Source organism: Triticum urartu, chromosome 4A (genome assembly GCF_056163025.1).
Source record: "Triticum urartu cultivar PI428250 chromosome 4A, HENAU_Tu73, whole genome shotgun sequence".
NCBI lineage: Eukaryota > Viridiplantae > Streptophyta > Magnoliopsida > Poales > Poaceae > Triticum > Triticum urartu.
The window spans coordinates 157,420,182-157,708,539 of NC_141876.1; positions in this window are offsets into that span (position 1 = coordinate 157,420,182).

Sequence of the window (288,358 nt, forward strand, 5' to 3'; positions counted from 1 at the left end):
TATTTGTTTTTATTTGGATTTTATTGCAATTTTGTTTGCATTAGAAAAATTGCACGTTTTCAAAATTGCATTTTAGGGCCAAGAAAATGTTCATCTCGTTCTAAATATTTTATTTAGATGGAGAAAATTTGTTTTGGCATTTTTAGAATTTTATTTTATTTTCTAGGATTTTCTTTATTTTCAGCGGAATTATTTAAAAAAATGCAAGGGCTAACTGGGCCGAAGCCCACCCGGCCCGTTCCGCCGCCGTCTCCCTCGCGCGCGCCGCCTTGCGCAGCACGGACGCCTAGGGGAGTCCGAGCCGGACTCCTCCCCGGGCTCCCCCTCGCCCAAGCCACGCCGCCCCCTCGCCCCCTTTAAATAGCGCCGCATGCTACCTCTTGAGCTTGCGTTGGATTTCCCCGAAGAGGAAAGGATGATGCAGCAGAGTAGCGTAACTATTTCCCTCAGTTTTTGAGAACCAAGGTATCAATCCAGTAGGAGGCCACACTCAAGTCCCTCGTACCTGCACAAAACGATAGCTACTCGCAACCAACGCGATTAGGGGTTGTCAATCCCTTCACGGTCACTTACGAGAGTTAGATCTGATAGATATACTATTTTTGGTATTTTTGGTATAGAGATGCAAAGTGAAAAGTAAAAGGCAAAGTAAAAAAATCAAAGCAAGATTAAAGTGATGGAGATTAATATGATGAGAATAGACCCGGGGGCCATAGGTTTCACTAGTGGCTTCTCTCAAGAGCATAAGTATTCTACGGTGGGTGAACAAATTACTGTTGAGCAATTGAAAGAATTGATCATAGTTATGAGAATATCTAGGCATGATCATGTATATAGGCATCACGTCCGTGACAAGTAGACCGAAACGATTCTGCATCTACTACTATTACTCCACTCATTGACCGCTATCCAGCATGCATCTAGAGTATTAAGTTAAAAACAGAGTAACGCTTTAAGCAAGATGACATGATGTAGAGAGATAAATTCATGCAATATGAAATAAACCCCTTCTTGTTATCCTCGATGGCAACAATACAATACGTGCCTTGCTGCCCCTTCTGTCACTAGGAAAGGACACCGCAAGATCGAACCCAAAGCTAAGCACTTCTCCCATGGCAAGAACTACCAATCTAGTTGGCCAAACCAAACGGATAATTCAAAGAGACTTGCAAAGATAACCAATCATACATAAAAGAATTCAGAGAAGATTCAAATATTATTCATAGATAGACTTGATCATAAACCCACAATTCATCGGTCTCAACAAACACACCACAAAAAGAAGAAGATTACATCGAATAGATCTCCACGAGAGAGGGGGAGAACTTTGTATTGAGATCCAAAAAGAGAGAATAAGCCATCTAGCTAATAACTATGGACCCGAAGGTCTGAGGTAAACTACTCACACTTCATCGGAGAGGCTATGATGATGTAGAAGCCCTCCGTGATGACGGCCCTCTCCGGCGGAGCTCCGGAATAGGCCCCAAGATGGGATCTCGTGGATACAGAAAGTTGCGGCGGTGGAATTAGGGTTTTCGCTCCATCCCTGTTCGTTTGGAGGTACGTAGGTATATATAGGAGGAAGAAGTACGTCGGTGGAGCTTCGGTGGGCCCACGAGGGTGAGGGGCGCGCTTGGAGGTATAGGGCGCGCACCCTACCTCGTGCCCACCTCGAAGCTTCCTTGGCGTAGGGTCCAAGTCTCCTGGGTCATATTCGGGAAGAAAATCACGTTCCAGAAAGGTTTATTCCGTTTGGACTCCGTTTGATATTCCGTTTCTTCGAAACACTGAAATAGGCAAAAAACAGCAATTCTGAGCTGGGCCTCCGGTTAATAGGTTAGTCCCAAAAATAATATAAAAGTGGAAAATAAAGGCCAATATAGTCCAAAACAGTAGATAATATAGCATGGAGCAATCAAAAAATATAGATACGTTGGAGACGTATCAGGCATCCCCAAGCTTAATTCCTGCTCGTCCTCGAGTAGGTAAATGATAAAAAGAGAATTTTTGATGCGGAGTGCTACTTGGCATAATTTCAATGCAAATCTTCTTAATTGTGATATGAATATTCAGATTTAGAAGATTCAAGACAAAAGTTTATATTGACATAAATATAATGATACTTCAAGCATACTAGCAAAGCAATTATGTCTTCTCAAAATAACATGGCGAAATAAAGTTATCCCTACAAAATCATATAGTCTGTCTATGCTCTATCTTCACCACACAAAGTATCTAAATCATGCACAACCCCGATGACAAGCCAAGCAATTGTTTCATACTCTAACTTTTTCAAAACTTTTTCAATCTTCATGCAATACATGAGCGTGAGCCATGGATATAGCACTATATGTGGAATAGAATGGTGGTTGTGGAGAAGAAAAAAAGAGGGGAAGATATTCTCACATCAACTAGGTGTATCAACGGGCTATGGAGATGCCCATCAATAGATATCAATGTGAGTGAGTAGGGATTGCCATGCAACGGGTGCACTAGAGCTATAAGTATATGAAATCTCATGAAAAGAAACTAAGTGGGTGTGCATCCAACTTGCTTGCTCACGAAGACCTAGGGCATTTTGAGGAAGCCCATCATTGGAATATACAAGCTAGGTTCTATAATATAAAACTCCCACTAGTATATGAAAGTGACATAACGAGAGACTCTCTATCATGTAGATCATGGTGCTACTTTGAAGCACAAGTGTGGTAAAAGGATAGTAACATTGTCCCCTCTCTCTTTTTCTCTCATTTTTTATTTGGGCCTTTTCTCTTTTTTTATGGCCTCTTTTTTTTCTCTCTCTTTTTTTTGTCTGGAGTCTCATCCCGACTTATGGGAGAATCATAGTCTCCATCATTCTTTCCTCACTTGGTACAATGCTCTAAAAATGATGATCATCACACTTTTATTTTTCTTACAACTCAACAACTCGATACTTAGAACAAAATATGACTCTATATGAATGCCTCCGGCGGTGTACCGGGATATGCAATGAATCAAGAGTGACATGTATGAAAGAATTATGAACGGTGGCTTTACCACAAATACGATGTCAACTACATGATCATGCTAGCAATATGACAATGATGGAGCGTGCCATAATAAATGGAACGGTGGAAAGTTGCATGGCAATATATCTCGGAATGGCTACGGAAATGCCATGATAGGTAGGTATGGTGGCTGTTTTGAGGAATGTATATGGTAGGTGTATGATACCGGCAAAAAGTGCGCGGTATTAGAGAGTCTAGCAATGGTGGAAGGATGGGAAAAAGTGCATATAATCCATGGACTCAACATTAGTCATAAAGAACTCATATACTTATTGCAAAAATCTAGAAGTTATCAAAGAAAAGTATTATGCGCATGCTCCTAGGGGGATATATTGGTAGTAAAAGACCATCGCTCGTCCTCGACCGCCACTCATAAGGAATACAATCAATAAATAAATCATGCTCCGACTTCATCATACGTGCATGCTACGGGAATCACAAACTTTAACACAAGTATTCTTTAAATTCACAACTACTCAACTAGCATGACTAATATTATCACCTCCATATCTCAAAACAATTATCATGCTTCAATCTTTTCTTAGTATTCAATGCACTCAAAAGAAAGTTTCACAAATCTTGAATACCAAGCATATTATTATTAAGCAAATTACCATGCTATTAAGAGACTCTCAAAATAATTTAAGTGAATCATGAGAGATCAATAGTTTCTTTAAAACAAATCCACGACCGTGCTCTTAAAATATCTAAGTGAAGCACATAGAGCAAAATTATAACACTCAAAAGATATAAGTGAAGCACATAGAGCAAAATTATAACGCTCAAAAGATATAAGTGAAGCACATAGAGTATTCTATCAAATTTTAATTCATGTATGGCTATCTCAAAAGGTGTGTACAGAAAGGATGATTGTGGCACACTAAAACACAAAGACACAAATAATACAAGACGCTCCAAGCAAAACACATATCATGTTGGTGAATAAAAATATAGCTCCAAGTAAATTACCGATGGAAGTGGACGAAAGAGGGGATGCCTTCCGGGGCATCCCCAAGCTTTGACTTTTTGGTGTACTTGGATTATCTTGGGGGTGCCTTGGGCATCCCCAAGCTTAGGCTCTTACCACTCCTTATTCCATAGTCCATCGAATCTTTACCCAAAACTTGAAAACTTCACAACAGAAAACTCAATAGAAATCTCGTGAGCTCCGTTAGAGAAAGAAAACAAAAGACCACTTCAAGGTACTGTAATGAACTCATTCTTTATTTATATTGGTGTTAAACCTACTGTATTCCAACTTCTCTATGGATTATAAACTATTTTACTAGCCATAGATTCATCAAAATAAGCAAACAACACACGAAAAACAGAATCTGTCAAAAACAGAACAGTCTGTAGTAATCTGTAGCTAGCGCAAGATCTGGAACCCAAAAATTCTAAAATAAATTTCTGGACGTGATGAATTTATCTATTAATCATATGAAAAATAATTAACTAAATAGCACTCTCAAAATAAAAATGACATCAGTTCTCGTGAGCGCTAAAGTTTCTGTTTTTTACAGCAAGTTCAACAAGACTTTCCCCAAGTCTTCCCAACGGTTCTACTTGGCACAAACACTAATTAGACACAAAAACACAACCAGAACAGAGGCTAAATAAATTATTTATTACTAAACAGGAGCAAAAAGCAAGGAATAAAAATAAAATTGGGTTGTCTCCCAACAAGCGCTATCGTTTAACGCCCCTAGCTAGGCATAAAAGCGAGGATAGATCTAGGTATTGCCATCTTTGGTAGGCAATCCATAAGTGGCTCTCATGATAGTTTCATATGGCAATTTTATTTTATTTATTGGAAAGTGTTCCATGCCCTTTTTTAATGGAAATTGAAATCTAATATTCCCTTCTTTCATATCAATAATCGCACCAACCGTTCTAAGGAAAGGTCTACCAAGAATAATAGGGCAAGAGGGATTGCAATCTATATCAAGAACAATGAAATCTACGGGCACATAATTCCTATTTGCAACAATAAGAACATCATTAATCCTTCCCATAGGTTTCTTAATAGTAGAATCCGCAAGATGCAAGTTTAGAGAGCAATCATCAAAATCGCGGAAATCTAGCAAATCACATAAAGTTTTGGGGATAGTGGAGACACTAGCACCCAAATCACACAAAGCATAAAACTCATGATCTTTAATTTTAATTTTAGTAGTTGGTTCCCACTCATCATAGAGTTTTCTAGGGATAGAAACTTTCAACTCAAGTTTTTCTTCATAAGATTGCATCAAGGCATCAACAATATGTTCGGTGAAGGCTTTCTTTTGACTATAAGCATGTGGAGAATTTAGCACGGATTGCAACAAGGAAATAAAATCAATTAAAGAGCAACTTTCATAATTAAATTCCTTGAAATCCAATATAGTGGGTTTAGCAACATCTATATTTTTATTTCTTTCAATCCCACTTCCATCATAAAGATGTAAATACTTCGAATTTTTAGAACGCCTTCTAGGTAAAGGAAGATCATATTCAGTTTCATCAAGATTCATATTGCAAAACAAAGATTTAATAGGAGGCACATCAATAAATTTTAGATCTTCATCTTGATTTTCATAGGAATTGGAAGAACACGCTTTAATAAAGCCATCTTTGGAAGCACGCATCCTAGCGGTTCTTTCCTTGCACTCATCAATGGAAATTCTCATGGCTTTGAGAGACTCATTGATATCATGCTTAGGAGGAATAGATCTAAGCTTTAAAGAATCAACCTCAAGAGAAATTCTATCAACGTTCCTAGCCAAATCATCAACTTTAAGCAATTTCTCTTCAAGCAAAGCATTAAAATTCTTTTGTGAATTCATAAACTCTTTAACATTATTCTCAAATTCAGAGGGAATCTTATTATAATTTCCATAAGAGTTGTTGTAGGAATTACCATAATTATTAGAAGGATTACTAGGATATGGCCTAGGATTAAAATTCCCTATATAAGTGTTGTTACCAAAATTATTCCTACCAACAAAATTCACATCCATAGATTCATTGTTATTCTCAATCAAGTAGACAAAGGCATATCATTAGGATCAGAAGAAACACTCTTAGTAGCAAATAATTTCATAAGTTCATCCATCTTTCCACTCAAAACATTGATTTCTTCTATCGCATGCACTTTTTTATTAGAAGATCTTTCAGTATGCCATTGAGAATAATTGACCATAATATTATCTAGGAGTTTAGTAGCATCTCCTAAAGTGATTTCCATAAAAGTGCCTCCCGCGGCCGAATCTAAAATATTTCTAGAAGCAAAATTCAATCCAGCATAAATATTTTGTATAATCATCCAAAAATTCAAACCATGAGTAGGGCAATTACGTATCATTAATTTCATTCTCTCCCAATCTTGTGCAACATTTTCATGATCAAGTTGCTTAAAGTTCATAATATCATTTCTAAGAGAGATGATCTTAGCGGGAGGGAAATACTTAGAGATAAAAGCATCTTTGCACTTGTTCCAAGAATCAATACTATTTTTAGGCAAAGACGAAAACCAAGCTTTAGCACGATCTCTAAGCGAAAAAGGAAATAGCTTCAATTTAACGACATCATTATCGACATCTTTTTTCTTTTGCATACACATAAATCAACGAAGCTATTCAGATGAGTAGCGGCATCTTCACTAGGAAGGCCTGCGAATTGATCTTTCATAACAAGATTCAACAAAGCAGTATTGATTTCACAAGATTTAGTATTGGCAAGAGGAGCAATCAAAGTGCTAAGGAAATCATTATTATTGGTATTGGTGAAGTCACACAATTTGGTAGTATCTTGAGCCATCGCGAAAAACAAGCAATCCAACACACGAGCAAACATAAAGGCAAGCGAGAAAAAGGCAAACGGAAAAGAAAGGCGGAGAAGGAGAAGGATATTGGGAAAGAGAGGGCGAATAAAATGGCGAGGGTGAAGTGGGGGAGAGGAAAACGAGAGGCAAATGGCAACTAATGTAATGCGAGAGATAGGAATTGTGATGGGTACTTGGTATGTTGACTTTTTGCGCAGACTCCCCGGCAACGGCGCCAGAAATTCTTCTTGCTACCTCTTGAGCTTGCGTTGGATTTCCCCGAAGAGGAAAGGATGATGCAGCAGAGTAGCGTAAGTATTTCCCTCAGTTTTTGAGAACCAAGGTATCAATCCAGTAGGAGGCCACGCTGAAGTCCCTCGTACCTGCACAAAACGATAGCTACACGCAACCAACGCGATTAGGGGTTGTCAATCCCTTCACAGTCACTTACGAGAGTGAGATCTGATAGATATAATATTTTTGGTATTTTTGGTATTGAGATGCAAAGTGAAAAGTAAAAGGCAAAGTAAAAAAGCAAAGCAAGATTAAAGTGATGGAGATTAATATGATGAGAATAGACCCGAGGGCCATAGGTTTCACTAGTGGCTTCTCTCAAGAGCATAAGTATTCTACGGTGGGTGAACAAATTACTGTTGAGCAATTGAAAGAATTGAGCATAGTTATGAGAATATCTAGGTATGATCATGTATATAGGCATCACATCCGAGACAAGTAGACCGACTCCTGCCTGCATCTACTACTATTACTCCACTCATCGACTGCTATCCAGCATGCATCTAGAGTATTAAGTTCATAAGAACAGAGTAACGCTTTAAGCAAGATGACATGATGTAGAGAGATAAATTCATGCAATATGAAATAAACCCCTTCTTGTTATCCTTGATGGCAACGATACAATACGTGCCTTGCTGCCCCTTCTGTCACTAGGAAAGTACACCGCAAGATCGAACCCAAAGCTAAGCACTTCTCCCATGGCAAGAACTACCAATCTAGTTGGCCAAACCAAACGGATAATTCGAAGAGACTTGCAAAGATAACCAATCATACATAAAAGAATTCAGAGAAGATTCAAATATTATTCATAGATAGACTTGATCATAAACCCACAATTCATCGGTCTCAACAAACACACCGCAAAAAGAAGAAGATTACATCGAATAGATCTCCACGAGAGAGGGGGAGAACTTTGTATTGAGATCCAAAAAGAGAGAAGAAGCCATCTAGCTAATAACTATGGACCCGAAGGTCTGAGGTAAACTACTCACACTTCATCGGAGAGGCTATGATGATGTAGAAGCCCTCCGTGATGACGGCCCTCTCCGGTGGAGCTCCGGAACAGGCCCCGAGATGGGATCTCGTGGATACAGAAAGTTGCGGCGGTGGAATTAGGTTTTTGGCTCCGTCCCTATTCGTTTGGGGGTACGTAGGTATATATAGGAGGAAGAAGTACATCGGTCGAGCTTCGATGGGCCCACGAGGGTGGAGGCGCGCCTGGGGGTATAGGGCACGCCCCCTACCTCGTGCCCACCTCGAAGCTTCCTTGGCGTAGGGTGCAAGTCTCCTGGGTCATATTCGGGAAGAAAATCACGTTCTAGAAAGGTTTATTCCATTTGGACTCTGCTTGGTATTCCGTTTCTTTGAAACACCGAAATAGGCAAAAAACAGCAATTCTGGGCTGGGCCTCCGGTTAATAGGTTAGTCCCAAAAATAATATAAAAGTGGAAAATAAAGCCCAATATAGTCCAAAACAGTAGATAATATAGCATGGACCAATCAAAAATTATAGATACGTTGGAGACGTATCACCGCCCCACACCGCCTCGCCACCACAACCGCCCGCCAGCCCCGCGGTCGCAGCCCGTGCCGCCGAGCCCCGTCGCCCGCGCCGCCGCCTGCCGTCGCCCGCGCCGCTGCTGCCGTGTGCCGCCGCCTAAGCCCCGCCGTCCGCCAGCCCCTCCGGAGCCGCACCCCGCCGGATCCGACGAGGTAACGCACCGTCGCCGTCGGTTTTTTTAGAAAACCGATTTGTTTTTGTAGAAAACCCTAGTTCATTTTTTTCAGTTCATTGGTTTTTCCCGGTTTTTCTTTCTAGCGGACGTTCGTCCGTATGTTCGTTTTAACAAATGGTTTTCGCTCGTTTGTTACAGATAACGAACGCTCGTTCGTTAGCCGTTTCGTCAATTTTCTTTTATCGGATTATTCCGCGATTATTTCTGATCGTGATTTCTGATCTGATTTTCGTTCTAGTTTATCTTTTCGCTTGTTAGTCGGATTCAAGCGCCTAGATCTTCGTCTCGAGACCCTCTTTTCGCTTAACCAACTTGCACAAGTTTTTGCTACTGTAAAATTTTACCTAAGTCCAGATTAGTAAACGGATCTTGTCTCTTTCGCCGTTTGAGTTTCGTTGCTCCGTTCGATTTGATTCTTTTTGCAAACAGGAGTTCTTAAGTTGAACTTTCTGGTTAGACCTTCTTATTTGAGTTTTACCCGTGCTTCTTTGCTTGATTGCTTATGTATGCTATTGTTTGTTTGCGATAGCATTCCCAGAGTGCGAAGCGTGTTATTTGGAGTCTCTAGGTTACGTGGATCGTCAGCAAGGCAAGTAACACTTTGATCATACCCCTTTATCACCCAGTTTTTATGCATTAGTTCCACTCCTCAAACATTGCATGGTTAGGATGTCATTAACATGTGGGTTGGGAAGTAGTTGATGAGGTAGAACCTATTACCATGTTACATTCAAACCCTTGGGAGTTACTCTTACGAATTGCTTATATTGCTATGCTATGCTCGTAGACGAGGTTTGGGTGAGTGAAATCGATGACATATGTGAGATTGATAATTAATGGTTCAACTTAAGGTGGCAACTTAAATACACATCTGGGTGGATTGAGGCACCTGGAGTACCCAGTGTTGCCTGTATTTTTGGAAATCCCGGGGTACCCGTGTGATCTTCCTATGAACCACCACCCAGGCTCAAAGGGAACTGAGATTATTCATGCTAGAAACTTCCGTGTGCAGCCATAAGCTATTATGGGCTCTAGCATAGTTGAGTAAGTTACGTGAAGCTCTTGAAGAGGTGGATCAGCAGGTAGTGGGTTGTAGGTTTGGTATGGTCTGCCCAGAGTAGAGAGTTAATGTTTCTGAAAGATTGTGTCTCGGTCATCCGTTTCTCAAACACCATGTAGTGCGAGAAATTCAACGGAGGCGATCGAGTCTTGTGGGGAAAAGTGCGCAAATCTCTGCAGAGTGTACAAACTAATCATGGTTAGTCATGTCCCCGATTATGGACATCTTGATTATCTAGTACTTGGAGTATCTTAAGTATCTCATCACTCTAAATTAATATTGTTGGGTTGATAATTACCTTAATTGGGATTGAGTTGGAGGAACCTTCTCAATGACGTTTCAACTACCATGATAGTTAAATTAAAATCTATTCCTTTGTTGTAGGAAAAAATTGGCTTTTCGCAAAAACTATAGCCGTAGAGCATACCACCAGCCAAATATGCATGTAGTGATAGCATTATTCTATTCTTGCTCTACTGTGTTATATTGCCAACATATTCCATGTGCTGACCCGTTTTCGGGCTACAACGTATTATGTTGCAGACTTTTCAGATGAGGAGTAAGGTTCGTTAGGTCGTTGTCGTGCAGCTCAGCGATGCCGTTGGAGTTGATGGACTCACTTTATCTTCCAAGCCTTCTGATGTTATCGTATTAGATGGCCTTAAGCCATATTTATTGTAATAAGTTCTCTTTGGAGACATTTGATGTAATAAGTGTGTTATTGCTACTCTGTTATAAATCCTCGAGTACTGTGTGTGTCAGCATTACCGATCCAGGGATGACACTGAAACACAGAGACTTGGTCGTTTGAGGTCGGGTCGCTACTAGATGGTATCAGAGCACACGCTGAGTGTAGGACACGACCAGTAAGCTAAAACCATAGATCACTATACTCTTCTCATTTCTGACTCCTCTCCATTTTCTACTCTTTAGGATGCCGGATGCAAGGAACAAGTTTGCACAACCGGATGAAGAAGCACCTTTTGGACGACACTTGAAGGAAGTCACTAGGTACCTGAACATAGGAATACCAAGCTTCACCGGGACCTACAACGCCACTTTACCAGAAGAGGAGCGATGGATGATTCAAGTTCAAGTTCCAGGAAGAACCTTCACTCCAGTCACTAAACCCATAGAGTTTTCCTTCGATGCACCAACCTGGAGTTTAGGAAAGAGTATGGCAGCTCACATCACCATGGGACGCATTGGAGAAGTTTACCAAAAGGAGCTTAAGGATACTATCTACCAGATCTATGGGCACCGAGATGAGCAATGGGAGATGATCAGCACCAGGAAGGATAGATCAATTACAGCTTTCATCCAGGAACTAAACCAGCACATTCGACGCCAGGAGAACCAGATGTGCGCAAGCATGATAGATCTGAAGAAGGCAATGACTAGGATCACGGAACTGGAGGAAGAACTTAAGGCTACACGTGAAGATTATGAGGAGGAAATCGTCATACTAGTGGAGAAGAATGACGACCTAATTAAGAAGATCGGAATATTCATGGGAGACCCCGCACCAGGAGGAGAAGACGAAGAACCCAAGGAGATTCTCCTGGAAGACTACATCATCATCGACGACACCGACTCCGACCTTAGCAATGATGACTTTGAAGACGAAGCTGGAGCAGATATCATGGAGTCTGCAACCGAGGAATATTTTTAGTAGACCACCACATCAGTAGTAGTATTCCACCATGTAAATAGTATAGTCCGAGCACTTTTACGATAGTTAGACCGATTGTATGCCCTGCTTTATTGATTGAGTGAAATGTTTGTGTCTGTCTCATGTGCATATGGGTAGTGTTTTCTCAGTAAACCTCATTCCATTCTAATCTCTCCCTTCTAAACCCATCAGATGCCTCCGAGACGTGACCCCGGATTTGCTTTCCCACGAAAGCACACTCAGTTGATCCAGCAGCAGAATACCCTGATGCAGTTTTTAGTTCAGAACCAAGGCAACAACAACAACAACAACAACAACAATCCACCACCACCACCACCAGTTGACAACTTAGCCCATTTTCTAAGGTTGCAGCCGCCGGTGTTTTCTAGTAGCATCAAGCCTATAGTAGCAGATGATTGGCTCTGTAGGATTGGAAGGGAGTTAACCACTGCAGGATGTACTGATGCTGAGAAGGTGCGTTTTGCCGCACATCAGTTGGATGGACTAGAAGCATCATGGTGGGAGAATTACACCGTCACCTACCCTATAGCCACGGTGACATGGGACCAATTTCAGCAAGCCTTCCGTACAGCCCATGTCTCAACTGGAGCCATGAATTTGAAGAAGCGTGAGTTTCGCAACTTACGCCAGGGGAACCGTACTGTGGCTCAATACGCGGATGAGTTTAGCAAGTTATCTCGCTACGCCCCTGATGATGTGGCCAAAGATGCCGCAAAGCAGGAGAAGTTTATGGAAGGGCTGAATGATGAGATGAGTATGCAGTTGATGGTGGCAACATTCACCAGCTACCAGGAGTTGGTAGATAAGGCTCTTATGATTGAAGGGAAGCAGCAGTAGATTGAGAGCCGTAAGAGGAAGTATGGACAAGGGAGGTATAACTCGGGAGCTCAGCAGAAGCCTCATCTAACCCCGACCGTGGGAGGACTTGTTCATAACCATGGAGGCCACACCCATAATGGAGGAAGTAACCATAATCATACTGGCCCATAGGAATGGGAATGAGAATGGAGCAAGCAACAATCAGAACCGCCCCAATCCAGCCACACCCACCAAGAGAGACCTAAGCCACGTTACTTGTTTCAAGTGCGGGAAGACTGGACACTATGCCACGGAGTGCCCTGAAGGGAAGAATGGAAACGGAAATGGGAGCGCTAGGAAGAAGCCCAATCCATTCAACAAAGGACAAGTGAACCACGTTAACGTGGAGGAGGTTGAAGAGCAGCCAGACGCGGTTATAGGTAAGTTTTTGGTTAAGTCATTTACCGCTCTTGTTCTTTTCGATACTGGTGCATCGCATTCATACATATCAAGGGAATTCGTGGATAAGTTTAAACTACCGACCCAAACCCTTAGGACCCCTCTGTTAGTAAGCTCACCTGGAGCAGAGTATATGGCTAGTCGATGGTGCGACCAGATACCCTTAACCATTGGCAACCATGTTTTTCCGTCCGACCTAATTATCTTGGAGTCGCAAGGATTGGATGTGATATTAGGAATGGACAGGATGTGAAAGTACGGAGGAAGCATTGACTGTGTTAGTAAGTCAATTTGTCTCACCACCCCGGAGGGAAAAAGGATCAAGTATATATCTAGGCATGCGCCAAGAAGTAGCCAAGTAAATACCCTCACGGGAGTTGTTCAGGAAGAAGTGCCTGTAGTAAAGGATTACCCGGATGTTTTCCTAGAGGAGTTACCAGGCATGCCACCGGACCGAGATATTGAGTTTTTGATAGAGCTATTGCCAGGCATAGGGCCAATATCCAAGAGACCCTATAGGATGCCCGCAAATGATTTGGAGGAGATTAAGAAACAGATCAAGATGTTATTGGAAAAAGGTTACATTCGACGGAGTTCATCACCATGGGGAGCCCCAGTGCTTTTGGTTGAAAAGAAGGATACATCCCTAAGAATGGTTGTTGATTATCGAGCCTTGAATGAAGTGACGATTAAGAACAAGTACCCATTGCCGATGATCAATGATTTGTTTGATCAGCTGCAAGGAGCTAAGGTGTTTTCGAAGATCGATCTGCGATCAGGATACCATCAGTTGAAGATACGAGAGAAGGATATACCAAAGACAGCCTTCACCACACGGTATGGGTTATATGAGTATACGGTCATGTCATTTGGACTGACTAATGCCCCTGCCTATTTCATGAGCATGATGAACAAAGTATTCATGGAATATTTGGATAAGTTTGTTGTGGTGTTCATTGATGATATACTGGTATATTCGAAGAATAAAGAAGAACACAAGGAGCATTTGCGTTTAGTTCTCGAGAAACTCAAGGAACATCAGTTGTTTGCCAAGTTCAGCAAATGCGAGTTTTGGTTGAAGGAAGTCGGAGTCCTTGGACATGTTATATCAACAGAAGGTATAGCAGTAGACCCCACCAAGGTTCAGTCAGTCACTGAATGGTTGGCACCCACTTCAGTTAGCGACATCCGTAGTTTTCTTAGACTCGCAGGATACTACCGGAGATTCATTGAGAATTTTTCCAAGATTGCGAAGCCCATGATAGAATTATTGAAGAAGGATACCAAGTTTAAATGGACGGAAGATTGTGAGGCAAGTTTCCAGGAGCTGAAGAAACGTTTGACTACAGCCCTAGTGCTGACACTGCCAGATATACGTAAGGATTTCCAAGTGTTTTGCGACGCCTCTTGCTTAAGACTTGGAAGTGTGCTCATGTAGGATGGAAGAGTTGTTTCGTATACCTTGCGACAACTAAAACCACACGAGCTAAATTATGCCACGCGTGATTTGGAGCTAGCAGCCGTAGTTCATGCGTTGATGACTTGGATACATTACCTTATTGGAATCCATCGTGATGTGTACACGAATCATAAGAGTTTGAAGTACATTTTCACCCAGAAGGAACTGAACCTTAGGCAGAGAAGATGGTTGGAGCTTATAAAGGATTATGACATGAAGCTTGACTATCATCCAGGAAAGGCCAATTTCGTAGCAGACGCTTTGAGCCGGAAGATTTATGCTAATACCCTAGACATCACGGGATTGCTGAAGGAGTTAGTAGAGGATCTCCAGGAACTTCAATTGGAGATTGTTCCTAGAGGTTTTGTCGCAACAATGGAGGTACAGTCTACATTGTAAGGGAAAATTCGAGAAGCTCACAAGGATGACAAAGAGATTGCCGAGATAAAGGAGAAAATGAGTGAAGGAAAGGCCAAAGGTTTTCGTGAGGATGAGCACGACACCTTATGGTTTGAGGACCGTGTTTATGTGCCCAATAACACTGAGATCAGGAAGTTAATACTTCAGGAGGCTCATGACTCACCATACTCGATACACCCCGGAAACACCAAGATGTATTTGGCTTTGAAGGAACGTTTCTGGTGGACAGGGATGAAGAAGGATATCGCCAAGTATGTGGCCGTATGTGATGTATGTCAGAGAGTGAAGGCAGAGCATCAAAAGCCAGCAGGATTGTTACAGCCTATGCCGATACCCGAATGGAAGTGGGATAAACTGGGCATGGATTTTATCACTGGATTGCCTAGGACCAAATCAGGATGTGATTCTATATGGGTAGTAGTTGACTGTTTGACCAAAGTGGCACACTTTATCCCAGTGAAAACAACTTATACCAGTGCAAAGTTGGACAAGATATATATGACCAGGATCGTATGTTTGCATGGAGTTCCGAGGACCATCATATCGGATAGAGGAACATAGTTTACTTCAAAGTTTTGGCATCAACTGCACCAGACTTTGGAAACAAGGTTGGAGTTCAGTACAGCATTCCACCCATAGACGGATGGACAGACCGAGAGAGTCAACCAGATTCTAGAGGACATGTTGAGAGCCTGTGCGCTAGATTATGGGTCTAGTTGGGATGACAATTTGCCCTACGCAGAGTTCTCATACAACAATAGTTACCAAGCCAGTTTGAAAATGGCACCGTTTGAAGCCTTGTACGGCCGAAGGTGCAGAACACCATTGATGTGGGATGAAGTTGGAGACCGACAGTTGTTTGGACCCGACTTGATCAAAGAGTCTGAGGAGAGGGTTAAACTGATTCGAGAAAGAATGAAGATAGCTCAGTCCAGACAGAAGAGTTATGCAGATTCAAAACGCAAGGAGGTAACCTATGAAATTGGAGATAGAGCATGTCTGCGTGTATCACCTTTGCGAGGAGTGAAACGTTTTGGAGTTAAGGGAAAGTTAGCCCCGAGATTTGTAGGACCATATCGTGTTTTGGAACGGATAGGAGAAGTTGCCTACAAGTTGGAGTTACCTGAAGGACTGTCAGGAGTTCATGATGTGTTTCACATTTCCCAGTTGAAGAAGTGCCATGCTGAGATGGCCGACATACCGCTAAGAGATACCATACCCTTGGAGGCGATTCAGTTGGACAATGACTTGACTTATGAGGAGAAGCCAGTCAAGGTTTTGGAGTTTGCCAGTCGAGTCACCCGCAGCAAGGTTATTATGTTTTGCAAAGTTCAGTGGAGCCACCATACCGAGGATGAAGCCACCTGGGAACGAGAGGATGATCTTTGCAAAGACCGCCCACACCTATTTTCTAGCCAACCCGAATCTCGAGGGCGAGATTCATCTTAAGGGGGGTAGGTTTGTAACATCCCAAATTTTCAATTTGGAATGCTATACATAGATCATTCTTGCATATCATATTTTATTGCATTTCGTCTCGCGATCCTCGAAATCCTAAGCAACTCAAGGACCCTCGGAGAGAGTTGGGGATTTCCCCGGTTTTCAAATTGATTTTTTAGCAATTTTGAAACAGGATTTTGGTTTTAATTATTTTTCTCTCCGAAAATATTTCATATTAAAACATATGAGAGGAGATAATATGACTTCTCCAAAATAAATGAAATATTGGAGGAAAAATATTAAAATCAATATTTGTTTTTATTTGGATTTTATTGCAATTTTGTTTGCATTAGAAAAATTGCACGTTTTCAAAATTGCGTTTTAGGGCCAGGAAAATGTTCATCTCGTTCTAAATATTTTATTTAGACGGAGAAAATTTGTTTTGGCATTTTTAGAATTTTATTTTATTTTCTAGGATGTTTTTTAGTATTTAAAAAAACGCAAGGGCTAACTGGGCCGAAGCCCAGCCGGCCCGTTCCGCACACTGAGGGGAGTCCGAGCCGGACTCCTTCCTGGGCGCCCCCTCGCCCAAGCCACGCCGCCCCCTCGCCCCCTTTAAATAGCGCCGCCCCACCCCGCCTCGCCACCACCACCGCCCGCCAGCCCCGCCTTTGCAGCTCGCGCTGCCGCCTGCCGTCGCCCGCAACGCCGGCTGCCGCCGCCTGCCGCCGCCCGCGCCGCTGCTGCCGCGTGCCGCCGCCGCCTGAGCCCCGCCGTCCGCCAGCCCCTCCGGAGCCGCACCCCGCCAGATCCGACGAGGTAACGCGCCGTCGCCGTCGGTTTTTTTAGAAAACCGATTTGTTTTTTTAGAAAACCCTAGTTCATTTTTTTCGGTTCATCGGTTTTTCCCGGTTTTTCTTTTTAGCGTACGTTCGTCCGTACATTCGTTTTAACGAACGGTTTTCACTTGTTAGTTACAGATAACGAACGCTCGTTCGTTAGCCCGTTCGTCAGTTTTCTTTTATCGGATTATTCCGGGATTATTTCTGATCGCGATTTCTGATCCGATTTCCGTTCTAGTTTATCTTTTCGCTCGTTAGTTGGAATCAGGCGATTCAAGCTCCTGGATCTTCGTCTCGAGACCCTCTTTCCGCTTAACCAACTTGCACAAGTTTTTGCTACTGTAAAATTTGACCTAAGTCCAGATTAGTAAACGGATCTTGTTTCTTTCGCCGTTTGAGTTTCATTGCTCTGTTCGATTTGATTCTTTTTGCAAACCGGAGTTCTTAAGTTGAACTTTCTGGTTAGACCTTCTTATTTGAGTTTTACCCATGCTTCTTTGCTTGATTGCTTATGTATGCTATTGTTTGTTTGCGATAGAATTCCCGGAGTGCGAAGCGTGTTATTTGGAGTCTCTAGGTTACGCGGATCGTCAGCAAGGCAAGTAACACTTTGATCATACCCCTTTATCACCCAGTTTTTATGCATTAGTTCCAATCCTCAAACATTGCATGGTTAGGATGTCATTAACATGTGGGTTGGGAAGTAGTTGATGAGGTAGATCCTATTACCCTGTTACTTTCAAACCCTTGGGAGTTACTCTTACGAATTGCTTATATTGCTATGCTATGCTCGTAGATGAGGTTTGGGTGAGTGAAATCCATGACAGATGTGAGATTGATAATTAATGGTTCAACTTAAGGTGGCAACTTAAATACACATCTGGGTGGATTGAGGCACCTGGAGTACCCAGTGTTGCCTGTATTTTTGGAAATCTCGGAGTACCCGTGTGATCTTCCTGTGGACCGCCACCCAGGCTAAAAGGGAACTGAGATTATTCATGCTAGAAACTTTCGTGTGTAGCCAGAAGCTATTATGGGCTCTGGCATAGTTGAGTAAGTAACGTGAAGCTCTTGAAGAGGTGGATCAACAGGTAGTGGGTTGTAGGTTTGGTATGGTCTGCCCGTAGAGAGTTAATGTTTCTGAAAGATTGTGTCTCGGTCATCCGTTTCTCAAACACCATGTAGTGCGAGAAATTCAACGGAGGCGATCGAGTCTTGTGGTGAAAAGTGCGCAAACCTCTGCAGAGTGTACAAACTAATCATGGTTAGTCGTGTCCCCGGTTATGGACATCTTGAGTATCTAGTACTTGGAGTATCGTAAGTATCTCATCACTCTAAATTAATATTGTTGGGTTGATAATTACCTTAATTGGGATTGAGTTGGAGGAACCTTCTCAATGATGTTTCAACTACCATGATAGTTAAGTTAAAATCTATTCCTTTGTTGTAGGGAAAAATTGGCTTTTCGCAAAAACTATAGCCGTAGAGCTTTCCACCAGCCAAATATGCATGTAGTGATAGCATCATTCTGTTCTTGCTCTACTGTGTTATATTGCTAGCATATTCCATGTGTTGACCTGTTTTCGGGCTGCAATGTATTATGTTGCAGACTTTTCAGACGAGGAGTAAGGTTCGTTAGGTCGTTGTCGTGAAGCTCAGCTATGCTGTTGGAGTTGATGGACTCACTTTATCTTCCAAGCCTTCCGCTGTTATCGTATTAGATGGCCTTAAGCCATATTTATTGTAATAAGTTCTCTTTGGAGACATTCGATGTAATAAGTGTGTGATTGCTACTCTGTTATAAATCCTCAAGTGTTGTGTGTGTCAGCATTACCGATCCAGGGATGACACTGAAACACAGAGACTTGGTCGTTTGAGGTCGGGTCGCTACAAAACTGGGGGCTGTTTTAGGTAAAGAAGCAATAAACTTAGTATAGCGAGTGTGGAAAAGTGGTGGTAGGAGTTGTGAAATTGTCCATAAGCAATTGACTACTTTACTAGACCGATATCAAGTTTTATGTGGGAGAGGCCACTGCTAGCATGTCCTCCCTGACTTGGAATTCTATGCACTTATGATTGGAACTATTAGCAAGCATCCGCAACTACTAACGTTCATTAAGGTAAAACCCAACCATAGCATTAAGATATATTGGCCCCCCTTCAATCATGTACGCATCAATTTCTATGCTAGGTTGAAGCTTCTGTCACTCTTGCCCTCCAATACATAGTCCTATCAACATACAACTAACCCTATGGTGTAATCCACGCGCGCGCTCATATGATGGGCACCAAAGGTCAACAACATAACCACAAGCAAATTAAACCAATCATAGCAATTCACCAATTACCGATGGGACAACGAAAATCTACTCAGACATCATAGGATGGCAACACATCATTGGATAATAATATGAAGCATAAAGCACCATGTTCAAGTAGAGGGTATAGCGGGTTGCAGGAGAGTGGACCACTGTAGATAGATGGGGGAAGGTGATGAAGATGTTGGTGAAGATGACGGAGGTGTTGGTGTAGATCGCCGTCACATGATGATGGCCCCGGCGGCGTTCCGGTGCCACCGGGAGAGAGTGGGAGAGGGCCCCCTTCTTCTTCTTCTTCCTTGACCTTATCCCTAGATGGGAGAAGAGTTTCCCCTCTGGTCCGGGCCTCCATGGCGGCGGAGGGGCGAGAGCCCCTCCGAGATTAGATTTGTTTCTCTGTCTCTATCTGTTTATGCGTTCCAGATTCTGTCCCTTCACCGTTTCTTAAATTCCCGGAGATCCGTAACTCCGATTGGGCTGAAATTTGGACACGATTTTTATCCAGATATTGACTTTCTTGCGGCGAAAAGAAGGGCACCAACCACCTTACGGGGTGGCCACAAGGGCCCAAGGTGCGCCTGACCCCCTGGGGTGCGCCCCCTGCCTCGTGGCCCCCTCGGGTGTCGTCTCGCGTTGATTCTTCTTCCCAAAAATCACATATATTCCAAAAAAAATTCCGCCAGTTTTTATTCCATTTGGACTCCGTTTGATATGGACTTTTTCCGAAACATAAAACATGCAACAAACATGAACTGGCATTGGGCACTGGATCAATATGTTGGTCCCAAAAATAGTATAAAAAGTTGCCAAAAGTATATGAAAGTTGTATAATATTGGCATGGAACAATCAAAAATTATAGATACGACGGAGACGTATCATCCTCCTCCACCTAAAGTTGATCCTGTGTTTGAATTAAAACAGTTGCCTGACACTTTAAAATATGCTTATCTCAATGATAAAAAGATATATCATGTTATTATTAGTGCTAAAATTTCAGAACATGAAGAAGAAAGATTATTGAAAATTCTAAAGAAGCGTCGAGCTGCTATTGGATATACTCTGTTGTGGTTTTGTCACGGCAGATGTCCTTGTGAAAGTACTTATCGTGAGGCCAACGGATCTATGTGGTAGCTTAAGAGGGGTTGAGCAGAATCGAGAGACGCAGCTTCGGGCCCCGGGAAACATCATCCGGTAACAAACCTACATGTTTTTTGAGGCTATGTCTCATTATGATCATGAGGGAGTCGCCGTAAACCGGCTCTCCTCTAATTGTGTCTAGCCCTAGAGATTATTTCTTCTTGCTTGTCCCTCTTTTGGAGAGCCCTACCCCTCCTTATATAAGTTAGAGGGACGGGTTACATGTGGAGTCCTATTAGAATTAGGACTAGTCTACCTTCTAATACAAACCGGATACAAGTCCAGGTCTTAACTCCTTGTAAGATAAATGTTCCTCACGCCTTTCCTCTTAAACCGGCCCACCATTACATGAGCCGGCGTTCTGGGCCTTGGGCCTTGTCATCCGTCTGTCCCACCCGCCGGGTTACCAGTGAGTCATAATGTTCAGTCAAGTTGCTTGTAAACCTTCTCGTCAGTGCGTGTCGCCGGTGAATCGCCAAGTCCGGCCGGGTTATACTTCCGGCCGGGTTACTCCATGGGGTATATCGCCGACATTAGCCCCCAAGTTTAGCTTGGATTTATCCATGGTAAACTTATGCTGCAAAATAAACAGAAGAACAAATTTGCCAGGTTGTGCTCCGGGTTAAGAATTCTTGTAAACCGACACCTGATCCTCCTGAAGTCCTTGTCATTTCCTCCTTCTAGAAAATTCGGGTGAATAGACCAGCTTTATAAACAATTTACTTGTAGAATAAATATTGTAAATAAAGAATCCATTGAGTCGGCCTTCAATGCTCTGACTTGACAAAAATATTGGTCTTCAAATATTCAACTGATATTCAGCTGGCTTGAAAATGTAGAACTTGCCAAGCTATGATTTCCAAAATCGGCGGGTTATAAAAACTGATAATTCCGGGTCATGATTGTTGCCAACGCCAGTTCATGATTGTTGTCAACGCCGGTTCATGATTATTGATGACGCCGGGTTATGATTGTTGTAGACACCGGGTCAATCTGGTTTATTCAAAACTGAAAATTTGAAGATTTTTCTCCCTTATCTCCATATTACCTGTAGCCCCCAAGTCTTGAGCAGAACAAAGTGATGGCTTAAGACTTGCTTCAATATAAATACTGCCACTTAAGAAGAAATCCATGTTGTTCATCCCAGTCACTTAGTAAAAACTGAATACTCCATATTATGTAGCCCCCAAGTGCCGGGTTGTCATGCTTGCAGCAACCTGGGACTTGTAATTGCCTGATGCTCAAAAAATTTCAACCAGTGTAGCCCCCAAGGGCTGGGTCATTATGCAATAATGAGCAGGGACTTCATAAATATAATCATGCTTCATTGAAAATAACATCATATGATGTAACTCCACCATGGGGCTTGAACCCATGTCCACAAGGTTAAGAGCTTTGTGCTTTACCAACTGAGCAGTGGACCCTTGAATATAATGCATTAAGACTTGTGTACCTTGAATCATTGATAGGAGAAATTGGTAGCCCCCAAGGGCTGGCTCATTATGATGTGATGAGTCGGGTCTTCAATAAGGTGAGCAAAAAATGTCTTTGCATTAGCCCCCAAGTATCATGGTGCATGCTTGCAGCGATATGAGACTTGCATACTTGATGTAATCTCAACTTGAATAATGTAGCCCCGAAGTGCCGGGTCATAAGCCTGCAGCGACTCGGGACTATTCCTTCAATTGTACAATAAATTATATCCATTGCGTTGAAGCGACTTTGAAAACCTCAATCATAATATTGGTTATTGATAACCATAATAAAAATCCAGCCGTGTTGGCTATTAAAGATTTGAATAATATAACTCAATGATTTATGAGCACATGATTCCAATGGCGCAATCCAAATATATACTGGCGACTGATAGTCCCAAGCCAGTCCGGGTTAATAAACACTGGATAATTTATCATCATACTGGCGATTTATAGCCGAAAGCCAGGCTGGGTTAATAAACGCCGGTGATTTATAATCATGTTTTATTCAACCTATTTCTGTGACATTGAATCACATCGTTGGTTTACCAACTTTTTGTAGTAAGGGTGATAATCTAAATCTTGAGTACTGATAAATCCTCCCCTGTCTTGCCGATTTATCATAAAACCGTACCGGGTTGTAATAAACACTGGATTATCCATATATAATACTGGCGACTTGTAGTCGAAACCAGACAGGGTCAATAAGCACCGGATTATAACTGATCATGTACTGACAACTTGTAGTTGAAAGCCAAGCTGGGTTAATAAACGCCGGTTTATCAAAAAATATTATAAATCCCATCAAAAGAGAAAAACTTGGCAAAAAGCATATAAAAACTTGTAGTCGAGGCTTTTCACGGGCTGTTAGGCCCCAAATCGAGGCTTTTCATGGGCTGCCAGGCCGCTGAGTTAAACCATTTTATAAAGCCTCTTAAGATGGACCTCAATCTTTAACCAATCGTCGTTTTAACTCTGACAAGTTCAGGGTCTATGAGATTGACTTGTCAAAAGTTCGGTAGGTCATACCAGGTTTGCCTGGACGGAGTGGCTTACTTAAAAAGGCAGGATAACCCGGGGTTTTAGGTGAATACACCAGGCTTCCAAGCCGTGGCTTGATAGCCTATTACAAGCATAGATTCTTTGTTCATTGCGAAGGAAAGAATCCCTAAGCAATATTTTGAGCTGTGCTCAGTGGGTGCCTATGTTTGAGTTGTGCTTTTGCAACACTCTCTTTGGCCCCTAAGTAATTTTCTTTTGGCCTTGAGCCGATCAAGAGGTGTAGCTATGGTTCAAATACGACCAAGCCCCCAAGTGATTTTCCTGGTGGCCTTGCGCCGATCAAGAGGTGTAGCTATGGTTCAAATACGACCAAGCCCCCAAGTGATTTTCCTGGTGGCCTTGCGCCGATCAAGAGGTGTAGCTATGGTTCGAATAAGACCAAGCCCCCAAGTGATTTTCCAGGTGGCCTTGCGCCGATCAAGAGGTGTAGCTTATGGTTCGAATACGACCAAGCCCCCAAGTGGTTCTTCATATATGACTTTATAAGCCGGATCAATGAGCAAACAGGACGCCGCTTTATAACAGAAGCCCTCATGCGATCAATAATATGATAAGCCAATAAGGCAGGATACCCATGTTTGAACCGCACATCACGGCAGCAGGTCCTCTTTGGCAACCTTTAACTTTTTGCAAGAGATAAATTCTTCTTGAACCGGGATTTTGAACCGGATATTGAGAGCTTCAAAGCTTTGTGGGAGACATCTTTCCCTTGAACCGGATTGTAAACCGGAATCTTCATTTTCAGCCGGAAATTTCTGACGGCCTTTAAACTCGAACTTGCAAAAAGTTAATTCCTTTTTGAAACGGACATTTTTAAACCGGATTTGAGAGCTTTAGAGATTTATGGGAGAAGAGATTTCCCTTGAACCTGATTGTAAGCCGGAATCCTTTCTGATGACCAGGAACTTCTTCATTGTCACGGGATTTTGTAACTGTTATATACTTTCTAAGCCGGAAATTTTCTGACGGCCTTTAAATTTTCATCAATATAACAGTAGCCTCCGGGACCAGGTTATCTTTCCCTCCATCGTCCTGGGGTTCTTAAATTTATTGAAACTGGCAAGATTTGCTGAGTCATGTCATCGTAGCCCCCGAGTATCAAGGTGACTCGAGGAGTTGGCTTGAGATTCTCCATATTTGACCGTGATATAAATCGGCATAAGGTGTATATCATTGGTGTTGATAGCACGATGTGAATCCACAGAAGGTTGAGGTGACTACGGCGGGTTATAAATGATCCCGTATGAGCCGTGTCAGCAACTCGGCCAATGGTTCCTTCCAACTGGCTATTTGAAGTTAACCGAACTGAAGTGGCGGCGACTTGTGCGCCTGCTCATTGAGCCATCCAGTGCAAATAGTGGTTGATGATAATTTGCCTCCAATTTGAAAGAAAACCAGGCTACCCGAGCAGTGACTGGCTTTATACTCAATAAACGGCTCATGCAAACAGATGCGGCCCGATGTGTTGATGTAAACCAGGCCTCGGGAGACGGACGACAAAGACGACCATGGCTTCAGAGGCGGCACAGACACATGAATCAGCCGCGGCGTTGTAAACTGACGTGGACGGGTGAGTTAGCCACATCATATTGATGTAAACCGGTCTGCAGAATGGCGGCTTGCAAATATATTCATCGATCTTGATGGCATGGTAAGATACTAGCACATTATAATGGTGGCGCGAGTTGTACGTCCATGACACAACCATAGCTTTTGAAGTGAATAATTGTCCTGCATAAAAAATATTGCAGACCAAGGCAAAGATAAACTGATCTTTGACAAAAATAATATGTGCTAATAAAATATATTTTAGATGGACATCACCTGATATGTTTAGGCCAAAAAATAATCCGCCATGAAGTTGATGATCACTAAGTGAAACTGAAATCCCTCACGGGTGAATCGGCCGCGGGAACAGACAGATGAATCGGCCACGGCGTTTATAAGCTGGTGCGGATGAGCAAATTGTCCTTCTCATTTGTAAGTCGATGCGGACGCATGAACCGGTCGCGAGGGAGGGTGGGCGAGTCGTCTGTGGTGCTGTAATGCAGCACGGACGCGCGAGTCGGGCGGCGCGTTGATGTAAACCGGACCATGATATGCCTCTCCGTGAAGCCGTGTGGCACAGCCGAACATGCATCCGTGCTATACCCCCACCCCTTTTTTTTTAATAGTTGCCCTGCGTAAAAACATTACAGACCAGAGTAGTTGTTGTCGGATGAATTAATATGTACTAATAAAATACATAGGAAAAATAACACCTGGTATTTTTTTGCTGGATGCTGGCGCTGGATAATGCATAGTGCTTTTATTTTTGACAGAAGAATTGATTTGTTCCGTGTCTTCTAGTGCCTGAGGTCTCCACATAATCCGGCCGGAACTTTTTGAGCCGGAATTTCTGGAATCGGAACTTCTTGATAATCCGGCCGGAACTTTTGATAATCCGGAACTTTTAAACTGGAACCTCTTGATAATCCGGCCGGAACTTTTGATAATCCGGAACTTTTGAACCGGAACCTCTTGATAATCCGGCTGGAACTTTTGATAATCCGGAACTTTTGAACTGGAACCTATTAATAATCCAGCCGGAACTTTTTTCATAATCTAGGTCAGAACTCTTTATCGACTCGGACGGAACCTTTCGGTGATTCGGCTGGAACCCTTTGATGATTCGGACAGAACTTTTCGTCGAGGCGATCGGAACTTATTTGGTGATTCAGACGGAACCTTGCATCGAGGCGGTCAGAACTTTCCAATGATCCGGCCGGAACTTTCCGATGAGCTGGCGGAACCTTTCGATGAGCATGACGGAACTTTTTCAGCGAGCCGGCTGGAACTCTCCGACGAACCGGCCGGAACTTCTTCAATAAGCCGACGGAGCTTCCGATCCCTGGGATAGCGCCCTCCAAGAACTCAACACCACCATGCGCAGGCCCTACGGTGGGCGCCAACTGTCGTGGTTTTGTCACGGCAGATGACCTTGTGAAAGTACTTAGTCGTGAGGCCAACGCTTCTATGTGGTAGCTTAAGAGGGGTTGAGCGGAATCGAGAGACGCAACGCAAGACAAGGATTTAGACAGCTTCGGGCCCCGGGAAACATCATCCGGTAACAACCCTACATGCTGTTTGAGGCTAGGTCTCATTATGATCATGAGGGAGTCGCTGTAAACCGGCTCTCCTCTAATTGTGTCTAGCCCTAGAGATTATTGCTTCTTGCTTGTCCCTCTTTTGGGGAGCCCTTCCCCTCCTTATATAAGTTAGAGAGGCGGGTTACATGTGGAGTCCTATTAGAATTAGGACTAGTCTACCTTCTAATACAAACCAGATACAAGTCCAGGTTTTAACTCCTTGCAAGATAAATGTTCCTCACGCCTTTCCTCTTAAACCGGCGCACCATAACATGAGCCGGCCTTCTGTGTGTTGGGCCTTGTCATCCGTCTGTCCCGCCCGCCGGGTTACCAGTGAGTCATAATGTTCAGTCAGGTTGCTTGTAAACCATCTGGTCAGTGCGGGTCGCCGGTGAATCGCCAAGTCCGGCCGGGTTATACTTTTGGCCGGGTTACTCTGCGGGGTATATCCCCGACACTCTTGATGATCTTAAGGGCATTAGTCCTACTCTCTATCAGCACAAGATTAGTATGGAACCTGATGCTAAACATGTTGTTGATCATCAACGATATTTGAATCCTAAAATGAACGAAGTGGTAAGAACTGAAATATTAAAGCTTCTGGAAGTAGGTATAATCTATCCTATAGCTGATAGTAGATGGGTAAGTCCCGTTCAGTGTGTCCCTAAGAAGGGTGCTACATCTTGAGCTTGCATTGGTTTTTCCCTTGAAGAGGAAATGGTGATGCAGCAAAGTAGAGATAAGTATTTCCCTTAGTTAGAGAATCAAGGTATCAATCCAGTAGGAGACAACGCACAAATCACCAATACCTGCACAAACAATGAAACAACTTGCACCCAACGCGATAAAGGGGTTGTCAATCCCTTTAGGTCACTTGCAAAAGTGAGATCTGATAGAAATAGATGGAACTAAACAAAAGATAAAGTAAATATTTTTCGGTTTTTTTGGTTTATAGATCGGAAAGTAAAAGATTGCAAAATAGTAGACCGGAAACTAATATGATGAAAAATAGTAGATCAGAAACTTATATGACGGAAAATAGACCTGGGGCCATAGGTTTCACTAGAGGCTTCTCTCAAGATAGAAAATAACAAGGTTTGTGAACAAATTACTGTCAAGCAATTGTAGAAAAGCGCAAAGTTATGACGATATCTAAGGCAATGATTGTGAAATATAGGCATCACGTCCGTGTCAAGTAGATCGAAATGATTCTGCATCTACTATTAGCCCACACATCGACCGACTCCTGCATGCATCTAGATTATTAAGTTCATGAAGAACAGAGTGATGCATTAAGTAAGATGACATGAAGTAGAGGAATAAACTGAAGCAATATGATGTAAACCCCATCTTTTTATCCTCGATGGCAACAATACAATACGTGTCTTGCTGCCCCTACTATCACTGGGAAATGACACCGCAAGATTGAACCCAAAGCTAAGCACTTCTCCCATTACAATAAAAACCAATGTAGTTGGCCAAACCGAACCGATAGTTCAAAGAGAATTACTAAGATATCAAATCATGCATAAAAGAATTCAGAAAAGATTCAAATAATATTCATAGATAAGCTGATCATAAATCAATTCATTGGATCTCGACAAACACACCGCAAAACAATATTACATCGGATAGATCTCGAAGAACATCGAGGAGAACATGGTATTTAGAATCAAAGAGAGAGAAGAAGCCATCTAGCTACTAGCTATGGACCCGTAGGTGTGAGGTAAACTACTCACGCTTCAACGGGAGGGCAATAGAGTTGATGTAGAAGCCCTCTGTGATCGAATCCCCCTCCAGCAGGATGCCGGAAAAGGCCCCATGATGGGATCTCACGGGAACAGAAGGTTGCGGCGGCGGAAAGGTATTTTCATGGATGCGTCTGGTGGTTTGGGAATATATATGTGAATATATAGGAGGAAGATCTAGGTCAGGGGGTCACTGAGGTGCCCACAAGGCAGGGGGTGTGCCCTCCACCCTTTTGGCCGCCTCGTGGCGCATCTGACTTGCACTCCAAGTCTCCTGGATGTCTTCTGGTCGAATAAAAATCATAGCAAAGGTTTTATTCCGTTTGGTATTCCTTTTTTGCGGAACTCAAAAACAAGGAAAAAACGGAAACTAGCACTGGGCTCTAGGTTAATAGGTTAGTCCCAAAAATAATATAAAATAGCATATTAATACATGTAAAACATCCAAAAGAGATAATATAATAGCATGGAACAATCAAAAATTATAGATACGTTGGAGACTTATGAAGCATCCCCAAGCTTAATTCATGCTTGTCCTCGAGTAGGTAAATGATAAAAACAGAATTTTTGATGTGGAATGCTCCCTAACATATTTATCCATGTATTTTTCCTTTATTGTGGCATGAATCTTCAGATCCATAAGATTCAAAACAAAAGTTTAATATTGACATAAAAACAATAATACTTCAAGCATACTAACAAGGCAATTATGTCTTCTCAAAATAACATGGCCAAAGAAAGCTTATCCCTACAAAATCATATAGTCTGGCTATGCTCCTTATTCATCACACAAAATATTCAAATCATGCACAACCCCGATGACAAGCCAAGCAATTGTTTCATACTTTTGAAGTTCTCAAACTTTTTCAACTTTCACGCAATACATGAGTGTGAGCCATGGACATAGCACTATAGGTGGAATAGAATATGGTGGTTGTGGAGAAGACAAAAAGAAGGAGATAGTCTCACATCAACTAGGCATATCAATAGGCTATGGAGATGCCCATCAATAGATATAAATGTGAGTGAGTAGGGATTGCCATGCAACGGATGCACTAGAGCTATAAGTTTATGAAAGCTCAAAAAGAAACTAAGTGGTGTGCATCCAACTTGCTTGCTCACGAAGACCTAGGGAAATTTGAGGAAGCCCATCATTGGTATATACAAGCCAAGCTCTATAATGAAAAATTCCCACTAATATATGAAAGTGACAACATAGGAGACTCTCTATCATGAAGATCATGGTGCTACTTTGAAGCACAAGTGTGGTAAAAGGATAGTAACATTTCCCCTTCCTTCTTTGCTCTCATTTTTTTATTTTGGGCCTTCTCTTTTTTGGCCACTTTTTTTTGTTCGAAATCTCATCCTGACTTGTGGGGGAATCATAGTATCCATCATCCTTTCCTCACATGGGACAATGCTCTAATAATGAAGATCATCACACTTTTATTTACTTACAACCCAAGAATTACAACTCAATACTTAGAACAAAATATGACTTTATATGAATGCCTCTGACGGTGTACTGGGATGTGCAATGAATCAAGGGTGACATGTATGAAAGAATTATGAGTGGTGGCATTGCCACAAATACGATGTCAACTACATGATCATGCAAAGCAATTTGACAATGATGAAGCGTGTCACAATAAACCGAACGGTGGAAAGTTGCATGGAAATATATCTCAGAATGGTTATGGAAATGCCATAATAGGTAGGTATGGTGGCTGTATCGAGGAAGGTATATGGTGGGTGTATGGTACCGGTGAAAGTTGTGCGGTACTAGAGAGGCTAGCAATGGTGGAAGGGTGAGAGTGTGTATAATCCATGGACTCAACATTAGTCATAAAGAACTCACATACTTATTACAAAAATCTATTAGTTATCAAAACAAAGTACTACACGCTGCTCCTAGGGGGATAGATTGGTAAGGAAAGACCATCGCTCGTCCCCGACCACCACTCACAAGGATGACAATCAATAAAAAAATCATGCTCCGACTTCATCACATAACGGTTCACCATACGTGCATGCTACGGGAATCACAAACTTTAACACAAGTATTTCTACAATCCACAATTACTCACTAGCATGACTCTAATATCACCATCTTTATATCTCAAAACAGTTATAAGGAATCAAACTTCTCATAGTATTCAATGCGCTTTATATGAATTTTTTTATTATACCCCTCTTGGATGTCTATCATATTAGGACTAAATTTATAATCAAATAAAATTACCATGATGTTTTGATACTCTCAAAATAATATAAGTGAAGCATGAGAATTCAATAATTCCTATAAAATAAAGCCACCGTTGTGCTCTAAAAAGATACAAGTGAAGCACTAGAGCAAAATTGCCTAGCTCGAAAGATATAAGTGAAGCACATAGAGTATTCTAATAAATCACGATTCATGCATGTCCCTCTCAAAAGGTGTGTACAACAAGTATGATTGTGGAAAACTAAAAAGCAAAGACTCATATCATACAAGATGCTCCAAGAAAAACACATATCATGTGGTGAATAAAAATATAGCCTCAAGAAAAGTTACCGATAGACGAAGACGAAAGAGGGGATGCCTTCTAGGGCATTCATAAGTTTAGGCTCTTGGTTGTCCTTGAATATTACCTTGGGTGCCTTGGGCATCCCCAAGCCTAGGCTCTTGCCAGTCCTTATTCCATAATCCATCAAATCCTTACACAAAACTTGAAAACTTCACAACACAAAACTCAACAGAAAATCTCATAGCTCCGTTAGTATAAGAAAATAAATCACCACTTTTGGTACTATTGTGAACTCATTCTTCATTTATATTGGTGTAATATCTACTATATTCCAACTTTTCCATGGTTCATACCCCCCGATACTACCCATAGATTCATCAAAATAAGCAAACAACACATAGAAAACAGAATTTGTCAAAAACAAAACGGTCTGTAGTAATCTGTAACTCCACAAATTCTGAAAAATTACGAAAACCCTGGAAATTTGTGTATTAATCTTCTGCAAAAAGAATCAGTATTTTATCGCGCTTCTTTTAAAAACGTGAATTGTTTTCCTAAGCACAAAAGTTTCTGTTTTTCAGCAAGATTAAAACAACTATCACCGTAAGCCATCCCAAAGGGCTTACTTGGCACAAACACTACTTAAAACACAAAACCACATATAACCAGAGGCTACATGAATTATTCAAAGCAAAACAGGAACAAAAAGCAAAAAAACAAAAATAAAATTGGGTTGCCTCCCAACAAGCGCTATTGTTTAACGCCCTTAGCTAGGCATAAGACACAAATAGATCTAGGTATTGTCATATTTGGTGTGCAATCCATAAGTAGCTCTCATAATAGATTCATATGGAAACTTAACTTTCTTTCTAGGAAAGTCTTCCATGCCCTTCCTTAACAGAAATTGAAATCTAATGTTTCCTTCTTTCATATCAATAATTGCACCAATCGTTCTAAGGAAAGGTCTACCAAGAATAATAGGACATGTAGGATTGCCATCTATATCAAGAACAATGAAATCTATAGGCACATAATTACTATTTGCAACAATAAGAACATCATTAATCCGCAAGATGCAAATTTAAAGAACAATCATCAAATTCACGGAAACCTAGCACATCACATAAAGTTTTTGGAATCGTGGAAACGCTGGTGTAACATCCCAAATTTTCAATTTGGAATGTTATACACTAGATCATCATTGCATATCATAATTTATTGCATTTTGGCTGATCCTAGAAAATTCTACGCAACTCAAGGACCCTCGGAGAGAGTTGGGGATTTCTTTATTTTCATATTTGAGTTTTCTCAAATTTTGAAAATAGGATCATTTGATTTTATTTATTTTATCTTCAATTATTTCTATTACAAAAATATGAGAGAGGGAATAAAATGACTTTCCCAAAATAAAGAAATATTGAGGATTTAATAAGAAAATCAAATAAGATTTTATTTTGGTTTTATTTGCTATTTTATTTAAATTTAGGAAAAATGCGCGTTTTTCAAAATTGCATTTAGGCCCCAAATAAATGTTCATCATGTGCGGCTTGATTTTAGAAGCCGGGGAAATTTTATTTCAGGATTTTTGGAGTCCGTTTAGTATTCTTTTGTTTTTTTCTGAGCGTAACTATTTAAAAAAAACTCGAACCGACCTAACGGGCCGTGTCCGACCCGGACACTAGACCCGGCCGGCTTTATAAGCCGGGGAAGGCCCAGCCGGACCCCCCCAAACCCTAGCCGCCCTAGTCGCCCCGCCTTTGCCGCCGCCGCCGGACCGCTGCGCTGCCGCCCGCGCCGCCACGCCGCCGCCGGACCGCCGCCCCGCCGCTCGCCGGAGGTAGACCTCGCCGCCGCCGGTTTTTCTTGAAAAACCGTTTGGTTTTTCTGTCGGTTTTTCGTTCATTTTTTAGTTTCGTTTTTTATAGATCAGTTTTTCCGGTTTATTTAATTAGCAAGCGTTCGCTCGTTCGTTCGTTTTAACGAACGCGTCCATCATTTAGATACAGATAAGGAACGTTCGTTCGTTAATCTGTTCATCGTATTTTTTTCTCGCATTAAATCCGTGATTTTTCTGATCACGATTCCTGATCCGATTTTCGTTTTAGTATAATTTTTCGCTCGTTTATCGGAATCAGACGATTCAAGCGCCTGGAGTTTCGTCTCGAAACCCTCTTTCCGTTTAACCAACTCAAACAAGTTTTTGCCTCTGTAAAAGTTGCCCTAGATCTAGAATAGTAAACGAAGCCTGTTTCTTTTGCCGTTTGTCTTTCGTTGCTTCATTCGATTTGGTTCTTTTTGCCAACCGGAGTTCTTAAGTTGAACTTTCTGGTTAGATCTCTTATTTGAGTTTTACATGTGCATTAGTTGAGTACTTATTGTATGCTTGTTTGTTTGGGATAGAGTACCCGGACTGTGCCGCTTGCTACTTCGAATCGCTAGGTTTCACGGATCATCAGCAAGGCAAGTAACACTTTGATCATACTTCCAATTACCCAGTTTTATTGCATTAGAGCAATCCTCACACCTTGCATGTTTAGGATCTAATTAAATTGTGGGTTTGGGAAGTAGTTGAGGTAGTACCTATTACCTGTTTATTATCAAACCTTTGGGAGTTACTTCTACGTTTGCTTATTATGCTATGATATGCTAGTAGACGTGGATTGGGTGAGTGTATCCATGACAGATGTGAGATTGTTAAATTAATGGTTTATCTAAGGTGGCAACTTAAATACACATCTGGGTGGATTGAGGCACCTGGGTATTCCAGCGATTGCCTGTTTTTCTTTTGGACCGCCACCCAGGCTCAAAGGGATCATGAGATTATTCATGGTAGAAACTTCCGTGTGCAGCCACAAGCTACTATGGGCTCTAGCATAGTTGACTAAGTCGTGCGAACTCTTAAAGTGGTAGACTAGCAGCTGTAGGGGAAAGTAGCTGTAACGGTCTACCTGATCATAAGGTGCTACCGCTTCTAAAAGGCTATGTCTCGGTCATCCGTTTCTCAAACACCATGCAGTGCGAGAAATCCAACAGAGGAGATCGAGTCTTGTGGGGAAAAGTGCGCAAACCCCTGCAGAGTGTATAAACTAATCATGGTTAGCCGTGTCCCCGGTTATGGACATCTTGAGTATCTAGTACCTATATTATCATGTGAATCTCATCATGTTACTCTAAATTAATTTTGTTGGGTTTTGTTTAATGATGATGCTTAATTGGGATTGAGAATGCTGTCAACCATTCTCAATGTTTAACAACTACCATGATAGTTAATTAAAATTTATTCCTTTGCAGTAGGGAAAATTAGCTTTTCGCAAAACTGTAACCATAGAGCTTTCCACCAGCCAAATATGCATATAGTATAGCCTATATCTTTCATTACTCTCTATGTGTTACATTGCCAGCATATTCCATGTGCTGACCCGTTTCGGGCTGCAACGTTCATGTTGCAGACTTTTCAGACGACGAGTAAGGTGCTTTTAGGTCATGGTTCTATACTCAGTGATGCAGTTGGAGTTGATGGACTCACTTATCTTCCAAGCCTTCCGCTGTTATCGTTATTAGATGGCCCTAAGCCATATTTGTTGTAATAAGTTCTCTTTTGAGACACTCGGTGTAATACGTGTGTGATTGCTACTCTATTATAAATCCTTCAAGTACTGTGTGGTGTCAGCACTACTGATCGAGGGAAGACACCTGAGCACAGAGATTGGACCATTTGAGCTCTGTCGCTACAAGATGGTATCAGAGCACACGCTGACTATAGGACACGACCACTAAGCTAAAGCCCTAGATCACTACTCACTCTCTTCTCATTCTGACTTCTCATCTTTTTTGCTCTTTTAGGATGGCGAATGCAAGTAACAAGTTCACGCAACCGGATGAAGATACACCCTTTGGAGGACACTTGAAGGAAGTCACTAGATACCTGAACATAGGAGTACCAAGCTTCACCGAGACTTACAACGCCACTTTACCTGAAGAAGAGTGCTGGATGATTCAAGTTCAAGTTCCAGGAAGGACGTTCATGCCAGTCACTGAGCCCATAGAGTTTTCTTTTGATGCACCAATTTGGAATCTAGGGAAGAGCATGGCAGCTCACATCGCCATGGGACGCATTGGAGAAGTTTACCGCAATGATCTCAAGGATACTATCTACCAGATTTGTGGGCACCGAGATGAGCACTGGGAGATGATCAGTACCAGGAAGGATAGATCAATTGCATCTTTTATCTAGGAGTTAAACCAGCACATTCGACGTCAGGAGAACCAAATGTGCGCCGGCATGATAGGTCTGAAGAAGGCGAGGACAAGAATCAAGGAACTGGAGGAAGAACTCAAGGCTACACGTGAAGATTATGAAGAGGAAATTGAAGTACTCGTGGATAAGAATGCCGACTTAACAATGAAGATTGGAATATTTATGGGAGGCCCTACACCAGTAGAAGAAGACGAAGAACCCAAGGAGATTCACCGGAAGACTACGTCATCATCGACGACACCGACTCGGATCCAGATGATAGCGATGATGACTATGTTGATGAAGTTGGAGCAGATATCATGGAGTCTGCAACCGAAGAGTATTTTTAGTAGACCACCCCATCAGTAGTAGTCCACCATGTAAATATAGTAGTCCGAGCACTTTTGCGATAGTTAGATCGATTGTATGCCCTTGTTTGATTGAATGAAGTGAATTGTTTGCTTTTGCCTCATGAGCATATGAGTAGTGTTTTCTCTCTAGACCCCTCTCCATTCTTAAATCTCATCTTTTCTAAACCCTCAGATGCCTCCGAGACATGACCCCAGATTTACCTTCCCACCGGAGCTCACCCAGTTGATCCTGCAGCAGAACACATTGATGCAGTTGCTAGTCCAGAACCAGAATCAGGGGAACAACAACAACAACCCACCACCACCACCACCTGTTGATCACTTAGCCCGTTTTCTTAGGCTGAATCCGCCGGTGTTTTCCAGTAGCACCGAGCCGATAGTAGCAGATGATTGGCTCCGCAAGACAGCAAGGGAGTTGACCATGGCAGGATGCACAGATGCGGAAAAGGTGAAGTTTGCCGCACATCATCTTGAAGGACCCGCCGCATCATGGTGGGAGAATTTCACAGCCACTTTTCCTGTCGACACTATCACGTGGGACCAGTTTCAACAGGCTTTCCGTACTGCCCATGTTTCAGCAGGAGCTATGGCCATGAAGAAGCGAGAGTTTCGCAACTTGCGCCAAGGAGGACGGATAGTTGGCCAGTATGTGGAGGACTTTAGTAAGCTAGCACATTATGCCCCAGATGACGTTGCTACAGATGCAGCTAAGCAAGAGAAGTTTTTGGAAGGATTGAATGATGAGTTGAGCATGTAGTTGATGGTGGCAACCTTCAACAACTATCAGGAGTTGGTAGATCGTGCTCTCATGATTGAAGGGAAGCAGCAGCAGATTGAGAACCGCAAGAGGAAGTATGGACAAGGGAAGTACAATTCTGGAGCTCAGCAGAAGCCACCTTTTACCCCTAGACCGGGAGGACATTTTTAGCATATCCATGGAGGAGGTAGCTCGCACAATCACAACGGCACCAAGAATGGTAATGGGAATGGAGGAAGCAACGGCCAGAACCGCACCAACCCATCGACCCCAGCCAAGAGAGACCTGAGCCAAGTCACTTGCTTTAAGTGCCAGAAGACCGGATATTATGCCAATGAATGTCCTGAATCCCAGAATGGAAATGGCAATGGAACCTCTGGGAAGAAGCCGAACCCTTTCAACAGGGGACAGGTGAACCACGTTAACGTGGAGGAGGTTGAAGAGCAGCCGGATGCAGTAATCGGTAAGTTTTTGGTTAAGTCATTTACTGCACTCGTTCTTTTCGATATTGGTGCATCGCATTCATACATATCAAGGGGATTTGTGGATAAGTATAACCTGCCCACCAAAGTTCTTAGAACACCTATGTTAGTAAGCTCACCAGGAGCGGAGTATATGGCTAGCCAGGGATGTTTTCAAGTGCCATTGAGTATAGGTAGGCATGTGTTTCCCTCGGATTTGATCATTTTGGAATCACAAGGATTAGATGTAATTCTGGGTATGGATTGGCTGTCGATGTATGGAGGAAACATCGATTGCACCAGTAAGTCGATTTTTCTTACCACCCCAGAAGGGAGAAGGATCAAGTACGTATCCCGGCATGTGCTGATGAGGACTCAAGTAAATTGTCTAACAGGAGTTGTGCAGGAGGAAGTACCAGTAGTGAAGGATTTCCCTGATGTATTTCCAGAAGAGTTGCCAGGCATGCCACCCGATAGAGATATCGAGTTTTTGATTGAGCTTTTGCCAGACACAGGGCCAATATCTAAGAGACCATATAGGATGCCCGCAAAGGATTTGGAAGAAATTAAGAAGAAGATTAAGGAGTTACTGGATAAAGGATATATTCGCCCAAGTTCTTCGCCTTGGGGATCGCCAGTACTTCTAGTGGAGAAGAAGGATGGATCGTTAAGGATGGTTGTTGACTATCGAGGATTGAATGAAGTAACCATCAAGAACAAGTACCCACTACCGATGATCAATGATCTATTTGATCGATTGCAAGGAGCTAAGGTATTTTTCAAGATCGATCTGCGATCAGGATACCACCAGTTGAAGATTTGAGAACAGGATATACCTAAGACGGCTTTTACCACCAGGTATGGGCTGTACGAGTATACCGTTATGTCATTTGGTCTGACTAACGCACCTTCTTATTTTATGACATGATGAACAAAGTGTTTATGGAGTTTATGGATAAGTTCGTCGTAGTGTTCATCGATGATATCCTGGTTTACTCGAAGAATGAAGCGGAGCATAAGGAGCATTTGCCTTTGGTACTTGGTAAGCTCAGAGAACATCAGTTATATGCCAAGTTTAGCAAATGTGAGTTTTGGTTGAAGGAAGTTGGATTTCTCGGACACGTTATATCCGGAGAGGGTACAACAGTAGATCCCACTAAGGTTGACACTGTGACAAATTGGGAAGCCCCAACAACAGTTGGAGAAATCCGGAGTTTTCTTGGACTTGCAGGATACTACCGGAGATTCATTGAAAATTTCTTGAAGATTGCAAAGCCTATGAAGGAGTTGTTGAAAAAGGATACCAAGTTCATATGGACTGAGGATTGTGAGGCCAGTTTCCAGGAGTTGAAGAAACGTTTGGTTACATCGCCTGTGTTGATTTTTCCAGATCAGACCAAGGATTATGAGGTGTATTGTGATGCTTCACGTCGAGGACTTGGAGCAGTGCTTATGCAGGAAGGAAGAATTGTTTCATATGCCTCACGACAGCTTAAGCCTCATGAGTTGAATTATGCTACGCATGATTTGGAGTTAGCAGCCGTAGTGCATGCATTGAAAACCTGGAGACACTTTCTCATTGGAAACCATTGTGAGGTGTACACAGATCACAAGAGTTTGAAGTATATTTTATCTCAGAAGGAGTTGAATCTCAGACAAAGGAGACGGTTGGAGCTCATCAAGGATTATGATATGAGATTGCATTATCGCCCTGGAAAGGCTAACGTAGTAGCTGACGCGTTGAGTCGTACAAGCCATGTCAACACACTAATGACAGGAGATTTACCAAGGAAGTTAGCCGAAAATCTTCGTGAGCTATGTTTGGAGATAGTTCCAAGAGGCTATGTAGCGGCATTGGAGATTCAGTCTATGTTGATGGATAAGATCAGAGAAGCCCAGAAAACCGAGAAGGAGATCGCTTCTATTAGGGAGAAAATGAGCAAAGGAAAAGCTAAAGGATTTCGTGAGGATGAACATGATACCTTATGGTTTGAAGACCACGTTTATGTGCCTAATGACCCGGAGATTAGGAAGTTAATTCGGTTGGAAGCCCATGATTCACCACACTCAATTCACCCAAGAAATACCAAGATGTATTTGGATTTGAAAGATACTTTCTGGTGGACCGGAATGAAGAAGGACATTGTGGAGTATGTAGCAGTTTGTGATGTATGTCAGAGAGTAAAGGCAGAGCATCAGAAGCCAACAGGATTGCTACAGCCAATGTCGATACCCGAATGGAAGTGGGATAAGCTAGGCATGGATTTTATTATGGGTTTACCCAGAACTCATTCAGGCTATGACTCGATTTGGGTTGTAGTCGATCGTTTGACAAAGATAGCTCATTTCATTCTAGTGAAGACTACCTATACCAGTGCAAAGTTAGCAAAGATATACATGACCAGAATCGTATGTCTGCATGGAGTTCCAAGGAGCATTGTATCAGATAGAGGAACCCAGTTTACCTCAAAGTTCTGGAGTCAGTTGCATGAAACTTTGGGTACCAGGCTAGAATTCAGTATAGCTTTCCATCCGCAGACAGATGGACAGACCGAGAGAGTCAATCAGATTTTGGAGGATATGCTGAGAGCTTGTGCGCTAGATTACGGATCTAGTTGGGACAAGAATTTGTCATACACAGAGTTCTTTTATAACAACAGTTAGCACTCTAGTTTGAAGATGGCCCCTTTCGAAGCCTTGTACGGAAGGAGGTGCAGGACCCCATTGTCGTGGGATGAAGTTGGAGACCGCCAGCTGATTGGACCAGATCTGATTAAGGAGTCTGAACAGAAAGTAAAATTGATTCGCGACAGGCTCAAGGTAGCCCAATCCAGGCAGAAGAGCTATGCAGATTCTAAACCTAAGGAGAAAGTTTACAAAGTCGGAGACCGAGTTTATCTTCGAGTATCTCCACCTCGAGGAGTTAAGCGCTTTGGAGTTAAGGGAAAGTTAGCGCCACATTTTGTAGGACCATACAAGGTTTTGGAGCGTATGGGAGAAGTAGCTGATGTCTACTACACAACCTTCTTCTTGTAGACGTTGTTGGGCTTCCAAGTGCAGAGGTTTGTAGGACAGTAGCAAATTTCCCTCAAGTGGATGACCTAAGGTTTATCAATCCGTAGGAGGCGTAGGATGAAGATGGTCTCTCTTAAGCAACCCTGCAACCAAATAACAAAGAGTCTCTTGTGTCCCCAACACACCCAATACAATGGTAAATTGTATAGGTGCACTAGTTCGGCGAAGAGATGGTGATACAAGTGCAATATGGATAGTAGATAATTGTTTTTGTAATCTGAAAATATAAAAACAGCAAGGTAACTAATGATAAAAGTGAGCATAAACGGTATTGCAATGTGTTGAAACAAGGCCTAGGGTTCATACTTTCACTAGTGCAAGTTCCCTCAACAATACTAACATAATTGGATCACATAACTATCCCTCAACATGCAACAAAGAGTCACTCCAAAGTCACTAATAGCGGAGAACGAACGAAGAGATTATGGTAGGGTACGAAACCACCTCAAAGTTATTCTTTCCAATCAATCCGTTGGGCTATTCCTATAAGTGTCACAAACAGCCCTATAGTTCGTAATAGAATAACACCTTAAGACACAAATCAATCAAAACCCTAATGTCACCTAGATACTCCAATGTCACCTCAAGTATCCGTGGGTGTGATTATATGATATGCATCACACAATCTCAGATTCATCTATTCAACCAACACAAAGGACCTCAAAGAGTGCCCCAAAGTTCTACCGAAGAATCATGACGAAAATGTGTGCCAACCCCTATGCATAGGTTCCCAATGTCACGAAACCCACAAGTTGGTCACCTTAACATACATCAAGTGGCACGTGGTATCCCATTGTCACCACAGATATCCACGGCAAGACATACATCAAGTGTTCTCAAGTCTTTAAAGACTCAATCCGATAAGATTACTTCAAAGGGGAAACTCAATTCATTACAAGAGAGAAGAGGGGGAGGAGAAACATAAGATCCAACTATAATAGCAAAGCTCGCGATACATCAAGATCGTGCCAAATCAAGAACACGAGAGAGAGAGAGAGATCAAACACATAGCTACTGGTACATACCCTCAGCCCCGAGGGAGAACTACTCCCTCCTCGTCATAGAGAGCTCCGGGATGATGAAGATGGCCACCGGTGAGGGTTCCCCCCTCCGGCAGGGTGCCGGAACAGGGTCCCGATTGACTTTTGATGGCTACTGAGGCTTCTGGCGGTGAAACTCCCGAATCTATCTTTCGTTCTGGAAGTTTTAGGTCACGTAGGTATATATGGGTGCAGGAGGTACGTCAGGGGAGCCACGGGGGCCCCACGAGGCAGGGGGCGCACCCTAGGGGGGCGCCCCCCACCCTCGTGGGCAGCTCCCGTATCTTCTGACGTGGGGTCCAAGTCATCAGGTGTGTTTCCTTCCAAAAATAACTTCTCCAGTTGATTTCGTTCTGTTTCGACTCCGTCTGATATTCCTTTTCTTCAAAACACTGAAATAGGAATAAAACAGCAAATCTGGGCTGGGCCTCCGGTTAATAGGTTAGTCCCAAAAATAATATAAAAGTGGAAAATAAAGCCCAATATTGCCCAAAACAGTAGATAATATAGCATGGAGCAATCAAAAATTATAGATATGTTGGAGACGTATCAAGCATCCCCAAGCTTAATTCCTGCTCGTCCTCGAGTAGGTAAATGATAAAAAAAGATAATTTTTGATGTGGAATGCTAGTTGGCATAATTTCGCTGTAATTCTTCTTACTTGTGATATGAATATTCAGATCCGAAAGATTCAGGACAAAAGTTCATATTGACATAAAAATAATAATACTTCAAGCATACTAATAAAGCAATTATGTCTTCTCAAAATATCATGGCCAAAGAAAGCTATCCCTACAAAATCATATAGTCTGGCTATGCTCCATCTTCACCACACAAAATATTTAAATCATGCACAACCCCGATGACAAGCCAAGCAATTGTTTCATACTTTTGATGTTCTCAAACTTTTTCAATCTTCACGCAATACATGAGCGTGAGACATGGTCATAACACTATAGGTGGAATATAATGGTGGTTGTGGAGAAGACAAAAAGGAGAAGATAGTCTCACATCAGCTAGGCGTATCAACGGGCTATGGAGATGCCCATCAATAGATATCAATGTGAGTGAGTAGGGATTGCCATGCAACGGATGCACTAGAGCTATAAATGTATGAAAGCTCAACAAAAGAAACTAGTGGGTGTGCATCCAACTTGCTCACGAAGACCTAGGGCACTTGAGGAGGCCCATCATTGGAATATACAAGCCAAGATCTATAATGTAAAATTCCCACTAGTATATGAAAGTGACAACATATGAGACTCTCTATATGAAGAACATGGTGCTACTTTGAAGCACAATATATGAGACTCGCTATATCATGGTGCTACTTTGAAGCACAAGTGTGGTAAAAGGATAGTAGCATTGCCCCTTTTTATTTATTTTCTCTTTTTTTATTTGGCCTTTCCCTTTTTTTATTTGGCCTTTCTCTTTTTTTTGGGACAATGCTCTATTGAATGATGATCATCACACTTCTATTTATTTACAACTCAATGATTACAACTCGATTCTAAAACAAAGTATGACTCTATATGGATGCCTCCGGCGGTGTACCGGGATATGCAATGAATCAAGAGTGACAAGTATGCAGAAATTATGAACGGTGGCTTTGCCACAAATACTATGTCAACTACATGATCATGCTAAGCAACATGACAATGATGAATGTGTCATGATGGACTGGATGGTGGAAAGTTCCATGCCAATATATCTCGGAATGGCTATGGAAATGCCATAATAGGTAGGTATGGTGGCTATTTTGAGGAAGGTATATGGTGGGTGTATGATACCGGCGAAAGGTGCGCGGTATTAGAGAAGCTAGCAAAGGTGGAAGGGTGAGAGTGCGTATAATCCATGGACTCAACATTAGTCATAAAGAACTCACATACTTATTGCAAAAATCTATTAGTTATCGAAACAAAGTACTACGCGCATGCTCCTAGGGGGATAGATTGGTAGGAAAATACCATCACTCGTCCCCGACCGCCACTCATAAGGAAGACAATTAATAAACACCTCATGCTCCGAATTCGTTACATAACGGTTCACCATACGTGCATGCTACGGGAATCACAAACTTCAACACAAGTATCTCTCAAATTCACAACTACTCAACTAGCATGACTCTAATATCACCATCTCCATATCTCAAAACAATCATCAAGCATCAAACTTCTCATAGTATTCAACACACTCATAAGAGAATTTTATTATTCTTGAATACCTAGAATATTAGGATTTTAAGCAAATTACCATGCTATTAAGACTCTCAAAATAATATAAGTGAAGCATGAGAGTTCATCTATTTCTATAATACCACCACTGTGCTCTAAAAAGATATAAGTGAAGCACTAGAGCAACCGACAAACTACTCCGAAAGATATAAGTGAAGATCAATGAGTAGTCGAATAATTATGCAACTATGAGAAGACTCTCTAACATTTAGTAATTTCAGATCTTGGTATTCTATTCAAACAGCAAGCAAATAAAAATAAAATGACATCTAAGAATAGCAAACATCATGTGAAGAAGCAAAAACTTAAGATCAACCGATACTAACCGATAATTATTGAAGAAGAAAGGCGGGATGCCAACCGGGGCATCCCCAAGCTTAGATGCTTGAGACTTCTTAAAATATTATCTTGGGATGCCTTGGGCATCCCCAAGCTTGAGCTTTTTTGTCTCCTTAATTCCTCTCATATCACGGTCTCCCTAAATCTCAAAAGCTTCATCCACACAAAACTCAACAAGGACTCGTGAGATCAGTTAGCATAAACCATTGCAAAAACCTTATCATACTCTACTGTAGCAAATCACTAAAATTATTATTCAACATTGCATACTCAATGCCTCTGCATATTTAATAGTCCTATCCTCAAATAGAATCATTAAAGAAGCAAACATATGCAAACAATGCAAACATAACAGCAATCTGCCTAAACAGGATAGTCTGTAAAGAATGCTGCAACATCCATACTTCCCTAGCTCCAAAAATTATGAAAGAAAATTCCCACTGTAGTAAATTTATCAGAGCTTAATATGCAAAAGGTTTCAACATTTTATCACATTCTGAATTTTCTAGGGAATTATTGCAACAGCGGTAAACTTTCTGTTTTCAAACAGCAGCATGTGGACTTCTAAAATAGCCGTAGTAAAGGCTATCAATGCCACTTTTATTGAAATAAAAGATGCAAAACATTGTTCTAAATAAAATCAAGCAAATCCTAACAAAATAAATTGATGCTCCAAGCAAAACACATATCATGTGGCGAACAAAAATATAGCTCCAAGTAAAGTTACTGATGAACGAAGATGAAAGAGGGGATGCCCCAAGCTTAGGCTCTTGGCTATCCTTGAATATTACCTTGGGGTGTCTTGGGCATCCCCAAGCTTAGGATCTTACCACTCCTTATTCCATAGTCCATCGAATCTTTAACCAAAACTTGAAAACTTCACAACACAAAACTTAACAGAAAACTCGTAAGCTCCGTTAGTATAAGAAAATAAATCACCACTTCAAGGTACTGTAATGAACTCATTCTTTATTTATATTGGTGTTAAACCTACTGTATTCCAACTTCTTTATGGTTTATAAACTATTTTACTAGCCATAGATTCGTCAAAATAAGTAAACAACACATGAAAAACAGAATCTGTCAAAAACAGAACAGTCTGTAGTAATCTGGATCAAACGTATACTTCTGTAACTCATAAAATTCTCAAATAAATTTCTGGAAATGAGGAATTTATCTATTAATCATCTGCAAAAATAATTAACTAAATAGCGCTCTCCAAATAAAAATGGGAGCAATTCTCGTGAGCGCTAAAGTTTCTGTTTTTTACAGCATGATCAACAAGACTTTCCCCAAGTCTTCCCAAAGGTTCTATTGGCACAAACACTAATTAACAGCATAAAACCACATCTACATAGAGGCTAGATGAATTATTTATTACTAAACAGGAACAAAAAGCAAGTAACTAAAATAAAATTGGGTTGCCTCCCAACAAGCGCTATCGTTGTAACATCCCAAAATTCTAAATTTTGGAATGTTATAATAAATAGATAGTTTCGATTGTTGCTTGATTATGATGAGTGAATTTGAGTGGAATTCGAAACTTTTTGAAAGTTAAATGAGAGGGAATAAAAGTACTTTCCCAAACTTTCACTATTTTGCTTTTATGATCTCCGTGAATTCAAATTCTTTTCATACAAACCCTAGAGAGAAGATGACATGACTTCTTCAATTTATTTAAATGAAAAGGATTGTTGAAAATATTTGAATTTCATTTGAAAATATTCCCAATTCAGAAACTTCAAGCAACTCAATGATTTTCATGATAGAAGATAAAATGACTTCTTCAAATTATATGAAGTATGAGTTGGGAGTTTAAAATGATCAAATTCAAAGTCCTTTTGGAAATTATTTTCAATTTGGAGTTATTTGGGTTTTATTCAAATTATTTTTCTCCAAAAATAAAATATATGGAAAATAGGGTACCATGATTCCCTACAATACAAAATTGGAGAAAAATTAATTTGAAACCATTTTGGTGTTTTTAAAATGATTTTATTGATTTTTTATTGCACCAGTAGCACTGCTTGATTTATTCAAATTTTTTGGGATTTTATTTGACGTTAGGAAATGTTCATGTCGTAGAAAATCTTTGTCTGAATTTTTTTATATATAATATGCCTATATAAAATTTTTTATTTTATTTTCGTTATTCAGTTTCCCTTTCTGTTTCTATTTTAAAAAAAAATTGTACGTGCGGCCATAATTATTTGTCGCCCACGTGCGCTGCATAGTGGCATCGGGCGCCCCATCATTTTAGTGTTTATTCTCTCCTACATGGGCCAGGCCCAGCCAGCCTTTTCATTTTTTTAGGCCGAATTTTGTTTTAGAAAAAAACTGCAGCCGCAGTGTGCGTGCGCGGCCGGCCGAAGGCCTTTAGCCCATCCGCCTCTTTTCTTCTCTATTTCGTATATTTTCGTCTACGTTTAGTCCCACATGCCTAGCCTTTGACTCCTAAACCTTTTTTCCACCTATAAATATAGACCCATAGAGCCTCCAAAAATCATCCGATTTGGGTTAAATCAATATTTTGGTTTGACTAGATTCATTTAAGAAAAATATTTTTCTCCTCTCCGGCGCGACTTCTGGAAGTTGTCTCCTCTCTCCAAAGTTGTCTTTTCTCTGCCTTAAAAAGGTATCTTTCTTTATTTTCATTCTTCTTATACTTCCGTAGTTTATTATTTTTAGACTAATATGATAGAATAATTAGATTATCAATTAGTCTACGTATTTATATTTTAGACCTTAATCGTAGCTATTTTTCTTTCGTAAAATAGCTTGGCCCTCATTTTTCAAATAGCCTTAACTTTTCACTCATTTATCCAAATTAGATGAAACCAGCGCCTATAGCTTCGTCTTGTTTTCACCTATCCAGTGAACCTGTCACATCAACTGTTTTGAGATTTTTCATTTTGATGAGCCTCGCTTTGAGGAATTCATGGAATAATCCACTTTCATGGATTTTCAAATTTCAAATTTTTTTTAGATTCATATTCAAACATCTTTTGAACATAACTGGAGTTTCGTAACTCCAATTTAGTTGATTCTTTTTGCAAATCGAAGCTCTTGACCTAAAATTTCTGATAAGGCCAAATTCACATAATTTTGGTACTGTTAGAAATTGTTTTATGCTGCAAGAGTTATTTGCTTGGTTTTGATGTTTTCCGAACTGTCTTCTTCGTTCTTCCCGATCTTCTGAGTGATTGCTTATGTGTGGTTACTATTGCTTGCTCACGATAGATTGAATGAAGTGTGACGAGTAGATCTATCAAGAGTTTTGAGTGTGAATCATCTTCATCAACAGTACATGCAAGTTCACACTTTGATCATACCCCTTTATCACCCAGTTTTTATGCATTAGTTCCAATCCTCAAACATTGCATGGTTAGGATGTCATTAACATGTGGGTTGGGAAATAGCGGATGGGGTAGAACCTATTGCCCTGTTACAATCAAACCCTTGGGAGTTACTTATACGAATTGCTTATACTGCTATGCTATGCTCGTAGACGTGGTTTGGGTGAGTGAAATCCATTACAAATGTGAGATTGTTAATCAATGGTTCAACTTAAGGTGGCAACTTAAATACACATCTAGGTGGATTGAGGCACCTGGAGTACCCAGTGTTGCTTGTATTTTTGGAAATCCCGGAGTACCCGTGTGATCTTCCTATGGACCGCCACCCAGGCTCAAAGGGATCATTAGACTATTCATGCTAGAAACTTCTGTGTGCAGCCACAAGCTATTATGGGCTCTAGCATAGTTGCGTAAGTTACGTGAAGCTCTTGAAGAGGTGGATCAGCAGGTAGAGGGTCGTAGGTTTGGTATGGTTTGCCCGGAGTAGAGAGTTAATGTTTATGAAAGACTGTGTCTCGGTCATCCGTTTCTCAAACACCAGGTAGTGCGAGAAATCCAACGGAGGCGATCGAGTCTTGTGGGGAAAAGTGCGCAAACTTCTGCAGAGTGTACAAACTAATCATGATTAGCCGTGTCCCCGGTTATGGACAATCTTGAGTCTCTGGTACTTGGATTATCCTATTGATCTCATCACGTTACTTAAATAATTTGTTGGGTTATTGATGTTAATTTGGGATTGAGTTGGAGGAACCTTCTCAATATTTCAACCAACTTTGTAGTTAAATAAAATATCTTCCTTTATAGTAGGGAAAAATTGGCTTTTCGCAAAAACTATAACCATAGAGCTTTTCCACCAGCCAAATATGCATGTAGTGATAGCCTTTATTCATCATTCTCCTATGGTGTGAATTTGCCAGTACATTCAATGTACTAACCTTTGTGTCTGCAACGTCTCATGTTACAGGACTTCTTACGACGAGTAAGTGATACGTTAGGGTTACGATTTCTACACTCAACTTTGCCGTTGGTGTTGATGGGAATCCACAACCTTTGTTACTTCCGCTATTTGGATTGAGGTAATAGTATTTACGTTATTTTATACATGTGATTTACCTCTGTTATAAATCCTCGAGTATTGTGTGTGTCAGCATACCGATCCAGAGATGACACGTAAGCATAGAGACTTGACCGTCTGAGGTCGGGTTGCTACAAGATGGTATCAGAGCACATGTTGACTGTAGGACGTGACCCTAGAAATTGGCAAGCCCATAGGAAAGATTTTTCTCTACAACTTCATTTTCAAAAAGATCTTTTCCTCTCTTCTCTTCTGAGCTTATTCAAATATTCCATTTTAGTGAGACTATACCCCTTTCCCTTTTTGACCACATGAAGATTCGCTTGATGAGACCACTTCAAGAAGTACAAGATATCGGACAACTAAGACCACTTTGGAATGAAGAGGATTTTACCGTGTATTATAATAATGGAAACTACAACGGGTGAAGACTCCGAAGACTAGGAGAATTTGAAGGCCCTGTAGAATTTTCCAGATTTGTATGACCTAGGAAGACACCTCTTATGGAACTTGGCAGACCAAGGAAGCTGTCAATACCCGAGATCAAGGTGTATCGGAGAAAGACCGGAACATGGAGCATGAGAACTCAAAGTTTTGTCTAGAAAAACCCTAAAGACATCAATTATGGAATGAAAGCTCATGGCAGTAACATGGGCATAGACACAGCTAATCATGGTGTTATCACCCGCTTATGCCATTGTCATCGTGAGGAGTTAAACATGCATATGCATGGAAGGATTGGATGGTAGAAGGTTGATGGAGCACCTATCAGCAAGATGAAGTTTAACCATAGCCGGTGTATCACCAAGATCTGGAGTGTGACATCAAGAAGTTTAAGATGGACCTTCAGGAAGCCGTATTTTGACAAGGAGCATTTCATGGAGAACTCAGGATCCAGAAGCTGAAAGTAGCCAAGCTGGAGGAGCAAAACTTTGAGATACAGGAGATTCGTCAGGAACTGAAGGACAGTAGGACCGTGGTTCATGCCAAGGATGTTGAAACCCAGAAGTTTGGAATGCAACTCCATAAATATTAAAGGACGTCACGAGAGACTTCGCGTCAACAGAGATGATCTGGCAAAAGAACTTGAGAAGGACAAGCACGATCGGAAGAAGCCATCGAAGACATGAACAAGACTTGAAGAGTTTGGCAATTTTGAAGATTTATTGACCTTTAGAAGACCAAACCCCTGTTATACCTATGTTATATGCGACGTTTGTGAGTTGTCATTTGTTTGATGTTTTTCCCAACAGCCACAAATCTGCCTTTTCAAAACTATTGCTTCTATTGTGTGCATCCCCCTTTGTCTCTCTCATCTCACCCCAAACCCATGGACCCAATAGAGGATGAATGGAGATGAACTCATGTTTCCCTAGACCGATAAGTCAATTGGAGACGGACCGATGGATTCAGAACATGGAGGATCACATGAAGAATAACCCTATAGTCAGAAAGGATATGACCCAACATGTTCTTCAGTGCTTTGAAAGAGGTGTTGCTAATTGGTGGAGGATGTACCAAACCATCAATGGATGGCAAGGAGTAACCACTTGGAAAGAATTTAAGTTGACTTTGCCAAATTTTCGGTTTGTGTCCCAGAAGTTGAAGCCTTATGGAAAGCATATGAAGAAACCTTGTGCATGCAAGATTTGTGGAGAAATAGGACACACCCATAAAGAACACAAGGATGGATGCCCTAATTGTGAAGGAAGTCACCCAGTTGAAGATTGCCCAACTAGGCAGATTACTTGTTTCTTGTGTGAAGGGACTACCCACTATCCTACTCAGTGTCACATTTACCCCATGGTATGAAGAACCGTACAGCAGAAGAAAGAAGTAAAGAAAGGAGCCCTTATGGAAATTTTAGAAGAACCCGTGATGAAGGAAGATGTGGAGGACACACCTAAAGAGGACCCGAGTAAACCCTGCACTAAGTCTTGCTATTCATGTGGAGAAGAAGGACACATCTCCCAGAATTGTATGAATGGGGATCTAGTAGAATTCCCAACGGAGGAAGTAGAGTATGACCCATGAGAAATAGAATCCATGATTGGAACGGAAAAGTCCAGGAAGAGAAGTAGATTGGATACCAGGAAGGACCTGAGTCATATCACCTATTACAGGTGCAAGGAGTCAGGGCACTACCTCAGCAGTTGCCCAAAAACGAAACCTCGAGACTTGTCAGAAGTAATATGTTTTCGTTGTAATAGAGCAGGGCACTTTGCCAGAGGATTCCCCAAGGAGAAGGAGACTTGTGCTAGATAGTGAGTTTGCAACAAAGGAAATGGAGTGGTAGAAGTGAGAACATTTTCTTTTATATTGAGGTGTTGAGTTGAGGCATGTAATGGAAGTGCGGGAGATTGTAATACTTTGAGAATTTGAGAAAGTTAGCATCGCTGGTACTGATATGGATTTTATGAGTTGTTACTCTATGAAGAAGGATTTTGACCATTTGTGAGGATATGAGAAATATGGTCTATGGAAGATTTGTGCATTTTAAGGGTGGTAGTACCCTGTAAGAACCCTTGACCCCTGGAAAAGATAAGGATACTCCACTGAGTGGATTTCGGACAAAATGAATACGAGTTTTGTCTCGATATGTGTGGTGCCCCAAGAGTATGTGGGATGAAGTTGGAGACCGTCAGTTGTTTGGACCAAATGTGATCAAGGAGTCAGAAGAGAATGTTAAGTTGATTCGAGATAGACTGAAGGTAGCCCAGTCCAGGCAGAAGAGTTATGCAGACTCAAAAACTCAAGGAGGTAGTCTATGAGATTGGAGACAGAGCATGTCTTCGTCCCCTCTGCGAGGAGTTAAACAATTTGTAATTAAGGGAAAGTTAGCCCCGAGATTTGTAGGACCATACCGAGTTTTTGAGTCTCGGACATATTGATGTTAATTTTGGATTGAGTTGGAGGAACCTTCTCAATATTTAAACCAACTTTGTAGTTAAATAAAATATATTCCTTTATAGTAGGGAAAAATTGGCTTTTCGCAAAAACTATAACCATAGAGCTTTTCCACCAACCAAATATGCATGTAGTGATAGCCTTTATTCATCATTCTCCTATGGTGTGAATTTGCCAGTACATTCAATGCACCGACCTTTGTGGCTGCAACGTCTCATGTTGCAGGACTTCTTACGACGAGTAAGTGATATGTTAGGGTTACGATTTCTACACTCACCTTTGTTGTTGGTGTTGATGGGAATCCACAACCTTTGTTACTTCCGCTATTTGGATGGAGGTAATAGTATTTACGTTATTTTATACATGTGATTTACCTCTGTTATAAATCCTCGAGTACTGTGTGTCTGTCAACATACCGATCCAGGGATGACACGTAAGCACAGAGACTTGACCGTCTGAGGTCGGGTCGCTACAATCGTTTAATGCCCCTAGCTAGGAACGATGATTTCAATGATGCTCACATAAAAGATAAGAATTGAAACATAACAAGAGCATCTTGAAGAATATGACTAGCACATTTAAGCCTAACCCACTTCCTATGCATAGGGATTTTGTGAGCAAACAATTTATGGGAACAAGAATCAACTTGCATAGGAAGGTAAAACAAGCATAACTTCAAAACTTTAAGCACATAGAGAGGAAACTTGATATTGTTGCAATTCCTACAAGCATATATTCCTCCCTCATAATAATTTTCAGTAGCATCATGAATGAATTCAACAATATAACCAGCACCTAAAGCATTATTTTCATGATCTACAAGCATAGAAATTTTACTACTCTCCACATAAGCAAAATTCTTCTCATTCGGGATAGTGGGAGTATCATAAGAGACTTGGATACTATAAATTGTTTCCACATTAAAAGAGTAATGTTCAGAAAAGGGGTAACCATAATCATGACAAGTTTTATAAATATAATCCTCACTACTTTTTATAGCATATGTGTCATCACAATAATTATCATAAGTAGGAGGCATGTTATTATCATTATGAATTTGCATATCAAAACTTGGGAGACTAAAAATATCATCTTCGTTAAGCGTAGCATCCCCAAGCTTGGGACAAACATTAATTGCAGCAAATATATTATCAAAAACATCATCTTCATCAAACATAGCATCCCCAAGCTTGGGCCTTTTCATATCATAAGCATAATCACTCTCATCATTAATAGTACAGATAGCACCAATAGTATAGCAATTATCATATTCTTCAAAGCAAGTGCCAAAAAGATTTTCAAGATCATAAGAAGTATCATTATCTTCCACAACCACAACTATGTTTTCATGAGGCACAATAGTAATAGGAGCTGCATTATTTGGGAGAGATATCTTTTTACCTCTCTTCCTTTTTCTTTTCTTCTTCTTCAACACATCATGTGTGGGTTCAATCCTCTTTTTGGAGCTCCTTATTAATGACATTGGTTGAATAGGAGGCTCCTCCTCGTTACCTGATTCATCATAAGAAATAATAGGAGGATATTGGGAAGTCTCTTCCCTTTCATTAGTATTCTCTTCATCTTCTATTTGTTTTCTTTTCTTTATGTAATTGGCAATATAAGGATTTTCAATGCAATTCACTGCACAATACATATAAATATTTTCTAGATCAAAATCAAGAACTCTATCAAGATTAAACTTTGGAATACCTTCAGTTATATGTTTCATTTCTTCATAACCCAAAAGAAGGCTAAGATCTTTATGATGCTCAAGGGTAATCAAATTATCACAATGTTTGGACACGACTTGATCATGAAACAAATAGCATTGGATCTTTAAATGACCATGTTCATTGCAAAGTTCACAAGGGGCACGAAAAATATTGAATCTTTCAGCACATTCATCTAGGCTTTCTTGCAACGATTTGGTTTCTAAGTACTTATGCCTCTTGCAATATCTATCTTCCCTATTTGGTGTGTACTTGCAAACCCAGTCTACTCCACAAAAATTGACATGTTTATAGGAGGCATTTTCATCATAACTAGTGCAATCATCATTAGCATCATGGATATTCAAAGAATTCATACTAACAACATTGCAATCATGCTCATCATTCAAATATTTAGTGCCAAACATTTTATAGATTTCTTCTTCTAGAAATTGAGCACAATTATCCTTTCCATCATACTTACGAAAGATATTAAAAAGGTGAAGCGTATGAGACAAACTCAATTCCATTTTTTATAGTTTTCTTTTATAAACTAGACTAGTGATAAAACAAGAAACTAAAAGACTCGATTGCAAGATCTAAAGATATACCTTCAAGCGCTAACCTCCCCGACAACGGCGCCAGAAAAGAGCTTGATGTCTACTACAGAACCTTCTTCTTGTAGACGTTGTTGGGCCTCCAAGTGCAGAGGTTTGTAGGATAGTAGCAAATTTCCCTCAAGTGGATGACCTAAGGTTTATCAATCCGTAGGAGGCGTAGGATGAAGATGGTCTCTCTCAAGCAACCCTGCAACCAAATAACAAAGAGTCTCTTGTGTCCCCAACACACCCAATACAATGGTAAATTGTATAGGTGCACTAGTTCGGCGAAGAGATGGTGATACAAGTGGTATATGGATAGTAGATAAAGGTATTTGTAATCTGAAATTATAAAAACAGCAAGGTAACAAGTGATAAAAGTGAGCGTAAACGGTATTGCAATGTGTTGAAACAAGGCCTAGGGTTCATACTTTCGCCACTGTAAGTTCCCTCAACAATACTAACATAATTGGATCACATAACTACCCCTCAACATGCAACAAAGAGTCACTCCAAAGTCACTAATAGCGGAGAACAAACGAAGAGATTACGGTAGGGTACGAAACCACCTCAAAGTTATTCTTTCTAATCAATCCGTTGGGCTATTCCTATAAGTGTCACAAACAACCCTAGAGTTCGTACTAGAATAACACCTTAAGATACAAATCAACCAAAACCCTAATGTCACCTAGATACTCCAATGTCACCTCAAGTATCCGTGGGCATGATTATACGATATGCATCACACAATCTCAGATTCATCTATTCAACCAACACAAAGGACCTCAAAGAGTGCCCCAAAGTTCTACCAGAGAATCACGACGAAAACGTGTGCCAACCCCTATGCATAGGTTCCCAATGTCACGAAACCCGCAAGTTGGTCACCTTAACATACATCAAGTGGCACGTGGTATCCCATTGTCACCACAGATATCCACGGCAAGACATACATCAAGTGTTCTCAAGTCTTTAAAGACTCAATCTGATAAGATTACTTCAAAGGGGAAACTCAATTCATTACAAGAGAGAAGAGGGGGAGGAGAAACATAAGATCCGACTATAATAGCAAAGCTCGCAATACATCAAGACCGTGCCAAATCAAGAACACGAGAGAGATGTTGGGGAATGTAGCAGAATTTTAAAATTTTCTACGCATCACCAAGATCAATCTATGGAGTCATCTAGCAACGAGGGAGAGAGGAGTGCATCTACATACCCTTGTAGATCACGTGCGAAAGCGTTCAAGAGAACGGGGTTGATGGAGTCGTACTCGACGTGATCCAAATCACCGATGACCTAGTGCCGAACGGACGGTACCTCCGCGTTCAACACACGTACGGTTGGGAAGACGTCTCCTCCTTCTTGATCCAGCAAGGGGGAAGGAGAGGTTGATGAAGATCCAGCAGCACGACGGCGTGGTGGTGGATGTAGCAGGATCCCGGCAGGGCTTCGCCAAGCGCAAGCGGGGAGGAGAGGTGTTACGGAGGGAGAGGGAGGCGCCAAGAGCAAGGGGTGCGGCTGCCCTCCCTCCCCCCTCTTTATATAGGGGCCTTGGGGGGGAGGGGGCGCCGGCCCTAGGAGATGGATCCCCAAGGGGGCGGCGGCCAAGGGGTGGCTTCCCCCCAAGCCAAGTGGGGGGCGCCCCCACCCCTAGGGTTTCCCATCCCTAGGCGCAGGGGAGGCCCAAGGGGGGGCGCACCAGCCCACTAGGGGCTGGTTTCCCTCCCAATTCAGCCCATGGGGCCCTCCGGGATAGGTGGCCCCACCCGGTGGACCCCCGGGACCCTTCCAGTGGTCCCAGTACAATACCGGCGACCCCCGAAACCTTCCTGATGGCTGAAACTGGACTTCCTATATATAAATCTTTACCTCCGGACCATTCCGGAACTCCTCGTGACGTCCGGGATCTCACCCGGGACTCCGAAAACTTTCGGGTTACTGCATACTAATATCTCTACAACCCTAGCGTCACCGAACCTTAAGTGTGTAGACCCTATGGGTTCGGGAGACATGCATACATGACCGAGACGCCTCTCCGGTCAATAACCAACAGCGGGATCTGGATACCCATTTTGGCTCCCACATGCTCCACGATGATCTCATCGGATGAACCACGATGTCGAGGATTCAATCAATCCGTATACAATTCCCTTCGTCAATCGGTACGTTACTTGCCCGAGACTCGATCGTCGGTATCCCAATACCTCGTTCAATCTCGTTACCGGCAAATCACTTTACTCGTGCCGTAATGCATGATTCCGTGATCAACCACTTGGTCACATTGAGCTCATTATGATGATGCATTACCGAGTGGGCCCAGAAATACCTCTGTCATACGGAGTGACAAATCCCAGTCTCGATTCGTGCCAACCCAACAGACACTTTTGGAGATACCTGTAGTGTACCTTTATAGTCACCCAGTTATGTTGTGACGTTTGGCACACCCAAGGCACTCCTACGATATCCGGGAGTTGCACAATCTCATGGTCTAAGGAAATGATACTTGACATTCGGAAAAGCTACAGCAAACGAACTACACGATCTTTGAGCTATGCTTAGGATTGGGTCTTGTCCATCACAGCATTCTCCTAATGATGTGATCCCGTTATCAATGACATCCAATGTCCATAGTCAGGAAACCATGACTATCTTTTGATCAACGAGCTAGTCAACTAGAGGCTCACTAGGGGCGTGTTGTGGTCTATGTATTCACACATGTATTACGATTTCCGGATAACACAATTATAGCATGAACAATAGACAATTATCATGAACAAAGAAATATAATAATAACCATTTTATTATTGCCTCTAGGGCATATTTCCAACAGTCTCCCACTTGCACTAGAGTCAATAGTCTAGTTACATTATGATGAATCGAACACCCGTGCAGTTCTGGTGTTGATCATGTTTTGCTCTAGGGAGAGGTTTAGTCAACGGATCTGCCACATTCAGGTCCGTATGTACTTTAAAAATCTCTATGTCTCCATTTTGAACACTTTCACGAATGGAGTTGAAGCGACGCTTGATATGCCTGGTCTTCCTGTGAAACCTGGGCTCCTTGGCAAGGGCAATAGCTCCAGTGTTGTCACAGAAGATAGTCATCGGGCCCGACGCATTGGGTATGACTCCTAGGTCGGTAATGAACTCCTTCACCGAGACTGCTTCTTGTGCTGCCTCCGAGGCTGCCATGTACTCCGCTTCACATGTAGATCCCGCCACAATGCTTTGCTTGCAACTACACCAGCTTACTGCCCCACCATTCAGAATATACATGTATCCGGTTTGTAACTTAGAGTCATCCAGATCTGTGTCGAAGCTAGCATCGACGTAACCCTTTACGACGAGCTCTTCGTCACCTCCATAAATGAGAAACATATCCTTAGTCCTTTTCAGGTATTTCAGGATATTCTTGACCGCTGTCCATGGTTCCATGCCAGGATTACTTTGGTACCTTCCTACCAAACTTACGGCAAGGTTTACATCAGGTGTGGTACACAGCATAGCATACATGATAGACCCTATGGACGAGGCATAGGGGACGACACTCATCTTTTCTCTATCTTCTGCCTTGGTCGGGCATTGAGCCGTGCTCAATCTTGTACCTTGCAATACAGGCAAGAACCCCTTCTTTGACTGATCCATTTTGAACTTCTTCAATATCTTGTCAAGGTACATACTTTGTGAAAGACCAATGAGGCGTCTCGATCTATCTCTATAGATCTTGATGCCTAATATATAAGCAGCTTCTCCAAGGTCCTTCATTGAAAAACACTTGTTCAAGTAGGCCTTTATGCTTTCCAAGAATTCTATATCATTTCCCATCAATAGTATGTCATCCACATACAATATGAGAAATGCTACAGAGCTCCCACTCACTTTCTTGTAAATGCAGGCTTCTCCATAAGTCTGCGTAAACCCAAACGCTTTGATCATCTCATCAAAACGAATGTTCCAACTCCGAGATGCTTGCACCAGCCCATAAATCGAGCGTTGGAGCTTGCACACCTTGTCAGCATTCTTAGGATCGACAAAACCTTCCGGCTGCATCATATACAATTCTTCCTTAAGGAAACCATTAAGGAATGCCGTTTTGACGTCCATTTGCCATATCTCATAGTCATAGAATGCGGCAATTGCTAACATGATTCGGACGGACTTCAGTTTCGCTACGAGTGAGAAAGTCTCATTGTAGTCAACCCCTTGAACTTGTCGATAACCCTTAGCGACAAGTCGAGCTTTATAGATGGTTACGTTACCATCCGCGTCTGTCTTCTTCTTAAAGATCCATTTATTTTCTATGGTTCGCCGATCATCGGGCAAGTCAGTCAAAGTCCATACTTCCTTTTCATACATGGATCCTATCTCGGATTTCATGGCTTCCAGCCATTTGTCGGAATCCGGGCCCGCCATCGCTTCTTCATAGTTCAAAGGTTCACCGTTGTCTAACAACATGATTTCCAAGATAGGGTTGTCGTACCACTCTGGTGCGGAACGTGTCCTTGTCGACCTACGAAGTTCAGTAGCAACTTGATCTGAAGTTTCATGATCATCATCATTAACTTCCTCTCTAGTCGGTGCAGGCACCTCAGGAACATTTTCTTGAGCTGCGCTACTTACCGGTTAAAGAGGTAATACTTCATCAAGTTCTACTTCCCCTCCCACTTATTTCTTTCAAGAGAAACTCTTTCTCTAGAAAGGACCCATTCTTGGCAACAAAGATCTTGCCTTCGGATCTGAGGTAGAAGGTATACCCGATAGTTTCTTTAGGGTATCCTATGAAGACGCATTTTTCCGATTTGGGTTCGAGCTTTTCAGGTTGAAGTTTCTTGACATAAGCATCGCATCCCCAAAATTTTAGAAACGATAGCTTAGGTTTCTCCCCAAACCATAATTCATACGGTGTCATCTCAACGGATTTCGACGGAGCCCTATTTAAAGTGAATGCGGTAGTCTCTAAAGCATAGCCCCAAAATGACAACGGTAAATCGGTAAGAGACATCATAGATCGCACCATATCCAATAGAGTGCGATTACGACGTTCGGACACACCATTACGCTGAGGTGTTCCAGGCGGCGTGAGTTGTGAAACTATTCCACATTTTCTTAAGTGTGTGCCAAATTCGTGACTCAAGTATTCTCCCCCACGATCTGATCGCAAGAACTTGATTTTCCTATCACGTTGATTCTCAACCTCACTCTGAAATTCCTTGAACTTTTCAAAGGTCTCAGACTTGTTTTTCATTAAGTAGACATACCCATATCTACTCAAGTCATCAGTGAGGGTGAGAACATAATGATAGCCACCGCGAGCCTCAACACTCATTGGACCGCACACATCAGTATGTATGATTTCCAATAAGTTGGTTGCTCGCTCCATTGTTCCTGAGAACAGAGTCTTGGTCATTTTACCCATGAGGCATGGTTCACACGTGTCAAATGATTCGTAATCAAGACACTCCAAAAGCCCATCTGCATGGAGCTTCTTCATGCGTTTGACACCTATGTGACCAAGGCGGCAGTGCCACAAGTATGTGGGACTATCATTATCAACCTTACATCTTTTGGTATTCACACTATGAATATGTGTAGCATTACGCTCGAGATTCATTAAGAATAAACCATTCACCATCAGAGCATGACCATAAAACATATCTCTCATATAAATAGAACAACCATTATTCTCGGATTTAAATGAGTAGCCATCTCGAATTAAACGAGATCCTGATACAATGTTCATGCTCAAAGCTGGCACTAAATAACAATTATTGAGGTTTAAAACTAATCCCGTAGGTAAATGTAGAGGTAGCGTGCCGACGGCGATCACATCGACCTTGGAACCATTCCCGACGCGCATCGTCACCTCGTCCTTCGCCAGTCTCCGCTTATTCCGCAGCTCCTTCTTTGAGTTACAAATGTGAGCAACTGCACCGGTATCAAATACCCAGGAGCTACTACGAGTACTGGTAAGGTACACATCAATTACATGTATATCACATATACCTTTGGTGTTGCCGGCCTTCTTGTCCGCTAAGTATTTGGGGCAGTTCCGCTTCCAGTGACCACTTCCCTTGCAATAAAAACACTCAGTCTCGGGCTTGGGTCCATTCTTTGGCTTCTTCCCGGCAGCTTGCTTACCGGGCGCGGCAACTCCCTTGCCGTCCTTCTTAAAGTTCTTCTTACCCTTGCCTTTCTTGGACTTAGTGGTTTTATTCACCATCAACACTTGATGTTCCTTTTTGATTTCCACCTCTGCTGATTTCAGCATTGAATATACCTCAGGAATGGTCTTTTCCATCCCCTGCATATTGAAGTTCATCACAAAGCTCTTGTAGCTCGGTGGAAGCGACTGAAGGATTCTGTCAATGACCGCATCATCCGGGAGATTAACTCCTAGCTGAGTCAAGCGGTTATGCAACCCAGACATTTTGAGTATGTGCTCACCGACAGAACTATTTTCCTCCATCTTACAACTGAAGAACTTGTCGGAGACTTCATATCTCTCGACCCGGGCATGAGCTTGGAAAACCATTTTCAGCTCTTCAAACATCTCATATGCTCCATGTCTCTCAAAACGCTTTTGGAGCCCCGGTTCTAAGCTGTAAAGCATGCCGCACTGAACGAGGGAGTAATCATCAGCACGTGACTGCCAAGCGTTCATAACATCTTGGTTCTCTGGGACAGGTGCGTTACCTAGCGGTGTTTCTAGGACATAATCTTTCTTGGCTGCTATGAGGATGATCCTCAGGTTCCGGACCCAGTCCGTATAGTTGTTGCCATCATCTTTCAGCTTGGTTTTCTCTAGGAACGCGTTGAAGTTGAGGACAACGTGGGCCATTTGATCTACAAGACATATTGTAAAGATTTTAGACTAAGTTCTTGATAATTAAGTTCATCTAATCAAATTACTCAATGAACTCCCACTCAGATAGACATCCCTCCAGTCATCTAAGTGAAACATGATCCGAGTTAACTAGGCCATGTCCGATCATCACGTGAGACGGACTAGCCAACATCGGTGAACATCTACATGTTGATCGTATCTTCTATACGACTCATGCTCGACCTTTCGGTCTTCCGTGTTCTGAGGCCATGTCTGTACATGCTAGGCTCGTCAAGTCAACCTAAGTGTATTGCGTGTGTAAATCTGGCTTACACCCATTGTATTCGAACGTTAGAATCTATCACACCCGATCATCACGTGGTGCTTCGAAACAACGAACCTTCGCAACGGTGCGTAGTTAGGGGGAACACTTTCTTGAAATTATTATGAGGGATCATCTTATTTACTACCTACGCCAAAACACTTACTGCAAAAACACTTGCTGCAAAAACAAGTTAGACGTCCTCTAATTGTTGTTGCAAGTTTTTACGTGGCTGCTATAGGATTCTAGCAAGAACGTTTCTTACCTACGCCAAAACCACAACGTGAATTGGCAATTTCTATTTACCCTTCATAAGGACCCTATTCGTTGAATCCGATCTGACTAAAGTGGGAGAGACAGACACCCGCCAGCCACCTTATGCAACTAGTGCATGTCAGTCGGTGGAACCAGTCTCACGTAAGCGTACGTGTAAGGTCGGTCCGGGCCGCTTCATCCCACAATGCCGCCAAATCAAGATAAGACTAGTAACGGCAAGATAATTGACAATATCGACGCCCACAACTACTTTGTGTTCTACTCGTGCATAGAAACTACGCATAGACCTAGCTCATGATGCCACTGTTGGGGAACGTAGCAGAATTTTAAAATTTTCTACGCATCACCAAGATCAATCTATGGAGTCATCTAGCAACGAGGGAGAGAGAAGTGCATCTACATACCCTTGTAGATCACGTGCGGAAGCGTTCAAGAGAACGGGGTTGATGGAGTCGTACTCGACGTGATCCAAATCACCGATGACCTAGTGCCAAATGGACGACACCTCCGCGTTCAACACACGTACGGTTGGGAAGCGTCTCCTCTGTCGGCGTTCTGGGAACGGGGGTCCCCAGACTTGCCTGCCTACGGCCCGCGGCGTGGCTCAAAAGGGGGCGCAGCGCGGCCCATCTTCATCAACACAGACCCAAGACCCTCGCGAGGGGCCAAGCCTCGCGGGGCGGACGACACGGAGCTTCCTCAGGCACGGCCTCGTCAGGCTGGCTCGCGAGGAGGCGGAGAGATCAAGGCGGGGTACCTCACGAGGTGCCCGTGACGCAAGCCATGACGACCAAAGGCGCTAGGCGAGCGCCAGCCGCGCAGTGTCCTCCTTTCCTCTTTGGTGCAAAGGGAGCAAGCGCAGGCGAGAGCATCAAACAAAGGCACCCGTTTTGGTGCAACGAGACCAAGACCAGTCCAACGGCAGGGAGGAAGTCATTGTGGAGCCCAAGCCAGCGTCACCACCAGAGCCTTTGGCAAGCGAGGACCAACTTTAGTCAGGATAAGTGTACCAGATGTTCCCCTTCAAAATGGCCAATTGTTGGCACCCTTCCCGCTCAATATTTGGGAAGAGGCCCAGGGCCTTTGCCTATAAATAGCACTAGCCACCCACGGAGATCGGAGATGGGAGATCGGATCGAAATCAGAGAGAGAATCGAGAAGAGAGAGAGAGAAGGGTGACTGAACTCCTCCTAGCAGTTCATCCCCCCAGCCAAGAACAGACCCTCGCGAGGCTGTTCTTCCTTGTATTGCTCATCATCATCAGCCCAAGAGGCAATCCACCACACCACACACTGGAGTAGGGTATTACACCACAATGGTGGCCCGAACCAGTATAAACCCTGTGTCTGTTGTGCTGTTCTTTCCATATCTTAGATCTTAGCGAGGCGGAGGGGTGCAGGTAGGTAGAAGGCGAAATCTCCGTGCGCACCCCAGTGTTCGAACCTCAAGGGTCTGCCGGAACCCGAAATCCGACATTTGGTGCGCCAGGTAGGGGTGCGCCGGAATCCACCTTCTACCGCTTCGTGTCCCGTCGCGTCGTCATCACCATGTCCGGCGACCAGGCGGGCAACCCAGATCCATGGGTGGCGTGGCCCGCCCGCGCAGAGCCGCTCGCCTCGGGCGACCCCGTGCCCCAGGCAGCTCGCGGTCCACAGGGCGCTACGGGCCGCGGGCGACGTAGACAGGCTTCGACAGCTCTCACACCGCGGCAGGCGCGGTCGGCAGCAAGGGCCTCCAATCACGCCGCGACCACGACACCGTACACCCGCCAGGAGCAGGCGAACTCGAGGGCCGCGCTCACGGTGGCCCGAGAGCTGCTGCAATGCAGGCTGCTGGAGGGCGGCCGCGACGTGCTGCTGGAGCGGGTGGTAGAGCTCCTGGGCTTCGCCGCCTCGGGGGCTCACCCCTTCTGCACCCAGCTCCCATCTCAAGCCCAGGGCAGCCTGCGGCGGGGCTGCACGTGCGCCCGCGGGCTCCAAGGCCACCCCAACGCCGGCGAAGTTGTTGGCACCGGACCGGCGGCGGTGCTGCGCCCGCTCCCGGTCCGCGAAGAAGAAGGACTCGACGCGACCCGCGGCCCCAGTGGACAGCCGCGCTACCACCCCACGGTGGGCGCGTCAAGCAGGACTGCGTGGCACGCGGAGCACTACGGCGTGGCCTTCGGGATGACGGCGCCAGAAGAATACGTGCCCCTCATAATGGACCAAGGACACCCTCACAAGGGCGAACAAGGCTCGCTCCTCAGCCCAAGCTGGGGGGACGAGGCGCCAGAAGCTGAGCCCTTCCAGGAGCCCCGGGACGGTCCCACTGGCCATGCTGGAGGCAACGATTATCGGGTACCGCTAATTCCTCAGGAGCAGGCATACACTAATCATGGATCGCAGGAGGTGCAGGTCGCCATAGCGAGTAGCTGCCCCGCTCCCACAGTCTCCTACCCCTCGGGAGGAGGGCACAGGGGGCTGCAGGAGAGGGGCCGAGATCTGACATCACCACTGCGGCGTTCGGAGCAAGGTGTTCTCAGGAGGTAGGCCCTCTGCTGGGGAGGTGCCTCAGGGCCTGCCCCTGGAGGAGGACCCGTGGTCGTCGGGGGAACCGCTGGCGACCGCTCTACCCCATCGGCGGCGTCCTGGTTTCCGGTCGTCGTTGATGGCACTAGAGTGTGGCGCAAGGCGGGGCCCTCGTCTGGCGATATGAAGCAAGGCCGGTACATGTGAAGAAGGCCCAGTGCCTGTGAAGCTCGCCGCCCCGTGACACTCTCACGTAATAATGAGTGGGGCTGTACACGCCCCGGAGTCTCAGGGGTGCCGGCCTCAGGCCCTGGGGCTCCCTCCCACACCTAGTGGCAGCACTTAGCTCCGCGCTAGTGAGAAGACGTCCAAGACTAGATTAGGTGCCGGACGCGGCCTTTTGTCTGCTTTCATTGCTTTTCCCTTTGGTTGTCACTTTCCCCCGCTGGATTCAAGTTGGATTCGAATTTGAGATTTGCGTGTGTTCGGGGAAGGGGTGCTTAGTCTCGTTCGAGCAATTTCTCGCGTTTTGATTACCACTTCGCCTCAGCTGCCTCCCCTCGTGAGCCCCTCGCGAGCCGGGTCAGGCCCAGCTTGCGCGCAGCCCAGACTGCCGCTGTCGCGTCCTCTCAGGAGGTTTTTTTACTGCAGATCCTACGGATTCGACCAGGGAACACTCGGGACACCACAACCTCCCACAGGCTACCTCAGGGCCCGCACGGGACAAAGGTAAATTAGCCGACTAGCGCGTCGCTTAAGCCAACCACTTGGCGCGGGCGCATGGGCAATGTAACGTCTACTAATACGATGAACACAAGTTTTACATGAGGGGCTCCCCCTCCAAAATGCTCTCACAGCCATCAAGCCAAAACCTGAGTTCTATTCATGCAGGGTAAGGAAGCAGGAATGATGCACAATCAGTCGGATAAATCCCCCAATGCATCCTCACGAGCACCACCCGAGCCGTTGCTGGCGTTGCTGGACTCGCCATCGCTGTCTGCATCGCCGCCAGCGGCGGCAGGGCCGTTCACCACGCCGCCCTCGTCGGCAGACATGATCACGCCATCGTTGTCTGAAGCGAAGGCCCTGACAAGAGCATCCACATTGTCTTCCACCCAGTGCGCCAGGTCGTCTCGGACGGCCTGGGGGACTGGGGCGATGGCAGCGTCGAAATCGAAGTGGGGATCCATGTTCCGGAGATGGATGAAGACGCGAAAAAGGCGCGCCCGAGCAGGGCGCGGCTCCTCTCTTCCACTAACCTGTCAGCCCTGACCGACCGCGCCTCCAGCTTCGTCACCACGTCGGTGAAGAACTGAAGGTTGCCGGCGTAGTTGACTGCATGCGGCTCGCCAGCAGCCGCCTCGCGGATGTTTCCCAAGGCTGTGTTGGCTCTCTCCCGGAGCGTGGCGAGCATGGGGCCGTGCTCATGCTCCAGGATCCGCCACTGACGTATCTCGTCCGCATTCTGGCGTGCGACAACATCAGCCTCCTCCACCCGCTGGCGAAGAAGGAGCACCTCGGCCTGGGAGGTGGTTGACTCCCCTTGCGCTACATCAAGGGCGGTCCGAAAAGCATCGGCCCGCCGCGTCGCTTCCTCCACCTTGGCCCTCAAGGCAGCAGTCCTACCTTCAGCCTCAACCCGGATCAACCCCAGCCTCTCCTCGAACTCGTGCTCGAGGTTCAAGCGCGCCATCGCCACCCGACGTCCAACCTCCTCCAGGACACGGGCTTCCCGTGCAGCGACATCATCCTCCGCCTGCGTCACCAAGCGCTCCCTCATCTCCAGACGCTCGTACTCGCGGGTACGTTCGGTGGCTTCGAGTGTCAGCGCCTCCTCACGCTTCTGGAGCTCTGCTGGGTCGCCAGAGGCCACCTTCATCGACGCGAGGGCTGCCTCGCGCAGCTCCACTTGCTCCTCCAGTGAGTGGCACCAGGCCAGGAGCTCCCGAGCCCGCTCCTCCGCCGCTTCTCGCCTCCGGTCAGCTTCCCGGGCCTCCTCAGCGGCCCAAGATCGGGCCTCCCGAGAGGCCACCAGCGATGCCTTGGCCTCTGCGTCGTCAAGATCGTGCTGATGGCGCGCAAGGGCGATGGCGCCCTCCAGCTCGCGCCTCTCTGCAGCCAGGCGCAGGCCCTCGGCCTCAAGGCACGCATCTTCATCAGCAAGCTCCTCACCAAGCAGGCTCACCGCATCAGCCGCCCTTCGAAGGAATCCTTGGCAAAGAGCGCGACGCTCCCGGGCGCGCTCGAGCACGTCTTCCACACCATCATCTGCCCCAAGCAAGCGCCAGGGGCCACGAATCAGCACTCCCCCTCCGGGCAGGGGGCTGGGGGCTGGCACCCTCGCGACGGCCGGGCACGCCACGCCAGAAGCCTGGCCTGGAGCCAGCCCATCCCCAGATGAAGAGCGCAGGGAGCGCCTCAGCCAATCGCAGTCGACGACCAGGCGAGAAGCCCACGGCAGGCTGGCTATGCCACGAGAAGGCCCGCGAAGGAGGATCGCGAGGTGCGCAGGGCCATGATGCGCCTCGGGACGGTTCGCCTCTCCGAACGCCCTCACCACAAGGGCTCTGCTGCTCGGAGCGCTTGAGGATGGTGGAGGGGGCGAAGCCAAGGGGGACGACACCTCAGCCGTCTCTGCGAGCTCGGCTGGAAGGGGCCTGCGGAGCGAGGATCAGTAAAAGCAACAGAAGGATCGGGAGCTGGGAAAGGAGAAGGCTTACCCATCAGTGGCGAAGTACTTCCTACGCTTCAGCAGGCGACAAGGGTAATCGTCGCATAGGGCCTCCCTTCTCTTCCGGAGGGCCTCAAAGTCCACGCGGAAGCGGCCAAGAGTTGAGCGCAGGGATCAACCTGCGACGAAGACGGAGCGTCAAGGCGATCCGCGTCAGGGGCGCCTGCCTGATGCGCGCTGCCAATCGCCTCGCCAAGAGAAGCGGCTGGAGCCTCAGGGGCCTCAGTCGCAGGCACTGAGGGCGGCAGCTTGCCACCCTCAGCCTCAGCGGCACGGGCCCCAAGAGCTGCTCCCTCATGAGCATTGCCCGGCGCTGTCACCCCGCCGGGAGCCCCCTCGGCCTCTGGCGCCTCATGCCTCCCTGCTCCGCCACTTGAGGAAGAGTCGCCTTGGCCGACTGGAAGGGCAGTCACCATCACTGGGTTCTCACGAGGCCCCTGGAGGCCGGCGGGGCGCGGCCCCCACTCATCGAAGATAGGCATCTGATTCACAAATCGCCCCTGTTCTGGCAGAGGTACAGCAAGGCCCCTCCCTGCTGGATGCTGCAAGGGTTGGGGTCCCCAGTCAGGATCAAGAGCACTGTCCTCAGCACTTCAGGCGTCAGGTCCTCTTCTTGGAGCCTCATACGATCATCATGCCCGCTGAAGGCCCACATCCGGCGGGAGAGGCGTTGGAGAGGAGCAATGCGGCGAAGTAGGAACTCCTTCACCACCTTGGGCGCTGTCACGCCAAGCGACCTCAAGAACGTGAAGCGGTGCCAGATGAAGAAGAGCCGGGGGCTCTCAAGCGTCTCCTGGCCCCAGCCCGAAATGGGGACAACAGGCGAAGTTGGCTCCGATAGCAGGGGGCTGGGCACCCCTACATCCACATACAGCCACCGCTCGCGGAACCCAGCCGCAGGCGGAGGGAGCCTGAAGTCAATCCCTGAGGCCGCTGTCTCAGACGCGGCAGCGAAGCTCACGCACGCCGAGCATTGGGTAGGGTCGACAAGACGCTGAGAGAAGAAGTGGCGCAGCAAGGCAACCAAAGGAAGGATGCCCATCATTGCCTCGCAAACAAAGGCGAAGACCGAAAGAAGGGTGATGGATTCAGGACCCAGATGCATCATGTGGATCTGATAGTGGGAAAGCACGACATTGAAGAAATCAGAAAATGGGGGGAACCAGACCCGCCCATAGGGCGTCGGCAAAATACTGGACCTCAGTGACTATCCTGTCGATGGAGAAGTGGGACGCGGGCCAGGCCGTCGTCCTCCCGCATTCGTTGAAGATAGTGGCCAGAGCCGAGCTGACCTTGCCCAAGCCCTCGGCGGGGGCCGCCAACGGCGGCGAGCAAGGCGGAGGCATGGGTTTCTTCCCTCTTCCCTTCTTCGTCGGAGCCATGGCAATGGGAAGGGGGGGAAGGTTCGAGATTGGGTTGAAAACAGAAGCTGGAGTTTGAGCGGAGGAAGGACAGAGGGTGCTCGAGCAACATAAAGGGGAGCGGTTGTGTACGACTATGAGTCCGCCTAGCATGGCGCAAAATAAGGGGGCGTGGGGGAACAGTGCCGCCCACGTCCAATCAACCGCCACGCGGTGCCCAAGGCCGCAGGCTGTTAGGGCCCGCGGCGCTTCGCTCTTGCCCTTTCGCCTCCTTGCACGGCCAAGTCTGGGCGCGCCTTGGGCCCGGGGCTACTGTCGGCGTTCCAGGAACGAGGGTCCCCAGACTTGCCTGCCTGCGGCCCGCGGCGTGGCTCAAAAGGGGGCCCAGCGCGTCCCATCTTCATCAACATAGACCCAAGACCCTCGCGAGGGGCCAAGCCTCGCAGGGCGGATGACACAGAGCTTCCTCAGGCACGGCCTCATCAGGCTGGCTCGCGAGGAGGCGGAGAGATCAAGGCGGGGTACCTCACGAGGTGCCTGTGACGCAAGCCATGACGACCAAAGGCGCCAGGCGGGCGCCAGCCGCGCAGTGTCCTCCTTTCCTCTTTGGTGCAAAGGGAGCAAGCGCAGGCGAGAGCATCAAACAAAGGCACCCGTTTCGGTGCAACGAGACCAAGACCAGTCCAACGGCAGGGAGGAAGTCATTGTGGAGCCCAAGCCAGTGTCACCACCAGAGCCTTTGGCAGGCGAGGACCAACTTTAGTCAGGATAAGTGTACCAGATGTTCCCCTTCAAAATGGCCAATTGTTGGCGCCCTTCCCGCTCAATATTTGGGAAGAGGCCCAAGGCCTTTGCCTATAAATAGGACTAGCCACCCACGGAGATCGCAGATGGGAGATCGGATCAAAATCAGAGAGAGAATCGAGAAGAGAGAGAGAGAAGGGTGACTGAACTCCTCCTAGCAGTTCATCCCCCCCAGCCAAGAACAGACCCTCGCGAGGCTGTTCTTCCTTGTATTGCTCATCATCATCAGCCCAAGAGGCAATCCACCACACCACACACTAGAGTAGGGTATTACACCACAACGGTGGCCCGAACCAGTATAAACCCTGTGTCTCTTGTGTTGTTCTTTCCATAGCTTAGATCTTAGCGAGGCGGAGGGGTGCACCCCAGTGTTCGAACCTCAAGGGTCTGCCGGAACCCGAAATCCGACATCCTCCTTCTTGATCCAGCAAGGGGGAAGGAGAGGTTGCTGAAGATCCAGCAGCACGACGGCGTGGTGGTGGATACAACAGGATCTCGGCAGGGCTTTGCCAAGCGCAAGCGGGGAGGAGAGGTGTTACGGAGGGAGAGGGAGGCGCCAAGAGCAAGGGGTGCGGCTGCCCTCCCTCCCCCCTCTTTATATAGGGGCCTTGGAAGGGGGGCGCCGGCCCTAGGAGATGGATTTCCAAGGGGGCGGCGGCCAAGGGGTGGCTTCCCCCCCCCCCAAGCTAAGTGGGGGGCGCCCCCACCCCTAGGGTTTCCCAACCCTAGGCGCAGTGGAGGCCCAAGGGGGGGGGTGGCGCACCAGCCCACTAGGTGCTGGTTTCCCTCCCAATTCAGCCCATGGGGCCCCCTGGGATAGGTGGCCCCACCCGGTGGACCCCCGGGACCCTTCCGGTGGTCCCGGTACAATACCAGCGACCCCCGAAACCTTCCGGATGACTGAAACTGGACTTCCTATATATAAATCTTTACCTCCGGACCATTCCGGAACTCCTCGTGACGTCCGGCATCTCATCCGGGACTCCGAACAACTTTTGGGTTACTGCATACTAATATCTCTACAACCCTAGCGTCACCGAACCTTAAGTGTGTAGACCCTACGGGTTCGGGAGACATGTAGACATGACCGAGACGCCTCACCGGTCAATAACCAACAGCGGGATCTGGATACCCATGTTGGCTCCCACATGCTCCATGATGATCTCATCGGATGAACCACGATGTCGAGGATTCAATTAATCCGTATACAATTCCCTTTGTCAATCGGTATGTTACTTGCCCGAGACTCGATCGTCGGTATCCCAATACCTCGTTCAATCTCATTACCGGCAAGTCACTTTACTCGTGCCGTAATGCATAATCCCGTGATCAACCACTTGGTCACATTGAGCTCATTATGATGATGCATTACCGAGTGGGCCCAGAGATACCTCTCCGTCATACGGAGTGACAAATCCTAGTCTCGATTCGTGCCAACCCAACAGACACTTTCGGAGATACCTGTAGTGTACCTTTATAGTCACCCAGTTACGTTGTGACGTTTGGCACACCCAAGGCACTCCTACGGTATCCGGGAGTTGCACAATCTCATGGTCTAAGGAAATGATACTTGACATTCGGAAAAGCTATAGCAAACGAACTACACGATCTTTGAGCTATGCTTCGGATTGGGTCTTGTCCATCACATCATTCTACTAATGATGTGATCTCGTTATCAATGACATCCAATGTCCATAGTCAGGAAACCATGACTATCTTTTGATCAATGAGCTAGTCAACTACAGGCTCACTAGGGACGTGTTGTGGTCTATGTATTATGATTTCTGGATAACACAATTATAGCATGAACAATAGACAATTATCATGAACAAAGAAATATAATAATAACCATTTTATTATTGCCTCTAGGGCATATTTCCAACAAGAGAGAGATCAAACACATAGCTACTGGTACATACCCTCAGCCCCGAGGGAGAACTACTCCTTCCTCATCATGGAGAGCTCTGGGATGATGAAGATGGCCACTAGTGAGTGTTCCCCCCTCCGGCTGGGTGCCGGAACAGGGTCCCGATTGACTTTTGGTGGCTACGGAGGCTTCTGGCGGCGGAACTCCCGATCTATCTTTCATTTTGGAAGTTTTAGGTCATGTAGGTATATATGGGTGCAGGAGGTACGTCAGGGGAGCCACAGGGGCCCCACGAGGCAGGGGGCGTACCCTAGGGGGGCGCGCCCCCCACCCTCGTGGGCAGCTCCCGTATCTTCTGACGTGGGGTCGAAGTCCATCAGGTGTGTTTCCTTCCAAAAATAACTTCTCCAGTTGATTTCGTTCCGTTTCGACTCCGTCTAATATTCCTTTTCTTCAAAACACTGAAATAGGCATAAAACAGCAAATCTGGGCTGGGCCTCCGGTTAATAGGTTAGTCCCAAAAATAATATAAAAGTGGAAAATAAAGCCCAATATTGCCCAAAACAGTAGATAATATAGCATGGAGCAATCAAAATTTATAGATACGTTGGAGACGTATCAGTAGCCTACAAGTTGGAATTGCCCGAAGGATTGTCAGGAGTTCACGACGTGTTCCACGTTTCCCAGTTGAAGAAGTGCCACGCAGAGATGGCTGATATACCGCTGAGAGATACAGTGCCGCTGGAAGCAATTCAGTTGGACAGTGGTTTGACCAATGAGGAGAAACCAGTCAAGATTCTTGAGTATGCCAGCCGAGTAACCCGTAGCAAGGTTATCAAGTTTGGCAAAGTTTAGTGGAGCCACCACACGGAGGATGAAGCCACCTGGGAGCGAGAGGAAGAATTGCTGAAGGACCACCCTCACCTATTTTCTAGCCAACCCGAATCTCGAGGGCGAGATTCATCATAAGTGGGGGGGTAGGTTTGTAACATCCCAAATTTTCAATTTGGAATGTTATACACTAGATCATCATTGCATATCATAATTTATTGCATTTTGGCTGATCCTAGAAAATTCTACGCAACTCAAGGACCCTCGGAGAGAGTTGGGGATTTCGTTATTTTCATATTTGAGTTTTCTCAAATTTTGAAAATAGGATTATTTGATTTTATTTATTTTATCTTCAATTATTTCTATTACAAAAATATGAGAGAGGGAATAAAATGACTTTCCCAAAATAAAGAAATATTGAGGATTTAATAAGAAAATCAAATAATATTTTATTTTGGTTTTATTTGCTATTTTATTTGAATTTAGGAAAAATGCGCGTTTTACAAAATTGCATTTAGGCCCCAAATAAATGTTCATCCTGTGCAGCTTGATTTTAGAAGCCGGGGAAAATTTATTTCGGGATTTTTGGAGGCCGTTTAGTATTCCTTTTGATTTTTTCTGAGCGTAACTATTTAAAAAAACGCGAACCGACCTAACGGGCCGTGTCCGACCCGGACACTAGGCCCGGCCGGCTTTATAAGCCGGGGAAGGCCCAGCCGGACCCCCCAAACCCTAGCCGCCCTAGCGGCCCCGCCGCCGCCGACGCCGGACCCCGCCGCCCGCCGGACCGCCGCCCCGCCGCTCGCCGGAGGTAGACCTCGCCGCCGCTGGTTTTTCTCGAAAAACCGTTTGGTTTTTCCGTCGGTTTTTCGTTCGGTTTTCTTAGTTTCATTGTTTTTTAAGATTGGGTTTTTCAGTTTATTTAATTAGCGAGCGTTCGCTCGTTCGTTCATTTTAAAGAACGCGTTCATCGTTTAGATCCAGATAACGAATGTTCGTTCGTTAATCTGTTCGTCGTTTTTTTTCTCGGATTAAATCCGTGATTTTTTTGATCGCGATTCCTGATCCAATTTTCGTTTTAGTATAACTTTTCGCTCGTTTATCGGAATCAGGCGATTCAAGTGCCTGGAGTCTCTTCTCGAAACCCTCTTTCCTTTTAACCAACTCAAACAAGTTTTTGCCTCTGTAAAAATTGCCTTAGATCCAGAATAGTAAATGAAGCCTGTTTCTTTTGCCGTTTGTCTTTCGTTGCTTCGTTCGATTTGGTTCTTTTTGCCAACCGGAGTTCTTAAGTTGAACTTTCTGGTTAGATCTCTTATTTGAGTTTTACCTGTGCATTAGTTGAGTACTTATTGTATGCTTGTTTGTTTGCGATAGAGTACCCGGAGTGCGCCGCTTGCTACTTCGAATTGCTAGGTTTCACGGATCATCAACAAGGCAAGTAACACTTTGATCATACTTCCAATTACCCAGTTTTATTGCATTAGATCAATCCTCACACCTTTCATGTTTATGATCTAATTAAATTGTGGGTTTGGGAAGTAGTTGAGGTAGTACCTATTACCTGTTTATTATCAAACCTTTGGGAGTTACTTCTACGTTTGCTTATTATGCTATGCTATGCTAGTAGACGTGGATTGGGTGAGTGTATCCATGACAGATATGAGATTGTTAAATTAATGGTTTATCTAAGGTGGCAACTTAAATACACATCTTTGTGGATTGAGGCACCTGGGTATTCCAGCGATTGCCTGTTTTTCTTTTGGACTGCCACCCAGGCTCAAAGGGATCATGAGATTATTCATGCTAGAAACTTCCGTGTGCAGCCACAAGCTACTATGGGCTCTAGCATAGTTGACTAAGTTGTGCGAACTCTTACAGTGGTAGACTAGCAGATGTAGGGGAAAGTAGGTGTAATGGTCTACCCGATCGTAAGGTGCTAGCACTTCTGAAAGGCTATGTCTCGGTCATCCGTTTCTCAAACACCATGCAGTGCGAGAAATCCAGCGGAAGAGATCGAGTCTTGTGGGGAAAAGTGCGCAAACCTCTGCAGAGTGTATAAACTAATCATGGTTAGCATGTGGATTATCATGTGAATCTAGTACCTGGATTATCATGTGAATCTCATCATGTTACTCTAAATTAATTTTGTTGGGTTTTGTTTAATGATGATGCTTAATTGGGATTGAGAATGCTGTCAACCATTCTCAATGTTTAACAACTACCATGATAGTTAATTAAAATTTATTCTTTTGCAGTAGGGAAAAATTGGCTTTTTGCAAAACTGTAACCATAGAGCTTTCACCAGCCAAATATGCATATAGTATAGCCTATATATTTCATTACTCTCTATGTGTTACATTGCCAGCATATTCCATGTGCTGACCCGTTTCGGGCTGCAACGTTCATGTTGCAGACTTTTCAGATGACGAGTAAGGTGCTTTTAGGTCGTGGTTCTATACTTAGTGATGCCGTTGGAGTTGATGGACTCACTTATCTTCCAAGCCTTCCGCTATTATCGTTATTAGATGGCCCTAAGCCATATTTATTGTAATAAGTTCTCTTTTGAGACACTCGATGTAATAAGTGTGTGATTGCTACTCTGTTATAAATCCTTCAAGTACTATGTGGTGTCAGCATTACTGATCCAGGGATGACACCTGAGCATAGAGATTGGACCGTTTGAGGTCTGGTCGCTAAAGCTAGCAACCAAATCACACAAAGCATGGCACTCATAATATTTAATGTTAATCTTAATAGCAAGTTCCCACTCATCATAAAGTTTTCTAGGGATAAAAACTTCCAATTCAAGCTTTTCTTCGAAATATTGCATCATAGCATCAACGATATGTTTAGTAAAAGCTTTGTTTGGATTATAAGCATGAGGAGAATCCAACATGGATTGCAACAAGGTAATACAACCTATTAAAGCAAAATTATCATAATTAAATTCCTTGAAATCAAAAAGAGTGGGTTCATTGCTACTTAAAGTTTTGACCTCTCCAGTCCCATTCTTATCAATTTTTGCATCAGGATCTAAAAACTCTAAATCATTGGGACGCCTTTTAACTAAAGTTGACTCATCCCTAGTCCCATCTTTATCAAGATTTATATAGGATAACAAAGATTCAATAGGAGTCACATTAATCACTTTAAGATCTTCATCATTATTTAAAGATTCTGGTTTAGCGGCCATCGTATTTACTAAGGTAGCTTCCTTATCAGAAATTTGGCCTACTAAATTTTCAAGATGAGCAAACTGAGATTTCAAACCATAAAATTCCTTAGACATACCATTGAGCTTTTTATTCATGTACTCCGTGAAACTTTTCTGCTCCTTGAGCTCATTTCTAAAGAAACTATTACGCTCAAATTGTAAAGACATGAAGCTCCTAACATTATTTTCAATTTCTTCCAACCTCGTAAAGTGAGGATCAACGTTCTTTGGTTGAGCCATAAGGACAGACAAGCACACCAACGTACGGGCAAACAAAAAGCAATGAAGAAGATGAACGGAGGAGGGGCGAAAGAAAAGGGCAAATCTTTTCAAAAATAATTTCAGAAGTGGGGGAGAGGAAAATAAGAGGCAAATGGTGAATAATTTAATGAAACAGATGAGAGTTTATGATGGGTACTTGGTATGTCTTGACTTGGCGTAGATCTCCCCGGCAACGATGCTAGAAATTCTTCCTGCTACTTCTTGAGCTTGCGTTGGTTTTTTCGCTAAAGAAGAATAGGTGATGCAGCAAAGTAAAGATAAGTATTTCCCTCAGTTAGAGAACCAAGGTATCAATCCAGTAGGAGGCAACACACAAATCACCAATACCTGCACAAACAATCAAACAACTTGCACCCAACGTGCTAAAGGGGTTGTCAATCCCTTCACGGTCACTTGGAAAAGTGAGATCTGATAGAGATAGATGAAACTAAACAAAAGATAATGTAAATATTTTTGGTTTTTTTGGTTTATAGATCGGAAAGTAAAAGATTGCAAAATATTAGATCAAAAACTAATATGATGGAAAATAGTAGATCGGAAATGTATATGATGGAAAATAGACCCGGGGGCCATAGGTTTCACTAGAGGCTTCTCTCAAGATAGCAAATAACAAGGTGGGTGAACAAATTACTGTCGAGCAATTGATAGAAAAGCGCAAAGTTATGACGATATCTAAGAAAATGATTATAGGCATCACGTCCGTGTCAAGTAGACCGAAACGATTCTGCATCTACTACTATTACTCCACACATCGAACGACTCCTGCCTGCATCTAGAGTATTAAGTTCATGAAGAACAGAGTAACTCATTATGTAAGATGACATGATGTAGAGGAATAAACTCAAGTAATATGATGTAAACCCCATATTTTTTCCTTGATGGCAATAATACAATACATGCCTAATACGTCTCCAACGCATCTATAATTTATGAAGTATTCATGCTGTTATACTAGCATTCTTGGATATTTTATAATCATTTTATAGAAACTTTATTTCATTTTTTGGGACTAACCTATTGACCCAGTGCCTAGTGCGAGTTGCTGTTTTTTGCTTGTTTTTTACATCACATGAAATCAGTATCAAACAGAGTCCAAACACCGTGAAACTTTTTGTGGAGTCTTTATGGACTAGAAGACATCCATTGGTCCAAAGCAGCACCTGGGGGTGCCCTGAGGGGGGCACAACCCACCAGGGCGCGCCTGGGGGCCCAGGCGCGCCCATGGGGTTGCGTCCACCTCGGTGGACTCCCGCACCCCCTCTTTGCCCTATAAAAATTGCCAAATATTCCAAAACCCTCGGGGGTTACCCTAGATCAGAAGTTTCGCCACCGCAGGCCTCTATAGCCACCGAAAACCAATCTAGACTCCATTACGGCACTCTATCGGAGGGGGGAATCATCACCGGTGACCATATTCATCATCCTGGCAGCCACCACGATGAGGAGGGAGTAGTCCATCCTCGGGGTTGAGGGTTTGTACCAGTAGCTATGTGTTTAATCTCTCTATCTCTCTCTCTCTCTCCTGTTCTTGAGATGGCACGATCTTGATGTATCGCGAGCTTTGATAATATAGTTGGATCATATGGTGTTTTCCCCTCTCTATCTTGTTGTGACAAATTGAGTTTTCCCTTTGAGATTTTGTTTTATCAGATTGAATACTTTTATGGTTTTGAGGGCACTTGATATATGTTTTGCATATGAATACTCGTGGTGACAATGGGGTATCATATTGTTTCACCTGATATATATTTTGGCACGCAACTCGTGGATTCCCGAGGTGACACTGGGTAATCTACGCATAGGGGTTCACTGGTGCGCGACGGTCCTAAACAAACAGTTTGTAACCCATTTCCGCGATGGAAATTGGAACCATCGCCAAGTGAGTATGGGCGATAGGGGGGTCCTTCCCACACGACCCAGAAACCGTCGGGGATAGGGAGCCTTGATGCATATAGTTGTCCCTATATAACCGTTTTTGATGTCTCGAATATCCCAAACACTTCATCCTTGCTACTCGTTTGTGCTCACATTGCCATCGCAGTCGGAGTTTTGTGGTTCTGCCTAAAACCAGACAGATTCCAAGCACGGGAGTTTTCCAGGCAGATTCTAGGCACGGTAGTTTTACGATGCCTGGCACATCACAAATAGTTCATGATTATAAACCGTGTACGATAGGTAGATAATCACACACATTTAGTTTTCCCTCACCGTATGTGATAGTGTCTGACATCACACACACTTTGCAAACAGCAACTGTGTGCATGCTTGGACATGTTTCCTCTCTGTGAACCGTCTCGGATTATGGTGTATATCGCAAATGTTTGTGTTTTACCAACTGTGTGTGCCGTAATGACCCGCAAAATGTAATTTCGCCCTAATTTAATTGCTGTTATTTAAAATTTTAACTAATTTAAACTTGAAACTAGGCTATAGCTTTATTCATATCTATCAGGTTCAAACAACCAATGCATTATTCAATTCACAGGTACATATGTTTAAGAATTACATAAGCACAAAATAAAGAATGATGTATCAGGGTTCTATACTTGTACTATTACAGATGGTAAAGAAAGAGGCCACACACATTCCAGTTGCTGAACAAGGTGAAGCAGAATGGCCCTATTGTGCTTTCCTGGATGTAGAGGGCATGCGCGACTCTAGTCCAACCCCTTGTGATGGCCGGCTGCCAATCATGTTGTTTGAGAGGTAATCTTGAGTAAACTGCTTCAGGATCCACTGCAAAAGAAAAAAATATTCAGATATTGTCATCTAACACAATTCATTACAGGCAGTAAAAAGAAGGCTACCGGGTTCTTACTTACCATCCCACAGTTCACTGTTGTCTTGCATAAAGTGTAAACAAATAGTTTGATTGACATCTTTTGACCCATTTTAATAACAATCTTTATCAGTTTCCTCACTTGATGCTGGTTCATGAATATCTCATTGCCCCATACGCAGAAAGGGTCGAATTGTGGATCTTTGGCAATGATATATGTACCTAAAAGCACCAAGTTAATATTAGAAGCTAAACAACAATTTAAAAATGATGTAGTACAACACTCCATCCATCCCATTATATAAGATTTTATTACATGTATATCTAGACATCATCAGAACATTAAGGTAACACTCTTCCTTGTTGCTATGTAGCCTGGGATTGCATATTTAGTCATTCAGTACAATGCATGTTGCTAAACAACAATTGAAAAATGAAAAGGCATGTTAACTGCAATATCCTTAACAACAACCAAATATTGTAATTCAAAGTGGTATTGTTGAAACTATTATTGATGAAATTGAACTGCACGGCAAATAGTTGCACATATAGAGCATCACATTGTGAAGAACTGAAATAAACAAGTCATAAGGACATCTCTAAGAGATCCTTAAAAAGTTAAAGGACTAATGTCGGTTCAATGTCCGGCGTATCTCGTAGTAGGGGTCCTAAGCTAGGCGTCTTGGAGCGATGGTAACATGGACACGGGATTTTACCCAGGTTCGGGCCCTCTTGATGGAGGTAAAACCCTACGTCCTGCTTTTGATTGTATTCATACGGGTGTAGTACAGAGTACATACGTCTACCATGAGACTGATCTAATGAATATGAGATTGTCTATTGACTAGCCTGGCCTCGGTTTATATAAGACACCAGAGGCCTAGGGTTTAGGAGAGTCCTTGTCTTGGGCGCCATGTCTTAGGGAGTCTTCCTTGTATGCGGTTAGGGTTGTCCGAACTGGCCCATGAGTATGCGGCCATGGGGTCCTCGGCCCAATCTAACTGATCGGGAGATGACGTGGTGAGTACCCCCTAGTCCAGGACACCTTCAGTAGCCCCCTGAACCGGTCTTCAAGTTGGGGACGCTCCTCGATTCTTCTGAATTGTTCTTCATCTTCGGTCGTCGTTCTTGAAAACTAGTTCAACAAATCATCCCATCCTCGATCTTTGAGGATCTCCAAAGTGCACCCAAAGAGTTTATACGTTGGGTATCCGAGGAGCCCCTTTAAGTTTCCGGCCTTTATTAATGCCTTGTTATTTTCATGCCCACCTCGGGTTTGAAGTTGTCCCCGTGCGGTGGTGTCCTCTTGCATCCGAGCTCCAACACCGGACTGTATTTGAGGTATCCTTGGCAGCCGAGCACCAACGTCGGACTATATCCGAGATCCAACGCCGAAGTGAATCCAAATCCAACGCCGGAGAGTATCCGAGCTCCAACGCCAGACTATATCCGAGGTGTCATAGATCACCTTGGCTCAAAAAAGTCGAAGGAGTTTAGCCGAGCTTAATGCCAGAAATGCCCTCCACGGAGCCAAGCACTGGCGTCCCGGGGTGTCTATTGTAGTCGAGCACTAACGTCGGACTGTATCCGAGGTAGTACACCACCTCAACCATGGGCTGATTCTTATGAATTTAATTTCGAATTGTGCAAAGTAATCTCTGCTGAGATGTATAGCCAGTAGCCCTCAAGGTGCGTGTTGGCCTAATATCCGAGATGCACCTGAAGGAAAAAATCAAACCGCTGACGCTAGTAGCCCCTGAGACTCAGGTCGATTCATAAAATCAACCTGAGGATCAATTCCCAGCTAGCAGCATAGTTAGGAATAGAAACGCGGTGTGCGATGTCCTCGAGAGGGTTGTATTCCTTCCTCATGTTGTCCGTGGGCTAGGGTTTCCCCTCCACCCATTCATCCATGGCATCATGTATTATTATGGGATCGATCTTCACGATCTGTCCCCCAATTCCTTCCTCAACATCTCGATGTTCATTGTTGTGTGTGAGGCTTTTCTCCGCATTTCACCGCACTTCGGTTTATGGATGAAGGTTTTTAATGTGAAGCCCAAGGTGGTGGGCGGAGAGCATGCCAAGTGCGGGGGCGCTATGGTGAGCAAGATGCCCAACGTCATATGGCCAACGGGAACCTTTAACGATTCTGTCAAGGAGTGGCAACAACAGTGGTTTTACATCACTGAGCCGTGCAGCAAGGAATGGACCGCCTTTCCCGAGTTTTGATCTGGTGCCCCTCTGCGGCTTACATCCTGGGTTAAGAAAGGCCTGGTCCTCGTTCGACGAACTGTCGGTGCTCTAGATGCACGTTAAAAGTATGGGAGACAAGAACATTGAACTTGTCAATGTAGTCCAGGTGATGTTAGTCCGCCAGATACTGCCTTGTCAATACCGGACTTGCAATCTATGGGAATTCGATCCGTCCAGGCACCAAACCTTGTGAGGGTTCTTCGGCTCCTCACACAAGGACATTTGGAAGGTGCTTTTCAAGTCCAGCAAATCATGGCCGGACTCTGCCAAGGACCGCGGGTACCAACTGTCCGCCCTGCAAGTTCGGTGAGTTTATCAAACTTTTCTATCCGCATGACCCAAAGGAAGCGCTTAACGCATGTTATTCAACTCTCCCAGGGCTGGATGAAGAAAGCGGAGCGGATCCATTTTCTGGCCCCGCTGCCCGAAGACTCAGCCATCCCACTTCTGACGAAGATGCTGGTTCCGGTGCCTTACAAGGTGCCGGAGAAGACGGCCGAGAAGGAGGCCAAAAAGACCCGGGGTGGCCTTCGTCGCTGCGGCACTTCAGACATAATACTCGAAGGTTCTGATGCCCATTCTGCCTCCGAAGAGGACGACGAGGAGGAATATGAATCCCCTGCGGGGGGAAGAAGGAAAAGGACGGCCTCCGCACCCTTGGAGGCGGAACTTCCCAAAAGGGGAAAGGCTCCTCTTTCGGAGGAGTCCACTGCCACCGCCGACAACGGCCCGACATGGGATCCCAGGGCCCAGCCCCTGGTGAACTCGTAAGTGTATAAAATCCGAGTACGTTTAAGCGTCCGGACTCATCGTGGCTTAGTATTTTAATCTAAGCCATATTTTTTTGTAGTCCGGTGAGGTCCCGAACCAAACAATCCTCATCAGAGGACCTGCTAAGCTCAAATGCTATGGAGAGTGGGACGCCCTCAAAGGCCCCTTCCTCCAAATAGGTGCATAACACCAAGGCTTCGTCCCAGAAGGACCCCGGCCAAGGAGTAAAGGAAGAAACCGTGAAGGCGGCGCCTGGAGGTCAAACCGCAGGGGGCGGACACATGGGGGAAAAGATTCCCATGGGGTCTGAAGACGGGGGCGATGCTGAGTTCAGCTCCCCACCGGATGCGATTCCAGAGACCTATACAACTCCAGAATCAAGAAGACTGCCTCCTTCGGCTGGAGGAGGCGTGCTTGTTCCGCCGGCGACCTCTCTCCATCTAGAAGTGTCGGATGCTTTGTTGGTGGTGTTACAAGATGTCGCCATCGTTGATGAACACCGTGCCCTTATGGGTGCGGTGATTGAGAAGATTCAGTCAAATGAGAGTGGACTGAACGAAGCCTGTATCAGCCTTATGAGAGGCTTTGAGGTATGTTTTATGAGTTGTCGAAGAGTGTCATAGTATAGATAGTAGCCCCTGATACACTGTTCGGTGAAAGAAAGAACCGGACAGGGGATCAAATTGATGATCGCAAGAAGACTCATTGAATGACATTGATTTCTCTTCTGTTTCAAGCAGTACCTGTGGCGTCTGCTGCCTCTCGTACTGCGGAGATCTTCGGACTGAAGCAAAGTCTGGAGCGGGCCATAGAAGAACTTGGCCAATTGAAAATGCAGTTGAGTGATAAACAAGGTATGCACAAGCGTTGCGCGCATTTATTGTGAAATAAATGTTCAGCATGAAATAAGCCGCATAATTTGTGCTAGGGGTTATGAACGAAGTCGAGGCCCTCAAAAGGGCCATTGCCGAGGCCGAGAAAAAGGCAGCCACAAAGCGGACTCTTTGTGAGAAACACGAGGCCAGAGTTATTAAAGCTGAGCAGGAGCTGCAAGAGGCCGTAAGTAAATGCGAGACCTTGGAGCAGAGTTTAACGGAGAAAGCGTCCAAACTCACCAAGGCGCGTCAAGCCACGAGCGATGCCTGGGGGGAAACCCAAAGCGCCCGGCAGGGGATCCAAGAGGCTAGAAAGATCGCGGCGGGTAAGGCTTTTCCCATGTAAATCAAGTATTTGAAGGGAAAACTATGTTTCTAATTTTGAATCCGGATTTCTCAGGCGTATTTGCTGAGCTACCTTGCAGCATATCAGATGCCGCCCAATTCTACCGAGCCGAAGAAAGGAACACTGCGGATAAGCTCTTCTGGTCGTAGTATTTGGCGCCGAATTATCCGATGCCTTTTGCCGATCAACTAAAATAGCTGATCGAACTGCATAAGGCAGCGGAACTAGCCATGAAAGATATGGTTATCCGGCTATGGCCTGCCGAGCCGATTCCAAGCAGCTACTTCGGGCTCATGAGGCGGCTTGTAAGCACTTGCCCTCGACTTGACGTCATCAAGCGGTCAGTCTGTATAGAAGGAGCGCGAATGGCCTTCGCCCGTGCAAAGGTGCATTGGGGGAAGATGGATGCTGAAAAGCTGGTGACCGGAGGACCGCTAGAGGGGAAGGAGCACCACAAGCCCGAATTATATTATAAGAGTGTCCTGAAAGGATCCTACCTTGCAGCGGAGCTATGCACCAAGGACGTTATATTTCCATGAATGCCAATCATGTTGTCCTTTGTAATGTTTGAACAAGGTCATTTATATGTCGCTTGTTATATAAAAGTTTACCCTCCTGTGCGGCCGTTTTTAGGTTAAACTTGAGAGTTGGCCAGTCGTCGGCTTCTGCCCCCACGTAAGAAGTACGAGGGTGTTCGGGATAAACCTGAGCACTCTTTATCCCAGTTTTGGGTCCTTCAAAGGAGGTGCTCAGCACAATGAACCAGGCAATCAGACTATAGGGCTTTATCACTCTCACTTAGCCATAGGAGCTTTAGTATGGTCGGCGCAGCCCCTTGTGTTCGGAAGACCGTACTAGGGGCTCTATAAGCGCCCGATCAGAGAAAAACCGATCCATCGCACGCTGCATTGGTTATGGCATTATGCGGGAGAAATCCTTAAAGATTTGATAACTGCTCAAACAGCTGACCAGCTCTCGTCGTATCATGACAGTCAGTTTTCGGCTTTCTCTACCGAGGTGCTCATCCGGAAGAACTGGGACACAATCGCAGTAGTTCTCCCAATGCTACCTTAGTCGATATAGCGCAACGTAAGGTACCAAAACATGGCAGCCGGGCAAACCCAACTATTGACCCAAGACATGATTCGGAGCTGATGCATATAATGCTAGAGGTTCGGGGTACCGAACTTCCATGAAGGTGTTCGGACTTTTATTGCCGTGTTACGGGAAAAACGAAGCCCCTGGCATATTTAAGGCATATCGCTGTGTACGGATGCCACTTGAAAAAATGATTTCGATAAGAAATAATCAGCAGGTAAAAGTCATATAAATCCACATGTTGTATTTGAATGATACGTCTATGCGTATGGGTACAAGTAATGTGATAAAAAAGAGGTTGTGATAGCAGAACCTGCTGTGACCAGGGGGAAGAGGTTGAGTGCGGATCCGTAATATAGCCGAACGGTCACTGTGGGGAATGTCTAAGGATTCCCTAACGCGTTCAAGCTGCCTCCGTGTAGTCCGTCCTGGTCGGTGCAAAGGTGAACCTGCGAAGCAAGTATAAAAATGTTTACATGCCAGAGGGCGGTTGAACCGCTGAGTTCGGCCTGTCATGGCCTTCGCCGGAGTGTTTAGTTGAACTCTGGGCGAGCCGGAGTATCCTTTCGTGAAGTAGTTCAGAGCCCCTTGACAGTGTCCGGGAGCCTGGACGTCGACTTGAGGTTTGGCTGCAAGGTGCTGCTCGTTGTTTCTGCTGCTAAGGTAGTGGTGTATTCGTTGGTGCCGAAGGAAGGTTCGGCCTTGCCATGAACCGTGATGACGCCGCATGGACCAGACATCTTGAGCTTACGATAGGCATAATGTGGTACCGCGTTGAATCGACCGAACGCGGTTCGCCCGAGAAGTGCTTGATAGTCACTGCGGAAAGGGGCGATTTCAAAGATTAACTCTTCGATACAGTAATTTTCTGGTGATCCAAAGATTACCTCAAGGGCAATGGAGCATGTACAGCTAACCTCCGTACCTGGTATGATGCCTCTAAAAGTGGCTTTAGTGGGTTTGGTCGCTGAATGATCGATGCCCATCTTGCGCACTGTGTCCTGGTAAAGCAGATTTAAACTGCTACCTCTGTCCATAAGGACTCGAGTGAGGTGGAACCCGTCTACTATTGGGTCGAGGATTAGTGCGCCGGATTGCCCTGATTGGCGTTAACTGGACGATCCGTGCGGTTGAAGGTGACCGGCCCTAGTTTGTATTGTGGGACGGCTAGTTCCGTTGAGTCGCCATCCCTAAGGGTGCATTTCTGGTCCGAGTAGGCAATTTCGGTGGTATTTACCACATTCACCGATTGAATATGGGGGGGGACTTTTGCCCTCCTGTGTTTGGTGATCTGGGCTCTTCGTCGCTATCGTCGCTTTGAGACCCCTCTTCGTCTTTGGCACCTGCATTGTCAGCTTCTTTGAAGACCCAGCATTCTCTATTGGTATGGGTGGCTGGCGTTTCTGGGGTGCCATGAATTTGGCATTGGCGATCGAGTATGCAGTCTAGACTGGATGGACCCAGATTTTTATTTTTGGGTGGCCCTTTCCGCTGACCGAACTTTGAGCCCCCGAACCCGGCATTAACTGCCGTATTTTTTGCATTTTCACCATACTTGCGGCGCTTGTGTTTGTTGTGTTGTGGTTTGCCGTTTCTATCCCTAGCTTCTGATATGCCAGGTTTGCTTGCTGTATTGGTACTACGAGCCAACCAGCTATCTTCGCCCGCACAAAAGTGGGTCATAAGTGTTGTGAGGGCTGCCATGGATTTTGGCTTCTCTTGGCCGATGTGCCGGGCGAGCCATTCGTCATGGATATTATGCTTAAATGCTGCTGAGGCCTCTGCATCCGGACAATTGACAATTTGGTTCTTCTTGGTTAGGAACCGGGTCCAGAATTTTCTGGCCGATTCCCCTGGCTGCTGAGTTATATGACTTAAATCGTCAGCGTCCGGAGATCACACATAAGTGCCCTGGAAATTGTCCAGGAATGCCTCTGCCAGGTTCTCGCAACTTCCGATGGAGTTTTCCGGCAAGCTATTGAGCCAATGCCAAGCCGACCCTTTAAGTTTTAGCGGGAGATATTTGATGGCATGTAGGTCATCCCCGCGGGCCACGTGAATGTGGAGGAAGAAGTCTTCTATCCATACCGCGGGGTCTGTGGTACCATCGTATGATTCAATGTTTACGGGTTTAAACCCTTTTGAGAATTCGTGATCCATTACTTCATCAGTGAAGCATAAGGGGTGTGCGGTGCCTTTGTGCCGATCTATACCACGACGCGGTTTATACGAGTCTTGTCTGCCGTGTTCGGCTCGACCAGATTTGCTTTGAGTGTATCCAGCGTGAAGATCATCGTCGCGTGGTGGTGCATGCCCCCGTGATCCATAGATCAATCTTGCATGTTTTGCCTTGTTTTCCAATACGTCTCGCAGGTCCCGCGTGTTTCCCCGGGCCTTGGTATTTTTGTTCGATTGGCGGCGGGGTGCGGGCTGGACTTCGGGCTGAAATGCCTCTCTATCTCGGCCACGAGGTGGCCCGTCAGCCGCATCATACGCTGGTGATGTGGGTTTCAATGCTTCCTCTTCGAGGTGAGGTAGCACCCTGCGCTTTGGATAACTCTTGGTTAGGAGCTCGAGTTCGTATTCTTCGGCCGCAAGGACTTCGGTCCATCTGTCTGCTAGCAAATCTTGATCAGCTCGAAGCTGTTGTTGCTTTTTCTTCAAGCTATTTGCTGTGGCTATAAGCCGGCGCTTGAAGCGCTCCAACTTGACGGGATCCTCAGGCACGATAAATTCTTCGTCGCCGAGGCTCACCTCGTCTTCGGAGAGAGGCATGTAATTGTCCTCATCCGATTCTCCATCTGCTGCCTGCTCTGGAGGGTTAGCTTGTTCACCCTCCCGCTCTAAATCGTGCTGGAGGGGATTGTTGTCGTCTTCGGCATTATCTGGAGTGTTATTGTCGTGCCGGTATCACTACTTTTGCTATGGTGGGACTTAGAGCGGCGCTGCTGACGTTGGCGCTTGGGTTGCTTCTTAGAGGGGTCATCCTCTGCAGTCTCGTCTCCATTGCCTTCTTTGGGGGTGTCCACCATGTATATATCATATGATGAGGTGGCGGTCCAGCGCCCTGTGGGTGATGGTTCCTGTTCATCCCCTGCATCGTCGTCCGTACCATCAATGTCTTCGGAGTCGAAGTCGAGCATGTCGGTTAAATCGTCGACAGTGGCTACTAAGTGGGTAGCGAATTTCTTCGTCGTCCGCATCTCATTCTAGCCGGACATAGTTCGTCCAAGGTTCTCCTGACAAGGAGAGAGACATTAATGAATTTAGCACGTCGCCCAATCAAATTCACGGAGGTGAAAGATATCCACGGAGGTGAACTCCGTGATCGGCGCCCAATCAAATTCGATAGGCATGGACGCAGGCGGATCGGAGTCCGTGGCCGGGGACGAATCCAGTGGTTCGGCAATACGGCTCTCGTAAGGGGTGAAGTCAGTATCCGGCTCCATCGCCACTGAGAGTGCGGCCTCCATGGCGGGTGTAGGTGTCAAAACCGGCAGATCTCGGGTAGGGGGTCCCGAACTGTGCGTCTAGGCCGGATGGTAACAGGAGGCAAGGGACACGAAGTTTTACCTAGGTTCGGGCCCTCTTGATGGAGGTAAAACCCTATGTCCTACTTGATTAATATTGATGATATGGGTAGTACAAGAGTAGATCTACCACGAGATCGGAGAGGCTAAACCCTAGAAGCTAACATATGGTATGATTGCTGTTCTGTATGTTGTCCTACGGACTAAAACCCTCTGGTTTATATAGACACCGGAGAGGGTTAGGGTTACACAAAGTCGGTTACAATGGTAGGAGATCTACATATCCGTATCGCCAAGCTTGCCTTCCACGCCAAGGAAAGTCCCTTCCGGACACGGGACAAAGTCTTCAATCTTGTATCTTCATAGTCCAGGAGTCCGGCTGAAGGTATAGTCCGGCCATCCGGACACCCCCTAATCCAGGACTCCCTCAGTAGCCCCTGAACCAGGCTTCAATGATGACGAGTCCGGCGCGCAGATTTTCTTCGGCATTGCAAGGCGGGTTCCTCCTCCAAGTACTTCATAGAAGATTTTGAACACAAAGACAGTGTCTGGCTCTACAAAATAAGTTTCCACATATTGCCATAGAGAGAATAATATTTACACAAATCTAGTCTGCTGACGTATTCCGTAGTGTGACGCACCACGACCAAGTCTTTATTCGAATCGTTTTATTGTCCCACCTCAGCGCGTCATGCGAGGCGGTTTCCTTGGCACCTCTTGTTAAAGCAGTGATCGGGTCCCCTTATTCTGGGATTCTCATCAATACGGGCATGGGTAACCCAACCGCGCCATTGATTACGACGCTTGGGGATAAGTGAGTTTTACCAGGCTGGTGAGGACATGTAGTTGCGTCCACCCATATAAGGGGATAAGGATCCACCTTTTCACCTACGCCTTCTTCCTCCTTTGCCTATCCATTCTCGCGCACTCGAGCTCCATCGCCCAAGTCCGCACTCCCCACCTCAACCTTCTCTAGCCATGTCCGGAGCGAGAGGCAAATGGATGGTCTCTTCCGTTATGGAGGGACACATCAAAAAACTGAGGAAGGCCAGATACTTGTCTAATGACATCACGTACCGGCTTCCCGAAGAGGGGCAGCTCCTTCCCACCCCAAGGCCCCATGAGAGGGTAGTGTTCCTTCCCCACTTCCTCCGCGGAGTAGGCTTTCCTATCCACCCATTTGTCCAGGGACTCATGTTCTACTACGGCCTGGATTTCCATGATCTGGCCCCGAATTTCATCCTCAACATCTCGGCGTTTATCGTCATGTGCGAGGCTTTCCTCTGCATCCGCCCCCATTTCGGCCTATGGCTCAAGACTTTCAATGTCAAGCCGAAGGTAGTGCGCGGCAACCAGGCGGAGTGCGAAGGCGCCATGGTGGGCAAGATGCCCAACGTCTTATTGCTCGAGGGCTCCTTTGTGGAGACCCTGAAGGGGTGGCAATCGGGGTGGTTTTACATCACCGAGCCGCGCGACCCTGAGTGGGTCGCAGTCCCCGAGTTCCGGTCCGGACCCCCAACACGGCTCACGTCCTAGAAAGAGACGGGCCTGTTGTGGGGCAGCAAAGGAGAGGTGACTGGACTGCAAACATGCATCCAAACCCTGGTGGACAAGCAGCTTAAGCTTGTCAATGTAGTCCAGGTCATGCTCATCCGCCGGATCCTCCTGTGTCAACAACGGGCCTTCAATCTGTGGGAGTTCAACCCGGCGCAGCACCAAACTCTGAGCAGGCTCTTCGACACGACATACGAAGATGTCTGGAAGGTGCTTTTCAAGGGCGCCGAGGCTCCCGCATCCGCTACCGAGGATCGCGGATTCAGCGCGCAGCGTCACGCCAGCGCGGTAAGTTGTTTGTGCCTTTTACAGGGTATTAGTTTTTCATAGTTTAACTCTATGCGGGATCTAAGCTCCCTTACCTTTGACAGGTTTGGCAGGCGAAGTCCGGACATATCGACTGTCTAGCTCCTTTGCCCGAAGACCCAGCCGATGCCCGCTTGGCGAAGTTGCTGGTTCCGGCACCCTATGTGGTGCCGGAGAAGAAGGCCAAGAAGAAGGCCACGGGGACTCGAAAGAGTGCCCGGCGCCAGGAGGTGTCGGAATCATCATCCAATGACTCCAAGACGCACTCCTCCCATGAAGACGCGGAGGAGGAAGAAGAGACATCTCCCCCTCCGGCGGGGGAAGGGAAGAAAAGGAAGGCCGCCCCAACTAGGGAGGCCGAAGGGTCCAAGAAGGGGAAAAGCCTTCCTCCGGACTACTCCACCAACGCCGACGACGGTGAAGAGGAGTGGCCGCTCAAGGCCAAGCCCCTGGCGAAATCGTAAGTATCCAGATACCAGAGTAATTCGTAGTATTCCTTTATTGCACAGCTTTCCCTCATGTCGAATATGATTATGTAGCCCACCCAAAGACCGGCTCGACGCGTCATCGAGCGGTTCACTGGACTTGTCGGATGTGAATTTGCTTCCGACGGCTTCCTCCCCCCGCCCTACGGACGACGCCGAAGTGTTGTCCCAACAGGTTCCAGGCCAGGAGGAGGTGGTCCTGGAGGCGCCGCAAGGCCACCTCCCGGACTCCAGGAGTAAAGGGGATAAAACCCCCCAGGGCTCCAAGTCCGGCTCTAGGCCGGACACCGCTCCGGAACCTTCAAAGGTTCCAGAGTCTAGCGGGCGACCTCCTTCTAAGAGGAGCGAGCCCTTCGTGCCGGTGACCCCCGTCCAACCGGAGGCGCCGGACAGTCTATTGGAGGTGCTCAAAGGCGCCTCCATCAATGAGGAGCACCGCACCATTATGAGTGCGGTGGTCCAGAAGGTTCAGTCCGCCAAGAACGGACTGACTGAAGCTTGTGCTAGCCTTTTAACAGGCTTTGAGGTAAGTAAAGAATGTGTAAATAATATTACCGCATAGACAGTAGCCCCTGATGCTCTGTTTGGCGTTCGGGAAGAAAATCCGAATAGAGGATCAAATAAAATTCGCAGGAGTCTAACAAAAAGGAGTCAATATGCGGATGCAGGCTTCTCTGCTGGCGTCCGCCGTACTGACTGCGGAAGTGGACACGCTAAAGCAGAACCTCGAGCAGTCTGAGCAAGAGCTCGGACATGCCAAGAAGAAGCTCGAGGACAAGGAAGGTAAGAAATACCTTGTTTTAAATATATATAAAAAAGGTGCAATTGCAAAAAATGACAGGATTATCGTGGCTGTTGTAGGGGCCACGTCTGAGGTGGCGACCCTTAAGCAAGCACTGCTCGAGGCCGAGAAGAGGGAGGCCACGGAACGCACCGAGCGGGAGAAGTATGAGGCCGAGGTTGGCAAGGTGCGGCAAGAGCTCCAGGCTCTCATGGAAAAACATGAGAGTTTGGAGCTTGACTCAAAGACGCGAGCGTCCGAGCTCGCGGTGGCTATTGAAAATGCCAAGTCTGCCAAGGCTGAATCCCAGAAGATCCTTTATGCAAAGCAAACACATAAACGTAAGTTACTTGTTACTTACCCGAATCCGGAGCTCTCCAGGAGCATTCGCAGATCTTCCCCGTAGCGTGTCTGATGCTGCCGCATTCTATCGAGCCGAGGAGGGTAGCTCGACAGAGAAGGTGTTCTGGTCCCAGTATGCTGAGGCCGGACACCCCGTGCCCCTGAGCGACCAGCTGAAGCAACTGGTCGAGCTCCACAAGGCGGCCGAACAGGCCATGAAGGGCCTCATAGTTCGGCTGTGGCCTGGGGAGGCTCTGCCTGGGAGCTATTTTGGGCTGGTGCGGCGGCTGGTGGGGGCCTGTCCAAGGCTCGAAGTCATCAAGCACTCCGTCTGCATTGAATGTGCCCGTAGGGACCTTGCCTGTGCTAAGGTGCACTGGGGCAAGCTGGATGCTGAGAAGCTTGTGAAGGACGGGCCACCACCGGGGAAGGAGCATCGCAAGCCCGAGAATTATTATAAGGATGTTCTGAAGGGTGCGTGCCTTATGGCGGATGAATGTTCCAGGGATGTAATTTTTGAGTAAAACTCGCTCGTTTTGTCCTGTGCGCTGAAAACTTGTTCATATGCGCTAAGCAATGCTGTTGGAATTTAAAATATTACCTTCTGTGCGGCTGTTTATCAAATCTGAGAGATGGCAAGTTGTCGGCTTCTGCCCCCGTGCCGCTAGTGCTGGGGTGTTCGGGGATAAACCTGAGCGCTCTTTTTCCCATGTTTGGGTCCTTCGAGGGAGGCGCTCAGCCCAACGAACAAGGCAATCGGACTATAATGCGTGAATACTCTCACTTAGCCATAGAATTCTATAATTTTAAATTTCGGCGAAGCCCCTGGTATTCGGAAGACCGATTTCGGGGCACTATCCACGCCTTGGCCGGACAGAGCCGACTCCTCGCTCTAAGCGGCATACATCTTTAGGGACTCGAAAAACCTCTCGAACAGCGACCAGCTCTCGCTTCATCATGACAGTCAGTTTTAGCTTTCTCTACTGAGGTGCTCGACCTAGCTCAACTGGGGCACAATCGCAGTAGTTCTCCTAGTGCTACCTTAGCCGATATAGCGGAACGTAAGGCACCAAAACATAGGAGCCGGGCAAACCCAACTATTGACCCAAGACATGATTTGGAGCCGATGCATATAATGCTATAAGTTCGGGGTGCCGCACTTGTTAAAGTGTTCGGACTTCTCACACCATGTTGAGGGGTACTAAAGCCCCTGGGAGTTCCGTAATGCGGCATGGCTTGTCTGCTTCCCTGGTTCTTGCATCGTTTGTGCGGCAATTGAACTGCCGAACAGGCCTTCTGAAGAGTGGAGTCCTGAAAGTAAGAGAAAATTAAAAGATCGGCAGCCCCTGGTGCGGTTTAAGCCGTGCTTCGGGCGTGCTGTGATGGTGACCCTCCCCCTGTACCCATGGTATTTCTAGAGTGTAGTTATGTACGCGAAGTACTGGTGTCGCATTTTTGCGAGGGCTGGGGTTGGGGCCGCATTGCTACGCCTGCTCGGAACGTGCCAGGCGGTCTTGTGGTAGGTTACTCCGGGCGCGCTTGACGGTGTCCGGACGTTTAATGGCCGGACTGGAGAACTTCCTGGAGAGGCTGCTTTGTACTTCCGCAGCAAGGGCCGCCGTGTGCTCCTCCGTTTGGAGAGAGCGTTCGGTGTTTCCATTGACCGTAATTACTCCTCGAGGGCCTGGCATCTTGATCTTAAGGTATGCGTAGTGCGGTACCGCACTGAACTTGGCGAATGCGGTTCGCCTGAGCAGTGCGTGATAGCCACTGCGGAATGGGACTATGTCGAAGATTAACTCCTTGCTTCGGAAATTATCTGGAGATCCGAAGACCATTTCAAGTGTGACTGAGCCTGTACAGTTTGCCTCTACACCTGGTATTACGCCTTTAAAGGTTGTTTTGGTGGGCTTAATCCTCGAGGGATCTATGCCCATTTTCCGCACTGTATCCTGGTAAAGCAGGTTTAGGCTGCTGCCGCCGTCCATAAGGACTCTAGTGAGATGAAATCCGTCAATGATTGGGTCTAGAACCAATGCGGCGAATCCGCCATGACGGGTGCTAGTGGGATGGTCCCTTCGATCAAAGGTGATCGGGCAGGAGGACCATGGGTTGAACTTTGGGGTGACTGGCTCTACCGCGTATATGTCCCTTAACGCGTGCTTCCGCTCCCTCTTGGGGATGTGGGTTGCATATATCATGTTCACCATCCGCACTTGTGGGGGAAAACCCTTCTGTCCACTGTTGTTCGGCGGCTGGGGCTCTTCGTCGTCATCGCTATGCAGCCCCGTATCTTTATTTTCGGCATTTAACTTGCCTGCCTGCTTGAACACCCAACAATCCCTGTTGGTGTGATTGGCCAGCTTTTCGGGGGTGCCATGTATCTGGCACAAGCGGTTGAGTATTCGGTCCAAACTGGACGGGCCCCTAGGATTTCTTTTGAATGGCTTTTTCCGCTGACCGGATTTATAGCCTCTGAATCCGGCATTAACTACCGTATCCTCAGCATTGTCGTCGTTAATGCGGCGCTTCTGCTTGTTGCGACGCGACCTGCCACTACTGTCCCTGGTATCCGAATTACCAGGGTTCTTGGTCATATTTTTGCTACGAGCAAGCCAGCTGTCTTCTCCCGCGCAAAAGCGGGTCATGAGTGTCGTGAGTGCTGCCATAGATTTCGGCTTTTCCTGTCCAAGGTGCCGGGCAAGCCACTCGTCACGGATATTGTGCTTGAAGGCTGCTAGGGCCTCTGCGTCCGGACAGTCGACTATTTGATTTTTCTTTGTTAGGAACCGTGTCCAGAATTGCCTGGCCGATTCCTCTGGCTGCTGAATTACGTGGCTTAGGTCATCGACGTCTGGTGGTCGCACATAAGTGCCCTGGAAATTGTCGAGGAATGTGGCTTCCAGGTCCTCCCAACAACCGATTGATCATGCTGGCAAGCTGTTAAGCCAATGCCGAGCTGGTCCTTTAAGCTTGAGTGGGAGGTATTTGATGGTGTGGAGATCATCGCCGCGGGCCATGTGGATATGAAGGAGATAATCCTCGATCCATACCGCAAGATCTATTGTGCCATCATATGATTCGATGTTTACGGGTTTGAAACCCTCGGGGATTTGATGATCCATTACTTCGTCTATGAAGCATAGTGGGTGTGCGGCGCCTCTGTACTGCGCTATATCACGACGTAGCTCCAATGAGCTTTGTCTACTGTTTTTGGCCCTACCGGATTTGTGTCCGGCATGACGGTTACCGTCTCGAGTCGTGGGGCGCCCACGCGATCCGTAGATCGATCTTGTTTGCCTTGCCTTGTCCTCCAACATATCTCACAGGTCTGGTGCATTTTCCCATGCCTTGGTACGGGGTGCGGCTTGAGTGGAGGGCCGAGAGGCCTCTCTGTCGCGGCCACGAGATGGCCGGTCGGCCGTATCAAGTGCTGGTGATGTAGGTTTAAGTGCTTCCTCCTCTAATCGGGGTAGCAACCTGCGCTTTGGGTAGCTCTTGGAGGGGAGTTCGAGTTTATGCTCTTCGGCCACAAGGACTTCAGTCCATCTGTCGACTAGCAAATCTTGATCATCTCTAAGCTGTTGCTGTTTTTTCTTGAGGCTTCTTGCCGTGGCCATAAGCCTGCATTGAAAACGCTCTTGCTCGACGGGATCCTCTGGCACGACGAATTCGTCGTCGTCGAGGCTTGCCTCGTCTTCGGAGGGAGGCATACAATTATCGTCCTCAACCTCTCTGTCTACCGCTCTCTCATGAGGGCTGGCTTCTTCATCCTCCTGTGCTGAATCTTGCTAGAGGTGGTTTTCTTCGGCATTCTCTGGAGTATTATTATCTCCCATGCTGGAATCACCGTATTTGCTTTGGCAGGATTTTGAGTGGCGCCACTGACGCCGGCGCTTAGGCTGTTTCTTGGAGGGGTCATCCTCCGCTGTAGCATCACCATCTCCTTCTTTTGGGGTGTCCACCATGTATATGTCATATGACGAGGTGGCTTTCCAGGGCCCAATAGGCGCTGGTTCTTCATCGTCTCCTACATCGGCGTCCATACCGTCGGTGTCTTCGGAGTCGAAGTCGAGCATGTCGGTTAAATCATCGACAGTGGCTACAAAGTGGGTGGTGGGTGGGCTCTGAATTTCTTCATCGTCCGCATCCCAACCTTGCTGACCGTAGTCCGGCCAGGCTCTCCTGATAAAGAGAGAGACTTTAGTGTCTTTAGAATATCGCTGAAAGGCGAGTGCTGAAAGATGTCCGCGGCAGTAAACTCCATGATCGGCGCCCAATCGGATTCGATCGGCAGGGGCGCGGAGGGTTCGGAGTCCAGAGAGGAGTCCGGCTCCTTGGAGTCACGAGTCTCGCGGAGTGCGGGGCTGGTGTTCGGCTCGATCGCCGTTGGGATCGCAGCCCCCGAGGCGGCGTCCAACCACCCATCCTCGATCAGCGCAGTTGGCTCCAAATTAAGGGTCGAAGCCGATGTGGGTGCGGCCTCCAGGGCACTGTTCGGCGGCAGAGCTAGATCATGCTCATCGTGACAGTGCGGCACGCTTGGCAGTGGCTCGAATCCGTCGAGGATCAAGTCCCCACGGATGTCAGCCGTGTAGTTTAAACTTCGAAATCTGACCTGACGGCCAGGGGCATAGCTTTCGATCTACTCCAGATGGCCAAGTGAATTGGCCCGCAGTGCAAAGCCGCCGAAGACGAAGATCTGTCCGGGGAGGAAGGTCTCACCCTGGACTGCATCACTATCGATGGTCGTAGGAGCCATCAAGCCTAACGGCGATGACACAGAAGAACTCTCAATGAACGCACCAATGTCGGTGTCAAAACCGGCGGATCTTGGGTAGGGGGTCCCGAACTGTGCGTCTAGGCCGGATGGTAGCAGGAGGCAAGGGACACGAAGTTTTACCCAGGTTCGGGCCCTCTTGATGGAGGTAAAACCCTATGTCCTTCTTGATTAATATTGATGATATGGGTAGTACAAGAGTAGATCTACCACGAGATCGGAGAGGCTAAACCCTAGAAGCTAGCCTATGGTATGATTGTTGTTCTGTATGTTGTCCTACGGACTAAAACCCTCCGGTTTATATAGACACCAGAGAGGGTTAGGGTTACACAAAGTCGGTTACAATGGTAGGAGATCTAAATATCCGTATCGCCAAGCTTGCCTTCCACGCCAAGGAAAGTCCCTTCCGGACACGGGACGAAGTCTTCAATCTTGTATCTTCATAGTCCAGGAGTCCGGCTGAAGGTATAGTCCGACCATCCGGACACCCCCTAGTCCAGGACTCCCTCAGCGGGGTCTATCCCCCCGTCCTCGGATGGCGCAATTTGCTCCAGATTGAGGGCCGGAGTAGTTGCAGGTGTGATCTCCCGAACACTTTCCGACGGTAGAGTTATGTCATGCTCGTCGTGATTGTGTGGCGCACCTGACATGGGCTCGAATCCGTCGAAGATCAAGTCTCCGCGGATGTCGGCAGTGTAGTTTAAGTTTCTGAACCTGATCTGGTGGTCAGGGGCGTAGCTATCGATCTGCTCCAGATGGCCAAGGAGTTGGCCCGCAGTGCGAAGCCGCTGAATACGAAGATCTGCCCGAGGAGGAAAACCTCACCCTGGACCGCATCGTTACCGATGATCGAAGGAGCCATCGAGCCTTATGGTGATGGCACAGTGGAACTCTCAATGAAAGCAGCAATGTCGGTGTCAAAACCGGCGGATCTCGGGTAGGGGGTCCCGAACTATGCGTCTAAGGCGGATGGTAACAGGAGGCGGGGGACACGGTGTTTACCTTTGTTCGGGCCCTCTTGATGGAGGTAATACCCTACGTCCTGCTTGATTGATCTTGATGATATGAGTATTACAAGAGTTGATCTACCATGAGATTGTAGAGGCTAAACCCTAGAAGCTAGCCTATGGTATGATTGTTGTTGTCCTATGGACTAAACCCTCTGGTTTATATAGACACCGGAGGGGGCTAGGGTTACACAGAGTCGGTTACAAAGGAGGAGATCTACATATCCGTATTGCCAAGCTTGCCTTCCACGCCAAGGAGAGTCCCATCCGGACACGAGACGAAGTCTTCAATCTTGTATCTTCATAGTCCAACAGTCCGGCCAAAGGATATAGTCCGGCTGTCCGGAGACCCCCTAATCCAGGACTCCTTCAGTACTACTGCACCAAACAAGCGGTACTACCGCAAGGGCTCACGGTACTACCGCAGTAAGTCGCGGTACTACCGTGGCCACGGTAGGAGCTAGCCCAGGCCTATAGTAAAGAAGCTGGGGGCGGTACTGCCGCTCGCGCGGTACTACCGCACCCCCTTGCGGTACTACTGCAAGGCAGGATTGGACTAGCCTGGGAAGGGCGCGGACAAATAAAGAAAACATCCGTGGAAACTTCCGTTGACTTTCAAACCATGCAAAAATTTGACACGGTACTACCGCACAAGGCACGCGGTACTACCGCGCAGGGAGCGGATGTAAAAAATTACATCTGCCCCTACTTCCGCTTATGGTGCTGTGCCGGGCCAGGACTCACGGTACTACAGCTCCCAAGGAGCGGTACTATCGTGACCACCTACTGTACTACCGCAATGGCCTGCGATACTACCGCAGGGGCCTGCGCTCCGAAGAGCAGTACTACCGCATGCCCCAGAACAGCAACACTAGGAATCCTTCTTTTTGCATAAGCATGAAGAAACGGAGGATGCTCCATAGTGCTAAGGGAAAGGCGGTGCAAAAAGGAGTAAACGTGTACGTGATGATTCCACCCAAACCTTCTCTAACACCCTCAATGCGGCTATATCTCCCACGTGTCGAAGCACAACTTAGAGGCATAACCACATTGAAAGCAATGTCGCAAGTGAGGTAATCTTCACACAACCCATGTAATACATAAGGGAAAGGGGTACATAGTTGGCTTACAATCGCCACTTCACACAATACATAAATAAAGCATTACAATATCCAAATACAATCAAGGTCCGACTACGGAACCAAAATAAAAGAAGAACCCCAAATGCGACAAGGTCCCCGATCGACCCCAACTGGGTTCCACTACTGATCAACTAGAACGAAACAACACAAAGGACAAGATCTTCATCGAGCTCCTCCTTGAGCTTGGTTGCGTCATCTGCACGGTTCAACGGCACCTGCAAACTGGTTTTGGAAGTATCTGTGAGTCACGGGGACTCAGCAATCTCACACCCTCGCGATCAAGACTATTTAAGCTTATGGGTAAGGTAAAAGGTATGAGGTGGGCTGCAGCAAGCGACTAGCATATATGGTGGCTAAACATACGCAAATGAGAGCGAGAAGAGAAGGCAAAAGCACGGTCGAACAACTATGATCAACAAGTGATCCTAGAACAACCTACATCAAGCATAACTCCAACACCGTGTTCACTTCCCGGACTCCGCCGGAAAGAGACCATCACGGTTACACACGCGATTGATGTATTTTAATTAAGGTCAACTTTAGGTTTTCTACAACCGGACATTAACAAATTCCCATCTGCCCATAATCGCGGGCACGGCTTTCGAAAGTTCAAATCCCTGCAGGGGTGTCCCAACTTAGCCCATCACAAGCTCTCACGGTCAACGAAGGATATTCCTTCTAGCGGGAAGACCCGATCAAACTCGGAATCCCGGTTACAAGACATTTCGACAGGTAAAACAAGACTAGCAAGACCGCCCGATGCGCCGACATCCTGATAGGAGCTGCACATATCTCGTTCTTAGGGCAACACCGGGTGAGCGCTCCGTACAACTAAAACCAGCCCTCAAGTTTCCCAAAGGTGGCGCTGCAAAGGAATCTAGTTCGGACCAACACTTAGACAAGCACTGGCCCGGGGGGGGGGGTTAAAGATGACCCTCAGGATGCGCGACTCCCAAGGGAAAAAGGCTAGGTGGCGAATGGTAAAACCAAGGTTGGGCCTTGCTGGAGTAGTTTTATTCAAGGCGAACTGTCAAGGGGTTCCCATTATTACCCAACCGCGTAAGAAACGCAAAATCCGGGAACATAACACTGATATGACGGAAACTAGGGCGGCAAGAGTGGAACAAAACACCAGGCATAAGGCTGAGCCTTCCACCCTTTACCAAGTATATAGATGCATTAATTAAATAAGATATATTGTGATATCCCAACAAGTAAACATGTTCCAACAAGGAACAACAACTCTATGTTCCAACAAGGAACAGACTTCAATCTTCACCTGCAACTAACAATGCTATAAGAGGGGCTGAGCAAAGCGGTAACATAGCCAAACAACGGTTTGCTAGGACAGGGTGGGTTAGAGGCTTGGTTCAACAATATGGGAGGCATGATAAGCAAGTGGTAGGTATCGTAGCATAGGCATAGCAAAAGAGCGAGCAACTAGCAAGCAAAGATAGAAGTAATTTCGAGGGTATGGTCATCTTGCCTGAAATCCCGCAAGGAAGAAGAACGAGTCCATGAAGAAGACAAACGGACGTAGTTGAATGGATCATCACAAACGCAACGTTATCGGAACCAACCCGAAGAAGCAACACCGGAAAGAAGCACACAACATAGTAAACAACCAACTCATGAACATGGTATGATGTGCGGGATGCGGTATGCGATGCATATGCAAGATTTGACAAGGAATGCATGAACCTGGCCTCAACTTGAAAATCCAAGTGTGCCACTGGAAAGATGAGATGAAATCACTTGAAAACGATATAAAGAACGGCGGAATCGGAGTTACGGTTTGGAAATGGCAAGCGATTCAAATATGGCCACGTTCTGCGATTAAAGCAAGTAGCCATCTAAATGCAACAAGATGAACATGCTACAACACTCAAACATGGCAACAAAATACATGGCAGGGTTCCATTCATGATGCTTAACAAAAGACTAGCACCGAGCCACAGCCAATTCATCCATTAATAGGTTAAAACAAGCATGGCAAAAATGCAATTGATGAACAGATTTCAGACTTAGTGAAATAAACACAAGCCTGGAATTTCAGATCAGATAGCACTCTTTGGAGCATGAAAACTATATGCTACAGGGCTTGAACATGGCAAAGTAAAGAATGGAATGGAGCTACTCAAAGAGCTTAACAAAAGTCCCTTAGTGTCCTTGAGGCAAAAGGGATCACAAAATACAATTGCAAGCATGTGAACATGGCAAAAACATAATCAGTTCTCAGACTTAGTGAAAACTGGAGCATGCGGAAAACAGTTATCAAGTAGGCATGTTTACAAGCTCGATGCACTCACTACAGAGAAATTCATGACAATCTAAGCATACACCCATCAAGAATACACAAAATACAAGCTAGACATGGCAAGAACAATAATATAGCATGCACGGATCAACTACAACATCCTTGGCAAAATCGCTAACAAGTAGACAATCTGCCCAGATTCACGAAATGACAAAAGTAGAGCTCGATTGACTCAAGCTAGGGTGCTCCATAATTGCAAACAAAGACATGGATGGATAGATCACTATAATATTAACAAAACATCCTTACTGATCATCCTCAAAAAAGGCACATATCACTAGGAAACAACATGAACATATGGCCATATGAGATAAACAGGTCAAGGACTTAGTGGAAATGCTAAGTCCCTGAAATCAGCATTACCAAGTGCCTCACTTTGCAAGCTTGTGCTAGTCACCACACACATTACAAAAATATACGGGTTGCACCTCTGGAAAGATGGAAAAGCCCTTAACAAAACATATGTAGAGCTCATGGGCATATCATGCACACAATAATCATGGCAAAAATGACAAATATCTAAATGGAGCAGCAGATCCGACAGTTATCTCAAGTAGCACTCTTCTAACAGCATTTCGGGCATCAAGATGATCTCAAATGAAAATGATGCAATGAGATTAAATGATGTACTCTCTGAGACGAACATTTTCATATGCTACACGCGCAAAACGGAGCTACGGATGCAAAGTTACGATGTGACGAACATGAGCATATGAATCTGGGAATTCGGGGACTTAGTAGAAATTCAACCTCTCCGAGAAAGTCAATGGGATCGGACGGAGCGGGATGACGAGATCCGGATCGGGACGAGGCGTTTGGATGGACGAATGGGTGGATCTGATCCCACTCGAAACAGATCCGACCGGACCGAACTCCGGCGAGGCGAGCTTGAACTCCGGTGATCGCCGGAATGGCGAATCCGGCCGTGAGGCGCCGGGGCGACCGCGGAGCTCCTCCGAGGGGGCGGGGCGGTGAGGCGAATGGCGGCGGTGGCCGGCAAGGCGGCGTCATGCTGTGGAGGGCGGCGCCAGCGGGAAGGTGGCGAGGCGCGGCGGCGCACGACGGTGGCCGGAGCGGTGCGGGAGGCGGCTCGGCGAAGGGTCGCGGCGCCGGAGCGGCAACCGGGCGGCGGCGCGAGGAGATGGGCCCCGCGGGCCCGATCCGGGCCGCGCGGGCCGGCGGCGGGGCTGGAGGAGAGAGAGGGCGGCGGGGTGAGGTGGCGAGGCACGATTGGCCGCGGCGGGCGGTTGGACGTGTCCGGCCGCCGGGCGGACATGTCCGGCGGCGCGGGGAGGAGTGGATCTAGGGTTCATCCGCGAAATGATCCGAAATTTCAGGGAGGGGTGCTATTTTATAGGTAGAGGGAGCTAGGAGAGTCCAAATGAGGTGCGGTTTTCGGCCACGCGATCGTGATCGAACGCTCTAGATGATGGAGAGGGTTTAGGTGGGTTTTGGGCCAAAATGGAAAGATGTTGGGCTGCAACACACAGAGGCCTTCTCGGTCCCTGGGTTAACCGTTGGAGCATCAAACGAAGTCCAAATGGTACGAAACTTGACAGGCGGTCGACCGGTAGTAAACCAAGGCCGCTTGGCAAGTCTCGGTCCAATCCGGAAATGTTTAATCCCCACACACGAGAGGAAGGTAGAAATGACCACCGGAGGAGAACGGAGCGCCGGATTGCAAAATGGACAACGGGAAAAATGCTCGGATGCATGAGACGAACATGTATGCAAATGAAATGCATATGATGACATGATATGCAATGCATGACACACAAGCAATGACAAGGCAACAACAGCGAATAACTGGAGGACACGTGGCACATCGGTCTCGGGGCGTTACAACACTCCACCACTATGAGAGGATCTCGTCCCGAGATCTAGAATGGCACTGGAGGGAAAAGAAGAGGAAGAGAAGAGGTAAAACTAAGTTGCTTCTTTGACAGACGAGTGAAACCATGAACCTTGAAAAGGTTAAGCCATTTTGAGAAAATAATAGAATGGGGATGAATGAAGTTAACAGTCTCCGTCAGAAAAGAGAAACAAGGAAGAGCAACTTTGGGCAGCACTCCGATTGAAAAGAAAAGAAATTGAATAAGAACTTGATAAGATGGGAAGATACTTGATGACATTACAAAATACTGCCTCCGGAACTATTAAATGAATGGAACGAGTAAGAAATATCTCAGACAACACTCCGGTTGAAAGAGATGCAAGGCTTGATAAGGCGAAAAGAACTTGAGCAGAATGGCACATAATCTGGTTAAAGGATAAGCACGAAAAGAACATGATCTTTGACAAACGAGATGATGGTTGAAAAGAGCAACATCGCAATGCCTCCGGAATGAAAGAATAGAATATAGATAATTGGAAAAGGATGGAGAAGAAAATGCCATCTTATGCCACAAAAGAGCTTGAGAAGGCATCCTTAGGAAACGGGTCGAGCGGAGTTGTTGGAAAACCAACAACGAAAGGATAAGCTTGATATGGTCTTGTGGAGTACATCTCAAATTACGAGATGAAAACCTGCCACTCACGGGAAAAAGAATTTGATTGGTAAGAACAAGGAGACGAGAAACTTATTTCATCTGGAGGATAAATGAAGAACTTGGATCATTTATAAGCACCATAAATAGCAACAATCCTTAGGGAAGGCTTTGGTGAAATATAACACAAGATAACTCCAATGACGAGATTGATGGATTTAAAATACCTCATTCTTAATAATATGTGAATCATGAAACATGAACTCAAATTATCAAGAATGACATAATACCACCTCCGATAATATAGTAGAAAGAATTTGCACTCCGGATTACAAGATGAAGAATACTTGAGCTCCTTTGAAAGGAATCTCGATGAACACTTCGAGAAGGAATATAAATCCTTGATGAACCATCAGGTAGAACCTCCATGAAGAACTCCGGTAAACAAAAGGATAACGAAAAGAAAGAGAAGTTGAAAACACAAGGTGAATCCTTGCAATGATTAGATGGATCTTCGCGATGAAATAAATTGAGAGAGCTTGGAACTCCGGAAAAGAAAAGATGAAACAATTGAAACCAAGAATTTTGATGAGGCTCTGGAGTAGGAAATTAATCACTTGGATGAAATAAGAATAAGGATTACATTATGCTTATCCTTCACCAATTAAAATGATGACAAACAATGGAATTGGCATACTACTTATTCTCGTAGAAAGGATTAAAAGAGATATATCAAAACTTGAGAACGTCTTCAATGAACCACCGGTAGGATTGGAACAACAAATGAATTAATATGATAACCATGGAAGAGAATCTTGAACGAACCACCGTAAGAATTGAAAAGAACGATTAAAACATGAAGACACACCAAGAGGAATTAGCAATTAAACGAAGATGCTTGAGAGAATTTAGACCCATGAGAACGAAAATATTACGAGCTGATTAGATAATCCTTGATTTAGACACCGGTATGGTTTAGAGTATGAGAGCTGAAAACTGGAATGAATAAATCTTAGATGATGGGCTCTGGATAATCAAACTGAACAGAATCTTGAATAGCTCCGGATGGGTGAAAAGAATTCTCACAATCGAATACAATTATGAGAGGATGGCAACAAGCTAGAATCATGAATCTTGAAAAGAATGAAGCAAGATTGAGAGAAAAAATCTTCTTCGGTCTTCAAATGCAGAGAATGAAGACGAGAAACACCACCAAGAATTGTTTAGACGCTCCAGAAGAATCAAAAGCGAAAAGATTGAGCCAACGATGAAAATAATTTGGAAGATCTTGGAGAAGACATTTGACTGATGATAAATCATTCTTACGTCAAACTTTGAAAAGAATTTAGGATAGCTCCGGGAAAAATAAGAAGAGTCAGGTAAAATCCTGGGAAAAGACCTGTGGGTTAGGGCCCACTCAAAAGATACACCGTAGAACGATTTGAAGGAGAGGTTGCACCGGTTGAATAAAAAGTCTAGAATGAGAGAACGTCCTCGAAGATATGTTTGAACGGATCTTGAATGAAAAGACGAGCCTTCAGAGGTATCTTCAGCTCTCCGGAACAATTGAATAGCGAGAAGTGAATGATTAAGAATTGCACCGGCATGAGAAAGCATTGAAACGAGGAAAGGATATGATCAACAAAGTTAGAATTGAATCCACCGGAGAAGAAAAGAATGGAGAATATTGAACTAGTAGAGCATCTACATGAGAACCACCGGGTAAGAACATTAACGAAAAGGAATGGAGAAAATTCACATGAATAAAATGGATACTTGATTAAGAAATCTGAGTCCTTGAAGAAAAAGGGTGGGAGGGTGGGAAAACAAGATCAACTTGGAACGGATGAAGACAACACCGTTGAGAAGAACTGAGAATTGATCTTGCTAATGTTGAAATGACTGGATCCACTTGAAGAGAAACACACCGGTTGAAAAGGATTGACATGACCGACTCGATTATCAAGGAGGATTAGTATTCTCATAGGAGTATGAGAACACCATTTAGGAAAGGTATGGAATCAACACTTGACTTCGAAGCAACTCGAATACCACAACTCAAAACAAAACAAAGGATTGGCTTGCAGAATAAGCTAGAACAAACATATGATAGAGATTTCGTCCGAAGTTTTCGTGGTGGGGCCTACACGGGCTCGATCGTACAGCACCATCATGTACAAGGCAGTGCACATGACATATGAAGCGTCCCCGAGTCGGCATAGCCAAGGACTCTTTAAGACACAACGAGACCACTGTAAAACCAACCGTGAATAGGCGGACCACTAGACGTCGAATCCCAATTTCATATCATACATCTGTCGGAAAGATATCCTAAGAGCTACTTGATTTCCCACCTATGAAACTCCCGAACCTTTCCGGTTATGCAATCAGGTGTTGGGGATACAGGGGAAGCATAATATCTCACCCAAAACTAGCAAATCCTACATCCAGCTGTATCCATCCTTCAACACATAACCAAGAAACCTTCGGAAATCGTCTACCTCAACCTTCGAAAAGCATCCGTTATACGAGTTATGGCAATACTCCCGAACTCCCGCCCCAGTACTGGGTGGCGTCGAGGTTATCTCACCAACAACTACATAAAAGAGATTTTCGATGTCGGCGAAACTAAACTCAGGTATTCTAGAACTGCAACGATAAAATTATGACGACAACACCTCAGAGCTCAACTCCCCGGGACACTTCCACAAAACCCCTGATAGGAGGCACCAAGACAATGTTCTCATCATAAAACCATCGGAACGATTCCAAGATACCCGCGTGATCCTAAATTTTTTTTAGTGAAATTTGAGAAGAGAAGAGTCAAAACTCTACGTCAGGATGCCTTACCAGAGCGATGAGGAGACTGGGAAGTAAAAGAATTCCTAAACTCTCCGATATATAATTCCTAAATGACTCAAAACATTTTTTCTAGACACAACTCGGCCGCTAGAAATGATCAAGCAACGGGGCTCCTAAGGTCGGGGAAGGCTCTGATTACCAACTTGTAACGCCCTCGATGCGGCTATATCTCCCACGTGTCGAAGCACGACTTAGAGGCATAACCACATTGAAAGCAATGTCGCAAGTGAGGTAATCTTCACACAACCCATGTAATACATAAGGGAAAGGGGTACATAGTTGGCTTACAATCGCCACTTCACACAATACATAAATAAAGCATTACAATATCCAAATACAATCAAGGTCCGACTACGGAACCAAAATAAAAGAAGAACCCCAAATGCGACAAGGTCCCCGATCGACCCCAACTGGGTTTCACTACTGATCAACTAGAACGAAACAACACAAAGGACAAGATCTTCATCGAGCTCCTCCTTGAGCTTGGTTGCGTCATCTGCACGGTTCAACGGCACCTGTAAACTGGTTTTGGAAGTATCTGTGAGTCACGGGGACTCAGCAATCTCACACCCTCGCGATCAAGACTATTTAAGCTTATGGGTAAGGTAAAAGGTATGAGGTGGGCTGCAGCAAGCGACTAGCATATATGGTGGCTAAACATACGCAAATGAGAGCGGGAAGAGAAGGCAAAAGCACGGTCGAACAACTATGATCAACAAGTGATCCTAGAACAACCTACGTCAAGCATAACTCCAACACCGTGTTCACTTCCCGGACTCCACCGGAAAGAGACCATCATGGTTACACACACGGTTGATGTATTTTAATTAAGGTCAACTTCAGGTTTTCTACAACCGGACATTAACAAATTCCCATCTGCCCATAACCGCGGGCACGACTTTCGAAAGTTCAAATCCCTGCAGGGGTGTCCCAACTTAGCCCATCACAAGCTCTCACGGTCAACGAAGGATATTCCTTCTAGCGGGAAGACCCGATCAAACTCGGAATCCCGGTTACAAGACATTTCGACAGGTAAAACAAGACCAGCAAGACCGCGCGATGCACCGACATCCTGATAGGAGCTGCACATATCTCGTTCTTAGGGCAACACCGGGTGAGCGCTCCGTACAACTAAAACCAGCCCTCAAGTTTCCCAAAGGTGGCGCTGCAAAGGAATCTAGTTCGGACCAACACTTAGACAAGCACTGGCCCGGGGGGGGGGGTTACAATAAAGATGACCCTCAGGATGCGCGACTCCCAAGGGAAAAAGGCTAGGTGGCGAATGGTAAAACCAAGGTTGGGCCTTGCTGGAGGAGTTTTATTCAAGGCGAACTGTCAAGGGGTTCCCATTATTACCCAACCGCGTAAGGAACGCAAAATCCGGGAACATAACACCGATATGACGGAAACTAGGGCGGTAAGAGTGGAACAAAACACCAGGCATAAGGCCGAGCCTTCCACCCTTTACCAAGTATATAGATGCATTAATTAAATAAGATACATTGTGATATCCCAACAAGTAAAAATGTTCCAACAAGGAACAACATCTCCATGTTCCAACAAGGAACAGACTTCAATCTTCACCTGCAACTAATAACGCTATAAGAGGGGCTGAGCAAAGCGGTAATATAGCCAAACAACGGTTTGCTAGGACAAGGTGGGTTAGAGGCTTGGTTCAACGATATGGGAGGCATGATAAGCAAGTGGTAGGTATCGTAGCATAGGCATAGCAAAAGAGCGAGCAACTAGCAAGCAAAGATAGAAGTGATTTCGAGGGTATGGTCATCTTGCCTGAAATCCCGCAAGGAAGAAGAACGAGTCCATGAAGAAGACAAACGGACATAGTCGAATGGATCCTCACAAACGCAACGTTATCAGAAGCAACCCGAAGAAGCAACACCGGAAAGAAGCACACAACATAGTAAACAACCAACTCATGAACATGGTATGATGTGCAGGATGTGGTATGCGATGCATATGCAAGATTTGACAAGGAATGCATGAACCTTGCCTCAACTTGGAAATCCAAGTGTGCCACTGGAAAGATGAGATGAAATCGCTTGAAAACGATATAAAGAACGCCGGAATCGGAGTTACGGTTTGGAAATGGCAAGCGATTCAAATATGGCCACGTTCTGCGATTTACAGCAAGTAGCCATCTAAATGCAACAAGATGAACATGCTACAGCACTCAAACATGGCAAAAAAATACATGGCAGGGATCCATTCATGATGCTTAACAAAAGACTAGCACTGAGCCACGGCCAATTCATCCATTAACAGGTTCAAACAAGCATGGCAAAAATGCAAGTGATGAACAGATTTCAAACTTAGTGAAATTAACACAAGCCTGGAATTTCAGATCAGATAGCACTCTTTGGAGCATGAAAACTATATGCTACCTGGCCTGAACATGGCAAAGTAAAGCATGGCATGGAGCTACTCAAAGAGCTTAACAAAATTCCCATAGTGACCTTAAGCCAAAAGGGATCAGAAAATACAATTGCAAGCATGTGAACATGGCAAAAACATAATCAGTTCTCAGACTTAGTGAAAACTGGAGCATGCTGAAAACAGTTATCAAGTAGGCATGTTTACAAGCTCGATGCACTCACTATAGAGCAATTCATGACAATCTAAGAATACACCCATCAAGAATACATAAAATACAAGCTAGACATGGCAAGAACAATAACATAGCATGCACGGATCAACTACAACATCCTTGGCAAAATCGCTAACAAGTAGACAATCTGCCCAGATTCATGAAATGACAAAAGTAGAGCTCGATTGACTCAAGCTAGGGTGCTCCATAGTTGCAAACAAAGACATGGATGGATAGAGCACTACAATTTTAACAAAACATCCTTACTGATCATCCTCAAAAGATGCACGGATCACTAAGAAACAACATGAACATATGGCCATATGAGATAAGCAGGTCAAGGACTTTGTGGAAATGCTAAGTCCCTGAAATCAGCATTACCAAGTGCCTCACTTTGCAAGCTTGTGCTAGTCACCACACACATCACAAAAATACATGGGTTGCACCTCTGGAAAGATGGCAAAGCCCTTAACAAAACATATGTAGAGCTCATGGGCATATCATGCACAGAATAATTATGGCAAAAATGACAAATATCTAAATGGAGCAGCAGATCTGACAATTATCTCAAGTAGCACTCTTCTAACAGAATTTCGGGCATCAAGGTGATCTCAAATGAAAATGATGCAATGAGATGAAATGATGTACTCTCTGAGAATAACATTTTGATATGCTACACGTGCAAAACGGAGCTACGGATGCAAAGTTACGATGCGACGAACATGAGCATATGAATCTGGGAATTCGGGGACTTCGTAGAAATTCAACCTCTCCGAGAAAGTCAACGGGATCGGACGGAGCGGGATGACGAGATCCGGATCGGGACGAGGCGTTTGGATGGACGAACGGGTGGATATGATCCCACTCGAAACAGATCCGACCGGACCGAACTCCGGCGAGGCGAGCTTGAACTCCAGCGATCGCCGGAATGGCGAATCCGGCCGTGAGGCGCCGGGGCGATCGCGGAGCTCCTCCGAGGGGGCGGGGCGGTGAGGCGAACGGTGGCGGTGGCCGGCAAGGCGGCGTCGGGCGGCGGAGGGCGGCGCCGGCGAGAAGGTGGCGAGGCGCGGCGGCGCACGACGGCGGCCGGAGCGGTGCAGGAGGCGGCTCGGCGAAGGGTCGCGGCGCCGGAGCTGCAACCGGGCGGCGGCGCGAGGAGATGGGCCCTGCGGGCCCGATCCGGGCCGCGCGGGCCGGCGGCGGGGCTGGAGGAGAGAGAGGGCAGCGGGGTGAGGTGGCGAGGCACGATTGGCTGCGGCGGGCGGTTGGACGTGTACGGCCGCCGGGCGGACATGTCCGGCGGCGCGGGGAGGAGTGGATCTAGGGTTCATCTGTGAAATGATCCAAAATTTCGGGGAGGGGTGCTCTTTTATAGGTAGAGGGAGCTAGGAGAGTCCAAATGAGGTGCGGTTTGCGGCCACGTGATCTTGATCGAACGCTCTAGATGATGGAGAGGGTTTAGGTGGGTTTTGGGCAAAAATGGAAAGGTGTTGGGCTGCAACACACATGAGGCCTTCTCGGTCCCTCGGTTAACCGTTGGAGCATCAAACGAAGTCCAAATGGTACGAAACTTGACAGGCGGTCTACCGGTAGTAAACCAAGGCCGCTTGGCAAGTCTCAGTCCAATCCGGAAATGTTTAATCCCCACACACGAGAAGAAGGTAGAAATGACCACCGGAGGAGAACGGAGCACCGGATTGCAAAACGGACAACGGGAAAAATGCTCGGATACATGAGACGAACATGTATGCAAATGGAATGCACATGATGACATGATATGCAATGCATGACACGCAAGCAATGACAAGGCAACAACAGCGAATAACTGGAGGACACGTGGCACATCGGTCTCGGGGTGTTACACCTTCCTATGCGGACCCCCTCTTAATAGTACGGCTTTCCTACGACTCAAATCCACCGAAAAAGGAACATAGAAAAACGCCGTCTTCAATAATCTTCGAGGGGCACCAAACCGTCTTGTGCCTAGTAATGAAATGTCTGAAATACTCAAGGCACACGATTAGTCTGCAAAAGCATTGTCATCAATCACCAAATCACCTTAGGGATAATTATGCCCTTACAATCTCCCCCTTTTTGGTGGATTGATGACAATACAGGATTTGCACAAGGGAGAAAATATAGAACATGAGCAAACCACACATCTCTAAAGTATAGATGGGCTCCCCCTAGATGTGTGCTATCTAGATAAGTGCTTTGGACTGCACGACACACATACTAGGATCAACACTCCCCCTATATTTTATAGACATGGCATATCTTGCAATAATAATGCTAACACTAAGCAGGATAGTAAATATGAGCATAATATAAATAGCACACGATATCATAAGCTCAATCAGGTGCGATAGATAGAGTGCATATGTCTTACACCATATGATAGATAAGTCTCATAAGTGCAAACCAAACCAAAGCAAACAAGGTTCAACGGAACAAACGCAAGCAAAGCAAACACAAACACGACACGCAAATCCCTACACTCTCTCCCCCCTTTGGCATCGAGACGCCAAAAAGGCAGAGAGGACACGTACAACACAAGTGGTGGCTCAAGCGGAGTAGTCGCTCGCACGCTCTTCGTCGGACTCGGTAGCGGGGATGGGCTCCTCCTCAGAATCAGTCCACTTGTAGCCTTGTTTTGCCACCCATTCGGCCTCTAGAGTGATGTGCTCCTCGGAGCCGCCAGAAACATCCTCTCCAAAAACCCTCATGATCTTCTTGTCATGGCGGCGACTCTCCTTGGAGGCAACGTGAGTTCAGTACCGCCCCTTAGCCTGCATGCAGAACAAAGCCTTCATCTTGGCCTTCAGCTTCTTAGCCCATGAGGGCTCAGTGGAGGGAGGTGCATATCCAGGAGAGCTGTCATCATCTACATTCTCCTCCTCAATCTCCTCCTCATCAACAGCCATCTTAGCAGCCTCAGCCTTGGCACGAGTAGTAGTGTTTTCCCCCTGGGGCTTGATGCGGAGTCTGATGGGGTCATGACAGATCCAGTCAGGGGCTAAAAACTCCTCAGTGGGATAGAGCTTCTCCCAAGTCTTTGATATCCGGAGGAACGGGTATGGACCATATATGGGTACCTTGCAAGTGAACACCGCGAACCCAAGCTCGCACCACATGATATGTGAGACATCAAGTGGTTGTGTCTGAGAAATGCGCGCCTCCTCACAAATGAGAAACATGTCCACAAGACAGGCATGCACCTTGTCCTTGTCCCCAATGCGTGGAAAAAGGGAGTGGTGGAAGATCCAATGCATGATGTCAAGGAACGGGTTGAGCACCCATGTCGTCTTGTCATTGGCCAGTTTCTTCTCAACATAGTAGGGCTGAAGCTTGTCCTTTCTAGATGACCCGGCGTTGGCATGAGGGCGAACACCAACAGGCATGTGGAGCCCCTTATCAGGTACTCTGAGCAAATCCATGAACTCCTTCCAAGTAGCAGTGAACTGGCGTCCATTGGTCATCCAGGTCATCCTCCGATCCTCAGCAGTATGGAAGTGGACCGAAGCAAAGAACTGGGCCACTAGCTCGGGGTCAAAGTCCAGGTGAAAAGAGATCACATCCTCGATGGCAAACTTCTCCACGAGATCCAAGGCCTCACCAAAGTAGGCACGATGCTTATCATCCCTTATGTGATTCATGTAAATCCAGTGCACATCCACATACATGTTCTGTTTGGCCTTGATCACATCCAAATAAATAAGATTCTGCTGCGGTCCAGAATAGGTTATTCCCTCTGAAGTTTGCACGAGGATTTGCATAGGGGCTGATCTTCCTACGAGAAACAAACTCAACAAGAGGTATCTCATCCATGCCCTTTGAGGGTTCCTTGTACTTGCTAGCAGTGGTCTTGACATTGCGTTTGGGGCATTGGAGCCCTCTCGAACTTCATCTTAGTTGCGTAGACGTTTGGAGCCCGTGTCACGGCTTGGGTTGGAACAACGAGCAGGGACACCGGAGCCACCACCTAAGACACACACAAAACACAAACACACACGAGAAGTGAGAAGGATCAATGCAAAGACCACAACAAAACAGGTGAAAACAAGTAGAATGTGCATTTGGTAATTGCCATGAAGAAGATTTGACACCAGCGGTAGTACTGCCTGTTCGCGCGGTACTAAAATTTTAGTGCCGCTCCTAGTCGCGGTAGTACCGCGTGGAGGCACGGTAGTACCGGGGCTCGGAGCGGTAGTAGAACTTTGGTATCACGGCTCGCGCGGTAGTATCGCGCCTGAGGAGCGGTAGTACCGCACCTGGTATGCGGTAGTACCGCACGGCGTCAGATCCGAACCAACTGAATCTGAGAACAACCGTGACAACGAGGCGGTACTACAGTTGATCCAATCTACCACGGGACAACATATCAAGTACAATTTCTATGCATCACTACTCTTCTACATCCTACTCTTGCAAAGATTTGGCCTAAAATCTTAAGAACAACATGCATCTCCCCAAAAACCTAGAAGCGAAAGGACAAACAAAAGAGAGAGGGATTTGGGGAGAAACCTTATTCCATGGCCAGAGGAAGTGGTGGGGAACGATCCCACCGGTCAGAATCCGAGGAGAGTGGCTGGAGATGGAGATCCGGCGAGGGTCTCCACCGCCGTTCTTGAGTGAGAGAGAGCGAGACCATGGGGAGAGAAAAGGACGAATGGGTATGGGGGAGTCGGAACTCCCCCTGCCCGCTCTTAACCCCCACGCGCCCTTGGTAGCGTGGTAGTACTGCACGTCATCGCGGTAGTATCGCCTGGGCGGAAGTACCGCACCAGGGACGGTAGTACCGCTCCCCCAGGCGGTAGTAAAAAATTACTGCCACGATGGGTGCGGAAGTACCGTGCGCTCCTCACGCGGTAGTACTGTGGGAGGCCGCGGTAGTACCGTGTGCTCAAGAAGTTGCAAGTTTCAAGAAGGGGAAAACGAAGCCTTTGCAAGGCAACCTTCAAGCGAACGGACCCACCAAAAAGCTGAACACGAGATAACTCAAACAAGATCGACATGACGAAAGGAAGGCAAGAGACAACCAGGACTAAGACACTCAACACAACCTCTCTAAGGAGAGGGCGGTGGCCGGAGCCACCTATGTTTGAGTCAATTGGTATGGCACCACGAAGAATTGTCCTTGGGCCCATGACTAAAACTCGTCTTTGAAGCACGAGTACCATCAAAAATGGCTAATGTGAAAGATTTGATCAATTTATGAATAATGGGGGGAGGGAGAGTTCATTGAGGGAACAACACTCCCCCTATATCCATGCCTACACCTAAACAAGATAACAAGTTGAGTATGGTGGGATGTGCACGGGTTCAAGCAACATTGCTCGAATCAATGATATTTAGCTCATGCCTTAACTCACGAAATCTTGCTTCATCCAGGGGCTTCGTGAAGATATCTGCAAGGTTATCAAGAGTGTTGACACAGTTGAGCTCGATCTCCCCTCGCCTAATATGATCCCGGATGAAGTGATACCGAATATCAATATGCTTAGTCTTGAAGTGTTGCACCGGGTTGAGAGAGATATTGATGGCACTTTCATTGTCACACCAAAGAGGCACTTTGTCACAAATGACACCGTAATCCTTTAAAGTTTGCCTCATCCATAAAAGTTGTGCACAACAACTACCTGGAGCCACATACTCCACTTCCATGGATGAGAGAGACATGCAACTTTGCTTCTTGGAAGACCAACTCACCAAAGAGCAACCAAGAAATTGGCACCCTTCGGAAGTTGACTTCCTATCCACTTTGTCTCCCGGCCAATCGAAGTTTGAATATCTCACAAGATTGAAGTTAGATCCTCTTGGATACCATAAGCCAAAGTTTGGGGTATGAGCCAAATATCGAAAGATTCGCTTGACCGGCACATAGTGGCTTTCCTTAGGGGCGGCTTGAAACCGTGCACAAATTCCCACACTCAACATGATATCCGTACTAGATGCACAAAGGTAAAGCAAGGAGCCAATCATGGAGCAATATACCTTTTGATCCACCGCTTTACCATTGGGATCTATGTCAAGTTGGCATTTGACGGGCATAGGAGTGGACGCCGACTTGACATCACTTAGCTTGAATCTCTTGAGCATGTCGTGAGTGTATTTGGCTTGGTTGATGAAGGTTCCTTCTCTTTGTTGCTTGACTTCGAACACGAGAAAGAACTTCAACTCTCCCATCATGGACATCTTGAACTTGTAGGTCATGAGTGCGGCAAATTCCTCATTGTAAGCTTTGTTAGGGGAACCAAAGATAATATCATCAACATATAGTTGGCACACAAACAACTCCCCTTTGACCTTCTTAGTAAAAAAGAGTGGGGTCGATTTTCCCAATTTCAAAACCACGATCTTGCAACAACTCGGTAAGGTGGTCATACCACGCACGTGGGGCTTGCCTAAGGCCATACAGTGCCTTATCGAGTTGGTACACATGATCGGGAAAATAGGGATCCTCGAACCCGGGGGTTGCTTGACATATACCAACTCATTAATAGGACCATTAAGAAAAGCAGTCTTCACATCCATTTGTTGTAACTTAAAGTTATGATGAGAAGCATATGCAATCAACATGCGAATGGATTCAAGGCGAGAAATGGGAGCAAAGGTTTCACCGTAGTCGATACCCTCGACTTGGGAGTAGCCTTGTGCCCCCAAACGAGCCTTGTTGCGAATGATAATCCCATGAACATCTTTCTTGTTCTTGAATATCGACTTGGTTCCAATGACATTATGGTTCCCCGTTGGCCTTGGCACCAATCTCCACACCTTGTTGTGCTCGAAGTTGTTGAGTTCTTCATGCATGGCATTGAGCCAATCCGGATCCTTGAGTGCCTCATAAACCTTTTTGGGTTCAACACAAGAGACAAACGCGTGATGTTCACAATAGTTTGCTAATTGTCTACGAGTGCTTACCCCCTTTCTTAAGCTTCCAAGCACATTTCTCATGAGATGATCTTTGGTGGATAGCTTGGATGCGACCTTGGCGGCACGGCGCTCTAATTCCTCCTCTGGAGAGAGTTGAGGAGCGGTCACTTGATCTTGATCATCTTGAGCGTTGTCTTGAGCTCGTTCTTGATCTTGAGCTTGCTCTTGATCTTGAACTTGCTTAGATGGTAGAACTTGACCTTGGGAATCGCTTGGTGATTCAACACCATCTTGAGGTTGATCTTGCCCTTGGTCTTGTTCATGAGGTTGAGGGCCTTCACTTTGTTCTTCGGAAGCGTGTGGGCCTTGAGTTGGTGATGGCTCCACGTGAGTGGAGCATTGTCCTTCTCCTTCGGCCACAAGGGGATCCTTAATGGGTATGATAAAACCAACATCCATTCTTCTTATGGCTTGGGGAGGAATTTCATCACCTACATCACAAGTGCCACTTTGCTCCACTTGGGAACCGTTATTCTCATCAAACTCCACGTTACATGTCTCCTCAATAAGTCCCGTGGACTTATTGAGGACACGGTAAGCATGGGAGTTTCTAGCATAAGAACCAAAAATGCCCTCATGGGCTCTAGCCTCAAATTTAGACAAACGAACACCTTTCTTGAGAATGCAACACTTACACCCGAACACCCGGAAGTACTTGCGGTTGGGCTTGTGACTGGTGAGTATCTCATATGGAGTCTTGTTCAAGCCTTTGCGGAGGTAGAGCCGATTGGATGCATGACACACGGAGTTGATGGCTTTGGCCCAAAAGTTGTATGGAGACTTGAACTCCGCCATCATGGTCCTTGCCGCATCCATCAACGTCCGGTTCTTCCTCTCCGCTACACCACTTTGTTGAGGGGTGTAAGGTGCGGAATATTGATACTTGATCCCCTCATCACTAAGAAACTCATCCAAGGTGTAGTTCTTGAACTCGGTGCCGTTGTCACTTCTTATTATCAAGATCTTTGCATTGTGTTGACGTTGAGCTTCATTTGCAAAGTCAATGACGGTTTGTTGGGTCTCACTCTTCCTCTTGAAGAAATATACCCAAGTGTATCTTGAATAATCATCCACAATCACCAAGCAATACTTCCTACCCCCAAGACTATCAAAAGATGGAGGCCGAAAGAGATCCATGTGAAGGAGCTCCAAAGGCCTCTTCGAGTAAATGATAGTCGTGGGAGGGTGAGCCTTTTCATGTAGCTTTCCTTCGTTACAAGCACTGCAAGAACGATCTTTGGCAAAACTAACATTTGTTAGTCCACGGACATGGTCCCCCTTGAGAAGGCTTTGCAAAGATCTCATATTGACGTGGGCTAAACGGCGATGCCAAAGCCATCCCACGTCAACTTTAGCCATTAGGCATGTCGCAGTCTTAGTGAGTCGCTCCAAAAAGTTAATCACATAGAGACCGTTTTCGACATGCCCAACAAAGGCTACTTTTAGAGTCTTGCTCCACAAGAGGGCCACGGTATCAACATAAAATAAGGTGGAAAAACCCATGAGTGCAAGTTGACGAACGGAAAGTAAATTGTATGCAAGGGACTCAAGAAGCATGACCTTCTCGATCATGAGATCATGAGAAATGACAACCTTGCCGAGTCCCAATACCTTAGAGGACGAGGTGTCACCCCACTCTAAGTTGGTGGGCATGGATGGAATCTTTTGCATGTCCACCACCAAGTCCTTGCTTCCGGTCATATAATTAGTAGCTCCACTATCGAGCAACCATGATCCCCCACAGGAAGCAAACACCTACAAGAGATTAATGCTTGGTTTTAGGTACCCATTTTGTAATGGGTCCTTTGATGTAAGTAACAAGGGTCTTAGGAACCCAAATAGACCATTCAATGTACTCATAAGGAGAACCAACAAATTTGGCATAAACATACCCATCACTAGCACGGCACAACACATAAGAAGGGTTAAAGTCGTCGGCTTTGTTGGGAAGGGAAGTGTTGCCCTTCTTGGCATCACTACCCTTCACGGTGTTCTTCTTCTTCTCCTTAGTAGCACTGACGGTGTCCTGGACTAGGGGGTACTCACCACGCCATCTCCCGATCTGTTAGATTGGGCCGAGGACCCCCATGGCCGTATACTCATGTGCCAGTTCGGACAGCTGCCGCATACAAGGAAGATTCCACAAGACTTGGCGATCAAGACAAGGACTCCTCCCCACCGGCGTATTCGGCTAGGACTCTTGTTATCCTAGGCCTCTGGTGCATTATATAAACCGAGGCCAGGCTAGTTGATAGAATATATACATACAATCATACCATAGGCTAGCTTCTAGGGTTTAGCCTCTCTGATCTCGTGGTATATCAACTCTTGTAATACCCATATCATCAAGAATAAATCAAGCAGGACGTAGGGTTTTACCTCCATCAAGAGGGCCCGAACCTGGGTAAAACATCGTCCCCCTGCCTCCTGTTATCATCCGCCTTAGACGCACAGTTCGGGACCCCCTACCCAAGATCCGCCGGTTTTGACACCGACATTGGTGCTTTCATTGAGAGTTCCGCTATGTGATCGGCAAAAGGATCGATGGCTCGTCTGCAGGTCAACTGCGATGCCGGCATCTTCGTCACCGGCTCGACTGGTCACCTTGGCTCGACCGAGGACCGTGCTCCATCTCCGATCATCATGTTTGGATGAGGTCCTTCATCAACATCAACTCCGATCTCTATCAAGATCATGGAGGAATCATCCATGGAGCTCGCGGGCTCAACGTCAACATTGCCCTCGGGTGACCATGCTATTTTTCTAAACAACAAACTTGTATCTACTGCCACCACCTCTTAGAGCATCTCTTTGACGATCCCTTTGGTGGAATTGTGTGGAATTGAGTCTAGAACAGCCATGCAAAATTTCGTCAAGTTCCGAGGAATCTCCGACAATCTACGATATACCGGAGCTCTGTCAAATCTGGACAGGAATCTGGACGAGTTTAGGGCGTGGTCTCCAGATCCTAGCTCGGAGGTCCTTTGGCAGATCCAACCGTTCATCTACTGCGGAATTCCCATATCTACCACCCCTCCAAATTTCAGCTCGATCCGACGGTTCAAACTCCGGGAACCTTCCGATGAGTGGATCAATTTTCGGATCCATTTTCCGCACGAATACGGATCCGACCCGAATTCATGCTTCTTTATGAACGTGACATTGGACAACCTTTTTAGAGGAATTCTCTTCTAGGGTATTGTGCGTTGTTTTTAAACACGTGCCCTTAAAATTTTAAGCCTCCCCTGAGGTTGCCTTCATCATCATGCTAGTGTCAAATCAGTCCGACGATATTGCTCCAAGGCTCCCGACCTGCGCTAGACACGTCGTCACTTTGTTCAGCCGAACTCAACTTCTTCGGATCATCATCTCGGCAAGCCGAACAAGAGTCCGGCATCGCGAAGGATAAATCATCACCAACATCGCCGCCCCACGGATTACACGGAGCGGGCATACCGGCATCGCCACACGGTCACTTCATCAAGCCGGCATCAACCACGTCATGACCTGCATCGGCAGGGCCGCACTATTGATTCTTCAAGCTGGTGTCCATCACGCCGACCCACTTCGACTCATCGGCTGACATCGAGGCTTCGACATCTTGGCTGGACCGGGGCCTTCACCATCTCTTCATCAACCTACTTCGAAGACTTCGACGTCACTAGCTGACCAGCTCCGTCACGTTAGCTGGACCGAGGGCTTTGCCTCGGTGAGCCAACCTTTGCCAGCATCGCGATACTGTTGCTTTATCGCCCATCAGGCAATAGGTGTGCGGATCGAGTCCCAATTTTGGGAATCACCTTTCTTCGGATTGCTACAACAAATAAACCAGGTGCTATTAATCCTAGTATTTTTTGCTTGTTTGGGTTTATTTTTCCCAAGGAATTATTACTCTGTTTTGTACATCATCTGTACACAGGTCTATCAAATGATGGCCGCAGTAACGACGGTCGCGTGGTGGTTCGGTCAGTTTCCGTACATAGTCCGGTGAACGCCGCATCCGGAACTCGGACCGACATGTGAATTCAGGCTTTGCCACGCCTTTACCGCATCACGCCGACGCCCTGCATCGACATTGACTTCGGCGCCAGGCCATATTTCTTTTATTACTCACTTTGCATAAATTATTTATTATGCAACGATTTTTTAATTATTATTATTACTATTATCTCTGGTTTGCACTATCTTTTGTGCACAGGAAAATGATCCGGGGACTTCGTCGTCACTCTGCCGGTCTGCATTGACCGTGCTATGTCACCACTTCGGCGTGTGGAGCTCTTCGCTCCGCCACCTCGGGACCGGCTTGGGGGATGGAACCTTGTCCCGCATCAAGTTCGGACCGCGTCATCAATGCCGAACACATTAACCAGCTAGGTCGCTTTCATGCTCAAAGTTTTAATTTTTAACTTGTGTTCGGTTCGACCAAGCATTATACCTTTTTGGAAAAAAGTTGCTTGTAAAAAATTTCCTTGTCCAAACTTTGTTTGTGACACACATATATTCAAATACCCCGTTTATTTGGGGGCTTCCTTTATGAAGCTTTTCCTCTTGCATATGATTATACTTGTACGGCTTTGTTCCTTGTTTGTGTATTACGCCACAATATGCACCATATTGACTTAAGAGATTTGCAAGCTGGGTTGCCTGGCTCCTGTGCTTACCCCTACGTTCCCGATTGTTCGGCTAGGGAGTAAAGGGAGCACCTCTGCGATTGTCACGACCGAGTCCTCAGAGCTCTGACATCAGACTGGGTGAAGCCGAAAGCTAGTGCTCTTATTGTTTTCAATCATGGTTGGCATACAACGGAACTCATGAGTAAAAAAAATCTATTGCATAAGTCTCATAGAAATAATGAGCACCGAAGAAAGGTATCGGTGGGGGTACTATTTTCTTCGAAGATGCTTCTTACACTTCGTCTGTAATATAGCATAAGTTCCCTGAGCGCGCTTTGTCTGTTACAGCCTTATGGCCCGGTTGCCTGGTTATCGGAAACGCTGTCGATATTCTTGACAGGTGGAGTACATAACACTTTTCGGTCCTTGACCGATGAGGCAGAAGCCGACGGTCGGTTAAGACGCGTTTAAAGTTCGGTTGAACACAAATATGATATAAGTACTTCGATACATACAATAATTATACATAAAATTCTTACCCAAGTCACTTGGGGGCTCTTAAAATTTATATATGAGCTGTAAATGTGTTTTCTTCTTGGTCGTTGTCAAAACACGACAGAAGCAAAAAAAATTCCTCTTCCAATCTTTGGATTGGCACCGAACACTTGATCTTGTTCGGACATCATGTTTTTACTGACGTTTTTTGGTTTTCCAAGCTTTTGGCACTTTTAAACTATTTGTGTGTTTTCAGCACAAGTCTCGCAGTGCAACGCCGGATACCTTTAGAGATTCTGCAAAAACATTCTGGAATATTGCTATATATGCATCGGTTTCGAATTGTGTCTTCGGTCAATAGTTGGGTTGCCCGGCTCCTGCGCTTGCCTCCTACGTTCCGCTTTGCTCGGCTAGATGTGCAAAGGGAGAACCACTGCGATTGTGCTTCCAGTTCACATGGTTAAGCACCTTAGTGGAGAAAGCCAAAAACTGACTGTCACAATAAGCGTAAACTGGTCAGCGATCCGATGACTGTGTTAAATGATGGGCCATTCATAACATTGGCCGAAGTGTTTACGGCTTGACCTCGACTGTCGCCGAACACTACCGGGGGCTAGTAACTGGCCTCCCAAACTAAATCCTCAATATTTTGCTCTTACATTAGAGCTGAGGTTTCATGATCATGCTTAGCATAACAACCCAAAGAAAGAAACCGCTAGCGGGACTATTTTTCTTTGGAAGACATTTCTTATGTCAAACAATACTATAACATACCTCTCTGCGTACCTTTGTTTATAAAACCGTATGGCCAGTTTGCCTTGTTTGTCGTGAATCTTTGCCCTCATAAAGGCTTTATAAAGTAGGACAAACACTCCTCGGCTACTGGCCGAGGAGGTGGAAGCCGATGGTCGGTCAACAAAGTTTTGTACAATGTGGATCCGAGCATTAATGACGTAAAGTACTTTACATAGAGTCATTACACATCATTTGTGATTTTACTATGGATATCGATCCTTAATTCGGCCACTCGTGCCCGCATTAAGGCTCGGGGCTACTGGGCTTCGGGCTTATTATTTACAAATATTAAAGGGACACATCGATCCCCTGATCTTGTGTTGCCACCCGACCAGTGTCTTGGGGGCTACTGCATTGCCTGTCCAATGCAGAAAAATTTAAGTGTAATACAGTTTCGAGGAGATTTTGATCCTCAGGTTGGTCGGCCGCACCCAACCTGAGTCTCGAGGACTGAGCACGCCACTTTTTGTGTCCCGAAGTATTCTGCCGAGCTAGGACTTGATCCTCTGGCCGATTTTGCAAATCAACCTGAGTCTCAGCGGCTACTGGGATCAGCGGTCTTATGTCATCCTTCATGTGCATCCCGGGTTTTAGACCGATACCCACCTTGAGGGCTACTGGCTATATATCTCGGCAGAGAATAAATTGCACCAATCAAAAATATTGACAAAAATCGGCCCACATTCGGGGTGGTGCACCACCTCGGAAGCAGTCCGGCATAAAGCTTGGGCGCTAGTGGCTGGCTCCATAGAGGGCATTTCCGGCGTTGGGGCTCGGATACAGTCCGACATTGGAGCTCAGATACATAGTCCAGCATTGGAGCTCGGATACAGTCCGGCATTAGAGCTTGGATACATAGTCCGGTGTTGGAGCTCGGATACATTCTGGTGTTAGAGCTCGGAAGCAGTCCGGCGTTGGTGCTCGGCTGTAAAAGATACCTCGAATGCAATCCAGCGTTGGAGCTCGAACGCAAAAGGACGCTGCCGCCCGAGAACAACTTCAAACCCGAGGTGTGGCATAAAAATAACAAGGCATTGATAAAGTCCGGAAACTTAAAGGGGCTCCTCAGATACCCAGCGTGTAAACTCATCGAATGCATTTCGGCAATCCTCAAGATCGAAGATGAGAAGATTTGTTGAACCAGTTTTCACTCATGTGCCAGTTCAGACAACTGCCGCATACAAGGAAGATTCCACAAGACTTGGCGATCAAGACAAGGACTCCTCCCCACTGGCGTATTCGGCTAGGACTCTTGTTATCCTAGGCCTCTGGTGCATTATATAAACCGAGGCCAGGCTAGTTGATAGAATATATACATACAATCATACCATAGGCTAGCTTCTAGGGTTTAGCCTCTCCGATCTCGTGGTAGATCAACTCTTGTAATACCCATATCATCAAGAATAAATCAAGCAAGACGTAGGGTTTACCTCCATCAAGAGGGGCCAAACCTGGGTAAAACATCATGCCCCTGCCTCCTATTACCATCCGCCTTAGACGCACAGTTCGGGACCCCCTACCCGAGATCCGCCGGTTTTGACACCGACATTGGTGCCTCTTGGATTTACCCTTGAGTTTACCCATAAAGGACTCAAACTCATTCTCCTCCACATTAGATCCCTCATATTCATCAATGCAATCCATCAAGGAAGGATTATTAATGATGGTAGTTTTGATGTTGGGGGTTACCTTGTTGGTGGCTTTATCCATGAGGCACTTGGCGGTGATGCTCTCATTGGGTGAGTCAAAGAGTGACACCTGTGGAGTTGTCGCAATGGCAATGGAGACCATGGCAACCGACTCACCATCTTCATCATCATCATCATCATCCTCATTGTACTCTTCTTGTACCACCAACGCCTTGGGAGGAGTCTTCTTGGTGAAGTTGCTCTTGTTGGGGAAAGACTTGGCTTTGTCCTTTTGGATGAGCTTGCCACCATTGTCTTCCCTCTTCTCATAAGGGCATTCCACAACAAAATGACTCACATTGCCACAATTATAGCAAGTCCTCACACATTGCTTGACCTTCATGCCACTTGAGTTGCTCTTGTTGAAGTTGGGCTTTGAGTTCTTCTTGCTCCAAAAGTGCCTTGAAGCGAGAGCCATGTGTTTATGATAGGCATACTTTGTATCCTTGGGGTTGCTCTCCTCTTCTTCCTCTTCGTCCTCTTCTTGCACACTAACCTTGGATTCTAATGCAAGGTTAGGCTTCTTTGCTCTTTGAGAACGTAGCACCGCATTATCGGCGGTCTTGTCCAAGATGCTCATGGCAACAAACTCATCCAACACTTCACTTGAGGACAAGGTGTGGAAGTCCGACCTTTGACGAATGACGGAGGACATGGCCTTGTTGTAAGGCATCATTGCCTTGAGGAATTTGCGCTTGATCCAATTGTCATCCATGTCCTTGCTCCCATGATCTCAGAGTGAGACCGCAAGTTTGGTTACTCTCTGATAGAGCTCACGAGGTTCTTCATCTTCTTTCATTGCAAACTCATCGGCTTCATCTTGCACCACTTCATAGTTGGAGCGTTGAATGCTTGCGCTCCCCTTGTAGAGGGAAACAACTTGGAGCCATGCATCTTTTGCCATGGCGAAGGGCCGGAGGTGAGGAAGATCTTCGGGTGGAATTACATCTTGGATGATGAAGAGAGCATTCTCATTGAATTGATCGTCTGCGGCTTCTCTAGGAGTGAAGCTGCTTCGGTCATGAGGATAGAAACCTTCTTCAATGATTCTCCAAAGATTAGTATTCACATGATTTAAATGACGCTTAAAATGATAGACCCAAGAATCAAAGTCCTCATTATTCACAATCTTAGGGGGAGGAACGGTATGATTCAAATGAGTGGAAGGAATCGGTCCACCATAAACAAGTGGAGGTTCCACATGGGCAAAGATGCCGGTGCCATTTTTACCGCTAGAAGAAGGAGCCTTTTCACTAGTAGCTTCCCCCTTATCAGATTTAGCATCCCTCACCTTGTTAGTGGGATCACCCACTTTCAACGGTGCGGTGGATAGTTCAAGCCCTTCTATGAATTTATTAAACATGCTTTCAACCTCGGTCGTCATGGAGGTTTTCAATGTGTCCAAAGCCACATTGAATTCCTCACGAGAGACCGCGGTTCCCCCATCGCCCATAGACGAGATCGGATTCACACCGGAGTGCTCCTCCACACCGTCTACGGTGTCAACCATACTCTTCGGACGACAAAGTCCTTAGTAAAGAGACGAGGCTCTAATACCAATTGAAAGGATCGATATAGTTGACTAGGGGGGGGGGTGAATAGGCAACTAACAATTTTTAGCTTTTCTTTACCAAATTAAACTTTGCATCAAAGTAGGTTGTCTAGATATGCAACTAGGTGAGCAACCTATATGATGCAACAACAACAAGCAAGCAAGGGAAATAACACAAATAAGCTTGCACAAGTAAAGGCACGAGATAACCAAGAGTGGAGCCGGTAAAGACGAGGATGTGTTACCGAAGTTCCTTCCTTTTGAGGGGAAGTACGTCTCCGTTGGGGCGGTGTGGAGGCACAATGCTCCCCAAGAAGCCACTAGGGTCATCGTATTCTCCTCACGCCCTCACACAATGCGAGATGTCGTGATTCCACTATTGGTGCCCTTGGAGGCGGTGACCGGACCTTTACAAACAAGGTTGGGGCAATCTCCACAACTTAATCGAAGGCTCCCAACAACACCACGAAGCTTCACCACAATGGAATATGGCTCTGTGGTGACCTCAACCATCTAGGGTGCTCAAACACCCAAGAGTAACAAGATCTGCAAGGGATTAGTGGGGGAATCAAATTTCTCTTGGTGGAAGTGTAGATCGAGGCCTTCTCAACCAATCCCTAGAGAATCAACAAGTTTGATTGGCTAGGGAGAGAGATCGGGCAAAAATGGAGCTTGGAGCAACAATGGAGCTTAGGGTTGGAAGAGGTGGTCAACTCGGAGAAGAAGACACCCCCTATATAGTGGAGAGACAAATCCAACCGTTATCCACTTAACCAGCCCACGACCTGTGGTACTACCGCACCAAACCAGCGGTACTACCACAAGGGCTCACGGTACTACCGCAGCGAGCCACGGTACTATGGTGGCCATAGCAGGAGCTAGCCCAGGCCTGTAGCAAAGAAGCTGGGGGCGGTACTGCCGCTCGCGCGGTACTACCACACCCCCTTGCGGTACTACCGCAAGGCAGGATTGGACTAGCCTGGGAAGGGCGCGGACAAATAAAGAAAATGTTCGTGGCAACCGCTGACTTTCAAAAAGTGAAAAAATCCGACACGGTACTACCGCACAAGGCACGTGGTACTACCGCGCAGGGAGCGGATGTAAAAAATTACATCCGCCCCTACTTCCGCTTATGGTGTTGTGCCGGGCCAGGACTCACGGTACTACGGCTCCCAATGAGCGGTACTACCATGACCACCTGCGGTACTACCGTAGGGGCCGGCGGTACTACTGCAATGGCCTGCGGTACTACCGCTCCGAAGAGCGGTACTACCGAATGCCCCAGAACAACAACACTAGGAATCGTTCTTTTTGCATAAGCACGAAGAAACGGAGGATGCTCCATAGTGCTAAGGGAAAGGCGGTGCAAAAAGGAGTAAAGGTGTACGTGATGATTCCACCCAAACCTTTCCAACGTGGACCCCCTCTCAATAGTACGGCTTTCCTACGACTCAAATCCACCGAAAAAGGAACGTAGAAAAACGCTGTCTTCAATAATCTTCGAGGGGCACCAAACCGTCTTGTACCTAGTAATGAAATGTCTGAAATACTCAAGGCACACGATTAGTCCGCAAAAGCATTGTCATCAATCACCAAAACACCTTAGGGATAATTATGCCCTTACACCCGTCATCAGAGGAGAGCCGATAACCTCGCCGCCCTCCGCGCCGCCGTTGTCGCCGCCTTCGACCTCATCATCAGAGGAGAGCGTGATAACCTCGCCACCCTCTGCGGTGGCAAAGATCGCCCACTCCGCCTCCATGAGCTGCGGGTGCTGCCGACGGAGCTCTTGCATGTAGGCCTCGTCGGCGGCCTCGCGGTCCTCCCGCGCCATCGCCGAGCTCACCACCCCTGGCTCCGGCGGAACAAGGTCGATCGGATGTGTGCCGAAGGGGAAATTAAGCCTAGCCGCCGCGCTGTGGTAGCGGACCTGCCAGCGGTCGTACTCCGTGGCCGTGAGCTCGGCCGTGTGGAAGCTACCGAGCCACCAGCGGGTGTGGGTCTCTCGATCTATAATCTCGGCGACCCACGTTCCCCACCACCGCTGCCGGACCCCGAGGTAGGACTTCGTCGGTTGCCGGGTCCAAGGGAGGATGGGGAAGTCCTCGAACCGGCGTAGGGGCGCGGCGGCGGGCGGATCGGGGGACCGACGACGGCGGATCGGGCCCGCGGAGGACGATGGGGACACCTCAGTGACCACCTCACCAGCGTCGGGCGAAAAGGTCGTGATAAACCTCTTTTTGGCCATTGGCTCCTTGAGCTCCCCAGCACACAGGCGGACGTTGGGGATGGAGGCGCCGATGATGGCGGCGACCTACCAATGGTTTTGAGGGTTGTGTGTGTCTGTGTGAGCAGAGGTTTTGGGGTGCGTGTGGAGGGGGCGGGGGGGGGCAAGGTTGTGTTTGAGGAAATACTGCGGCAACTGAAAATTTTACTAGGTGGGGCTACTGAAAATTTGGATCAAGGGCGAGCAGATATTTTTGAGATTGCGAGGGATGCAGAGGCGGGAGTAAAAATGCCGGGGCTACTGAATATTTGAATCAAGGGACTAAAGCAGAGCAGGAGTAACAGATATCGCACGTAGTCCGCACATACTAATCGTGTGCTATCAAACATTAAAACCTTCCAGGCGGTAGATATTTTCAAGAATACGAGGCAGTAATATTTTCGAGATTGCGAGGGATGCAGAGGCGGGAGTTTTTGGGGAGCGAGCTAGTGTGCTTGAAACACCGGCTGTGGACTGTAGCCGACGCACCTTCTCACGTAAGCCATAGGCGTACTATACACCGACGGTGCTCCAAGATATTTTGTACTACATCTCACACGGTTGGTGATAATAAACTGTGTGGGATCTACTTGATTTGAATTAGAAAATGGGGTCACAGCGGCAATGGACGTTGTTTGAATTGCTAGACCTTTTATCTGCGGTGAACATGCAACTATATGTGTGTCGTAAAAGAATTGGAATTATTCAGGGTTCGTTTGGACATTTTATACATTAAACTGGTTTTCTAGCCATTTCAGGTGCATAATTCAAAATTAAACTACATGCACATGCTTTGGTGCATACAAATTGGTTGAAAAATCAAATATGTGTCCTTCAGTGCATGCTTAGGTCCCATGCAAGAAATGGGAATGAATTTTTCGGGGTTTGTTTGGCCTTTTTTATACATTAACTGGGTTTTCTAGGCATTTTATGTGCATAATTCAAATTTTAACTACAAGCACATGCTCCAATGCACTAAAGTTGGTTGAAAAATCACATGTGTGTCCTTGGGTGAATTTCTAGGTCCCATGCAAGAGATGGGAATGAAATTCAAACACCAGGGCACTTTTGATTGCCGGAAAAATGTTGAGATGTCTGTTTTTTAAATTCTAGTAAATCCAAAACTCGTCTGAAATTCATTAAACTTGGTATGCTATCATGGAGCGGCATCAACATGCCGTGATAAAAAATTTGTCCCATTTGGGGCAGGTTCGGGTGTAAGCTTCTCACAAACCGGAGCTTCTCACAACAAGCATGATGGTTTCGATAGGGAACGTACCACCTTTGGGGACAAGACGATATCCGTTGCCTCTTATTGCTTTCAAAAAATTTCTATTGTCAACATAGAACAACAGGAGTGTTGTGTTTAATCTTGGAATTTTTCGGGGTTCGTTTGGCCTTTTTTATATATTAATTGGGTTTTCTAGGCATTTTATGTGCATAATTCGAATTTGTACTACAAGCACATGCTCCGGTGCACTAAAGTTGGTTGAAAATCACATGTGTGTCCTTGGGTGAATTTCTAGGTACCATGCAGGAGATGGGAATGAAATTCAAACACCAGGGCACTGTTGATTGCCCGCAAAACGTTGAGATGCCTGGTTTTTAAATTCTAGTAAATCCAAAATACGTCTGAAATTCATGAAACTTGGCATGCTATCATGGAGCGGCATCAACATGCCGTGGTAAAAAATTTGTCCCATTTGGGGCAGCTTCGAGTATGAGCTTCTCACAAACAAGAGCTTCTCATAACAAGCGTGATGGTATCGATTGGGAACGTCCCACCTTTGGGGACGAAACGATATCCATTATCTCTTATTGCTTTCAAAAAATTTCTAGTGTCAACATAGAACAACAGGAGTGTTGTGTCAATTTTTTTGATTTTTCAGGGTTCGTTTGGACATTTTTACACATTAACTATGTTTTCTAGGCATTTTATGTGCATAATTCAAATTTGAACTACAAGCACATGCTCCAATGAACTAAAGTTGGTTGAAAAATCTAATATGTGTCCTTGGGTGAATTTCTAGGTCCCATGCAAGAGATGGGAATGAAATTCAAGCACCAGGGCACTGCTGATTGCCGGCAAAACATTGAGATGCCTGGTTTTTAAATTCTTGTAAATCCAAAACTCATCTGAAATTCATGAAACTTGGCATGCTATCATGGAGCGGCATCAACATGCCGTGGTAAAAAAATTGTCCCATTTGGGGCAGGTTTGGATATATGCTTCTCACAAACCAGAGCTTCTCACAACAAGCATGATGGTTTCAGTAGGGAACGTCCCACCTTTGGGGATGAAATGATATCCATTGCCTCTTATTGCTTTCAAAAAATTTCTCGTGTCAACATAGAACAACAGGAGTGTTGTGTCAATTTTTGGGATTTTTCGGGGTTCATTTGGACATTTTTATGCATTAACTGAGTTTTCAATGCACTTATGTGCATAACTCAAATTTGAACTACATGCACATGCTCCAGTGCATATAAATTGGTTGAAAAATAAAATCTGTGTCCTTGGGTGCATGCTTAGGTCCCATGCAAGAAATGGGATTGAATTTCAAACTCCAGGGCACCGTTGATTGCCGGCAAAACAATGAGATGCCTGGTTTTTAAATTCTAGTAAATCCAAAACTCGTCTGAAATTTATGAAACTTGGCATGCTATCATGGAATGGCACCTGACATGCTGTGGCATTTTCGTGTCCATTTTGGGAGAAGGCGCACTCGAATAATGACAGCCAACAATGGCATTTTGAAAAAATAGCTACCACTTTAATATCTCAAACGTTTGTATAATTCAAACCGTGTGCTTTCCATTAACCATTCACGTGACGCCACGTGTCTTGGTTTTAATGGCCGTAGGAGGTGTCGTGCGGACAACTGCTTGACCTTGATTGAATCGGAGGCGTGCGAGCACAGCTCGGTGCGCAGGCTGACCAAGAGGCATGCAAGCTGTCCTCCAATGCGCAGGCTCACCGAGAAGCTTGCAAGCTGTATGCTGCGCAGGCTCACTGGGAAGCAAGCCCTTTGACTTCCATGGCCGCCCGCCTTCCTCTCCATTAATGGCGCCCGAGCCGCTGTTTAATATGGGCGGCCTTACTGTTTGCCTCCCATTCCCCTCCCTCCCGCAGACCTCCACCAACGCCATGGCGCCTTCAAGTTTGGTGAAGTCGACTCCGAGCCAGAGGAGATAGAAAATAAGGAGGAATGGGGCCTCATGGACCTGGCCCAGAACGAGTTGGTCGCGGCGGTCGCTGCCCCCGCTCCCGTACCAGCTCCCATCCCCGCGCCCACGCCAGTGACCATCCTCATAGCATTGACGGGCTGGTCGCCGAGCACTATCGCAGAGCTGGAAGCCGCGGGCGTTAGCGAGGTCTGCGTGGACCCGCGCGAGCTTGTGTACATGCTAGCGCCCGTTCCCATGCCCATGCGCACCGTCCACCCACCGTGGCACCGGCCCCCGTGTGTTTGGCTGCACGCGCCGCGCCCGTGCCCCTGCCCGTGCGCACCCCTCCACCCACCGCGGCGCCGGTCCCCGTGCATTTGGCTGCACCCGCCGCGCCTGTGCCCGTGCGCGCGCCCCCCTCAGCGGCATGGGACGCTGCCGTTGACCGCTACCTCTCAGCAGCGCCAGTTGCCGTCCTCCCGCGCCCCGCCCGTCAATCGCGCGACGACATGATGTTTGATTTACAAGTGAAGAACATTTTGTGCTGCCTTGAAGACTTCAACAATGGCGTCCCAGAGGACGACAACAACAATGATGGCGCGACACGCTGCCTTCCCGCCGCCGGAAATAGTTTTTTTGGGGTTCAATGCTGTATCTCGAATTCTCGATCATATGAATATAAATTCGCAGTGTGACTGAATGAAAGATATGGTTTGAAAGAACTTGCATTTTTTTTCTCTTAATGTACAGACTTATCAAACGATTTTCTTTTGAAAAAAACATCAATGGTTTTTAAATATAAAACATTCATCGCAAACGTTTTAGTTAGAACAGCCGTATGCGAATCGATAGCTTCCCCAGGAAGCCAAGGGAAAATGTATCGAGCAGGATTTCTGCATCCCTTCAACGCAAACGGTTGTTTTGCATGACCCGTGTGCAACCACGTACAAACAATTGGGTAAGATTTGCATATATGTCATTTTGGGCATGCTGCCATTTGTCAAACTGGAAAGATTGACATTTGTTTATCTAGTAACATTGCCATTTGTCAACCTTGTAACACTATGATTTGTCAAAATATGCAGCTAAAAATCACTAGCACTATCTAATTTTTGCAACTAAAATCACTAGCACTGTTCATATGGACACCACTAGCAGGCGTGAGTTGATGGACGCATATGCAAATGTACCATCGATTACATACAACAAGTCATCAACCCACAATGACAACGAGGATACACGTTGGATTATAGATCATTTCCAGCAAAACATTCTATTAAAGTTTTTCTCACACAACAAATAACAAAGCGATAAAATGAACTTCAGCTCAACCACTCGTCGGCATTGGAAACGCTTGCTTTGAACCAGAAGTGATTCTCTGGGAAGGGCCAGCTATTCTCAATCTCGAGACCAACGCAGGACTGATCATCCAGGCTGAAGCGGCCTATGTCAGGGTCCATATTGGGATGGTAGGGAAGCATAGTAATGGCTGCGGTATAGATACATTTGCTTCTCATAAATGGTAGTAACATTGTGTCAATAGCCGCTGGATCGCCTTCCACCATCATTGGATAGTTTTGTCCAAGGAAGAGCGAGTTTCCTCCAAGACTTTCAATACCGAACGAGGGAGAAGGTGTTGGCGCTAGTACACTTGTATCCAACCCGAATACCCTACAACGTATGTTGGAATAGGTCTGGAGAGTGCGACCATGCGAGACAACACCTGCTTCATTAGTAACATCAGCAGTGCCCTGTATACTGACAAGAAGAGGAGATCCATCGAAATAAGTTGCCAGGCGCCACTAAGTATATGGGTCCTTCTCGTCCTCATGACCGTGATCATCGGCATCGTCATCTCCCCCTTGGTTATAAATTTTTTGAAGTATAGGTGGTGGAATGTTCATAGGACCTTGGAAACACAAGAAGGTTAATTAGTAAATGGAAACTAGCTAACTCACATGCATGTGGATGAAATAATTAATAATTACGGTGGAAGACAAACATACCGAAAGCATCAGGATTCCATGCAAAAATAGTGCCACGAGTGGTGGCACCAAACACAAGACCCTCATATTGAATTGCATCACAGTACTCATCCGTGTACAGAAATTGATTTTTGAGCAATATCCATCGAGGCATGGAAGTAAGGACGGCAACAAGCTTGTCGAAGATAGCAACAACTTCATAGTTCATGTAATCCCAAGAGCGGTTGGGAACTCAACAAATTGCTATCTTCCGTAGACGACATTCACCATGATCGTATTTGAACTCATGCAGAATACCAGTGTACTCAACCTCTGGGCAGTCGTATGAGATTTTTGGAAGTGGAATCTGGTGACGAGTGTACACATTCACAAGTTCTCACTCGCAGTTGTACCCAATATAAACAACCCAGTCTCCATTTGCGCCTACCCAAGCCTTGCCCTCAAGCGATGGCATCTTAACATCATATGTATCATTATCAAGAGGCATCAACTTACACAAGGCGAGGCTTCCCTCATCCCTGTGCTAGTCAGCAGGATCACGGCCAAGAAGATAGGGGAGATCAAACCGCTCCTGGACCCTTGGGTTCCTTGTAATGATGTTATTAGCTGAGTCGAGAATGGTCTTGAACGAACCTGCCATGCTAGCCGAGGTGATGACGTTGCACTAATCAATGAGTTCCTCCACCGCGTCATCATTCAGATCGTGGCAAGAATAACAGGGTTGTTTCCTGCCTGTTCCCACCATGGAGAAGACGATCGAACAATGGCAGAAGGAAGGGTGAAGGCAAATGGAGGAGGGAGGAAGAGCATGTGACAACAGTTCCAAATCGAGAGGGAAAGGCAAAGAGTCAGTGGACGGTTGCCACGGTACATGAAGAGGCTCCTGGGGAGCGAACGGTTGCCACAGAGGTCACACACCGACGACAAGGCCCGAGTGAACCGCATGTGTATATCACAAACACCTTGATCTGCCTGACCGTTTCTTTTGTGTTGCCTAATCACAAATAGTTCATCCGAGTGAACCATATGCTGTATATCACACACACCTTCATCTGGCTACTAGTTTCTTTTGTCTTGCCTAATCACAAACATTTCATCCGAGTGAACCGTATGATGTGTATCGCACACGCCTTCATCTGGCTGCTTGTTTCTTTTGTTCCTCCTCATCGCAAACAGTTAATTGAACTGAACCGCATGCCCTTCATCGCACACACAACTAAAATCTGAACCGTGTTTGATGCATCCGTCATCGCAAACGTTTTATACATTTTTGACGGTTTTCATACACCACCGTTTGCGATTATTGTATCACACACAGTTTCTCAAAGGATCTCTTATCATAGTGTCACGTTATCAGCATCCTGCAATAGTGGTTGATGCACGTTCTTGTCTTTGTTTCTCTGGTAGAAATCTTGGGGAACTCTTTGAGGTTCTTTGTGTTGGATTGAGTATTATGAATCTGAAATTATTTGGTGTTATTTTAGTATGAACTCTTGGATAGATTGATCGGAAAGAATAGCTTCGAGGTGGTTTCGTACCCTACAAACAATTTTGTCTTATGTTCTCTGCTAGATACGAACTTTGGAGTAATTCTTCTTCGCACTTTGAGGGATGGTTATATGATCCAATTAGATTAGCATTGTTGAGAGATTGCACTAGCGAAAGTATGGACTAGGCCTCATTTTCAAGTATTGTAATACTATTTTTGTGCCCGTTTATTATTTGCTACCTTGTTGTTTTTATTTATTAAGATTATATAAATATATTTCTACCATCCATATTACACTTTTATCACCATCTCTTCGCCGAACTAGTGCACCTATACAATTTTCCATTGTATTAGGTGTGTTGGGGACACAAGAGATTTCTTGTATTTGGTTACACGGTTGTTTGAGAGAGACCATCTTCATCCTACGCCTCTCATGGATTGATAAACCTTAGGTCATCCACTTGAGAAAAAGTTGCTACTGTCCTACGAAACTCTACGCTTGGAGGCCCAACACGAGTCTACAAGAATAAAGTTACGTAGTAGACATCAAGCTCTTTTCTGGCGCCGTTGCCGGTGAGGTTAGGTTAGCGGCACTCACATCCCGTCAACGAAGCTCTTTTATGGCGCCGTTGCCGGCGAGGTGAGTGCTTGAAGGTATATCTTTAGATCTTGCAATTGAATCTTTTAGTGTCTTGTTTTATCACTAGTTTGGTTTGTAAAAGAAAACTACAAAAAAAATTGGAATTGAGATTGCATCATATTATTTATCTTTATAATGTATTTCATGAAAATGATGGAAAGGAAAATTGTGCTCAGTTGATAGAAGAAGAATTCAATAGAATGTTTGGTATAAATGATGAGCATGATTGCTGTTGTTAGTATGAATTATTTAAATATCCATGATGCTAATGATATGCAAAGCCATAAGCTTGGGGATGCTATGTTTGATGAAGATGATATTTTGTGTCCCCCAAGATTTGATGTGCAAATTTTTTATAATGATTGCATGCCTCCTATTTATGATGATTATAATGATGAAAGTGGATTTGGAGAGGTCATGACTTTATTTAGTGATGAATCCACTATTTTGGATGAGGCTTCAATTGACTATGATAACAAAGTTGCTATCTATGATGATTATGGTGATGACATGTATGCTATAAAGAATAATGATAACCATGAAACTTGTCATCTTGATTTTAATTTTCACTCTCATGATAGTTATTTTGTTGAGTTTGCTCCCACTACTATGGATGAGAAGAAATTTTCTTATGTGGAGAGTAATAAGTTTTCTATGCTTTTGTGTCATGAAAAGAATGCTTTATGTGATGGTTATATTGTTGAATTTCTTCATGATGTTAGTGAAAATTATTATCAGGGGGGAGCTTATGCTTGTAGGAATTGCAATAATATCAAGTTTCCTCTCTATGTGTTGAAAGTTTTGAAGTTATGCTTGTTTTGCCTTCCTATTCTAGTTGATTCTTGTTCCCATAAGTTGTTTGCTCACAAAATCCCTATGCATAGGAAGTGGGTTAGACTTAAATGTGCTAGTCATATGCTTCATGATGCTCTTTTTGTGTTTCAATTATTATCTTTTATGTGAGCATCATTGAAATCATCATGCCTAGCTTAAAAGGCATTAAAGAAAAGCGCTTGTTGGGAGACAACCCAACACTTTTACCTACTATTTTTGTGTGTTCACATAATTAGGCTACTGTAGTAATCATGTTTTATTGCTTTCGTTTCAATAAAGTGCCAAGTAAGACCTTTGGGATGGTCTATGGTGATAGTTGATTTGATCTTGCTGAAAAACAGAAACTTTTGCGCTCAGGAAAATAATTCTCATTTTTAACAGAAGCGTGATAAAATACCAATTATTTTTACGGAAGATTAATAGACAAATTTCCCAGGTTATCCTAATTGTTCATAATTTTTGGAGTAGCAGAAATATGGTTGGAGTACAGATTACTAAAGACTGTTCTGTTTTGACAGATTCTGTTTTCAGTGCATAGTTTGCTTGTTTTCTAGTTTCTATGGCTTATATTGCTTAATATAAATAGTGGAAATGATATGCTACAATAGGAATTGTGTGGAAAAAATTATGAATCTTATCTTTGACAGTACCAAAAGTGAATGATTTTCTCTTTATCATACTAACCTATCTCACGAAGTTCCGTTAAGTTTTGTGTGATTGAAGTTTTCAAGTTTTGGGTGAGACATCGATAGGAGGAGAATAAGGAGTGACAAGACCCTAAGCCTGGGGATTCCCAAGGCACCCCAAGTTAATATTCAAGGAAGATCCAAGCAACTAAGCTTGGGGATGCCCCGGAAGGCATCCCCTCTTTCGTCTCCAACATTATCGGTAACCTCACTTGAAGTTATATTTTTATTCGTCACATGATATGAGTTTTACTTGGAGCATAATTTTATTTTGTTAGGATTTGCTTTCTGTTATTTAGAATAATATTTTGCATCTTTCTTTTCAATAAAAATGCCAAGGATAGCCTTTACCATGCTTATTTTGCAAGTCTATATGTTGCTGTTTCAAGACAGAAAGTTTACCGCTGTTGCAAAAATTCCCTAGAAAAGTCAAAATGTGATAACATGCTGAATTTTTTTGCATATTATGATCTGATAAATTTTCTACAGTGTGTTAAATTTTCATAATTTTAGGAGTTAAATAAGTATTGATACTCTTGCATTATTTACAGACTGTACTATCTTGGCAGATTGCTGTTATGTTTGCTTGTTTAATGATGCTATTTGAGTATAGGAGTGTGAATTTGTCAGGACCCCGATCCTAAGTCCCACCGATCTAGCATGTAACACATGATATCACTTTGCGGCCTCACGCACGGTATTCCCACGGGTGCCACCTTACCTGGCCTGGGACCGTTTGCGCCTTTTGGCTCATGTATATGATAGTGTCGCTAGCATCCATATGACAAAGAACCCGGGCCGACATGACTATTCGTGAATCCAAAGTGGCACTAACTTACAGGGACAGGCATACATGACCCAACAACGAACGTGTCGGTCATCAACGTATGAACCCAAGTCGTAGCAAGCTACAAGGACTTAAAGTAACAACACGTGACATTTCCCCGAAGGGACAGACACAGAAACGAACAAGGACACATGCCGGTGATACGTCTCCAACGTATCTATAATTTTTGATTGTTCCATGCTATTATATTATCTGTTTTGGATGTTAATGGGCTTATTTATACACTTTTATATTATTTTTAGGACTAACCTACTAACCCAAGGCCCAGTGCAAATTGTTGTTTTTTGCCTATTTCAGTGTTTCGCAGAAAAGGAATGTCAAACGGAATCCAAATGGAATGAAACCTTCGGGAGAGTTATGTTTGGAACAAACGTGATCCAGAGGACTTGGAGTGGACGTCAAGAAATCAACGAGGAGGCCACAAGGCAGGGAGGCGTGCCTGCCCCCCTGGGCGCAACCCCACCCTCGTGGGCCCCTCGTGGCTCCACCGACCTACTTCTTCCTACTATATATATCCATATACCCCGAAAACATCCGGGAGCACCACGAAACCCTATTTCCACCGCCGCAACCTTCTGTAACCAAGAGATCCCATCTTGGGGCCTTTTCCGGAGCTCCGCCAAAGGGGGAATCAATCACGGATGGCTTCTACATCAACACCATAGCCTCTCCGATGATGTGTGAGTAGTTTACCTCAGACCTTCGGGTCCATATTTATTAGCTCGATGGCTTCTTCTCTCTCTTTGGATCTCAATACAATGTTCTCCTCGATCTTCTTGGAGATATATTTGATGTAACTCTTTTTGTGGTGTGTTTGTTGAGATCCGATGAATTGTGGGTTTATGATCAAGTTTATCTATGAACAATATTTGATTATTCTCTGAAATCTTTTATGTATGATTGGTTATCTTTGCAAGTATATTCGAATTATCAGTTGGGTTTGGCCTACTAGATTGATCTTTCTTGCAATGGGAGAAGTGCTTAGCTTTGGGTTCAATCTTGCGGTGTCCTTTCCCAGTGACAGCAGGGGCAGCAAGGCACGTATTGTAGATCATAAATGCATATCATATTTTATTTTGCTTTTGGTTTTGATCCTATAAATTCTACGCAACTCAAGGACCCACGGAGAGAGTTGGGGATTTCGTTATTTTCATATTTGAGTTTTCTCAAATTTTGAGAATAGGATCATTTGATTTTATTTATTTTATCATCAATTATTTATATTATAAAAATATGAGAGAGGGAATAAAATGACTTTCCTAAAATAAAGAAATATTGAGGATTTAATAATAAAATCAAATAAGATTTTATTTCGGAGTTTTTCGTTATTTTATTTGAATTTAGGAAAATGTGCGTTTTTCAAAATTTCATTTAGGCCCCAAATAAATGTTCACCTTGTGCGGCTTGATTTTAGAAGCCCGGGAAACTTTATTTCGGGATTTTTGGAGTCTGTTTAGTATTTCTTTTTATTTTTCTTCCGTGTGTAATTATTAAAAAAAACGAACCGACCAAACGGGCCGTGTCCGACTAGGACTCCGGCCCGACTAGGCTATATAAGCCGGGGGAGGAGGCCCAGCCGAAACCCTAAGCCGCCCCAGCCCCAGCGTCGCGCCGCCGCCGCCAGACGCCGCCGCACGCCGCTCGAGGTTCGCCGCGCCTCGATTTCCGTGCCGGTTTTTTTATTTTTTTTCGAAAAACCGTTCGGTTTTTCCATCGGTTTTTTAAGTTTTGGTTTTTTAAACAGATCGGTTTTTCCGATTTATTTAAATAGCGAGCGTTCGTCCGTTCGTTCATTCTAATGAACGTTCGTCGTTTTTCTTTTTCTCGGATTTAACCCGCGATTTTTCACATCGCGATTCCTGATCCGATTTTCTTTTTAGTATAACTTTTCGCTCGTTTATCGGAATCAGGCGATTCAAGCGCCTGGAGTTTCGTCTCGAAACCCTCTATCCGTTTAACCAACTTAAACAAGTTTTTCCTACTGTAAAATTTGCCTTAGATCCAGATTAGTAGAACGAAGTTGTTTTCTTTCGCCGTTTGACTTTCGTTGCTTCGTTCGATTTGATTCTTTTTGCAAACCGGAGTTCTTAAATTGAACCTTCTGGTTAGGTCTCTTATTTGACTTTTACCTGTGCATTAGATGAGTACTTAATGTATTCTTGTTTGTTTGTCTGCGATAGAATACCCGGAGTGCGCCGCCTGTTACTTCGAATCGCTAGGTTTCCCGGATCATCAGCAAGGCAAGTAACACTTTGATCATACCTTTCCTACTACCCAGTTTTATTGCATTAGATCAATCCTCACACATTGCATGACTAGGATCTAATTAAATTGTGGGATGGGAAGTAGTTGAGGTAGTACCTATTACCTGTTTATTATCAAACCTTTGGGAGTTACTTCTACGTTTGCTTATTATGCCATGCTATGCTAGTAGACGTGGATTGGGTGAGTGATATCCATGACAGATGTGAGTTTGTTAATTAATGGTTTATCTAAGGTGGCAACTTAAACATACATCTGGGTGGATTGAGGCACCTGGGTATTCCAGGACTTGCCTGTTTTCTTTTGGACCGCCACCCAGGCTCAAAGGGATCATGAGACTATTCATACTAGAAACTTCCGTGTGCAGCCACAAGCTATTATGGGCTCTAGCATAGTTGAATAAGTCGTGCGAACTCTTACAGTGGTAGACTAGCAGATGTAGGGGATGTAGGTGGTACGGTCTACCCGATCGTAAGGTGCTAGCACTTCTGAAAGACTATGTCTCGGTCATCCGTCTTCTCAAACACGGTGTAGTGCGAGAAACCAAACGGAGGCGATCGAGTCTTGTGGGGAAAAGTGTGCAAACCTCTGCAGAGTGTAATAAACTAATCATGGTTAGCCGTGTCCCCGGTTATGGACACCTTGAGTATCTAGTACCTGGATTATCATGTGAATCTCAACATGTTACCCTAAATTAATTTTGTTGGGCTTTGTTTAATGATGATGCTTAATTGGGATTGAGAATTCTGTCAACCATTCTCAATGTTTAACAACTACCATGATAGTTAAATAAATTTATTCCTTTGAAGTAGGGAAAAATTGGCTTTACGCAAAACTGTAACCCTAGAGCTTTCCACCCGCCAAATATGCATATAGTATAGCTGTTTCATTCCATTACTCTCTATGTGTTACCTTGCCAGCATATTCCATGTGCTGACCCGTTTCGGGCTGCAACGTTAATGTTGCAGACTTTTCAGACGATGATTAAGGAGTTTTTAGGTCGTGGTTCTATACTTAGTGATGCCGTTGGAGTTGATGGACTCACTTATCTTCCAAGCCTTCCGCTGTTATCGTTATTAGATGGCCTGAAGCCATATTTATTGTAATAAGTTCTCTATGGAGACACTCGATGTAATAAGTGTGTGATTGCTACTTTGTTATAAATCCTCCGAGTATTGTGTGGTGTCAGCATTACTGATCCAGGGATGACACCGGAGCACAGAGATCAGACTGTTTGAGGTCTGGTCGCTACAGAGATGGTATCAGAGCACATGCTGACTGTGGGACACGACCACTAAGCTAAAGACCTAGATCACTATCCTCTCTTTTCTCTTCTGACTCCTCATCTTTTCTACTCTTTTAGTATGGCGAATGCAAGGAACAAGTTCACACAACCGGATGAAGATACACCCTTTGAAAGTCACTTGAAGGAAGTCACTAGATACCTGAACATAGGAGTACCAAGCTTCACCGGAACCTACAATGCCACTTTACCTGAAGAAGAGCGCTGGGTGATTCAAGTTCAAGTTCCAGGAAGGACGTTCATGCTAGTCACTGAGCCCATAGTGTTTTCTTTTGATGCACCAACTTGGAGTCTAGGAATGAGCATGGCAGCTCACATCGCCATGGGACGCATTGGAGAAGTCTACCGCAATGATCTCAAGGATACTATCTACCAGATTTGTGGGCGCCGAGATAAGCACTGGGAGATGATCAGCACCAGAAAGGATAGATCAATTGCAGCTTTTATCCAGGAATTAAACCAGCACATTCTACGACAGGAGAACCAGATGTGCTCCGATATGATAGATCTGAAGAAGGCAAGGACAAGAATCAAGGAACTGGAGGAAGAACTCAAGGCTACACGTGAAGATTATGAAGAAGAAATTGAAGTATTGGTGGATAAGAATGCCGTCCTAACACAGAAGATCGGGATATTTATGGGAGACCCTACGCCAGTAGATGAAGATGAAGAACCCAAGGAGATATGCCCGGAAGACTACATCATCATCGATGACACCGATTCGCATCCAGATAATAGCGATGATGACTATATTGATGAAGCTGGAGCAGATATCATGGAGTCTGCAACCGAAGAATATTTCTAGTAGACCACCCCATCAGTAGTAGTAGTCCACCATGTAAATACAGTAGTCTGAGCACTTTTGCGATAGTTAGATCGATTGTATGCCTTGTTTGATTGAATGAAGTGAATTGTTTGCTTTTGCCTCATGTGCATATGGGTAGTGTTTTCTCTTTAGACCCCCTCTATTCTTACATCTCAACTTTTCTAAACCCTCAGATGCCTCCGAGACGTGACCCCGGATTTACCTTTCCACCGGAGCTCACCCAGTTGATCCAGCAGCAGAACACATTAATGCAGTTTCTAGTCCAGAATCAGAACCAGGGGAACAACAACAACAACCCACCACCACCACCACCACCACCACCTGTTGATCACTTAGCCCGTTTTCTTAGGCTGAATCCACCGGTGTTTTCCAGTAGCACCGAGCCGATAGTAGCAAATGATTGGCTCCGCAAACAGCTAGAGAGTTGACCACAGCAGGATGCACAGATGCGGAGAAGGTGAAGTTTGCCGCACATCAGCTTGAAGGACCCACAGCATCATGGTGGGAGAATTTCACAGCCACTTTCCATGTCGACACTGTCACATGGGACCAGTTTCAGCAGGCTTTTCGTACTGCCCATGTTTCAGCAGGAGCCATGGCCATGAAGAAACGTGAGTTTCGCAACTTGCGCCGAGGACGGACAGTTTACCAGTATGTGGAGGACTTTAGTAAGTTAGCACGTTATGCCCCAGATGATGTCGCTACGGATGCAGCAAAGCAGGAGAAGTTTCTGGAAGGACTGAATGATGAGTTGAGCATGCAGTTGATGGTAGCAACCTTCAACAACTACCAGGAGTTGGTAGATCGTGAACTTATGATTGAAGGGAAGCAACAGCAAATTGAAAATCGTAAGAGGAAGTATGGACAAGGAAAGTACAATTCAGGAGCTCAGCAGAAGCCACGTTTTACCCCTAGACCGGGAGGACATTTTCAGCATACCCATGGAGGAGGTAGCTCGCACAATACCAATGGCACCAGGAATGGTAATGGGAATAGAGAAAGCAACGGCCAGAATCGCACCAACCCATCAACCCCAGCCAAGAAAGACCTGAGCCAAGTCACTTGCTTTAAGTGTTCGAAGACCGGACATTATGCCAATGAATGTCCTGAAATACAAAATGGAAATAGCAATGGAAGCTCTGGGAAGAAGCTGAACCCTTTCAACAGGGGATAGGTGAACGACGTTAGCGTGGAGGAGGTTGAAGCTCAGCCTGATGTAGTAATAGGTAAGTTTTTGGTTAAGTCATTTACTGCACTCGTTCTTTTTGATACTAGTGCATCGCATTCATACATCTCAAGGGGATTTGTGGATAAATATAACCTGTCAACCCAAGCCCTTAGGTCACCCATGTTAGTAACCTCGCCTGGAGCAGAATATATGGCTAGTCGATGGTGTGATCGGTTACCATTAAGGATTGGTAACTATGTTTTTCCCTCAGACCTAATAGTATTGGAATCCCAAGGATTGGATGTGATATTAGGCATGGATTGGTTGTCAAAGTATGAAGGGAATATTGAATGTGCTAGTAAGTCAATTTTGCTTAGCACCCCAGAAGGGAGAAGGATCAAGTATGTATCCCGACATGTGCCAAAGAGGGCTCAAGTAAATTGTTTAACAGGAGTTGTGCAGGAGGAAGTACCAGTGGTAAGGGATTTCCCTGAAGTATTTCCAGAAGAGTTGCCAGGCATGCCACTGGATAGAGATATTGAGTTTTTGATTGAGCTATTGCCAGGCACCGGGCCAATATCAGAGAGACCATATAGGATGCCAGCAAAGGATTTGGTGGAAATTAAGAAGCAGATTAAGGAGTTACTGGATAAGGGATATATTCGCCCAAGTTCTTCGCCTTGGGGATCGCCAGTACTTCTAGTGGAGAGGGAGGATGGATCGTTAAGGATGGTTGTTGATTATCGAGGATTGAATGAAGTAACGATCAAGAACAAGTACCCACTACCGATGATCAATGATCTGTTTGATCGATTGCAAGGAGCTAAGGTATTTTCCAAGATCGATCTGCGATCAGGATACCACCAGTTGAAGATTCGAGAACATGATATACCTAAGACAGCTTTTTACCACCAGGTATGGGCTGTACGAGTACACCGTTATGTCATTTGGTCTGAGTAACGCACCCGCATATTTTATGAACATGATGAACAAAGTATTTATGGAGTTTTTAGATAAGTTCGTCGTAGTGTTCATTGATGATATCCTGGTCTACTCGAAGAATGAAGAGGAGCATAAGGAGCATTTGCGTTTGGTACTTGGAAAGCTCAGAGAACATCAATTATATGCCAAGTTCAGTAAATGTGAGTTTTGGTTGAAGGAAGTAGGATTCCTCGGACACGTTATATCTGGAGAAGGTATAGCAGTTGATCCCACTAAAGTTGATACCGTGACCAAGTGGGAAGCACCAACCACCGTGGGAGAGATCCGGAGTTTCCTTGGACTCGCAGGATACTACCGGAGATTTATTGAGAATTTCTCAAAGATTGCGAAGCCTATGACTGAGTTGTTGAAGAAAGATACCAAGTTCATATGGACAGAGGAATGTGAGGCTAGTTTCCAGGAGTTGAAGAAACATTTGGTTACCTCACCAGTGTTGATTTTGCCAGACCAGACCAAGGATTATGAGGTGTATTGCGATGCTTCACGTCGAGGACTTGGAGCAGTTCTTATGCAGGAAGGGAGAGTTGTTTCATATGCCTCAAGACAACTTAAGCCACATGGGTTGAATTATGCTACGCACGACTTGGAGTTAGCAGCCGTAGTGCATGCACTGAAGTCATGGAGACATTTTCTGATTGGAAATCATTGTGAGGTGTACACGGACCATAAGAGTTTGAAGTATATTTTCACCCAGAAGGAGTTGAATCTCAGACAAAGGAGATGGTTGGAGCTCATCAAGGATTATGATATGAAATTTCATTATCATCCCGGAAAGGCTAATGTAGTAGCTGATGCATTAAGCCGTAAGAGCCACGTCAATACATTAATGACGGGAGGAATACCAAGGGAGTTAGCAGAAAATCTTCGTGAACTATGTTTGGAAATAGTTCCGAGAGGCTATGTAGAAGCATTGGAGATTCAGTCTACATTGATGGATAAAATCAGAGAAGCTCAAAATACTGACAAGGAGATTGCCTCTATTAAGGAGAAACTTAGCAAAGGAAAGGCTAAAGGATTTCGTGAGGATGAGCACGACACCCTATGGTTTGAAGACCGTGTTTATGTGCCCAATGACCTAGAGATTAGGAAGTTGATTCTGCAAGAGGCACACGATTCACCATATTCGATTCACCCAGGAAATACCAAGATGTATTTGGATTTGAAAGACATTTTCTGGTGGACCGGAATGAAGAAGGATATTGCGGAGTATGTAGCAGTTTGTGATGTGTGTTAGAGAGTAAAGGCAGATCATCAGAAGCCAGCAGGATTGTTACAACCATTGACAATACCCGAATGGAAGTGGGACAAGTTAGGCATGGATTTTATCACCAGATTGCCCAGAATACGTTCAGGCTATGACTCGATTTGGGTTATAGTCGATCGATTGATGAAGGTAGCCCATTTCATCCTAGTAAAGACTACCTACACCAGTGCAAAGTTGGCAAAGATATACATGACCAGGATCGTATGTCTGCATGGAGTTCCGAGGAGTATCGTATCGGATAGAGGAACCCAGTTTACCTCAAAGTTCTGGAAGCAGTTGAACGAAACTTTGGGTACTAGGCTAGAATTCAGTACAGCTTTTCATCCACAGACAGATGGACAGACCGGGAGAGTCAATCAGATTTTGGAGGATATGTTTAGATCTTGTGCGCTAGATTACGGATCTAGTTGGGACGACAATTTACCGTATGCAGAGTTCTCTTACAACAACAGTTACCAAACTAGTTTAAAGATGGCCCCTTTTGAAGCCTTGTACGGAAGGAGGTGGAGGACACCGTTGTCATGGGACGAAGTTGGAGACTGCCAGTTGTTTGGACCTCACTTGATTAAAGAGTCTGAATAGAAGGTGAAATTGATTCGCGATAGGCTCAAGGTAGTCCAGTCCAGACAGAAGAGTTATGCAGATTCAAAACGCAAGGAGACAGTTTACGAAGTTGGAGATAGAGCTTATCTTCGAGTATCACCACTTCGGGGAACAAAGCGTTTTGGGGTTAAAGGAAAGTTAGCGCCATGATTTGTAGGACCATATCAAGTTTTGGAGCGTATGGGAGAAGTGGCCTACAAATTGGAATTGCCCGAAGGATTGTCAGGAGTTCATGATGTGTTCCACGTTTCCCAGTTGAAGAAATGCCACGCAGAGATGGCTGACATACCTTTGAGAGATACAGTGCCATTGGAAACTATTCAGTTGGATAACGATTTGACCTATGAGGAGAAACCAATTAAGATTCTCGAGTTTGCCAGCTGAGTCACTCGCAGCAAGGTTATCAAGTTTTGCAAGGTTCAGTGGAGCCACCACGCGGAGGACGAAGCCACCTGGGAACGAGAGGAAGATTTGCTCAAGGACCACCCTCACCTATTTTCTAGCCAACCCGAATCTCGAGGGCGAGATTCATCTTAAGGGGGGTAGGTTTGTAACATCCCAAATTTTCAATTTGGAATGTTATACATTAGATCATAAATGCATATCATATTTTATTTTGCTTTTGGTTTCGATCCTAGAAATTCTACGCAACTCAAGGACCCACGGAGAGAGTTCGGGATTTCGTTATTTTCATATTTGAGTTTTCTCAAATTTTGAGAATAGGATCATTTGATTTTATTTATTTTATCATCAATTATTTCTATTACAAAAATATGAGAGAGGGAATAAAATGACTTTCCTAAAATAAAGAAATATTGAGGATTTAATAATAAAATCAAATAAGATTTTATTTCGGAGTTTTTCGTTATTTTATTTGAATTTAGGAAAAATGTGCGTTTTTCAAAATTTCATTTAGGCCCCAAATAAATGTTCACCTTGTGCGGCTTGATTTTAGAAGCCCGGGAAACTTTATTTCGGAATTTTTGGAGTCTTTTTAGTATTTATTTTTATTTTTCTTCCATGTGTAATTATTAAAAAAACGAACCGACCAAACGGGCCGTGTCCGACTAGGACTCCGGCCCGACTAGGCTATATAAGCCGGGGGAGGAGGCCCAGCCGAAACCCTAAGCCGCCCCAGCCCCAGCGCCGCGCCGCCGCCGCCGGACGCCGCCGCACGCTGCTCGAGGTTCACCGCGCCTCGATTTCTGTGCCGGTTTTTTTATTTTTTTTCGAAAAACCGTTTGGTTTTTCCATCGGTTTTTTTAGTTTCGGTTTTTTAAACAGATCGGTTTTTCCGATTTATTTAAATAGCGAGCGTTCGTCCGTTCGTTCATTCTAATGAACGTTCGTCATTTTTCTTTTTCTCGGATTTAACCTGCGATTTTTCTGATCGCGATTCCTGATCCGATTTTCTTTTTAGTATAACTTTTCGCTCGTTTATCGGAATCAGGCGATTCAAGCGCCTGGAGTTTCGTCTCGAAACCCTCTATTCGTTTAACCAACTTAAACAAGTTTTTGCAACTGTAAAATTTGCCTTAGATCCAGATTAGTAGAACAAAGTTGTTTTCTTTCGCCGTTTGACTTTCGTTGCTTCGTTCGATTTGATTCTTTTTGCAAACCGGAGTTCTTAAGTTGAACCTTCTGGTTAGGTCTCTTATTTGACTTTTACCTATGCATTAGATGAGTACTTAATGTATGCTTGTTTGTTTGTCTGCGATAGAATACCCGGAGTGGGCCGCCTGTTACTTCGAATCGCTAGGTTTCCCGGATCATCAGCAAGGCAAGTAACACTTTGATCATACCTTTCCTACTACCCAGTTTTATTGCATTAGATCAATCCTCACACATTGCATGACTAGGATCTAATTAAATTGTGGGATGGGAAGTAGTTGAGGTAGTACCTATTACCTGTTTATTATCAAACCTTTGGGAGTTACTTCTACGTTTGCTTATTATGCCATGCTATGCTAGTAGACGTGGATTGGGTGAGTGATATCCATGACAGATGTGAGTTTGTTAATTAATGGTTTATCTAAGGTGGCAACTTAAACACACATCTGGGTGGATTGAGGCACCTGGGTATTCCAGGACTTGCTTGTTTTCTTTTGGACCGCCACCCAGGCTCAAAGGGATCATGAGACTATTCATACTAGAAACTTCCGTGTGCAGCCACAAGCTATTATGGGCTCTAGCATAGTTGACTAAGTCGTGCGAACTCTTAAAGTGGTAGACTAGCAGACGTAGGGGATGTAGGTGGTACGGTCTACCCGATCGTAAGGTGCTAGCAATTCTGAAAGACTATGTCTCGGTCATCCGTCTTCTCAAACACCATGTAGTGCGAGAAACCAAACGGAGGCGATCGAGTCTTGTGGGGAAAAGTGCACAAACCTCTGCAGAGTGTAATAAACTAATCATGGTTAGCCGTGTCCCCGGTTATGGACATCTTGAGTATCTAGTACCTGGATTATCGTGTGAATCTCAACATGTTACCCTAAATTAATTTTGTTGGGCTTTGTTTAATGATGATGCTTAATTGGGATTGAGAATGCTGTCAACCATTCTCAATGTTTAACAACTACCATGATAGTTAAATAAATTTATTCCTTTGAAGTAGGGAAAATTTGGCTTTACGCAAAACTATAACCATAGAGCTTTCCACCAGCCAAATATGCATATAGTATAGCTGTTTCATTCCATTACTCTCTATATGTTACCTTGCCAGCATATTCCATGTGCTGACCCGTTTTGGGCTGTAACGTTAATGTTGCAGACTTTTCAGATGACGATTAAGGAGTTTTTAGGTCATGGTTCTATACTCAGTGATGCCGTTGGAGTTGATGGAATCACTTATCTTCCAAGCCTTCCGCTGTTATCGTTATTAGATGGCCTTAAGCCATATTTATTGTAATAAGTTCTCTATGGAGACACTCGATGTAATAAGTGTGTGATCTCTACTCTGTTATAAATCCTCCGAGTACTGTGTGGTGTCAGCATTACAGATCCAGGGAGGACACCGAAGCACAGAGATCAGACTGTTTGAGGTCTGGTCGCTACAAGTATTGTATTGTTGCCATCGAGGATAAAAGATGGGGTTTATATCATATTGATTGACTTTATCCCTCTACATCATGTCATCTTGCTTAATGCGTTACTCTGTTCTTATGAACTTAATACTCTAGATGCATGCTGGATAGCGGTCGATGTGTGGAATAATAGTAGTAGATGCAGAATCGTTTCGGTCTACTTGTCGCGGACGTGATGCCTATATACATGATCATGACTAGATATTCTCATAATTACGCACTTTTCTATCAATTGCTCGACAGTAATTTGTTCACCCACCGTAATACTTATGCTATCTTGAGAGAAGCCACTAGTGAAACCTATGGCCCCCGGGTCTATTTTCCATCATATAAGTTTCCAATCTATTTTCACTTTCCACTCTTTACTTTCAATCTATATCATAAAATACCAAAAATATTTATTATCTTTATCAGATCTCACTTTTGCAAGAGGTTGTGAAGGGATTGACAACTGATACGTCTCCGTTGTATCTACTATTCCAAACACTTTTGCCCTTGTTTTGGACTCTAACTTGCATGATTTGAATGGAACTAACCCGGATTGACGCTGTTTTCAGCTGAATTGCCATGGTGTTATTTTTTGTGCAGAAATAAAAGTTCTCGTAATGACCTGAAAATCAACGAAGAATTATTTTGGAATATATAAAAAATACTGGAAGAAGAATTCACGTCAGGGGGGCTCCACCTGTCCACGAGGATGGGGGGGCGCGCCCTACCCCCCTGGGTGCGCCCCCTGCCTCATGGGCCCCTGACGCTCCACCGACCTCAACCCTGACTCCGTATATTCACTTTCGGGGAGAAAAAAACCAGAGGGAAGGATTCATTATGTTTTATGATACGGAGCCCCCGCCAAACCCTAAACTCTCTCGGGAGGGCTGATCTGGAGTCCGTTCGGGGCTCCGGAGAGGGGAATCCGTCGCCATCGTCATCATCAACCTTCCTCCATCACCACTTTCATGATGCTCAACGCCGTGCGTGAGTAATTCCATCGTAGGCTTTCTGGACGGTGATGGGTTGGATGATATTTATCATGTAATCGAGTTAGTTTTGTTAGGGTTTGATCCCTAGTATCCACTATGTTCTAAGATTGATGTTGCTATGACTTTGCTATGCTTAATGCTTGTCACTAGGGCCCGAGTGCCATGATTTCAGATCTGAACCTATTATGTTTTCATCAATATATGAGAGTTCTTGATCCTATCTTGCAAGTCTATAGTGACCTACTATGTGTTATGATCCGGCAACCCCAAAGTGACAATAATCGGGACCACTCTCGGTGATGACCGTAGTTTGAGGAGTTCATGTATTCACTATGTGTTAATGCTTTGGTCCGGTACTCTCTTAAAAGGAGGCCTTAATATCCCTTAGTTTCCAATAGGACCCCGCTGCCACGGGAGAGTAGGACAAAAGATGCCATGCAAGTTCTTTTCCATAAGCACGTATGACTATATTCGGAATACATGCCTACATTACATTGATGAACTGGAGCTAGTTCTGTGTCACCCTAGGTTATGACTGTTACATGATGAACCGCATCCGGCATAATTCTCCATCACCGATCCAATGCCTACGAGCTTTCCATATATTGTTCTTCGCTTATTTACTTTTCCGTTGCTATTGTTATCATCACTATAAAACACCAAAAATATCACTTTTGCTACCGTTACCTTTTACTACCGTTACCACTACTATCATATTACTTTGCTACTAAATACCTTGCTATAGATATTAAGTTTCCAGGTGTGGTTGAATTGATAACTCAGCTGCTAATACTTGAGATTATTCTTTGGCTCCCCTTGTGTTGAATCAATAAATTTGGGTTGAATAATCTACCCTCGAAAACTGTTGCGATCCCCTATACTTGTGGGTTATCAAGACTATTTTCTGGCGCCGTTGCCGGGGAGCATAGCTCTATTCTTTGAGTCACTTGGGATTTATATCTTCTTATCATTATGAAGAACTTGAAAGATCCAAGAACTAAGATTTATCCCTCAACTACGAGGGGAGGTAAGGAACTTCCATCTAGCTCTACACTTGATTCACCTTCTGTTTTGAGTAAGCTTGCGACACCTAGACCTGCTTCTGCTATTAATTCTGATATGTCGCATGTTATTGATGATGCCACTTCTGCAATGCATGATACTTATGATGAAACTACTATGCTTGATACTAATGTGCCACTTGGTGAATTTCTTGATGAACAACTTGCTAGGGCTAGAGAGAATGAAATTATTGAAACTGATAATATTGATGAAAGTGATGATGAAGATTCTCCCCCTAGATATGAATTGCCTCTTGTTCCTGAGGGTTATGTTATGGGTGAAGAAACGGCTAGAGACTTTCTTGCTTGCAATGATAGGAGTGATCTTAAGAAATTATTAGCTAAGCTGAAACAAAAAATCTGAATGCTAGAATGAAATATGATCCTGCTTATGCTACTTCACCTATCTTTGTTACTGATAAGGATTATGATTTCTTTGTTGACCCTGATATAATTACTTCGGCTAAATCTGATCCTTTCTATGACTATGAATCTGAAACTTTTGTGGCACATCTTACTAAATTAAATGATATAGCCACCCTGCTCACTAATGATGAGAAAACTCGCTACTATTATATCCTTAAGATATTTTTGTTCTCATTAAAGGGTGATGCTAAGATATGGTTTAATTCTCTTGATCCTGGTTGTGTGCGTAGTCCACAGGATATGATTTATTACTTCTCTGCTAAATATTTCCCTGCTCATAAGAAACAAGCTACTTTAAGGGAAATATATAATTTTGTGCAAATTGAAGAAGAGAGTCTCCGACAAGCTTGGGGGAGGCTTCTCCAATTACTTAATGCTTTGCCTGATCATCCTCTTAAGAAAAATTAAATACTTGATATCTTTTATAATGGACTAACCGATGCTTCCAGAGACCACCTGGACAGTTGTGCTGGTTGTGTTTTCAGGGAAAGAACACCAGATGAAGCTGAAATTTTATTGAATAATATGTTGACCAATGAAAATAATTGTACACTTCCTGAGCCAACTCCGAAAAAAGGGGTGTTCTATTTCTCAGTCCTGAAGATATGCAAGAGGCAAAGAAATCTATGAAGGAAAAAGGTATAAAAACTGAAGATGTTAAGAATTTACCTCCTATTGAAGAAATACATGGTCTTAATTTACCACATGTTGAAGAAATACATGGTCTTGATAACCCGACACAGGTAGTAAAGGTAAATTCTCTCTATAGATATGATAAAGTTGAAATCCCTCCTACTAAGTTTGCTAGCCAATGCTTGGATGAGTTTGATAACTTTATGGTTAAGCAAGAAGATTTTAATGCTTATGTTGGTAGACAATTGAAACATAATGCTTATATGATTGAACACTTGAGTGATTATATGGCTAATGTTAAAGGTGAACTTAAACTTATTAGTAAACATGCTTCTATGGTTTCCACTCAAGTAGAACAAGTACTTAAAGCTTAGAATGATCTGCTCAATGAATTAAATAGTAAGAAAAATGATAATACTATTAGAGTTATGACTAGAGGTGGTAAAATGACTCGGGAACCTTTGTATCCTGAAGGCCATCCTAAGAGAATTAAGCAGGATTCTCAGAGAAAAAATATTGATGCACCTAGTCCTTCTAATAGGAAGAAAAAGAAAAATGATAGGACTTTTCATGCTTCTAGTGAACCTGTTGCTGACACACCTGAGAATCCCAATGATATTCCTATTTCTGACACTGAAACCCAATCTGGTAATGAACATGAACCTAGTGATAATGTTAATGATGATGTTCATGTTGATGCTCAACCAAGCAATGATAATGAGGTAGAAATTGAACCTGCTGTTGATCTTGATAACCAACAATAAAAGAATCAACGTTATGATAAGAGAGACTTTGTTGCTAGGAAGCACGGTAAGGAAAGAGAACCATGGGTTCAGAAACCCATGCCTTTTCCTCCTAAACCATCCAAGAAAAAGGATGATGAGGATTTTGAGCGCTTTGCTGAAATGATTAGACCTATCTTCTTGCGTATGCGTTTGACTGATATGCTTAAAATGAATCCTTATGCTAAATATATGAAAGATATTGTTACAAATAAGAGAAAGATACCGGAAGCTGAAATTTCCACCATGCTTGCTAATTATACTTTTAAGGGTGGAATACCAAAGAAACTTGGAGATCCCGGAGTACCAACTATACCATGCTCCATTAAAAGAAACTATGTTAAAACCGCTTTATGTGATCTTGGAGTCAATGTTAGTGTTATGCCTCTCTCTTTATATCGTAGACTTGATTTGAATAAGTTGAAACGTACTGAAATATCTTTGCAAATGGCTGACAAATCAACTGCTATACCTGTCGGTATTTGTGAGGATGTGCCTGTTGTGGTTGCAAACTTACTATTTTAATGAACTTTGTTATTCTTGACATTCCCGAGGACGATAGTATGTCTATTATTCTTGGAAGACCCTTTTTGAATACTGCAGGGGCTGTTATTGATTGCACCAAAGGCAATGTCACTTTTCATGTTAATGGTAATGAGCATACGGTACACTTTCCGAGGAAACAACCTCAAGTCCACAGTATAAATTCTATTGGAAAAATTTCAACAATCACTATTGGAGGTTTTGAATTTCCTCTTCCTACTGTCAAGAAGAAATATGATATTCTTATTGTTGGGGATGTGCATATCCCCGTTGAGGTAACCTAGTGTTATTCGAAAATTCTCTAGTACCATGTTATTCGGAATGAGTTTGTTAACAAGACCTGATCAACCTTGTTAGTGGATTCCTTTTGATGAGCATGAGATGGATGAATTTAGAAAACACAACTCTCTGTACCCTCTTTTTACTTTCTGTTATTTATATTAAATAAAGCAAAAATAGTAATTTCTGTCTATTTTCTGAATTATCCATGCAATAAAAAATACCCAAAATAAAAGTTCTCCAAATGCCTTGAAATTTAAATATGATTTTTTTTCTGGAATATTTGAGAATATCTAGCACTAAGAACACAGCAGGGGGAGCAAGCACCTGGCCACGAGGGTGGAGGGCGCGCCCTACCCCGCTGGGAGCGCCCCCTGCCTCATGGGCCCACGATGGCTCCCCTCCACTTATTCCAGCCACCACACACTCCTTCTTCCTCCCAAAAACATCACTAGCCAGCTCAAACCCGAGCCCAAGCCCATCTTGCTGCCATTTTGGATCTCCTTGCTCAAAGCTCCATTCACAAAACTGCTTTGGGAGATTATTCTTTGGTATGTTACTCCTCCAATGGTCCAATTAGTTTTTGTTCTAGTGCCTTATTCATTGCATATTTTTGCTTCTTAGGTGACCCTGTTCTAGAGCTTGCATGTCAAATTTATATGGTCAAAAGTAGTTTTAATGCATGATGTTGCCTCTACACACTTGTAGGAGTAGTTGCTATCAATTTTGTTGAATTTCGTTCACTTTTATTTTGAACTTACTAAAAATTTCAGAAATTTTCAGAAAAAGATGAAGAGATTCTTGAGGGGCTCTTCGAGCCGAAGCTCGAAGGATAAGCAAAGTGAAGAAGAAGAGAGGCCCAAATATAATCTGCCTCGCACCACGGTGGTTCGGCCATGTGAATGGCCTTGTGGTGATTTACTGAGAGCAGCTGAGATTTATGATGATTTTTATGAGTTGGCTGAGAATGCAGGCCTCACCGACTTCCTCCGCGACCAACACGAACAGTATCTCTTACTCACTAATATCTTTGTGCAAAATTTTCATTTCCATTCTAGGAGCTCACCACCAATGGTGGAATTTTATTTATATGATGAGCATAAGGAGATGTCACTTCCTGATTTTTGTCGGGTTTGTTTGATACCTTTTGAGGGCAGCGTAGAGGAACCACATCATGACGATGTGGATGTGTTTATTAATACCATTGCTGTAGGGGAAACGAGGAAGGTTTCCGACACACGAATTACTAGCATACATTTTCATGTTTTATGTTACTTTGCAATATTTGCTAGTAGATGCTTAATTGGTCGCGGAAACTGTGGCAACCTTAGTGCCCCTGATATTGTTATTTTGTGCCATGCCTTGTTCCGTGATGACACATTTAGTATGGGCGCTATTGTTGCAAAGCGGTTAAATCTTAATCGTACTAAGGGCCCCGTCCTTGGAGGCATCTTCGCCTCGCGCCTCGCTGCACACTTTAACATACCTATTAGGCATTATGAGAAGGAAGAGAAGTTGTTGCCTCGTGTTTTTCTAGATTATAAGAGTATGGTAGCACATGATTTTATTGTTTAGAATAGGGAAAAGGTGCTTAAGTACAAATTAATATTTGGTAAAAATCATCCTGAGACTATTACCTTGCCCGCTCCTTCCTTGTTTTATTTATCTGCAGGCAAGTACCTTGTTCCGTTGGAGGCCATTCATGCCTACCGGAACCCTACATTAGCTACAGAGCCTCAGCCGAAACCATAATTTGATCCTCCACGACAGTTTGATTACCAGTGGGATCCAGAGGTGATTGCCAACCAGTGGCAATCTGAGGCTTCTTCACAGTACGACCCCAACTATACCTTTGGATATCCGCCAGGCCAGCCGTGGCCATAGACCAACTTAGGCCAAAAGCCTAAGCTTGGGGGAGTACGTATTTCTCATCTAAATTACATTCATGTTCACACACTCATTGCTAGTTATCTGTGCTCATACTTTTTCATTGTATCATCCATGCTAGTTTATTTTCCTTTTTATGCTTTCTTCTTGTGTGTTTAATAAACCTTAAGAAAAACAAAAAAAATTAGTTGTAGCTTTTAATTAGTTTACTTTCCATGCTTGTAGTAGTAATTAGAAAGAAAACCCAAAAATATTTCTCGTTCTTCTTTTGCTTGTTGGGAGCTTTCCCCTGTAAATAGTTTTATTTCTTTTCTTGTTCTCTGGGGGTCGAGAGGAGAAGACCATAATTAAAATGGTAAAAGTGGCTCTTATATGCATTATTGTTGATCTGACAAAGAGCCCATATTACCTTGTCTTCTCTCTTGAATTGAATGCTTGCATATTCCAGCTTAGTCCAATGCACGTGCATTATTATTATTATCCACACTAGTCGGTCGTGCAAGTGAAAGGCAATAATGATGATTATATGATGAACTTATTGAGATGAGAAAAGCTTGTATGAACTCGACCTCTCTTGTTTTTGTAAATATGATTAGTTCATCGTTCCTGATTCAGCCTATTATGAATAAACATATTTGCAATGACAATTAGAGATTATAGTTGCTTATGCCATGCTTAATTAGCTAGGATCTTATAATGGTTTACCTTGTGTGCCAACATGCTATTAAAATGGTTGTGATGTGGTATGATAGGGTGGTATCCTCTTTTGAACGATTCGAGTGGCTTGACTTGGCACATGTTCACGCATGTAGTTGAAACAAAATCAACATAGCCTCTATGATATTTATGTTCATGGTGCATTATATCCTACTCATGCTTGCATTTGGTGTTGATTAATTTTAATGCATGTTCATGACTGTTGTCGCTCTCTAGCTAGTCGCTTCCCAGTCTTTTTCTAGCCTTCACTTGTACTAAGCGGGAATACTGCTTGTGCATCCAATTCCATAAACCCCAGAGTTATTCCATATGAGTCCACCATACCTACCTATATACGGTATCTACCTGCCGTCCCAAGTAAATTTGTATGTGCCAAACTCTAAACCTTCAAATAAACATTCTATTTTGTATGCTCGAATAGCTCATGTATCAACTAGGGTTGTCTGTATCTTCCATGTTAGGCGGGTTATTCTCAAGAGGAGTGGACTCCGCTCCTCACACACGAGAAAATGGCTGGTCACCGGGATGCACAGTCCCATGCTTTATGCAAATCAAATCAAAATAATTGCAAACAAAACTCCCCCGGGACTGTTGTTAGTTGGAGGCACTTGTTGTTTCGAGCAAGCCATGGATTGATGCTTGTTGGTGGAGGGGGGGGGTATAAACTTTACCATTCTATTTGGGAACCGCCTATAATGTGTGTAGCATGGAAGATATCGCCATCTCTTGGTTGTTATGTTGACAATGAAAGTATGCCGCTCAAAATATTATTCATATCTATTTCAAAACTGAGCTCTGGCACCTCTACAAATCCCTGCTTCCCTCTGCGAAGGGCCTATCCATTTACTTTTATGTTGAGTCATCATCCTCTTATTAAAAAGAACGAGTTGGAGAGCACCGATGTCATTTGCATCCATTACTGTTAGTTTACATTGAGTATGACTTGACTGGATCTCTTTTACCATGAATTACAATGTCTAGTCAGTCCTTGATCTTTAAAGGTGCTCTGCATTTATGTTTTGCGGTCTCAGAAAGGGCTAGCGAGATACCATCTTGTTATATCATATTATGATTGTTTTGAGAAAGTCTTGTCATCCGAGATTTATTATTATTGCTCGCTAGTTGATTATGCCATTGATATGAGTAAACATGAGACCTAAATGTTATTGTGAATATGGTTGGTTCATAATCTTTGCTGAAAACATGAATGCTGGCTTTACATATTTACAACAAGAAGAGCAAACAGAGTTTGTAAAAGTTTTTCTTTATCACTTTCAGTTTGTCAACTTAATTGCTTGAGAAGCAAAGGTTTAAGCTTGGGGAGTTGATACATCTCCGTCGTATCTACTTTTCCAAACACTTTTGCCCTTGTTTTGGACTCTAACTTGCATGATTTGAATGGAACTAACCCGGACTGACGCTGTTTTCAGCAGAATTACCATGGTGTTATTTTTGTGCAGAAATAAAAGTTCTTGGAATGACCTGAAAATCAACGGAGAATTATTTTGGAATATATAAATAATACTGGAAGAAGAATCCACGTCAGGGGGGCCTCCACCTGTCCATGAGGGTGGGGGTGCGCCCTACCCCTCTGGACGCGCCCCTGCCCCGTGGGACCCCTGACGCTCCACCGACCTCAACCCTAACTCCATATATTCACTTTCGAGGTGAACAAACCCAGAGAGATGGATTCATCATGTTTTACGATACGGAGCCGCCGCCAAGCCCTAAACTCTCTCGGGAGGGCTGATCTAGAGTTCGTTCGGGGCTCCGGAGAGGGGAATCCGCCGCCATCGTCATCATCAACCTTCCCCCATCACCAATTTCATGATGCTCACCACCGTGCGTGAGTAATTCCATCATAGGCTTGCTAGACGATGATGGGTTGGATGAGATTTATCATGTAATCGAGTTAGTTTTGTTAGGGTTTGATCCCTAGTATCCACTATGTTCTGAGATTGATGTTGCTATGACTTTGCTATGCTTAATGCTTGTCACTAGGGCCCGAGTGCCATGATTTCAGATCTGAACCTATTATGTTTTCATCATATGAGAGTTCTTGATCCTATCTTGCAAGTCTATAGTCACCTACTATGTGTTATGATCCGGCAACCCCGATGTGACAATAATTGGGACCACTCTCGGTGATGACTGTAGTTTTAGGAGTTCATGTATTCACTATGTGTTAGTGCTTTGGTCCGGTACTCTATTAAAAGGAGGCCTTAATATCCCTTAGTTTCCAATAGGACCCCGCTGCCACGGGAGGGTAGGACAAAAGATGTCATGCAAGTTCTTTTCCATAAGCACGTATGACTATATTCAGAATACATGCCTACATTACATTGATGAACTGGAGCTAGCTCTGTGTCACCCTAGGTTATGACTGTTACATGATGAACCGCATCCGGCATAATTCTCCATCACCGATCCAATGCCTACGAGCTTTCCATATATTGTTCTTCGCTTATTTACTTTTCCGTTGCTATTGTTATCATCACAATAAAACACCAAAAATATCACTTTTGCTACCGTTACCTTTTACTACCGTTACCACTACTATCATATTACTTTGCTACTAAATACCTTGCTGCAGATATTAAGTTTCCAGGTGTGGTTGAATTGACAACTCAGCTGCTAATACTTGATAATATTCTTTGGCTCCCCTCGTGTCGAATCAATAAATTTGGGTTGAATACTCTACCCTCAAAAACTGTTGTGATCCCCTATACTCGTGGGTTATCAACAACCCCTTTATCGCGTTGGTTGTAAGGTTCTTACTTGATTGTGTAGGTATGAGGCGACTTGCATGTAGTCTCCTACTGGATTGATACCTTGGTTCTCAAAAACTGAGGGAATACTTACGCTACTTTACTGCACCACCCTTTCCTCTTCAAGGGAAAACCAATGCAGTGCTCAAGAGGTAGCAAGAAGGATTTCTGGCGCCGTTGCCGGGGAGATCTACACCAAGTCAAGTCAAGTCAAGTCAAGACATACCAAGTACCCATCACAAACTCTTATCCCTCGCATTACATTATTTTCCATTTGCCTCTCATTTTCCTCTCCCCCACTTCACCCTTGCCATTTTATATGCCCTCTTTTCTGCTCGCCTCTTTTTCGCTTGCTTCTTGTGTTGTCGTGTTTCATCATGGCTAGTCCCTTATCTGCCCCTTTGTCTCCCGAGTTTGAAGTTCTTCACTTCAAACAAAGAAAAGGAGAAAATTTAAAAGATGCTTGGTTTAGGATGATGGAACCTTATCGTAATTGCACCCTAGAGGTGAATTTTAGAATTTTACTTCACAATTTTTATGTTGGGCTAAATATGTCACATAGACAACTCTTGGATTGCGTTGCCAAAGGGAATTTTATCGAAATTGCTCATGAAATCATGGAGGGAATAGTGGGAGCACTACCTCAACAAAAGGGGTCACATCATACCCAGGAAGAGACACAAGTTTTTGAAAATATTTGCGAAGTAACAAAAATTTTACAAAAGTCTCTTGAACCTCTTAAGAGTGTTAGCGGAAACCTTCACCGCATGAATATGTTGATTACCCTTTGAAATAAGCGGTTGGACTCTTTAGATCTAAAAATTTCCGAATATGAAGGTAAACGTAAAGAACTTCCCGGATTCGAGCATGACTCCGCTAAAAAAATTAAAACCAAAGATGATAATACCTAGATCTATTCTTACATTTATGCATAGCTAGGGGCGTTAAACGATAGCGCTTGTTGGGAGGCAACCCAATTTTATTATTGTTACTTGCTTTTTTGTTCTGTTTAGTAATAAATAATTCATCTAGACTCTGTTTAGATGTGGTTTTATGCTTTTAATTAGTGTTTGTGCCAAGTAGAACCTTTGGGAAGACTTGGGGAAAGTCTTTGCGATCTTGCTGTAAAAAACAGAATCTTTAGCGCTCACGAGATTTGCTGCCATTGTTTACTGGAGAATGCGATTAGGTTGGTTTTTTTGCAGATGATTAATAGATAAATTTTTCACGTTCAACAATTTATTTCATAATTTTTGGGGTTACAGAAGTATTCGAAACCTACAGATTACTACAGACTGTTTTGTTTTTGACAGATTCTATTTTTTGCATGTTGTTTGCTTATTTTGATGAATCTATGGCTAGTATCGGAGGTTATGAACCCTAGAGAAGTTGGAATACAGTAGGTTTAACACAAAAATAAATAAATAATGAGTTTATTACTATACCTTAAGTGGTGGTTTGTTTTCTTATACTAACGGTGCTCATGAGATTTTCTGTTTAAGTTTTGTGTAGTGAAGTTTTCAAGTTTTGTGTAAAGATTTGATGGGTTATGGAACAAGGAGTGGCAAGAGCCTAAGATTGGGGATGCCCATGGCACCCCAAGGTAAAATTCAAGGACAACCAAAAGCCTAAGCTTGGGGATGCCCTGGAAGGCATCCCCTCTTTCGTCTTCTTCCATCGGTAACTTTACTTGAGGCTATATTTTTATTCACCACATGATCTGTGTTTTGCTTGGAGCGTCTTGTATGATTTGAATCTTTGCTTTTTGTTGTACCACAATCATCCTTATTCTACACACCTTTTGGGAGAGACACACATGAATTGGAATTTATTAGAATACTCTATGTGCTTCACTTATATCTTTTGAGCTAGATAATTTTACTCTAGTGCTTCACTTATATCTTTTAGAGCACGGTGGTGGTTTTATTTTATAGAAATTATTGATCTCTCATGATTCACTTATATTATTTTGAGAGTCCTTTAGAACAGCATGGTAATTTGCTTTGGTTATGAAATTAGTCCTAATATGATAGGCATCCAAGATGGGAATAATAAAAACTATCATAGAAAGTGCATTGAATACTATGAGAAGTTTGATACTTGATAATTGTTTTGAGATATAAAGATGGTGATATTAGAGTGTGCTAGTTGAGTAGTTGTGAATTTGAGAAATACTTGTGTTGAAGATTGCAAGTCTCGTAGCATGCATGTATGGTAACCGTTGTGTAACAAATTTGAAACATGAGGTGTTCTTTGATTGTCTTCCTTATGAGTGGCGGTCGGGGACGAGCAATGGTATTTTTCTACCAACCTATCCCCCTAGGAGCATGCACGTAGTGCTTGGTTTTGATGACTTGTAGATTTTAGCAATAAGTATGTGAGTTCTTTATGACTAATGTTGAGTCCATGGATTATACGCACTCTCATCCTTCCATCATTCGTAGCCTCTTCGGTACCGTGCATTGCCCTTTCTCACGTTGAGAGTTGGTGCAAACTTTGCTGGTGCATCCAAACCCCGTGATATGATATGCTCGATCACACATAAACCTCCTTATATCTTCCTCAAAACAGCCACCATACCTACCTATTATGGCATTTCCATAGCCATTCCGAGATATATTGCCATGCAACTTTCCACCGTTTCATTTATGACATGCTTCATCATTGTCATATTGCTTTGCATGATCATGTAGTTGACATCGTATTTGTGGCAAAGCCACCATGCATAATTATCATACATGTCACTCTTGATTCATTGCCCTTCCCGGTACACCACCGGAGGCATTCATATAGAGTCATATTTTGTTCTAGTATCGAGTTGTAATCATTGAGTTGTACATAAATAGAAGTGTGATGATCATCATTAATAGAGCATTGTCCCAAAAAAATAAATGCCAAATAAAAAAGCGGCCCAAAAAATAAATAAAAAGGGACAATGCTACTGTCCTATTTTTCCACACTTGTGCTTCAAAGTAGCACCATGATCTTTATGATAGAGAGTCTCTTGTTTTGTCACTTTCATATACTAGTCGGAATTTTTCATTATAGAACCTGGCTTGTATATTCCAACAATGGGCTTCCTTAAATGCCCTAGGTCTTGGCGAGCAAGCAAGTTGGATGCACACCCACTTAGTTTCTTTTGTTGAGCTTTCATACATTTATAGCTCTAGTGCATCCGTTACATGGCAATCCCTACTCCTTGCATTGACATCAATTGATGGGCATCTCCCTAGCCCATTGATTAGCCGCGTCGATGTGAGACTTTCTCTTTTTTTTGTCTTCTCCACATAACCCCCATCATCATATTCTATTCCACCCATAGTGCTATATCCATGGCTCACGCTCATGTATTGCGTGAAAGTTGAATTTTTTTTGAGATTACAAAAGTATGAAACAATTGCTTGGCTTGTCATCGGGGTTGTGCAAGATGAGAGCATTCTTGTGTGACGAAAATGGAGCGTGACCAAACTATATGATTTTGTAGGGATGAACTTTCTTTTGCCATGTTATTTTGAGAAGACATGATTGCTTAGTTAGTATGCTTGAAGTATTATTATTTTTATGTCAATATTAAACTTTTTTCTTGAATCTTGCAGATCTGAACATTCATGCCACAATAAAGAAAATTACATTGAGAATTATGCTAGGTAGCATTCCACATCAAAAATTCTGTTTTTTATCATTTACCTACTCGAGGACGAGCAGGAATTAAGCTTGGGGATGCTTGATACGTCTCTAACGTATCTATAATTTTTTATGGTTCCATGCTATTATATTATCTATTTTGGATGTTAATGGGCTTATATATACACTTTTATATTATTTTTGGGACTAACCTACTAACCCAAGGCCCAGTGCAAATTGTTGTCTTTTGCCTATTTCAGTGTTCCACAGAAAAGGAATATCAAACGGAATCCAAACGGAATGAAACCTTCGGGAGAGTTATTTTTGGGACAAACATGATCCAGAGGACTTGGAGTGGACGTCAATAAATCAACGAGGAGTCCACTAGGCAGGGAGGCACGCATGCCCCCCTGGGCGCGCCCCCACCCTCGTGGGTCCCTCGTGGCTCCACCGACCTACTTCTTCCTCCTATATATATATATCCGCATACCCCGAAAACATCTGGGAGCACCACGAAACCCTATTTCCACCACCGCAACCTTTTGTACCCAAGAGATCCCATCTTGGGGCCTTTACAGGAGCTCCACCGGAGGGGGAATCAATCACGGAGGGCTTCTACATCAACACCATAGCCTCTCCGATGATGTGTGAGTAGTTTACCTCAGACCTTCGGGTCCATAGTTATTAGCTAGATGGATTCTTCTCTCTCTTTGGATCTCAATATAATGTTCTCCTTGATCTTCTTGGAGATCTATTTGATGTAACTCTTTTTGTGGTGTGTTTGTCGAGATTGGGTTTATGATCAAGTTTATCTATGAACAATATTTGATTCTTCTCTGAAATCTTTTATGCATGATTGGTATCTTTGCAAGTCTCTTCGAATTATCAGTTTGGTTTGGCCTACTAGATTGATCTTTCTTGCAATGGGAGAAGTGCTTAGCTTTGGGTTCAATCTTGCGGTGTCCTTTCCCAGTGACAGCAGGGGCAGCAAGGCACTTATTGTATTGTTGCCATCGAGGATAAAAAGATGGAGTTTATATCATATTGCTTGAGTTTATCCCTCTACATCATGTCGTCTTGCTTAATGCCTTACTCTGTTCTTATGAACTTAATACTCTAGATGCATGTTGGATAGCGGTCGATGTGTGGACTAATAGTAGTAGATGCAGAATCGTTTCGGTCTACTTGTCGCGGACATGATGCCTATATACATGATCATGCCTAGATATTCTCATAATTATGCACTTTTCTATCAATTGCTTGACAGTAATTTGTTCACCCACTGTAATACTTATGCTATCTTGAGAGAAGCCACTAGTGAAACCTATGGCCCCCGGGTCTATTTTCCATCATATAAGTTTCCAATCGATTTTTACTTTGCAATCTTTACTTTCAATCTATATCATAAAAATACCAAAAATATTTATTATCTTTATCAGATCTCACTTTTGCAAGTGGCCGTGAAGGGATTGACAACCCCTTTATCGCGTTGGTTGCAAGGTTCTTATTTGTTTGTGTAGGTACGAGGCGACTTGCGTGTAGTTTCCTACTGGATTGATACCTTGGTTCTCAAAAACTGAGGGAAATACTTACGCTACTTTACTGCACCACCCTTTCCTCTTCAAGGGAAAACCAACGCAGTGCTCAAGAGGTAGCAGCCGGCCAGCCTAAGTGTTTTGAGTAGTAGCAAGCTACCATGGCTCAGTGGAAGCACTAGGAGACATTTCCCCGTAAGAGAGGCTACCAAGAACAAACAACTAGATTGTCAGATCCCACACATACCAAGCATTTCAAAATCATACACACAATATGCTCGATATGTGCAAATACAACATGGGATCACAACAAAACTCTACGACACGGAGTATTTATTCATTAGGTTCCGAGGAGCCAGATATTACGAACATGGGTCTCATGACCCAACATTCAAGTCATACAAGCAATAAGAACATGCGGAAGGTTAACTTGTCTGAGTACAAACAACTACAAATGAAAAGGCTGAGATGCCTGACTATCTACAAGACCCTGCCGAGGGCACAAGATCGTAGCTGAGGTAACAAGCTAAACATCGAAGTCCACGCGGAACTACTAGTGAGATTGAAGTCTCTCTGCAAAAACATAAATTAGGCAAACGTGAGTACAAATGTACCCAGCAAGACTTACATCAGAACTAGCTACATATGCATCAGTATCAACAAAGGGGTGGTGGAGTTTAACTGCAGCAAGCCAGCTTTGACACAGTGGCTATCCTATACTATGACTGCTCGTAACTCTTTTGAGGTGGTGCACACGAGTCCACAAATTCACCATATCAATACACCACTATGGATCCGCTCCCGTCTCCCTACGAGAACGCCATCCATAGCACTCACGCTTATCTTGCGCATTTTACAGTATCCACTTTCACTTGTTTATGAACTGTATTGGCAACCCAGAGGTCCTTTACCACGGACGCGACTATTCGAATAGATCATTTATAACCCTGCAGGGGTGTACTTCTTCACACATGTTTCCACCACTTAGCATCTACACATGACATGTGCTCGACAGACTTCAATCGAAAGTTGATGTGGGTGTAGACCATGACCTAACTAACCACACAAGTCCCTAGTCTAGGTTTATCGCCTATTCAGGTTCCATCCGCAGGGAGTCCGGCCAAAGTTTCCACTACGGCCCCGGACGATGTGTGCAGGTTCCCGAGGCACCAAACGGGTGACTCGGTACACCGTGCCATGTGCCTACCGCATCATAGCCCACCCCTTGGGTCAGCACTGCACATGGCCTCTAGCATACTACAAACACCAGAAACTAGTCGTAACTTCTGAACAGAGGACAGGGGGGTTAATAAGTCGAGCAGGGTCATATTTTAGGGCCCAACGTGTGGTAGTAGCTGTTCTTGGATCACAAACACAGAACTCAGTTCCTGAGGACGGTTTCAATGAGACAATCCACCATGTACTCCTACATGGCCTCTCACTGCTACCTTTACCAAATCATGTTCACACACTTAGCTCTCAACAGTAGGACATGTTCATCACATTCCAATTCATCCCCGATGAATCAGACCTGACTGAACTCTAAGCAGTAGCAGGCATGACAACAAGCATGAATGAGTAGGCACATCAGGGCTCAAACAACTCCTACTCATGCTAGTGGGTTTCATCTATTTGTTGTGGCAATGACAGGTCATGCAGAGGAAAGGGGTTCAACTACCGCAGCATGTAACAGTTGAATCATTGTTGTCCTAATGTAGTAAAAGAGAGCAGGAGCAAGAGAGTGGGATTGTATCGGAATGAACAAGAGGGTTTTGCTTGCCTGGCACTTCTGAAGATAGCATTGTGTCTTCATCAGTGTCATCGACCACATCGTCGGAACAACATCTACCGAGAGGGAACAACACCGGCAACAGAGAAGGAACACAATCAATGCAATGCAACAATATGATGCATGAATGTGACATGGCAATATGTTGTTGATTGAGCTAATGCAACTAGCAACAAGTTAAATGAAGTTGGTTTGAACCCTAGGTTCAAATTCAAACTCCATATGTGAAATTCAAATGCCATTTATTTGATTTGTCCAATTCAGCAGGTATAAGTTGTTCCAACATGCATGAAAATGCCATAAACAGATTCTTTGGATTTTTCTGATCATTTTTCATATATAAATTATTTCATTCTGAGCTATGGATTATTTTCTATGATTTTTTGAAGTTTTAACATTTTCTGGAATTTCCTGGTTATTCTAATTTAAACTAAATCTAGAAAATGACTTATTGCGTCAGCATGACATCGGTGTGATGTCAGCAAGTCAACAGGCGCAGTCCAGGTCAAACCTGGACAGTGGGGCCCACTGGTCAGTGACCCAGTGTCATTTGTGTCACGGACAGGTGGGTCCGATCAACAACAACGTCAACAAAGTCAATGCTGACATGTGGGTCCCACTGGGTTATGAAATAATCTAAGCAGAGATTATATTAACCTAAATAGGCATGGGGGCCCACATGGCAGTGGCTCAAGGGGTGTTTAGCGGGGTCAATACTACTAATTAAGTGTGCCATGTCAGATGCGCCGGCGGTTAGACGACGACGACGAACCAGAGCGGCGGTGGCTCGCCAGAGTGGCGCTAGGGCCAGTGGCTAGGTGCGCTAAGGGCACCAGGCGGGAGCCCGTGCTCCCGCGCATCCAGTGGAGGCAACAGCAGGTCGCGGGGCGGTCAGTAGCGGCGGCGGCGAGTTGGGCGACGGCTGGAGCTCGGTGTCGACGGAATAGATGACACGGCGCATGGGAGGACCAGCGGTTTGCACCTACGGGGTCTACGAGAGCTCACGAACCCAACAGAGGCACACACGGGACCATTTGGTCACCGGAGCCTTGTCGGCGATGAGCTCGTGCAGTGGTGGCTACTGTGAGCAAGGGGGCGACGGCTACGGCGATGAAATGGAGGCAGGGTTAGGGGGAAATGACCGAGGGCTTACCACGGTCACGAAGAGATGCTCGGCGAGCTCGGGGGAGGCTGAACGGTGATGAATTTGACGGCGGCGATCCACAGCACCGAAGAGGAAGACGACGCCAAGGGCAGCTCTGCAGGGCGTCTCGGGTTGTGTGGGCTGGCAGAGAGCTCGAGGACGACCAGGCGGAGCCTCTGGGCACAGCGGCAGGGTGAGGGAGGCCAATGAGCGCGGTGGTAGTGAACGGCGGTGACGAGCTCGTCCGGCCGAGCTCGAGGTCTAGTAGGGAGAAGGGGAAGAGTGGCCAGAGGAGGAGGGGATCAGTGTGGGGCTTCGTCCACGTCTCCTAGGCATCGCGAGAAGGCCACGGGAGCGTGCGGCAAGCTGGGAGGAGGTGGAGACCTAAGGCGCGCACGCGTCGACACGCCTCTGCCTACTTGCAGAGGTTGAAGACAGCCACTTCAGCCTGGTGGGCTGGGCCGGCCAGCTTGGCCGCTAGGTAAGCGCCAAGTGGGCTCTCTCTCTCTCTAATTCTTTTTGTTTTCTATTTTCTGCAATATGTTGGAATTTGGTTTCCTGACCAAATAATTTTTGTTGCTTCTGAGAATAATTGTGGATGCAAACTGAATTATTTTAGAGCTCCACAAAATGTTTCAGAATCATTGGGGCAATACAAATAATTATAGGATTTACTCCAACTCAAATACAATATGAGATAGTTCAAAATTCCAAAAATGTCCTAGAAATATGTTCATCATTTTTGGCAGAGTTTTCTACCATGACCAAAAATCAAGAACTTTTCTTGAGGCACTTTGGGTTCAATGAAAATATTTTTAGGTTGAACCTAGTTGAGTTATTTTGGTGCTAGGGTTTGATCAATCCCCATTTCAACTTTAAATAAAATTAAAACATGATGCAACAAGATCAAGCAAGGACAATAGGGGTTAAGCTAGGGCTGTGACATAAATATGTAGAGGCATTTATGTAGCGATCCGACCTCAAACGGTCGAATCTCTATGCATGAGTGTCATCCCTGGATCGGTAATGCTGACACACACAATACTTGAAGGATTTATAACAGAGTGCAATCACACACTTATTACATCGAATGTCTCGAAAGAGAACTTATTACAATAATATGGCTGAAGGCCATCTAATGAAGATAACAGCGGAAGGCTTTGAAGGCAAAAGTGAGTCCATCAACTCAAACGGCATAGCTGAGTGTAAAACAACGACCTAGCGCACCTTACTCTTCGTCTGAAAAGTCTGCAACATAATACGTTGCAGCCCGAAATGGGTCAGCATATTCAATATGCTGGCAAAATTACACTGTAGAGCAATATATAAGATACATGCTAACACTACATGCATATATGGATGGTGGAGGCTCTAAGGTAAATGTTTTTGCGAAAAGCCAGTTTTCCCTACTGCAAAGGAATATATTTTATTTTAACTACAAAGTTGGTTGATAAACATTGAGAATGGAAACCCCATCTCAATCCCAATTAAATAGCAATTAACAACCCAACAAGATTAATTTGAAGTGTTGAGATCACATCAATAATTCAAGAACCAGATACTCAAGATGTCCATAACTGGGGACACGGCTAACCATGATTAGTTTGTACACTCTGCAGAGGTTTGCGCACTTTTCCCCACAAGACTCGATCTCCTCTGTTGAATTTCTCGTACTGCATGATGTTTGAGAAATGGATGACCGAGACACAGTCTTTCCGGAGAGGTCCCCCTTAACCGATAGATAGGTCGGTACACCTACAATCCCCTACATCTGCTAGCCCATCATGGAAAGGATTCCCACAACTTACTCAACTATGCCAGAGCCCATATTGGCTTGTGGCTGCACATGGAAGTTTCTAGCATGAATAATCTTATGATCCCTTTGAGCCTGGGTGGCGAACCATAGGATGATCACACGGGTACTCCGGGATATCCCAGGACAGCTCTGGATTGCTCCAGATGCCCAGACAACCACTAGGCGCTCCAGGGTGCCCCAACCAATCCACCCAGATGTGTATTAAAGTAGCCACCTTAAGTTAACCATTATTTAACAACTCTCACATTTGTCATGGATACACTCAACCAAACCACGTCTACGAGCATAGCATAGCAGTATAAGCATAACGTAGAAGTAACTCCCAATGTTTGATATAAAAAGGCAATAGTTTCTACCTCATCAACTACTTCCCAATACCCACATGTTATCAAGTCCAAACCATGCAATGTTTGAGGGTTGAAATTAATGCATAAAAACTGGGTAATGAAGAAGTATGATCAATGTGTTACTTGCCTTGCGGACGATCTACAAACCCTAGTGACTCATAGTAGCACGCTTCGCACTCCAGAAATTCTATCGCAAGCAAACAATAGCATACATAAGCACTCAAGCATATATGCAAGGATAAAACTCAGATGAGAAAGTCCAAACTGAAAGTTCAACTGAAGTTCTTTGATTTGCAAAAAGAATCAATCAAATCGGAGCTACAAACTCAAACTACGATCAAAAGAAGTTCGAATTCAAATCTGCCTGAAACCAAATTTTAATTTTTCAAAACCATGTTCAAGTTGATTAACTGGAAAGAGGGGTTCGAGACGAAGATTTTGGCGTTGGTTTCACTAGATTTGGATGAACGGTTAAAAAGTTGCGAGGGTTTAAAGATCAGGGGGTAAGCTGCGATAAAAATAATCGCGGATAGGTTCCTGGCCGAAAAAATAAAATAAAAAGAAAATGCTAATGAACGAATGTTTGTTATCGGGGACAAATGAACGAACACGTTCACGAATAGATACGTTCGGGCAAATGTTCAATAAATAGCGGAATCGAAGAAAAATCGATCTAACCGATCAAAAATGAAAAATTGAAAAAAACGGACGGCGGCGGTTTTTACCGGTTCGTCGAAAAAGACCGGCAGTGGCGCGGCGACAAGATCCGACAGGCGGGGCTCCGGCGGGGCTGCGGCTGCGGGGTCGGCGGGGTGGGTCGACGGCGCAGCATCGGCGGCGCTGGGCTGCGGCGATGGCGCGGCAGGCTGTGGCGGCGGCGGCAAACGGCGGCGGCTGCGGCTGCTGCTGCTGGCGGCGAGCGGCGGTGGTTGGGAGAGAGGGGTCGGGGGTTCGGCTTTCAAAGCCTCGGGGGGGGGGGGGGGCGACTTGGGAAAGGGGCGGCGACGAGAGGAGTCCGGCTCAGACTCCTGTTGGAGTCCGCCGGCGGCACGACGCTGCGGCGCGGCGAGGCGGTGGTGCAGGCGGGCCGGCCTACTCGGCTGGGCCTTCGGCCTGGTCGGCGGGAACTTTTTAAAAAAATAAATGAATTCCGCCGAAAAACAAAAATCCTAATAAAATATAAAAAAAATTCACCGTCTAAAAAATATTTAGAACAAAGTGAACATTTTCTAGCCTAAAAATGCAATTTTGAAAAATGCATATTTTTCTAATTCAAATAAAATAGCACTAAAATCCCAAATAAAATATTTATTTGATTTTAACATTTTTCCTCCAATATTCCCCTCTTATTTTGGAGAAGTCATTTTATCTCCTCTCATTTATTTTAATATTGGAAATATTTTTGAGAGAAAAGTCATTAAAATCAATATGATCCTCTTTTCAATTTGAGAGAATTCAAATATGAAAATAAATGAAATCCCCAACTCCCTCCGTGGGTCCTTGAGTTGCTTAGGATTTCTAGGATCGCAGACAAAATGCAAATAAAATATGATGTGCATATGATGACCTATGTATAACATCCAAATTGAAAATTTGGGATGTTACAAACCTACCCCCCTTAAGATGAATCTCGTCCTCGAGATTCAGGTTGGCTTGAAAATAGATGCGGGTGGTCTTTTCGCAGATCTTCTTCTCGTTCCCACGTGGCTTCATCCTCGGTATGGTGGTTCCACTGAACTTTGCAAAACATGATAACCTTGCTGCGTGTAACTCAGCTGGCAAACTCAAGAATCTTGACGGGCTTCTCGTCATAGGTTAGATCACTCTCCATCTAAATAGCTTCCAGGGGCATTGTATCTCTTAGAGGGATATCGACCATCTCAGCAGGGCACTTCTTCAGCTAGGAAACGTGAAACACATCATGAACTCTTGATAGTCATTCGGGTAGCTCCTACTTGTAGGAAACCTCTCCCATACATTCCAAAACTCGGTATGGTCCTACAAATCTCGGGGCTAACTTTCCCTTAACTCAAAATTGTTTAACTCCTTGCAGTGGTGACACTCGAAGATATGCTCTATCTCCAATTTCGTAGACTACCTCCTTACATTTAGTATCGGCAAAACTCTTCTGCCTGGATTGAGCTATCTTCAGTCTATCTCGAATCAACTTAACCTTCTCTTCAGACTCTTTGATCAAATCTGGTCCAAACAACTGCTGGTCTCCAACTTCATCCCACATTAATGGTGTCTTGCACCTCCTTCCATATAAAGCTTCGAAAGGTGTCATCTTCAAACTAGCCTGATAACTGTTGTTGTATGATAACTCTGCGTAAGGTAAATTGTCATCCCAACTAGATCCATAATCTAGCGCACAAGCTCTCAACATGTCCTCCAGAATCTGATTGACCCTCTCGGTCTGTCCATTTGTCTGCGGATGAAAGGTTGTACTGAACTCTAGCCTAGTACCCAAGGTCTGGTGCAATTGATTCCAAAACTTCGAGGTAAATTGTGTCCCTCTATCTGATACGATAGTCCTCGGAACTCCATGCAGACATGCGATCCTGGTCATATATATCTTGGCCAACTTTGCGCTTGTATAGGTGGTTTTCACTGGAATAAAGTGAGCTACCTTGGTTAAGCGATCAACTACTACCCAGATTGAATCATATCCCGATCGGGTCCTGGGTAATCCGGTGATAAAATCCATGCCAAGCTTGTCCCACTTCCACTCAGGTATCGACATAGGCTGTAATAATCCTGTTGGCTTCTGATGTTCTACCTTCACTCTCTAGCATACATCGCATACTGCTACATACTCGGCAATATCCTTCTTCATTCCCATCCACCAGAAATGTTCCTTCCAATCCAAATACATCTTGGTGTTTCTGGGGTAAATCGAGTATGGCGAGTCATGAGCTTCCTGAAGTATTAACTTCCTGATCTCCGCATTATTGGGCACATATATACGATCCTCAAACCATAAGGTTTCGTGCTCATCCTCACGGAAACCCTTGGCTTTTCCCTTGCTTGTCTTCTCCTTTATCTCAGAAATTTCCTTATCTTCCTTTTGAGCTTCTCGAATCTTTCCCAATAATGTAGACTGAACCTCCATTGTTGCCACGAAACCTCTTGGAACTATCTCCAAACGAAGTTCCTTGAGATCGTCAGCTAACTCCTGTGGTAAGCCTCCTCTTACGAGGGTATTGGCATAACTCTTTCGGCTCAAAGCGTCTGCTACGACATTGGCCTTACCTGGGTGATAGTGCAACTTCATATCATAATCCTTTATAAGCTCCAACCATCTCCTTTGCCTGAGATTCAGCTCTTTCTGCGTGAAAATGTACTTCAAACTCTTGTTATTCATGTACACATCACATATATTCCCAATCATAAAATGTCTCCAGGTCTTAAGCGCATGCACTATGGCTGCTAACTCCAAATCATGGGTGGCATAATTCAACTCATGAGGTCGAAGTTGTCATGAGGCGTATGAAACAATTCTCCCGTCTTGCATAAGTGCACCTCTAAGTCCTAAGCGAGAAGCATCGCAATACACTTGGAAATCCTTGCGTATATCTGGAAGAATCAGCACTGGGGCTATAACTAAATGTTTCTTCAACTCCTGAAAACTGGCCTCACAATCTTCGGTCCATTTGAACTTGGTGTCCTTCTTCAACAACTCTGTCATGGGTTTCGCAATCTTAGAAAAAATCTCAATGAATCTCCGATAATATCCCGCGAGTCCAAGAAAACTACGAATCTCTCCTACTAAGGTGGGTGACAGCTAATCAGTGACTAACTGAACCTTGGTAGGTTCTACTGCTATACCCTCTCCTGATATAACATGCCCAAGAAATCCAACTTCCTTCAACCAAAACTCACATTTGCTGAACTTGGCATATAGTTGATGTTCCCTGAGCTTCTCGAGAACTAAACGCAAGTGCTCCTTGTGTTCCTCTTTATTCTTCGAGGATACCAAAATATCATCAATGAATACCACAACAAACTTGTCCAAAAACTCCGTGAACACTTCATTCATCATACTCATGAAATAGGCAGGGGCATTAGTCAATCTAAATGACATAACCATGTTCTCGTATAGCCAGTACCTTGTGGTGAAAGTTGTATTAGGTATATCCTATTCTCGGATCTTCAGCTGGTGGTATCCTGATCGTAGATCGATCTTGGAAAATACTTTAGCTCCTTGCAGCTGGTCAAACAAAGCGTTGATCATCGGTAGTGGGTACTTGTTCTTGATCGTCACTTCATTCAATGCATGATAATCAACAACCATTCTCAAAGATCCATCCTTCTTATCAACCAAGAGCACTGGGGCTCCCCACGGTGACGAACTTTGTCAAATGTAACCTTTCTCCAATAACTCCTTAATCTGCTTCTTGATTTCCTCCAGATCATTTGCGGGCATCTGGTATGGTCTCTTTGATATCGGTCCGGTGCCTGGAAATAGTTCTATCAAAAACTCAATGTCTCGGTCTGGTGTCATGCCTGGTACTTCATCTGGAAATACATCCGGGTAATCCTTCACAACAAGCACTTCTTCCTGAACAACTCCGGAGAGGGAATTTACTTGGGTCCTCCTTGGCGCATGCCTAGACACATACTTGATCCTTTTTCCCTCCGGGGTGTTGAGTAGGATTGACTTACTAGCACAATCGATGTTTCCTTCATACTTTGATAACCAATCCGTACCTAATATTATATCCAATCCTTGGGAATCCAAAATTATTAGGTCTGAGGGGAAAACATGTCTACCTATGGTCAAGGGCATCTGAAAACATCCTTGGCTTGCCATATACTCCGCTCCTAGCAAGCTTACTAACATAGGTGTCTTAAGAACTTTGGTGGGCAATTTATACTTATCCACAAACCCCCTCGAAATGTATGAATGTGATGCACCAGTATCGAAAAGAATGATTGAAGTAAATGACTCAATCAAAAACTTAAATAAAACTGCATCTGGCTGCTGTTCAACCCCCTCCATGTGTTAACATGGTTCACCTGTCCCCTGTTGAAAGGGTTGGGCTTATTCCCAGAGCTTCCATTGCCGTTTCCATTCTTTGCTTCAGGGCATTCAATGGCATAGTGTCCAGTCTTCCCGCACTTGAAACAAGTAATGTGACTTAAATCCTTCCTGGTGGGTGTTGCTGGGTTGGAACGGTTCTGTCTGTTGCTTCCTCCATTCCCATTCCCATTCTTGGTGCCACTGTGGTTATGCAAAGTCCCTCCATTGTGGGTATGGCCTCCATGGTTATGGGTATATCCTCCCGAGTTTGGGGTAAAGCGAGGCTTCTGCGATGCTCCAGAATTATACTTCCCTTGTCCATATTTCCTTTTGCGGCTCTCTATCTACTGCTGCTTCGCTTCAATCATAAGAGCCCTGTCTACCAACTCCTGGTAGTTTGTGAATGTTGCCACCATCAACTGCATGCTCAGATCATCATTCAGCCCTTCCATAAACTTCTCCTACTTCGCGGCATCTGTGGCCACATCATCCGGGGCATAACGAGCTAACTTACTGAACTCATCCACGTACTGCCCCATAGTATGGTTTCCCTAGCGTAAGTTGTGAAACTCACACTTCTTCAAGCTCATAGCTCCAATTGAGACATGTGCAGTGCGGAATGCTTGCTGAAATTGATCCCAAGTAACATTGGCTATGGGGAATGTGGTTGTGTAATTCTCCCACCATGAGGCTGCGGGTCCATCCAGTTGGTGTGCGGCAAAGCACACCTTCTCAGCATCTGTGCAACCTGCGATGGTCAACTCCCTTCCAATCCTGCGTAGCCAGTCATCAGCAACAATCGGCTCGGTGCTACTAGAAAACACCGGCGGATTCAACCTCAGAAAACGGGCTAAGTTATCAATTGGAGGTGGTGGCGTTGTTGTTGTTGTTATTGTTGTTGTTGTTGCCTTGGTTCTGGACTAGTAGTTGCATCAAGGCATTCTACTGTTGGATCAACTGAGTGAGCTCCGGTGGGAAGACAAATCCAGGGTCACGTCTCGGAGGCATCTGATGGGTTTAGAGGGAATAGATTAGAATAGAATGAGGTCTAAAGAGAAAGCACTGCCCATATGCACATGAGACAAACATATTCATTTCACTCCACTCAATTCAAACAAGGGCATACAAACGATCTAACTACCGTTACAAAGTGCTCAGACTACTACCATATACATGGGGGAATACTACTAATAATATGGTGGTCATCTAGAAATTTTGATCGGTGGAAGACTCCATGATATCCGCTCCAGCTTCATCTTCATAATCATCATCACTACTGTCGGGGTCGGAGTCGGTGTCGTCGATGATGATGTAGTCCTCGGGATGGTCGTCATCTCCTCATGGCACGGGGTCTCCCATGAATACTCCTAGCTTCTTCTTCAGGTCTTCATTCCTCTCTAGTAGCACTGTGATTTCCTCCTCATATCCATCGCGTGTAGACTTGAGTTCCTCTTCAAGCTCCATGTTCCTGGTCATCACCTTCTTCAGATCTATCATGCTGGCGCACATTTGGTTCTCCTGGAGGCGAATGTGTTGATTTAACTCCTAGATAAAGGATGCAATGGACTTGTCCCTCCTGGTGTTGATCATCTCCCATTGCTCATCTTGGCGCCCACATATATATCTGGTAGATGGTGTCCTTAAGCTCCTTGTTGTAGACTTCGTCGATGCGTCCCATGGCGATGTGGGCTGCCATGCTCTTTCCTAGACTCCAGGTTGGTGCATCAAAGGAAAACTCTATGGGCTCAGTAACTGGCATGAATCTCCTTCGTGGAACATGAACTCAAATCATCCAACGCTCCTCTTCTGGTAAAGTGGCTGTGTAGGTCCCGGTGAAGCTTGGTATTCCGATGTTCAGGTACCTAGTGACTTCCTTCAAGGGTCATCCGAAAGGGGTGTCTTCATCTGGTTGAGCAAACTTGTTCCTTGGGTCCTCCATCTATAGTGGTCGTGTCCTACAGTCAGCGTGTGCTCTAATACCATCTTGTAGCGATCCGACCTCAAACGGTTGAATCTCTCTGCATGAGTGTCATCCCTGGATCGGTAATGCTGACACACAGTGCTTGAAGGATTTATAACAGAGTGCAATCACACACTTATTACATCGAATGTCTCGAAAGAGAACTTATTACAATAATATGGTTGAAGGCCATCTAATGAAGATAACAACGGAAGGCTTCGAAGGCAAAAGTGAGTGCATCAACTCCAACGGCATAGCTGAGTACAAAACAACGACCTAGCGCACCTTACTCTTCATCTGAAAAGTCTGCAACATAATACGTTGCAGCCCGAGATGAGTCAGCACATGGAATATGCTGGAAAAATAACACTGTAGAGCAATGAATAAGACACATGCTAATACTACATGCATATATGGCTGGTGGAGGCTCTAAGGTAAATGTTTTCGCGAAAAGCCAGTTTTTCCCTACTACAAAGGAATATATTTCATTTTAACTACAAAGTTGGTTGATAAACATTGAGAATGGAAACCCCATCTCAATCCTAATTAAATAGCAATTAACAACCCAACAAGATTAATTTAAAGTGTTGAGATCACATCAATAATTCAAGAAACAGATACTCAAGATGTCCATAACCGGGGACATGGCTAACCATGATTAGTTTGTACACTCTGCAGAGGTTTGCGCACTTTTCCCCACAAGACTCGATCTCCTTCATTGAATTTCTCGCACTGCATGATGTTTGAGAAACCAATGACCGAGACACAGTCTTTCCGGAGAGGTCCCCTTAACCGATAGATAGGCCGGTACACCTACAATCCCCTACATCTGCTAGCCCATCATGGAAAGGATTCCCACAACTTAGTCAACTATGCTAGAGCCCATATTGGCTTGTGGCTGCACACGGAAGTTTCTAGCATGAATAATCTTATGACCCCTTTGAGCCTGGGTGGCAAACCAAAGGATGATCACTCGGGTACTCTGGGATATCACAAGACAGCTCTGGATTGCTCCAGGTGCCCAGACAACCACTGGGTGCTCCAGGGTGCCTCAAACAATCCACCCAGATGTGTATTAAAGTGGCCACCTTAAGTTAACCATTATTTAACAACTCTCACATGAAGGAAATATGCCCTAGAGGCAATAATAAAGTTATTCTGTATTTCCTTATTTCATGATAAATGTTTATTATTCATGCAAGAATTGTATTAACCGGAAACTTGATACATGTTTGAATGCATAGACAAACAGAGTGTCTCTAGTATGCCTCTACTTGACTAGCTTGTTGAATCAAAGATGGTTAAGTTTCCTAGCCATAGACATGAGTTGTCATTTGATTAACGAGATCACATCATTAGGAGAATGATGTGATTGACTTGACCCATTCCGTTAGCTTAGCACTTGATCGTTTAGTATGTTGCTATTGCTTTCTTCATGACTTATACATGTTCCTATGACTATGTGATTATGCAACTCCTGTTCACCGGAGGAACACTTTGTGTGTTACCAAATGTCACAACGTAACTGGGTGATTATAAAGGTGCTCTACAGGTGTCTCTGAAGGTACTTGTTGAGTTGGCATATTTCGAGATTAGGATTTGTCACTCTGATTGTCGGAGAGGTATCTCTGGGACCTCTCGGTAATGCACATCACTATAAGCCTTGCAAGCATTGTAACTAATGAGTTATTTGCGGGATGATGTATTACGCAACGAGTAAAGAGACTTGCTGGTAACGAGATTGAACTAGGTATTGAGATACCGACGATCAAATCTCGGGCAAGTAACATACCGATGACAAAGGGAACAACGTACGTTGTTATGCGGTTTGACCGATAAAGATCTTCGTAGAATATGTAGGAGCCAATATGAGCATCCAGGTTCCGCTATTTTTTATTGACCGGAGATGTGTCTCGGTCATGTCTACATAGTTCTCGAACCCGTAGGTCCGCACGCTTAACGTTCAATGAAGATTTGTATTATGAGTTATGTGATTTGATGTACCGAAGGTAGTTCGGAGTCCCGGATGAGATCGGGGACATGACGAGGAGTCTCGAAATGGTCAATACATAAAGATCGATATATTGGACGACTATATTCGGACATCGGAAAGGTTCCGAGTGATTCGGGTATTTTTCGGAGTACCGGAGAGTTACGGGAATTCGTATTGGGCCTTAATGGGCCATACGGGAAAGGAGAGAAAGGCCTCAAAAGGTGGCCGCACCCCTCCCCATGGTCTGGTCAGAATTGTACTAGGGAAGGGGGGCGCCCCCTTCCTTCCTTCTCCTTTTTCCTTCCCCTTTTCCTATTCCATATGGGGGCAGGGGGGCACCTCTAGAGACACAAGTTGATCATTGATCCCTTAGCCGTGTGCGGTGCCCCCCTCCACCATAATTCACCTCGATCATATCGTAGCGGTGCTTAGGTGAAGCTCTGTATCGGTAGCAACATCATCACCGTCAACACGCCGTCGTGCTGATGGAACTCCCCCGTGAAGTTGTGCTGGATCAGAGTTTGTGGGACGTCATCAAGCTGAACGTGTGCTAAACTCGAAGGTGCCGTGTGTTCGGTACTTGGATCGGTCGATTCATGAAGACGTTCGACTACATCAACCGCATTCTCATAACTCTTCCGCTTATGGTCTACGAGGGTACGTGGACGATACTCTTCCCTCTCGTTGCTATACATCACCATGATCTTCCATGTGCGTAGGAAATTTTTGAAATTACTACGTTCCCCAACAGTGGCATCCGAGCTAGGTTTTATGCGTAGATGTTATATGCACGAGTAGAACACAAGTGAGTTGTGGGCGATACAAGTCATACTACTTACCAGCATGTCATACTTTGTATGGCGGTATTGTTGGATGAAGCGGCCCGGACCGACATTATGTGTACGCTTACGCGAGACTGGTTCTACTGACGTGCTTTGCACACAGCTGGCTGGCGGGTGTCAGTTTCTCCAACTTTAGTTGAACCGAGTGTGGCTACGCCCGGTCCTTGAGAAGGTTAAAACAACACTAACTTGACAAACTATCGTTGTGGTTTTGATGCGTAGGTAAGAACGGTTCTTGCTCGGCCCTTAGCAGCCACGTAAAACTTGCAACAACAAAGTAGAGGATGTCTAACTTGTTTTTGCAGGGCATGTTGTGATGTGATATGGTCAAGACATGATGCTATATTTTAATTGTATGAGATGATCATGTTTTGTAACCGAGTTATTGGCAACTGGCAGGAGCCATATGGTTGTCGCTTTATTGTATGCAATGCAATCGCCCTGTAATGCTTTACTTTATCAATAAGTGGTAGCGATAGTCATAGAAGCAATAGTTGGCGAGATGACAACAATGCTAAGATGGAGATCAAGGTGTCGCGCCGGTGACGATGGTGATCATGACGGTGCTTCGGAGATGGAGATCACAAGCACAAGATGATGATGGCCATATCATATCACTTATATTGATTGCATGTGATGTTTATCTTTTATGCATCTTATTTTGCTTAGATCGACGGTAGCATTATAAGATGGTCTCTCACTAGATTTCAAGATAAAAGTGTTCTACCTGCCAAAGTACGTCGTGCCGAGACACCACGTGATAAGCTCTACGTTCATCTACAACAGGTGCAAGCCAATTTTTGCACAAGCAGAATACTCGGGTTAAACTTGACGAGCCTAGCATATGCAGATATGGCCTCGGAACACTAAGACCGAAAGGTCGAGCGTGAATCATATAGAAGATATGATCAACATAGTGATGTTCACCATTGAAAACTACTCCATCTCACATGATGATCGGACATGGTTTAGTTGATTTGGATCACGCGATCACTTAGATGATTAGAGGGATCTCTATCTAAGTGGGAGTTCTTAAGTAATATGATTAATTGAACTTTAATTTTATCATGAACTTAGTCATGGTGTTATTAGCATATCTATGTTGTAGATCAATAGCTCGCGTTTAGCTCCCCTGTTTATTTTGATATGTTCCTAGAGAAAACTAAGTTGAAAGATGTTTGTAGCAATGATGCGGATTGGATCCATGATCTGAGGATTATCCTCATTGCTGCATAGAAGAATTATGTCCTTGATGCACCGCTAGGTGACAGACCAATTGCAGGAGCAGATGCATACATTATAAACGTTTGGCAAGCTCGATATGATGACTACTTGATAGTTTAGTGCACCATGCTTTACGGCTTAGAACCGGGACTTCAAAAAAAATTGAACACCATGGAGCATATAAGATGTTCCAAGAGTTCAAATTAGTATTTCATACTCATGTCCGTGTCGAGAGGTATGAGACCTCTGACAGTACTTTGCCTATAAGATGGAGGAGAATAGCTCAACCAGTGAGCATGTGCTTAGATTATCTGAGTACTACAATTGCTTGAATCAAGTGGGAGTTAATCTTCCAGATAAGATAGTAATTGAAAAAGTTCTCTAGTCACTATCACCAAGTTAATAGAACTTCGTGATGAACTATAATATGCAAGGGATGACGAAAGTAATTCCCGAGCTCTTTGTGTTGCTGAAATCAATGAAGGTAGAAATCAAGAAAGAGCATCAAGTGTTGATGGTTGACAAGACCACCAGTTTCAAGAAGAGGGCAAAGGGAAGAAGGGGAACTTCAAGAAGAACGACAAGCAAGTTGCTACTCAAGTGAAGAAACCCAAGTCTGGACCTAAGTCTGAGACTGAGTGCTTCTACTGCAGAGGGACTGGTCACTGGAAGCGGAACTTCCCCAAGTATTTGGCGGATAAGAAGGATGGCAAAGTGAACAAAGGTATATTTGATATACATGTTATTAATGTGTACTTTACTAGTGTTTATAGCAACCCCTCAAGTATTTGACACTAGTTCAGTTGTTAAAGAGTAGTAACTCGAAACGGGAGTTGCAGAATGAACAGAAACTAGTTAAAGGGCGAGGTGACGATGTGTGTTGGAAGTAGTTCCAAGATTGATATGATCATCATCGCACACTCCCTATACTTTCGGGATTAGTGTTGAACCTAAATAAGTGTTATTTGGTGTTTGCGTTGAGCATGAATATGATTTGATCATGTTTATTGCAAAACGGTTATTCATTTAAATTAGAGAATAATTGTTGTCTCTATTTACATGAATAAAACCTTCTATGGTTATACACCCAATGAAAATGGTTTGTTGGATCTCGATCGTAGTGATACACATATTCATAATATTGAAGCCAAAAGATGCAAAGTTAATAATGATAGTGCAACTTATTTGTGGCACTGTCGTTTTAGGTCATATTGGTGTAAAGCGTGTGAAGAAAATCCATTTTGATGGGCTTTTGGAATCACTTGACTATGAATCAGTTGATGCTTGCGAACCATGCCTCATGGGCAAGATGACTAAGACTCCATTTTCTGGAACAATGGAGCAAGCAACGGACTTATTGGAAATAATACATATTGATGTATGCAATCCGATGAGTGTTGAGGCTCGCGGCAGGTATCGTTATTTTCTGACCTTCACAGACGAATTGAGCAGATATGCGTATATCTACTTGATGAAACATAAGTCTGAAACATTTAAAAAGTTCATATAATTTCAGAGTGAAGTACAAAATCATCGTAACAAGAAAATAAAGTTTCTACGATCTAATTGTGGAGAAGAATATTTGAGTTACGAGTTTGTTCTTCATTTGAAACAATGCAGAATAGTTTCGCAAATCACGCCACCTGGAACACCACAGCGTAATGGTGTGTCCGAACATCGTAACCGTACTTTATTAGATATGGTGCAATCTATGATGTTTCTTACCGATTTACCACTATCGTTTTGGGGTTATGCATTAGAGACAACTGCATTCTCATTAAAAAGGGCACCATCTAAATCCGTTGAGACGACACCATATGAACTGTGGTTTGGCAAGAAACCAAAGTTGTCGTTTCTTAAAGTTTGGGGTTGCGATGCTTATGTGAAAAAGTTTCATCCTGATAAGCTCAAACCCAAATCGGAGAAATGTGTCTTCATAGGATACCCAAAGGAGACAGTTGGGTACACCTTCTATCACAGATCCAAAGGCAAGATATTCATTGCTAAGAATGGATCCTTTCTAGAGAAGGAGTTTCTCTCGAAAGAAGTGAGTGGGAGGAAAGTAGAACTTGATGAGGTAATTGTACCTGCTCCCTTATTGGAAAGTAGTTCATCATAGAAATCTGTTCCTGTGACTCCTACACCAATTAGTGAGGAAGCTAAAGATGATGATCATGTAACTTCAGATCAAGTTACTACCAAACCTCGTAGGTCAACCAGAGTAAGATCCGCACCAGAGTGGTACGGTGATCCTATTCTGGAGGTCATGTTACTTGACCATGACGAACCTATGAACTATGAGGAAGCGATGATGAGCCCAGATTCCACGAAATGGTTTGAGGCCATGAAATTTGAGATGGGATCCATGTTTGAGAACAAAGTGTGTACTTTGGTTGACTTGCCCGATGATCGGCAAGCCATAGAAAATAAATAGATCTTCAAGAGGAAGACGGACGCTGATAGTAGTGTTACTATCTACAAAGCTAGACTTGTCGGAAAAAGGTTTTGACAAAGTTCAAGGTGTTGACTACAATGATATTTTCTCACTATCGATGCTTAATGTCTGTCCGAATCATGTTAGCAATTGCCGCATTTTATGAAATCCGGCAAATGGATAACAAAACTGCAATCCTTAATGGATTTATTAAAGAAAAGAGTTGTATATGATGCAACCACAAGGTTTTGTCAATCCTAAAGGTGCTAACAAAATGTGCAAGCTCCAGCGATCCATCTGTGGACTGGTGCAAGCATCTCGAAGTTGGAATATACGCTTTGATGAGTTGATTAAAGCATATAGTTTTATACAGACTTGCGGTGAAGCCTGTATTTACAAGAAAGTGAGTGGGAGCACTACAGCCTTTCTGATAAGTATATGTAAATGACATATTGTTGATCAGAAATGATGTAGAATTTTCTGGAAAGCATAAAGGAGTATTTGAAAGGAGTTCTTCGAAGAAAGACCTCGATGAAGCTGCTTACATGTTGAGCATCAAGATCTATAGAGATAGATCAAGACGCTTGATAAGGATTTTCAATGAGTATGTACCTTGACAAGATTTTGAATTAGTTCAAAATGGAATAGTCAAAGAAAGAGTTCTTGCCTGTGTTGCAAGGTGTGAAGTTGAGTAAGACTCAAAGTCCGACCACGGAAGAAGATAGAAAGAGAATGAAAGTCATTCCCTATGCCTCAGTCATAGGTTCTATAAAGTATGCCTTGCTATGTACCAGATATATTCTATACCCTACACTAAGTTTGGCAAGGGAGTACAATAGTGATCTAGGAGTAGATCACTGGACAGCGGTCAAACTTATCCTTAGTGGAACAGGGATATGTTTCTCGATTATGGAGGTGACAAAAGGTTCGTCGTAAAGAGTTACGTCGATGCAAGTTTTGACACTGATCCAGATGACTCTAAGTCTCAATCTAGATACACATTGAAAGTGGGAGCAATTAGCTAAAGTAGCTCCGTGCAGAGCATTGTAGACATAGAAATTTGCAAAATACATAACGGATCTGAATGTGATAGACCCGTTGACTAAGATTCTCTCACAAGCAAAACATGATCACACCTTAGTACTCTTTGGGTGTTAATCACATAGCGATGTGAACTAGATTACTGAATCTAGTAAACCCTTTTGGTGTTGGTCACATGGTGATGTGAACTATGGGTGTTAATCACATGATGATGTGAACTATCGATGTTAATCACATGGTGATGTGATCTAGATTATTGACTCTAGTGCAAGTGGGAGACTGAAGGAAATATGCCCTAGAGGCAATAATAAGGTTATTATTTATTTCCTTATTTCATGATAAATTTTTATTATTCATGCTAGAATTGTATTAACCGGAAACTTGATACATGTGTAAATGCATAGACAAACAGAGTGTCACTAGGATGCCTCTACTTGACTAGCTCGTTGAATCAAAGATGGTTAAGTTTCCTAGCCATAGACATGAGTTGTCATTTGATTAACGGGATCACATCATTAGGAGAATGATGTGATTGACTTGACCCATTCCGTTAGCTTAGCACTTGATCATTTAGTATGTTGCTATTTCTTTCTTCATGACTTATACATGTTCCTATGACTATGAGATTATGCAACTCCCGTTTACCTAAGAAACACTTTGTGTGTTACCAAATGTCACAACGTAACTGGGTGATTATAAAGGTGCTCTACAGGTGTCTCCGAAGGTACTTGTTGAGTTGGCGTATTTCGAGATTAGGATTTGTCACTCCTATTGTCAGAGAGGTATCTCTGGGCCCTCTCGGTAATGCACATCACTATAAGCCTTGCAAGCATTGTAACTAATGAGTTAGTTACGGGATGATGTATTACGGAACAAGTAAAGAGACTTGCCGGTAACAAGATTGAACTAGGTATTGAGATACCGACGATCGAATCTCGGGCAAGTAACATACCGATGACAAAGGGAACAATGTATGTTGTTATGCGGTTTGACTGTTAAAGATCTTTGTAGAATATGTAGGAGCCAATATGAGCATCCAGGTTCCGCTATTGGTTATTGACCAGAGATGTGTCTCGGTCATGTCTACATAGTTCTCGAACCCGTAGGGTCTGCACGCTTAATGTTCGGTGACGATTTGTATTATGAGTTATGTGATTTGATGTACCGAAGGTAGTTTGGAGTCCCGGATGAGATCGGGCACATAACGAGGAGTCTCGAAATGGTCAAGACATAAAGATCGATATATTGGACGACTATATTCGGACATCGGAAAGGTTCCGAGTGATTCGGGTATTTTCCGGAGTACCGAAGAGTTACAGGAATTCGTATTGGGCCTTAATGGGCCATACGGGAAAGGAGAGAAAGGCATCAAAAGGTGGCCGCACCCCTCCCCATGGTCTGGTCCGAATTGGACTAGGGAAGGGGGGACGCGCCCCTTCCTTCCTTCTCCTTTTTCCTTCCCCTTTTCCTATTCCATATGGGAGGAGGAATCCTACTAGGACTAGGGAGTCCTAGTAGGACTCCACACTTCTGGCGCGCCCTAGGGGCTGGCCGGCCTCCCCTCCTCCATCCTTTATATACGGGGGCAGGGGCACCTCTAGACACACAAGTTGATCATTGATCCCTTAGCCATGTGCGGTGCCCCCCTCCACCATAATCCACCTCGATCATATCGTAGCGGTGCTTAGGCGAAGCCCTGCGTCGGTAGCAACATCATCACCGTCAACACGCCGTCGTGCTGATGGAACTCTCTCGTGAAGCTCTGCTGGATCGGAGTTCGTGGGACGTCATCGAGCTGAACGTGTGCCGAACTTGGAGGTGACGTGCGCTCGGTACTTGGATCAGTCGTATCGTGAAGACGTTCGACTACATCAACCGCGTTCTCATAACGCTTCCGCTTACATTCTACGAGGGTACGTGGACGATACTCTTCCCTCTCATTGCTATACATCACCATGATCTTGCGTGTGCGTAGGAAATTTTTGAAATTACTACGTTCCCCAACACCACATCTGTCATGGATACACTAAACCAAACCACATCTACAAGCATAGCATAGCAGTATAAGCATAACGTAGAAGTAACTCCCAAGGTTTGATATAAAAAGGCAATAGCTTCTACCTCATCAACTACTTCCCAATACCCACATGTTATCAAGTTCTAACCATGCAATGTTTGAGGGTTGAAACTAATGCATAAAAACTGGGTAATGAAGAAGTATGATCAAAGTGTTACTTGCCTTGCTGACGATCTGCAAACCCTAGTGACTCGTAGTACCACACTTCGCACTCCAGAAATTCTATCGCAAGAAAACAATAGCATACATGAGCACTCAAGCATAGATGCAAGGGTAAAACTTAGATGAGAAAGTCCAAACTGAAAGTTCAACTGAAGTGCTTCGATTTGCAAAAAGAATCAATCAAATCAGAGCTACAAACTCAAACTACGATCAAAAGAAGTTCGAATTCAAATCTGCTTGAAACGAAATTTTAATTTGTCAAAACCATGTTTCAGTTGATTAACTGGAAAGAGGGGTTCGAGACAAAGATTTTGGCGTTGGTTTCACTGGATTTGGACGAATGGTTAAAAAGTTGCGACGGTTTGAAGATCAGGGGCTAAGCTGCGATAAAAATAATCGCGGATAGGTCCCTGGCTGAAAAAATAAAATAAAAAGAAAAGGCTAACGAACGAATGTTCATTTTCGGGGACAAACGAACGAACGCGTTCGCGAACAGATACGTTCGGGCAAACGTTCGCTAAATAGAGGAACTGAAGAAAAACCGATCTAACCGATAAAAAACGAAAAACCGAAAGAAAAAAGCGGGCGGCGGCGGTTTTTACCGGTTCGTCAAAAAGACCGGCGGCAGCACAGAGACGAGATCCGGCGGGGCTGCGGCGGCGGGGTCGGTGGGGTGGGGCAACGGCGGCGGCTGCGTGGCAGGCGGTAGCGACGGCGGTGGCTGCAGCTGCTGGTGCTGCCGCTGGCGGCGGGCGGCGATGGTGGGGAGAGAGGGGCCGGGGGTCTGGCTTATAAAGCCTCGGGGGGCGACTTGGCTAAGGGGCGGCGGCGAGAGGAGTCTAGCTCGTCTCCTGTTGGAGTCCGCCGGCGGCGCGGCGCGGGGAGGCGGTGGCGCACGCGGGCTGGCCTGCTCGGCTAGGCCTTCCGCCCAATTGGGCGGGAACTTTTTTAAAAAATAAATGAATTGCGCCAAAAACAAAAATCCTAATCAAATATAAAAAACAATATAAAAATACCAAAAACAATTTTCACCGTCTAAATAAAATATTTAGAACAAAGTAAACATTTTTCTGGCCTAAAAATGCAATTTTGAAAAATGCATATTTTTCTAATTCAAATAAAATTGCACTAAAATCCCAAATAAAATATTTATTTGATTTTAATATTTTTCCTCCAATATTCCCCTCTTATTTCGGAGAAGTCATTTTGTCTCCTCTCATTTATTTTAATATTGGAAATATTTCAGAGAGAAAAGTCATTAAAATCAATATGATCCTCTTTTCAATTTGATAGAATTCAAATATGAAAAAAATGAAATCCCCAACTCTCTCCGTGGGTTCTTGGGTTGCTTAGGATTTTTTGGATCACAGACAAAATGCAAATAAAATATGATATGCATATGATGACCTATGTATAACATCCAAATTGAAAATTTGGGATGTTACAATTTAGTATGCAATGCTAAATAATAATTTTAGTGATTTGCTACAGTAGTGAATGATAAGGTTTCGCATTGATTTATACTAACTTACCTCATGAGTTCTTGTTGAGTTTTGTGTGGATGAAGTCTTTAAGATTTAGGGAAACCGTGATATAAAAGGAATTAAGGAGACACAAAAGCTCAAGCTTAGGGATGCCCAAGGCATCCCAAGTAAATATTTCAAGAAGTCTCAAGCATCTAAGCTTGGGGATGCCCCGGTAGGCATCCCAGCTTTCTTCATCAATAATTATCGGTCAGTATCGGTTGAGCCTAAGTTTTTTCTTTTTCACATGATGTGTGCTATTCTTGGATTGTCATTTTATTTATTTTTTGCTTTTTGCTTGCTACCTTAGTAAAACACTTAGATATGAAAGTTTTTGAATAAGAGAGAGTCCTCAAATAGCTACCCATTTACATAACTACTCACTTGATCTTCACTTATATATTTTTGGAGTAGCTTGTCATTTACTCTTGTGCTTCACTTATATCTTATGTGCAAATTGTTAAATGAATTGAATATCATGAAGTTGAAATTATATCATGCCAGTGGTAACTTCACATTGGGTTTAGAAAGTGAAATCTTTTGAAGCTTGACAATCACAATATTGGTCATACAAGCAATTCATGAATAATTAGTATAAGGAAGAGAACTTTCACATGAAAATACACTATCTTGGAAATCTTTTGTGATTGTGAGCCCCCATCAAAATATTATATGCCAAAATTGTTGACGTTGGACAAGGAAGACAACGTAATGGTTAATGTTTGTTCATATTCACATAGAAGTTAGATTGTCATAGATCCTTCAACATGTGGTGCTTGCCCCCCATCATTGCTAGCCAAAATTCCGCACCAAGTAGAGATACTACTTTTGCATCCAAAAATCCTTAAACCCAAATCTTATTTTCAAGAGTCCACCATACCTACCTACGGACTGAGCAAGATCCTTCAAGTAAGTTGTCATCGGTGCAATAAGACAATAAAAATTGCTTCTAAAATTGTTAGATCATTTAGTGTAAGAGAAAATTGAGCGTTGTACGAACTTGTGATGGCAAAGAATAAAAGCGACAGACTGCATAATAAAGGTTGCTATCATAAGTGGAAATATAGCATGACGTTCTTTTGCACTAAGGGGTTCAGCATACAAACAAATAAGTGCATGGCAACCTCTGCTTCCCTCTGTGAAGGGCCTACCTTTTACTTTTATGTATTTACTTTCATGCAAGAGTCGAAGTTTTTCTCCGTATTCCTTTTTATTTTTCTCTTTTGGCAAGCATCATGTGGTGAGGAAAGATCGAGGCACATATATCCAGTTGGATATGGGTAGCATGAGTTATTATTGTTGACATCACCCTTGAGGTGAATACGTTGGGAGGCGAAATTATAAGCCCCTATCTTTCTTTGTGTCCGGTTGAAAAGTTTTGCTCATGTGTATGCGGTGAGTGTTAGCAATCATAGAAGACCATATGATGGTTGAGTATGTGGAGCTCTTACTTAAACTCTGTCGAATAAGTTAAATTACAATTTCTTGGTGACTGAGAACATAGGTTGTTGAGTTTCAAGAGAATTCATTGTTTGGACCTCAACATGTAAATTGGTTGCTACTTTAACATGAGAAGTTCCATAAGAAAGAATTGTTGTTATGATGCTAGGAAAAAGATTGAAATTGTCATTGATCAAACGTGTGCACTTTGCTAGCATTCACACTTCATAAATTATTTCTTTTATCATTTACCTACTCGGGGACGAGTAGGAATTAAGCTTGGGGATGCTGATACGTCTCCGACATATCTATAACTTATGAAGTATTCATGATGTTATTTTATCATTCTTGGATGTTTTACAATCATTTTATAGCAACTTTATATCTATTTTTGGGACTAACCTATTGACGCAGTGCCCAGTGTCAATTGTTGTTTTTTGCTTGTTTTTTACATCGCAGGAAATCAATATCAAACGGAGTCTAAGCACCGCGAAACTTTTTGTCGATTTTTTATGGACCAGAAGACATCCATTGGGCCAGAGCAGCACCTGGGGGTGCCCCAAGGGGGCACAACCCACCAGGGCGCGCCTGGGCGCCCAGGCGCGCCTAGGTGGGCTGTGCCCACCTCAGTGGCCTCCCGCACCCCCTCTTCGCCCTATGAATTGCGAATAACTGCAAAAAATCAAACAACTTGCACCCAACGTGATAAAGGGGTTGTCAATCCCCTCACGGTTACTTGCAAAAGTGAGATCTGATAGAGATAGATGAAACTAAACAAAAGATGAAGTAAATATTTTTGGTTTTTAGATCAGAAAGTAAAATATTGCAAGATAGTAGATCGGAAACTAATATGATGGAAAATAGTATATCGGAAACGTCTATGATGGAAAATAGACCCGAGGGCCATAGGTTTCACTAGAGCTTCTCTCAAGATAGAAAATAACACAGTGGGTGAACAAATTACTGTCGAGCAATTGATAGAAAAGCGCAAAGTTATGATGATATCTAAGTTAATGATTATGAAATATAGGCATCACGTCCATGTCAAGTAGACCGAAACGATTCTGCATCTACTACTATTACTCCACACATCGACTGACTCCTGCTGCATCTAGACTATTAAGTTCATGAAGAACAAAGTAACGCATTAAGTAAGATGACATGATGTAGAGGAATAAACTCAAGCAATATGATATAAACCCCATCTTTTTATCCTCGATGGCAACAATACAATACGTGCCTGATACGTCTCCAACGTATCTATAATTTATGAAGTATTCATGTTGTTATATTATCATTCTTGGATGTTTTACAATCATTTTATAGCAACTTTGTATCATTTTTTGGGACTAACCTATTGATCCAGTGCCCAGTGTGAGTTGCTGTTTTTTGCTTGTTTTTTACATCACAGGAAATCAATATCAAACGAAGTACAAACACCGCAAAACTTTTTGTGGATTTTTTATGGACCAGAAGGCATCCATTGGGCCAGAGCAGCACCTAGGGGTGCGCTGAGGGGGGCACAACTCACCAGGGTGCGCATGGGGCCCCAGGCGTGCCCATGTGAGTTGTGCCCACCTCGGTGGCCTCCCGCACCCCTCATCACCCTATAAAAATTGCCAAATGTTCCAAAACCCTTGGGGGTTACCCTAGATCAAAAGTTCCGCCACCGAAGGCCTCTGTAGCCACCAAAATCCAATCTAGACCCCATTACGCCACTACGCCATAGGGGGGATCATCACTGGTGGCCATCTTGATCATCTCGGCGGCCACCACGACGAGGAGGGAGTAGTCCACCCTCGGGGCTGAGGGTTTGTACCAGTAGCTATGTGTTTAATCTCTCTCTCTCTCTTGTGTTCTTGAGATGGCACCATCTTTATCTATCGCGGGCTTTGTTAATATAGTTGGATCATATGGTGTTTCCCCTCTCTATCTTGTTGTGACAAATTGAGTTTTCCCTTTGAGATTTTGTTTTATCGGATTGAATACTTTTATGGATTTGAGAGCACTTGATATATGTCTTGCATATGAATACTCGTGGTGACAATGGGGTATCATATTGATTCACCTGATATATGTTTTGCCACTCAACTCGTGGATTCCCGAGGTGACATTGGGGTAATCTAAGCATAGGGGTTCATGCACGTTCTTGTCTTTGTTTCTCCGGTAGAAATCTTGGGGCACTCTTTGAGGTTCTTTGTGTTGGATTTAGTATTATGAATCTGAAATTATTTTGTGTTATTTTAGTATGAGCTCTTGGATAGATTGATCGGAAAGAATAGCTTCGAGGTGGTTTCGTACCCTACAAACAATTTGTTCTTATGTTCTCCACTAGATAGGAACTTTGGAGTGATTCTTCATCACACTTTGAGGGATGGTTATATGATCCAATTAGATTAGCATTGTTTAGAGATTGCACTAGTGAAAGTACGGACCCTAGGCCTCATTTTCAAGCATTGCAATACCGTTTTTTCCCATTTATTATTTGCTACCTTGTTGTTGTTTTTTATTCAAAATATAAAAATATATTTCTACCATCCATATTACACTTTTATCACCATCTCTTCGCCGAACTAGTGCACCTATACAATTTGCCATTGTATTAGGTGTGTTGGGGACACAAGAGATTTCTTGTATTTGGTTGCAGGGTTGTTTGAGAGAGACCATCTTCATCCCACGCCTACCATAAATTGATAAACCTTAGGTCATCCACTTGAGGGAAAATTGCTACAGTGCTACAAAACTCTGCGCTTGGAGGCCCAACACGAGTCTACAAGAATAATTTTGCGTAGTAGACATCAGTGCCTTGCTCCCCCTATTGTCACTGGGAAAGGACACCGAAATATTGAACCCAAAGCTAAGCACTTCTCCCATTGCAATAAAAACCAATCTAGTTGGCCAAACCAAACCGATAGTTCGAAGAGAATTACAAAGATATCAAATCATGCATAAAAGAATTTAGAGAAGATTCAAATAATATTCATAGATAAGCTGATCATAAATCCACAATTCATCGGATCTCGACAAACACACCGCAAAAGAAGATTACATTGGATAGATCTCCAAGACATCGAGGAGAACATGGTATTGAGAATCAAAGAGAGAGAAGAAGCCATCTAGCTACTAGCTATGGACCCATAGGTCTGAGGTAAACTACTCACGCTTCATCAGAAGGGCAATAGAGTTGATGTAAAAGCCCTCCGTGATCGAAACCCCTTCCGGCAAGATGCTGGAAAAGGCCCCAAGATGGGATGCGGGAACAGAAGGTTGCGGCGGTGGAAAAGTGTTTTGGTGGATGCCTCTAGTGGTTTGGGAATATATGTGAATATATAGGAGGAAGATCTAGGTCAGGGGGTCACTGAGGGGCCCATAAGGCAGGGGCGTGCCCTACCCCCCTAGGCGCGCCCTCCACCCATGTGGCCGCCTCGTGGCTCTTCTGACTTGCACTCCAAGTCTCTTGGGTGTCTTCTGGTCCATGAAAAATCAAGGCAAATGTTTTATTCCGTTTGTACTCCGTTTGGTAGTCCTTTTATGCGAAACTAAAAACAAGGAAAAAACAGAAACTGGCACTAGGCTCTAGGTTAATAGGTTAGTCCCAAAAATAATATAAAATAGCATATTAATGCATATAAAACATCCAAAACAGATAATATAATAGCATGGAACAATCAAAAATTATAGATACGTTACGTATCAAAGGGAGGTATTACTGTTGTTCCTAATTATAAAAATAACTTATTCCACAGAGAGTTGTTACGGGCAATAGAATGGTTATTGATTTTAGGAAATTAAATAAAGGAACTAGAAAAGATCATTACCCTTTGCCTTTTATTGATCAAATGCTAGAAAGATTATCTAAGCATACACACTTTTGTTTTGTTGATGGATATTCTGGTTTATCTCAAATACCTGTCTCACAACCTGATCAAGAGAAAACCACCTTTACTTTCCCTTTTGGAACTTATGCTTATAGACGTATGACTTTTGGTTTATGCAATGCATCTGCTACCTTTCAAAGATGTATGACTGCTATATTCTCTGACTTTTGTGAAAAGCTTGTTGAGGTTTTCATGGATGATTTTTTTGTATATGGAACTTCTTTTAATGATTACTTGATCAATCTTGATCGAGTTTTGCAGAGATGTGAGCAAACTCATCTTGTCTTGAATTGGAAGAAGTGCCACTTTATGGTTAATGAAGGTATTGTCTTGGGACATAAAATTTCTGAACGAGGTATTGAGGTGGATAAAGCTAAAGTTGATGCAATTGAGAAAATGCCATGTCCTAGAGATATTAAAGGTATTCGTAGTTTTCTTGGTCATGCTAGTTTCTATAGGAGGTTTATTAAAGACTTCTCTAAAATTTCTAGGCCTCTTACAAATATTTTACAAAAGGATGTTCCATTTATTTTTTATGATGATTGTGTAGAAGCCTTTGAAACACTTAAGAAAGCCTTAACTACTGCACCTATTGTTCAACCACCTGATTGGAACTTGCCTTTTGAAATTATGTGTGATGCTAGTGATTATGCTATTGGTGATTTTCTAGGACAAAGAGTTGACAAGAAATTAAATGTTATCCATTATGCTAGTAAAACTCTAGACAATGCCCAAAGAGATTATGCTACTACTGAAAAAGAATTTTTAGCAGTTGTGTTTGCTTGTGATAAATTCGGATCATATATTGTTGATTCCAAAGTAATTGTTCACACCAATCATGCAGCTATAAAATATCTTATGGAAAAGAAAGATGCTAAGCCTAGACTCATTAGGTGGGTTCTCTTACTACAAGAATTTGATTTACATATTACTGATAGAAAAGGAGCTGAGAACCCTGTGGCTGACAACTTGTCTAGTTTAGAAAATTGTAGCGACCAGACCTCAAACAGTCTGATCTCTGTGCTCCAGTGTCATCCCTGGATCAATAATGCTGACACCGCACAGTACTTGAAGGATTTATAACAGAGTAGCAATCACACACTTATTACAACGAGTGTCTCAAAAGAGAACTTATTACAATAAATATGGCTTAAGGCAATCTAATAACGATAACAGCAGAAGGCTTGGAAGATAAGTGAGTCCATCAACTCCAACGGCATCACTGAGTATAGAACCACGACCTAAGGCACCTTACTCGTCGTCTGAAAAGTCTGCAACATGAACGTTGCAGCCCGAAACGGGTCAGCACATGGAATATGCTGGCAAAATAACACATAGAGAGTAATGAAAGAAATAGACTATACTACATGCATATTTGGCTGGTGGAAAGCTCTATGGTTACAGTTTGGAGTAAAGCCAATTTTTCCCTACTGCAAAGGAATAAATTTTATTTAACTATCATGGTAGTTGTTAAACATTGAGAGTGTAGACACCCTCTCAATCCCAATTAAGCATCATCATTAAAACCCAACAAAATTAATTAGAGTAACATGATCAGATTCACATGATAATCCAAGTACTAGATACTCAAGATGTCCATAACTGGGGACACGGCTAACCATGATTAGTTTATACACTCTGCAGAGGTTTGCACACTTTTCCCCACAAGACTCGATCTCCTCCGTTGGGGTTCTCGCACTACATGGTGTTTGAGAAACGGATGACTGAGACACGGTCTTTCAGAAGCGCTAGCACCTTACGATCGGGTAAACCGTACCAACCTACATCCCCTACATTTGCTAGTCTACCACTTTAAGAGTTCACATGACTTAGTCAACTATGCTAGAGCCCATAGTAGCTTGTGGCTGCACACGGAAGTTTCTAGTATGAATAATCTCATGATCCCTTTGAGCCTGGGTGGCGGTCCACAAGTAAAAACAGGCAATGGATTACCTAGGTGCCTCAATCCACCCAGATGTGTGTTTAAGTTGCCACCTTAGATAAACCATTTATTTAACAATCTCACATCTGTCATGGATACACTCACCCAATCCACGTCTACTAGCATAGCTAGCAATATAAGCAAACGTAGAAGTAACTCCCATGGTTTGATACTAAAACAGGTAATAGGTACTACCTCATCTACTTCCCAAAACCCACAATTTATTTACATCCTAATCATGCAATGTTTGAGGATTGATCTAATGCAATAAAAACTGGGTAGTAGGAGGTATCATCAAAGTGTTACTTGCCTTCCTGATGATCCATGAAACCTAGGGATTCGATGTAGCAAGCGGCGCACTCCGGGTACTCTATCGCAAACAAACAAGCATACAATAAGTACTCATCTAATGCACAGGTAAAACTCAAATAAGAGATCTAACCAGATAGTTCAACTTAAGAACTCTGGTTTGCAAAAAGAATCAAATCAAACGAAGCAACAAAAGTCAAACGGCAAAAGAAACAAGCTTCGATTACAAATCTAGATCTAGGTAAAAAATTTACAGAGGCAAAAACTTGTTTGAGTTGGTTAAACGGAAAGAGGGTTTCGAGACAAAACTCCAGGCGCTTGAATCGCCTAATTCCGATAAACGAGCGAAAAGTTATACTAGAACGAAAATCGGATCAGAAATCGCGATCAGAAATAATCGCAGAAAATCTGAGAAAAAGAAAAAAACTCGCAGATTAACGAACAAACATTCGTTATCTGGAACTAAACGAAGAACGCATTCGTTAAAACGAACGAATGAGCGAACGCTCGCTAAATAAATAAATCGGTAAAACCGATCTATTTAAAAAACGAAAACTAGGGCTTTTCTAAAAAACCAGATCAGTTTTTTTCTCAAAAAACCGGGGTGGCGGGCGGCTACCTCAGCTCGGGCTCCGGCGAGGCTCCGGCAGGGCTCCGGGTGGCGGGCGCGGCGGCGGCGGGGCGGCGGCTGCGGCGGCAGGGCGGGCTGCGGTGCGGGGCGGGGTGAGGAGAGGGCGGCGGCGGCGGTGGCTATAAAGGGGGGGCAACTTGGGGAAGGGGTGGCCTCGGGAGGCGAGTCCCTCCCGGACACGGCGGCGGCGGTGATCGGGACTTCGGTCCCGATCTGGCTTCCGGGAGGCGGCGGCTGGGTCGGCTTGGCTGGGCCTTCGGCCCAGTCAGGCGCGTGGGTTTTTTTAAAACAAATTCGCCGAACTAAGAAAAAGATTCAAAAAAAGATCTAAAAATGCCAAAACAAATTTTCACTGTCTAAATAAAATATTTAGAACAGGATGAACATTTTCTTGGCCCTAAATGCAGTTTTTTGAAAACATGCAATTTTTCCTAAATTCAAATAAAACCACGAAAAACACCAAAATAAAACCTTATTTGATTTTATTATTAAATGCTCAATATTTCCTTTATTTTGGGAAAGTCATTTTATTCCCTCTCACTTATTTTATAATAGAAATAATTGAAGATAAAAATAAATAAAATCAAATGATCCTATTTTCAAAATTTGAGAAAACTCAAATATGAAAATAACGAAATCTCCAACTCTCTCCGTGGGTCCTTGAGTTGCGTAGAATTTCTGGATCAGGCCCAAAAGCAATAAAATATGGGATGTTACAAATTGGAAATTTGGGATGTTACAAACCTACCCCCCTTAAGGTGAATCTCACCCTCGAGATTCGGGTTGGCTAGAAAATAGGTGAGGGTGGTCCTTCAGCAAATCTTCCTCTCGCTCCCAGGTGGCTTCATCCTCCGTGTGGTGGCTCCACTGAACTTTGCAAAACTTGATAACCTTATTGCGGTGACTCGGCTGGCGTACTCAAGAATCTTGACTGGTTTCTCCTCATAAGTCAAATCACTGTCCAACTGAATCGCTTCCAGTGGCACTGTATCTCTCAGCGGTATATCAGCCATCTCTGCGTGGCACTTCTTCAACTGGGAAACGTGGAACACATCGTGAACTCCTGAAAATCCTTCGGGCAATTTCAACTTGTAGGCTACTTCTCCCATACGCTCCAGAACCTTGTATGGTCCTGCAAAACGTGGCACTAACTTTCCCTTAACTCCAAAGCGCTTAACTCCTCGAAGTGGAGATACTCGAAGATAAACTCGGTTTCTGACTTCGTAAACTGTCTCCTTGCGTTTAGAATCTGTGTAGCTCTTCTGCCTGGACTGGGTTACCTTGAGCCTATCACGAATCAATTTCACCTTCTGTTCAGACTCCATAATCAGATCTGGTCCAAACAACTGGCGGTCTCCAACTTCATCCCACGACAATGGGGTTCTGCACCTCCTTCCATACAAGGCTTCGAAAGGGGCCATCTTCAAACTGGATTGATAGCTGTTGTTGTAAGAGAACTCTGCATACGGCAAATTGTAGTCCCAACTAGATCCATAATCTAGTGCACAAGATCTCAACATATCCTCCAAAATCTGATTGACTCTCTCAGTTTGTCCATCTGTCTGCGGATGGAAAGCTGTACTGAACTCTAGCTTGGTACCCAAAGTTTAGTGCAACTGATTCCAGAACTTTGAGGTAAACTGGGTCCCTCTGTCTGATACAATGCTCCTTGGAACTCCATGCAGACATACGATCCTGGTCATGTATATCTTAGCCAATTTGGCACTGCTGTAAGTAGTCTTCACTGGGATGAAATGAGCTACCTTTGTCAAACGATCGACTACTACCCAAATCGAGTCATAGCCTGAACGAGTTCTGGGTAATCCCGTGATAAAATCCATGCCTAGCTTATCCCACTTCCATTCGGGTATTGGCAATGGCTGTAGCAATCCCGCTGGCTTCTGATGCTCTGCCTTTACTCTTTGACATACATCACAAACTGCTACATACTCTGCAATATCCTTCTTCATTCCGGTCCACCAGAAAATATCCTTCAAATCCAAATACATCTTGGTATTTCCTGGGAGAATCGAGTATGGTGAATCATGGGCTTCCAACCGAATTAACTTCCTGATCTCCGGGTCATTAGGCACATAAACATGGTCCTCAAACCACAAGGTATCGTGCTCATCCTCATGAAATCCTTTAGCTTTTCCTTTGCTCATTTTCTCCTTAATAGAAGCAATCTCCTTGTCAGTACTTTGAACTTCTCTGATCTTATCCATCAAAGTAGATTGAATCTCCAATGCTGCTACATAGCCTCTCAGAACTATCTCCAAACATAGCTCACTAAGATTTTTGGCTAACTCCCTTGGTAAATCTCCTGTCATTAGGGTATTGACGTGGCTTTTACGGCTCAAAGCATCAGCTACTACGTTAGCCTTTCCGGGATGATAATGCAATCTCATATCATAATCCTTGATGAGTTCCAACCATCTCCTTTGCCTGAGATTCAACTCCTTCTGCGTGAAAATATACTTCAAACTCTTGTGATCCGTGTATACTTCACAATGGTTTCCAATGAGAAAATGTCTCCAAGTCTTCAATGTGTGCACTACGGCTGCTAACTCCAAATCATGCGTGGCATAATTCAACTCATGAGGCTTAAGCTGTCGTGAGGCATATGAAACAACTCTTCCTTCCTGCATAAGCACTGCTCCAAGTCCTCGACGTGAAGCATCACAATACACCTCGTAATCTTTGCACTGATCCGGCAGAATCAACACTGGCAAGGTAACCAAACGTTTCTTCAACTCCTGGAAACTGGCCTCACATTCCTCAGTCCATTTGAACTTGGTATCCTTCTTCAACAACTCCGTCATATGCTTTGCAATCTTTGAGAAATTTTCAATGAATCTCCGGTAGTATCCTGCGAGTCCAAGAAAACTCCGGATCTCTCCAACTGTTGTTGGTGCTTCCCAATTTGTCACAGTGTCAACCTTGGTGGGATCTACTGATATACCTTCTCCGGATATAACGTGTCCGAGGAATCCAACTTCCTTCAACCAAAACTCACATTTGCTGAACTTGGCATATAATTGATGTTCTCTGAGCTTCTCAAGTACCAAACGCAAATGCTCCTTATGCTCCTCTTCATTCTTCAAGTAAACTAGAATATCATCAATGAACACTACAACGAACTTATCCAAAAACTCCATAAATACTTTGTTCATCATGTTCATAAAATATGCAGGTGTGTTAGTTAGCCCAAATGACATAACGGTATACTCATACAGCCCATACCTGGTGGTAAAAGCCGTCTTAGGTATATCATGTTCTCGAATCTTCAACTGATGGTATCCTGATCGCAGATCGATCTTGGAAAATACCTTAGCTCCTTGCAATCGATCAAACAGATCATTGATCATCGGTAGTGGGTACTTGTTCTTGATGGTTACTTCATTCAATCCTCAATAATCAACAACCATTCTTAACGATCCATCCTTTTTCTCCACTAGAAGTATTGGCGATCCCCAAGGTGAAGAATTTGGGCGAATATAGCCTTTATCCAATAAATCCTTAATCTGCTTCTTAATCTCTTCCAAATCCTTTGCAGGCATCCTGTATGGTCTCTTAGATATTGGGCATGTGCCTGGCAAAAGCTCAATCAAAAACTCAATATCTTTATCTGGTGGCATGCCTGACAACTCCTCTAGAAATACGTCAGGGAAATCCTTCACTACTGGTACTTCCTACTGCACAACTCCTGTTAAGGAATTTACTTGAGTCCTCTTCGGCTCATGCCGGGATACATACTTGATCCTTCTTCCTTCTGGCATTGTAAGCAAAATTGACTTACTAGCGCATTCAATGTTCCCCTCATACTTCGATAACCAATCCATGCCTAATATCACATCCAATCCTTGAGATTCCAATACTATTAGGTCCGAGGGAAATGCATAGTTATCAATCCTTAATGGTAACCGATGACACCATAGACTAGCCATATACTCTGCTCCAGGCGAGGTTACTAACATGGGTGACCTAAGGGCTTGGGTTGGCAGTTTATACTTATCCACAAATCCCCTTGAGATGTATGAATGCGATGCACCAGTATCAAAAAGAACGAGTGCAGTAAATGACTTAACCAAAAACTTACCTATTACTGCATCGGGCTGGGCTTCAACCTCCTCCACGTTTACGTGGTTCACCTGTCCCCTATTGAAAGGGTCCGGCTTCTTCCCAGAGCTTCCATTGCCATTTCCATTCTGGGAGTCAGGACATTCATTGGCATAATGTCCGGTCTTCTGGCACTTAAAGCAAGTGACTTGGCTCAGGTCTCTCTTGGCTGGGGTTGATGGGTGGGTATGGTTCTGGCCGTTGCTTCCTCCATTCCCATTACCATTCTTGGAGCCATTATGATTGTGCAAGCTACCTCCCCCATGGGTATGCTGAAAAGGTCCTCCCGGCCTAGGGGTAAAACGCGGCTTCTGCTGAGCTCCAAAATTGTACTTCCCTTGTCCATACTTCCTCTTACGGTTCTCAATTTGCTGCTGCTTCCCTTCAATCATAAGAGCATGATCTACCAACTCCTGGTAGTTGTTGAAGGTTGCTACCATTGACTGCATGCTCAACTCATCATTCAATCCTTCCAGAAACTTCTCCTGCTTAGCTGCATCTATAGCAACATCATCTGGGGCATAACGTGCTAGCTTACTAAAGTCATCCACATACTGGCCAACTGTCTGTCCTCCTTGGCGCAAGTTGCGAAACTCATGCTTCTTCATGGCATAGCTCCTGCTGAAACATGGGCAGTACGGAAAGCCTGCTGGAACTGGTCCCATGTGACAGTGTCGATAGGGAAAGTGGCTGTGAAATTCTCCCACCATGATGATGCGGGTCCGTCAAGCTGATGTGCGGCAAACTTCACCTTTTCCGCATCTGTGCATCCTGCCGTGGTCAACTCCCTTGCTGTCTTACGGAGCCAATCATCTGCTACTATAGGCTCGGTGCTACTGGAGAACACCGGCGGACTCAGCCTAAGAAAACGGGCTAAGTGAACAACAGGTGGTGGTGGTGGTGGGTTGTTGTTGTTGTTCCCCTGATTCTGATTCTAGACTAGCAACTTCATCAACGTATTCTGCTGCTGGATCAACTGAGTGAGCTCCAGTGGGAAGGTAAATCCGGGGTCACGTCTCGGAGGCATATGATGGGTTTAGAAAAGATGATATTTAGAATAGAGAGGGGTCTAAAGAGAAAACACTACCCATATGCACATAAGGCAAAAGCAAACAATTCACTTCATTCAATCAAACAAGGGCATACAATCGGTCTAACTGTCGCAAAAGTGCTCGGACTACTATATTTACATGGTGGACTACTACTACTGTTGGGGTGGTCTACTAGAAATATTCTTCGGTTACAGACTCCATGATATCTGCTCCAGCTTCATCAACATAGTCATCATCGCTATCATCTCGATCCGAGTCGGTGTCGTCGATGATGATGTAGTCTTCCGGGCGTATCTCCTTGGGTTCTTCGTCTTCTTCTACTGGTGTAGGGTCTCCCATAAATATTCTGATCTTCATTGTTAGGTCGGCATTCTTATCCACTAGTACTTTGATTTCCTCTTCATAATCTTCACGTGTAGCCTTGATTTCTTCCTCCAGCTCCGTGATTCTTGTCCTTGCATTCTTCAGACCTATCATGTCTGCGCACATCTGGTTCTCCTGACATCGAATGTGCTGGTTTAACTCCTGGATAAAAGCTGCGATTGATCTATCCTTCTTGGTACTAACCATCTCCCAGTGCTCATCTCGGCGCCCACAAATCTGGTAGATAGTATCCTTGAGATCCTTGCGGTAAACTTCTCCAATACGTCCCATGGTGATGTGAACTGCCATACTCTTTCCTAGACTCCAGGTTGGTGCATCAAAGGAAACTCTATGGGCTCAGTGACTGGCATGAACGTTCTTCCTGGAACTTGAACTTGAATCATCCAGCACTCCTCTTCAGGTAAAGTGGTGTTGTAGGTTCCAGTGAAGCTTGGTACTCCGATGTTCAGGTACTTAGTGACTTCCTTCAAGTGACGTCCGAAGGGTGTATCTTCATCCGGTTGGGTAAACTTGTTCCTTGCATCCGCCATCCTAAAAAGAGTAGAAAAGATGAGGAGTCAGAATGGGAAGAGTGAGTAGTGATCTAGGGCTTTAGCTTAGTGGTCGTGTCCTACAGTCAGTGTGTGCTCTGATACCATCTTGTAGCGACCAGACCTCAAACGGTCCGATCTCTATGCTCCAGTGTCATCCCTGGATCACTAATGCTGACACCGCACAGTACTTGAAGATTTATAACAGAGTAGCAATCACACACTTCTTACAATGAGTGTCTCAAAAGAGAACTTATTATAATTAATATGGCTTAAGGCCATCTAATAACGATAACAGTGGAAGGCTTGGAAGATAAGTGAGTCCATCAACTCCAACGGCATCACTGAGTATAGAACCACGACCTAAGGCACCTTACCCGTCGTCTGAAAAGTCTGCAACATGAACGTTGCAACCCGAAACAGGTCAGCACATGGAATATGCTGGCAAAATAACACATAGAGAGCAATGAAAGAAATAGACTATACTACATGCATATTTGGCTGGTGGGAAGCTCTATGGTTACAGTTTTGCGTAAAGCCAATTTTTCCCTACCGCAAAGGAATAAATTTTATTTAACTATCATGGTAGTTGTTAAACATTGAGAGTGTAGACACCCTCTCGATCCCAATTAAGCATCATCATTAAAACCCAACAAAATTAATTAGAGTAACATGATGAGATTCACATGATAATCCAAGTACTAGATACTCAAGATGTCCATAACCGGGGACACGGCTAACCATGATTAGTTTATACACTCTGCAGAGGTTTGCGCACTTTTCCCCACAAGACTCGATCTCCTTCATTGGGGTTCTCGCACTACATGGTGTTTGAGAAATGGATGACCGAGACATAGTCTTTCAGAAGCGCTAGCACCTTACGATCGGGTAGACCGTACCAACCTACATCCCCTACATCTGCTAGTCTACCACTGTAAGAGTTCGCACGACTTAGTTAACTATGCTAGAGCCCATAGTAGCTTGTGGCTGCACACGGAAGTTTCTAGTATGAATAATCTCATGATCCCTTTGAGCCTGGGTGGCGGTCCAAAAGTAAAAACAGGCAATCACTGGAATACCCAGGTGCCTCAATCCATCCAGATGTGTGTTTAAGTTGCCACCTTAGATAAACCATTAATTTAACAATCTCACATCTGTCATGGATACACTCACCCAATCCACATCTACTAGCATAGCATAGCAATATAAGCAAACGTAGAAGTAACTCCCAGGGTTTGATACTAAAACAGGTAATAGGTACTACCTCATCTACTTCCCAAAACCCAGAATTTATTTAGATCCTAATCATGCAATGTTTGAGGATTGATCTAATGTAATAAAAACTGGGTAGTAGGAGGTATCATCAAAGTGTTACTTGCCTTGCTGATGATCCGTGAAACCTAGGGATTCGAAGTAGCAAGCGGCGCACTCCGGGTACTCTATCGCAAACAAACAAGCATACAATAAGTACTCATCTAATGCACAGGTAAAACTCAAATAAGAGATCTAACTAGATAGTTCAACTTAAGAACTCCGGTTTGCAAAAAGAATCAAATCGAACGAAGCAACAAAAGTCAAACGGCAAAAGAAACAAGCTTCGATTACTAATCTGGATCTAGGTCAAAAATTTACAGAGGCAAAAACTTGTTTGAGTTGGTTAAACGGAAAGAGGGTTTCGAGACGAAACTCCAGGCGCTTGAATCGCCTGATTCCGATAGACGAGCGAAAAGTTATACTAGAATGAAAATCGGATCAGAAATCGCGATCAGAAATAATCGCGGAAAATCCGAGAAAAAGAAAAACAACGAATAGATTAATGAACGAACGTTCGTTATCTGGAACTAAACGAAGAACGCGTTCGTTAAAACGAACGAATGAGCGAACGCTCGCTAAATAAATAAACCGGTAAAACCGATCTATTTAAAAAAAGAAAACTAGGGTTTTTCTAAAAAACCGGATCAGTTTTTTCTCAGAAAACTGGGCGGCGGGCGGCTACCTCGGCTCGGGCTCCGGCGAGGCTCCGACGGGGCTCCAGGCAGTGGCTGTGGCGGCGAGGTGGCGCTGCGGCGTCGGGCGCAAGGCGGCGGGGCGGGCTGCGGTGCGGGGCGGGGTGAGGAGAGGGCGGCGGTGGCAGTGGCTATAAAAAGGGGGGCGGCCAACTTGGGAAAGGGGCGGCCTCGGAAGGCGAGTCCCTCCCGGACACGGCGGCGGCGGTGATCGGGACTTCGGTCCCGATCCGGCTTGCGAGAGGCGGCGGCTGGGCCTTCGGCCCAGTCGGGCGCACGGGGTTTTTTTAAAAAAAAAATCGCCGAACTAAAAAATTCTAAAAAAAGATCTAAAAATGCCAAAACAAATTTTCACCGTCTAAATAAAATATTTAGAACAGGATGAACATTTTCTTGGCTCTAAATGCAGTTTTATGAAAACGTGCAATTTTTCCAAAATTCAAATAAAAACCACGAAAAACTCCAAAATAAAACCTTATTTGATTTTATTATTAAATCCTCAATATGTCCTTTATTTTGGGAAAGTCATTTTATTCCCTCTCACTTATTTTATAATATAAATAATTGAAGATAAAAATAAATAAAATCAAATGATCCTATTTTCGAAATTTGAGAAAACTCAAATATGAAAATAACGAAATCTCCAACTCTCTCCGTGGGTCCTTGAGTTGCGTAGAATTTTTGGATCAGGCCCAAAAGCAATAAAATATGATATGCATTGATGATCTAGTGTATAACATTCCAAATTGGAAATTTGGGATGTTACAAAAATATTATTGATGACCCACAACCTATTGATGACCCCATGGCTGCAATAAATGTTCCTCACAACACTCCTTGGTATGCTGACTATGCTAAACATATACGACCTAGTTTCACATACCAATAGAAGAAAAGTTCTTCTATGATTTAAGACATTACTTTTGGGATGACCCACATCTTTATAAAGAAGGAGTAGATGGTATTATTAGACGTTGTGTACCTGAGTATGAACATGGACAAATCCTATAGAAATGTCATTCTGAAGCTTATGGAGGACATCATGCGAGAGATAGAACTGCTCACAAGGTATTGCAATCTGGTTTTTATTGGCCTACTCTCTTCATGGATGCTCGTAAGTTTGTTTTATCCTATGATGAATGTCAAAGAATTGGTAATATCGGTAAGCATCAAGAAATGCCTATGAATTATTCTCTTGTTGTTGAACCATTTGGTGTTTGGGGTTTTGATTATATGGGACCTTTTCCTTCCTCTAATGGGTATACACATATTTTGGATGTTGTTGATTATGTTACTAAGTGGGTAGAAGCTATTCCAACTAGTACTGCCGATCATAACACTTCTATTAAATGCTTAAAGAAGTTATTTTCCCAAGGTTTTTAGTCCCTAGATATTTAATGACTGAGGGTGGTTCACACTTTATTCATGGTGCTTTTCGAAAAATTCTTTCTAAATATGATGTCAACCATAGAATTGCATCACCCTATCATCCTTAGTATAGTGGTCAAGTTGAACTTAGCAATAGATAAATAAAACTAATATTACAAAAAACTGTCAATGGGTCCTAAAAGAATTGGTCTAAGAAATTGGATGATGCACTTTGGGCTTGTAGGACAACTTATAAAAATCTTATGGGTATGTCTCCTTGTAAAATGGTTTATGGAAAATCTTGTCATTTGCCTCTTGAGTTAAAACATAAAGCATATTGGGCAATTAAGTAACTCAATTATGATTTCAAACTTGCCGGTAAAAAGAGGTTATTTGATATTAGCTCACTATATGAATGGATAACCCAAGCCTATGAAAATGACAAGTTATTTAAAGAAAAAGTTAAATGATGGCATGACAAAAGAATCCAAAAGCGGGAATTTAAAGTTGGAGAATATGTTCTTTTGTACAACTCTCATTTTAGATTCTTTGCAGGAAAACTTCTCTCCAAATGGGAAGGATCATATATTATCGAAGAAGTTTATCATTTTGGAGCTATCAAAATAAATAATGCCAAAGGTACTAACTCGAAGGTGGTCAATGGGAAAAGAATCAAACATTGTATCTCAGGTATGCCCATTAATGTTGGAAGCAATATCATCCAAACTATGACACCGTAGGAACATATAAATGAAACCTTCCGGAACACTCCAGAATCATGAAAAAAGAGAAGGTACATGACTTGGTAAGTAAACGGACTCCGAAAAATCTGAAAAGATATTTTCTGACAGTTTTGGAATATTACAAAAATTGGGAAAATAAGAAACAACCAGGAAGGCAACCGTGGTGGGAACAAGACACCAACCCAGGTGGGTTGTGCCCACCTTGGTTACCTTCCGGACACCGGTTTTCTCTTGTTTGCTTGTTTCCCAAGATAAATAATCTTTATATACCCCCCAAACATATTGATCATCATAGCACGGAGAAATCTCCTGTTCTTCTTGCTGTTTTCTGACAGATCTCAAAATTTGTCATCTCAAGATTCAGAGGAGGATTGTCCAGTTTCTTATCGTCCTTTGGATAAAAATATCTTCAAGGATACCTATCCCTATATATGGTTCACCGATGAGGAAGATTAAAATGAACCAATCCCTCCTCGTTTCAAGCAAGAAAGCAAGGAGGCCTTATGCAAGAGGATTGCAAAGCTTGAGATGGAGAACGATGAGTTGAGGATGGATAATTTTACCCTACGACGCAAGCTGGAGAAAGAGAACGATAAACTCTCTACTACATCATCACCACCACCTCCTTCTTCCTCACCACCAAGGGAGACTTGAGTTCATGGTATGGGCACTCCCCTTGGTTTGTGCCAAGCTTGGGGGAGGTGCCCCGGTATCGTATCACCACCATTATCTTTGCCTTTATTTATCTTAGTTCGATCTTTAGTTATCTTTTGATTTAGTTAAATAAAAGTTTAGTTCGATATTTCTTCGAGTGTTTGCTTAGTGATCTGTCTATCTTTGTAATCATGTGCGAGATATATAATAAATTTTAGTTTGAGTTTCGCTTTCTTTACTCTTATGTTCCAATAAAAAGAAAGAAAAATAAATTAAAAAGATCATATGCTAACATTATGGTAAGTAATGATATCACATAAGGAAAAGTATAAGTGGTAAAAAATTATTGGAGATTGACAAACACAGCATTGATCAATGATGCAATTCATGAAAGAATTAATAAGGGAAGAGAAAATTCACATGCAATACACTATGTTGGACATCTTTTATGATTGTGAGCCCCCATCAAAATATTATATGCCAAAATTGTTGTCGTTGGACAAGGAAGACAACGTAATGATTTATGTTTGTTCATATCCACATAGAAGTTATATTGTGATAGATCCTTTAACATGTGGTGCTTGCTCAATATCTTCTCTAGCCAAAATGCCACACCAAGTAGAGATACTACTTGTGCATCCAAAAACCCTTAAACCCAAATCTTATTTTGAGAGTCCACCATACCTACCTATGGATTGAGTAGGATCCTTCAAGTAAGTTGTCGTCGGTGCAACAAGGCAATAAAAATTGCTTATAAATGTGTTAGATCATTTAGTGTAAGAGAAAATTGAGCGTTGTACAAACTTGTGATGGTAAAATAATAAAAGCGACATGCTGCATAATAAAGGTTGCTATCACAAGGGGCAATATAACATGACGTTCTTTTGCACTAAGAGATTGAGCATACAAACAAAAAGCGCATGGCAACCTCTGCTTCCCTCTGCGAAGGGACTATCTCTTACTTTTATGTATTTACTTTTATGCAAGAATCAAAGTATTCTTCCCTATTCCTTTTTATTTTCTCTTTTGCAAGTATCATGTGGTGAGGAAAGATCTAGCCACATATATCCAGTTGGATATGGGTGAGCATGAGTTATTATTGTTGACATCACCTTGAGGTGAACATGTTGGGAGGCGAAACTATAAGCCCCTATCTTTCTATGTGTCCAGTTGAAACTTTTTGCTCATGTGTATGTGGTGAGTGTTAGCAATCATAGAAGACTATATGATGGTTGAGTATGTGGACTTGCCAAAAGGTTCCGATTTTTTACCCTTCCTGAAAAGATGATGAATTGTACTTGCAAAGTTGAATGAGAACATAGTTTGTTGGTTTTCAATAGAGTTTATGATTTATACTTCGATATTGTGATGAATTGTTACTTGTTCTTGAGAAGTTATATGATGAAATTTCTATGATAAAGTTTTATGCTAAAGTTTGTTGTTGTTATAATAATATGCATGATGCTTCTTTGTTCGTATTTTGTTTTTATCGACACCTCTCTCTCTCTAAGCATGTGGACATGTTTTTTGATTTCGCTTTTCTCTTGAGGACAAGCAAGGTCTAAGCTTGGGGGAGTTGATATGTCCATTTCGCGTCATGTCTTCCGACTGTTATTTATAATGTTTTTATGCATAATAATGCTTTGTGGAGTAATTCTAATGCCTTCTCACATAATATACAAGGTTTGCACAAAGAGGGAGAATGTCGGCAGCTAGAATTCTGGACTTGAAAAAGCTATGTCAGAGTTATCTATTCTGTACATCTCCAAATGAGCTGAAAATTTAAGGAGAATTGTTTTGGAATATATGAAGAATAGTGGAGCAAATAACTACCGGAGGGGGCACACTGTTGGGGAACGTAGTAATTCAAAAAAATTCCTATGATCACGCAAGATCTAACTAGGAGATGCAAAGCAACGAGAGGGGAGAGTGTGTCCACGTACCCTCATAGACCGAAAGTGGAAGTGTTAGGTTAACGCGGTTGATGTAGTCGAACATCTTCGTGATCCAACCGATCAAGTACCAAACGTACGACACCTCTGAGTTATGCACACGTGCTCGATGGCATCCCTCGAACTCTTGATCCAGCAGAGGGTCGAGGGAGAGTTTCGTCGGCACGACGGAGTGGTGACGGTGATGGTGATGTGATTCGCGCAGGGCTTCGACTAAGCACTATGACGATATGACCGGAGGAGCAAACTGTGGAGAGAGACGCCGCACATGGCTTGGAACAATTGTTGTGTCTCCAAGGGGAGCCCTGCCCACGTATATAAAGGAGGGAGAGGGAGGAGGCCGGCCCTAGGGGGCGCGCCATAAGGGGGGAGTCCTACTAGGACTCCCAGTCCTAGTAGGATTCGCCCCCCCTTCTTTTCCTTCTCATGGAGGGGGAAAGGGGGAAAGGAGAGGCAGTACGAGAAGGAGATGGGGTGGCTCCCCCTTCCCTAGTCCAATTCGGCCTCATCCCTTGTGGGGGGTGCACCAGCCCCTTCTGGGCTGGTTAGCCTCCCTCCTATGGCCCATATCTTTCCCCGGGGTGTTCCAGTAACCCCTCCGGTACTCCGCTATGTACCCGATACACTCCGGAACCCTTCCGGTGTCCGAATACTACCTTCCAATATATCAAATTGTACCGCTCGACCATTTCGAGACTCCTCGTCATGTCTGTGATCTCATCCGGGACTCCGAACAAACTTCAGTCACCAAAACACATAACTCATAATACAAATCGTCATCGAACGTTAAGCGTGCGGACCCTACGGGTTCGAGAACTATGTAGACATGACCAAGACACATCTCCGGTCAATAACAAATAGCAGAACCTGGATGCTCATATTGGTTCCTACATATTCTACGAAGATCTTTATTGGTCAAACCGTAATAACAACATACGTTATTCCCTTTGTCATCGGTAGGTTACTTGCCCGAGATTCGATCGTCGGTATCATCATACCTAGTTCAATATCGTTACCGACAAGTCTATTTACTCGTTTTGTAATGCACCATCCCATAAATAACTCATTAGTCACATTTCTTGCAAGGCTTATCGTGGTGTGCATTACAGAGAGGGCCCAGAGATACCTCTCCGATACTCGGAGTGACAAATCCTAATATCGATCTATGCCAACCCAACAAACACCTTCGGAGACACATGTAGAGCATCTTTATAATCACCCTGTTATGTTGTGATGTTTGATAGCACACAAGGTGTTCCTCCGGTATTCGGTCGTTGCATAATCTCATAGTCAAAGGAATATGTATACGTCATGAAGAAAGCAATAGCAATAAAACTTAACGATCATTATGGTAATATTACGGATTGGTCTTGCCCTTCACATAATTCTCCTAATGATGTGATCCCGTTATCAAATGACAACTCATGTCCATGGTTGGGAAACTTAACCATCTTTGATTAACGAGCTAGTCTAGTATAGGCTTACTAGGGACATAGTGTTTTATCTATGTATCCACACATGTATCAAGTTTCTGATTAATACAATTCTGGCATGAATAATAAACATTTATCAAGATATAAGTAAATATAAATAACAACTTTATTATTGCCTCTAGGGTATATTTCCTTCACCCACCAGGTGGGCACAACCCACCTGGGCGCCAAGGAGCCCAGGCGCACCCTGGTGGGTTGTGCCCTCCTCGGCCCACCCCCGGTGCCCCTCTTCTTGTATATAAGACATTTTGACCTAGGAAAAATAAGGAGAGGACTTACGGGATGAAGCACCGCCATCTCGAGGTGGAACTTGGGTAGGAGCACTTTTGCCCTCCGGCGGAGCGATTCCACCAGGGGAATTTCTCTCCCGGAGGGGGAAATCATCGTCATCGTCATCACCAACAACTCTCCCATCTTTGGGAGGGCTATCTCCATCAACATATTCAACAACACCATCTCCTCTCAAACCCTAGTTCATCTCTTGTGTTCAATCTTTGTACCGGAACTTTAGATTGGTACTTGTGAGTGACTAGTAGTGTTGATTACATCTTGTAGTTGATTACTATATGGTTTATTTGGTGGAAGATTATATGTTCATATCCATTATGCTATTTAATACCCCTCTGACCTTGAGCATGATTATCATTTTTGAGTAGTTACTTTTGTTCTTGAGGTCACGGGAGAAATTTTGTTGCAAGTAATCATGTGAACTCGATATGTGTTCGATATTTTGAAGATATGTATGTTGTGATTCCCTTAGTGGTGTCATGTGAACGTCGACTACATGGCACTTCACCATATTTGGGCCTAAGGGAATGCATTGTGGATTAGTTATTAGATGATGGGTTGTTAGAGTGACAGAAGCTTAAATGCTAGTTTATACGCTACTTCATAAGGGACCGATTTGGATCCAAAAGTTTAATGCTATGGTTAGATTTTATCTTAATGCTTTTCTCGTAGTTGCGGATGCTTGCGAGGGGGTTAATCATAAGTAGGAGGTTTGTTCAAGTAAGAACAACTCCTAAGAACCATTCCACCCACATATCAAATTATCAAAGTAGCAAACACGAATCAAACCAACATGATGAAAGTGACTAGATGAAATTCTTGTGTACCCTTGATGACCCACAAGTATAGGGGATCTATCATAGTCCTTTCGATAAGTAAGAGTGTCGAACCCAACGAGGAGCAAAAGGAAATGATAAGCAGTTTTCAGCAAGGTATTCTCTGCAAGTACTGAAATAAGTGGTAACAGATAGTTTTGTGATAGGATAAATTGTAACGAGCAACAAGTAACAAAAGTAAATAAAGTGCAGCAAGGTGGCCCAATCCTTTTTGTAGAAAAGGACAAGCCAGAACAAACTCTTATAATAGGAAAAGCACTCCCGAGGACACATGGGAATATCGTCAAGCTAGTTTTCATCACGTTCATATGATTCGCGTTCGATACTTTGATAATTTGATATGTGGGTAGACCGGTGCTTGGGTGTTGTTCTTACTTGAACAAGCATCCCACTTATGATTAACCTCTATTGCAAGCATCCGCAACTACAACAAAAGTATTAAGGTAAACCTAACCATAGCATGAAACATATAGATCCAAATCAGCCCCTTACGAAGCAACGCATAAACTAGGGTTTAAGCTTCTGTCACTCTAGCAACCCATCATCTACTTATTACTTCCCAATGCCTTCCTCTAGGCCCAAATAATGGTGAAGTGTTATGTAGTTGACGTTCACATAACACCACTAGAGGCTAGACAACATACATCTTATCAAAATATCAAACGAATACCAAATTCACATGACTACTCATAGCAAGACTTCTCCCTTGTCCTCAGGAACGAACGTAATTACTCACAAAGCATATTCGTGTTCATAATCAGAGGGGTAATAATATGCATATAGGATTTGAGCATATGATCTTCCACCAATTAAACCAACTAGCATCAACTACAAGGAGTAATCAACACTACTAGCAACCTACTAGCACCAATCCCGGACTTTGAGACAAGAATTGGATACAAGAGATGAACTAGGGTTTGGAGATGAGATGCTGATGGTGAAGATGTTGATGGAGATTGCCCTCTCCCGATGAGAGGAGCGTTGGTGATGGCGATGGTGATGATTTCCCCCTCCGGGAGGGAAGTATCCCCGGCAAAATAGGTCTGTCGGAGCTCTAGATTGGATCCTCCAAGGTTCCGCCTCGTGGCGGCGGAGTCTCATCCCGAAAAGTTCCTCCTTATTTTTTCTCATCAAAAGACCTCATATAGGAGAAGATGGGCATCGGAGAGCCACCAGGGGGCCCACGAGGTAGGGGGCGCGCCCCCCACCCTCGTGAGAAGGGTGTGGGCCCCCTGGCCTTCATCTTTGGCGTGGATTTTTCTTTATTTCTTTTAAGACGTTCCGTGGAGTTTTAGGACTTTTGGAGTTGCGCGGAATAGGTCTCTAATATTTGCTCCTTTTCCAGCCCAGAATTCCAGCTGCCGGCGTTCTCCCTCCTTATGTAAACCTTGTAAAATAAGAGAGAATAGCCATAAGTATTGTGATATAAAGTGAAATAACAGTCCATAATGCGATAAATATCGATATAAAAGCATGATGCAAAATGGACGTATCAACTCCCCCAAGCATAGACCTTGCTTGTCCTCAAGCGAAAAGCCGATAACAATAAATATGTCCTTATGTTTAGAGGTAGAGGCGTTGATAAAAATAAAATACAGACATGAAGGCATCATGATTATTCTTATAACAACAACATATATAGGTTTTGTCATATGATTACTTATGTTCAAGTGATGATCTATTCACAATTCAAAAGTATAAATCATAAACCTTATTGGGTTCCAACAAACTATAATCTCAATCATTGAAGCAATTGCAATTTATCATAACATCGGAAAGAGTCTATGTCAGAGCTAAAAAGCAAGTCCACATACTCAACTATCATTTAGTCCTCCATAATTGCTAACACTCACGCGATACTTGTGGTTACAGAGTTTTAATCGGACACAAAGAAAGATAGGGGCTTATAGTTTTGCCCCACAACCTTTTACCTCAAGGGTAATGTCAACAATAATGGTTCATGCTCCCCTACATCCAATTAGATATATATATATATATATATATATCATGTTCTTTCCAACATACTGAGCTTGCCAAAGGATAAAATGAAAAAGGAAAGGTGAAGATCACCGTGACTCTTGCATAAGGTAGAAGATAATAATAAAGGATAGGCCCATCGCAGAGGGAAGCAGAGGTTGCCATGCACTTTTATGGTTGGATATATAAAATCTCAATGTGAAAGAACGTCACTTTATATTGCCACTTGTGATATGAACCTTTATTATGCAGTCTGTCGCTTTTATTACTTCCACATCACAAGATCGTATAAAGCTTATTTCTCCCACACCAATCAATCATACATATTTAGAGCAATTTTTATTGCTTTGCACCGATGACAACTTACTTGAAGGATCTTACTCAATCCATAGGTAGATATGGTGGACTCTCATGGCAAAACTGGTTTAGGGATATTTGGAAGCACAAGTAGTATTTCTACTTGGTGCTGAGAATTTGGCTAGCATGGGGGGGAAGGCAAGCTCAACAAATTAGAGGAACCATGACAACATACTTTATCTCGGATATAAGAAAGACATAACTCATTACGTTGTCTTCCTTGTCCAACATCAACTCTTTAGCATGTCATATTTTAATGAGTTCTCCCAATCATAAAAGATGTCAATGATAATATATCTATATGTGAAAACCTCTCTTTCCTTATTACTTCCTATTAATTGCAACAATGACCAAAGCTATGTCTGCCAACTCCCAACAACTTTTAATCATCATACTCTTTCTATGTGAAGTCATTACTCTCAATAAGATCAATATGAACTCTTGGTTTCTTTTTATTCTTTTTCTCTTTTCTTTTATTCACCCAGGATCATGGCAAAATAATCAAGCCCTTGACTCAACACTAATCTTTATTATATATAGCTCACGGACTCGATTACATAGAGGGATCATAAAGCAAAACTCAAAACTAGATCATGCCATAAACTTTATTTTACTAGATCAAGATACTACTAATAGGATCGAACTAAGAAAAATGGTAAAGATAGGAGTTGTGATTGTGATACGATACCGGGGCACCTCCCCCAAGCTTGGCAGTTGCCAAGGGGAGTGCCCATACCCAGATACTCAATTCTTCTTTGTTGGAGGAGACGGTGGAGGTGTTGTTGATGATGCGAGCTTGTCATCCATCTTCCAAGGCATAGGTTCACCATCATAGAAAGATGATCGAGTCTCCGGAATCCTCAAATCTTCAGCCAAACTCATTCTTTTGAATCTATATTCATACTCACAGTTTTGGTTTTGAAGGTCATAGACTTGGGCTTGGAGGTGCTCGATCTTCTCATGTAGCTTGAAGATGGCCTCCTCGGTATTCTTGGCATCCGACTTGTAGTTGTTGGTGAACTCCGCGAGCATCATGTGGATAGCATTGATTCCACGCTCCACCATCCTTTGGCACTTGAAAACTTGTTGCTCCACTGCTTCGAGCCTCGTCTCCATGCTTCCGGTCCCCTTTGGTCCCTCTTTATCGCGGATGTGCAGCAACCCATCACGCATCTCAATGGTTTGAGGGTGTCGCAACACCTCCGCGAGGTAAGGGTTGATGACCTTCTCGAAGAACTTTTCCTTGGAGGCACTTGGGGCCGTCATGATAACCTAGATCTGTCAGAAAAATAGCTTGAAACAAGAAGAGGAGATTTTTGCGTGATACGGGAGTCAAAACCTTCGGGAGGTTATATAATGAATTTTTACTGACCAAAATATGTAACTTGCAAGAAAACGGAGTCCGGAGGGCACACGAAGCGCTCACGAGGTAGGGGGGCGTGCCCACCACCCTCGTGGGGCCCTCATGTCCTTCCCGGACTGCTACTTTTTTCTATTTTTCTAAATATTCCAAAACGGAGAAATATTGCCTTAAAAATTGTTTTGGGGTCGGTTTACTTACCGTACCACATACCTATTCCTTTTCAGAGTCTGAAACGTTCCGGAAAGTGTCCCTTATGTATTTCTCCGGGGTTATGGTTCAATAATATTGGTTTCAACATTTATGGGATTACCTGAGATATAATGTTTAATTCTTTGACCATTTACCACCTTCAGATTTGTGCCCTCGAAGTTGTTGATTTTTATGGCACCGGAACGATAGACCTCTTCGATGACATAGGGGCCTTCCCATTTAGAGAGAAGTGTTCCTACAAAAAATCTTAAACGAGAATTGTATAGCAATACATAATCACCTACATTAAACTCACGCTTTTGTATCCTTTTGTCATGCCATCTTTTAACTTTTTCCTTAAACAACTTGGCATTTTCATAAGCTTGGGTACTCCATTCATCAAGTGAGATAATATCAAATAACCTCTTCTCACCGGCAAGTTTAAAATCATAGTTGAGCTCTTTAATAGCCCAATATGCCTTATGTTCTAGTTCGATAGGTAAGTGACATGCTTTTCCATAAACCATTTTATACGGAGACATACCCATAGGATTTTTATATGCAGTTCTATAAGCCCATAATGCATCATCAAGTTTCTTAGACCAATTCTTTCTAGACCTATTAACAGTCTTTTGCAAAATTAATTTGAGCTCTCTATTGCTCAATTCTACTTGACCACTAGACTGTGGGTGATAAGGAGATGCAATTCTATGATTAACATCATATTTAGCAAGCATTTTACGGAAGGCACCATGAATAAAGTGTGAACCACCATCAGTCATTAAATATCTAGGGACTCCAAACCTCGGAAAAATAACTTCCTTAAGAATTTTAATAGAAGTGTTATGATCAGCACTACTAGTTGGAATAGCTTCTACCCACTTAGTAACGTAATCAACAGCAACTAGAATATGTGTGTACCCATTAGAGGCAGGAAAAGGTCCCATATAATCAAAGCCCCAAACATCAAATGGTTCAATAACAAGTGAATGATTCATAGGCATTTCTTGACGTCTACTAATATTACCAATTCTTTGACATTCATCGCAAGACAAGACAAACTTACGGGCATCCTTGAAGAGAGTAGGAAAATAAAAACCAGATTGCAATACCTTATGTGCAGTTCTATCTCCAGCGTGGTGTCCTCCATAAGACTCAGAATGACACTTGCGTAGGATCTGTTCCTGTTCATGCTCGGGTACACAATGTCTAATGACACCATCTACTCCTTCCTTATAAAGATGTGGGTCATCCCAAAAGTAATGTCTTAAATCATAGAAAAACTTTTTCTTTTGCTGGTATGTGAAGTTAGGTGGTATAAACTTAGCAACAATATAGTTAGCATAATCAGCATACCATGGAGTACTACGAGAAGTACTTATAACATTCAATTGTTCATCAGGAAAGTCATCATTAATAGGTAGTGGGTCATCAAGAATATTTTCTAACCTCGATAAGTTGTCTGCAACGGGGTTCTCAGCTCCCTTTCTATCAACAATATTCAAATAAAATTCTTGTAGCAAGAGAACCCATCTAATAAGTCTAGGTTTAGCATCTTTCTTTTCCATAAGATATTTAATAGCAGCATGATCAGTGTGAATAGTTACTTTAGAATCAACAATATAAGATCTGAACTTATCACAAGCAAATACAACTGCTAAAAGTTCCTTTTCAGTAGTAGCATAATTTCTTTGAGCATTGTCTAGAGTCTTACTAGCATAATGGATAACATTTAATTTCTTATCAACTCTTTGCCCTAGAACAGCACCTACAGCATAATCACTAGCATCACATATAATTTCAAAGGGTAAATTCCAATCAGGTGGCTGAACAATAGGTGCAGAGACTAATGCTTTCTTAAGTATTTCAAATGCTTCTACACAATCATCATCAAAGACAAATGGTATATCTTTTTGCAATAAATTAGTCAGAGGCCGAGAAATTTTTGAGAAGTCCTTAATGAACCTCCTGTAAAATTCGGCGTGACCAAGGAAACTTCTTATACCTTTGATGTCCTTGGGACATGGCATCTTTTCAATAGCATCAACCTTGGCTTTATCAACTTCAATACCTCTTTCAGAAACTTTGTGCCCCAAGACAATACCTTCATTAACCATAAAGTGGCACTTTTCCTAGTTCAAGACAAGATTAGTTTCTTCACATCTCGGCAAAACTCGATCAAGATTGCTCAAGCAATCGTCAAAAGAAGAACCATAGATGGAAAAGTCGTCCATGAAAACCTCACAAATCTTTTCACAAAAGTCAGAGAATATAGCCATCATGCATCTTTGAAAGGTAGCAGGTGCATTACATAAACCAAAAGGCATACATCTATAAGCAAAAGTACCAAAAGGGCATGTAAAAGTAGTCTTTGATTGATCTTTAGCCGACACAGGTATTTGAGAGAAACCAGAATAACCATCTAGAAAGCAATAGTGTGTATGTTTGCATAATCTTTCTAGCATTTGATCAATAAAAGGTAAGGGGTAATGATCTTTCTCAGTAGCTTTATTTAATTTCTGGAAATCAATTACCATCCTATAACCTGTGATTATTCTTTGTGGAATCAATTCATCTTTCTCATTAGGAACAACAGTAATACCTACCTTCTTAGGGACATAATGGACAGGACTTACCCACTCACTATCAGCAACGGGATAGATTATACCTGCCTCCAGAAGCTTTAGTATTTCTTTTCTTACCACTTCTTTCATTTTAGGATTCAGACGTCGTTGAGGATCACGAACTGGTTTGGCATCTGCTTCCAAATTTATTTTATGTTGACATAGAGTGGGACTAATGCCCTTAAGATCATCAAGAGTATATCCAATAGTAGCATGATGCTTCTTCAGAGTTTTCAATAATCTTTCTTCTTCATGCTCTGAAAGGTTAGCACTAATAATAACAGGATATATCTTCTTTTCATCAAGATAAGCATATTTAAGATTATCAGGCAAAGGTTTAAGCTCAAACACGGGATCACCCTTGGGTGGAGGAGGATCCCCTAGGATTTCAACAGGCAAATTGTGTCTCAGAATAGGTTCTTGTTTAAAGAATACTTCATCTATTTCCCTTCTTTCATTCATGAACATATCATTTTCATGGTCTAGCAAATAGTGTTGTAAAGGATCACTAGGAGGTACGGCAATAGAAGCAAGACCAATAATCTCATCCTTACTAGGTAATTCTTCCTCACGATGTTGTTTACTAAATTTAGAGAAATTAAACTCATGAACCATATCATCCAAGCCAACAGTAACAACATTCTTTGTGCAATCTATGGTAGCATTGATAGTATTTAAGAAGGGTCTACCAAATATAATGGGACAAAAGCTATCTTGTGGGGAACCAAGAACAAGAAAATCAGCAGGATATTTAGTTTTCCCACACAAGACTTCAACATATCTAACAATTCCCATTGCTAAAATAGTATCTCTATTGGCAAGTTTAATTGTGACATCAATATCTTCTAACTCAGCAGGTGCAATTTCATTCTTAATTTCTTCATATAAAGTATGTGGTATAACACTAGCACTAGCACCCATATCACATAAGCCATGATAACAATGATCTCCTATTTTAACAGAAATAACAGGCATGCCTACCATAGGTCTATGTTTATCTTTAGCACAAGGCTTAGCAATTCTAGCAGTTTCACCTTCGAACTGAATAACATGCCCATCAATATTATCAGACAAGAGATCTTTAACAATAGCAATATTAGGTTTGACTTTAAATTACTCAGGAGGTGTATAAGTTCTAATATTGCTTTTACGAACAACAGTTGAAGCTTTAGCATGATCCTTTATTCTAACAGGGAAAGATGGTTTCTCAATATAAGAAGTAGGAACAATAGGATTATTATAAGTGACAATCTTTTCTTCAACTTTAATAGGTGCAGCTACTTTTACTTCTATGGGAGGATGATATTTAAACCACTTCTCCTTAGGGAGATCAACATAAGTAGCAAAAGATTCACAGAAAGAAGCTACTATCTCAGAGTCAAGTCCATATTTAGTGCTAAACTTACGGAAAATATCGGTATCCATAAAAGATTTAACACAATCAAACTTAGGTGTCATACGTGACTCCTTACCTTTGTCGAGGTCCCAATCTTCAGAGTTGCGTTTAATTCTATCCAATAAATTCCATCTGAATTCAATAGTCTTCATCATAAAAGAGCCAGCACAAGAAGTATCGAGCATGTTGCGATTGTTTTCAGAAAGCCGAGCATAAAAACTTTGCATAATTATTTCTCTCTGGAGCTCATGATTGGGGCATGAATATAACATTGATTTAAGCCTCCCCCAAGCTTGAGTGATGCTTTCTCCTTCGCGAGGCCATAAATTATATATATAATTGCGATCACGATGAACAAGATGCATAGGGTAATACTTTTGATGAAATTCCAACTTCAATCTTTTATAGTCCCTGATCTCATATCATCACATTGCCTATACCATACCAATGCGTCTCCCTTCAAAGAAAAAGGGAAGACCTTCTTCTTAGCAACATCATCGGGTATACCTGCAAGCTTAAATAATCCACAAACTTCATCCACATATATTAAGTGCTCATCAGGATGCTTTGTTCCATCTCCTGTAAAAGGATCAGCTAGCAGTTTTTCTATCATACCCGAAGGATACTCATAAGGAATTTCATTTTCAATAGGTTCACTAGGTTGAGGAGCAACTCTTTGCTCTACTAGATAGGGTGAAGATACCCCGAACAAGCCCCTCAGAGAATTACTTTCCATAGTAACAAGTGACAGTAAATTTCAGCACACTATATAAATTTTTCATTACCAAATTCCACCTACCAAAGGCGCTACACTCCCCGGCAACGGCGCCAGAAAAGAGTCTTGATGACCCACGAGTATAGGGGATCTATCGTAGTACTTTCGATAAGTAAGAGTGTCGAACCCAACGAGGAGCAAAAGGAAATGATAAGCGGTTTTTAGCAAGGTATTCTCTGCAAGTACTGAAAGAAGTGGTAACAGATAGTTTTGTGATAGGATAAATTGTAACGAGCAACAAGTAACAAAAGTAAATAAAGTGCAGCAAGGTGGCCCAATCCTTTTTGTAGCAAAGGACAAGCCGGAACAAACTTTTATAATAGGAAAAGCACTCCCGAGGACACATGGGAATATCGTCAAGCTAGTTTTCATCACGTTCATATGATTCACGTTCGATACTTTGATAATTTGATATGTGGGTGGACCGGTGCTTGGGTGCTATTCTTACTTGAACAAGCATCCCACTTATGATTAACCTCTATTGCAAGCATCCGCAACTACAACAAAAGTATTAAGGTAAACCTAACCATAGCATGAAACATATAGATCCAAATCAGCCCCTTACGAAGCAACGCATAAACTAGGGTTTAAGCTTCTGTCACTCTAGCAACCCATCATCTACTTATTACTTCCCAATGCCTTCATCTAGGCCCAAATAATGGTGAAGTGTTATGTAGTCGACGTTCACATAACACCACTAGAGGCTAGACAACATACATCTTATCAAAATATCAAACGAATACCAAATTCACATGACTACTCATAGCAAGACTTCTCCCTTGTCCTCAGGAACGAACGTAATTACTCATAAAGCATATTCATGTTCAAAATCAGAGGGGTAATAATATGCATATAGGATTTGAACATATGATCTTCCACCAATTAAACCAACTAGCATCAACTACAAGGAGTAATCAACACTACTAGCAACCTACTAGCACCAATCCCGGACTTTGAGACAAGAATTGGATACAAGAGATGACACTACTAGAAAAAGGGCTATAGATGGGATTGATACTAATGGCGCACCAGACAAGCGGTGCGCCATTAGTATATACTAATGGCGCACCACCTACTGATACGCCATTAGAGTTGAAACTACTAATGGCGCACCTGGCCCAGGGTGCGCCATTAGTATCAATTTTTTTTAACTAGTGCGCCTGTCCAAACATACTAATGGCGCATCCAGATACAGTGCGCCATTACTAGTTGTAACTAGTAATGGCGCACCAGCCGGAAAGTGCGCCACTAATGTTGTTTTTTTATTATATTTTTTATTCCCTTTTTTGCAAAACTACTAATGGCGCACTCTTCCACCGTGCGCCATTACTAGTTTAAACTAGTAATGGCGCACTGTGGGACAGTGCGCCATTAGTATTTTTTTTTGCAAAACTACTAATGGCGCACCACCAGGAGGTGCGCCATTAGTAACCTGGATTACTAATGGCGCATTTAGAGTTGGTGCGCCATTAGTAAGTGGGCAGCAACAAGATATTTTGGACAGCCTCTCCTACCCACACTCACTTTCTCCCCACTTCATTTTCTCCACCTCCTCCTTGTCTTGGGTGCCTCTTCTCTTTCACCTCATTTCCACCATAGATTCATTCAATTTAAGTGGTTAAATTACCTTGTTTTGATAGGTAAGTAAGGGGGGAAGCTATATTTATGTTGTTCTCCCTACAACAATGTGCACATGCACTTTTTATGGCCTAGCTAGATCTATGTATGTTCGTGGTGTTGCATATGTTTGTGGTGTTGCATATGTGTTTGTGTTTGGAGGTGTACCGGTATTTGAAATTCGATAGTTGCCAATATTTTGCCGGAATGTTGATTCATTTCCGTTTCGGCGAGAATTTTGGCATTAAGCATTCTTTTTGGTCCTATTTTTAGGGAAAGTCATGCCAAATTTTTTCTTGGTTCTAAAATATCGTTTTGCTCTACCCCGCAGGCGACCATGGTCCGCATGATGACCGAAGGCATCGTGAATAGGTTTTTGAGGTCCGCGAAGGCCGAGATGCTTCAAAAGAACGAGACGGAGATAAGATGTCTGTGTCGAAGATGCAAGCTGAAGAGCCTTATTGCGGACCCGGAATCCGGGCAGGTGCGGGACCACCTGCTCTTGCGTGGTTTCATGGATGGCTATCGGTGGCAAGGTGATGAAGATGACTACGAAGTCGTCCATGGGGGGCGGGCAAGAAATGAGGAAGGGCAGCAAGACAACCACCGTGGCTCGGGCGGGCGAGAAGACGAAGAATCCCCAGGAGATGATCACGACGGTGATGCTATACACAGTCATCATGTAGAAGATGCAGGACATGATGATGAGGAAGATGCCGGAGCAGTCGACGGGCATGATCATGAAGATGATGATGCCGGCGGAGCAGACGACGCTGGACCATCGATGGGCTGGGTGCAGGACCCTCATATTCAAGAGCTGCTTCTCAAGCAGATGGATAACGCAAGAGCTTCCGCCCGAGAGAAAGCCAAGATGGATCAACTTGAGTTAGATGCGGTTACTCCATTGTATGAAGGATGCACACCCGAGGATACCCGCCTGAAAGTAACGCTCATGGCTCTAGAGATGAAGGTAAAACACAAAATGTCCGACGCATGCTTCGACGAGAACATGTCATTCTGGCACGAACGTCTTCCCGAGGGGAACAAGTGCCCGACCAGTTTGGAGGAGGCAAAGAAAATCGTGTGTCCTCTGGATTTACCGCACATGAAATACCATGTGTGCATGAACAATTGCATCATTTATCGGGACGAGCACGCGGACTCTACCATATGTCCGGTGTGCGGCGTCACTCGATACAAGAAGAGGAAGAAAGCTCCTCGAAAAGTGGTGTGGTACTTTCCGATCACTCCTCGTCTGCAGCGGTATTTCGCGGACCCTAAGGTAGCAAAGCTCCTGCGTTGGCACGCGGATAGGGAGGAGAAGAAGCGAGAAGATGACGCAAATGATCCGGAGATAGATAAAAAAGACAAGATGCTGAGTCACCCTAAGGATGCGAGCCAGTGGCAAGTGTTGTACTTCGAAGACCCAGAATTTGGGAATGATCCAAGGAACATCGTGCTGGGCGCGAGCACCGATGGAGTCAATCCGTTTGGCAGCCAGAGAAGCACACATAGCACCTGGCCTGTGTTTGTGTGGATGTACAACCTTCCCCCTGGTTGTGCATGAAGAGGAAGTACATTCACATGAGTATGCTAATTGAAGGACCGAAACAACCAGGGAACGACATCAATCTGTATCTGGGGCTGCTGAAAGAGGAGCTTGACACGCTGTGGAAAACGCCAGCCAATACGTGGGACGCCGAGAGAAAGAATATTTCCCTATGAGAGCCGCGCTGCTCACGACGATGCACGACTATCTCGGTTACGGATATGTCGCGGGGCAGGTGGTCCACGGATTTTCTGGATGCGTCAGGTGCATGGATGACACAACGTATCGCCAGCTAGATAGAGATCCCGGGTCTTCGAAAACCGTGTTCATGGGACATCGAAGGTGGCTTCGCGACGATGACCCGTGGAGAAAACGCAAGGATCTGTTTGATGGTGAAACCGAACCCCGAGGACGCCCGCGTACGAGGAGCGGCGAGGAAATAGACGAGCTGTTGAAAAATTGGAAAGACTGCCCACTGCCGGGAAAGAAGCAAAAGGCGCCAGAGCCGGGAAAGAAGCGAAAGGCGCCAGAGCCGCTGCTGAAGGTATGGAAAACGAGGTCTGTTTTCTGGGACTTGCCGTACTGGAAGATCCACCGTGTGCCTCACAGCCTTGATGTCATGCATATCACGAAAAACGTGTGCGAGAGTCTGCTTGGTACCCTGCTCAACATGCTAGAGAGGACCAAAGATGGGCCGAAAGCAAGGGCAGACTTGAAATCAATGGGCATCAGGTAGGAGCTTCATGCTATATATGATGATCATGATGATGATGATGATGATGATGAGGCGAAGCAGGACACGGAAAGTCGTCACAAAGGCAAAAAGGCCAAGAAGACCAGAAATGACTACCCTCCCGCGTGCTTCACTCTAAGTCAGGAGGAGATCGAGCAGTTTTTCACCTGCCTCGTAGGAGTAAAACTTCCTTACGGTTACGCGGGGAAGATAAGCAGATACCTAGACCCAGCGAAGCTGAAGTTCAGCGGGATGAAGTCTCACGACTGTCACGTGCTGATGACGCAGATACTTCCAGTTGCAATCCATGGGATCATGGACGCGCACATCCGTGAAACCCTATTTGGCCTATGCAACTTTTTCGACGTCATCTCTCGGAAGTCTGTTGGCGTGAGGCAACTCAGAAGGCTACAGGAAGAGATCGTGGTGATACTATGCGAGCTTGAGATGTACTTCCCGCCCGCATTCTTCGACGTTATGGTGCATCTGCTGGTCCATATCGTGGACGATATCATCCAACTCGGGCCGACGTTCCTGCACAGCATGATGCCATTCGAAAGGATGAATGGTGTCATCAAAGGATATGTTCGCAACATGTCACGTCCAGAGGGAAGCATAGCCAGGGGCTTTCTGACCGAAGAGTGCATCTCCTACTGCATGAATTATCTAGGCATCGAGAACCCCGTTGGTCTGCCCGTCAACAGGCACCTCGGCAGGCTCGCTGGATGGGGTCACCGTGAGGGTCATCACGAAATGCATGTCGACTTCGAGGGTCGACTCGCCGACTTTGAAAGAGCAAACCTAGTCGCGCTACAACACATAGACGTGGTCGATCCTTGGGTGGTACAGCACAAAACCTTTATTAAGAAGACGTACAATGACCGAGGCCAACAGAGGACGGACGGAGATATACTCAAAGAGCACAACTCATGTTTCACGCGTTGGTTCAAGCAGAAGCTTCTGTCGTACCCTTTACATGAGGATTCTTCCGCGGAAGAACAACTCATATTCGCCTTGTCACAGGGCGCCGAGCACAACCTGATGACCTATGAGGCGTACGATATCAACGGCTACACATTCTATACCGAGGCCAAGGACATGAAGAGCGATGGTTATCAGAACTTCGGGGTAATGATGGAATCCTACACCGGTAACGACAAGGACAGATACTACGGAAGGATCAAGGAGATCTGGGAGCTGAGCTACGCTGGAGAGAAGGTCCCGATGTTCCGTGTCAGATGGGCCAAGAGCGTCCTAAAAGAAGACCGGTATTTCACCACCGTGGTTATACCCGAAGCCAAATCCAAGACCGCGGGCGCAAACGTCACCGCGAAAAATGAGCCATGGGTACTGGCTTCCCAAGTGGACCAATGCTTCTTCATTACCGACCCGTCAAAGCCCAGTCGTGTTGTCGTGAGGAGAGGCAAAAGGAAGATCATCGGAATGGATGGAGTAGCCAATGAGCAAGACTTCAACAAGTATGGCGACCCAAGGATCGAACATGACGACGATGATGAAGTAGCAGCATACACCACAAGAAGAAGCAGGACCACCCTACCTAAAGGACGTCCGTTCCACAGAAGAACTCCATTTGCGAAAAAGAAGGGCAAGAAGATTGTGAACAGATAGCTAGCTAAGATCGATTGTATTTAAATCGTAGCCTTTATTTCTCGATTGTATTTCATGGGAACTTTTTGAACTATCATGAATATTTTTAAATTTCATGGACACTTGATCTCGATCCCCCTCCATCTCGATCGCTATCCCACCTCGCCAGATCCGGTCCCCCTCGCCGCCGAGCACCCCCCGGTCCACCAGCCGCCGCCGACCCCCTGCACCCTCGATTCCCCTACTCAACCGCCGCCGCCGACCCCCCGCACCCCTCCCCTACTCAACCGCCGCCGCCGACCCCCCGCACCCCGCGCACCCTCCCCCGCTCCACCGGCATTACTGTTTGATGTAATTTTTTAGAAAATTATTACTTTCTTATAAAAAAATATTACTATTATGATTTAAACAAGTTTGAACATATTTAAACACAAATAAGTATCAAACAACATTTTAAATGGATAAAAAAATTGTGGAGCCTGGGAATCGAACCCAGGACCTCCTGGTGTGAGAATTGGCTGCTGACCAGTCGAGCTAGTAGAGGGAACTTGGTGTGGATCAGTTCAGGTGGAAGATAACCTGTTGGCTCGAGCAGAAATAAAAAAAATACAATGGCGCACCACGGTGGGGTGCGCCATTAGTATGGATATACTTATGGCGCACCGAGGGGTGGTGCGCCATTAGTATTGTGCCCGGCCCCATCCATATTCCCCTCCCTCCCCGGCCCCTCCCTATCCCCTCTCTCTCCCTCGCCCTCGCCCTCGATCCCCTTCCCCTCTCCTCTCCCAACGCCGCTGCCCCGCAGCCTCGACGCTGCCCCGCCGCCCTGACGCCGCCTCGACGCTGCCCCGCCGCCCTGACATCCTTGGTGGGAGCCCCTAGATTGCCGGATTCGTCGTCGTCTTCAACCTACAGTCACCGGCGCGTCCGCGACGATTGTCGCCGTTCTGCTGCTCCTAAGCCACCAACGGGCCATCGTGTGCCTCCTCGGTGAGGCACTCAACCATTCCCTTCTCCTTCCCGTGCGGAACCGCCGTCGTATTCGTCGCTCTGTTCGAGGCCGAAGCCATCGTCCGCCATGGCCACGAGCTCATCGTGGCCGTGCTTTTTCCCCGCGTCTCTGGCCGCCCCAGTTCGCCCCCTCGCACGTGTGCACCTGCCCACGGCTGCGCCCCGCCCGCTGCCTTGCAACAGCTGCTGCTGCGCGCGCCTGTAGCCGCCACTGCCGTGTCTAACAGCTGCTGCTGCTGCTAGACATTGAATCGTGCTGCTTCCTTCCTCAGTTAACCCAAGTGTCAATTTTTTTTCAGTTTCATCAGAATAAAAATGTACAAGGAGTCATTCTGTCCAACTCTGCTGAAAAATAGTTTTCTTGAGTTTTGATCATCAAGAGGACTCATCTTGTAAACGAACTCGTGCTGATAGTTGCAGCTTGCATTAGCTACAGTTTCAAGTCTTGAAATGAAATGCAAGGTTGCTGATACTATAACCCAGATCACACAGATCAATTTTTTTTTCAATTTATGCAACTGTAAGAGTACCAAATAGATTACACAAATCATTTTTGATCTGCAAGGTTGTTGTTGCTGTGATGGAGCAACTCTGTAAGATGGAGTACATGAGTACTGTAGTAGTAACTCTTGATTAATTATGGCATTGTGTGTCATAATTTGCTAGGTTGCATGGCATGTGCTGGATGAAGCTTATGGTGTAGTATCTTAATTGACTGATGTTGATGAACCTTTCCTGTACATATTTGGTTTGGTTGATTGCCTGGCATGAGCTAGATGAAATGATCTATTTCTCCTGATGTGAAATGATCCCTTTCTCCTGAAATGTTGATTAATTTCCGTTTCGGTTGAGAATGGGGCACTCCTAGGTCAAGAAAATTAGCAAAGGTCATGCCCAATTTTCTTCGACGGTTCAAATATCAATTATGTGTGCTTCGACGAGGCCAACAATCCGTATGTTGATCACTTTTCCAAATAAAGCCATCTTGAATACTCCACGGGGTCATCTCTAATCTCGAGTCGGACTCGTTCATGTAGCTGACTGGACCATCCGACTCTTGCAGCGTCTCTGCAGGTCGTATACTACGTCGGATGATGATGACTCCAAAAGCAAAGTTGACCGTTTCGACGTTACGAACAACTCCTGTGTTGAACACTTCTTCATCCGAAGCCATCTAGATAAGTAGTTGAGCCCATCTTCAGCCTCTGGTCGGATTGGCCTCGACAGTTTCTACTGTTCACGGCAGCAAGCTTCCCCGGCAAGGTTACTGTTCACGGCGGCAAGCTCTCCCCCGGCAAGGTTACTGTTCACGGCGGCAAGCTCTCCCCCGGCAAGGTTACTGTTCACGGCGGCAAGCTTTCCCCGGCAAGGTTACTATTCACGGCGGCAAGCTTTCCCGGCAAGGTTACTGTTCACGGCGGCAAGCTTTCCCGGCAAGGTTACTGTTCACGCCGGCAAGCTAACTTTTGCATATGAATCTGGCTCTAACTTTTGCATATGAATCTGGATTCGTGACCATGCCAAAATCTGGTGTCAACAACCCCTTTTCCTTTGTCTTTTGTGGGTTGCAAGGAAGCTACTGTCTTAGCTAGCTTAGCTTGTGCACAAATCCCAGTGTTACAACCTTGTATCTTTGCAACAACCAAGTTTCTAGACACACCCCTGCATCATGCAATAGTGCCTTCAAGATCCAAGGCAATATCACAAACATCATAGGCAATTTGACCAAACTCACAACCTTGTATCTTTGCAGCAACCAACTTTCTAGACACACCCCTCAAGAACTAGGTTACCCTGAGAACGTGGACTTGGACCTTAGCAACAACACACTAACAGGTTCTATCCCAAAACACCTAGGCAATATCACAAACATCTCTCAATTGTTCCTTGACAATAACCAACTTTTTGGCGACATTCCTCGAGAATTAGGTTATTTGGTCAACTTAGAGATCTTGTTCCTTGACAATAACCAACTTTTTGACCAAACTTTGTTCCTATTTATAGAGAAACATGGCCAACAACGATGAGGCCGGGGGTTCGGGCGGCAAGAAATTCTGGGAGCTGTCCCAGGAGATGGAGGAACAACCTCACTTGTATGAGGACGCCGCCTTCCCCACCGATCCTGAGACCACTGATGGTACCGCCGAGGATGACCCCACTGATGCCACCACTGATGGTGCCGCCGAGGATGCCACCACTGATGATGGCGGCGCACACACAGATGGCAGCCAACCGAAGAGGCAATGGAAGGACCGGCGCCCGACCGTGCTCCGCACCCTCAAGGAGGAAGTTACTGAAGTGGACTCCAACGGGAATCCAACGGCGCCCGAACGAATAGTCAAGGGGTACTCGCTTCAGCTCGGGTGCATTCTCCGGAGCACCGTCTCGATCAACACCGAGAACCTCAGGCATCCTACCGAGGGAATTTGCGCAACCTCCTCTTCACGAAGCTGCATGAACGATACAAGTTCCCCGCTGAATTTGAAAACACAAGCCTCAAAGGGAATAAAGTGAACAATGCTGCCCTCACGAAGATGAGCACGGCCCTGTCTACTTGGAAAAGCAATGTGAAGAGAATGATCGAGAAAGTGAGAGTTATGAGAAGATCAAGGAGAAAAATCCTTCGATCACCGAAGATGACTACAACGACTTCAAGATCAATTGCTCGAGCACCGCAAGCTCCGAATCAAGTAGGTGGGGGAAAGAAATGCGGGATCTGAACTTAGGGGAACACACACTCAGTCCCAGCGGTTACAGAGTGGCGGAGCCTATATGGGACAAGGAGGAGGCGGACCGTGCCGAGCAAGGCCTACCGCCCCTCTTTGATAAATACGGTGACAAGCAAACCAGGAACTTTGTCAGGGCCCGGTACAAGAAGGACCCGAAAACAAAGGAGCTTACCACGGATCCGAAGACCAGGGCGCTTGAGCTTGTTCTGGTAAGGAATACACCCCCGCGTAATTAGCTCCATATGGTTGCATTCTAATTAATGAAGCCAAATTTCTAAATGGTTCACATTCCTTCCGCAGGTGACTGAAAGCAGTAGCGCGGGGTCGACTAAGAGCAACCCTTGGGACACCACTCTAAATAGGGCGTTGAATGTAATGAAGAACAAGGATAAGCTTAGTAAGCCGACGTCAGCTGGTCGTGTGGCCGGCAAAGGCTTGTCGACAAAATGGTCGTCATACTATAACACTGGTGGGCGAAAGGAGAAAAACACCAGCTCGGAAAGCCAGGCGCGCGAGGTTCAAGAACTCAGGGCACAGGTGGCGCGGATTCCGGAGATTGTCCAAGAGCAAGTGCAACAACAACTCGGAGCGACGATCACCGCCATTGTGCCTACCTTGATCCAGGGGATTAGTGCGTGGATTGCGGGCGGCCAACAGGGGCCGCCCCCGATTCCTAGCTTCACGGCCAGCAACTCGCAGAACGCGATGGCGGGGCCATTGGTGTCTCCGACGCAGGCACGGGAGCTTAATGCACCCGGGTGTACGTCGGCCGACACCTCTGCAGCAAGCGGCCCCTCCGTCAACTGCACGCCCGCCGTTGGCGGTGCCTCGACATTAGCCGAGCTCGACGCCATCATCACGGTAACTAATTAAGCCTCTCTCGGCCGAGGACTTCATCTCCTTGCCTTTGACTGGGCATCCCTGACGCCCTACATGTTTTCGCAGGGCGCCGCCGACGTTCCGTGCACTCTCCTGCACTTCGTGAACAACGAGTTGGTCGATGTCGCCAAGGGCAAAATCGTTCAACCGGGCAACCCCTTGTTCCACGGTACCCAGATGCCACCCAACTTGTTTAGGGTTCAACTGGTTCGGGTGCTGCCAGGCTGCGACGAGTTGTTACCTCCGATTCGACCCGTCGGGGCCGACGATGATGACGTGATGACCCTCAGCGCCTGCCTGAGCTGGCCCCTGCTTTGGCCGAAGAGCCAGATTCGTTTGGGGGCGGGGGACACCACCCCAAAGACAACACCGCCAGTCGTGCCGGCGCCAAGTCGGCCCCATGGCAAGACCGCCGCAACGGTGCCGGACATCCCTATGCCACTGGATCCAAACATGCATATGACACAGGATCAGAATGACGACGACGATGATACATTTGCCAACGTCGATCAGTACTTTGCTGATCATGGGTACGGTGGCGACTTCATGGGGCCTCCTTCTCAAGAACCCAACCCAACAAAAGACGTGCGCGATCTAGCTGCTACCGCGGAGAAGCCAAGTTGCAACAGGCGTCGTCTGCAGTTCAGCTCTCAGGAGACGCCTCCAGCTGCCGACTTCACCGAGCCTCAGATAGGCGAGGTGCGAAATATGATCAGCCCCAACACACTCAAGAAGGCGGTCTGTGAGCAGAACTCGGTCCCATTACAGGAGAAGAAGAAGGCACGCAAAAGAAAGACTAACAAGGGTGCGGGCCAGCCGGCACCGAGTACGATCCATGCTCAGGACGGGCCACCTTCACCTGAGGATATCTCGAGGAGGGTGCATGTGGCGGGTAGGCCGATGCTACCGAGAAATATGCTCGATGCTGCAACCGGTGCTATGCGGAGTCTGCATGACAGTGTTCTTTCTTTGGAGAAGCGGCGTCTCGGAGAGAAGGATGTGGCATACCTGGTTTTCGTGGCCAAGGTGCCAGAGGGCAAGGGCTTTGTGGATAACTCCATCGGGGGTACGATCGTCCTGCGGTTTGATGACATCCACGCTATGTTGAACCTTCATCCGCTGCACTACACCTTCGTTCGGCTATTTTCGCTGAGTATGGAGATGCGGATCATTCGCGACAAGACCCCGGACATCGTGATAGTCGACCCCTTCTACATGCGTGCCAAGATCTTGGGCAGCGCTGGGGACCGGCAAGTCGCGAGTTCTTACCTCGAAGGCGTCATTCTGGCAAACCAAGATAAGGATAACTTCCTTGTGCCTTACTTTCCCGAGTAAGTCCTCCCCTCAACCGCCCCGTAACATATGAATTCTTAGATTTCGATCGTTTTTCTTTTAACATTCCGTGTTTTCTGCAGTGACACACGTTGCACGCTCATCCTCCTAAGCCCCAAATATTCCATGGCCACGTATTTCGACCCGGACCGTCAGTCGAACGTAGACTACACAAATGTCAAGAAGGTTCTTGATGATGTTCTCCCGGGCTACGTCAAATCTGGAGGCACCTTCACCAGGCCTATTCGTAAGTACGGCAAGCACGTGTTCTCCCACAATACGACGTTCTGCTGCGTCAAGCAGCCGCCTGGCGGTCAGAAGGGTGCCTACTACGCCATCCATCACATGCGGGCGATCGTACGGGACCATCATCAACTTCTGCTACCGAGTAGACTCAAAGATTGGGCCGCGAGCGTGTCGGCAATCCAGGACGCGGACATCAGACAAGAATTCTTTCGCATCCAGTCGAAGTTTGCGGAAATCATCCATCAAGATGTCCTTCGTACCTCGGGGCAGTTCTACCTCAGAAATCAACCGTCCAACAGTGACATAGACAAAATCCTACAAATGCAGGCTGACAACGCCTGTTCTTTCATGACTCCCACGATAGACGGCGGCTTCATCCATGCTCCGGTCCCTTGAGTCGAGTCGAAAGCAGTGATGCTGTGTCTAGTTCTGAAACATCGATTGGCTCATGTTGTAATTAAACTTTAATGAACTTGTAGTATGTCTCTTTGGTTTCGAGAGTCGTTCAACTTAAGATGTAATCGATGCTATTAATGTCTTGCTTTTCTCTTCCGATCGTTCTGTTGCATACTTATATATTGCTTATGTATTGTCTGTGAATTGGTACTAACGTTTCGTTTGGCTACTGCATAGCGATGTCGTGGTATGTCGTGTACAAGGGTAAGGTTCCCGGAGTCTACGACGACTGGGAGGAGTGTCGGAGACAGGTTCACCAATTCAGCGGTAACAGTTACAAAGGGTACGCCACTAGGGCCGAGGCCGAATCTAGATACACCCGCTATCTAGCGGGAGAGGGGAGGGAGCGTTGGAGGAATTGGATGAAGACGAGTTTCATCGTGATGATGCTCATCGTGATGACCGCAGCTCTCTTCTATGTGATGGTAGTTTAGATGATCGATATCGACTTGTAATGTGAAGACAAACTCGCGGTCTCGAGACTTGTAATATAATGTTCTATCTTTGTTCGGTCTTTTCAATTTGGAGACTAATATGATGAATTGTATTCGGAGACTAAAATGATGAATTGTATTCAGAGACTAATCTTCTATTGTATTCGATGAATCTGTTGTTGATGTGTGCTGTTTATATTTTGTACAATTATACATTTTGTAACCTGTGCAAAAAAACAGAAAATTAAAAAAAAACCTAATATTCATACTAATGGCACATCATACCATAGTGCGCCATTAGTATGCCAAAGGATACTAATGGCGCATCATTAGATAGTGCACCATTAGTATGCCGAACTTACTAATGGCGCATCTCGTTGTCGTGCGCCATTAGTATGCCAAAGCACCTGGGTATACATGGCCCCCTGGGAGGCATACTAATGGCGCACTGTTGTATATACTAATGGCGCATCCGAGGTGCGCCATTAGTATACTAGATACTAATGGCGCACCCGTGGTGCGCCATTAGTAAAATATACTAATGGCGTGCTACTAATGGCGCACCACTAATGCGCCATTAATGGCCAAATTAGGTGCGCCATTAGTAGGCCTTTTCCTAGTAGTGTGAACTAGGGTTTGGAGATGAGATGGTGATGGTGAAGATGTTGATGGAGATTGCCCTCTCCCGATGAGAGGAGCGTTGGTGATGGCGATGGTGATGATTTCCCCCTCCGGGAGGGAAGTATCCCCGGCAAAATAGCTCTGCCGGAGCTCTAGATTGGATCCGCCAAGGTTCCGCCTCGTGGCGGCGGAGTCTCGTCCCGAAAAGTTCCTCCTTATTTTTCCTCATCGAAAGACCTCATATAGGAGAAGATGGGCATCAGAGAGCCACCAGGGGGCCCACGAGGTAGGGGGGCGCGCCCCCCACCCTCGTGAGAAGGGTGTGGGCCCCCTAGCCTTCATCTTTGGCATGGATATTTCTTTATTTCTTTTAAGACGTTCCGTGGAGTTTCAGGACTTTTGGAGTTGCGCAGAATAGGTCTCTAATATTTGCTCCTTTTCCAGCCCAGAATTCCAGCTGCCGGTGTTCTCCCTCCTTATGTAAACCTTGTAAAATAAGAGGGAATAGCCATAAGTATTGTGATATAAAGTGAAATAACAGTCCATACTGCGATAAATATCGATATAAAAGCATGATTCAAAATGGACGTATCAACCCTCAAGAACGCTTTGCTTATTATAGGAGGTTGTTTTGTCCTGTCATTTGCCACAAAAGGATTGGGTTACCTTGCTGCACTTTATTTGCCATTATCGTTGTTTGCTCATCACAAACTATTTTGCTATCAAACTACTCGTTACTTATAATTCCAGTGCTTGCAGAGATTACCTTGCTAAAAACCACTTGCCATTTCCTTCTTCTCCTTGTTGGTTTCAACACTCTTGCCTATCGAAAGGACTACGATTGATCCACTATACTTGTAGGTCATCACATCTTAACAACAACTCTTTCTCATAAAACTTATCATGATAAAGTAGCAATCAATTCACATGTTATGGTTCAAACAATGCATTCTCTTGAAACTTACCAACCTATGTTCTTAGTCACCCAACAATTTTAATGCACTTTATTATCAGCAAAGTCTAAGTAAGAGCTCCACATACCCAATTATCATATAGTCTTCTATGATTGCTAGTACTCAAAGCATATTTTTAGAACAAATATCATCCACCGAACACAGAGAAAGATAGGGGCTTGATGTTTTGCCTCCTAACTCATTTATCATAGAGATAATAGTCAACAATAATAAGCCATGATCAAAAATATTGGAATGGCCATTTGTGCATATATATTTCCCCACCACATGATGCTTGCCAACTAAATAATAGGTTGGAATAAGAAATTGACTCAACAAAAATAAAATTAATAGAAAAGGTAAAAGATAAGCCCTAAGCATGGATTTGTAGAGGTGCGAGAGCTCATTGCTTAAAATAGAGATGAATACATTTTGAGTGGTGTGCCTTTCCTGTCTACATCATGACTAATGTTGGAATAAGAAATTGACTCAACAAAAATAAAATTAACAGAAAAGGTAAGCCCTAAGCATGGATTTGCAGAGGTGCAAGAGCTCATTGCTTAAAATAGAGATGAATACATTTTGAGTGGTGTGCCTTTCCTGATAACGTCATGACTAAGGTATTCAATATCTTCCATGCTAAACACATTATCGGTGGTTCCCATGCGGAAATGAAAAGTTTAACTCCCCCTGAACCATTCAAACACAAGCCATGGCTAGTGGAATTCACGGGTGCCCTCCAAACTTTCAACTTTCCAGGGGGAGCTTTTGTTTTATTATATATTTTTCTTTTTGATATATGGGACTAGGAATCCCAATTACCAGCCTCTCTCATGCAAGGATGATACGTCTCCATCGTATCTACTTTTCCAAACTCTTTTGCCCTTGTTTTGGACTCTAATTTGCATGATTTGAATGGAACTAACCCGGACTGGCGCTATTTTCAGCAGAATTGCCATGGTGTTATTTTTGTGCAGAGATCAAAGTTCTCGGATTGACCTGAAAATTTACGGAGAATTTTTGTGGAATATATAAAAAATAGTGACGGAAAAAGGTACCACAGTGGGGCCACTCAGGAGCCACAAGCTCTAGGGGCGCGCCTACCCCCAGGGCGCGCCTCCCAGGCTTGTGGCCCCCCGGGGCTACTGCAACCCTAACTCCAACTCCATATATACCTATTCGTGAAGGAAAAATCAGGGAGAAGGATTCATCGCGTTTTACGATACGGAGCCGCCGCCACCTCCTGTTCTTCACTGGGAGGGCTGATCTAGAGTCTGTTTGGGGCTCTGGAGGGTGGAATCCGTCGCCATCGTCATCATCAACATTCCTCCATCGCCAATTTCATGATGCTCACCGCCGGGAGTGAGTAATTCCTTCATAGGCTTGCTGGATGGTGATGGGTTGGATGAGATTTATCATATATGCGAGTTAGTTTTATTAGGGCTTGATCCCTAGTATCCACTATGTTCTGAGATTGATGTTGCTATGACTTTGCTATGCTTGATGCTTGTCACTAGGGGCTGAGTGCCATGATTTTAGATGTGAACCTATTATGTTTTCATGAATACATGTGTGTTCTTGATCCTATCTTGCAATTTTTAGACACCTATTACGAGTTATGATCCACATAACCCAAGGTGACAATAATTGGGATTCTTTCTGGTGATTATCATAGTTTGAGGAGTTCATGTATTCACTAAGTGCTAATGCTTTGTTCCGGTTCTCTATTAAAAGGAGGCCTTAATATCCCTTAGTTTCCTTATGGACCCCGCTGCCACGGGAGGGTAGGACAAAAGATGTCATGCATTCTTTTCCATAAGCACGTATGACTATATGCGAAATACATGCCTACATTAAATTGATGAATTGGACCTAGTTATGTGTCGCCCTAGGTTGTAACTGCTACATGATGAATATTATCCAACACAATTATCCATCGCTGATCCAATGGCTATGAGCTTTTCACATGTTGATCTTCGCTACGTTACTTTTGTCGTTGCTACCGTTACAATCACTACTTTGCTATTGCCGCTGTTACCGTTACTATCATACTCTAAATACTTTGCCGCAGATATTAAGTCTTTCAAGTGTGGTTGAATTGACAACTCAACTGCTAATACTCACGGATATTCTTTGGCTCCCCTTGTGTTGAATCAATAAATTTGGGTGTTGTGATCCCCTATACTTGTGGGTTATCAAGACCTTTTTCTAGCACCGTTGCCGGGGAGCATAGCTCTATTTGTTGTGTCACTTGGGATTTATATCTGTTGATCACTATGAATAATCTTAAAGATACCAGAACCAAGATTTTTCCCTCTGAGACGAGGGGAGGTAAGGAACTGCCATTTAGCTCTGCACTTGATTCACCTTCTGCTTTGAGTAAGCTTGCAACACCTACACCCGCTATTAATTCTGATATTTCGCAAGTAATTGATGATGCTACTTATGCTATGAATGATGTTTATGATGATGCTAGTACTTTGCTGGATAAGACTATGCCACTAGGTGAATTTCTTGATGAACAACTTGTTAGGGGTTAATGAAATTGAGAATGCTGAAACTGATGATATTTCTAAAACTGATGAAATTACTGAAATTGAAAACTTTGAAACACCTAATAGACCTAGCACTCCTAGATATGGAGTGCCTGGTATTCCTGCGGGTTATGTTATGGACGAAGATGTAGCTAGGGATTTTCTTGCTTGCAAGGATAGAGATGATCTTAAGAAATTGCTAGTCAAGTTGAAAGAAATATCTTTGAATGCTAGAATGCAATATGATCCTAAGTTTGCTACTTCACCTATATTTGTTTCTAACAAGGATTATAAATTCTTTGTCGATCCTGAGTTAATTATTTTAGTCGAATCTAATCCTTTTCATGGTTATGAATCTAAAACTATTGTGGCACATCTTACTAAACTGAAAGATATAGCCACCCTATTTTCTCATGAGGATAAAATTCGCTACTACTATATTCTTAAGTTTTTTCCTTTCTCGTTTAAGGGTGATGCTAAGACATGGTATAATTCTCTTGCTCCTGGTTGTGTGCGTAGTCCCCAGGATATGATATATTACTTTTCTGAAAAATATTTTCCTGCTCATAAGTAACAAGCTACTTTACAAGAAATATTTAACTTTGTGCAAATTGAAAAAGTGAGTCTCCCACAAGCTTGGGGGATTCTTCTCCTATTACTTAATGCTTTGCCTAATCATCCTCTCAAGAAAAATGAAATACATGATATATTTTATAATGGACTAACTGATGCTTCTAGGGACTACTTAGATGGTTGTGTTGGTTGTGTTTCCAGGGAACGAACTGTTGAACAAGCTGAAGAACTATTGAATAATGTATTGAGTAATAATAATGATTGGACTCTTCCTGAACCATTGTGTAAGTGCATCTAGTGCCCCTTAGTGATTTTGGTGTATTGAAGACTTATAGGTTAAGGGACTGATGCGTTTGTGAGTGTACGCAGGTCTAGAAGTCTATGAGGAGTTTGATATTTACAGAGAAAGTCGGCCCCTAAAAATGAAGTTCTTCGACTGAAGACTTTGTATTTCTGAAGACTTTCTGAAGACTTTGAAAGTGAAGAAATTTGTGTAATCCTGAAGACTTGGTATTCGTTCAAGGAACATGAAGTGTGAAGACTTTTGTTTTCATAGTTTCATTTTCTCTTTCTTGAGTCATAGGAAACACCGTACTGTTAAAGGGGGTCGAGGAAATACTAAGGAAAAATTTCCAAGTGATGCTCAACTCAAATCCTACACCTACCAATCCCTTTGAGTGAAGCCATTGGAAATCTCATACAACTCAGTCAATTTCTTCAGTGACAGAGACAAAGTTCTTCTGGTCTCTGAGGAATTTGTTCTGACTGAGGAGTTAGGAATTCGCCAGTGCGGATTGTCTATACAGTGAGGAACATGATAGCCCTGAGGAATTTGATACTCAAAATTCCAACCGTTGATGTGCTATGCGCAAGCTGTCCCAAAATATCTACCCACCTAACGGTCATATCATTGAAGGGCATTTATGTCTTATCATGTCGGGATGCTCCCTAGGCTATAAATAGTCGCCCCCTACAACCACTAGCTGGTTGACTGCTCCGAGAGAAACTGACACTTGTCATTTGAGAGCATCCCATCCTCCGAGGACTTTGAGTGAAAATCGTCAAGTGAAGAAAACCCAAAACCCAAACACCTACAAACCCCAAGTGATTGAGCATCACTGAAGAGATTGATCCTGCGTGGATCCGACGCCTGTTACCTTTGAAGACTGTGCATCTTCCAGACGGTTAGGCGTCATGGTCTAGAGCATCCAAGAGGAAATTATGGATCGCCGAGTGACCAAGTCTGTGAAGGTTTGGAAGTCACCTGAAGACTTACCACGAGTAATTGGGCGAGGTCTGTGTGACCTTAGCTCAAGGGGAATATGGTGAGGACTGAGTGTCCTGATCTGCGTGTTCAGGACTGGGTGTCCGGGACTATGTGTCCTCAGGTTTAAATACCTAGCCGCCCTAACCAGACGTACAACTGTCACAACAGTTGGAACTGGTCTACCAAATCATTGTCTTCACCAAGCTACCTGGTTCCATTTCCTCAACCCTTTCATTTCCTCATTTCTGTGTTGTGTGTTTGTTCATATCTGTTTGAAGACTTTGACTGAAGACTTTCTTTATTTCCTCAGTTCAATTTCTTCAGTCGGTTTGTCTTCATTCTGTGTTATCCTGTGTTTACGCTTTCTGTACTATGTGTTTGTTTTCATTTCACCATGAAGACCAAGCTGATGCACTATTATGTTTACTTCTGAGTACTTATTCCGCTGCAAGTAGTTCTTCACTCAGGAATTTCCTTACCCTGAAATTCCTCAGTGAAGAATTCATAAAAATTGCCTATTCACCCCCCTCTAGTCGATATAGCGCACTTTCAATTGGTATTAGAGCAAGGTACTCCCTTGTTCTGTGTGATTTTGGTTTAACCGCCTGGAGATTTAGTTATGTCGACCGTAGGTATGATCAAGGTTTCTTCTGGGTGTCCTACCTTCGATGGGATGGACTACCTGAAAGTGCTAGTGGTCGACTAGAGGGGGGGGTGAATAGGCGATTTTTATGAAGGTCTTCAAAACATGGAAGTTTCAAAGACAAGCGATAGAAATAAACGTATTACCATGTAGCGGAAAGTAGACTACACTAAGCATGCCATAGTCAAGTATTCAATGAAATGAAAGCACGAAGACTAATAGCAGCTAGGCAGTATAGATCAGGATGGAAGATAGTATGAAGCCAATTAGAACAAGCAGTCACTTAGTGAAGACAAAAGATAATGCAATCATACAATGACTTCACCAGGGCCAACAGTAAATAAAGGGATGGGAAGGATAAAACCAGTGACTCGTTGAAGACAATGATTTGTTGGACCAGTTTCATTTGCTGTGACAACTGTATGTCTGGTTAGGGAGGCTGAGATTCAACTCAGAAGACCGTGTCTTCACCTTATTCCCCTTGAGCTAAGGAGACCCAGTCCTCGCCCAATCACTCTGGTAAGTCTTCAAGGTAGACTTCCAAACCTTCACAGACTTCGTTCACCGGCGATCCACAATGACTCTTGGATGCTCAGAACGCGACGCCTAACCGGCTGGAGGATTCACAGTCCTCAAGTGTAATAAGTCTTCAGATCACACAAACAGGAAGACTTAAGTGATGCCTAACAGTCTTTGGCTCTGGGTGTTTAGGGCTTTATCCTCGCAAGGAATTTTCTCTCAAAAGCTTCGAGGTGGGTTGCTCTCAAACGACAAAAGCCATATACTAACTCTGAGCAGCCAACCGTTTATGGTTGTAGGGGGTGGGCTATTTATAGCCACTAGGCAACCCGACCTGATTTGTCCGAAATGACCCTGGGTCACTAAGGAACTGACACGTGTTCCAAAGGTCAGATTTCAAACACACACGGCAACTTTACTTGGGCTACAAGCAAAGCTGACTTATCCAACTCTGAATAAGATTTGCTCTCATAGTCTTCACTCGAAGACATAAGATTTTGGTTAAGCATCACTTTAGTCATTCTGACTGGTTCTCTTGGACCCCACTTAACAGTACGGTGGTTCCTATGACTCAACAAAGAAGAAAAAGAACGACGAAACAACTAAGTCTTCGTGCTCCATAGTCTTCACGCGATGTCTTCTCTTGTCATAGTCTTCAATGTGAATGTCTTCACATACCACCTTTGACTTCAATGTCTTCATACATTTTTAGGGGTCATCTCTGGTAGGAAAACCGAATCAATGAGGGACTTCTACATGTGTTATCCTGTAATTCTCACAAACACACTAGTCCCTCAACCAGGTTTGTCGTCAATACTCCAAAACCAACTAGGGGTGGCACTGGATGCACTTACAATCTCCCCCTTTTTGGTGATTGATGACAAACTGGTTGAAGTTTTCAACGGGGAATAAAATATGTGAAATTGTAAAGGATAGGGTATTGTCTTCATAAGTTGCAAAGGCTCCCCCTGAAGATGTGCATATAAGTACTTTGCTCTTGGAATGCAAATGCACATGGCAGGTTGTACTTGTGGAGATCATCTTCAACCTTTGATGACAATTGATCATGCATGATATGATGTAACGAAGATAATGACATGCATAATGAAAAATGGACGTCTACAAAATGACCTAAGTGCGGAATTTATCATCGCACATGCCGAATTTATCATCGCATCACAGAATAGCAAATAAGTAGCAGACGACCATCGAGTTTAAGTGTTACAACTCAAATAACCAAATGTATCGAAAAGCAAGAGTTGTAAACACTTGGCAAAAGTAGCAAAGGGTAAAGCAACCACCCATATGGACCCGCTTGAAGACTATCAACTCATATGCTTCTCCCCCTTTTGTCAGTAAGGACCAAAAAGGTTTGAAGACATACAGCGCCTACTCGTTCCCATGAGGTGCAGGCGAGGCAGTAGGGTCGTCGTTGAGATCCAGTGGTGCAGAAGAACTTGGTGCAGTGTCGACACACGCTGAAGTTGGAGGAGGTGAAGTTGCATCATCTTGGTCATCGATGACTCTGGCATTCACTGTCGCAGCTGAGGACGAATAGTCAGAGTCTTCAAGTGATGGAGTCCGACGCAAGTGAGCATTCCTGGGAGGACTTGAGTCAAACTTGAATCGTTCAGTGAAGCCATCGTCTTGCAGATCAGCTTCAGCACTAAGTAATGTCAAAGTCTTCCACGACCTCCGACAGGTTTCATGAGTGACAAAGGCATTTTTGGTGGCAAGATTGCGAATGCGGTTCACATCCACCAAGAGGCTTTGCATCTGACGCTTAAGCCAGTCGTGATGTTTGTCCTGTTTCTGGTGTAGCGTGATGAGAAGCTCTTGGTCATTTAGGACATGAGATCGCCTTCGAGGCCTTTGCGCAATGGTGCTACCAGTGGCGTCAGTTTGAGTGCGAGGGGCATGTGTGTTGCCAGCAAGGGGATAAACACGAGAAACCGCTGGAATTCCTTCAATAGGTTGGGTGAAGCTTTGGTGATCAACATTGTGAAGATAAATGGGATCCTTAGCAGGCTCTGGGTAAATAGCTTCAAGGGACAAATCAACCTCTGGCAAGAATATAAGATGATTGCGCGCAGACGGCTGATAGTTGAAGGCAGAGTGACGCTTGATAAGACGCATGACCCATGGAGCATAGAATTTCAACCCAAAAATGTCGGAGCCAGATGCAGCCAACTGCCTGATGAAGAAGTCTTGAGCATTGAATATGATGCCATTGAAGATATAGAAAACCAAAGTCTTCATTGCTCCTTCAAGCTTCGTTGCAGATGAATGTCCTTTGACAGGCCATAGAGTCTTCCTGATGATATGGTAAATGGTGCGAGGCAGGTACTCTAGGTCTTCAACAAAGAATTCAGACGGGTATTCAGCGTCGTGAGGCAGAGGCTTCATCATGCTCAGCATTTGACTCATGTTGGGTTTTGGCTTCTGAAAAATGCTTTCCAAGGCATTCTGGTGTTGTTGACAACCTGGTTCATAGTATTCACCAGGAGTGGGCAGGCCTGTGAGCTCAATGATATCAAGAGCTTTGGCTTCATGATGGACATTGCCTGTCATCCAATCAAGGACCCAAGTCTTTGGATCCCTATTGTAACCTCGAATGTGAAGAGTTGCATAGAACTGGAGCAGAAGCTCTTCATTCCAGTGTTCCTTATCGGTGACAAACTGCAGCAGTCCAGCATCTCTGAAGCAATCCAACGCTTCTTCATGGCAGGGCAGGCCAGCTATAGCTTCAGAGTCGAGGAGCATATGTGGAAATATGCGCCCTTGATTCTATAGGATGCAGGAATAGTAGTTGCGCTGCTGATAGCTCCAGAACCGGTCTGATGAAATGCGAGGTTTGGTATAAGGGTTCTTGGCGCTGTTGAAGAAGGTGTTATGTGCCACGAAGCCATTCACATTAAAGACCCCAGGTGAAGTTGCAGTGCCTGGGAATCATGGAAGTCTTGGCTTGGGCTTTTGGACTTGAGGTCTGTGCTCGACATGATATTCAAATTGTGGACCCGCAGCAGGTGGAGGAACCAGAATGGGCCAGCAGACCATAACAGGCTGACCACGATCAAATGCCAGCTCAATTGTATGAGGTCTTGGAGGGGGAACAGGAGCATTGGCATTGTCGTTGATAGGAGCTTCAGGGGCCACATTTGCTTCAGGTGCTTGTACCTCAGGTGCTTCAGTATTGGCTTCGGGTGCTGCAGTGGCTTCAGGCGCTTGGACTTCTGGCATAGCAGTAGCTTTAGGCGCCGCATTAGTTTCAGCCATGACAACGTCATTGGCTTCAGCGGTAATGTTGGTGGCCGCCTCAGGATTTTTAACCTCCACTTCAGAAGCTGGAGGGTCAGACACGTTCTCGTCAAGAACAACATCTTGGTGGGATGGAGATGGAGCAACTCTATCTGTTTCAACTCTTGGTTCTTCTTCTTCATCGGATGATGCAACCGGAATATCTTCATCCATTTTGGCTTCAGACTCAGATACGTGCATAGTGGGAGTGACTTGGGGCCTTGGTCCTTTGCGAAGCCTGCGTAATGCTGGCAACGCTTGTGGAGATGGAGTGTGCTGGGCCTCAAAGTCATCGTCATCTTGCACTGGTGAGGTAGCTTGCGGTTGGGGAGAACTTGGAGTGTCTTGTCGTTGTGGGTGATCAGCCCACGATGAATCCTGAGCAGTTGGCGACAGAGGACGACCAATGCTGATGAGTTCGCTGTGCGTGAGCACATGCGATGATACCAATTGGTGCTCGATCTAAGGAAGGACTTCATCATCTTCAACATTGTCGTGAGGACCAATGTCTTCAGCTGCGGTGGGGTCAACAGCTGGATTGTCTTCAGCTTCAGGAGCCTCTGGAGAAGCAGGCTCATGAACTATCACTTGGCGCTCTTGATTTTCAGACGCAGGACGAGCCACTGAGATTGGCTCGACCTCAAGGGGCTCTGTGGGAGCAGCCCGATCACTCTTCTTAGTTTTGCATTTCTTAGTTGGAGGAGCATCATCAGTGGTGCCCTTGGTTTTGCGTTTTCTGGCTTCAGCTGCCCTTGTTTTCTTCAGTTCTGAAGCCACTGTGGGGACCTTAGGCTTCAAGCCTGTCATACTGGCTGGGAAGACAATTGGATGTACTTCTTGCCTTGATGCTTCGGGTTCTGCCACAGCTGGCTTCTTCTTCTTCTTGGCCGCCATTCTGGGGTCGATGCCTGGTCGCCCCAAGGACTTGCGCTTTTCAGCTTCATTGTATCCTTGGACACATTTAGCAGCAAGATCCTTCATGCGCTCACGAGAACCTTTGGCTTCTTCGCGTTTGGTTTGGAATGCTTCCTTAAGCTCATGCATCATGGTCTGGAAGTTCTGAATGTCTTCAACATTGAGCTTGGCCATATGCTTCTTGAACCGAGCCTTTTCATAGTCTATCTTATGCTTCAGCTCAACAATCTTCTGAGCTAGAGCCAGCTCAGCAGCAATGGCTCCATGGAAGGCGACGTTGAGGCAAACGGGAAGCTGAAAATCATCAAAGCTAACATTTGGGCTGTCAAACCACTCATCAATGAATGTGTTGATGATTTCAACATCAAAGAGAGGAAGGTCATTGAAGATTTCTGCCTCTTGCTTGCTCTTGATCAACTGCTCAAGAGCGTCATCGCCAAGATCATCGTCGCTGGACAGATCAATGGCGTCATTCTCATTTCACAGAACAGCAGCAGGGGTCAGGGCTTGGCTGGTGGGTTGCATGGGCATCCTCACTTTTGAGGGCTTGGATATGCATGACAGATCTTTAGACTACACACCGTGTTCAGGAGGTGCAGTGGCCAGAGGCTTCTCCCGTGAGACCTTTGGTGCAGGGGCAGGCTTTGAAGCTCTAGGCTTCTTCATCTTCTTTGGCTTCGGTGGTGCATGTGCTTCGTCAGATTCAGCATCGTCTGCAGGTTGATCCACGACTGCCCCTTGAACCATAATATGAGTGATGAGACCTTCCAGGTTGTAGAAGGGCCCAACAAGATTGGGTTCAGTTTGGCGTGAGCCATCGGCACGAGGAGCAGAGGAACCTTGGTTGAAGTCTAATCCTCGCGACTTCTTGTTTTCTTTGGCCGAGTTGCTGGCAAACTGAAGGTTGTGCTTGAACAGATTGTCGTCACGACACCATAGCAACGATGATGGGTCTGCATCTGCAGGCTGTGGTCCACGGACCATGCAAGTATAGAAGCCTTGTTCAATGGCTTCAGCTCTGGACCTGGGTTGAAGATCTTTGTATCGGATGTCTCCCCACGGTCGCTAGATGGCATTCTTCTCAGCATACTCATGGGTCACGAACCTGTACTTGAACCACTATTCTGCCCAATATCTTCGAATCCATTGGATTCGAGTTTTCCGCTGATTGTAGTCCTCCTCTAGATCTGTCTTGTACAGCTCATAGAGGTCTGGAGGCAAATCTCTTGAGGTGTTGCCACGACGCTGTCTGCCACCCTTCCTTGCAGATTTTTCTGGTGCCATGAAGTTTAGACTGAAAGGCTTCAAAACTGTCAAAGTCTTCCATCTACTGGTCAGACAAGAACTGGCTTCAGGGGAATTTATATGATGCTGTAAGAATTCTGCAAATGAATGCAGACTATGAGAACCAAGGGATTCTCCCACGGACATGTACATGTGACAGCATTAAGGTGCGAGGGAAAGGGAGGAGGTCATATGCATTCTCAGAAGATTTTGAAGATAAATCAGTTTAGAAGACATTGACCTCATAGTGCGAAGACATTCACTCATAGATAGAGAGTTGGTTCCAGATTTGCACGAATCCACGAATAAGTACAAGTGAGGAATCTAACTACTTTGTGAAGCATAAGTGCACATACTAGGCATATTATGAGATGCAATATGAAATAGATCCAACTTGTGTGAATAGAAACTGATTGTGGTAGAAAAGGATGAATCTATCGGATCAAAGGGACCGTAAAAAGGAGGTTTTATTTACCACGGGAGGAACTGCTAGACGGAGTGGGAGAGGAGGCCGAGCAGTTCGATCTTCCGTGCCCTAACTTGGCGACGGAGGACACCTACGGTGACGGCGGAGAAGACGATGTCCGCGGTCGGCGTGAAGACGGCGTCGGTGAGGTCGCGGCAGCGAAGCGCTTCATCGCCGGCATCGTCGAGGGCTAGCGGTGGCGCTAGGGTTTGTGCGAGAGTGGAAGAAAGGATAATGACTGGGGTGAGGCGTGTATATATAGGGACAGGGACGGCACAGTGTTATTACACAGGTGCCCCTAGCGGTTCACATCTGAAGGACACATGGCTATAATGTAACACATCAGAGGTTATTCCACATTCCCACGCATGCCTGAATTATTGGGTGGTCGTTCCCACTTCTCCGGGTTTCAGGTGAAAGGATTTAGCATTTTGACAAATTTTGACAGTTTCAATAGAATGCATATGATTTGGATAGATAGACTTAGGAAAGAAGCATAGAGGGGTTAGGGTCCGATCACATTCACTTAGTTCAAAAGATTCAGCAAGAAACCATAGCTATAAGTGAATGCTGTAGAGGACAGAAACCAAATCAGTATGTTGAAGATAAACATGATGTCATGTTAACATTGAAGACAAACAGAACCGAAGACTTTGCAAATGTAATGCCATGTGAGAAACACTTCTTAGGGAAGAATTTTGTGGTGGCGTTACCCACCATATAAGAAGTATTAGACCCAGACACGGCGCACAAATTTCATGGCGCTCTAAAGTCAAATTCCACGTCAATGTATTCACACTCAGAATGCAAGTTTTCATTGATTGAAGACATACGTTACTTCGTGTGTTGCACATCTAAGTCATCAACATGCATAAGTGTTAGGATGTGTGCCTGATCACAGGACATTTGAGGATTCCAAGATATTTAGCTCACACCGTAACTTGCAAAACCTCTTCTCATCCAAGGGCTTTGTGAAGATATCTGCCAATTGCTCTTTAGTGTTGACGTGTATGATATCAATATCTTCCTTCATAACATGATCTCTGAGAAAGTGGTGACGAATTTCAATGTGCTTTGTCTTAGAGTGCTGAACTGGGTTGTTGGCAATCTTGATGGTGCTCTCGTTGTCGCAGTAGAGTGGTACTTGCTTCGGATGAATGCCATAGTCTTTGAGTGTTTGCTTCATCCATAGAAGCTGAGCGTAGCAAGATCCAGTAGCAATGTATTCAGATTCAGCAGTGGAGAGAGATACACAGTTCTACTTCTTTGAAGACCAACATACAAGTGATTGTCCCAGAAAATGACATGTGCCTGATGTAGACTTGCGATCCACCTTGTCACCATCCTAATCAGCATCCGAGAATCCAACTAGATCAAACTCTGAGCCCTTTGGATACCATAATCCTAGTGTTGGGGTGTGAGACAATTGATAACGATCTCTGGTACATTGTGGAGAATGGTGTTCCCTCGGTCACTCCCACCATCAACGTTGTTGATGTGAAGAGATTCAAGCAACTCAACTCTCAAGCAAAGAATATCATATGTGGCCATCTGAGCAAAGGACAGTATGGCAGAGTGAGTGCTTTGGAGACAGCTAAGCTTATCTGGGACAGGTTGTCCAAGGTCAATGAGGGAGTCTCGACACAGCGTGACTCTCGAGTTGACGTTCTTCGAAATCTCTTCAACCGCTTCAAAAGACTCGACAATGAAAATGTTCAGGAAACCCTCGATCGCCTCACTGACATCTCAAATGAGCTTCAAGCACTCGGTGCCACTGATATCACCGACCATGAAGTGTTGAAGAAACTGCTGAGATCGCTTGATTCCTCATTTGATACCTTGGCATTGATGATACAACAACATGGAGACTATAAGTCACTTGATCCCGCCGATATCCTCAAGAGACTAAACACTCATGAGTTCCAGCTTGTTGAGAAGAGAGATCTCTATGGACCAAGCTATGGTAGATCACGGGCTCTGAAGGCCAAGGCAGTGTCTGAATTTGAAGGTGAAGATTCTGACAGCAGCCTTGGTGACCCTGAAGAACTAAGCCAGGAGCTAGCTATGCTCGTGAGGAAGCTCCAAAAGTTCTCAAGACGTGGTTGCTTTGGTAAATCCTCAAGAGGTGGTGACTTGAAAACAGATTCCTCATCCCATGATTACAAGAAGAGACTCTGCCACAAATGCAAGAAGCCTGGACACTACAATCAAGATTGTTCTCAGTGGGAAAAGGGATCAAAGAAGAAGTACAAGGATTACAGTTCTGATGATTCAAAGAAGAAGAAGAAATCTTCAAAGTCCTCGTCATCAAAACCTTCAAGGTCCTCATCTCACAAGAAGAGCAGCTCCAAGAAGGCTCGGGCGTTCATTGGCAAGGAAATGCACTCTGAGGCTGAATCTGAGGAAAATGAGGAAGAGGAAGAATCTGAGGAGTCAGACTCTGGTGTGGCGAGCCTAGCTCTCGCTACCACGTTCGTCAGCAAGTCCATCTTCAACTTTTAAGAAAAGGACCTCCCCAACACCACTGATGACGGCGATGAGGACTACGCTCCCACCTATTGCTTCATGGCAAAAGGCTCAAAGGTACTCAAGTATCCCTCCTCTGAATCTAGTGAGGATGAATCTGATGAAAACCTCAAACCTAGCTATTCTAAACTTGCTAAGATTGCTGTGAAACTGTAAAAGTCTCTTGAAAAGGTTTAAAACATGCTAGATAAAAGCGATGATATGTTGGGCGAGGAAATGGATCGCACTAAAATTTTGACTGAAAATCTTCAGAGACTTCAGTCCAAGTTTGACAATCTTCAAGTTCATCATAACACTCTCCTATCTGATCATGAGAAGCTTTATTATGAATTTCTTCAAAGAAAGCAAGATCTTGAGCAGTTAAGAGTGAGTTATGAAGATCTTCAGAAGGAGCATGATTCATTACTTGCTCAACAGATCAGCGCTAATAAGGATGAATTTGTTCCTCCATGTTTGAAGTGCATTGAACATGAAACTGCTAATTCTTCACCTGAATGCTCAAATACTTCCATTGCTGCAAATTCTTCAACTGCCTCTGCTATCACTAATTCCTCATATGAGGACATTGCTAGTATCACTGATGATGCAGGGATGAAGGAATTGTATATGACAGGCATGTACAAAATCCTCAAAGGGCATCAGGCTCTTTGTTACGTGCTTAAAAAGCAAATCCTCAACGGGAACCCTAGGAAAGAGGGTATTGCCTCTGAGAGGAAAATCAATGTTGATGGGACCTACTCGAAACCTGAGAAGTATCTCAAAACCTCATGGGTTGCTGCAAAGGGACCTTCAGTGGATCCATCTACTTTATCTGGCTTTACATGTGAATCTTCATATTCTTCTGATGAGTCAATTGACTCCAACTATAAACTGTTCAAAAATCAGAATGGTGAAGTATTTGCTAGATATGTTGGCACTAACTGCAGGAACGGTCCTCCTATGAAGAAAATCTGGGTTCCCAAAAGGTGCCTTGAAAATCTTCAGGTGAATGTCATCATGACACCACCTGCGAAGAATAGGAACCCCGGATCAAATTCTTCATATGGACCAAATTCTTCATATGGATCCAAGTCCTCATACAGACCAAACTCCTCACATGGATCAAATTCCTCAAAAGGATCAAAGTCCTCATATGAACATCATCATGCTAACCCGTCTGTTTCGCAAGGAAGATCTAAGGATTATGGATATGTGCATTATTCTTCAAATCATTATGTTCATAAGTCCTCGAAGAATTTCTCTGCTTATTCTTATGCTTACCCTAACCCCTCTTATGTGAAACGAAGTGGATTGGCATCTATGCCACCTTTCTCTTATGGATCCCGCAGAATGATGAACTCTTTGCCACCCCGTCAGATGTGGGTGGTGAAGAAAAAGAACTAACCTCTTATGAAGGGTCAGGTCTCCAGACAAACTAAATCGTCTGAAGAATTTTCTGGAGACCTGAATTTGCTTGAAAGGACGCAAGCTAATCATGAAGAAAAGAATTTTCATTTCTCGCGTCCTCATACTGCTTTACCTGTTTTATTGCTTGATGAACTTAATCTGATGAAATTCATATCACATTCTTCTCTGATGAAGTATATGAGTTCGTAAGCTACACTAATTCATTTGCAGGATGATCAACCCAAAGCCACTGAGTGGGTCCTCGATAGTGGATGTACAAATCACATGACTAGTGATAGGAGCTTATTGATGGACACTGCTTTATCTCCATCACATCTAAAGCATATCACCTATGCTGGCAAAGGCAAAAGCAAGGTATTGGGTCTAGGTAAGGTTGCAATCTCAAAGGATCGACACATGGACAAAGTCATGCTTGTCGAGTCCTTAGGGTTCAACCTCATGTCTGTCTCAATGCTTTGTGATCTTGTTATGGTTGTTGTCTTTGGCAAGTATCGTTGTGTTGTGATCATGGAAGCTGACAATTCCAAAGTCTTCGAAGGCTTTAGGAGAGGAGATTTGTATATTGTTGATTTCTCTACAGGACCACAACCAGCTACATGTCTACTTGCAAAAGCTTCAGAAGGCTGGCTATGGCATCGTCGACTTGGTCATGCTGGCATGAGGAATTTTCACACGCTCGCGAAGAAGAAGCATGTCATTGGCATTGAAAATGTCAAATTCCTCAAGGATCACTTGTGCGGAGCCTATGAAGCTGGAAAGATGACCAAGGCCAAGCATCCAGCGAAGACTATCATGACTACTTCTCGACCATTTGAATTACTTCACATGGATCTCTTTGGCCCTACTCACTATGCCACATTTACTAATGATGCATCCTTATATGGCTTTGTTATAGTTGATGATTATTCTCGATATACATGGGTCCATATCATCACTTACAAAACTGAAGTGCAGGAAGTTTTCCAACGATTTTCATCGAGGGCTTCAACCAACTTTGGTGTGAAGATCAAGCACATCAGAAGTGATAATGGAACTAAGTTCAAGAACACTGGTCTTGATCACTATCTTGATGAACTCGGTATTACTCATGAGTTATCTACTCCTTATACTCCTCAGCAAAATGGCGTCGTGGAGCGCAAGAACAAGACTCTTGTTGAGATGGACCGCACTATGCTTGATGAGTACAAGACACCTCCTCGCTTTTGGCCTAAGGCAATCGATACTGCGTGCCACATCATCAACAGGGTATATCTTCACAAATTCTTCAAGAAGACCGCATATGAATTCCTTACTGACAAGAAACCCAATGTGAGTTATTTCAAAGTCTTCGGTGCTAAATGTTGGATTAGAGACCCTCATCACAGTTCTAAATTTGCATTGAAAGCACATGAAGGTTTTATGCTCGGTTATGGTAAGGACTCGCACACCTACAGAGTCTTCAACACCTGTCATCACAAGGTTGTTGAAACTGTAGATTTGCGGTTCGATGAAACTAATGGCTCGCAAAGAGAGCACCTACCTCCTGTGACAGATGAAATACCTCCTAAGGAATCTATAAAGTTCAAGGCTACTGAGGATGTCATTCCTACTGAAGAATCTGCTGAAGAAGTCATTCCAGAACATGAGGAATGTCATGCTGATGCACCTGAGGAAAATGGTGCTGAAGAAAATGCTAATCAAATTCCTCAACGTCAACCCGCTTATCCTCGTGTTGCAAATGAAGTGCAAATTGAGAAAATCATCAGCGACACCAACATTCCAGGTCCTCTCACACGCTCAAGAGCTTCACATTTATCTAACTTTTGTGGGCACTTTGCTTTCGTCTCTATCACAGAGCCCACTAAGGTAGATGAAGCATTTCTGGAGCCTGAGTGGATTCAAGCTATGCAAGAGGAATTACATCAATTCGAGCTCAACAACGTCTGGGAACTGGTCAAACGTCCAGATCCTCGCAAGCACAATATCATCGGCACAAAGTGGATCTACCGCAACAAGCAAGATGAAAATGGCCTTGTGGTGAGGAATAAGGCACGGCTTGTAGATCAAGGCTACACACAGGTTGAAGGAATTGATTTCAATGAAACTTTTGCACCTGTTGCTAGACTTGAGGCTATTCGCATATTACTTGCTTATGCTAACCATCATGATATCATCTTATATCAAATGGATGTGAAAAGTGCATTCCTCAATGGTAAGCTTGAGGAAGAAGTATATGTTGCTCAACCCATAGGTTTTGAAGATCCAAAGCATCCTGACAAAGTCTTCAGACTCAATAAGGCCCTCTATGGCCTCAAGCAGGCCCCACGGACGTGGTATGATACTTTGAAGGAATTCCTCATGAAGAAAGGCTTCAAACCCGGTTCACTTGACCCAACTCTTTTCACTAAATCTTATGATGGTGAATTGTTTGTGTGCCAAATTTATGTTGATGATATCATTTTCGGCTATACTGGCCGACGTTATAGTGGTGAGCTTGCCTATATGATGAGTGAAGAATATCAAATGTCTATGATGGGAGAATTGAAATTCTTCTTAGGTCTTCAGATTCGTCAACAGCGCAATGGCATATTCATATCTCAGGAGAAATACCTCAAGGACGTATTGAGGAAATTCGGCATGCAAGATTGCAAAGGAGTCAAAATCCCTATGCCCACAAATGGTCATCTATGCACTGATGAAAATGGTATTGACTTCAATCAAAAGGTATACCGCTCCATGATTAGTTCTTTATTGTACTTATGTGCATCTAGGCCAGATATTATGCTTAGTGTTTGCATGTGTGCCCGATTTCAAGCTACACCGAAGGAATCACACCATAAGGCTGTGAAGCATATTCTTCGATATCTAGCTCACGCACCAACACTTGGATTGTGGTACTCCAAGGGCTCGGATTTTGATCTCATTGGATTTTCAGACTCTGGCTATGCTGGTGATCGTGTGGACCGCAAGTCAACATCTGGCACATGCCATTTCCTCGGGCGATCTTTGGTCTGTTGGTCCTCGAAGAAACAGAACTGCGTATCACTGTCTACTGCTGAAGCTGAGTACATTGCTGCTGGTTCTTGCTGTGCTCAACTACTATGGATGAAGCAAACACTCAAGGACTACGGCATCAATGTGAAGAATGTGCCACTCTATTATGACAATGAGAGTGCCATCAAGATTGCTCATAACCCAGTTCAGCACTCGAATACAAAGCACATTTAGATTCGTCATCATTTTCTTCATGATCATGTGTTGAAGGGCGATATCTCTATTGAGCATGTGTAGACTGAAGAACAGCTAGCCGATATCTTCACTAAGCCCTTAGATGAGAAGAGATTTAGCAAGTTGTGGTGTGAGCTAAATATCTTAGAATCTTCGAATGTTCTTTGAAAAGGACACTCATCCTAACACTTATGCAAAATTGATGACTTAGATGTGCAACACATGAATAAACATTTTTCTTCAATCAATGAAGAATAACACTCTAGGTGTGAAGAAATTAACGAAGAATTTGATTCTCAGAACCCTACGACAATTGTACGCGGTGTCTAAAATCATCATTCTTATACAGTGGGTCACGCCACCACCAAATATTGAAAATGCTCAATTGAGTTTTTCCTCAGTTCTTTGAAATTCCTCAGTTGTTTTTCAACTTGCTTAGTCCTCACTAATTTCGTCGTTTTTCTTTGGTTATATATATGAGTTTATGTGCTCTACATCATTCACTTATTGCTATTCCTTCAAGTTGCTTGTTCTGCTAAGTGAATGTGATCGGACCCTTCCCCCTCTATGCTAAACTCAACCTAGTCTATTCACAAATTCTTCATGTGCGTTCTATTTGAATCTCGTTCAAAATCTTCACTGTGTTCTTGTCAGCTGAAGAAATTGTGAACGGAACTTTAAAACCTATCTTATCTAAATTTTCGGCTTTGCCGCTCAAACCGTTCCGCATTCTATGCGATGTTTATCTATTCACCCACGATCGCACACGATCGTCACCTCTCTATACGTGGGTGACACATGTCAAGCGAATGAGAAAGGTTAGGGGAACGTTCGTCCTATTTCCTCTGGCGAGCGGTTTTTTCACTTCGGCTATAAATACCCCTCTACCTTCCTCACTTCACTTTTACTCCGCTCGATCTCACTCCCTCACTCGAGCTTCCCAACCCTAGCGCCGCCGCTACCTCCATCATCGCCGGTGAGGAAGAGCTTCACTGCCTCGACCTCGTCGCCACCGTACTCACGCTGGAGGCAGATTTCTTCACTCCGCCGCCGCCGTAGCTGTCTTCCTCAGCCAAGTTAGGGCGTGGAAGATCTGAACCGGCGAGCTTCAAATCTACACTTCCTAGTTCATCGTGTTCTTCGTCAAGGGTAATTAAAAGTTACTTTTACTGCCCTTGTTGATTCTGATGTTTTCTTCAAATCTTCAAAAGGTGTTTATTCCTCAACTCTTCACACACTAAACACCTCTCATATCATCTGTTCTTGATCTGTTTCTCTAGCAACATTTTTCTTCAAGATTCCTCAATTGTGTTGATTTTTCAAATCTGTACAACTCTGGAACCTAAGTCAAAGAATGCTTAGTGAAATTCTTCAAGACTCATCTGGTCAATTTCCTCAAACTTGTTCTTTTTGCAAAAACTTCTGAGAACGCATATGACCTCTCCAAATACTTCACACCTATACTCTGTTCACAGGTACTCATGTCCGCTGCTGAATCATTAGGTTCTCATCAACTTAAATCATTTGCAGCATTCCTCGAAGAAAAGTTGCATACCTCTTCAGAGAACTCAATTGTTAAAAACCCTCAGCTGAAGAAAATGGCAGATGGCAAGAAACCTTAGAAGGGAGGAAATAGGATGGAAGTCAACACCGCGTTTGAAATCCCTGAGGACATATACAAGGATTATTGCACTCTTGATGAGGCCACTCTTGGAAAGGAAACCAAGAATGAGCGCAAAGTGCGCATCCAAAGAATAGAGAGGAGATGGGCACGGGAATGGAGGGAATACAGATATGTCACTCCCAAGTATATGAAGAAATTCGCTCTTCATCCTCCATGCCCAAGACCTCCGTTGGCACCTGGCCAAGAAGCTGATCCCACCAGCCTCAAGCGTGGTGAGGATTATCCTGATGAATGGGCCAAGCGCCAGGCCAAGCTTGCCAGAGTTGCTAAGGAAGCAGTGAGGAAATTCAATGAAGACTCTGCTAATGCTGCTACCACTACTGAGGCCTCTACAAGTAAGCCCAAGAAGGTTGTGCCAAGGAAGCCGGCTCATAAGCCAAGTGCTTCTACTCAAATGCCCTCTCGGCCAAGTTCCTTAGCTATGCCCTCACGGCCAGTTTCTTCAAAGCCCTCATGGCAAATTCCTCAACCCTCACCTGCACCTCCAAAGTCCTTAGCTGCTCCGACCAAATCCCCAGCATCTGTGCATCTCGCCACGTGCCAAAGGACAGAAGGCATCTCTATTGCCTCAGGAGCATCTGCTAGTTCCTCAGCACCACTGCATTCTTCAACTGGTCCCACTCTGTTGAAGACCAAGGCAACTGCTGGACGAGGCTCTCGACCAAGTTCTCAAAAGAAGCAGGTCTCTTTTCAAGTACCGTCTGATGAAGACGAAGATGGTGAAGAACATGCTGAAATCGTCAGGGACAGACAAGTCAGGGCCGCTAGAGCCAAAGGCACAACTGTGCCTCTGCTTTTGGATCCAAAGTTGATCCTTGATTACATTGATCTCTGGCACAAGGACCCCAACACTCCCATGCCTTATTTCAAGTTGACTCCTAGCCAAAGTCATATGTTGACTCACTTCATTCAAGAAGAGAAATGGAAATTTGAAAAGGCTGGGCAAATCAAGAAAGCGCAGTACAAAAAGGAGCGCTTCCTGAAGAAAAACATTGTCTCTATGACAACTGGAGAACTCATCAATATGCAGTCAAAGATCAAGAAACTCAGTGATGAATTTGACACATACCATGCTGATTGGCTGGGAGCCAAGGTTCGTTTTGTGAGACTCGCTGACAACTTCACCTCCACTATTGCTGCCCAATCGCAATAAGAAATTCCTCAGGCTGCTGCATCTGCTCAGCCTACTGAAGAAAATGCCAACACCACTGATGACACTCAGGCTGCTTAAGAAAATACTAATTCCAGGGCTGATGACTGCATTCCAGCTGCTGAAGAAATTGACAAGGCAACCTCTAGTGTTGCGCCTGAAGAAAATGAAGAAGTCAGGGCAACTGCCTCAGTTGTGCCTAAAGATCTTGAACCAAATTCCTCTACTCCTCCTGCGACTACACCAACTCCTATTCCTCCATCTGCATCAGATGTGAAGAAGACCAAGGTTGCGGAGCGTGCAGCTGTGAAGAAAAGGAAGGCATCAATTGCATCAGATTCTTTAGCTCAGAAGAAAATGAAGCCACTGACAAGCTCCTATGACAATCCAATTGATGTTGTTCCTGTCTCGTCCATGCCATCAAAGGACCTTGTTCCTTTTGATGAAGAATACGTGATCCCAAGCGGATCATATGATGACATTCCTTCTACTGCTTCGTCAGAGCAGTTGGATGAAGAAATTGAAGTGGATGAAAACCCTTCAACCCCAATTATCTCATCGCCCATGCCTCTGTTCATTGCTGATGAGGCCGGCATTGAAGAAATGGACGAAGAAGTAGATGTGGACATTGGAAGCACTACACCAGTGATGAATGATGACTTTTTGGAAAGTCAGCACCCCAATTCTCCTTTGTTCACACCGCTTCAACAAATTCCTCAGTCCCCTGTAGCTACTGAAGTACAAATGGGATCTGAAGAACCACATGCAACCCCATCTGTCCGTGAAGAAATTCCAGCCACTAGTGCTGAAGAAAATGTCAATGAAGAATTGAAGCCCCAGGCTGCCACTGAAGAAGGACCTGAAAATCCTCAGCCTGTGGAACCTGAGATCAAGATCCCTGAGGTTGTGATGCAATTGACTGACACTCCTCACCCCAAGCCAAAGGATCCCTTCTCGAAGAAACAAAAATTCAAGGCTGATGACTTCTTTGGCGAGCATGTATTCTTCACTGACTACAACCCTTATGACTCTGCTCATCTAAGGAGGAAGCATTTCTGGACTGCAAGCCAGGCCAACTTCTATTGTTCACTGCTTTTCAACAAGGACAAAATCTTCTACCATGAGCATATTCCTCATGTGGACATGGAATCGTTACCTTGTTTCTCTCCTGTCCTTGGTGTGCTTCATGATGCAGGCTCCTCAACTTTTGCTCTGACATTGTTGATTGGAATGAAGAGCTTATTCTTCAGTTCTACGCTACACTGCATATCACAGGTGATCCTGAAGATATCAACACCTGGGTCTTGGACTGGATGACCGATAACACTCACTATAAGGCACCGCCTCTGAATTACTTCACGCCTTGCCCATCAGTCCACCCAGTGAAGGAGCTCGCTGCCTGTACCAAGAACCTGAACTCACTGCTCATTACATGCAAGTTCTAATGAAGCCTCTGAAGCCCGGTCAAGCCCCAAGGACCAAATTCCTTGTGAAGGACCTACTCTATGTGCCCAGAACAGTCTATCGCATTCTGACAAGGACAATGAGTCCTATCAAAGGCCACGACTCATCTGATGAGGAAATTGTTGGCATCATGAAGAATCTGCTATTCAACATCATTCATAGCATTCCTGTCAATTACTATGATTTCTTCATGAGGACTCTGGCCAATGTTGCTCTCTCTCCATTTGAGTTGAAGCCTTATGCTCCTTGGATTATGAGATTCCTCAGAACAAGGTCTTCACTCAACTACAAGGCTGATTTTCAAAATCACCTCAGCTACCTGCCCCAGATTGAAGTCCTCAAGCAGACTTTTACTTCAACTGATGAAAAGGGCAAGGCACCTGTTGTCATTGATGAAGGCATTCGTCCATTGGATGGTCAGTTTCGCAAAGCTGCATCTTATTCCACCAATGATGACTCTGCCACTCATGACTCTGCTGCAAATGCATCCAAGTCAAATCCTCAAGCCACGGCTCCCAGGGTGATGACTGACCGTGAGTTGCTTCTTAGTCTTCATCAAAAAGTGGATCGCAACCATAAATGGGTTAAGCGTCAGTTTGGTTCACAACATGACTGCTACACATAATGTTGTGAAGAAAAATCATTACTACCTCCATGAAGTTTTTGGTCGCACCTGGGCTGTCTTATCACATCTGTATGGCGAAGAAGATCTGAAGCAAATGGGTCTCAAGGAGAACTTTGACTGGTCTGCACCTCCTCCGAAGAAATTCAAGAAGGTCAAAGTTCCTACCTTGGTGGCCAGCTCCTATTCTTCATCCCGCGACACCGACGAGTATGAAGACTTGGATGACACTGCGGCAGGCCCTACAATGACAAACGACCCCAACAACGCTGGCGCTCCTCCATCAACTTGATATTCTTCAGGGGTGTTAGTCCTCATTTTCGGTCCTTTTGGTCATTCGATGACAAAGGGGGGATTTGAGTTAGTCTCCAAGCGGGTCTACTTATATGGGCATTTTTTTTCTAAGTTACAACTCTCATTCTTCTGAGACTTTATTCGATCGAGATGTAAACTTAAACTCTATGGAGGTCTGATACTTTTGCTGAGTTTTTCTGCATGCTTTTTCCTCATTAATGTTAATGCACGCATGCTGAATTACATCAGTCACCATATTTCATCATGCATTTCAAATTCTTCATATTATATGTTAAATGTGTGTATGAATTACAAGATATAGGGGGGATCTCCATGATTCTACTCTTCAAGTGTGCACTGCTTCTAAAGCAAAATCCTCACTATGCACATCTTCAAGGGGAGTTCTTCTATATATTGCAATCAAATTCCTCAATGTCAGTATTTACACTTCATATGTTTATCCCCGTTGAAAACTTAACCTATATTGTCATCAATCACCAAAAAGGGGGAGATTGTAAGTGCACCTAGTGCCCCTTAGTGATTTTGGTGTATTGAAGACTTATAGGTTAAGGGACTGATGCATTTGCGAGTGTATGCAGGTCTATAAGTCTATGAGGAGTTTGATATTTACAGAGAAAGTCGACCCCTAAAAATGAAGTTCTTCGACTCAAGACTTTGTATTTCTGTAGACGTTCTGAAGACTTTGAAAGTGAAGAAATTTGTGTAATCCTGAAGACTTGGTATTCGTTCAAGGAACATGAAGCGTGAAGACTTTTGTTTTCGTAGTTTCATTTTCTCTTTCTTGAGTCATAGGAAACACCGTACTGTTAAAAGGGGTCGAGGAAATACTAAGGAAAAATTTCCAAGTGATGCTCAACTCAAATCCTACACCTACCAATCCCTTCGAGTGAAGCCATTGGAAATCTCATACAGCTCAGTCAATTTCTTCAGTGACAGAGACGAAGTTCTTCTGGTCTCTAAGGATTTTGTTCTGACTGAGGAGTTAGGAATTCGCCAGTGCGGATTGCCTACACAGTGAGGAACATGATAGGCCTGAGGAATTTGATACTCAAAATTCTGACCGTTGTTGTGCTATGCACAAGCTGTCCCAAAATATCTACCCACCTAACGGTCATATCATTGAAGGGAATTTATGTCTTATCATGCTGGGCTGCTCCCTAGGCTATAAATAGCCACCCCCTACAACCACTAGCTGGTTGGCTGCTCCGAGAGAAACTAACACTTGTCATTTGAGAGCATCCCATCCTCCGAGGACTTTGAGTGAAAATCATCAAGTGAGAAAAATCCAAACACCTACAAACCCCAAGTGATTGAGCATCACTGAAGAGATTGATCCTGCGTGGATCCGGCGCCTGTTACCTTTGAAGACTGTGCATCTTCCAGACAGTTAGGCGTCATGGTCTAGAGCATCCAAGAGGAAATTGTGGATCGCCGAGTGACCAAGTCTGTGAAGGTTTGGAAGTCACCTGAAGACTTACCACGAGTAATTGGGCGAGGTCTGTGTGACATTAGCTCAAGGGGAATACGGTGAGGACTGAGTGTCATGAGCTGCGTGTCCAGGACTGTGTGTCCTCAGGTTTAAATACCTAGCCGCCCTAACCAGACTTACAATGGTCACAATACTTGGAACTGGCCTACCAAATCATTATATTCACCAAGCTACCTGGTTCCATTTCCTCAACCCTTTCATTTCCACATTTCTGTGTTGTGTGTTTGTTCATATCTGTTTGAAGACTTTGACTGAAGACTTTCTTTATTTCCTCAGTTCAAGTTCTTCAGTCTGTTTGTCTCCATTCTGTGTTATCCTATGTTTACGCTTTCTGTACTCTGTTCTTGTTTTCATTTCACCATGAAGACCAAGCTCATGCACTATTATGTTTACTTCTGAGTAATTATTCCGCTGCAGGTAGTTCTTCACTCAGGAATTTCCTTACCCTGAAATTCCTCAGTGAAGAATTCATAAAAATCGCCTATTCACCCACCCTCTAGTCGATATAACGCACTTTCACACTGCCCAAACCAACTCCGAAGAAGAGGGGTATTCTATTTCTCAGTCTTGAAGATATGCAAGAGGCAAATAAACCTATGAAAGAAAAAGGTATTAATGCTGAAGATGTTAACAATTTACCACCTATTGAAGAAATACATGGTGTTAACACCCCGACATAGGTAGTAGAGGTAAATTCCCTCTATATATTTGATGAAGGTGACATTACTTATACTAAATCTTATAGTCAATGCTTGGATGAATTTGATAACTTTATTGTTAAACAAGAAAACTTCAATGCATATGTTAGTAGACAATTGAAACGAAATGCTTATATGATTGAACGTTTGAGTGACTATATGTTTAGAATTGTTAATGATCTCAAGGTTGTTAGGCAACATGCTTCTATGATAAAAAGTCAAGTAGAACAAGTTCTCAAGGCACTAAATGATTTGCTTAATGAAATGAACAATAAGATGAATGATCATGATGTTAGAGTTATGACTAGGGGTGGTAAAATGACTTAGGAATCTTTGTATCCTGAAGGCCGTCCTACAGAATTAAACAAGATTCTCAAATAATTAATACTGATGCACCCAGTCCATCTAAAAAGAAAAAGAAAGATGGTAGGACTTTGCATGCATCTAGTGAACCTACTGTAGTCACACCTGAGAATCCAAATGATATTTCTATTTCTGATGCTGAAACACAATCTAGTGATGAACATGAACCTAGTAATAATGATAATGATGATATTCATGTTGATGTTCAACCTAGTAATGATAATGATGTGGAGATAGAACCTTCTGTTGATCTTGATAGCCCACAATCTAAGAATAAAAGATATGATAAGAGAGACTTCATTGCTAGGAAACATGGTAAAGAAAGAGAACCATGGGTTCAGAAACCCATGCCCTTTCCTCCTAAAGCTTCAAAGAATAAGGATGATGAAGAATTTGAGGGCTTTGTTGAAATGCTTATACCTGTCTTTTTGCGTCTTTGTTTGACTGATATTTTGAAAATGTCTCCTCATGCTAAGTATATGAATGATATAGTTACAAATAAAAGAAAGATACCGGAAGCTGAAATTTCCACCATGCTTCACTAGTACGCGTCAGTGCTATACAAACGGTTTTTAACCCCTTTCCGTGACGGCATTTGGAACCGTCGCCAAGTGAGTGTGGGCGATAGGGGGTCCTTCCCACACGACCCAGAAATCGTCGGGGATAGGCCCTCCTGGGACACCAAATGAGCTCGTGTGCGATCGGGCGAGGCATCGAAACCCAATCATTTCCGTAGGTATGTACATCCCACATGGTGAATCCCGGAAAAACAGTTCCGTAGGTATGTACATCCCACATGGTGAATCCCAAAAAAACATTTCCATAGGTATGTACATCCCACATGGTGAATCCTGGAAAAACATTTCCGTAGGTATGTACATCCCACACAGTGAATCCCAGAAAAACATTTCCGTAGGTATGTATATCACACACAGTCAATCCAAGGAATACGTTTCCGTTCTTATGTACATCCCACATAGTCAATCCAGGGAAAACGTTTCCGTTCGTATGTACATCCCACACGGTTTTATGTGTAGGCTCGTGTGTGAAAGGTGTAACTATCACACACGCTCTGCCTTGGTTAACTGTTTACTTTTATCAACTACATCACACACATTTTGATGAAGAAAACTGTGTGGCATTGGGCTATCCATCACATGCGCTCTTACGGCTATAACCATTTACAAAGTTCCATGATAGATTTAGCAGGTTTATTAGTTTACAATTAATAATACCAGTATTACATAAATTCACATTTCATATCGAACAACTGTTTGCCAATTTCATATCAGGCACATAAATATATTATAGCATCACAGTACGATAGCTACATGAAAACAACACATTACAACATATAGCTAGTTCAACTTCATAAGAACAATAGTAGAACAATATATTCAATTCCCTAATCGAGATCATCCAGGCTCGTCTTATCCACCTTTGCTTTCAGTCCAGTAAGAACCTGTTTTGCACTGGCCAACTGGGAAAGTGCCTCCTCCTTCGCCAACACCATCTTAGCAAAGTCTGACTCAAAAATCTGAGCTCATTCTCCACTGCTTCCTCTTTTTATCCTGCATCTTCAAATATTCTTCAGGCTTGACAACACTTTCTCTAAGCCTACGTGTGTTCTCTTCCTCATACATGCTCCAGAGCTTCGCTTGGCACATCTTCAAAGACTGTGGCCACTCTTGATCAACCCACTCCAAGTAAGAACACTTCCGTTCATCCAATAATATTTAAAACTAGATCAGTAACAATTGTAGGGGAAATGGGTTTATAGCAACATAGAAAATCACCAATGCTTATTTTGAATAACTGAAGAAACTTGTTAATTATGACATATCTTCTCAAAAAGATCAATGTGCAAATGAATTAATTGCTACTGAGACAACAACCAAATTTTGGAACATCAGAAGCTATAATTAACTACAACAACGCTACAAGTTCTTACTCATGTACAATAAATAACAAATTGAACATTTTATGAGGAAGGTAAATATAACTGCAACAACATAGCGACAGTGTTTGGATGACAGCAAATTGATACTAATAGGTGTGTACATGCACAAATTTAGTAACATAGAACTAATAGCACTAAGGCCGTCCACTATGTATGCCAAAACTGGGGTAAAGACAACTGTTGCTACATCTCGCACCGGTGCCCTGCACTGGCGAGTCGATGCAGCGGAAAAAAAATCAGGGACCCGGACTCCGGAGCACGTAGTTGCTCCGATGCCCAGTTCCTCTGTGCCATAAAGATTTAGTATTTTACTGCTTGGCTGCTCGGATGTGTGGACCAAAGTTGGCTGCACAAACTACTGAAGAGGTGCCAAATAATTTTCTAATGGCACCACTCATGAGATGGCAATAATTTAAGATACTAGGTACAAACTGTGACACTGTCTTAGGATGCGTTTGGTTGAAGGTGTGGTATGAATGGGTTGGGACCGTGACAGTGTCTGAATCACATCTAACAAATGATTTGTAACAATTAAAGAGGGTCTAACCTTCTCTGCACATCCCAGAAACTTCCTCCCACTGTCCATAGATTCAAATGCAACTAGCTTCACACATAGAGATTGATGGTGAGAATGAGCAGATAGATCTTCAGTCACCCTGCTCCATTCGTTGTCATTGATGGTCCTAGGGAGCTACAAGAGGAAGAAATGACTCAAATCGACCGCCGGGTAAAAATCCTTCATTCCAAGTCATAGCCCAAAAAAGAGAAGAGGCATACCGGGTTGGCGAAGGAGTCATCACCAGAGGAGGAACCGCTGGAGAGGTCTTTGAAGAAGACCATGGCGACCCCGGCGATAGGATGCGAGACGGCGAGAACGAGGAAGTGGTTATAGCTTAGGAAGGTAGGAAGGAGGAAATACGGGAAATGTGACTTTTGGTCGGGGAGAGAAGGGGGTGGGGAAGGGGGGAGGGGCGGGGGTAGATATTTTGGCGGTAGGCCAAAATTTTGGAAATGTGGAGGGAAACTTTGCGCGCGGCGCCGCCGGACCATTCACTTTGAACGATTGTGTGCATCGCAAATGATTCTTCTGCTTTACGCACATGGGATGAGTTTGACAATTCAAATTTTGGTGGAAATTTCCCCGGGTACGTCATTGCATAATTTAACATCGCTTGCTAATTAGGGCACACCAAATAGCGTATAACAGATAGACCACACTTACTGAATCAAGCAATTTTAGTAATTAAATAGAGCTAGTTGACCTAAACATTGCTCTAACAAAAGACCAGCATTAAAAATAAAGCCTAAGTACACATAATTTTAACAAATCCGCCGCCGCACTAACCTATGCATCACCGATGTGAGATGAGACGTTGATGACTTGTCCTGGCGACATGCCGCCGTTGGTGGACTCCACGTCCCCCCTGCTGAAGTCGACCGCGTCCTCGTCCTCGTCCTCGGCGCTGCCCTCAAGGTTGTAGTACTCATAGTAGTGGATGCACCAGAGCTCGCGGTGGTACTCCACCGCTGATTCCTCGATGGACAGATTCTTCTCTACCTCGACCTCGGCCACGCAAAACTCCTCCTCCTGGCGCTCCTCGATCTCTGCCGCCTCCTGCATCTCCAGCTCCCGCTCGGTGACCTCATGAGGAAGCAGGTGCTCCATGGCCGTCGCCGCCTTTTCAGACGTGGGTTGCATGCTGGAGTCCGGGGTGGCCTGGAATATCTTGGCGTGTGCATCCTCGATCGTGGCATGGATGGCCTCGACCCGGGCCAGGGCAACATCCGCGGCACAGACGGCAGCTCGAGCACTCTCGGCGTTTGCAACCGCCGTCGCAGCAGCGGCTGCAGCCATCTCGTCAGCAGACGCCCTCTCGGTGGAAGCGGCCGCGCTCAATGCGGATGCGGCGGCACTCTCGGCGTAGGCGACGGCGCTCGGGGGGAGAGGCGATGCGGCCATCGTACGGGCCTTCATGAAGCGTTTCCATGGCGTCATCTTTGCAAGAAGGGGTGCGGGAATGGGGATCAGGATTTGTGGATTCGCGGCTTGCCGGCACTCGAGCAGACGAGCCGGTGAAGCTTAAGGAGGGAGACTTAAATGGACCCAGATATTTTCATCACAAACGGTTCCTAGAAAACAACTGTGTGATGTTGTGGATATTTTTTATTAGCTGTGAAAGACGAATTTGGAGTTAAGTGGCAACATATGGTGTTTTAAATGTACGAGAAATTGTGTAGTACTAATACAACTTTCATGTCAAATTTTGGAAAATTCCAGGGGCCATTTGACCTTTTAAGACATTTAAGTGATTTTCTAGCCATTTAATGACCGTAATTGAAATTTGAACTACATGTACATGCAACAGCTAACCATAACAGTTTGAAAACTCATATTTTGTGTACTTGTGTGCGATTTAATTCCATGTGCAGTAAATTGGAAGGAATTTTTAAACATATTGGTCTAACGGCTATGACACAATTAAGCATGGAGTGACATGGCATTTTAATTCCAAAAAATTAAAAAATATCAGAAACACATGAAACCTAATCAGACAACTTCCCATCCAGGCACCCATCTGATGGATGCTCCAGTCTGAGCATAGTTAACTTGAGAGTTCTCTTAGGGTGTGTTTAGTTGCTGTCATTGGATGGAATGGCATGGGTCCGTCCCGTCCCGAGAGCCTATTCCCATGTTTAGTTAGCAGATCGAATCAGAACCCACCGGTCCCAGAAAAGAGCATATTCGTTGTATATGCAGAACTGAGGCATACCTCCAATTTGAGCGGACGATAGGGAACGAGCCGCATTCCCCTCTGATGACCAACAAGTGTAGGGGATCTATCGTAGTCCTTTCGATAAGTAAGAGTGTCGAACCCAACGAGGAGCAGAAGGAAATGATAAGCAGTTTTTAGTAGGGTATTCTCTGCAAGCACTGAAATTATTGGTAACAGATAGTTTTGTGATAAGGTAATTTGTAACGGGTAACAAGTAATAAAAGTAAATAAGGTGCAGCAAGATGGCCCAATCCTTTTTGTAGCAAAGGACAAGCCTGGACAAACTCTTAAATAAAGGAAAGCGCTCCCGAGGACACATGGAATTATCGTCAAGCTAGTTTTAGTCACGTTCATATGATTCGTGTTCAGTACTTTGATAATTTGATATGTGGGTGGACCGGTGCTTGGGTACTATCCTTCCTTGGACAAGCATCCCTCTTATGATTAACCCCTATTGCAAGCATCCGCAACTACAACAGAAGTATTAAGGTAAACCTAACCATAGCATGAAACATATGGATCCAAATCAGCACCTTACGAAGCAACGCATAAACTAGGATTTAAGCTTCTATCACTCTAGCAACCCATCATCTACTTATTACTTCCCAATCCCATCCTTTAGGCCCAAACAATGGTCAAGTGTCGTGTAGTCGACGTTCACATGACACCACTAGAGGAAAGACAACATACATCTCATCAAAATATCGAACGAATACCAAATTCACATGACTACTTATAGCAAGATTTCTCCCATGTCCTCAGGAACAAACGTAACTACTCACAAATCACATTCATGTTCATAATCAGAGGGGTATTAATATGCATAAAGGATCTGAACATATGATCTTCCACCGAATAAACAAACTAGCATCAACTACAAGGAGTAATTGATGACCCACAAGTACAGGCGATCTATCGTAGTCCTTTCGATAAGTAAGAGTGTCGAACCCAACGAGGAGCAGAAGGAAATGATAAGCAGTTTTCAGCAAGGTATTCTCTGCAAGTACTGAAATAAGTGGTAATAGATAGTTTTGTAATAAGGTAAATTGTAACGAGCAACAAGTGACAAAAGTAAATAAAGTGCAGCAAGGTGGCCTAATCCTTTTTGTAGCAAAGGACAAGCCGGAACAAACTCTTATAATAGGAAAAGCGCTCCCGAGGACACATGGGAATATCGTCAAGCTAGTTTTCATCACGTTCATATGATTCGCGTTCGATACTTAGATAATTTGATATGTGGGCGGACCGGTGCTTGGGTGCTGTTCTTACTTGAGCAAGGATCCCACCTATGATTAACCTCTATTGCAAGTATCCGCAACTACAACAAAAGTATTAAGGTAAACCTAACCATAGCATGAAACATATGGATCCAAATCAGCCCCTTACGAAGCAACGCATAAACTAGGGTTTAAGCTTCTATCACTCTAGCAACCCATCATCTACTTATTACTTTCCAATGCCTTCCTCTAGGCCCAAATAATGGTGAAGTGCTATGTAGTCGACGTTCACATAACACCACTAGAGGCTAGACAACATACATCTTACCAAAATATCAAACGAATACCAAATTCACATGACTACTAATAGCAAGACTTCTCCCTTGTCCTCAGGAACAAACGTAATTACTCACAAAGCATATTCATGTTCATAATCAGAGGGGTAATAATATGCATAAAGGATCTGAACATATGATCTTCCACCAATTAAACTAACTAGCATCAACTACAAGGAGTAATCAACACTACTAACAACCTACTAGCACCAATCTCGGACTTTGAGACAAGAATTGGATACAAGAGATGAACTAGGGTTTGGAGATGAGATGGTGCTGGTGAAGATGTTGATGGAGATTGCCCTCTCCCGATGAGAGGAGCGTTGGTGATGACGATGGTGATGGTTTCCCCCTCCCGGAGGGAAGTTTCCCTGGCAGAACAGCCCTGCCGGAGCTCTAGATTGGTTCTGCCTCGGTTCTGCCTCGTGGCGGCGGAGTCTCGTCCCGAAAGGTTGCTTCATTTTTTCTCATTGAAAGACTTCATATAGGAGAAGATGGACGTCAAAGACCCACCAGGGGGCCCATGAGGTAGGGGGGCGCGCCCCCCACCCTCATGAGAAGGGTGTGGGCCCCTGGCCTTCATCTTTGGCGAGGATTTTTCTTTATTTCTTTTAAGATGTCTCGTGAAGTTTCAGGACTTTTGGAGTTGCGCAGTATAGGCCTCTAATATTTGCTCCTTTTCCAGCCCAGAATTCCAGCTGCCGGCATTCTCCCTCCTTATGTAAACCTTGTAAAATAAGAGAGAATAGCCATAAGTATTGTTACATAAAGTGAAATAACAGCCCATAATGCAATAAATATCAATATAAAAGCATGATGCAAAATGGACGTATCAACTCCCCCAAGCTTAGACCTCGCTTGTCCTCAAGCGAAAAGCCGATAACAATAAATATGTCCTCATGTTTAGAGGTAGAGGCGTCGGTAAAAATAAAATACGGACATGAAGGCATCATGATTATTCTCATAACAGCAACATATATAGATTTTGTCATATGATTACTCATGTTCAAGTGATGATCTATTCACAACGCAAGAGTATAAATCATAAACCTTATTGGACTCCAACAAACTATAATCTCAGTCATTGAAGCAATTTCAATTTATCATAACATCGAAAAGAGTCTATGTCAGAGCTAAAAAGCAAGTCCACATACTCAACTATCATTTAGTCCTCCATAGTTGCTAACACTCACGCGATACTTGTGATTACGGAGTTTTAACCGGACACACAGAAAGATAGGAGCTTATAGTTTTGCCCCACAACCTTTTACCTCAAGGGTAATGTCAACAATAATGGTTCATGCTCCCCTACATCCAATTAGATATATATATCATGTTCTTTCCAACATGCTGAGCTTGCCAAAGGATAAAATGAAAAAGAAAAGGTGAAGATCACCATGACTCTTGCATAAGGTAGAAGATAATAATAAAGGATAGGCCCTTCGCAGAGGGAAGCAGAGGTTGCCATGCGCTTTTATGGTTGGATATATAAAATCTCAATGCGAAAGAACGTCACTTTATATTGCCCCTTGTGATATGAACCTTTATTATGCAGTTCGTCGCTTTTATTACTTCCACATCACAAGATCGTATAAATCTTATTTCTCCCACACCAATCAATCATACATATTTAGAGCAATTTTTATTGCTTTGCACCGATGACAACTTACTTGAAGGATCTTACTCAATCCATAGGTAGATATGGTGGACTCTCATGGCAAAACTGGTTTAGGGATATTTGGAAGCACAAGTAGTATTTCTACTTGGTGCTGAGAATTTGGCTAGCATGGGGGGGGAAGGCAAGCTCAACAAATTAGAGGAACCATGACAACATACTTTATCTCAGATATAAGAAAGACATAACTCATTACGTTGTCTTCCTTGTCCAACATCAACTCTTTAGCATGTCATATTTTAATGAGTGCTCCCAATCATAAAAGATGTCAATGATAATATATCTATATGTGAAAACCTCTCTTTCCTTATTACTTCCTATTAATTGCAACAATGACCAAAGCTATGTCTGCCAACTCCCAACAACTTCTAATCATCATACTCTTTCTATGTGAAGTCATTACTCTCAATAAGATCAATATGAACTTGTTGTTTCTTTTTATTCTTTTTCTCTTTTCTTTTATTCACCCAAGATCATGGCAAAATAATCAGGCCCTTGACTCAACACTAATCTTTATTATATATAACTCACGGACTCGATTACAAAGAGAGATCATAAAGCAAAACTCAAAACTAGATCATGCCATAAACTTTATTCTACTAGATCAAGATACTACTAATAGGATCGAACTAAGAAAAACGGTAAAGATAGGAGTTGTGATTGTGATACGATACCGGGGCACCTCCCCAAGCTTGGCAGTTGCCAAGGGGAGTGCCCATACCCAGATACTCAATTCTTCTTTGTTGGAGGAGACGGTGGAGGTGTTGTTGATGATGCGGGCTTATCATCCATCTTCCAAGGCATAGGTTCACCATCATAGAAAGATGATCGAGTCTCCGGAATCCTCAAATCTGCAGCCAAACTCATTCTTTGGAATCTATATTCATACTCACAGTTTTGGTTTTGAAGGTCATAGACTTGGGCTTGGAGGTGCTCGATCTTCTCATGTAGCTTGAAGATGGCCTCCTCGGTGTTCTTGGCATCCGGATTGTAGTTGTTGGTGAACTCCTCGAGCATCATGTGGCTAGCGTTGATTCCACGCTCCACCATCCTTTGGCACTTGAAAACTTGCTGCTCCACTGCTTCGAGCCTCGTCTCCATGCTTCCGGTCCCCTTTGGTCCCTCTTCATCGCGGATGTGCAGCAACCCATCACGCATCTCAATGGTTTGAGGGTGTCACAGCACCTCCGCGAGGTAAGGGTTGATGAACTCCTCGAAGAACTTGTCCTTGGAGGCGCTTGGGGCCGTCATGATAACTAGATCTGTCAGAAAAACAACTCGAAACAAAAACAGGAGATTTTTGCGTGATACGGGAGTCAAAACCTTCGGGAGAATATATATAATGAATTTTTACCGACCAAAATATGTAACGTGCAAGAAAACGGAGTCCGGAAGGCACACGAGGTGCTCACGAGGTAGGGGGCGCACCCAGGGGGTAGGGCGCGCCCACCACCCTCGTGGAGCCCTCGTGTCCTTCCCGGACTGCTACTTATTTTTCTATTTTTCTAAATATTCCAAAACGGAGAAATGTTGACTTAGAAATTGTTTTGGAGTCGGTTTACTTACCGTACCACATACATATTCCCTTTCGGAGCCTGAAATGTTCCGGAAAGTGTCCCTTATGTATTCCTCCGGGGTTGCGGTTTCAATAATATTGGTTTCAACATTTATGGGATTACCTGAGATATAATGTTTGATTCTTTGACCGTTTACCACCTTCGGATTTGTGCCTTCGAAGTTGTTGATTTTTATTGCACCGGAACGATAGACCTCCTCGATAACATAGGGGCCTTCCCATTTAGAGAGAAGTTTTCCTGCAAAAAATCTTAAACGAGAGTTGTATAGCAATACATAATCACCTACATTAAACTCACGCTTTTGTATCCTTTTGTCATGCCATCTTTTAACTTTTTCTTTAAATAACTTGGCATTTTCATATGCTTGGGTTCTCCATTCATCAAGTGAGCTAATATCAAATAACATGTTCTCACTGGCAAGTTTGAAATCATAGTTGAGCTCTTTAATAGCCCAATATGCCTTATGTTCTAGTTGAGCAATATACCATTTTATATGGAGACATACCCATAGGATTTTTGTATGCGGTTCTATATGCCCATAATGCATCATAAAGTTTCTTGGACCAATTCTTTCTAAACCTATTAACAGTCTTTTGCAAAATTAATTTGAGCTCTCTATTGCTCAATTCTACTTGACCACTAGACTGTGGATGATAAGGAGATGCAATTCTATGATTAACATCATATTTAGCAAGCATTTTACGGAAAGCACCATGAATAAAGTGTGAACCACTGTCGGTGTCAAAACCGGCGGATCTCGGGTAGGGGGTCCCAAAGTGTGCGTCTAGGTCGAATGGTAACAGGAGGCAGGGGACACGATGTTTTACCCGGGTTCGGGCCCTTTTGATGGAGGTAAAACCCTACGTCCTGCTTGATTAATATTGATGATATGGGTAGTACAAGAGTAGATCTACCACGAGATCAGAGAGGCTAAACCCTAGAAGCTAGCCTATGGTATGATTGTTGTTCGTCCTACGGACTAAAACTCTCCGGTTTATATAGACACCGGAGAGGGCTAGGGTTACACAGAGTCGGTTACAATGGTAGGAGATCTACATATCCGTATCGCCAAGCTTGCCTTCCACGCCAAGGAAATTCCCTTCCGGACACGGGACGAAGTCTTCAATCTTGTATCTTCATAGTCCAGGAGTCTGGCCGAAGGTATAGTCTGGCCATCCGGACACCCCCTAATACAGGACTCCCTCGGTAGCCCCTGAACCAGGCTTCAATGACGACGAGTCCGGCGCGCAGATTGTCTTCGGCATTGCAAGGCGGGTTCCTCCTCCAAGTACTTCATAGAAGATTTTGAACACAAAGGTAGTGTCCGGCTCTGCAAAATAAGTTTCCACATATTTCCATAGAGAGAATAACATTTACACAAATCTAATCTACTGACGTATTCCGTAGCGTGACATCACACCAGGGCCAAGTCTTTATTCTAATCGTTTTACTGTCCCACCTCAGCGCGTTTAGCGAGGCGGTTTCCTTGGCACGTCTTGTTAAAGCAGAGATCGTGTCCCCTTATTATGGGATTCTCATCAATACGGGTGTGGGTAACCCAACCGCGCCATTGACTGCGGCGCTTGGGAGATAAGCGAGTTTTACCAGGCTGGTGGGGGCGCATAGTCGCATCTGCCCATATAAGGGGATAAGGATCCACCTTTTCATCCACGCCTTCTTCCTCCTTTGCCTATCCATTTCCGCGCACTCGAGCTCCAGTGCCCAAGTCCGCACACCCCACCTCAACCTTCTCCAGCCATGTCCAGAGCAGGAGGCAAGTGGATGGTCTCCTCCGTCATGGAGGGACATATCAAAAGATTGAGGAAGGTCAGATACTTGTCTAGCGACATTGCGCACCGGCTTCCCGAAGAGGGGCAGCTCATCCCCACCCCTAGGCCCCATGAGAGGGTGGTGTTCCTCCCCCATTTCCTCCACGGACTGGGCTTCCCTCTCCACCCATTTGTCCGGGGGCTCATGTTCTACTATGGCCTAGATTTCCACGATCTGGCCCCGAATTTTGTCCTCAACATCTCGGCGTTTATCGTCGTGTGTGAGGCTTTCTTCCGCATCCGCCCCCATTTCAGCTTATGGCTCAAGACTTTCAATGTCAAGCCGAAGGTGGTGCGCGGCACCCAAGCGGAGTGCGGAGGCGCCATGGTGGGCAAGATGCCCAACGTCCTATGGTTCGAGGGCTCCTTCGTGGAGTCCCTAAAGGGGTGGCAGTCGGGGTGCTTTTACATCACTGAGCCACGCGACCCTGAATGGGTCGCAGCCCCCGAGTTCCGATCCGGACCCCCTACGCGGCTCGCCACCTGGAAAGAGACGGGCCTGTCGTGGGGTAAAAAAGAAGAGCTGACCAGACTCCAAACACGCGTCCAAACCCTATTGGACAGGAATCTCAAACTTGTCAACGTAGTCCAGGTTATGCTCATCCGTCGGATCCTCCCGTGTCAACAACGGGCTTTCAACCTGTGGGAGTTCGACCCGGCGCGACACCGAACTCTGAGCAGGCTCTTCGACACGACGTATGAAGATGCCTGGAAGGTACTTTTCAAGGGTGTCGAGGCCCCCGCATCCGCTACCGAGGATCGCGGATTCAGCACGCAGTGTCATGCTCGTGCGATAAGTTGTTTTCACCTTTTATAAGGTATTAGTTTTCATAGTTTGACTCCATGCGGGATCTAAGTTCCCTTACCTTTGACAGGAATGGCAGGAGACGTCCGGACAGATCAACTGTCCGGCTCCTTTGCCCGAAGGCCCAGCAGATGCTCGCTTGGCGAAGCTGCTGGTTCCGGCACCTTACGTGGTGCCGGAGAAGAAGGCCAAGAAGAAGGCCACGGGGACTCGGAAGAGTGCCCGGCACCAGGAGGTGTCAGATTCACCATCCGACAACTCCAAGGCGCGCTCCTCCCCTAAAGACGAGGAGGAGGAAGAAGAGACCTCTCCCCCCCCCCCAGCAGAGGGAGGGAAGAAAAGGAAGGCCGCCCCAACCGGGGAGGCCGAAGGGTCCAAGAGGGGGAAGACCCCTCCTCCGGACTAATCCACCAATGCCGACGACGGCAAAGAGGAGTGGCCGCACAGGGCCAAGCCCCTGGCGAAATCGTAAGTATCCAAATACCAGAGTGATTCATAGTATTCCCCCATTGCACAGCTTTTCCTTACGTTGAACATGATTGTGCAGTCCGCCCAAGGCCGGGCTCGACGAGTCGTCGAGCGGCTCCCTGGACTCGTCGGATGTGAATTCGCTTCCGACGGCTTCCTCCCCCCACCCTAAGGACGGCGCCGAGGTGGCGTCCCAACAGGTTCCAAGCCAGGAGGAGGTGGTCCTGGAGGCGCCGCAAGGCAACCTCCCGGACTCCAGGCGTAAAGGGGATAGAAACCCCAAGGGATCCAAGTCCGGCCTTGAGCCGGACACCGCGCCGGAACCTTCAATGGTTCCAGACTCCGGTAGGCAGCCTCCTTCCAAGAGGAGCAAGCCTACCGAGCCGGTGACCTCCGTCCAACCGGAGGCACCGGACAATTTGCTGGAGACGCTTAACGGCGCCTCCATCGACGAGGAGCACCGCACTATTATGAGTGCGGTGATCCAGAAGGTTCAGTCCACCAAGAGCGGACTGACTGAATCATGTGCCAGCCTTCTAACAGGCTTTGAGGTAAGTAAATAATATGTAAACATATTACCACATAGACAGTAGCCCCTGATGCTCTGTTCGGCGTTCGAAAAGAAAAGCTGAATAGAGGATCTAATAATCGCAGGAGTCTAACATAATCAAGTCAATATGTGTATGCAGGCTTCGCTGCTGGCCTCCGCCGCACTGACCGCGGCGGTGGATACGCTGAAGCAGAACCTCGAGCGGTCCGAGCAAGAGCTCGGCCTAGCCAAGCAGCAGCTCGAGGAGAAGGAAGGTAAGAAATACCTTATTGAAATATGTGAAAGGTGCAATTACGAAAAGTGACAGGATTAACGCAGCTATTGTAGGGGCCACAACTGAGGTGGCGACCCTTAAGCAAGCGTTGTCCGAGGTCGAAAAGAGGGCTGCCACGGAGCACACCGAGCGGGAGAAGCATGAGGCGCAGGTTGGCGAGGTGCGGCAAGAGCTCCAGGCTCTCATGAAAAAACATGAGAGTTTGGAGCTTGACTTGAAGACGCGAGAGTCTGAGCTCGCGGCGGCCATTAAAGATGCCAAGTCTACCAAGGCCGAAGCCCAGAAGGCCCTCCGGTAGGTTGAGGCAATAAAAAAGATAGCGGCGGGTAAGGCATTCTTTATGAAAAGAAAGCACGTAAAAGTGAATTACTTGTCACTTACCCGAATTCGGAGCTCTCCAGGAGCATTCGGAGACTTGCCCCGTAGCGTGTCGGATGCCGCCGCCTTCTACCGACCCGAGGAGGGAAGCTCGACGGAGAAGGTGTTCTGGTCTCAGTATGCTGAGGCCGAACACCTGGTGCCCTTAAGCGACCAGCTGAAACAGCTGGTCAAACTCCATAAGGTGGCCGAACAGGCCATGAAGGGCCTCATAGTCTGGCTGTGGCCTGGAGAGGCCATACCTGGGAGCTACTTCGGGCTGGTGAGGCGGCTGGTGGAGGCATGTCCAAGGCTTGAAGTCATCAAGCGCTCCGTATGCATTGAGGGTGCCCGTAGGGCGCTTGCCCGTGCGAAGGTGCACTGGGGCAAGCTGGATGCTGAGAAGCTTGTGAAGGATGGGCCACCGCCGGGCAAGGAGCATCGCAAGCCCGAGATGTATTATGAGGGCATTCTGAAGGGTGCCCGCCTTGTGGCGGATGAATGTTCTATGAATGTAATTTTTCAGTGAACTCGCTCATTTTGTCCTGTGCGCTGAAAACTTGTTCATGTGTGCTAAGCAATGCTTTTTGAATTTAAAATATTACCTTCTGTGCGGCCGTTTATCAAATTTGAGAGATGGCGAGTCGTCGGCTTCTGCCCCCATGGCACGAGTGTTGGGGTGTTCGGGATAAACATGGGCGCTCTTTTTCCCATTATTGGGTCCTTTGAGGGAGGCACTCAACACAACGAATAAGGCAATCGGACTATAATGCTTGAACACTCTCACTTAGCCATAGAATTCTATAATTTTAAATTTCGGCGAAGCCCCTAGTGTTCGGAAGACCAAGTTCTGGGCGCTATCCATGCCTAGGCCGGACAAAGCCGACTCCTCGCTCTAAGCGGCATAAGTATTTAGGGACTTGAAAACCTCTCGAATAGCGACCAGCTCTTGCCTCATCATGACGGTCAGTTTTAGCTTTCTCTACTGAGGTGCTTAGCCTAGCTCAACTGGGGCACAATCGCAGTAGTTCTCCTAGTGCTACCTTAGCCGATCTAACGGAACGTAAGGTACCAAAACATAGGAGCCGGACAAACCCAACGTTTGACCCAAGACATGATTCGGAGCCGATGCATATAATGCTATAAGTTCGGGGTGCCGCACTTGTCAAAGTGTTCGGACTTCTCACGCCGTATTGTGGGGTACTTGAGCCCCTAGCGTATTGGCCGTACCAAAGTGTACGGGTGCAACATGTCATTAATGAACATATATTCGTAAAAGAAAGGGTAATGCAATAATAGACGGAAGCTATGCATTGTTTATTTAAAAAAGCTGCGATCGAAGCAGGACGATACAAATAGTGCGATAAGCAAAAGATGGGACTATCAAATATGTCCTTTCCAGGGGCGAGCTGCGGAATGTTATGTGAAACAGGTATACTGCTCGTTATAGAGACCACCTTAGAGTTCTGTAGTGCGGCGTAGCTTTCTGCTTCCCTAGTTGTATCGTTTGTGCGGCAATTGTACTGCCGGAAAAGCCTTCCGAAGAATGGAGTCCTGAAAATAAGAGAAAATTTAAGAAATCGGCAGCCCCTAGTGCGGTTTAAGCCGCGTTTCGGGCATGCCATGATGGTGCCCCTCCCCCTGTGCCCATGGTATTTCTGTAGCGTAGTTATGTACGCGCGACACTGGTTTCGCAAGTTCGCGAGGGCTGGGGTTGGGGCCGCATTGCTACGCTTGCTCGGAACATGCCAGGCGGTCTTGTTGTAGGTTACTCTGGGCGCGCTTGACGGTGTCTAGATGTTTAATGGCCGGACTAGAGAATTGCCTTGAGAGGCTGCTTTGTACTTCCACTGTGATAGCCGCCGTATGCTCCTCTATTCGGAGAGAGCGTTCGGTGTTTCCATTGACCATGATGACGCCTCGAGGGCCTGGCATCTTGAGCGTGATAGCCACTGCGGAACGGGACGATGTCGAAGATTAACTCCTCGCTTCAGAAATTATCCGGAGATCCGAAGACCACTTCAAGTGTAACTAAGCCTGTACAATTGGCTTCTACACCTGGTATGATGCCTTTAAAGGTCGTTCTGGTGGGTTTAATCCTCGAGGGATCGATGCCCATTTTTCGCACTGTATCCTGATAAAGCAGGTTCAGGCTGCTGCCGCCGTCCATAAGGACTCTAGTGAGGTGAAATCTGTCAATAATTGGGTCTAGAACCAATGCGGCGAATCCGCCATGATGGATGCTAGTGGGGTGGTCCCTTCGATCAAAAATGATCGGGCAGGAAGACCATGGGTTGAACTTTGGGGCGACTGGCTCCATCGCGTATATGTCCCTTAGCACACGCTTCCGCTCCCTCTTGGGGACATGGGTTGCGTATATCATGTTCATCGTCCGCACTTGTGGGGGAAAACCTTTCTGTCCACTGTTGTTCGGCGGCCGGGGCTCCTCCTCGTCATCGCTATGCAGCCCCTTGTCTCTGCTTTCAGCATTTAACTTGCCTGCCTGCTTGAACACCCAACAATCCCTGTTGGTGTGATTGCCTGGTTATTCGGGGGTGCCATGTATCTGGCATGAGCGGTCGAGTATTTGGTCCAAACTGGACGGGCCCGGAGTATTTCTTTTGAATGGCTTTTTTCGCTGACCGGGTTTAGAGCCTCTGAATCCGGCATTAACTGTCGTATCCTCAGCATTGTTGCCGTTAATGCGGCGTTTTTGCTTGTTGCGACGCGACCTGCCACTGCTGTCCTTGGTATCCGAATTACCAGGGCTCTTGGTCATGCTATTGCTGCGAGCTAGCCAGCTGTCTTCTCCCGCGCAAAAGTGGGTCATAAGTGTCGTGAGGGCTGCCATAGATTTCGGCTTTTCCTGTCCTAGGTGCCGTGCAAGCCACTCGTCGCGGATGTTATGCTTGAAGGCTGCTAGGGCCTCTGCGTCCGGACAGTCGACGATTTGATTTTTCTTGGTTAGGAACCGTGTCCAGAATTGTCTGGCCGATTCCTCTGGCTGCTAAATTATGTGGCTTAGGTCATCGGCGTCTGGTGGTCGCACATAAGTGCCCTGGAAATTGTCGAGGAATGCGGCTTCCAGGTCCTCCCAACAACCAATTGATTCTGCTGGCAAGGTGTTAAGCCAATGCCGAGCTGGTCCTTTAAACTTGAGTGGGAGGTATTTGATGGCGTGTAAGTCATCACCGCAGGCCATGTGGATATGAAGGAGATAGTCCTCGATCCATACCGCAGGATCTGTCATGCCATCATATGATTCGATGTTCACGTGTTTGAAACCCTCGGGGATTTGATGATCCATTACTTCATCTGTGAAGCATAGTGGGTGTGCGGCGCCTCTGTACTGGGCTATATCACGATGCAGCTCAAATGAGCTTTGTCTACTGTGTTCGGCCCGGCCGGATTTACTATATCTGGCGTGACGAGTACCGTCTCGTGCCGTGGGGCGCCCACGTGATCCGTAGATCGATCTTGTTTGCCTTGCCTTGTCCTCCAATGTGTCTCGCAGGTCTGGCGCATTTTCCCATGCCTTGGTTGTTTTTGAGCGGCGCCGGGGTGCGACTTGAGTGGAGGGTCGAGAGGCCTCTCTGTCGCGGCCACGGGGTGGCCGGTCGGCCGCATCATGTGCTGGTGATGTAGGTTTAAGTTCTTCCTCCTCTAATTGGGGTAGCAACCTGCGCTTTGGGTAGCTCTTGGAGGGGCGTTCGAGTTCATACTCTTCGGCCGCAAGGACTTCAGTCCATCTGTCGGCTTGCAAATCTTGATCAGCTCTAAGTTGTTGCTGTTTTCTCTTGAGGCTGCTCGCCGTGGCCATAAGCCTACGTTTGAAACACTCTTGTTCGACGGGATCCTCTGGCACGACAAATTCGTCGTCGTCGAGGCTTGCCTCGTCTTCGGAGGGAGGCATATAATTATCGTCCTCGACCTCTCTGTCTGCCGCTCTCTCATGAGGGCTGGCTTCTCTATCCTCCTGTGCTAAATCTTGCTGGAGGTGGTTGTCTTCGGCACTGTCCGGGGTGTTATTATCCCCTGTGCCAGAATCACCATTTTTGTTTTGGCGGGATTTAGAGTGGCGCCGCTGACGCCGGCGCTTAGGCTACTTCTTGGAGGGGTCATCCTCCGCTGTTCCATCGCCATTGCCTTCTTTTGGGGTGTCCACCATGTATATATCATATGACGAGGTGGCTTTCCAGTGCCCTATAGGCGCTGGTTCTTGATCGTCTCCTGCATCGGCGTCCATACCGTCGATGTCTTCGGAGTCGAAGTCGAGCATGTCGGTTAAATCATCGACAGTGGCTACGAAGTGGGTGGTGGGTGGGCTTTGAATTTCTTCATCATCCGCATCCCAACCGTGCTGACCATAGTCCGGCTAGGGCTCTCCTGACAAAGAGAGAGACTTTAGTGACTTCAGAATATCGCCAAAGGGCGAGTGCTGAAAGATGTCCGCGGTGGTGAACTCCATGATCGGCGCCCAATCGGGTTCGATCGATCGGGGTGCGGAGGGCTCGGAGTCTGGAGAGGAGTCTGGCTCCTTGGAGTCACGGGCTTCGCAGAGAATAGGGCTGGTGTTCGGCTCGATCGCCGTAGAAATTGCAGCCCCCGAGGCGGTGTCTAACCACCCATCCTCGGTTGGTGTGATCGGCTCCGAGCTAGGGGTCGGAGCGGACACAGGTGCGGCCTCCAGGGCACTATTTGGCGGCAGAGCTAAATCATGCCCATCGTGACAGTGCGGCACGCTCGACTATGGCTCGAATCCGTCGAAGATCAAGTCTCCGCTGATGCCAGCCGTGTAGTTCAAACTTCCAAATCTGACCTGATGGCCAGGGGCATAGCTTTCGATCTGCTCCAGATGACCAAGCGAATAGGCCCGCAGTGCAAAGCCGCCGAATACGAAGATCTGTCCGGGGAGAAAAGTCTCACCCTGGATCGCATCGCTGTTGATGATCGGAGAAGCCATCGGGCCTAAAAGTGACGACACAGAGGAACTCTCAATGAAAGCACCAATGTCAGTGTCAAAACCGGCGGATCTCGGGTAGGGGGTCCCGAACTGTGCGTCTAGGTCGGATGGTAACAGGAGGCTGGGGACACGATGTTTTACCCAGGTTCGGGCCCTCTCGATGGAGGTAAAACCCTACGTCCTGCTTGATTAATATTGATGATATGGGTAGTACAAGAGTAGATCTACCACGAGATCAGAGAGGCTAAACCCTAGAAGCTAGCCTATGGTATGATTGTTGTTCGTCCTACGGACTAAAACTCTCCAGTTTATATAGACACCGGAGAGGGCTAGGGTTACACAGAGTCGGTTACAATGGTAGGAGATCTACATATCCGTATCGCCAAGCTTGCCTTCCACGCCAAGGAAAGTCCATTCTGGACACGGGACGAAGTCTTCAATCTTGTATCTTCATAGTCCAGGAGTCCGGCCGAAGGTATAGTCCGGACATCCGGACACACCCTAATCCAGGACTCCCTCAACCACCATCAGTCATTAAATATCTAGGGACTCTAAACCTCGGAAAAATAACTTCCTTAAGCATTTTGATAGAAGTGTTATGATCAGCACTACTAGTTGGAATAGCTTCTATCCACTTAGTAACGTCATCAACAGCAACTAAAATATGTGTATATCCATTACAGGCAGGAAAAGGTCCCATATAATCAAAGCCCCAAACATCAAACGGTTCAATAATAAGAGAATAATTCATAGGAGTTTCTTGACGTCTACTAATATTACCAATTCTTTGACATTCATCACATGACAACACAAACTTACGGGCATCCTTGAAGAGAGTAGGCCAATAAAAACCAGATTGCAATACCTTATGTGCAGTTCTATCTCCAGCGTGGTGTCCTCCATAAGACTCGGAATGACACTTGCGTAGGATCTGTTCCTGTTCATGCTCAGGTACACAACGTCTAATAACACCATATACTCCTTCTTTATAAAGATGTGGGTCATCCCAAAAGTAATGTCTCAAATCATAGAAGAACTTTTTCTTTTGTTGGTATGTGAAGCTAGGTGGTATAAACTTAGCAACAATATAATTAGCATAATCAGCATACCAAGGAGTACTATGAGAAGTACTTATAACATTTAATTGTTCATCAGGAAAGTCATCATTAATAGGTAGTGAGTCATCAAGAATATTTTCTAACCTAGATAAGTTGTCTGTAACGGGGTTCTCAGCTCCCTTTCTATCAACAATATGCAAATCAAATTCTTGTAGCAAGAGAACCCATCTAATAAGTCTAGGTTCAGCATCTTTCTTTTCCATAAGGTATTTAATAGCAGCTTGATCAGTGTGAATAGTTACTTTAGAATCAACAATATAAGGTCTGAACTTATCACAAGCAAATACAACTGCTAAAAGCTCTTTTTCAGTAGTAGCATAATTTCTTTGAGCATTGTCTAGAGTCTTACTAGCATAATGAATAACATTTAATTTCTTATCAACTCTTTGCCCTAGAACAGCACCTACAGCATAATCACTAGCATCGCACATAATTTCAAAGGATAAATTCCAATCAGGTGGCTGAACAATAGGTGCAGAGACTAATGCTTTCTTAAGTATTTCAAATGCTTCTACACAATCATCATCAAAGACAAATGGTATATCTTTTTGCAATAAATTAGTCAGAGGCCGAGAAATTTTTGAGATGTCCTTAATGAACCTCCTATAAAATCCGACGTGACCAAGGAAACTTCTTATACCTTTGATGTCCTTGGGACATGGAATCTTTTCAATAGCATCAACCTTGGCTTTATCAACTTCAATACCTCTTTCAGAAACTTTGTGCCCCAAGACAATACCTTCATTAACCATAAAGTGGCACTTTTCCCAATTCAAGACAAGATTAGTTTCTTCACATCTCTGCAAAACTCGATCAAGATTGCTCAAGCAATCGTCAAAGGAGGAACCATAGACGGAAAAGTCATCCATGAAAACCTCACAATCTTTTCACAAAAGTCAGAGAATATAGCCATCATGCATCTTTGAAAGGTAGCAGGTGCATTGCATAAACCAAAAGGCATACGTCTATAAGCAAAAGTACCAAAAGGGCATGTAAACGTAGTCTTTGATTGATCTTTAGCCGACATAGGTATTTGAGAGAAACCATAATAACCATCTAGAAAGCAATAATGTGTGTGTTTGCATAATCTTTCTAGCATTTGATCAATAAAAGTTAAGGGGTAATGATCTTTCTTAGTAGCTTTATTTAATTTGCGGAAATCAATTACCATCCATTAACCTATGATAATTCTTTGTGGAATCAATTCATCTTTATCATTAGGAACAACAGTAATACCTCCCTTCTTAGGGACACAATGGACAGGACTTACCCACTCACTATGAGCAATGGGATAAATTATACCTGCCTCCAGAAGCTTGAGTATTTCTTTTCTTACCACTTCTTTCATTTTAGGATTCAGATGTCGTTGAGGATCACGAACTGGTTTGGCATCTGCTTCCAAATTTATTTTATGTTGACATAAAGTGGGACTAATGCCCTTAAGATCATCAAGAGTATATCCAATAGCAGCACGATGCTTCTTCAGAGTTTTCAATAATATTTCTTCTTCATGCTCTGAAAGGTTAGCACTAATAACAACAGGATATATCTTCTTTTCATCAAGATATGCATATTTAAGATTATCAGGTAAAGGTTTAAGCTCAAACACAGGATCACCCTTGGGTGGAGGGGGATCCCCTAAAATTTCAACAGGCAAATTGTGTTGTAGAGTAGGTTCCTGTTTAAAGAATACATCATCTATTTCCCTTCGTTCGTTCATGAACATATCATTTTCATGGTCTAGGAAATAGTGTTCTAAAGGATCACTAGGAGGTACGGCAATAGAAGCAAGACCAATAATTTCATCCTTACTAGGTAATTCTTCCTCGGGATGTTGTTTACTAAATTTAGAGAAGTTAAACTCATGAACCATATCATCCAAGCCAATAGTAACAACATTCTTTTCACAATCTATCCTAGCATTCACAGTGTTCAAGAAGGGTCTACCAAATATAATGGGACAAAAGCTATCTTGTGGAGAAGTAAGAACAAGAAAATCAGCGGGATATTTAGTTTTCCCACACAAGACTTCAACATCTCTAACAATCCCAATTCGTGACATAGTATCTCTATTGGCAAGTTTAATAGTAACATCAATATCTTCTAACTCAACAGGTGCAATTTCATTCTTAATTTCTTTGTATAAGTCATGAGGTATAACACTAGCACTAGCACCCATATCACATAAGCCATGATAACAATGATCTCCTATTTTAACAAAAATAACAGGCATGCCTACCACAGGTCTATGTTTATCCTTATCACACGGTTTAGCAATTCTAGCAGTTTCACCTTCGAACTGAATAACATGCCCATCAATATTATCAGACAAGAGATCTTTAACAATAGCAATATTAGGTTCTACTTTAACTTGCTCAGGAGGTGTATAAGTTCTAATATTGCTTTTACGAACAACAGTTGAAGCTTTAGCATGATCCTTTATTCTAACAGGGAAAGGTGGTTTCTCAATATAAGAAGTAGGAACAATAGGATCATTATAAGTGACAGTCTTTTCTTCAACTTTAATAGGTGCAGCTACTTTTACTTCTATGGGAGGATGATATTTAAACCACTTCCCCTTAGGGAGATCAACATAGGTAGCAAAAGATTCACAGAAAGAAGCTACTATCTCAGAATCAAGTCCATATTTAGTGCTAAACTTACGGAAAATATCGGTATCCATAAAAGATTTAACACAATCAAACTTAGGTGTCATACCTGACTCCTTACCTTCGTCGAGGTCCCAATCTTCAGAGTTGCGTTTAATTCTATCCAATAAATTCCATCTGAATTCAATAGTCTTCATCATAAAAGATCCACAAGAAGTATCGAGAATGTTGCGATTGTTTTCAGAAAGCCGAGCATAAAAACTTTGCATAATTATTTCTCTCTGGAGCTCATGATTGGGGCATGAATATAACATTGATTTAAGCCTCCCCCATGCTTGAGCGATGCTTTCTCCTTCGCGAGGCCAGAAATTATATATATAATTGCGATCACGATGAACAAGATGCACAGGGTAATACTTTTGATGAAATTCCAACTTCAATCTTTTATAGTCCCATGATCTCATATCATCACATTGCCTATACCATACCAATGCGTCTCCCTTCAAAGAAAAAGGGAAGACCTTCTTCTTAGCAACATCATCGGGTATACCTCCAAGCTTAAATAATCCACAAACTTCATCCACATATATTAAGTGCTCATCAGGATGCTTTGTTCCATCTCCTGTAAAAGGATCAGCTAGCAGTTTTTCTATCATACCCGAAGGATACTCATAAGGAATTTCATTTTCAATAGGTTCACTAGGTTGAGGAGCAACTCTTTGCTCTACTGGACAGGGTGAAGATACCCCAAACAAGCCCCTCAGAGAATTACTTTCCATAGTAACAAGTGACAGTAAATTTCAGCACACTATATAAATTGTTCCTTACCAAATTCCACTTACCAAAGGCGCTACACTCCCCGGCAACGGCGCCAGAAAAGAGTCTTGATGACCCACAAGTATAGGGGATCTATCGTAGTCCTTTGGATAAGTAAGAGTGTCGAACCCAACAATTAGCAGAAGGAAATGATAAGCGGTTTTCAGCAAGGTATTCTCTGCAAGTACTGAAATAAGTGGTAACAGATAGTTTTGTAATAAGGTAAATTGTAACGAGCAACAAGTGACAAAAGTAAATAAAGTGGAGCAAGGTGGCCCAATCCTTTTTGTAGCAAAGTACAAGCCGGAACAAACTCTTATAATAGGAAAAGCGCTCCCGAGGACACATGGGAATATCGTCAAGCTAGTTTTCATCACGTTCATATGATTCGCGTTCGATACTTTGATAATTTGATATGTGGGTGGACCGGTGCTTGGGTGCTGTTCTTACTTGAACAAGCATCCCACTTATGATTAACCTCTATTGCAAGCATCTGCAACTACAACAAAAGTATTAAGATAAACCTAACCATAGCAAGAAACATATGGATCCCAATCAGCCCCTTACGAAGCAACGCATAAACTAGGGTTTAAGCTTCTATCACTCTAGCAACCCATCATCTACTTATTACTTTCCAATGCCTTCCTCTAGGCCCAAATAATGGTGAAGTGCTATGTAGTCGACGTTCACATAACACCACTAGAGGCTAGACAACATACATCTTACCAAAATATCAAACGAATACCAAATTCACATGACTACTAATAGCAAGACTTCTCCCTTGTCCTCAGGAACAAACATAATTACTCACAAAGCATATTCATGTTCATAATCAGAGGGGTAATAATATGCATAAAGGATCTGAACATATGATCTTCCACCAATTAAACTAACTAGCATCAACTACAAGGAGTAATCAACACTACTAACAACCTACTAGCACCAATCTCGGACTTTGAGACAAGAATTGGATACAAGAGATGAACTAGGGTTTGGAGATGAGATGGTGCTGGTGAAGATGTTGATGGAGATTGCCCTCTCCCGATGAGAGGAGCGTTGGTGATGACGATGGTGATGGTTTCCCCCTCCCGGAGGGAAGTTTCCCCGGCAGAACAGCCCTGCCGGAGCTCTAGATTGGTTCTGCCTCGGTTCTGCCTCGTGGCGGCGGAGTCTCGTCCCGAAAGGTTGCTTCATTTTTTCTCATTGAAAGACTTCATATAGGAGAAGATGGACGTCAAAGACCCACCAGGGGGCCCATGAGGTAGGGGGGCGCGCCCCCCACCCTCATGAGAAGGGTGTGGGCCCCTGGCCTTCATCTTTGGCGAGGATTTTTCTTTATTTCTTTTAAGATGTCTCGTGAAGTTTCAGGACTTTTGGAGTTGCGCAGTATAGGCCTCTAATATTTGCTCCTTTTCCAGCCCAGAATTCCAGCTGCCGGCATTCTCCCTCCTTATGTAAACCTTGTAAAATAAGAGAGAATAGCCATAAGTATTGTTACATAAAGTGAAATAACAGCCCATAATGCAATAAATATCAATATAAAAGCATGATGCAAAATGGACGTATCAGTAATCAACACTACTAGCAACCCACAGGTACCAATCTGAGGTTTTGATACAAAGATTGGATACAAGAGATGAACTAGGGTTTGAGATGAGATGGTGCTGGTGAAGATGTTGATGGAGATTGACCCCCTCCCGATGAGAGGATCGATGGTGATGATTTCCCCTCCCGGAGGGAAGTTTCCCCGGTAGAACGGCTCCGCCGGAGCCCTAGATTGGTTCTGCCAAGGTTCTGCCTCGTGGCGGCGGAGTTTCTTCCCGAAAGCTTGCTTATGATTTTTTTCCCTGACGAAAGACTCCATATAGACAAAGATGGGCATCAGAGGGCTGCCAGGGGGCCCACGAGGCAGCCCCCCACCCTCGTGTACGGTGGGTGGCCCCCCTCTGGTACTTCTTTCGCCCAATATTTTTTTTATTCTGAAACTTGCTCCCGTGAAGTTTCAGGACTTTTGGAGTTGTGCAGAATAGGTCTTTAATATTTGCTCCTTTTCTAGCCCAGAATTCCAGCTGTCGGCATTCTCCCTCTTCATGTAAACCTTGTAAAATAAGAGAGAATAGGCATAAGTATTGTGACATAATGTGTAATAACATCCCATAATGCAATAAATATTGATATAAAAGCATGATGCAAAATGGGCGTATCAACTCCCCCAAGCTTAGACCTCGCTTTCCCTCAAGCGAAAGCCGATATCGATAAATATGTCCACATGTTTAGAGATAGAGGTGTCGATAAAAATAAAATACGTACATGAGGGCATCATGATCATTCTTAGAACAACAACATATACATATATTGTCATATGATCTCTTATGCTAAAGTAACAATTCAATCACAATTTCAAGTATGAATCAGAAACTTCATTGAGAACCAACAAACTATAATCTCGGTCATTGAAGCAATTGCAATTTATCATAACATAGGAAATACAATATAAGAGCTTTTCAGCAAGTCCACATACTCAAATGCTAACACACGCGATATTTATGGTTATGAAGTTTTAATCGGACACAGAGAAAGATAGGGGCTTATAGTTTTGCCTCCCAACCTTTTACCTCAAGGGTAATGTCAGCAATAATAGTTCATGAAAACTCACATCCAATTAGCTATATATATATCAGGATCTTTCCAATACATTGTGCTTTCCAAAGGATAAAATGTAAACAGTAAAGGTGAAGAACACCGTGACTCTTGCATGAAGTATAAGACAAGAATAAAAGATAGGCCCTTCATAGAGGGAAGCAGAGGTTGTCATGTGCTTTTATGGTTGTATACACCAAATCTTAATGCAAAAGAACGTCACTTTATATTGCCACTTGTGATATGGACCTTTATTATGCAGTCTGTCGCTTTTATTTCTTCCACATCACAAGATCATATAAAGCTTATTTCCTCCTCACTAATAAATCATACATATTTAGAGAGCAATTTTATTGCTTGCAACGATGACAACTTACTTGAAGGATCCTACTCGATCCATAGGTAGATATGGTGGGCTCTCATGATAGAACTGGGTTTAAGGATATTTGGAAGCACAAGTAGTATCTCTACTTGGTGCAAAGAATTTGGCTAGCATGAGAGGGAAAGGCAAGCTCAACATGTTGGATGATCCATGGCAATATAATTTATTTCAGATGTAGGAAAGCATAACCCATTACGTTGTTTTCCTTGTCCAACGTCAACTCTTTAGCATGTCATATTTTAATGAGTGCTCACAATCATAAAAGATGTCCAAGATAGTATATTTATATGTGAAAACCTCTCTTTCTTTATACTTCCTATTAATTGCAACGATGACCAAAACTATGCTTGTCAACTCTCAACAATTTTTATTCATCATACTCTTTATATGTGAAGTCATTACACTCCATAAGATCCAAATGATCTCTTTATTTCTTTTTATCTTTTGTTTTATTCCCTCAAGATCATAGCAAGATAACCAAGCCGTTGACTCAACACTAACCTTTATTATATATAGCTCACGGACTCGATTACATAGAAGGATCATAAAGCAAAACTCAAAACTAGATCATACTAAAACTTTTATTCTACTAGATCAAGATATTACCAAGAGGATCGAACTAAGAAAGCGGTAAAGATAAAAGTGCGATGGTGATACAATACCGGGGCACTCCCCCAAGCTTGGCAGTTGCCAAGGGGAGTGCCCATACCCATGTGTTTATGTCTCCTTCCTCGGAGGTAGTGATGATGGAGTTGTTGATGATGTAGGCTTGTCGTCCATCTTCCAAGGCATAGTCTCACCATCATAGAAGGAGGATCAAGTCTACGGGATCCTCGAATCTGCAGCCAAACTCATCCTCTTGCATCTATATTGATACTCACAGTTTTGGTTTTGCAAGTCATAGATCTGGGCTTGGAGATGCTCGATTTTCTCGTGAAGCTTGAAGATGGTCTCCCCGATGTTCCTGGCATCTTTCTTGGTGGTGTTGGTGAACTCCTTGATCATTATGTGATTGGTGTCAAGTCCACGTTCCACCATCTCCTGGCACTTGAAAACTTGTTGCTCCATTGCTTCGAGTCTTGTCTCCACGCTTCCGGTCCTCCTTGGTCCCTCAACATCGCGGATGTGCAGCAACCCCTCATGCATCTCAATGGTTTGAGGGTGTTGCAGCACCTCCGCGAGGTAGGGGTTGATGACCTTCTCGAAGAACTTGTCCTTGGGGGCACTTGAAGATACCATGGCGATCTAGATCTGTCAAAAAAATAGCTCGAAACAAAGATAGAAGATATTTGCGTTATACGGTGGTCAAAACCTTCGGGAGATTATATAATGCATTTTTACTGACCAAAAGAAGTATCATGCAAGAAAACAGAGTCCGGAGAGCACACGAGGTGCCCACGAGGCAGGGGGCGCGCCCTCCACCCTCGTGGATGCCTCGTGTCCTTCCCGGACTGTTTCTTATTTTCCTATTTTCTTAAATATTCCAAAACGGAGAAAAATTGCTATTAGAACTGTTTTGGAGTCGGTTTACTTACCGTACCACATACCTATTCCTTTTCAGACTCTGAAACGTTCTGGAAAGTGTCCCTTATGTATTCCTCCGGGGTTACGGTTTCAATAACATTAGTTTCAACATTTATGGGATTACCCGAGATATAATGTTTGATTCTTTGACCGTTCACCACCCTTGGATTTGTGCCTTCGAATTTGTTGATTTTTATGGCACCGGAACGATAGACCTCCTCGATGACGTAAGGACCTTCCCATTTAGAAAGGAGTTTGCCTGCAAAAAATCTTAAACGAGAGTTGTATAACAATACATAATCACCTACATTAAACTCATGTTTTTGTATCCTTTTGTCATGCCATCTTTTAACTTTTTCTTTAAACAGTTTGGCATTCTCATAAGCCTGGGTTCTCCATTCATCAAGTGAGCTAATGTCAAAAGGGCTCTTCTCACTGGCAAGTTTGAAATCATAATTGAGCTCTTTAATGGCCCAATATGCCTTATGCTCTAGTTCGAGAGGTAAGTGACATGCTTTTCCATAAAACATCTTATACGGAGACATACCCATAGGATTTTTATATGCAGTTCTATAAGCCCATAATGCATCATCAAGTTTCTTGGACCAATTCTTTCTAGATCTATTAACAGTGTTTTACAAAATTAATTTAAGCTCTCTATTGCTCGGTTCTACTTGACCACTAGACAGTGGATGATATGGAGATGCAATTCTATGATTAACATCATACTTAGCAAGCATCTTACGAAAAGCACCATGAATAAAATGTGAACCACCATTAGTCATGAAATATCTAGGGACTCCAAACCTTGAAAAAATAACTTCTGTAAGCATCTTAATAGAGGTGTTATGATCAACACTACTAGTTGGAATAGCTTCTACCCACTTAGTAATGTAATCAACAGCAACTAAAATATGTGTGTACCCATTAGAGGAAGGAAACGGTCCCATATAATCAAAGCCCCAAACATCAAATGGTTCGATAACAAGTGAATAATTCATAGGCATTTCTTGACGTCTACTAATATTACCAATTCTTTGACATTCATCACAAGACAAACCAAACTTACGGGCATCCTTGAATAGAGTAGGCCAATAAAACCGGATTGCAATACCTTATGTGTAGTTCTATCTCCAGCATGGTGTCTGAGGGAGTCCTGGATTAAGGGGTCTCTGGACAGCCGGACTATATCCTTTGGCCGGACTGATGGACTATGAAGATACAAGATTGAAGACTTCATCCATGTCCGGACGGGACTCTCCTTGGCATGGAAGGCAAGCTTGGCAATACTGATATGTATATCTCCTCCCTTGTAACCGACTCTGTGTAACCCTAGCCCCCTCCGGTGTCTATATAAACCGGAGGGTTTAGTCCGTAGGACAACAACAATCATACCATAGGCTAGCTTCTAGGGTTTAGCCTCTACGATCTCATGGTAGATCAACTCTTGTAATACTCATATCATCAAGATCAATCAAGCAGGACGTAGGGTATTACCTCCATCAAAAGGGCCCGAACCTGGGTAAACATCGTGTCCCTCGCCTCCTGTTACCATCCGCCTTAGACGCACAGTTTGGGACCCCCTACCCGAGATCCGCCGGTTTTGACACCGACATTGGTGCTTTCATTGAGAGTTCCACTGTGCCGTCACCATAAGGCTTGATGGCTCCTTCGATCATCGACAACGATGCGGCCCAGGGTGAGGTTTTCCTCCCCGGGCAGATCTTCGTATTCGGCAGCTCTGCACTGCGGGCCAACTCGCTTGGCCATCTGGAGCAGATCAAGAGCTACGCCCCTGGCCATCAGGTCAGGTTCGGAAACTTAAACTACACTGCCGACATCCGCGGAGACTTAATCTTTGACGGATTCGAGCCCATATCAGGTGCGCCGCACGATCACGACGAGCATGATTTAGCTCTGCTGTCGGACAGTGTTCGGGAGATCACACCTGCAACTACTCCGGCCTTCAATCTGGAGCAAATTATGCCATCCGAGGACGGGTGGATAGACCCCGCCATGGAGGCCACACTCTCAGTGGCGATAGAGCCGGATACTGACTTCACCCCTTATGAGAGCCGTGTTGCCGAACCACTGGATTCGTCTCCGGCCACGGACTCCGAGCTGCCTGCGTCCGTGCCTATCGAATCTGATTGGGCACCAATCATGGAGTTCACCTCCGCGGACATCGTTCAGCACTCACCTTTCGGCGATGTGCTAAATTCATTAAGGACTCTCTCCTTGTCAGGAGAACCTTGGTCGAACTATGTCCTGCTAGAATGGGATGCGGACAACGAAGAAATCCGCTCCCCACCCACCACCCACTTAGTAGCCACTGTCGATGATTTAACCGACATGCTCGACTTTGACTTCGAAGACATCGACGGTATGGACGACGATGCAGGAGATGAGCAGGAACCACCACCCACAGGGCGCTGGACCGCCACCTCATCATATGATATATATACATGGTGGACACCCCCAAAGAAGGCAATGGCGACGAGACAGCAGAGGATGACCCCTCCAAGAAGCAACCCAAGCGCCGACGTCAGTGGCGCCGCTCTAAGTCCCGCCATAGCAAAAGTAGTGATACCGGCACAAGAGACAATAACACTCCGGATAGTGCCGAAGACGACAACAATCCCCTCCAGCACGATTTAGAGCGGGAGGGTGAACAAGCTAGCCCTCCAGAGCGGGCAGCAGATGGAGAATCAGAAGAGGACAATTACATGCCTCTCTCCGAAGACGAGGTGAGCCTCGGCGACGAAGAATTTATCGTGCCTAAGGATCCCGTCGAACAAGAGTGCTTCACGCACCGGCTTACGGCCACAGCAAATAGCTTGAAGAAAAAGCAACAACAGCTTTGAGCTGATCAAGATTTGCTAGCAGACAGATGGACCAACGTCCTGGCAGCCGAGGAATACGAACTCGAGCGCCCAACCAAGAGTTATCCAAAGCGCAGGTTGCTACCTCACCTCGAAAAGGAAACATTGAAACCTACGTCACCAGCATATGATGCGGCTGACGGGCCACCTCGTGGCCGAGACAGAGAGGCATTTCAGCCCGGAGTCCAGCCCGCACCCCGCCGCCAATCAAACAAAAATACCAAGGCCCGGGGAAACATGCGGGGCCTGCGAGATGTATTGGAAAACAAGGAAAAACATGCAAGATCGATCTATGGATCACGGGGGCGCGCACCACCACGCGACGATGATCGTCACGCCGGATACACTCAAAGCAAATCCGGCCGAGCCAAACACGGCAGACAAGACTCGTATAAACCGCGTCGTGGTATAGACCGGCACAGAGGCGCAGCACACCCCTTATGCTTCACTGATGAAGTAATGGATCACGAATTCCTAGAAGTATTTAAACCCGTAAACATTGAATCATACGATGGTACCACAGACCCCGCGGTATGGATAGAAGACTTCTTCCTCCACATTCACATGGCCCACGGGGATAACCTACATGCCATCAAATATCTCTCGCTAAAAATCAAAGGGCCGGCTCGGCATTGGCTCAATAGCTTGCCGGCAAACTCCATC